Source organism: Cuculus canorus, chromosome Z, assembly GCF_017976375.1.
Source record: "Cuculus canorus isolate bCucCan1 chromosome Z, bCucCan1.pri, whole genome shotgun sequence".
Classification (NCBI taxonomy): domain Eukaryota; kingdom Metazoa; phylum Chordata; class Aves; order Cuculiformes; family Cuculidae; genus Cuculus; species Cuculus canorus.
The window spans coordinates 54,377,120-54,665,477 of record NC_071441.1 but is presented as its reverse complement, the minus strand read 5'-3'; the positions used below and the strand labels follow the sequence as shown (position 1 = coordinate 54,665,477).

General features: G+C 38.2%; 2 protein-coding genes across 23 annotated transcripts; one reads left to right on the top strand and one right to left on the bottom strand.

The window, feature by feature from the left end:
- Window positions 1–67,045: 67,045 nt before the first annotated feature.
- Window positions 67,046–92,990, bottom strand: TMEM167A (transmembrane protein 167A). Of its 2 annotated transcripts, none has more exons than XM_054054307.1 (4): window positions 86,338–86,458; window positions 81,945–82,054; window positions 76,554–76,588; window positions 67,046–73,242 (listed from the first exon to the last, which is right to left on the bottom strand). In XM_054054307.1, the coding sequence occupies exons 1-4, from the start codon at window positions 86,341–86,343 to the stop codon at window positions 73,172–73,174; spliced, it is 222 nt and encodes a 73-aa protein (XP_053910282.1). In that variant the 5' UTR covers window positions 86,344–86,458; the 3' UTR covers window positions 67,046–73,171. The 2 variants fall into 2 exon arrangements, with proteins under 2 accessions (XP_053910282.1, XP_053910283.1); XM_054054308.1 differs by lacking the exon at window positions 86,338–86,458 and adding an exon at window positions 92,902–92,990 and having other exon boundaries at window positions 67,048–73,242.
- An 89-nt stretch (window positions 92,991–93,079) lies between these two features.
- XRCC4 (X-ray repair cross complementing 4) lies at window positions 93,080–263,347 on the top strand. Of its 21 annotated transcripts, XR_008447953.1 has the most exons (13): window positions 104,502–105,113; window positions 108,044–108,122; window positions 110,031–110,105; window positions 110,907–110,965; window positions 111,307–111,456; window positions 119,043–119,230; window positions 170,136–170,302; window positions 176,150–176,302; window positions 176,943–177,046; window positions 200,975–201,060; window positions 201,424–201,571; window positions 247,114–247,222; window positions 262,537–263,347. XR_008447953.1 is itself a non-coding variant. In XM_054055361.1 (12 exons), exons 4-12 carry the CDS (start codon window positions 110,911–110,913, stop codon window positions 206,727–206,729), a joined length of 1,239 nt encoding a protein of 412 aa, XP_053911336.1. In that variant the 5' UTR covers window positions 93,132–93,162; window positions 108,044–108,122; window positions 110,031–110,105; window positions 110,907–110,910; the 3' UTR covers window positions 206,730–206,829. The 21 variants fall into 21 exon arrangements, 20 of the variants coding, with proteins under 20 accessions (XP_053911348.1, XP_053911345.1, XP_053911336.1 ...); XM_054055361.1 differs by lacking the exons at window positions 104,502–105,113; window positions 247,114–247,222; window positions 262,537–263,347 and adding exons at window positions 93,132–93,162; window positions 206,542–206,829; XM_054055363.1 differs by lacking the exons at window positions 104,502–105,113; window positions 247,114–247,222; window positions 262,537–263,347 and adding exons at window positions 93,266–93,361; window positions 206,542–206,829.
- Window positions 263,348–288,358: the final 25,011 nt, after the last annotated feature.

The following is a 288,358-nucleotide window of genomic DNA, read 5'->3' as shown; positions in this document are numbered from 1 at the left end:
AATTTTGAACAAACATGTCTTGCTTGTATCTAAGTAGATGTACTATTTTCTTTTATTGATCCCTCATGTGATGGCTGCCATGGGAAGTGACAGTGTATCAGCACATGACAACAATCATCAGACATGCTGTTGTCATCTGACTTAGCTGAATTCATATAAAGGCATTTTGGCTGGTACGTTCCAACAGCTGGCCCCATTATAATTAGAATTTGTTAGCACCGCTGGTGGTGCATTGCCTATTTTTATGCCCCTGGTGTTCTTGCTGGAATGTCTGAAAGGTGTTAGCATGTTCTACTACTCCATCATTGCCATTTGAAGGTGAGGCGTTGATGGATACTAAGATGGGTTCTAGTCTTATAATAGCAATCATATGGTTTGTGATGCCTGAGACTCCTGCTGGGAAAAATGGAAATGAGATGATCATGGGGTATCTGGGATAGGAAAAGTAAAGAAAGGACCATTTACAGGAAATATTTTAAGCCCAGTAATTGCTTGGCAATCTGCAGCAGACTTCTATTTGATTACACATTTGGGCTGTCTCAAGGCATATGCTCTTTCGGTATCTTTGGTTCCACTGATGATCTAATGTGTAAAGTGTTGGTCTATTAACTGATATGTTTTACATTCTTATCAAAATTGAAATAAACTGAGATTGGCGAAGGTGGGATTTAAGCTCCTCTGAAGATAAACTGATCTGCAGAGACAGCAGAGAAACATGCAGCATCAGCCAAGAAAGCCAGATATGCTGCACTTTTGAAAAGGATGCTGGGTTCCAGGGAGAATATACTTGATATCATAGCTATAGTTGTGTTATTTCAAAGCAGTGTAATATCTCCATGTCTTCATTTTAGAGCAACTTTTGGCAGTAGTTGATTTAGTTTGTGAACAAAACAGTAGATGTATCCAACTTTGGTTCTGTTTATGACTGTTAGGAAGTGCTTTGGGAGATTCCCAACCACATAAATTAGATGTTGCTATAGCACAGAGCTTATGTAGTTATAGAATATAACTACCAAAACCCACTGAACAGTGACAATTCTCCTGGTTACTGAGTCCCATGCCCTCATAACACAGTCATCGTGTGATATCATGTCTTGCATAAACTCAGATCTATATTGGCCTTCAATATTCTTGTTCTGAAGTTCTTCTAGAAACTTACTTCTCTGAAGGGAAGTTTTCCAACTTACTATATGTTTTAGACAAACTTCCACAGAAGAAGAAGAGTGAGACTTCATTCAGATTAGCTAGAATATACTTGAAACTAATGCTATAGACAAAGAGGCACTAAAGTACCAAGTGCTTTCGCTAGTACACACCAGTACTTAGTGTGTACTAGAAAAAGGACAAGTAAAATAAATCAGTAAATTTAAGGTGCTTTTATAAATCAGAAAGTTATCCTGAAGCTCAGATACTAAACCATTGTCAAAATCATTGGAAAAGTCATAACATGCATGAAATGTTATTTTTCTTAAAAGAATCAGCTTTCTTCCCTTCATTAAATAATTGTGAAGCATAACATCATGAAAGGGCTCTCTTTAAGATGCCAATGGATGATTCAATACACAATCTCTGTCTTTCTGTGTTTACATATCACCTTGCCAAGATGTTAGTGGAGAAGTGTTTGCTATTGCATCTTAACATCAGTTATTAAATACAGTACATGGATTTTTCTCATTTTGAAGATGAAGATAATTTATTACAAATGAAATATTCCCTTGGAACACAGAAGAGGTACAATGCAAAGAATTGGTTGCTGAGACAGAGAATGGATTATTTTTTCCCTTTCATATTTGCTCTTGTATTTGTTAAAAAAGCAAATAAATTCATTAAATCCAAAACAAATCTAATCGGCTAGCAGAGAACAAATTAACTGAATGATGTTCACCATTTACGCTTCCACCCCACCCCCGCTCTTGGCCAGTAATGTAGCCTGTGGTAGATACTTTATCACCACAGTTAATTGTTTATACTAGAAAGTCAGCCTTCCTTGCTGGCATGGATAATCTTGCCAAGTGGAATTATTAGGTCTGGTCTCCTGCCATTTACTCACAGACTTCATTATTTAACTGTTTCTTTGTATAAAGCTAGGTTGTCATTGAAGTTGGCACAAATTACTATGCTACTTTTGTGTACACATTCACCAGAACTGTGGGAACAAAATGAAGGATCTTGCACACACACAGCGATATTACAATAAGAGGTCTCATTTCCTCTCCCAGTAAGCTAACAGCACATGGAAAGAGGCATAGAAAACCATGTATGAAGAGCACAAAGGACTCAGAACTCATTTTAAGAAACTGGATTTTACATAAATTTCCTAAATTGCCTGCAAATACTTCCAGACAGGTTAGCTCTCTGTCACTTCAAACCTTGCTGCCAGACTGGTCCCCACTGCCCACACGGTATGATGTATGTAGACAGACAAAACAGTTATCTTGGTGTCTTGATTACAAAACAAGTTGCCTTTTGAAGAATCCTTACGTCTACAGCACAAAGTCAGAACATTACCCTGGTAATTTTGACTCTGTACAACCATAGATATCTCTTAAAACTGTCATGGTGAACCACACTCAGTTTTGTGGTCTTCACCGTAAAAGGTCATGCAAGCACTGGAGGGCATGCAGCTTATCACAATACTGAGAAAATGAAAGTCCCTACAATCTCAAAGGAATCCTTTATAGTTTTGAACTGACGGAAATTAAGAAAATTCAGATAGCAGGAACATATTAGTCACCAGATTAATTTAAGCAAATGATTGCTCATTAAGAGCACAAAGAAAGACCTTCCAGACATCTAATTTGTAGAGGTGGGTATACAGAGTACAGCAGCACCATGATTTCTCCCTCCTTTTCCAAACTTCACTGGCATTTCAGAAACTCAGACCACGAAGCTCCACCTGAAAACCAGAAAGAAAACAGTAATCTTTCCTTCACACTTTGCATTCTTGTATCTTTATCTTCTATTTTCTTATCTTTAAATAATCTTTCTTATTCTTTAAGTAATCCTCATAAAACAAAATCTTGTGTTGCTCAATGGAGGGTTTTGTAAAAGCAGCTTTGTGGGCATGAATCACGTCCCACAGACACTGCTAATGCTGAGCTCCTACAACTCACGCAAGGCAATTCATTAGCTGATAAGGGCTTTGGGCAGCCTGATCTAGTGGGATATCCCTGTGTATGGCAGGGAGGTTGTAGCTAGATCATCTTTAAGGTCCCTTCCAACACAGACTATTGTATGATTCTATGATTCCATGATTCTATGATTCCGTGATTTCATTCAGAGATTTTTGGAAAGTGGCATTATAATCAAATTGCAGGACAGTTGATTTACCTCACCACAAGAAAGGCTGTTACAGTTCATAACTTTTGCATTTTACTTGCCAGAATTGTAAGTCTCTGGATTGGAGAAGAGTTGCGTGGTGATTGGAAGGCTGGCAACACGAGTGTAAGAACTTGTGCAAGTATTAAGGCTTCATAAGTATGACAGAAGAATAAATAAGAAAGTCACTATTGTAGAATCCCCTTTTGAATTGCTAAAGCTACTCAGAAGAGGAACAATTGGAGGCTGAAGATTTCCTCAGACATCATTGTTTGGAGTCACTCACAGTGGGGAAAAAAGCCTATCCTTTATGAATGTTGGATTTGTTTAAAACCAGTAGATGCTCTGGGACAAATGTTTAGATAACAAACAACGATTTTGAGCACAAAATACACATTTTAAAAATACATGATAACTTATGACAGACTGTGTTTTCCTACAGCATAACGTGACTTTATAGTTGGAGCCCTCGAGACTGTGGAACAATTTTGCTTCAGGTTGTGTGGAAAGGGTGAAGGAGGTAGAAGCTCAAAGACATCACTTTCAGATCTCTTACGTAGCTGGCAAACTGAACTATAATTTTTCCATTTATCTGAATAATGACTTATCCTTGAAGCAATTTGCCCTGCCACAGTCTTGCTTTACAGCTACCCACTCACCATTACCCTTTCAGGGAGAGATAGAAACTATTATGTGCCGTTGTTCATTTTTTACAGAAAGCTCTTTCTGAGAAAGTGTTTATTTTAGAAAGATTTTTAAGATTTCTCTTCCCCTTATCATAACTCCTTTTCCTTAGGACCAGACAGAAACAAGACAGCTAACGACCTTGCCACATACACTATCCTCATCTTGCCTATGAAGGGGAGAGAGTGTGCAATCACAGATTCATGCCATACTTAGAAAGGTTTATCATGTTCCAAAACCTTAAAAAAATAGACAGGTAACCAGGCAGGCATGATATCTTTGCAAGTCTTATACAGGATTCTTTCTTGCAGATGGAGCTGGGCGCCTGAGGAAGGCACCTCCTGTCACTCATGTCTTGCCACCAGATGGCAGCTACTGTTGGTGGAGTAAAAGATTATTTCCTCCCCTCTCCCTTGCCATCAATCTCTTCTGGAAATTGTGGTTACAGCTCACTGCTGTTGCTGCTGCTATCTCACGTGTGATCTTCGGTGAACCCAGAAAAAAATGACAGCTGTTTCTTTGATGAGTTTTTGTACCATCAAAGGAACATAGGAATCTGTTCCCAATTGTGGAATGGAAGAGGCTGTGCTCAACAACTTCATCACTCCCATTTTTCTTCCTCCCTTTTAGAAGAGGGAGGTATCAAATAACTTTCCATTTTAAACCGTCAGGAAAATTACATATTCTCCTCTTCAAGCATATGACCTTGAAAATCATAGGGCAGGAGGCCTCAAGAACTGCTCTTGCGGCTGTCTAAATGTGATCACTCCCTGCCAGACTTGATGATGCTGTCACAGTTTTGGAGCTGTTCTGTGTGGCACACAGCATTACAGCACCCCAACAGTCCTGCAATCAAAAATATTGAACTAAAAGCCACAGAGGCCCTAAATTCCAGTTTGGGTGAAGTTGCTCTGGGGCATAACCAGGAAAGCACAGGCACATACTACATAAAGCAAATTAGAATTTGGAACAATTCAATGTTTCTGTGTGTCCACGGTTAGGCAAACAGAGACCTTTCTTCGGTGCTGGCTCCCCAGAAAGCTCCTGCTAACTTCAGCATGCTGTATAAAGTTGTATATGTTGGGAAATCTGAGCTTACAGTTTGTCTCTGTTTGGTCAGGGAAATAATTGACTGTTATATACATCACTTTCTGCTCTGGTTTCTCTTATTTACCCATGCTAAAGGATGGCTTCCAGCTGGTTTTTGTTTGTTTTTTGTAGGCTGGCCCACTGTGGTGTGCTCACTGATCCTGGGAAGCAGGCAAAGGCATATGGGTATTATCTCTTCACTGAAAACAAAAGGAACAGCTCTGTTTCAAGGCTATGACAGATATGGCTGTGGTCCTATCACAATTCACTCCATTAACTTTTTGAGTAAGGTTTTTGAATTATTGTATTCCCATAGTTCTATGCAACCAATGTACTATTTATCACATTCAGCCACATCATAATATAATAACTCACTAAAGTAATGCAATGCCTCTGTAAAAGGGTTCAGGGCCTGATCCTTGAGCTCTTTAATGTGCTATGACACTTTCTGTCCTTACAGATGGCTCCAATACTCTGCAGAAGGGACTAACTTTTTTCTAGAATAATGAGCTGAACTTTTTCTTTTGTGCTGACAAAGTTATAGCTACAACTCAAAACTTGTTTAGGCAAGCCAGAGAAAAATGAGATTTGAAATACAGGCAGAATAAATGGAATGAAAGTAAAGTGACAGACAATAATCAATTTCAGTAATTTTCCCGTAGTATTTGCTTACTCTTTTTGCTTACAGTTATATGCCCCTGCCGGTTTAAATATTCATGGAAGAGGAGGGAAGTACTTATAGCTGAGGCCTAAGCTAGGTGTACTGTGTGATACAGTAGGCTTGAGGCTGTAAAGTAAGATTTGGCTCTGTGGTTATGTTTGACCATGTAACAGGCCATTTAGTCAGTTAACATCAGATCTAGGGTTAAAGATACTTGATTGTTCATCTTGCTTTTTTACTGCCATTTTGAAGGTGCTTCTTGACTTGGATATCCTAAAGAAGATACAGAGAGGTGTCCCCAACGATCTTGCTTGTCTTAGGATATGCCATCATTTCCTTCCTAGTCCCTGCATTAAATGAGTGTTAATTTGAATGAGTTTGATCTTAAATGTTTTTGTTACACATTTCTTACCAGGGCCTGGTTATAAGATAAGATAAGATAAGATAAGATAAGATAAGATAAGATAAGATATGATATAATTAATATAATATAATATAATATAATATAATATAATATAATATAATATAATATAATATAATATAATATAATATTTTTCCCTTTCCCTTTCCTTTTCCCTTTCCCCTTTTTTTAACTTTGACTCCGGTTCCCTTCCCTTCCCTTCCCTTCCCTTCCCTTCCCTTCCCTTCCCTTCCCTTCCCTTCCCTTCCCTTCCCTTCCCTTCCCTTCCCTTCCCTTCCCTTCCCTTCCCTTCCCTTCCCTTCCCTTCCCTTCCCTTCCCTTCCCTTCCCTTCCCTTCCCTTCCCTTCCCTTCCCTTCCCTTCCCTTCCCTTCCCCCGTCCTCTTTCTTCTTCACTCTTGTTCTTTCTCCCTTTTTCTCTTTCATCTACCCACTAAAATAAATAAAAGGTCACTGAAAAAAAACCAAAAAAGTGAAACCCAAAGCACACTTAACCCCCTCCTGAATTACAGTGCAACATATTTGAAACTTGAATTTTGTTAAGAATATATAAACTCTGCAAGTCTAATAGGAAACAGATTTTGAGAGTTTCCCATTTAACAATTTCTAGGAAGCTGAAAATAAGAAATACTGTAGCACAACACGAGGATTTCTAAAGCAATGTTAACTTGCCCACATTTAAAATCTATTGTGTGATATATTATGTTAAAAGCTCTATTTATTAGTCAAAATTAAAGTTAAATATGGATTTCAACTATGAGAGCACAATATATTTACTCATTACAACTACATTATAGACCTATTCGCATAGATTTCAGTTGTGTATTAATCATAACTTAAAAAATGTTAAGAGATTATCTATTTCTAGAGAAATAAACTCACATAAAATATGCCTGAGGTTGAAACAAGGCTAAGTCAACTACACTGTTAGAACATTAACCTGTAAATTTCCTTTGAATTTTTACCACACACTTTTATTTCTACATTTGCACAATTCTTTGGTTTTATGAGTAGCACAGGAAAACAAATCTGGTAAGAACATTTTTTAGGGAAAGGAATAAAGTGAGTAGATATATGCTGAATCTGGAATGTCTTATTGTCCATATCAGGCTCCACTGCAGAGAGTCAGACAAACCATTGTCAGATTTATGAATAATGATCTCTACAAGTGAAGATAAAAATATGTTTGAAAGTGAGCTATATTCTCAGACACATTTTGCAGTTCACCATAACAATAAAAGTTAAGAACATGAACTTTGTGTACATACTCAAAAAAAGTATTTTGGTAAATGTATTCACTCCAACACAAAACAAAAGGAATAAAATGCATAACGAAGTATATACATGTTCTGCTGGGATAAGCAGTATACTCACTGCATCTCCCTCTTTTAGAATACGCAATGTAAGAATAAACAAACATCCAAACACTTCCTCCTTTATATTGCAGGACCTAATGGGATACATTTTTCTTGTTATCAGTCTCTGAAGGCATTTGTGATCACAAAGTCAGAGTCAATAAACTCGTCTTTCATGAGCCTTCCTTCCCACACTCCTGTTTGCAACACCCTTATAGTTACAGGATTGATGAGAAGGAGCTCACTCAAGCCCTCTTGCATCTCTTGCTGGATTGTAAAAACAAGGAAGAGGTAACCGAGCATTCCATCACTCTGCAGAGAGAAGGCAGAAGTTCTCTCACTGATACTGGAAAGGGAAACCCTGTGAAAGGCTGAAGAGGATCAAAAGAAGTACCTTTCACTGTCGTCCAAAGTGGAAAGCCCTGACCTGCATAATATATAAACAGTCACTGGTTTCATGACGGTAGGAAGCTGATGGCAGCAGCAAAACCCTCAAAGACCATAAATAAGTTGGTATCTTGAAGAGTAAGAAAAGATGTCTGATTTTCAGCGTGTGGTGGGAATGGTGTTTACTTTTGTATACTCAGACTATCTAAGAGTTACTATAAGGTGATCAAACATATCTTTCCTTGGTCATTGTAATCCTTTCAGATCCTATCCTCCATGATATTCACCAATGCTTGGAGATGCTCAGCAGTTCTTCGTACTATGGCAAGTCCTGTATAAAGTTCAGGAGTTAGCCTGTCCATTTAAATATATGCTGATTTAGCAGAGTAAGCCTGAGCTGGAGGCAATTTTTAGGCTTTTTAATCTTAAAATACCAGATTTCTTAGACACAGGAAGAACTGCTGTTTGAAGCTGATCCAAGGAAAGGGAGGAGGAGAGACCTGACAGATGTCAATTTGAGCCCTAGTAATAACAACCTCCACCAGGAAATCTAATTCATCAAGTTAACAGTCACTCAGTCTGATCCTGCAATGTCTTGTGTTTTATTTCTGATTGGGTCTTCCTAACATAAGGCTCTAAAAGGAAAAACAAAAAGGAAAAAATCCCCACAACAAAACAGTGGAAATCAAAACACATATGATCAATTGTTTGCAACTTTCTGGCACAATCAAGTCTGGAGTAAAAACTCTCTAATGTAAATGATCCACTGATGTATATTATTGGAATATTTGTTGTCAAATGCAGTATGATACGTGTCTGGTATTAACCTATGGCATGGCTAAGCCATGGCTCCAAATACTTCGGGAAGTCCAGGTTTTCACACCGATGTCTGCAGCTGAAGCACTAACTTGTGGGGTGGTGAATAACAACAGGTACAATAAATATTTCAATAAAATAAATTACTCAAAAGAAATAGAACCAGTATCAAGAGGATAAATATACCACAAAACACTTCCAAACTGGAACTGCCTAGCAACGTATTCATTAGATATGCAGGGCCTAAGCATTCCTTCCTACAGAAGAGCCAACTGGTCAATGGTTTGTTCCTACTGATAAACAGAATCCCAGATCAACAAAAGAATTTAGTAATCTGCACAGCTGAGACTAGCTCTTGGTTCCCTGAGATACCTACACTACTGTTACTGATTTTATTTTATTTTTTTTTATTTTACTAGATTGGAAAGGACCACTAGATCATTGAGTCCAACTGTTCCTATCACTCCCTTAAACCATGTCCCTAAACACTACTTCAACCCATTCCTTGAACACCTCCAGGAAAGGTGACTCGACCACCTCCCTGGGCAGCCTGTTCCAATGCCCAATGACTCTTTCTGTGAAGAATTTTTTTCTGATATCCAGCCCGAATCTCCCCTGGCGGAGCTTCAGGCCATTCCCTCTTGTCTTGTCCTCAGTCACTTGGGAGAAGAGGCCAGCTCCCTCCTCTCCACAACCTCCTTTCAGGTAGTTGTAGAGAGTAACAAGGTCTCCCCTCAGCCTCCTCTTCTCCAGGCTAAACAACCCCAGCTCTCTCAGCCGCTCCTTGTAAGACTTGTTCTCCAGACCCTTCAACAGCTTCGTTGCTCTTCTCTGGACACGCTCCAGAGCCTCAACATCCTTCTTGTGGTGAGGGGCCCAGAACTGAACACAGTATTCGAGGTGCGGTCTCACCAGTGCCGAGTACAGAGGGAGAATAACCTCCCTGGACCTGCTGGTGATCCCATTTCTGATACAAGCCAAGATTCCATTGGCCTTCTTGGCCACCTGGGCACACTGCTGACTCATGTTCAGTCGGCTGTCAACTATTACTCCCAGGTCCTTCTCCTCTGTGTGGCTCTCCAGACACTCTTCCCTCAGTCTGTAGCACTGTACAGGGCTGTTGTGCCCCAGGTGCGGGACCCGGCATTTGGCCTTGTTGAACTTCATGCCATTGGCCTCAGCCCAGTGGTCCAGCCTGTTAAGATCCCTGGTATTTGTTCCTATAGATAGAAACCAGGTTTCTTGGGTTGTTGTTGTTTTTTTTTTGCTGCCATTAGATGCTCCTGTCTCAGAGTACACTGGATAAAAACAGGACTATGTTCCCAAGACAGTAGCTAACATCCAAATGTAAAATCTTCACTGTACTAAATGGGGAGTTCACCCCGTGGCATTGTGTCCAGAAATTTGGTATAGCCTAGACTCCCAAGATGTCAACAGGTCCTCATTCAGGGAGGAAACAAAGAATAATATTTAAAGAAAAAAAAAATACTGCCTTTCTCTTCTACGTACAAAATGAATAAGTTTGTGTTTTCTCTTTTTACAGTAAAACAGCTGTGATTCTCTTGACTACATCAAGCACAAAGGTTCTGTGAGTTCTCCTCTGGCTGATAATATAAACCAACATAAGAGCTATTCCCCATTTAGCCCTTTGTGGAAGAGGTGTTCTAAAGAATTTACAGGCAGTTTTTATGCCTTTAAGAGAGAGAATAGACCACGACATAGAGTTGCAGAAATTGGTATGTTAATTCTTGCCTATCAGTATGAAATAACAGTCAAAGAATCATCATAGCTATTCCATGCAAGTACTTCCATTGGATCTTCACAGAATCACAAAATCACAAGGTTGGAAAGAACCCATTGGATCATCGAGTCCAACCATTCCTAACACTCCCTAAACCATGTCCCTCAGTACTTCATCCACCCTTTCCTTAAACACGTCCAGGGAAGGCGACTCGACCACCTCCCTGGGCAGCCTGTTCCAGTACCCAATGACTCTTACTGTGAAGAATTTTTTTCTATATCCAACCTGAACCTCCCCTGACAGAGCTTCAGGCCATTCCCTCTTGTCCTGTCCCCTGTCACTTGGGAGAAGAGGCCAGCTCCCTCCTCTCCACAACCTCCTTTCAGGTAGTTGTAGAGAGTAAGAAGGTCTCCCCTCAGCCTCCTCTTCTCCAGGCAGTGATACTTGCCAAGCATGAGGAAGGATGAAAAGATTGAAACCTAGAACTGTAACTTTATACGTGTAAGTCAATTTTGCAGTCAGTTCAGGTAGTGAGTGTACTTGGAGCTTCAAACAAGGTTTGCTGTTCCCAGATTTGACATTTTGTCAAGGGAACAGACATTTGGACTCTTCCAAAGGCTCATTTTTTAAATTATTAAGCATTTTGGAACATCATTGAGAAAGGGAACTTGTGCTATCCAATTACAGAGGTCTTTCAGATAGAGTTCAAGACTGACATAAGTGTGATTGTCTCAAACAGGTTCTTAGAAACCACAGCAAAATCCATTAAAATCATCAGACAGCACAAAAGGACTGGAAGAACAAAGGATAAGCCAGTGGCAGGGGCAGGGTTGGTGAAGATGATGAGCTAATCCACAATGCCTATGGGCATAGAACCTAGTTTAGATCAAGAACACTTATGTTGCAAATTCAGAAAGAAAGCATTCTTTGTTTTGTAGCATAATAAATTGGGTGGCACAGAACCACTCAACAACTTGACAGTTCAGTTACTACTCTTTTACAGTGACGTTAATTTCATAAGAAGCTCAAATTTTGGACACAGAAAGTATTACAGAAAGAGAAAAAAATAATCTGACTCTGCCCTCCTGGTTTTAAAGCTGGGCATTCCCCAGAAACACCATTCAATGTCTCTCTCTGGTGTAAGAGGACAGACAAGGAAAGGCAAACACTGTGGTAAAAACAGCTTATGGATTGTGTTTTTCTCGTATCTTCTTCATAAAGACAGTACCATTTATAACCCAAAGTCTTTATTATGGTTTTCTCCATGCACAGGCAAAGTGCTCCCTGTGGAAACCAACAGCAGTAACGAGACAAAAAAAACACCCCAATCATATAGGAAAAACAAGACAATAAAAGCCAGAGTGTAGTGCTACAGATGAAAGCCTCATAATGTAGACTTCGAATGGTCTCACACACCCACTACGGGACCTGAATTTTAACTCACTAAAGTGAGTAACGAATAACAGTGCAGCAGTTCTTTTACACTGGGAGAAAAGCTGCTTGAAATATTATTTCCACCCACTAGCAGGGAATGGAATTTATTTGCGTTTTTGATGTTATATATTAAAACACAACAAAACTCTTCAGACTTCTGGACAACCAGAACTGGTGTTAAGGTTAAGCTAATGCTGTAGCTCCTCAGTCCAGGAATGCAATTCTTATTTGTACTCAAGCCAAGTTCACCCACTTATATTTTAACTAAAGCTACAGTCTTTTGAAGATGTTGCACTTGGACTTCCTCCCTGCCAAGTTTCTAAATTACAATGTGCTGTGTCCATGAGAAAATTGAAGAAGATTTATTAGAACAAGGTGTCAGAATGTTTCTCTCTCCCCCGCATCAGGCCAGGGTACTAGTAGCACTTGAAAAGACACTGTCAATATGTTTTATCCCTTATATTTATAAAGGAAGACTGTTGTTTTTTTCTACTTTCCCAACAGTGGTTGTAAAAATGTTGGAAATAACTTGAAACAAAATATTTACTCATAGCTCAGATGTCCTCATGCACTTCCACTCAAAGAGAGCAGCTGCCTGCATCTTCTGCCACTCTTCTGTTACAACAGTAGACTGCAGACAGCAGAAAGACTCATTACACCAGTGAAGTATAAACTATAACTTATAGGTTTATTGATGAGAAATTTATTAATTTGGGATAGGCTAGACAGCAAATCGAAACCAAGCTTCTTTCCAGTTATAATGAAGAAGAAATGGATGTGAAGCCTATGGAAGAAGTGCAGCTTGCTCCAGTCTTGGAGTCACCTGAGAGGGAATGTGCCTGTTTAGATGTCTGCTGCTTTCTTGTTGAAATTGCTGTGCTGGACCGCCCAGCCTTTAGATGCAGGCACAATCCTCTCATTACTCTGTTTTAATTTGGACCTTTGGACCAACTGCCACCTTGGATGACAGTTCCGCAATTCAGACCATCAAGCTGTTACACCATGTAATAATTCTGCAGAGTTTAGGAGAAAGAAGATTTTCTCCATGCACTGGCAAAGATCTCCCCGTGGAAAACAACAGCAGCAGTAATGAGACAAAAAAGAAAAATGTATAGGAAAAACAAGGCAATAAAAGCCAGAGTGTAGTTTACAGATGAAAGCCTCATAACGTAGACTTCAAATGGTCTCACACACCCACCACAGGGACCTGAGTTTCAACTCACTAAAGTGAGTAACGAATAACAGTGCAGCAGTTCTTTTATACTGGGAGAAAAGCTGCTTGAGATATTATTTCCACCCACTAGCAGGGAATGGAATTTATTTGTGTTTTGGATGTTATATATTAAAACAAAACTCTTCAGACTTCTGGACAACCAGAACTGGTGTTAAGGGTAAGGTAATTCTGTAGCTTCTCAGTTCAGGAATGTGTTCCCCCTTTTGATTCCCTTTTTTTGAAGATTAAGTTTTTGTAAAGTTTTTAAAATATTCCGTAAAATACTGAGACAGTGCAATGCTTAGATACATACCATGACTTGTATTAAGAAGTTAGTAACTGGCAATAATGGCCATTTCACAGCATGACTTGAGACAGGATTTTTTTCCCTGTATGTGATGTAGGAAAAAACTGTTCTATAGGCAGCATTACTGTGTGGTAACATTGGATTTATTGTGGAGACCACGATTCTATAGGGAACCTGATCACTTCTTTAGCAGAAAAACTTAGGCTTTGTACCGAGCTGCTTTAAACCCAAAAATGTGAATATCTCCACACAGAAAAGAGAAAGTTTAAATGCAGAGCACAGAGAATGAGAACGCACTTGGGTTTGCAAGTGGAACAAACATCAGGAATAGTGTAATATTATATATGATACATACAGCTTTTCCGTAACGCACAATGGCAGCACAAACTGAAACACTCCTGAAAAGAATACAGAAGGGTCTTTGAGAAACTTGAATTGTTACACATTTGTTACTAATAACCAGTATGACTTTACCAATGTTCATAAGCACAAATTGTGATTATCCTCTTCTAGTCAGGCTAGGACTTCATGATTTAATGCAAATTGGTCATGTCCCACAGGCACAACTGGATTTTAAAGTATGAGGATTGAGTTGCTTCTCAAAATGTCAACAGGTAAAATAAATCTGTCCGGGAAATTTATTAACAATTGCCACTTTCTCCCTCCTGCTATTTGTGAAAGGCAGTTCTGACACTGAGTACAGTGAGCACAGAGTGAGTATCTATAGTAGCTGTGAATAGTTCCTTATTACCCTTCACCGTTATGTCAATAGAGAAGCTAGGAAAATCAATTTTCCTTTGAAACATTAGATCACAATTGGAGGGAGTGTGGTAGGGGGGGATTTGTCACTAATTTCACAGAGGCGAGTATTTCACCCTGGGATTTTTTCAAGACAGAGTTCCGTTCTCAAACTCTGAAACAGATTCCTCTCCTATTTAGTGTTTAATTTTGGTGCATTTTTATGTTCTGTTTTTATTGTTAAGATAAAGTCCACAAGGTGGCAACTAAACAAACTGAAAAGTACTCACCAGTCTTCTCTCAAGAGTGATTTCTTTCTCAGTGGTATTAAAACATCAAATAAGGAAAATGATAAAACTTCTTTTTGCTGAAGTAATAAATTGTTGTGTATCAAACCTCTGTTCACTAAAACGGGACTTGGGAGGGAGAGTTCCCATTTCAGCATGCCATTAATACAGCCCCTAAACAATGCAAAATAACAGCTAGTGCTTAATTGACAAACAGTAGCTTGTGAAATAATCTCAAAGATCACATTTAGCCTAGATAATCCTTGGTAGCCAAATTTGATCAGTAGATTTGCTAGAGCACTGAGAGATCAGAAAACTCATGGCCACACTGGAAGAGTGGCTGAACTTCTCAGTAAGGAGCCTTTAGTCTGCTGATGTAATCATGTTTTTATGCTTCATCCTAACTTCTTGTTCTGCCTGAGAGATGCCGCTTGATCCTTCTGAATGTGTTTTTCTAGTTCAATTCCTGACTTCCACCAGCTCAAAACAAATCACCTACAGCTCTCTCCTTTTAGGGATCTCAGAGTAAGCTTGCATGGAGAAGCTGGGTTTTCTTTCAGTGTGCAGATATAATAGCCCTTCAAGTGTCTGTTTAGGTTATCCAACTATGTTCAGAAACAATCCTAGTGGACATACACAAAACATACACACGAGAGTACATCTCCAGGATCCATTCTGACCACTTTAAACTGTGAGGTCTGGGTTTGCCTGGATCACTGATGTGTTTAGTTGCAGCTCACATAAGATATCCAGCTCCAAGAGTATCCTGACAAAGATCAAAAGGACACCACACAAACTGTCTAGTAAACAAAGGGCCTTGAATGATTAAGGACTTTCTGGCAGTACTGAGGCAGCAGTGGCTAGATTAATCATTTCAAATCTCTGCAGAAAGTTTTAGGAGGGAGAGCTTGGAGTGGCAGACATAAAGAAAAAAGTCAATATCCGTCTGTCATTTACACTTCCTTAATGTTATCCAGCACCAATGATTTCAGTTAGGAGTGTATTAAGTAAAACATTATGCTTGGAATTCAGCAAAATAACACTCAAAGGTGTTTCAAATTTGACAGTTTTATCTTTGCTATATCTAATTAAATATTTCCTCTATATCTGATGGAAGTGAGAAAGAATGAAGAAAATATTGTGCTAAAACTAGCACAAACATCTTGAAAAACCATGCTATGAACTGGGAATACATTTTTAATAAAATCACCTGTAGAAGATTTCAGAAATTTGCATCTAACTTTATCTTCTGATGTGGTCATACTTCAAGTTGGGTTTTCTGATCTGCAGGCAAATACTCAGAAGCTACTTGTATTTTCTTATGTTATTAATGTATTTATTTTTCAGAAGAGTAATATTTTACAAAATAAAACACATTTGCAATACGTCAATATCTTAGTTGTCCATGATCTACACATGCTGCCAGAGTTGGTTCAGATTACCAGTAGGGCAACATTCCCGCTGGCTGGGTCACTTTGCAGGAGTCAATTCTATATTTGCTCTTCATGCACATGAACTCTAGGGCCAGACTTGCTGTAGAATTCACTTTTGGTTTTAAACCCCACCCAAACACAAAGACGGCATTGTTCAGAGCCAATCAAAAACAAGCAAGCACAGTGTGCCTTTATGTTAAGACGTAAGAGACACTGGTGTCTTACTTAACACTACTAAAGTATTTTCTTTAACTGAACACCAACATTATGGTGTTGTTCAGGAGCTTTTTTGGGGGAGCCTGCAGTCACAGCTACAGTGTTGTTTCTTGACAGTCCTGATGTCGTAGTGTGCAGTGTTAACTACAATAAGCTAGAAGGAGAACAGCACGGGATTTTATGCCAGCCTGGTGGTGCTGGCATCAGACGGAAAGAAAGACCTTAGGTGCTAGTTCTTGCTTTCACTTCTGTTCTTTTGTTGCTGATTAAATTCACCTATAGATGTGAATGCTGAAGTTCATAGGAATGGATGCAATGCTTGCTGCCTGTTGATCTGGAACAAATAATGACCTAAGGATCATGCTGGAAATCTAGGATGGAATCAAAAACTGAGCTTTGGGTTTCAAAAGCCTAGGAGAAAGTTTAATTACCAGACCCTTTTTTCCGTCACATCTCAGTTCTGTCCTAATGTCAAAGACATGCATCTTCCTCTGGCTGACTGTGATGGTTTCTTTATCTACTGTTTCTAAAGGACAGGATAAAGACTTCAACTTCATTTTATGCCCATAAGCAACCCAGTCACAAGAATTCTTAGGATTTCACTTAGCTGCAGAAACGTCATCCTGAGGGTGCTGTACCGTTCATACAATGGAATGCAAAAGTTGACAGCTAATTAAAATTACAGTTATGTAACCTTTGTCTTGCTCATCAAATGGTAGCTCACTTCTGGCTTGTCTGTGAAATCTCTCATGACTGGACCACCAATAAGATATCCAGGTAACTGCATATCTTAATACAGAGTATTGGAGGGAAGCCTGAATAGTCTGTTCAGTCTGGAAAGCAGATACCCATATAAATGAAAGCAAAGAAGCAGAGTTATCTATTTCACCTTGAGATACAGGTGGAACATCGTACAGACCTGAAGGGTGAAAAGGAACATCTGGTTTTAATAGGTTAAAAACCTTTTCCCCAAGTCTGTGTATTTTCATTGTTGTTTTGACAGATGGGAACTCTCATGCACAGTCTGAAATCCCAGTTCAGCTACAGGGTTTATTTAGGATGATGCAACACTGTGAGAGACCTGAAAGCTGGCCAGTTCCAGGGTCTCAGCCTTTGTCTGTTTCTTGGAAGCATAGCTCACACTTTAAGCATCACTGAATTTTGCTGGCAACTATGGCTGTCTGGATCGTATGTAAGATAAGCAGATTCACCTTTCAGTGGATGGGACTCTAGAGAAAGAGAACAGGCAAACTTCTGGCAGATTGCCCTGTGTGGTTGTGCACGAATGTAGTATTTCCTGTTCATGTTACAGTTCCAGGAGCTGGAACACAAAAGAAACGACTGTTTTGTGATGGAGAGCACATTTGAGCAAGGCAACCCAATAAAACACTGGCCCAAATCCATATTCTTTTAAATCATGAAACTATGGTTAAAGTACAGTTAATGCAGTATAACTCTAGCAGCTGTAGAGGTGTTATCATACCCATCTAGTTTATTACGTGAAAACTATTGTAAATCTGTCATGATTGCAAGAACACTAGATTCAAATTCTAGCTCCCATAGTAATATATGGGATCTATATATAAAAAATAATGTGGTAAAACATGCTGAAGTGTAGTTTTATTCTGGCATCTACCAAATTTATTTGATTGAGGATAGCTTGAGAATACTACAAGCCCTAGAAGAGTGCTATGATGATTGGGAACAATTTTTAACGATTTACCCTAATTTTCAAAGAGTGTTCCAGCACTTAGGGATTAAGCTTACTGATTTAAAGGCAAATTGTGAAGGAGCTAGAGTATTAATTTACTCTGATGTATCATAATATACACATCAGTTTTATGGCTGTTGTGTCTGCAAGTTGACAGTGCATTTCAAAGCTTATAAAAAGTGAAGCAGTAACAAGAAACCAGGAAGGAATTATTTGTTCAGTAACACTGACTCCAAGCCTGCCTATCAGCAGGTGCGAATAATGTCTTTTGTATAACTTGGACATGTATTAAAAAATCAGAAAAGAAATTTCAAGTGAAAAGAAAATTAAGAGAAATGAAAGAAGGTATGTTTTAATTCACTGCAACTTTAATACTTCGAGTTCATTTGGGGCTTGTCCTCTATTGTCTTTTGTACAGGGAAGTAATCCCAAAAGTCTTGAATTGCTCTGCTTAAAATCTTGGCTATGACTCACTTTCTCTTGTGGACCAGATGACACAGCATCTGTTTCAAGACCAAGAAATTAGCCAAGAAGTCACTGTGATGGAGGGAATAATGAATGAGTGGCAATGACTAGACAATGGTATGTAAGTGTACAGACATTACTACATGTATTACTCATTTCACCTCTGCCTCATAGGTTACTGGCAATATTTAATGCAGCAAAGAAAGTGTCTAAAAATGGATATGAAGATGTACATTTAAACTAATATGAATGATAATACGTACATAACATAGTCAATGTGTGGTGACCTCTCAAGGGTCTGTGGTCATATTCGTAGGTACTGTTAAAGTGCTTGTATTCAAAACTGGCAGTAAAGTCAATAAAAGCATGTCTGCAATGGAAGCTAAATAAAATAACTAAAATAACTAAAATAACTAATTTTAAGCAAAATCTCTAGAAGATAGTAGAAATAGCTTGCAGTCACAAAGTAGTAACTGAAATAAGGAATGGATTTATTGTTGAATTCTGTGTCATAATATTCACTTTATGGTTTGCAGTTATCATTCAGAGATTAAAAAGAGAGAAAGAGGCTCTAGGGATTATTTACTGAGGCTTTATAAGCCTGTAAGAAAATCAGCTTTTTGGGACTATCACAAGGAGCATTTTTTTGAGAGATACTGGTAATGACCTAATTAGTATTCGGGAGGGGGAAGAGAGAGCCCAGTTCAGTACAGCTCAGCTATTCCCTGCTTATCCCTCCTCTTCTCCCAGGTTGCTTCTTATATCTTTGCTCCTCTAGGAGCCATATAGTGAATCTTTTATCTAGTTCCTACCATTCCTTGGAGGTTGCTGTTTGGCACTGTCTTGGCAGTGTAAGTGCCTCCTCATTGCAGCTTCTTTTTAAGCATTGGAACTTCTGTATACAATTTATATTCAGGGTGCCTTCAGGCTTCACCTCTGTCCCTCTATGTATCAGAATATGATATGCTTTGGTGAATGAGGGCCTTTTCCTACTTCTTCAAAAGAAGTACCCAGGAAAAACCTCGGTCTGTTTTTCTTTCATACATTTCCGTATTCATCACTTTCTCTTCACCAGTTGCATAAGACTGACAGAGGAACAGTTTTGCACTGCTGACTGCACACTTTTCATGGCAACGCATGGTCTATTATGCCAATGAAGGGTTCTCATTCCCTGGCTGCAAATATTTTGATGCATTCTGTTGGTAATATGTGGTGGCAAAAAGCTAAATTAGAATTAACATGAGATTGAGGGCTAGGAAGTTGTCTGTAAGTGTTTTGATAGTAGTCTGTAAAAAAGAAAAGATATTGTCTGTAGTGCAGTAAAAGGTATTATTTCAATGTGCATCCTAGTATTTGTCACATGAAAAGACCCTCACCTTCCATAAAACTGTGTTTTCTTTTTCTTTAATGAATTTCAGGATCCACTGAACTGACAGGAAATCATAAATTCTAGGCAGTGTAATTAGCAGGCACTAAAGTGAATAGGGAAAAATGCTTTTCTTGAACCCTCAGACCAGGCATTTAAGGAGAAGAGAACAGCACATATTAAATTAAAGTTCTTGTGTCTGTCTGTCTGTCTGGTTCATGATTGTGCAGGTATGGTGACCTCAGTGGCTCTGATTTGTTCTACTGTATCATTTGAAATGTATGCAAGTAACAAAAAGTAAGTGGTCTCTCAAGTAAAGGATAGTAAGCTTACAGTTTAAAATAGAATCATTCTTCCTTAAAGAATAAGGAATTATCAGGGACAATCTGCATCTGGAAGTGTTTTTTCCTTCTATGCCTTTTAATAGACTCATGTAAACGTACACCAATTTTTCAAAAATGTGGATTCTTATGTCAACTTTTCATAAGAAGATTAATCTAGGCATAGGGCTGGGGACAAGAAGTTGGGAAGTGTAACTGTCAATGCTCAAAAAGAGCAATTTTGAACAATTTAAAAGAAACAAAAAATGTAATGAAGATTCCCTATCTGAATACTTCCATATGACCAAGATTTCTAGAAAGTTTGTAGAACCAATATTTTATAGGATCAACAGAAATTCAAGAATTATGCTCAGGCTCAGAAGAGACAAAGGCAGATTTCCACATCAAACTGCTTCTTTGTGGTGGATTAATTAAACAACTTCTCTCAAATATGAAGTCCTAGTAGAAAGAATGTAGTATTAATAAGTAAAATGGTGTTTGCTCAGGTTGTCTGTATTCTACTGTAACTCAAGGATGAAACTTTTGATCAGTTGGAGCCAGAGAACAGTGTTCAGGGAAATGAAAAATAGTCAATGTAACCTCAGTTTTCAAAAGGATTTCAAGGGATATCCAAAACAGGAAGTCTGATGTCTTTATTTTCTCAGCAAAGAACAGAATTGATAAGTATGACATTAATCTGCATTCTCAGAGGCAACAACTACTTCACATCAGGTATGATAAAATCAATATCACTTTCCTGTTTCTTATATTGTTTTCCTACAATTTCAAGAATTGTAAAGTTTAGTTATTTCTCAAGTCAATCATTCCCATATTCCCATTTAATTGGCCTTGTTGTCTTTCCCTATAATTCTTCTTATTCAGATGACTGGAGATAGAGGACCAGAAGTATTTGGAGTTCCAGGCTTGAAATTACCATGCCTTCAAACAGTGTCAGGATAAGGGTTTATTTTTAGACCAGAGTTCCTTCCATCCAATTTTGAACATTTTGTTTTTTATTTGCTGCCGAGTGTAAAACTAATGTTTTCAGAGCTCTCTAGCCCCAAGACGCCATTCCAGGACAAGATATTATCACCATACGGAAGAAAATAAGTTTGGTTTTCTGCATGTGTATCATCACTTCTATCTGCATTGGTGTTCACTTGCCTTTTATCACTTAGTATTTCACCATTGAGGTCTTCCTGGAAGTCATCACAATGAGATGTGATATCCTCTGTTCTCAATAGGACTGTTGGCAGATCTGCAGGCTGGTCTCTAAAGTGGGGAGTACTTGGATGCGATCGTCAGAAGCTAGGTCATATTATTTTGTTTCTTAGCTTTTTGTGCATCTAATCATCGCTGACGTGATGACTGTAAAAGCTTTTATCATTAGAGGTTCACCAATGTGATTTCTAAATGTGAACAATTGCCTGCTGTCCACATCCTTCATCACTCCTACTGAATTAATACTGAAGTGAATGGACTGGACTATAGCTGAAGTGACTGTGTAAAAAAAACAAACGTGCAAGTACCTTTGTTACAGCGCTCCTTCTACAGAAGACTGAGAATAGCTAGTTTTAAGGGTGTTTTTTTTAATGGTTATGTCTTATCTGATCAGGGAAGATACGTCTTTGAATGAAGTACAAACATGTAAATGTGTAGAAGTTATAGCTTAGCTAATAAAGAATGCAGGCAGTGAGTGTGTGCAAAGATTAAATATGTTTTATTATAACTTCTTTTTTTCAGGTTTCTGACACTGAAGCACTGCTTTAAATTACCTAGAAAATGAGTTTCATACAGGCAAACCTTGGGCATACTGTGACATATCTAATCCCTTTAAGATTTTGCTGACATTTCTCTACAAGAGAAACTAAAATCAGCCACACCATTTGGTTATCACTAGACTGAGTTCATGATGCTGTGATTAAGGAAGTGACAACATCTTCAGCACAAGACTCTTCAGCAGCTCAGATATGGTTTTACAGATGAGATGAAACCTAGCATACAGGATTTATGAAAGTAAAACAATATGTTTTGCTAAATCAATTAAGCAGAAACTGGGCAGGTCAATTCTTAGCTACTTTGCTTTCACACTCTCCCAGGGGAGATTAACTTTCTTATCTTGGATTTTAGTCTGATTTAAAAAACATGAATATTTGAAAGTTCAACAAGTTTAAAACATCTACCTAGATGTTGATTGCTGAAATAAAATCTTCCTAATTTATAGATTCTATTATTAAAATAATTTTTATAAATATTTGTCAAAAGGATGCTCCTCGGTGGTCTGCAACTACCAGACCTACGAAATGCATATAGTAAAATCAATTATTTTTTGTCAAGTTGTTTTTCTGCTAGGTGAAACTAGGAGACCAATTAAACAGATTCATAGGGTTCTGTAATTGTTTTTGTGTACACAGTGGAGCTTACTTTGCATTTAAGGTGCTGGTGTAATAGCAATGTCGTTAGACATAGTTCTTTTAAGACATGATTTACTTAGTAGTAGTCTTCTTTAAGTAGAAATATACGTAGCAAGACTATATGGATTATTCTTTACTTTCCTTGAACCATGCGATATGCCATCCCAGAACTCATTAAGGCAGCACTGGCAGTGCACGTGTAAATGGGGTCTGTATGTCACCTTTTGTCTTTTTATCTAAATATGGCATTCAGATTTGTTTTATCTTTTCTGAAAGTAGATTTCGTTATGATGTAGTTGAAAGGAAAATGAGATCCATGAGGATTAGCTTATCACACAACAGGAACTTTCCAGCACAAGATTGTGTGGGAACTACATTGTTTATGGCTACTACGCTTTAGTCCTTCTGCTATCTGTAAAACAGTCAGAGGTTCTCAATGGTTCTCCATGCATGCGTGTACTTAATCTCACAGATTTGTAAAGCTGTGAGCAGAACAAAGAAATTTAAATACATTAAATGTAGCTTGTTGTAAGGAAGTTTGGCACTTTAATTTGTTATCTTCTGCTATGAGTCATCAGATACAGTAATTGACCTTTGGCTTGCTGTCAACATAGACGGCATAGCTTCAGTCCTGGCCTTGTGCAGTCATCTCATCTTCCAGGCTAAGGTCAACACTTTCCCAGACTTCTCCCTGGGATGTCAGCTCTCTGTAGGTCTTTCGGAGAAAGTCAAGATCCACCAGCGTGCTGAAATGCCCTGAAGTCATAGTAGTGTTCTTGTTCACCATAGTGACCTACTCTGTGTTTCACCAGAAAGGGTGAATCCAGAAAGCTCTCTTTGCATGACTTTGGACTCTCACTGTCATCCCAGACCACCTTGCTCTGCTGATGAATTGTCAGTTAGAGTGTGAAAAAGTGAGATCAAAATTCTTATGAGATTTCTCAACTTACCATGAAATCAGTGTACTTGCTTCCAAGTCTCTTCTCTCTATGCTATGCTTCAGATGTTTTCTCTTCAGTGAATGAAGAGACAAAAATAACCGATTGAGGGGAATGTGCAGAGATCTTTGATTTTCTTCAGAACAAATTTAGAATCAAAATAAGTGAGACTTGCCCAAGTAAACTACGCCGTTGTCAGATCTGACATAAAGTTTCTCTTCTGCCAGGGGTGGTGCCAGGGTCATCACATTTTATCATGCAATTAGCCCATCTAATGTGTTTTGGCTGGGGTTATTTTCCCTCAAAATGCTCACCATTTTCCTTTGGGATGTTCATCTTTGAAAATTTCTCCAGGAAGTAGAGCTATCATTTCAGTTGTTTTCCCAGCCAGAAAGGTTCCCTCTTTTCCACATCTGTTGGCTCTGCTAGTCCCTCATCACTCTGCAGCAGAAAATGCAAAATCAGTGTGTCCCCTGACACTCTCTGAGTATGGAGCTTTGTGGTCTGATGGCTGGCGCGCTCCTGGAAGAACGGTTTTTGTTCTGACCTCTATTCTGCCTCCATCTGTATTGTCCATAAACCAATGATTAAAGGTCTTTCTAAGAAACCAAGGAATGAAAGAGTAAATGCAGTCCACCTAAATAATGCATTGAACCAGTCTCCTTTCTGGCTAAATCCTCTCATGTAAGGTTTAAATGGTAGCTCCTGTTTAGCCTTATAAAACATATGAAATACCAACATGTTATCAAGGTCCTATTCCTTTCAGTAAGTCTCAGGTCCCTTCAAATCCTTCAAATTGGCAGTCTTTTTCTGCATTGCCTTCACAGGTTAGTGCTGGACTCAAGGTTGCTCAAACAGCCGTATGCAGAGACGTAAAATTCTCTTTTCTAAGGAAGAAAACAGTGAGAGACCAGGTAATGTTTCTGTAGCCAGGCTTAGGGAGCAGTCAAGAACATATTGATTGTTATTTTGTCCTTTCATGCTTTACTTCCAGCTACAGGATGCCAACTTAACAGTTTAATCTACAAGCATTTTAAATTGCACAGGAAGACATATCATATTTGTCACCTGTGGCTGTGGGGTTTTTATTCCTTATAATGTGCATGCAGTATTGTTAGTGTAAGAGATTTAGTGGAAATGGCAAGAATTCTAAAGTCTATTTTGGGCTTTAGTGAGGCATGAAACACACTAGTGTTGCAAATTCTACAGATGTTTTATTTCACCACTGTTTTGGTTAACATCCTTTTGGGATCTCACAATCATAACCTCGATGGGAGTCATAGATTACATAATGAAGAGTGGAATTTGTTATGACTCACTAAAAAAAATTTTATATTTTTACCTAATATAAAAAAAAAGATAATATTTTTACAATAAGGCTTTTAATATTTTTTTTGTGAGTTTGTTCGGTGGTTTACCCCATCCCAGAAACATTTCATTAGAAGTGATTAGTTCAATAGAACAAGTGAATTGCTTGCAATCTGGGAAAATATTTCAGATTTAATCAGGATGAAAAGTTGACCTAAAAACTTTACCAAGATTCTTCCCAAGAGATATTTGTACACAGAAGTTGTTTTTAAGTAACAGCATTGTTTTAAAGGTAGGAGAAGGAAGGACACTGTTGACTGCATCAATCCAAGGAATTTAATGTTGAAATCAAGATAGACTGAATGCGGGTGACAACATGAGACTTTGTTATGACGTGATTGTTGTTAACTTCTTAGAGTAAGATTAAAATGAGGTTTTTTTTCTTTCTGTCATGGAATAAAACTCAACAAAGCACTTAGCTGGTGGGATATGCCACCTTGCAGTTCTCAAACAGTTGCTTTTATTGAACTAGTGAGACTTAAGTGTCAGAAAGTGCTTTTGCTCTTTACTGCGTATGCTTTAATCCTTCTCCAGGACTGCAGTCATTTGGATGAATTTGTATTTATAGAGAGATATTTTATTTCAGAATATAAATAGAGGGAAATCTGTGCAGAAAACTGCCGACTTAATAAGTTCTTGCAATCCTAGTCTATGAAGCTGGAAGTGGAAATAAAATTGTGGGTTTTGTCTTTATCATATTTCAACACTATCTATAAATTTCATTGGTGAATTTGAAGGTAAATGTGGAGTGAAAGGTGAAAATTTCCTGTTTGTGCAACTTGGAAACTCATCTTGATTCTTGAACCTCAAGCCATTTTGTTTAATGTATTTTATGTATTTCTGGACACTAGTGGAAGTTCTATAAATAAATCAATCCTGTAGTTAAACGTAAATGTAAAAGAATGCTTCTAATTTCAGTGGATTTTTGCACTGGTAGTCAAGAGAGGCCAGAGCATGCATCTTAGCATGGTAAAAGAATTGAGTTCAGTAGTCTATTAATAATGCGAAAGAAATACAACATTTCACATTGCTTTGTCTCTTGTTATCCTAAAGGATCAGGACAGAAGAGAAAATATATATTCTGGCATGTTCCTAAGTGAGATACATAAATTTTATAATGCATAAACATTCTACAATAGGTTTTTATAACTCTTTTTATAACTCTGATGTAATACCTCATGACACAGACATAAGCCTGACTACATACCAGATTCAGTTGTGCTTCATGAGATGTTCATTCACCTGTCCTAGCCCCCTAGAATCACCTTCTATAAAATTATAAATTATATCTGGAACTTTTTCTTTAATTCTGTCTTATTAAAAAAAAAAATCACTTCAGATCAAAACAAATGATAATACTGATATTGGCTTGCTCTGGATTTAACATTTTTGCAAAGAAGATTGATTCAAAATGGAATTCATTTTCACTTTCATTTTTCATTCACCTGGGCATTCTTTGCAGATATTTGATAGCTATTATAGATTATTTTAGTTGGAAGGCAAGAAAATCATTGGGACTGAAAAAGAAAACACTTACCCAAGCAGTTTACTGTCACAAGGACTCTCTCTGGCCACATTTGTTTCAGACCCATACAGATATAGACCAGTTTTTGAGCTTAAACTTTAGCCTCCTTTTCTCTGGATGCAGCTGTGTTGGAGTAGGCATAGTGACTCAAAAGACATTAAAAACTGTTGATTAACATGACAGCACATACAGAGAGTAATGCCTACACATGAAGAAACTTGAGGTATATTTTGAAAAAATTTTACTATCTTTTTCTAGAATTTCCTGATTTCATAGTAGATAAAAATAATTTTGTATTGGTGACTAAAAAAATCATAGGATATAAACTTTTCTTAAATCTGTAGGTGTTCAGAATAAAGTATCCTTTATGTTTCCTCTTTGCTAAATTCTCCCACATAACCTTAGAGCTGCAAAATCTTGCAATAACAGTGTAGTTAACATGATTAGCTTGATTTGAAGGACGCTACATGGAATTAGGTGTTCCCCCTAAAGTGCTTGTTACCACTAGTGTGGAGTTCTGTTCCACAACCACAGGATCAAAACACACAGTATTTCTGGGTGCCGTAAGGGATTTTAAATTTCTAGTTGACATAAAAGTACACATAATTTGAGTTGAGTGAAAAAAAGTAGTAGATCCTGACTTCTAAATTGTCTGCAATTGTCACATAACCTGGAGGTAGATAGTACTTTACTTCCCTGAGATTTATAATGTTCAGAAATCCAAGACATTTAAGTCCATGGAAGTGTTGTATTTCATTTCATCTCTGATAACTATTATGTTTAATGAGAGTAAACTGAGATGGAGCAAATAAATAACTTGTATGTCGCATACTTCAAAAAAAATATTTCTGTTCAGAGAGATGTTCTGATGAGTTCTTATTGGGAGTACACAGAACAGACTCCAAAGAAGTAACTCTGAAATAATCCTTTTATATGATTCTGGGAAAATACTTGGAATTGTTACAAATAAATATATTTGTTATCTGTGAAGTACTCCAGACGTTGACAGAATTTCGCTGATCTAAAAACTTACGTTTGGAAAGCAATAGCTTATTTTTTATTAATTATGTGTAACTTTTACATTGTCTAGCTGTCTAGCCTTCATTTCTTTTTCTTTCTCTTATTTCCACATTACCATAGGATCTTGAACTCATGTGTGAACTACTGCGCGATCTTTACTGAAAATTGGGCTGTTGTGTTATTCACAGTACCTTATTTATAATCACAGGGGGAAACTGTCATTTGAACTTTGCTTTTTGCCTAGAACTAAGACCTCTGGTTTTACTAATATCTTGAACATGCGTTTATATTTGAAGTTAGAGGAAAGTTGTTTCCTTGATTTGGATCAAAGCAGGTAGCACATGCTTAGATCAAGTCCTTATAGAAGTAGGGAGTTGGCTGCTGCAAAATGCAAGAAAGATCAAAACAGCCAATATTTTTTTTTCATTTTTTATGACTGTTTGCTAAAAGTCTTTATTTCATGGATACTTGGATATATTTACCATAGAATATAGGAATGCAGTAGTAAATGCCTTTTGTTTGGCACACTTTTCTCTTAGGAAGTAGACGTGATGTATTAAACTTGCCAAGAGGTAGGCCTGATGGCAGGGGTTTTAAATTGAGCTTACAGACCTTGGCAATACAAAGGACAAGTGATAACATCTCTTCCATTAGTAGGTATTAAGATAGCCTTTTCTGCTCTTCGAGGCACAAATAGAGTCTTAATACAATAATCCCATTCCATTTTTCTGCTACTGCAGTGCATCCTCTTGTACATGTTATCAGAGATAAGAAGGAATGAGAATGAGTAAGTCTGGGTTATATTTTACCCTTGTACTTTTTAAAAAAAAAAATAAGATATTCCCTCTACTACATTTTTTTGTAAGAGAATGCCGGAGCCTAAGTTAATCTAAATAAGAAACCATTTTGGACTCAAGAGTTCATTGACAGCTTCCATTCAATTGCATACCGAAGGATGTGGCATAAAAGATGCAGAGGATGAATTGTCTAAGAAAAGCACCATTGTCGGACAAGCAAACTGTTTTCTGGAAAAGTGAATTGCAGCACATTCAGAAAAGTGTGAATTGCATTTGTGCATGGCTTTTACTGTGGGCTCTGATCTTGATAATCCTAACACTTGTGTTTTATTTTCAACATACAGAATCTCTGCTTTAAAAATAAAAAGCAACATACATGGTTAACACTGAATGTAAGACTAGCTGCATCATCTATCAAGGGTGTCTGTATTTTCACTGCTTTCAGTTCCCTGTTGCTTTAAACTCTGTTGAACATTAATCAGTTGAACTTCAAATTTCCAGGTGAGATATGCGCCTCAGGCTAACAATAATTATGAGAAAAATAGCAGGGTTTTTTTTTTCAGAAAACAAGAATGAACAAAAGCACATTATTTTGTTCTTATTAGAAGGAGTTCTGGCAACTTTTCTCTGAGAAGTTCCAGCAACTTGAGTGCTGGCAGCAAAAGCTCTTTTTATGATGCGTGTTCTTTTGAAAACTGTTATAATTATAAACATTTTAAATAGATTATTAGATCTCTGGAAATGTTGAAGGTATTTGTCCATGCTGAATGTGTCAAAGCACAGAGTTTGGCAGTTTCACTGTAATATCCTACGTCGCTAGATGTCCTTGAACGCTAGATACAGCAGATTATCATCTGTGTTTCCTTGATGTACTCCAATAGTACGGCAGACTTCTTGGTGTGGATGTTGATGTGAAAGTGGAAGAAAGTGTTGATAAGGAGACCTGCGAGGAGGGGTGGGAAGTTGGGCAGAGTGTGAATGATGATTGGGAAGCAGAAATTGAAAGTTAGTGAGTGAGAAGGGATTAGGTGATGAGGAGGGGAAAATGCAACACAACCTTGAACTGGGCAACCAGAAGATTAAGACCTATTGTGATATGGAAGAAAAGAAACACAGGTGAAAGATCAAAGGTATAGGGAAGAGCTAGTCTTAGCTGAGTGCGAAGTCAAACCCTTGAGCACAGAGTTCTAAAAGGAGACACTAAATGAGGGCCATGAGGAAAGAAGGAACAAGACTTGTGCTAAATCAAGAGTTGCCAGACAAATGGAAACACAGAACAGTTTGGAATGGGAATGTGGGAACTGGGGAGGAATACTGCCAATGGTGGACAACTGTCATGGCAAAGAGGGTGAAAAGGCAGAGGACAAACTGGAGGGAAGAGAGCACAAGATATAAAGAGTAGGTAGGAAGATGTGTGCTGCATGGAGTGTGCTCTCTTCTGGAAGCAGAAGAAGTGAGGGTACACTCCCCTTCTCCCTTAGCAAGTCTGAGTAAAACCTCCCATTTATGTCTGCACAGCTGCTGACAACATAGCAGTGATGCACCTACTTCTACATTTGTGTTCTTCCCTTGAGTAGCAAGGCTGGTGTTAAGTGATTCAAAAGATCTCATGCTACGTGGAGATAGGAGGTCATGTTTTGAACATGCTTTTTCCCCTACATCTGAACTATATCAGAAATGCTTCTTGAAGAGCTGAGATGGACTGCTGTTACTAATCGTCGCGCTGTCTTTAATCACCAGTGAAAATTACTTTAAACTTTACCTTCCCTGATTTTTCAGTACATGGTCTTTCAGTTTTGCTGATTTTATTTTACGCAGGTCTGCATATGTGTTTGTGCAATATACAGGTGATTTGATACTACCCAGGCTCTGACCGTGAAATACTCTTTAAAAATTTTTATGCAATAATACTAGAATACCTTCCTAATCTTTTGAAGGAGGAAAACATTGGAAAGACTATGATACTAAAAGCAGAAGGGTTGGCAGCTGCTGATTTCAGTGAGGTCCTAGCAGAAGCTGGCATGGTGGCAATATGCAATCACATACTAGTTACAGACAAAATCTAATCCACTTAAATTAGAATTTAGAATAAATAATAGTGCAGAAGAAAGGAAAGAAGACTTGTGGAAAGATGCTTGTGTAAACAACTGCCTTTATAACCAATTTGTATTTTTACATTTCAGCAGAACAACTTATACAGCCCAGGTTTTTCTGAATACAGAAAACAGATGGGTTTTAAAGCAAAACATTAATTGTACTTATTTACTTCTACAGTGACAATGCACATTTAAACAATGCATCTTTGTTTTCTTTTTCAAAGATTTATTGAAGTAAACAACTGTTAATGACTCTCAGGAGCCATTCGGGGAATCAGATTCAGAGTCCAAACCTGGTAAGGAAACAGGAGGTCTATTCTGACAGTCCCCTGAAAACAGGGAATCATTCCACAATGGTATCACTGGAGAGAAAAATAAAGTTAGGGGAAATTAAAGGCATAAGTAAATAAATGAGTGTTGTTTTGGGAGTTCTTCCTGAAATTAAATGTGTTTCTTTGGTTTGTGACCCATCACAAGGTAATTTCATGGTATCTTTAAATAGTTTTGAAATCTCCTACATATGTGTAAGTATCTGTTAGGCAGCACAGATGCTCATTATATGAATCGTACTCCAGCTAAGACACACTTGACTGTTTTGTTTGGTTATCATTTGTTGAGGTTTTTTTTAATTCTGGAGAAAAATATTCTTACTGTCATTCTTACCATCAAGAACATTTAATAGGTTGATTTAATCCCTTATGTCTAGACTAGAAGTGTTGTCATCTGACAGTCTATCTCAAATTCTATCTTGTGCTTTGAGGACTCAACACTGGCAAGAGCTGTGAAGGAGTGAGAGGATTGGGAGTGAGGTAGGAGGAAGTAGAAATAAGCTTTTCAAGTTGGGATATTGCAAGCAAAGTTAACCCAGGCACCTAGGACTATTCATCCAACAATTCACTGTTGCAAAGAATTATCCATCCTTTTCTGACATCTGCCTTTAAGGTCAGACATATTTCCTCTCCCCTTTGTCCCTTCTTTCCCTCTGATGTTTTGGATATGGAAGGAATGGGTGTTGTGTCTCTTGTAATGTGCATTATTCTGCTGAGCATCACACGTAAGTTTTAAGTACAAGCAATTTTTTAGGCCAGAGAGATAAGGATAATTTCAGTGACGTGGGTGCTGCTAAACTCCCAGAGATATTGCTGTGGTACTACTTTCTGATTGTGCATGTGCTTTTCTGTCTGTATTTGAATAGCCTCCTAAGGCTACTTCTTAATATTTAATAAGACAAAAATCACAATTTGAATTAATCTGGGAAGCATTTTGTTGAGTAATTGAACAATTGTCCTGTTTTCTTTGTTATTGGACTTGAAAATCTTGCTTCTAAGTTGTAGAACCTGTCTTGGAGTAAATGATGTTACTGAAAATTTACTATTTAAAATAAGCACAGTGGGTGGCAAAAGCCAGTTGTTACAATCTGAGAGGAAAACTATGAGCATTTGTTGTGCAAATGAACTTGGTTTCATTTAGACAAGCATAAGGTTGGCTCTACCAAGTAGTTTTCAGAATGAGATGTCTTTAGGGAGTAGTAAATTCCACCTTTCTTTCAGCATTACTTTTCTAGGAAGGGTGCTTTTATTCTGTAGCAGGAGTTCTGCTGAGCACCTCCCATGAAGCTATGAATTGACTTCAGTAAAAATCATAATGACTACATGTCAGATAAGACAGTGATGAACTGTTTTTCTTCAAAGAGCAAGAAGGAAACTTGCTTTCCTTCCGTTGACATCAAAAGCAAATCCACAGCCCACAGGACATTTAAAAGTAGATTTTCTGTTTTCAAAGGAGGATATTACTGCTAATATAATAATTGCCTCTGGCTAGTTTCCTTTGAATTATTATCTAATGTTTTTTGTTAGACAAGTTAATTATTTCATCATTTGAATCATAAAGGGATGACAATCTACCCCATAACGTGTGAAGTCCTTACTGTAACATAAAAAGTGAACTAACACAATACTAACATAAAAATGTGAACAACTTTTCTTCCTTTTCTGTCTGATAAAACCAGTCCATTATTTTGGCTGAAGTTTTGCATCAGAATAATGGCTTGTTTAGAATTTCCACAGGTCTAATTGTCTGACGCAAGATCATGGTTTTACACAGCCTTTAAAAAAACCCTAAACAATTTAAGTAGTATTTTGGATGCCCATTTACATTAGTACAAAGAATATACAAAATAGCAATAAGAACACTAATGTCCATATGCTGACTTTCTATCATTAAAATACTGCAATAATAATGTAATATATTTATTATAAAAGAGATCTTCCTTGGGATAGCTTTGGTTCTCAACATTAATCTTAAAATACATTAACAGAAAATCATAAAGAAAAACACTTAGCCTTGAAACAATTTTCTGCAGAAAAACATTGAAAGCAAAGTGACTAATGAAGTATTTAAAATATTTTGAAGTATTTAAAATATTTTAAATTTTAACTTTCTCTGTTTCAAAATAATATGGAAATATAGACATCTGATTTTATTTGCTACATTATTCAATGTCATTTGTCTTGCCTCAGGAAAGGATTTTAGTTACATACAATTTTCATACAGAATAAATGTAGTCTAGCATTAACAATGAATTTTTTAGCTTTGAAATTCTTCTGAGCCACGGTGAAATGAGTGATAGAGCCTACTTGTAGAACTGTGGCACTAGAAACATTTTTCCTTTAGTCATATGCAGGGAGGAGTTACTTTCACTGCCTTCCATGTTTGCCCCAGTAACCCCAGTAACCTTTAAGGTTTCCTATCCTAATACTGTGAACTTTTTGGATTTAAGTCTGGGTAATAGTTAACTGATTTAAAGCCTATCTTGATGCGTTTTTTTTGGTTTTTTTTTTACCCCTCCTCAGAAGTAGGAGTTTCAACACAGATCACTGATACACTGGAAAAAATGGCTAACTGAAGGAAGCAGACAAGTGAGCTTTGGGAAAATTGATTTTCTGGTGGTTGGTGGGCAACAGCCGATGAACACTCAGATTGAGGGTAATCGTTAGGGTTGGCTATACAAGATTTTCTGAGATGCTCAATCCTGAAAGGTTTGGGGTAGTCCTGTTGTGGCACAAGTGCCACAGGTGGCAGGGAAGCTTTACTATGATACATGTAAAGGTCTGCGGGGCCGGACATGGATTCTGAAGATTCAATTTGGATCCTATAATCCTCCTAACAAAGCCTTTTTGTAGGTCTGGCCATAAATATTCGCCCAAGGTTGTAGGTGTTTGGCATAGATGTGATGGAAACCTGCTGAGTTTTAGCCCTTTGACCAAAGTGTATAAAACAAAAATCCCACAGAATTGCTTCCTCTAAGACTTGTGTTCGTTCTCTTGGTGGGTTGAATGAGGTTGAAATAGACTGCTTGTATCAGGGTTAGAAGGCAAGGAACTGTGACTTAGATGCTGTCTGAGCAGTGGTCTCCTGGTGCCATACGTGGGATTGTGACATTAGCCTCAGTTTTTGCAGTGAGCTTCATATAATGATTTTTAAATGGTGCCTGTCTCTCCTGTTCTGGTTCCCTAAGTGTACAAATTCATGCCAAATGTTGGGCATAATACCTACAGCAGTTCATGCAAGTAAAATGGATAAAAGGTGTGCCATCTTTTGGTGCACAAACTTGAGTCAGGTACAGCCATGGGATCAATAGTGCAGATTCATTAATTCACTCAGTCTAACTTATTCTGCTGGATAATTTTACAGTTGCTTGTGGGATTTAGTCTTTATTGTTTTGTAATCTCTGAACAGCAAGTTTTACAACTAATTGTTCTGTGGTTATTCATATAACCAGAATGTGTGTGGAGACTTCAAACACACTCAAATCCATATCCAAATCTTTCCCATGATATGTACATGAATGTCTTTCTTTAGTCAATAGGAGTGACCCATGCCTAATACAGTTGTGGAAGTCATTGTCAAAGAATACGATAGGGGACAGAAGTCTAAATGGTTTTAAGAGGATTAGTCAAATTTGTAAAGGATAAGTCTTTTGGTGACTGCTACTACGTGGGATGCTCGGAGTCTTGCTTCCAGCCAGCAAGGCCCAGAAGTGCTGGTGCGTTGGAGCTGGGAATGTGGGCTGTGTGACACTCCTCCTGGTTCATATGTTCCCTTTGAAGTGTCCGTGCCCATGTCCATGTAGTGGGTTTGGGCTTCATGGATCACTGGTCAGGCTCACCATGGCCACTCTTACAATTTGATGCTCTCTGTGTTGTTTTGTCTCTCAGGATTTAATATTTTCTTTCCTTGTTACATTATTTAATCTATTGTTAGATAGCTAGTTTGGGAGGAAGAGGGAGGGATAGATTCTGCCAGTCCTATCGATTAGGAAAAACATGCATTTCCAAATCATTTTGTACACTGCTTATTGATTTCTATCTTACTTCTTGTGATACTGATTTCGTAAACCTTATTTGCAGCATTTATTAGTTTATAGAGACAGATTTAAGAGGAAGAATTAATTTTTTAATGTATGGGTTTGACTCTTTGTATAGTCATGGTGATTTCCTTCTTCAGTCAATAATGAACATACACAGTAAATAGTAAATTAATTTAAAAAATTCATAATCCCTCAGATTCGTTCAATAGAGTCTTGCAATTGAAAATTGTACCTGTGCTGGGTGGAGTGATGTAAGTGATAAATTTCAACGTGAAATTACTTTTGTCATAGTAATAGGTAGCATAATCGTCTAAGTGTCTTTCTTTGCATGAGAGACCTCAGTATAACTGTTTGCAGAGGGACAAAATCCAATGACAAGGGAAGCATCTTCCTATTCCACAAATATCAATAGAATTACCCGATGTCTCGTAGGACTGAATTGCACTACGTTGATCAGTCTGGCTTGCAAGATTCCTGTCTTATGGATTTAACTTTGTTTTCAGTTTGCCGAAAGGAATTCATCACAGGAATACATGTGAGTCAGCATCTCAGCTGGCTAAAGGCACTATTTTAATAGACCCAACAGTGTACTTCCTGCAGAACATTTTCATTTCAAAATGTGTGAAAAAGGCCAAACATTTATTCATATGTTTTTGAAAAAAAGGAAAAGAAAAAGGATGAGAGGTTTCTTAGTTAATTCGAGTTGGATTTTTTTTCTGAAAAACTATACATGACATTGCAGTTATTTTCAGAAAGGGTATTACTGTTAATTCAAAATTGCCTCTGTAGTGATTCAGTGCAGACAGAGCATGCAGGAAACCTGCAGGCTGGAGAGGATTGCTCTTTATATTTCTTTACAGTTTGTTTTATATGTGGACAGTGAAATGCTGTTTCTTCATTCTGTATGCAAAAAATAAAACGGAAAAATAGCACAAAATGCTCTTGCTGATCTGATGAGTTCCTAGCAGCACAACAATCCTGCTAAGCTTAGAGCATCCTCTGGCAAGTCTCCGCTCTCCTATTGTCATCAGGATGAGGGCTGATGAAAATTAAATGGATTAGGCAAAGCTAGCCAATCCTCACCAGTGGGGCATGTGATGCCTTCCTCCATTCTATTGTTCAGGGTGAAGAGGCATGGCTGGGAGCTGAGGAAGAGATACACAGCAGTAAACTACGATAAAAATTAAGAAAGGGGATTTCTGGTGGTCTCTAGGTCTTTCTTTGAACTGTGCTTAGCCCTGGGGTCAGTGGGTCAATTATTATGCCCTGGTGCTGAATGGCAGATCAGCAGAGTCATGAGTTGGTGGTAGGGGAGGGTAGAAGTGGCATCTTCTGGAAGTTTTCTCCAACACCTGTTTACAGTTTATGAGGCAGAGCAAAATAAAGAGCTGGTTTACCAGAAGCTACCTTGTCAAGCAGTGCAACAGGACATTCTCTCAAGCAGGGTAAATTAACTGACATGGAGATCAATGTCATACAAATGAATTGTTTCCAGTTCTAGTCGGGTTAGAGCAAAATGTTCTGTGTTGTGTTTTGTATGCATGTCCATAGGGACATACAAAGTAACTGGGAAACCGAAGAAAGGATTTCGGTCTGTCTGTGACAAAAAAGTGATGAAGAATCAGTTTATTAAGATTTAGCATGCACGCATGCATGCTGGGGGCTTAAGCCTCTCCAACCTCCCTTCTGACATGCAGCTCTTCGGGAAACCAATCAGCTAGCTGAAATGCATGTGCGAAGTTAGAGACAGTCATGCCTATCCCTTTCTCGGGTTCAGATGACGGGTGTTCTGGAGCACTGTTTTGGACTCATTGGAGCACATTTAATGCTAACTCACATGAGGTTTTCATTGGCGGATTCCAGTGAAAGACGTCTCCTGGTAGCCTTCCTGGAGAGGGGTTAGGGACACAGTGTTCTTAATATACCTTCTTTTTTGCAAATGGGGAAAAGCATGAAGTCAGTAAGAAGTGATGGAGTGCTGTGGTGTCATGCAGTGATGTTGTACCGCTTGAGAGCAGCTGGAGCCCAACCAGCAGGCTCAGGATCCTGTCCAGGTCACCTACTCTGCTGGAGCTGTCTGGAGGTCAGCATTCCCATCTGCACATAAGGGTCTATCTGCTGACAAAAGGCTACTGCAGATGATATATAGATTTACAGTGTATCTGTTATTACAAACAGATACCCTGAGTGCAGCTGATGGGTTTAGTCCCACGAATCTCTCTAATCCCTTCTAAAACCACTCAAGCTTTTGGTCTCCACAACATCCTGCGGCAGTGAGTCCCACAAATATATTGTGCTGTATACCAATACCAGAACAACAAAAGGAAAGCATTTTTTTTTTTTAGCTTTTCTGAAAAAAAAGTTTTGTCAACTGATAAATTCACTATGTGCCCTCTGCCTCTTATGGATTTATAGACTTATGACATGCTCCTCATCAACCACTTTTTTCCCCAGGATTTTATAGCAAAAATGTATAGCAAATAATTAGATAAAATGTATCCATCAATAACATAACTTCAATTGCTAGATTAGCAATTCAAACAGATATTATTTAGTTTTTAAGAAAGCTTTTTGTCTTATATTTTTTTCCATGTGTGTCTTAAGAATACCCTTTTAGAGTACCAATTCCCAGCTATTCCAGAGTTCATTCTGCAATTTATAGAGTTTGCATCCACTGGCTGTTGACAAGAAAGAGTAAAAAAGACATGCCAACCTCTCCTGTCACAAAGTTAGTACTAACAATGCTATACATCCATAGCTGTTGTCACTCCTAAATATAATAGCTCATAGTACAGCATTAAAAGAAAACATTTTTTCATGTCTTTTACTTTGCAATACCTTTAAAAATATGACTTTTCCAAGAAGAAATGAGACTAGACCTGTGAGTATAATTCTAGGTCATGAAAAGGTGAGAATATTTAGCTTGTGTTTTAATGTCCCCTCAAAAGTGAAGAGAGATCAACGCTCGAGGAGATGCCAAGGCATGTCAGCAGTCCTAGTCAGGCTATTAATGGAGAGAGACTCGTAGTTTTATGTAACGGCATCTTATGTTCAAACTTACAGGGATGTGTGCACTAGAAGAGCGGTCTGAAAAACAACTGCAATTCATATTTTACAAAAATAAATTACATGTGGAAACATCCAAACTTTTTTCCTTGATTTTTACCATAATGAGAGGAGACAAGGGATTCCATTTTCCCATGCACTGAAAAAAACCAGAAACCTACCGACAGTGAAAATTATTCCAATATTTTCCCTGCAATCTTAAAAAAAATTGTACATGAACTTCAAAAACCAATGCCTCCTGTCTTTTTTAACAAGTGGCTATTGAAACCATTTTGCTTGTTCAAGAAGAAAAATTCCACAACTGTATGTAGGTAGAGACAAGGAGAACATCGTGCAGCAGAACTACTGCTAAACTACTGCTAAAAGGGCTTCATCATTACTCAAATCAGTTCAGGCCATGTATTCAGGGACTCTATATGTTTAGGTAAAAAGAATACCATTTTTTGTAGAGCAAGGAGATAAATCCTTTCTGTAATGAAGAAAACAAGAAATGCCATCATTTGGCATTAAAACTTTTTGCATTTTCTGTGGGACCCAAAGAATATTTCTTATTGCCCCTCCATCTGACAATTTTTCTTTTGGCTGATGTTGCATAATTATATCATCAGGGTGAAAAACAGCCACATTATCTTTTATTTTCCAGCAAAAGTCCCGTTTAAGGGATCATCTGTTGGAAATAGATTATACTATTTAGAAAAAGAGGCAGGAAGTATTAAAAAGTGAAGTAAACACAAAACCGAATAGATTACTATCTTCCTAATATATGTACATCTTTAACACTTATTGTTGGGCTGTCTAGAAGAAAAAATTTGAATTTTCTGTAATTAGTACGCTAGGCAGTGAATTGAGATCTGAGAAAAGCTGCTCTCTCTTTGCCCAGCTCTGATTTCAGTTTGGTTAAATGTGCTGCCATTCCTGCTCTGCATGAAAACAGCCCCTTTCAGTGGCTTTGGACCTGTCCCATGCTGTTCCTTAGCTGTTACAGAAGATTTAAGAGCATACCAAGAGTGGCTGAGTTGTACACTCTTTAGGTCTTGCATATTAGCAGGGGGTTTTGGACCTTTCAACTTCATAGTGACGGCCTTCTTTTGCAGTGCCAAGGTCGCATGACAAATGATGTAGTAAACGAGTACTCTTTGGATTTTTCTGGCTTGCTCTATTCCCTCTGTCCTCATGAAATAATGTCACTGCTGACGATGATGTTCAAATACAGGGTCACTTTTGGAATTTTTTTTTGAGCATCTCGGGGCAGAGATGAATTGGAAGGCTGAGAAATACCTGAATATGCATATCTGACCTGAAAAGTTGGTGGGTGAATTAATGTTGACAACATTAGCAAAAGAGAAAGAAAATATACATTAGGCTTCTTTGATTATGTCTGGTTGTCACCACTATCTCCAAGAAAAGAGATCAAGCTAGGAATTTGAAATTAATCCAAATTTCAATGCCTTAATAGTTCAGAGGTCTTTAGTTTTAGGGATTTGACTTGGGCAGTTTCAAAGACAGATATCAGCTGAAAAACTAAGTTTTAATCTAAACAGTCCTAGAGTTGAATGGAGTTACAACTGGATCCAGTGTCCACTGACAAATACAAATTCATTCATAATATGACACAAAAATGTGAGATTTTGATGAGAAAGAAGCTGAATTAAGTAAGAAACAGATTTGTTGCTAACTCGAATGAAATTAAAAGAATATGGGTGTAAGCCAAAAAATGCAATTTATTACAGAAACACAGAATAGTTTGAGTTGGAAGGAACCTTGAAGATCAAGTAGTTCCAACCCCCCTGCAATGGGCAGGGACACCTCCCACTAGATCAGGCTGCCCAAGGCCCCATCGAACCTGGCCTTGAACACCTCCAGTGATGAGGCAGCCACAACTTCCCTGGGAAACATGGGCCGGTGTCTCACCACCCTCATAGTGAAGAAATTCCTCCTGATGTTTAGTCTAAATCTGCCCCTCTCTGATTTATATCCACTGCCCCTAGTCCTATGACTACTGGCCTTTGTAAAAAGTCCCTCCCTGTCTTTTCTGTAGGCCCCCTTCAGGTACTGGAAGGTCACTATGAGATCTCCTTGGACCCTTCTCTTCTCCAGGCTGAACAACACCAACTCTCTCAGCCTGGCCTTGTATGAGAGGTGCTCCAGCCCTTGGATCGTCCTGGATCACCTATTTGTGATAACACTGAGAATCTATATACGGCCAGGGATTGAATGTTCCTTCATGGAACACTTGCTGCTGAGAGCTGGCAACAGAAGAAACCTTCCAACTCTAGGCTCCTTGCCTGAAAACTCCAATCCCTACCTTTCCTCTGACTTGCTACTGCCATAGTCCTTTTGATGACAGACACACATGGCTTAAAAAAAGAAAGTCTGCAAGAAAATTACTAGGATTTTATACTTACATGTATTTATGATGACAGCCACAACTTGTGTACATTTTGCAATAAGAGGCATTTATCTGTTTTAGCTGTGGGTGTCTGGCGGTATCAGCTCTTGAAGACAAGACATAGAAATACGTATTCTAAATATAAACATTGTTAGACTTGTAAATTAGTGATTTGTAAGTAACAGAGATTTCACTAGTCTACGTGAAGAACATAATACACTTTCAAGCTGTAACTGAAAATGAAGGGTTACCTTAGCACCATTTTCTTCCTCCTGTACTCCCCCTCCCCCCTTCCATCCACGTAATTTATTCAGTCGTTTTTTTTCTACAAGTGATTCTGAACTACTGGTTTCCATGCTTAAACTGTGCAGGGTTAAAAGTATAGCTTTCCTCATATTTCTAAACTTTCTTCCATAAAAACTTTAGGAAGATGATCTCTAATTTCACTTCCTCAGCATGAAAAGTAAAACATCTGGTTGTCTTAATTTCCCACCCCAGCAGATGACTTTCAAGAGAGCAAGTAAGCAAGGGCATGTGTGAGATTAAAAAACAAAAATCTGCTACGTACATGTTGGCATGGAAGAACAGCAGTATGATGGCGAAAAGCATACGAGTTTCTATAACACTCATAATTACAGAGCATAGATAACAGCCTGTAGTTAACACTTTAATATATCCTGGCCCCTGCTCTGTTTTTTCTGGCCATTGTTAATGAAAAGTTGATGGTAACAGCTGGTTGGGGATTCCCCTGAATTGAATATAACCAGCTGCTGCAAGCTGGTTCTTGCTCCCCTCTTCCTTTCATACACATACTTTGAACATATTTCTGGGACAAGAGAAGGTGCTGCAATGGGGGCAATTACGACAAGCAGAGTAATCAGGAGAGGCTTTTGGTGGGACTTAGGTTAGACCACTCTGGAAATAATGCTTTCTGTGTCAGCTTGCTTCAGTATTCTCTGTAGTGCCCTTAAGAAGAGAGAAACTGGGGAAGGAAGCTCTGTGTGCTTTCATTTATTATCATCAAGTAATACCTGGACTCAGTAGGGCATACAACTCTTAATTTACCCCCTTCATCCATTCCATTTATGGGCACAGAGAAAATGAGTACTTTTGATTTTCAAAATTTATTTCCAGGGTTCCCTTCAATGGCCATGTGAAGAGCAACTTCTTTACTTGTACTTGTGGTGTCTTAAACATTGTCTTTTATGCAGGGCTGTGTGCACCTGAGGGCCTTTTCTTGGTGGCTTCTGGTTAACAAAGAGAGGGGAGTGTATAAGTGGGCACTAATCCTTGATGCTGCAGAATAGCTAACTGTCCCAAGCAGTTGCTGCAGAGCAAGGAAAGGAGGTATGACAGCAGGTGCTGCCCCCTAACACACACTCACCTGACTGTGAGTGGTGCAGTCAACGGATTCCCTGAGAGGTTATTCTGGCAAGGGTCTGTTGAACAGCCAGTGACCTTGGAGCTCCCAACACCAATTCAAGAACCTTCCCAAGGAAGCTTCTGCACATGCCCCAGCTGGAGAACTTCCACAGCAAGACCATCACCTCACATCCCAGTAGGGCATGGACTTGGCCCATAAATAAGTGCCTACAAAGAAGGCACTACCCCATGGAATTGGCCTGAAGGACTACTGGACCATGTGTTCAGGAATGTGCTTTGAGAAGTCTTGCACCGTGATTTCATCATGACCAAAAGCTGACTGTCTATTATATATTCCTAGGTAGTCTTTCTGTTCTTCTTTGAAGATAGGTGCAAGATTTCCTATTCTCCACTCATGAGGGAAGTCTCTCAATTTCCATAAACTTTCATGTATGATAAGAGTGACCTTACAAGCACATTCACTTACATGAATATTCCCACTATTATCAACCCTTTCTCTTTCCCCCCCCTTCATTACTAATGTGATAACACAAGAATTAATAAAGGGGGGTGGGGTAGTCTTTCTGTTCCACAGTACAGTCAGAATAGCATGCATTTATCCTTCATGAAACTTTTATTTCGACAGTGTTGAGTGACATTAAGAATAAATTTGTCTACCCTGCCCTGGCTTATTTCCCTGTCTTGCTTATATGTGTGACAATTCAGTCACTCTGGTATTCTACACGCTTTATGAAATGCCAAGCAAATAATGTATTCATTGTTTTGCTCTTCTTGATTTCCTAAGTTCATAATTGTAAGGATGCAACTTGGAGGTTTGTCTACTTTTGTATGGATTTCTGCAGGCTCTTATTATTACAGCTGACAATGTTAGAAGTGACAATAGATTATCAGTAAGGCTTGCATCTTCCTGGATTTGCTAATACCTTCCAGAAACCTAGGAGGTAGCCAAAATCTATTTAATATGAGAGCTTTTCTGTTTATTTGTATTTCCTTGGTTTGATGGAAACCAGAAGTTACCGTCGTCCTGAAAGGGAAAGAGCAATTAGATATGCTAATTACTAGCTCAACTAGAAACTTCTGTTTCTTTTGCCATTTCACCATTTTCACTGTACAGTAAGCATGGTGAAATAAATAGTTTCTTTCTTCAGTCAAATACAAACTGGTGATTTATGCACTCATGCAATGCATTCAACAAAATGCTGATATTGTAATAGATTTGTAGAACAATTTGCAGTTAGTGAAAAATTGAACAGTTATGGAGGACTTGAGGTTGGGATCTTCAGTACACTCTGGCAATCATTTAGATATGTTTTTACCTTGAAATAGTATATAATTCATATGAAGTACTTTGCTGTGAAATTTAGATTATTATAAGACAGTAAAATATATTTAGGCCTTAGCTTGTGTGGTGAAAAAAGGATTAACCATATTTTTGTCCATATTTCCAGATGCACCATGCAAGGAGTTTGCAGGTATAATACAGGAACATCGACAACACCATCTCTCCTTTGTGCTTGTTTGTCACTGATTGAAAAGCAACTACAGGCTTTCTTGGTTACTTGTACCTTTTATTAGCAGAACAAGAAATAACAGCGTGGATCCTGTGAGAGAGCACTGAGGGAGGTCTGACTGTTTGTGCAGCCATGAAAATAAAATTCACATTTCCAGATATAGTAAATTCCTAAGGTAAACAAAATAAATAACACAAAGGACATACTAATTACACAAAGGACATACTAATTACAGCTAAGTACATGAGAAAGGTATTGACTCATTTCACATCTCAGACCAAAATGTAAACTTGCCCAGAGTAACGAGTTCGATTCGGATTTTAATTGTTTGGGTTTTTTTTAATTATTGCTGGATGCCTCTGCCTTTCTAATTTGGAATAAAAACTCAGACAAAGCACCAAAACATGTAAAATAGGTTGCTTTCTGAACCTTTTCTGCAAAACCAGAAATTAAAAACTCTGAGCCTCTTGCATTCTTGCAGGCTAAAAACCTTTGAATATATGAATGTGTTGGCTGAGTTAACCTAGGCAACGAAACTTTCAGTACTGATCCAAGACAGTCTTTCATTCCTGTTAATATCTGCCCATCTCTAATGATGATATGAGTAGACAGACTAGGATAAAACAGGTTTAAGTCCCCTTAAGCTGTAAAAGGAAAGGAACCCAAGGATGTCTGGGCTACTTTCTTCATCAGAGATAGAAGGTACACACCCATCATACAGTAAACATCTGGACTGCATCAAACTATCTGGGTGGAGAGGGCAAATGTCTTCACCAAAGTCTTTCATGAAAGATTAAATGTCTGTCTCCTTTTTCAAATACAAGTACTACGGTGCCTTGATTTTATATTTGCAATTATTTTGAAACCTTAAGTTACTTATTTTAAGCATGGCTATAATACAGAGATTTCATTTTGCAACAACAACAGAAAAAAGGAGGTTTCAATACTATATTTTCACTTTGAAACAGAATAAAATCTAAATTTCTTGTATATCCTGGTGTAGAAAAGCATTTCTGCAACAGCCCCAAACACATGCAGCCATTGAGGTAATTTTACAGGGAAAAAATACAAGTAGAAAGAAATTGAGCAATTTGATTTCTGTAAATATACAGGGTTTGATCATCTCTTTCCTACCCTCAGAAATATGCTTTGTGACATTTCTATTCAATACTGGCCTCCTCTGTGAATCAATAGCAGCTTTCACCTGATATGTTTTAAGTTGGAGCAATTTGGATTAGGAGGTGGTTGTGCAGGAGACGGATAGAGCAATCCCTGACAGTGCACGGCATGAAAGGTGGGAGCAGCATCCTAAGACATGTCCTTGACTGCCCACTTCCAATCTGCACCAAAAACTTTTCAAGGGCCGTCCCAACAGATGAAGCACCTAACAGAGTATGGCTCTCTACTAATGGTGAACATCATCACCAAAGTGAGCTGAGGCAAAATAAACCATCTGCCTATAGTTAGTCTGCTGAGACTGATTTTTCTGACCTGAAGATGCCCACTTCCATTCCCTGTGCCATGGAGGATGCTCTGCTTGATTTTCTCAAATAAATGTAATGCTTACACTAAAATCTCTACAGGTCTGCCTGCTCCTGTCTGGACAAAACAAGTCTGCTCAGCTGTGAGGAGGCGTTGTTGGCTCCTTCAGGAGGACCTAGAAACAAGACTGTAACAGAACTTCCTGGCTGTGCTTCCTGTGTGACCTTGGGTTGAGATACTTAATCTCAAAGAGTTTCCGTTCCTCCCTGCCCCCCAGTAAAACAGGGTTAATAATAGCTGCGCATATCATTGGGGTAGTGTGAGGATTAATAAGCTTAATGCCTGTGAGGCTTTCTGGCACCCTGCTGACATGGGCTGCCTGAGTGCCATGACAGAGTGCAGGAGTGCAGGAGCTCACAGAGAAAGAGTTGTTCACTCTCCAGTGTTGATTAGGGTGAAAAAACAAACCGTGAGAGCAGGGGAGGGAAGATATCAGCCATAAAAGCTGAAGCAATTGCAGAGGATGGGCTGCAGTGCCTAGCGTGGCGAGGAAATAGCTTGTCTGTCTATGATGCTGTTCTATCAACTGCATGTGTGTGCTCTGTACAAGTATGTGCTATAAATTCATCTCATATCTATGAGACCTGGGTTCCTTGCAGGCTGGTATGCCTTCCTGTACAAGACAATTCAAGGCAGTTCATCCATGGTACTGGGAAAGGAGGGAAGAGAGATGGAGTAACAGAAGACAAGGAAACCAGAACCACATGCTTAAAGCCTTAAGTTTGTAGCAGCAAGGAAATCTGTAGTCCCCCAAGGCTTGTGCTTGTGTGTGTTTCCAGGTAGTAATAAAGGATGGCATAGGCTGGTTTTGTGAATGCTGTATCATTCACAAAAGTATCAGCGTAAGATAGAGGTTGTGATTCCTACAGGCATGCTTATGTATCTTTTTTGGACCCATTGTGCTTCTCTTTATTTATTTTGATGATTGAACTGTTTTATTTTGAGGGGTTTTTTTTCCTTCTTTTTTCCTCCCCAGTAACTGATACTAAAGGGAAAACAATCTTTGCACCACAAATTTAATCTATTTGCTATCAGTAACACAGAATAATAGTTTATATTTTAAAAGAAATTATTTATACTAGAAATCTCATATGTCAGACTAATTGGTGGGAATCTTTGCTTTTGCAGAATATTTGCATAGCTCAATTCACAGCGTTACTGAAATATTATTGTATCTGTGTGAGCACGGTCAGGACCTGATGTGAAATTTCTCATAATCTAACTCAGGACCACTCAAACATCAGTCCAAAGATGATCCAGATTTGAGTAATTTATATTTTTCCTTACATCTCCCCATAACCTAAGGATGATACACTTCGCTCATTTCTGTGATAGCTGGTACCTGGAGGAGCAGCTGCAATGTGTGATTGCAGTGCCCAACTGGAAAAGCAGAGCACCAGGCTGGTCTGGCAGAGGTGGTACACTGCTTACAGCTGAGGAGAAGGCTCATGCAGATGGCAGAAAGAGCAGAATAGTGCAGTGATGTGCCTTACTTCATACCCAATGAACCTCATATTCATGGCTCTGATCACCGGATGATGCATCATTTGAATGTGCAAAGAGAGACCTGTTATCATATAGCAGAGCTGGTGATAATGATATAACAGGGAGAATTTTGCAGGTGCTGCCACTTCTTCTGGAGGGAAGTAAGTACCTCTCTTCTTCACTGCATTGAAGTTCAGATTAAAGTAGAAACGATGGTGGAAAAACAGTAACACTTGATCTAGATCTAGATCAAGACATGAGGTGGATCTAGAGCCAGACCTGACGGTTTTGGAAATCATTGCGCTGTTAGCGTCTCGTTAATGGCTCTTTAAAGTGTTCTTCTTCTAGTCCTTTAAAATGGTTTTTTTTGTAAGCTTTTCAGTATGGTGGTGTCCTACTGCTTTTACTGGGCTTAGTAAAATGCAGCCTGACTCAGCTGGAACTTCAAGTTTTTTACTGCTGAGCCATAAAAAAGACAGGTTTAAGCACTCAGCCTTAATGACAAATCACAATTATTCCACTTAATCTCTTTCTAGCACACATAAATCGTTTGGTCAGAGGCTGAAAAACTTCATGGGAGCACTCAGTGGTTTCTCTATTTACATGCTTTTGAACCACAGTATTGACACAGGTATGACTCAGAGCAAAGCAGGAGTGGGTGATGTCCATTCTGTTGCTACAAAAAGCCACTGTAGCTATATATGGTATGAGTATCTATAGTTCAGTTATAAATTCTGCTTAGCAAACAAACTCATTTAGTTTAAATTTAATTTGGAGAGAAGGCAGAGTGAGCCAGTGACTACCTGATTTCATGTAGACTGAATCTCAGGTAAGTCCCCCACTTTTCATGACTAAGACTTTAAATAACAGCTCAGATCTTTTGAAATGAGACATATTTGCATCCACATTTGATATGTGTCTTCATGGCGTGTACTAGCATCAAGTACCTTTGTCCATCTGTGCAACTGTCGGCATCTAATTACAGCCCTCTTATTCAGGCCTTAGAGGATATTTGTAAATTATGTTTATCGCTAAGAAAGGAACCATATGCATTTCAGCATTACTGTTTTTATTTTTTTCATGGAGATTTCACATTCCAAATAACCCATCAACAATTAAATTCCTTCCTTTGAAAGATGTGGTGAGAAGATTCATTTTTATGCCTGGTTCTTGATTTTATATGGATTAGTTCTGAAAATAATTTGTTTTGATGAAGCAGGATGGGAACTTAAATACATTGTACAGACTAAAGAGTAGCATTTTCATAGTTACAGGTGAAGGTGTCCCATAGCAATTTTTTTTTTTTTTTTGGTGTGAATCACTATACCATCCTTGTCAATGAAAATATGCACTGGAAAGTCAATCCTAATTCACAGCACACACTACAGGTGTATAAGTAGCAAAAGAAATCTTCAATGCATCTGTATGCCTCTTTAGGGACTTGACATGATCACCATCACAAAGTGCAAAAGACACCCGTTTTGTGGCAGGAGAAGTCTTGCATGCTCATCCGGTTCTGTAGGAGGTGGGGTAGCACACTCTTTGTGGAGACAGCCCAAAACGCACAAGGAGTGCTGAAAGCTGGGCTAGCAGTGGGGCTGATCTCTCCAACAATGTGAAAGAAAGGAGGGACATGGGTGAAAAGGAGAGCAAGTACCTCTGGTCCGATGTTGGGGGAGCTTCTGATAACCTTTACAGTTTTAAATACAGGAGCTTTGTATGCATGTCTTTTGCTCACTCATGGCTCACATGACCGTGAGAACAGTCAGCTCTGCTTTGCTGTTCTTGTAAGCCATGCTAGACATGGAAAGAAAGAAAGAAGAAAGAAAAACTTGGTTTATTCATCTGGAACCAGGCCAGGGACTGGAGGTCTTTTGGAGGCTGTCTCCCCTGGCTGCTAGGAGCAACCTGTTTAGACATCATGGGGAAAAGAATCATGAAGCCTACTGTCAAGAACTTCTTGGGACTAGAAGCTGACCCCCACTACGTTGGCTAGCTTGTAAAACATCTTCTGCCCCATTAGTAAGTCCAGCTTCTCCAGACTCCTGGGACTTCGCTGGAGGCATGATTCTCCCACAACCTGATCTGTGTGAGAGTGGCCAGGTGCTGTAGGCCATGGGCTGGAGGAGTTCTAGATCCTGCTATGCCTTCATGGGATGCTTTGGGAAAGAGATCTGCTGACCCCGGGGTCAGGCACAACGGCTGTCACAGCTGCCCCAGCCCTACTGAGGCCTGAGTTTGCAGCCATGGTTTTAACCCTGCTGTAAATCCTGCTTGGCCAGTGTAGCTGCCTTTGGCAGCATTACAGCTCTCAAATCCCTCTCAACATTCTCTAACAACCGTGATGAGGTGCTGAAACATGGAAGCTGAAATCCCTGCATTATTGTCTTCCAGCGAAGTAAACCAGCAAAGGAACCCTGCCTTGAAAACATCTGGTGTTGGGTTGGGAATTAGGACCAGATACAGCTTTACAATGACCAGATTATTGCACATGACACCGTTGCCAGCAACAGGGAAGTCCTTGTTTTAATTCCTCCACAACCACTTTTCTTTTCTTTTTTTTCTTTTAGCAAATGTATGCCTTTGTCTGAAGACTATGTCTTGTTCTGGATAAATGGAGGAAAGAATCAATTTTCTGTGATAAGCCTGGAGTAAAAATAAATAATTATTTCCTTTATCCTGCAGAAATTATGTGGCTATGAATGTCAGTGTAGCAGTTAACATATCCAGTTCACTCTTCTCCGAGTGCCACGTCTCTTTGCATACCAACAGCTGAGAATGGAAAGATGACACATACTGGTTTTCTGTATCCTGTCTTAAATGAGAACAAATACTGTAATAAGTATTAATGCTTCCCATAAGAAGGAAAAGTTATGATCTCTCTTCACTGTATTACAACTTTTCAAAGTAGATAAATACAAAAGCCATGTAATACTGGTGCATTTTCCCTAAAGAAAGTTGGCTGTTATTTTTTATTTTCATAAAGACAGTGACAGTGACATATTGTTGAGTATTGGGGATTGAGAGGGGAAGGCATTTTTATTCTGCAGACATTATCAGTCTTGCTCTGCAAGAATACTGAATTTCTAAGTATTGTCTTTACTGTTCAGAATTGATGCCCTTTCAGTTCTTTGAGATTCCTCATGTCGAGACCTTGTCTGATATTGGTAAATATTCACTATCTTGTGACTCTGAACAAGAAGTTTTCTTTGAAATAGAGGATATGACTCTTATCCTTGAAGATAAGAGGTCTCTCTCTTGTGGTTGGCTTGTTAACATCAAACTTTCCTATTTCTTCCATCTCCTTCCTTGATGGCCTCACTGGCCCAGCAAGCCTTTCCCACTAACAGTTCTTCCCAGAATCACAGTGCTGAGGGAGTTATGGTATTGGGAAACAGAGGCAAGTTGCCAAGATAGCCTCTTGTCATGCAAATGCATGAGTTGGGTGTTTCCAGCACTGGAAAGTACATAGGTACAGAGGAATCCAAGAGTGACACCAAGGTCTGGAAAGAATTGTCTCCCATTTCAGGGGCCATTTGGACCTGTAAGAAATTAAAGATCACATTGTCTGTGAAATAAATTGGCTAGCACCACCAGATCTGCCTGCCTGTGGATCACACCAGTGTGTGGCTAACGATAAATAGATGAAATGCTTGTCCTTGCATGAAGGTTAATGGAAGAACTGGAATGCCATACAGTCACATTGAGACTACTCATAGGAATAGATATAAAGAGCTTAGCCTTCATAGTAGAAGAGCCAATCCAAGGCTGCAAATACATTTTTTCCTCATTATTAGTGACTTTGTTCCAATCATACTACTGTCCCATTTATTCTTGGATTACCTAGTCCAAAATTCACCAACAGAGAATTAGTGGAAAACAAAATTTCTGCTTCTCACTCACAGCAATGTTTGTGCCAGAAAGCATTTGCATACTGACTGAATCAGAACAAAATACCTTTTCTGTTATCTCACTGATTATAATTAAAACACAGTAGGCATATCTAGTACCAAAGACAATAAGCTATTTAAAATGAATGCTGGCAGTTGAAAGGGAGGAAGAAATATCATAGCAAATTGCAAATAATACCTACCTTCTAAAAACTGAAACATTGACAGATATGAAAAATTTTGGGTGAAACTCTTCTTTCCATGAAAATGCCAATCCTTCTCTGGTTGTAGCATTCTACACTTCAAAAATAAAGTGGTGGTGTGAACTTCCTATCAGTTTAAAAGAGACTGTTAATGTTTGAACATTCAAAATAGTTTCTGCTCAGGCCCAGGTAAAATGGTAGAGGAAAAGTGTTGTGGAGGATGAACTGTGGATGAGAAAGAAGAAGCTTAATTTGTTTGTCTTGAATAATTATGATCACCTACAAACAGGAGCACCTTACACAGGGCATGCCACAGAAGAGAATCTGGAGTTTGGATTGTGGAGATGGAATGATTCTCCAGAATGCATGAATGCAAATTTAAAGTTGTGGGCATTTTACTGAAGAACAAAAAAAGAAAACAATTTGTCTTCCAAGACAACCAGAATCAGAGCTGACATCTTGCAAATCAACAAAAGTTGTCTTGCTAGCTCACCCACCCATTTTTATTTCTACTTTATTATAGCACGTAACAAGAAATTTTACAGTCCATTTTTCTATGGAGGCAAGGATTTTCCAAATTCACAATATAAATGCAAGTGAGTCTACTTTCTACAAAATTTCAATGGGAGAGTTCCAATTCCATTATAATGCTTTGAAAAATCCCACTAAGAAAAGAGTTTAATTTTAACTTTCTGAAACCTAATTTGAAGAAATTGTCTACACTGTAGTGCTACACTTTATTCCCGTACAATTCTTCTTAGTCAAGCTAAAGAAGAAATAATATAACTTTAGCCTTATGTCTCTATTTTTGTATTATTATGCTAAGGAAGAAAATAAGCAAGTAGGATAAAAAAGCCCTCAAGAAGCAAGAAAAGATGAGGTAAAGTTTCTCTTCATGGAATGTTTTTTTGCAAATTTCGACTTAGGCATTATGTATCTTACAAGATATTAAGAACCTCTCAGCTAAAATATTTCACACACATTTTGGTTTACGTGACAGAACTTCTTTAGGGAAAGCTTCATGCAATTAAAATGGGCAAAATGTTCATCTTTGTTCTGGTTCTTTTATGCCAATAAAGCATTTGAAGACCCAAAGAGGACCTGAAGAACTTGTTTTGGGGTAAGGAGTTTCCTACACACAGGAAGTTTTGACCTCTGATGTGTGGTATAAAGTATAGCTCAGCTTGAGGAGGAGGTGATAAACTCTTTAGTTTTTAATCCTGCTTCCTTTTGAGGAAAATATTTAAAAGAGAACAGACTTCTGAGTCTCTCAAATGCTAAATATTGGATGCCTATCATTTTAAGCTTATATTGCCTTAAGGAACTTTGAGATAAAGTAGTTATAGATCTGTTAGCATTTTGCAGGGTCTTTTGTCAGATGTGCCTATAAATGAAATCTTGAAGCTATTGGAGCATTTGTAATCCAGACTTAAATACCCATATTGTTTAGATGAAAAACTGGCATGCTGCAAGTTTCCCATTTAACTTATGTAGAATCTTCGTTCAACCAGCTGGAATTCTTTTGCTGAACATTATAATAACTTACTAAGGGGAGAGCTAGAGCCAAACCCAGGAAAAATAGCTGGTCCAAAAGAGCAAGTTATCTAGACTGACAAAAAGAAAGAGTAATTACCTTCTATTTCTGGGTGAGAATCAAGTTAGAGCTGCTTAGAATAGCCTAAACATACTGTGAAAATGACTGCCAAAATGTAATCTTCTCTTACTCTTGTGCATCACATGCATGCTAATGTTCACTTAAGGGGTTTAGTACGTTTTAATCGCTGAGGAATAAGGAAAGGACAAGTATTGTGGATGTACATCCTAGGTGGAACAAGGAAGATCCAAAAATAATTCATCTCTAAACTGTATCTTGAAATTTGGTGGTGAAGTTTATAAGTAGTTCAGATACTTATGCTTTTCACTGCACATTTATTAAGGCTTTCTGAAACCTTTTGCAGATGTCATTAGACTTAATTAAGAGAAATAATTTTATTTTATCCTCTGCATGACTCTTCTAGTATACAAGCTCCTAGGAACTGTGTTGTTAATCCTACTGCTTGTGACCATAGATGCTTGTGTTTCTCCATCTCACAGGCAGGTCCTAACCAGTAGCTGTACTCTGCCTTTCACCTTGTGCCATGGGAGTTTTATCAGTAGCGTCTTATGGTATGTCCTGTGAAGGAGTTTTTTAGAGTACAAATAGAATCTCAGCTAAATCTCCTTTAGGGTTTTCACTGGAAAATAAAAAAGCATCTTCCACTTTCGAAAAGGCATTTTAATTTGCTAGTATGTTATGTCTGGAATGTTGGACTCTTATGTTTTAAACCCTGTTTAAATTTGTTGACAGTCATAAGGTAAATCATGGCATAGTATGATCTAATTTTGATCCCAATATGGACCCCTAAGGGGCATCACTTGTCACGGATCTCCATCTAGACACTGAGCATTTGACCATTCCTCTCTGAATACGTCCATTCAACCAGATCCCTATCCACTGAAAAGTTCACCCATCAAATCCATATCTCTCCAATTTAGAGAGAAGGAGGTTGTGGAGGACTGTGTCAAAGGCTTTACAGTAGTCCAGATAGATCACATCCGCCAGTTTTCCAGTGTCCACTGCTGTGGTTACCCCATCACAGAAAGCCTCTAAACTGGTCAGACAGGACTTGCCCAACTTGCCCCTGGTGAAGTCATGCTGGCTGCCATTAATCACCTCCATGTCCTCCATGTGCTTTATCATGTGTTCTAGGAGGATCTGTTCCATGATCTTCCCAGGCACAGAGGTGAGGCTGATAGGTCGGTAGTGCCCAGGGTTGAATTTTCTACCCTTTTTGAAAAAGGGCACAATGTTACCCTTCTTCCAGTCACCAGGGACTTCTCCTGATTGCCATGACCTTTCAAACATCATGGACAGTAGCTTTGCAACCACATTGGCCAATTCCCTCAGGACTCTGGGATGCATCTCATCAGGTCCTACAGACATATATATGTTTAGATTCCTCCAGAGGTAGTGAACCTGATCCTCCTCTACTGCAGGAGTGGGTCTAACTCCTGGCCACCATCATGTTGTCCCATGACCCAGGAGGTGTGACGAGAATGGTTGTCAGTGAAGACTGAGGCAAAAAATTTGTTAAGTACTTCAGCCTTCTCCTCGTCTCTTGATAGATCACCATATTCATCCATCAGTGGAAGTACATTCTCTTCAACCTTCATCTTTTCATTGACATACCTGTTAAAGCCCTTCTTGTTAGTCTTCACTTCCCCAGCCAAGTTTAGTTCCAGCTGTGCCTTGGCCTTTCTGACTTCATCGCTACACAACCAGGCAGCATCCCTATTCAGTTCCTAGTTCACCTGTCCCTGCTTGCACTGCCTGTGCAGTTCCCTCTTCTTTTTCAGATTAACCAGCAGGTCTCGACTCAGCCACGCTGGTCTCTTCCCCATCCTGCCTGATTTCCTACATCTGGGGACTGAGTGCTCTTATGCCTCATGGAAAACATCCTTAAATATTTGCCAGCTCTATTCTGCTCCCTTGTCTCAGAGGACCATGCCCCAGGGGGTCCTACCAAATGACTTCTTGAAGAGCTGAAAGTCTGCTTTTCTGAAATTTGGGGTCCTGACTATACTCCTTGCTCACCCCATATCCTTCAGGATCTTGAACTCCTCCAGTGCATGATCACTGCAGCCCAGGCTGCCTCCAATCCTAATGCCACTGATGAGTTCATTTGCATTAGTGACCATCAGGTTCAGTGTTGCATCCCCTCAGCTGGGGGTCTCTGTCAGCTGGATTAAGAAATTATCTTCAATGCACTCCAGGATTCTCCTGGATTGCCTACAGCTTGTTGTGCTACTTTTCCAGCATATGTCAGGGTGGTTGAAGTCCCCGAGTAGGATGAGAGCTTGTGAGAGTGAAGCCTCCTGTAGCTGAAGGAAGACTTCATTGGTTGGCTCTCCTTGATTGGGTGGCCTGTAGTAGACACCAACATCAAGGTTCCTCTTGGTTCCTTGGTCTTTTGTTCTGACCTACAAGCTTTCAGCCTGTTTGTGGCTACTTTTCAATGACAGCTCTTCACATTCTATCCCTTTCCGGACACAGAGGGCAAATCCCTTTCCTGACATAGGGGGCAATTTAATTCATTACTCTCTACATTTTTACCACTTTGTTTTTGAAGTAGCTAAGGGAATACTCAAATAGACAGATGGTTAGAGGCAGCAAGAAAGCAGAGATAGATTGCAATTTTAGTAAGTGCATGGAAGAAATCACAATCCATCTTTTGTCATTTTAAAGTTGCACAGGCTGACAAACTAGAGAAGAGGAATGAAGAAGAGTGGGTAGGCATAGCTATCTTCTAGTTAAGAACAATAGTGAAGCTGAGCGTATGAACAAGGGTTCATCTATACTGTAAATGGATTTGCAGTATTGTTATTTGAGACTGATAACTTTGTCGTCTGACATTATCACTGGCATGAACTTACGTTCTTTTGGGAAAACTCCTCCCCAAAATAAATCTGAAAGGTTATAACATACATAGATCTCTGGCACATGCTGTAATTGTCGTTATTTTCCATTTTAAGTGCCTAAAAACATCTTAGACTTGTCCCCAGCAAGCAATTCTTTGATGGATTCACCCTGAATCTTCATATTGTGAAGCTTGTTAAAGTGATTTACCCTCCAGATAATTTTCCCCAGCATAGCATTTGAAGTAGGATTTACTGTAGGAAAAGAATTGATAAAATAGCCTTCTGTTGTAAAAAAAAATGGCTAGGGAAATACTGGCGATAGAACAATCTTAAATTCTAGGTTTCAGGATTTTCTGCATGTTTGTTATACAAGGGTTTTTTTTCCAGTCTCTGCTGTGTGGATGTTCATAAATCATTACAACATCCATCTTACCTTGTGCAAGTCCCGCTCAAAAAAGGAAAAAAAAAATAACATGAAGTGTGCTAGAATTTTCTTCAAATACAGTACAACCCAAATCTCATCGTATCTCCCTCCATCAGAAATGTTTCTGCTAGATTTATGATACAATAGATATGAAATCAGAATCAAACATATGGTTTCACACCAAGAATATTGATACATTTAGATTTATGTCATAATACATCATAAACCTAGGTGTGAACCTTCATTTTTTAATGCCAAAATCCCACTGAGTTAAATCTGAAAGATTTTGTGATGTGGATATTGCTTAGACACTAAAATTCAGCACCATTTGCTTTCATAGCTTCTTCTATGTTACAGCTTTCATTTCAGGAGTTCAACTTGAATAACAGGGATTTCCTACCAGTTTTGTGCTGTAGGAAGGGGGATGTTAGGCACCCTTAGGTGGGGAGTCTTTTCTGGCAGCAATGCTTAGGGGAGAGAGTCTGCAACATAAATCAGTGCAGCTTGATTTCTGCTCAAATACAGATTTGTTGTTCAAGAAAACCTGTCATTTTATCTGTCATTTTCATTTCTGTTGTTTTCCTTCCAAAACACAGATCTGTAAATTGCAGCCGGGGTGAAAAGTCTGACTTTGATTTTCTTGCAGTTCCCAGCTTCAGGCATTAGCATTTATGAATAAGTAGTTTCAAAGGTATAACAGCTTTCTGGGCGTTCCTCAAATATTTTGAAAGTCCTGTTAGGCTGTAACATGTACCAAGATAGAGTACACGATGCTATGCCTTCCTCCTACTGCTATCTTTCTGCTTACAACTTGGATGTTGATTCTTGTCACATGCTAGTTATCAAAGCACTCTGCCTTGGTTAATCAAAGTAAAACTAGGGTTTAGTGTTGTGGGCTTATTTTTCCTGACTGTCAGCTCTGCAACACGTAAGTGACCTTTCCACTATAATTCCCTTTCTAATTTGTAACATTGACTTTTAAGACTTCCACATGCTTTTCCAAATCTCCATCCAAGATTGCCATGTCTCTGGCCTTGTCTTACTCTTTAGCTGGTAAAAATGCTTCAGATTATTCTGTTCTAAAAGTTTTTTTTTAAAAAAAGCTTTATTATTTTTCTGTTTCCAACCTAGTGTGCTACCCTACTTTGGAAAAAATTCCACCTCAGAAATTAACTTTATTTTGCAGGGAAGAGGAAGGACTTTAGCTCCTGTCACCTCTAATCGTAAATGGGGTTTCATCAGAACCTGCTCTGCATTCAGACACCTTATGTGGTTTCCATTGCCTAGATGCTCATGTCTTGCCTGGCCACAGTGACTCTGAGCTCCTCCTCTGGCTGCTGTTCTGTGAAGAGACAGCTCCTGTGTCATCCAAACCCACCCAGTGCCGACAGCTTGGATACCCCAGGCTTTTAAAATGGCAGTAGTCTCTGGCTGGCAGTTAATTGCTCCCCTTATATTCAACTCATTATGACCTCTATTGCTGAAGACCTTCGTAGTGTCTACTGCAGGTTATACTGATCTGTGTTTTCTAGCTTGTCTTAGGTATTTAGCATTTCCAAAGTCTTGAAATAAAGGAATTTGCAAAAATGACGCTAATCTTTAAACATATTTTTAGGGAAGAAGAACAACAAAGAGACTAAGCAGAAGGGATGAAAAACATCAAAGAAGCTCAGATTTTAAAATTAACTTAGGGTTTTCTTAATAAAGAGCAAACAAGTGAAAGTCTTTTGTATATGGGTCAACATATGCAATTGATGGCTCTTGTAGGACCACATTACTGGATTTGAACAACCATAGAAATTGTTCTGCAGCTGTTCCATATTCATCAGAGAAAATGGAACGTTTATCGGTTCCACAGGGCTGCATTGGTGGTCAGGAGAAAAGGCTGATAGTGGTTGTGTTGGTTCAAAATGTCTACTATAAGTAAATGTGATATGATTCTTGACATAATTGTTTTCACTTCAACTTGCAATAGTATTTGGCACAGCTACCTTTTGGTCCTGACAAAATTAAAACCTAATCATGAGGCTGGGCATTGTTCAAATAGCCTTATCATGGTTATCCGGAATATCAGTCGAGCCTCTAGATCTTGTCCTTTTCCACATTGCTAACAGAAATTTTACTTTAAAAATGTGAGAATTTAGGCATCTTACAGCATCTCTAAAATGAAGATTTACATCCTTCTCTGTATGCATTTCTCTGAGAGATACATGAGGACTTGTCTTTTGAGCTCTTCATGAGAATATTTAGGTAAGGTTACATTTCATGTCCTTCTGTATTCCAGTACAAGTGACGAAAGCTTCCAGTGACAATAGGACAGTTGGTAAACAAAGGCCGATTGGATTTTATATGAAGATAGATCTGCCTGATTGTCCTAGTTATGCACAATGTGGTAGCCAGCTTGCCATTTGTAAGGAGCCTGGGGCTGAAGAACCAGAGTCTTGCACTTTCTCAAGATGTTGTTTATAGGCAGAGCACAGCAGAAACAAGTATTTTTGGTTGGGACAGCAGCCTTTGCATTTACGTCATGCTCTTTTACCTGATGACTGCTGCTGTGAGTAGCAAGGACTCCTAAATCATACATAGGCAAGGAAGAGGTCATGGTTCATAACTTCACCCACAGTGAAAGAGAAGCTGGTCATTTTAGCAAGGCAAGTACCACCCTGTCATTTTTTAACTACTGCAGACCCTTATGAGAGACAATCACTCATGTTTTTCTTCTCCTACTTGACTGAATTTTGACAATTAGCCACAACATTTGTGCAGGTTGGCAGCAACTTTTTGTGTTTTCATTTATTGCCTACCCCTTCTTTGATCACAATGAAGTGTCTTTTTCACTGGAAAATACCCCTTTCATCTCCATCTTCATGCTTGCCTAGAAAAATGTACCATTTTTCAACTAGATGTGATAGGAAAGAGAAATATTCTCTTATTTCTAGTCTCTTAGTTGTCTTACAGATAAGAAGGGAAAAAAACCAGAAATCTACTTAACCTCTGCAGAATTCATTGCTGTTATATTTAATTAATGTTAGCTCTTCAGGCATCCCAGCCTTTAGAAATGTATAGAGCCTGAGGAAGGATAAACTTTAATTTATTTTTCATGTGATTTGTAATTATGCCATTTGATTTCCCTTGTGACCTCACAGTTCTCCTTGACTCTGTGCTCCTGGCTTTTTGTGGAAAGGAACCCACCAATCAGGAAATAAAAGAGCAAGAAACAATGGTCACTGAAAACTAAGTCCTTAGAGAACAAAACCAATACTCTTATTTCAGTGTTACTGTTAGAAAAACAACAATATTGAATAGCTATGTATCTTGTATGCCTTTGGTAGCCATCAGTTTTTCCTCAGAAATGGATAAAAATGGTGGGCAAAAAACCTAGCAGGTGTGACAATTCAGAATGAGATGCTGTCTCTATTACACTTAGCAGAAATACTAATAAGTTAGATATTCTGCAGGAACAAATTGGTCATAACCTAACATCTGAGGAAAGGCAAGTGTTGTACATGAAAAGGAAACTGGGAGAGAAAATAAGCTTCAAGTATAAATATAATGCAGCAATATTATCACTAAATGGAGCAATGTTATCATAAATTAGCAAAAAGTGGGCAAAGTGCATTCAGGAGGCTATACTTGCTCCTTTGACATTAATGATTGTCATGATTCAGCCCCAGCCCAGCATGGGAGAACAATTTCATACCAATTGAAGAAGGCACCCAAGATAGGACTTAAAATCATTTTGGTCCTATCTGGGTCTTGATAATTCAGATGTCAAAGATTGTTAGATTAATTGTCAGTATAAGTGAATCTAATTTATAAACTCACTGGTGGATATCCAGAAACTCAGAGGAAAACCCAGATACCAGAGTGTTTGAATTCTATCTATGTGTGTTTGTTTACATGCCTCTTCTTCCCTTCAGTAAATGCATAGTCTTCCTCCAGGGTAGGATATTTCTCCTTCTCCCCAGTCCACACGCTCTTGCTTGCCAGAGCATGTTGCTAAACTACCTCCATTAGTATTGTTGTAAATCACAAGGACAGCAAAGATTACTTAGTGGCTTTGAAGAGAGATAGTATACAGTTGGACATATCGCTATTGCCGTTTTCTGTGAGTATCATCTGGTAACATCATCTATATTTGTGAACTGTAAAGTTTGTAGACATGAATGTTGTATGAAAACCATCATTATTTATGATTACATTGAATGGAAAACTTTTCTTTTCCCTCCTAAAGAAGAATATTTTATTTTGAAATAGGGAGTACTAATGCCATTTTTAAGACAAAAAGTGTCAATAAGGGTCTTATTTCTAAGAAGAAAGCTTTCCAAGAGAACAAAACAACAGTCTGTTGGGACAGAATTTTTTGGAAGTAAAGCTGATGTAGGCATCCGAAGCAAATTTGTTCCAGGTGGGTATACAACAGAGAAACAAGAGCTTGGAAGATGGAAACAGCCAATGTCTGTAGCTGGAACACAGCAGAATGGCACAGTAGCTAATGATTATGTTTATAATCTGTGATAAAGTGATAAAATGCATTATTAAAGGCATTCTACTTTGAGTTATTATTGTTTATATTACTAAGATCTGGACTACAGTTCAAATCAGCTAGTACTTGTCTAGAAGACTTCTGTGTAGATCCTGCTCCTTCAGTAAATACACATCTTTCTGTATATAAACAAAGCATGGTGAACATTCTTCACATCTTATCACAAGGATAAGGTGTTCCTTTCCTGTCCTGAGCTCCTAGCTCTTTTCTGCATGCTTCATGCTGAATGTTCTGTGTAAAACTAGTGAGTGTTCTGACATGGCGGAATGACAAAAGATCTCTATCCTCCTCTAGAAAAGGTCTAAAACTGAATTAATGGGTAGCTGAATTGTTCTACACACTTGCAAGCATGAGAGAACACACATGAAGAGGATGCTAGGGCTTGTAGCACAGTAACCTGCCAATTTCCCTGGTTCCTGCTCCAGGGCGAGCCTGTTTGCTGACTCCTAAAAGCTTCGTGTGAAGATTCCTTGGTATTTCTAATAAGGCAGTTGAGTTGATTAACAGCATAGCCATCTGTTGAAAACTCAACTGATTTCCTTATACAGGGTCCCCAGTCGTCTCTAAGCCAGTTTCCCCATCAACAGAATGGTATCCTGTAATCAAAAGTATTTTTAGGCTTAATAATTCTGTCTTCAAAATGCTTAATATTGTATGTTAAAAAGAATAATACATATTCTGTTTAGATGTTATATTAGTAGGAATGGCAATAGAATTTTTTCAGTCACTTTCAAGTATCAAACACTGTAATGTAGCTTCTACAACTGGATTTAGAGGGATAAAAGGAAAGTCCAAACATGACTGCTGTTAAGCTTCAGAGCTTGCTATTGTATTTTTTTTTTTGCCAGTTTCATACTATCAAAGCAGATTCCACTTATCTTTGTCTGATTCCTGCATCTCAGGTGGCCTCAATAGTACTGGCAGACAAAATGGTGTGCTGTTATCTGGCTCAGGCACATGATATTGACACAGGAATTTTCTCAGAGGTCCTGCACTCCTTTCAGTGTTAGGGGTGAAATTGTTCCAGGAGTGAATTTGGATTAAACAGGGATCGGAACATGCTGCTTTCACTGAGGAGGTTTGAAGATGTCTAATGAATGTCTAATGGGATGAGAGAAAACAGATGTTCATCATAGCTATAGGAAAAACATGCAAATGAATTTTTTCTTTCTGTGCTGGTTGATGTTATGCTACCTAGCTTCATTTTTCCTGGTGTGCTCACTCACGTTGCTTTCCAACGTTGACAGCTTCTTTTAAAAGTGTTGGTTGTCTTCAGGTATACCTATAAACAATGGGAGTTTTGCTTCAAACATATTAGATATTACACAGTGATGAAAGTATTCTGAAATATTGTCTCCCAAGTCCCACAAACTGGGTATTCAAAAATAGAACATGCTTCTGATATAAAATCTCTCTGTGAGTAATCTGCAGTTTATTGTCCTGGCTGTTGCCAGGACTTAGGTGAAAAGTATATGTCTAAATGTAAGAAAATAATTGTGAAGGCTTGTGTACCAGTAGCAGCAAGCTCCATTTTGGGACCTAGAGTTTGGTTTGTAACATCCCTTGAAGTCAGCCCAAAATTCTCTTCTGCTTTGGAGGACAAGGCAGTGGGTTCTGGCTGATGAAGTCTGAGCTGATCACTTTTACTTAGAAATGCTAACTGACTGCTTTGAGTCTTTACCCAGAAAGAAGACGTGTTCTTCTTTTTCCTCAGCCTTTACTGTTCACTTCCTCCTTGGGAATGGCCCTTACCCTTTGGCCATGCAGAGGCTGTTGCGGAGGCACCTTACAGTGCTCAGCTTCAAGATGGGTAAGTCTGACGTAAATGATGAAATACTTCAGACGACTGAAGCAGCACTTGCTTCCTGTGTGCTCTCACATTTTCTCATACTGATTTTTGCTGGGTATTTCTTTTTTTCTTCCATCCCTGCCCCTTCTCTCTGATCTGTGAATGCTACAGGTTTTTCACTGTTGATCTTGGTTTGGTTTTGGAATGACTTAGTCAGACTCTAATTGAGCACACGCTTTCTGCTTGGGGAACAGTTGCCGGGGAAAATGCTGAAGTTAGAGAGGTCTGGAGCATAACCAAATAAATAGCTAAATCAATGCTTGCAATATATGGAGCACAGTAGACATACGCTTGGTTCAGTCACACATTACTTATGCTGGTGCTAAACCAGGTCTTAAAAGGCTCTTTGCTTTCCTACTTCTCCAGATGGAGCATGTCCAGAGAAGAGCAACAAAGCTGGCAAGGGGGCTGGAGAATGAGTCTTACGAGGAGCGGCTGAGAGAGCTGGGGTTGTTTAGCCTGGAGAAGAGGAGGCTGTAGGGAGATCTTATTTCTCTCTATGGCTACCTGAAAGGAGGTTGTGGAGAGAAGGGAGCTGGTCTCTTCTCCCAAGTGACAGGGGACAGGACAAGAGGGAATGGCCTCAAGCTCCGCCAGGGGAGGTTCAGGCTGGACATCAGGAAAAAAATTTTCATGGAAGGGGTCATTGGGCACTGGAACAGGCTGTCCAGGGAGGTGGTTGACTTACCTGGAGGTGTTTAAAGGATGGGTTGATGAAGTGCTGAGGGGCATAGTTTAGGGATTGTTAGGAATGGTTGGACTCGATGATCCAGTGGGTCCTTTCCAACCGAGTGATTCTATGATTCTGTGATTCTATGGAGTCTGAACCTTGAAACTGGTAAAAAGCAGTTTTGGGCTCATTAGGACACAATCTACAGGCTTGGCAAAGAGTTGATAAATGTATCTCCAGGGATAGTGATTTATTTGGTAATGGAAGTGAAGAGGACCAAGCTTCCATTTCTGCACTCAGGTCACAGCACTGGAGCACTTGTCTGTGTATTATATTGTACTTTATTATGATAAGGTCCGTTTGCACATGCAATTTCAGAGCCCCTAACCAAGACATACTAAATAAATAAAATAAATTTGTCACGGGGAGCACTTTTTTTTGGTTTGTGATCTGTTTTTCCTTTAAAACCTTTTTTTCCAATTGTGAGATGAGTGTGAATGAGTTCAGAGAATAGGCTATGACGATTGCTGCGAGCACATCTTGAATCATTCCATCTAGTCTGCAAGCCAGCAAGATCATCACCTTGAACTTGCAGAAGGGAAAAACAGGGAAAAGCATGAAGAGTCTCACTCTCCATGGTTGCAGTGTGGTGTTGTGCTAGGAACAGGCTCCATTAATGTGGCAGTCAAAATCTAACCGATAAGAACAAGAGCAGAATATAGGTAACATATGAGAAAAAACAATGAAAAGACCTTAACCAGCTGGGTCTTTCTCCCTTTTTAGATTCCATATTTCTGCTCTCAAAGAGGAGCCACTCTTCCTGGGCGAAGTTGAACTGAGCAGCTCAGGTGTGGCTGGGTAAATATCTCTGTGTTTAGGTTTCCCCAAGGTTTTGGGGCTTACCAGCTGAGTTGTCCCTTTTTTTTTGGTGGGGGGGGGGTGGGGGGGTGGGGTGGAGGAGGGAGCTTCCAGTGCCAAAAGGTACAAAAGAAGAATTATGCCTTAAGTTTTGTACAGAGATTTTTGCACTATGTTCAACACTAGGATTCATACCCTGGTTAACAAAACTTCTATGGTTTATGCATGCATGATTTGGAGCAGCAACACAGTACCTTGCATCAACCACTGCAAAATGTTGTGGTTTCATGGCCATTTTCTCTGTCTTCTATAAACAAACTCTGAGTAAGCACTGCCAAGTCATTTGTGACAAGCTGGTTAACTAGCACTCTGTAGGTGGAGCTTCAAAGGTAGTTATTTATGGATGGATTTGAAATAAAGAGCAGAGTGTACAGACCAGTGTTAGCCACTTTGCATGCATAAAGACCCTCACACAAGAGAAGAGAGTTGTTTAGGGGAAGCTTCCTTTCAAACTTGATGTTACTGGGTTTTTACTGAACAAAGTAAGGAGAAAGAACCTTCTGTGTGTTGGTGGGGAAAGATTACATTTTAATCAGCTGTAAGAGCAAAAATAAAAATTTGGGCAAGAGAGATATGGCGAAGATGGTGGTATGGTCAAACCAACAGATGAGGTTATGACCTGAAGCAAATGGATTTCAAAGGACTTGTTCTTCCTTGTGAGAAGAAGAGGAGGAGAGAGTTCTTATTACTTCCAGAAGTCACCATGAATCCAGAGACAAAGATCTTTTCCATGCCTCCGGTCTCCTAATGAGGGGTATCATTAAATTACCAGATTGATGTCCAAACTTGTTTCTTGGCAGGCAGATGCACGTTCTGTGCAGGGAAGCAGTATGGAGAAGAATACACTAACTATTGCATGCTCATCAACTCCTCTAGAATGAGGAACGCAGTTCAAGCCCTCTAGCCCCAGGCACAGCACTAGTGAGGATGATAATTTTAAGTGCCATCTTTAGTATCAGGTTTTTATATCCGTAGTAAATAACTAACAATTCAAATGTCAAGAGTGGTTTCTTATTAGGAAGAGATTTTTTTTTTTCTCTCTCTCATGGACTTTATCAGTCTGTGAGAGTCATTTATGAAAATTTCGAGTTAACATTTGTTCCAAAGAGATGAAGATCAGTGAGTTTCCTTGGCATCTTTTGTTAGCTGAAAAGGGTGGGGGAAGGAAAATAAGCATGTAGCTTAGTAGGAAATCAAAACTGTTTTTTTACTGTGTGTCTGGTCTGGCTTATTCATGACTGTGATACACATGTAAAATATGCTGGTGGTGCTACACAGTCAAAGCTGCATCTTGCCAACACTGTTAAATTACTATTTATTTCCTTTTAATTCCACTGGGTGTGACATTTATGTCCAAATACATCCATCATCTTGTTGGGCTTTTCATTAGCCCTACTACAGCCCTGAAAGGTTATTTAAATTTTCACATGTGGGAATGACCAGCTGTGAAGACTTTAGAACTGAAAAGGGTACTTTTCTATTTTGACCTGACTTGACTTTGCTTTAAAACAAGTCTTTTGTGCTTTAAAATAAGTCTTTTTGCAGAATAAATGAAACCATACATAGTTTTACCCTTTTAAAACCTGTTTGTCTTCCCTTAGGGGAAAATTCAGTATTTTAATCAGAGTTTGCCAAAAGTAAATGCTGTCATGAGGTATGACTGATTGGTTCCTCTGACCAGTTTATGTATGATGTAAAGAGACGACACAGAGGATATCTAGGAGCCTGGTACAGTATGTTTGGATTATATGTGCTTACACTGTGTTGAAAAAAAGACATCAGTTTTGTGCCATGAAGTCTGAACCAGGCCTATGCAAACAGGTGAATTGGTCTACAACTAACTGGTATACACAAATACGGCAGTTTACTGAAATGACGCGGCAGCTGGATATGCTTCTTGTTGTGCAGGAGATACATGCTGACTGCTTCCCACTCAGCTGAGTTGGAGGAAAAACCTCTTTTTTTGTGGTACAGCTTCCAAAGAGCTCTTCAAGTAACAGAAATGATGTGATCAGACGCTCTCATAGAAAGCTTTTCATTTTACAGAGGAGCCTATTAAGTAATTATCTTTCCTACTGACATACCAGGAGCTAGAATGAATAGTTGTGCAACTGGAAATGTTTATACCCATATCCTTAAGGAAACATTGGCATTTCGCTCCTATGCTAGTGAGAATCACTTGAGATAGTAGCGTACTCGTTGTGGAAGCAGTTTCTGATTTAGGTTAACGAAGCATTTGATAATCTTCCCACAGCTACTGCTTCTTGTGCAGTGGGAAACAATAGGTGAGCTGTAGTGCCAAGAGCTGTTTTATTTCTGAAATCGCTGCAGCTTGAGTGCAGATTCAGCCTGACTGTTTTTCCATCAAAAGAGCTTGGACTCCAGCTGTCAAATAGCCAAACAGAAGGGTGCACCATGAAATGAAAGATTAACTACTGAGAACTACCTGTGGTCCACTAGCCAAACAATACGTCAGGGGAGTTAAGCAAAAGTTGTCTGGAGATGTATTGTATCTTGTCATATATTGATTGGCTGACAAGCCTTTCAGGTTTGAAACAGAGTGGACAAATTGAAAGCTGAACATAGGTTAGCTTTTTTCCTGATATTCGTCATTTTGGACCCGAAGAAGATCCTCCCTGCCTAAAAGCACGTATTTTTTTCCAACTGTCAGCAGGTCTTGCAGAATGACTCTACTTCTCCATGTGTTTTGCCTTACTTATGACCTCACCACATCATCAAAAAAAGTATTATTTATAAAATGTAACAACTGCAGTCAAGTAAACAACAATTCAAGTCACATGTTCAAAAATTTTTTTTTCAACGTATAAATGTATCTCCTACACCCCACTATGCTGATTACATTGCATTACATGAGGTAAAGGAAAACCACTTCTCTAGCTAGCCAAGTGCCGTCAAATATACGTGGAATTTATATGGCCCTTTTAACCTATGTTGAAAGCGCTCATCAACCGTGCATGGAGTGACTAATAATGTTCAAACGAAACAAGAGAAAAGGCAGAAAAATCAAGTTGGAAAACTTCCGTTAACTGGGAATGTTTTGACTAGATAATGTAATGCCACTGCATGACTATGAGCAGCAGGTTTAGATCACACTTTCCTGGCTTCTGGTAGTTTTTACCAAGTTTAGTGTTTCAATCTACTGTGACGATTCTGGTTTTCCTTTTTTTTTTTGTTTTTGTTTTTGTTTGTTGGCAGTGGTGATTTTTTTTATTTTCTCTACAGAGTAGTTATGGCACAAAAGACAGAAGGGGGGAAGGAATCACTAGATCATGGTGAGGCTTTCTAGTAAACTCAATAGTGGGCTTCCCCATTGACGTGAATGGGATAAAAGTGGAGACATCGTTCCTCCATCATCCTTACTGATCTATTGGGGAGACATTGGGAAGGAGGAAAAGGGTGGCTTTGACTGCAAGTGGCATATCAGAAATCCAGGCATTGTTTGGGTGTTTCAGTGGTGGGAAAAAAACCCAGTCATAATACTGGAAGTGACAGTAATCTTCACTGTATTTCTAACTGTCCATTGTGAAATGGTTTGTTTAATGCTTTGTTTTGCTTCTAGGGGCTGTAGAGAATGACTGAAGTCTTGCTTTATCTGTGAATAATGTGTCACCTTCACAGGCAATGTGAATTGTTTCAGCTGGTGAATGAACTGGGAGAATAAAAGTCTAAAAGCACTAGGAAAATAATTCTCTAGCACATTGCAACTTCACCTCCTGGTGACAATGTAATTCCACTGCTCACTGGCTGTGGTTAATGAGGCAGAAAGGGCATTCATAGAGCACTAACATTGTTCCAAGAATATGAAATCTTCAAGTCATCCTTGAACTCGATTTTTTGTTTCCTCCTCCGCTAGTTATTTCTGCCGATGTGCTTATCAGTCTCTCCAGAACATCAGACCTTTTCGGTGATCCCAGTTCTTATTCATGTTTTACTTATTTCATGACATGGCTATTACTGTTTTTAAGGTCAGTCTTCCTAAATCCCTGCTTTGAATTTGAGCTTATTCAGAGAGTAGATGTGGATGAAAGTTAATATAACATTAATTCAAAGCAAGTACATGCAAGGATATAAAGTATTCTGTGTGTCTGAAGAACAACACATTGTTTCAAGTTTTACTGCATTAATTTACTATTAGTTGCATTGCTAAGCAGGAAATTTGAACTTGCATATAGCAAATACATTGCCACATTTCATTCCAAGATTTCAAATTTGTGTCTTTTTAGTAAATTTTAGCTTGATATACCTTTAGGGAATCAATAAACATACAGCCGTGGCAGACAAAGCTCAGTTCAGTCAGTGCCTGAAACGGGAAGGGCTTGCAGATGGACTTCTAATTTGGCCTGTAATTCTCGTCAAACCACAAGGAAGCTCAGATACATTAATAAGTTGCAAACACAAATCTAAACTGCTACAGAGAGAACACATCTATGAAACACAAGATCATAGAATCATAGAATTGTATTGTTGTTGGAAGGTCCTTAAAGAACATCCAGTTCCAATCCCACATGTCCCACTCTATCAGGCTGTTCAAGGCCCCATCCAACCTGGCCTTGAACACTTACAGGGATGGAGCATCCACAATTTCCCTGGGCAACCTGTGCCAGTGCCTCACCACTCTCACAATGAAGAATATCTTCCTAATGTCTAAACAAAATCCTTCCCTTCCAATTTAAAGCCATTCCCCCTCATCCTATCACTACATGCCCTTCTAAAAAGTCCCTCCCCAGCTTTCTTGTACCACCCGTTCTGATCCTGCAAGGCCACTGCAAGGTCTCCCCAGAGCCTTCTATTCTCCAGGCTGAACAAACCCAACTCTCGAAGCCTGTCCTCATAGGGAAGGTGCTCCAGCGCTCTGATCATCTTTGTAGCCCTCCTCTGGACCCGTTCCAACAGCTCCTTCTTAATTATGTTGAGGATTCCAGCACGGGACACAACACTCCAGGTGGGGTCTCAAAAGAGTGGAATAGAGGGGCAGAATCACCTCTCCCTGCTGGCCACGCTTCTTTTGACGCAGCCCAGATACGGTTGGCCTTCTGGACTGTGAGTGCACATTGCCAGCTCATGTTGAGCTTCTCATCAACCAGCACCCCTAAGTCTTTCTCTGCAAGGCTGCTCTCAATTACGTCATCCCCCATCCTATACTGAAACCATAGACTGCCCTGACCCAGGCGTAGGACCTTGTCCTCGGCCTTGTTGAACCTCATGAGGTTCACACAGCCCTTCTCCTCCAGCTTGTCCAGGTCCCTCTGGATGACACCCTGTTCTCCTGGTGTGACAACTGTACCACTCAGCTTGGTGTCATCTGCAAACTTGCTGAGGGTGCAATGTGCGGTCTGTACCTTTCCTTTTGCTCATGCAACTCGTAGAAGGGAGAACACATATTTTTCAAGTTGTATAATCTTGATCCAAGGTAAGATATCTTACTAGAAAATGCTCTTCTATAATCCTGCATTCTTGTTCTCCCATTAGTGGAGAAAACCAGATAGGACTCCTCCTCCAAGCTGCACTTAAAACCACAACCTATGCTACTGTCACCTTTCATGCAATGTGTGCACCAAGTAGAGATGGGGAACCTTGCCAGATGTTAGAGCCACCATACATTATGTTTTTCAGATAAAAAGGTGAAGTCCCAATGAGGGAGTACTTTTCTATAGTAGGCACAACTATAGCATATCTAATCACTATTCCGCTCACTCCCTGCACACCTTTCAAAACCCAGGATTAGGTGTATAGGCTTGGTGTGATGGTAAGCTCTTGTATTTCAGAGAGGAACTTCTGCTGCTGTCTTTTCAGCCATTTGTGATAGCCATTATCTACTCTGTCAGCTTATCTCAAATTCTACAATCATGTATCTACCACTTTGGTTTATTTAGTACCTGAATAATTTGATAATAAGCACTTCATTTTCTCTATTCAGTCCAGGACTCAGCAAAGACTGAGTACAAGAAAAGATTATTTTTCTTGACAACTCTTCTGATAGAAGTCTACTATAATTTATTGATTCCTTATTGAAATTTACACAATTCAGACTGATAGTTTAAGAAAGATTTGTGATAAAGCTTTACCAAGTGCGAGTCCCCAGAGTTATACTTTCCTCTGCCTTCTCACATGATTTACACCTTGGTCAAACTATTACCTTGTTAAGGTATTCTTGGTTTCTTACGTCTCTTTTACATGAAAGAATGCCAGGAAAGAAAGCAAAATATCTTTAAGATTGTAAAGTGGGAAAACAATATTTTCTTTATATCTTAGCAAAAGGGATGAAGTATCAAACTTTTCAAAGCTAAAATCTTGAAAAACAACTCAGATCCTGAGGCAAACACCTGCCCAAAGCAGTCATTTTAAAACAACTGAAGCTTGCCAGGTTAAAGATCCTGTTTTCAGACACTTTTACTAAAGGCAACTGGTGAGTGGCCCCATCAAACGTGACACTTACCTCTGCCTACAATCATTTCTTATGCTCGCACACAACCTACTACTGCTGAACTTACGTATCGCCAGCAGATGCTAAGGTACCTGTTACTTGCTTTGCTGCCAATGTAGATCTGTTGAGCAGTTAAGCAGTTAGTCGACCATGAATACCCTGTAAATGTCACAAAGAGCTGCAAATAAAAAGTCCCAAAATACAATGTATCCATCAGTTACCTGCATTTAGGACAGCACGAAGAACTACTGTATAGGCAATAATTTTAAAGTTTGGACAACAAATGACAAGTAGGAAGAGGCCTATCTGTCTGAACTGCAATGACAAAAGGCTGTGAACAGCTTTTGTAACGCAGTATCTTCATATCAATACTTTTTGGATTCTCAGAATCAAAAAATTCCTTGGGTTGTTGCACTAGTATTCCCAGTTACAGTTAAAAATAAAACATTAATATAAATTATTCTGATAACTATAGTAGCTTTAGATGAATCGAAAATGTGTGAACATTATACAAACACTACTATGTGTTATAAAGTCCTACAAAAATTAAAAACTAGAACATAATTGCTTAATAGATAAAGTTACCAGATGATTCTTTGCTTATTTTGAACATGTATACACCTGGCAGTCAAAACCCAAGTCTCCTTAGGCATTTCCCTCCTTCTGGTCTAGGAATGGCACTTTTGAAATGCAGAAATGAGTTGCTTTGATGCAGTTTGCAGCAGTATCCGTATTTAATATTACAGAAATAGATTTTGCCTCTCCCCAGATATCCTGCACAGATGAAGTCCTGTATGTGTGCACAGCATAGTCATCATCACACAGCTTTGTATTCTGAACCTGCTTTATAGCCAGAGGTATTTATTTGGCCAAACTGGAGCAATCTACTTTTCCGTATTCAGAAAAGGGTTTTGGACAAGTACTTCTGATGGTGATTTAGATATGCAGGTACATGACAGCACAAAGGTAATAACTAATAATCACTTCCTTTCTAAATACGAGGTAATTTGGATCGATGAAGCAAGTTTTTCAAACAAGAACAACAGTTACGTACCTTTCAGTGTGTTTTATTGCCAGCTTAGCTCATTCTGATCATACACTTTTTCAGAACAAAAATACTGCTGACAGACAACTCTCTCAAATGCAGCCAATATGCAGTCTATGTTGCTTCATATAAACACACCTGTCAGACATTATTAAAATAAATTACTAGATTACTTATAGTCTACAAAACTATAAAACAAATGCTAATGGCAAGTATTCATAAAGCTAATCTAATCACAGAATCATAGAATAGTTAGGGTTGGAAGGAACCTTAAAGATCGTCTTGTTCCAATGCCCCTGCCATGGGCAAGGACATCCCACTAAGTCAGGCTGCCCAAGGCCCCATCCGACCTGGCCTTGAACACCTCCAGGGATTGGGCAGCCACAACTTCCCTGGGCAACCTGTTCCAGTGCCTCACCACTCTCATAGTGAAGAAATTCTTCCCAATGTCCAGTCTAAATCTGCCCCTCTCCAGTTTATACCCACTCCCCCTGGTCCTAACCCCACAAGCCTTTACAAATAGCCCCTTTCCAGCTTTCCTTTAGGCCCCTTTCAAGTACTGGAAGGCCGCTAAAAGATCTCCTCTGAGCCTTCTCTTCTCCAGGCTGAACAAACCCAACTCTCTCAGCCTGTCCTTATAGGAAAGGTGCTCCAGCCCTCTGATCATCCTTGTAGCCATCTTCTGCACCCGTTCCAACAGCTCCATATCCTTCTTACATTGAGGATTTCAGAACTGGACACAACTGTCCAGATGAGGTCTCACAAGAGAGGAATAGAGGGGCAGAATCATCTCCCTCGACCTGCTGGCCACGCTTCTTTTGATGCAGCCCAGGACACAGTCAGCTTTCTGGGCTGTGAGCACACACTGCCGGCTCATGTCGAGCTTCTCATCAACCAGGACCCCCAAGTCCTTCTCTGCAGAGCTGTTCTCAATCACGTCATCCCTTGTGGTGTACTGAAAACGGGGATTGCCCTGAGTCAGGTATAGGACCTTGCACTTGGCCTTGTTGAACCTCATGAGTTTCATAGAGGGCCTGCTTCTCCAGCTTTATCTTTAATCTTTATTAAAATGTTACTGGACATACAACTTCCCCATCCACAGACTCCTAAGCAGCTAAGGATTCATTTGGCTGATTTAGCAACCTTCTATTACATGCAATACTAGCAGAAGAGACTGTAGAATCTTTTTGTCACAAAACTGAGAAAGTTGAGGAATAATTTACCACAAACCTAGATCTCTAAACATTAAGAAATCATAGAATCATAGAATGGTTGCTGGAAGGTCCTTAAAAATCATCCAGTTCTAACCCCCTGCCATGGGCAGGGACACCTCCCACTAGGCCAGGCTGCTCAAGGCCCCATCCAACCTGTCCTTGAACACTTCCAGGGATGGAGCATCCACAACTTCCCTGGGCAACATGCACCATTGCCATGCCACCCTCATTGTGAAGAATTTCTTCCTAATGTCTAAACAAAATCTTTCCCTTTCCAATTTATACCCATTCTCCCTCATCCTATTACTACATGCCCTTCTAAAAAGTCCCTCCCCAGCTTTCATGTATCACTCCTTCAGGTACTGCAAGGCCACTGTAAGTGCTCCCCAGAGCCTTCTATTCTCCAGGCTGAACAAACCCAACTCTCTCAGCCTGCCCTCATAACAGAGGTGCTCCAGCCTCCTCATCATCTTCGTAGCCCTCCTCTGGGCCCATTCCAACAGTTCCACATCCTGCTTATATTGGGGATTCCAGAACTGGACACAGAACTCCAGGTCGGGTCTTGCAAGAGAGGAGCAGAGGGGCAGAATCACCTCCCTCGACCTGCTGGTCATGCTTCTTTTGATGCAACCCAGGACATGGTTGGCCTTCTGGGCTGCGAGTGCACAATGCCAGCTTACGTCGAGCTTCTCATCGACCAGCACCCCCAAGTCTTTCTCTGCAGGGCTGCTCTCAATCACGTCATGCCCCATGGTGTACTGAAAACAGGGATTGCCCTGACACAGGTATAGGATCTTGCCCTTGTTGAACCTCATGAGGTTCACACAGGGCCTGCTTCTCCAGCTTGTCCAGGTCCCTCTGGATGACACCCTGTCTTCCTGGTGTGACAACTGCACCACTAAGCTTGGTATCACCCACAAACTTGCTGAAGGTGCACACAATATTTTACACAGAGCAGTCCAGGTTATCAAATCCCACAACTGTGCCTTCTCAGCAGCTAGTCAGACATTACTACAATTATGGTCCCTGCCTTTATTCATACGAACAACAAAGATATTGATAGAGTATTTGAGCAATTACAAGTTTAAAGAACAAAAGCTGAATGTAACTTCTACTAGAGGACATATTTTTAGTATGCATGTATAGATATCACAAAATGACAGGAATTGTTCAGATAGTAAGAACTGAAAATACTTCCATAAACATATCTTAGATACACAATGTTCTTTATTCTTTGAAGAGTGGTCTTATTGCTATTGCTAGATTTATCATTTTTAAGTTTCATTAAATAAAATTTAATGAAATCATTTTTTGTCTATCAAACAAAAAATAAAAGCCTTTTCAACTGCATGGTGTAAAAAAAGTTCCCCTAAAACTCAGATATACAACAGACACCCTTTCAAGAGATACATCAGGAGAGTCAGTACAGACTTGACATTAGTAAGTACATATTGTCTGGAGTCAGTGACTTCATGATCACTTAACACTGTACACAATGGTCTGCTTGTGGGTGGGGGGGTTGTCATGGAGAGACAGGCTATCCAATGTGCAAGAGCAGACTTGATGACACTTTCCCATCTTTTCCTGCCAGAAGTTCTTCCATGTTTTGCTGTTTGTAGCAGGGTGTAGGGGACACTCTCCAGCTGCTATTGTACAAACAGAATGCTGAAGGCCATCACAACACAGCATGCTGCCACATAGGGACTCTTTCGTTCACCTGAAGAGAGGGAGAAAAAACCAACTGAACAAAAATTCAGGCGTGACTGAACAGATCTAGGCTGCTCGTAGCCTAGCATGGCAATTCTCCTATTGCACATGCAAAGTAACACGCAACACTTCAAGACTGAGAATTGCTATTCACAGCTACAGTTGTGTATTGAGGAAGAACATGCATGGTAATGGGAAACTAAGATGTAGGATAGGATACATTGCTACATGAAGAGAGAGTTGGAGGTGTAGGCTGTAGGCAAAGGTCAATGCAAGGACTTCTATCTTACTATAGATCACCTTTTCTGAGATGCATTTTCCAGAAAAAGATTTTTTTATTTTAAAGAATACACTGCTGCTATCTCTTGGTATCAAAGAGAGTCAGGAGACAGGCAGTGGAAAGCTGATCAAGACACCTAGTCTTTCACTGTCTGTGTTCCCAGTTCTGGCTAAGGGCTATTGCTGCTCAAAAGCTGTTCGCTATCAGTAGAGAAGAGATACACCTTGATGCTGTCTGGCCATAACACCAGCCATGCTGTCTGGCCATATGCAGCGTGCATCTTCTAAGCATGTTATCATACAGGAGCCAGCTAACTGGCTGGGTAGCTCACAGCAGCCCAGACGTGGCCAGATGCTTGCCTTTTTTGTCTTGCCTGAGACACAAATTACATTGTTAGCGTGGGGAGAGGGTCTGGTCCACAAATTTTCAGGTTAGTGATAAAAATTTTCAACAGATCACAGAAGAAGCAGAGAAAACTCTATTGCTGACTCTTTCGAATTAGTGTCACGGTGTTCCAAGGCAGATCACAGATGAAAGCTAAGCTTTCTCCATTAGCAGACACAAATGGTTACAAAGGCAATTGAGAAAGATCTATTCCTACCCACTTGGTGCAGAACAAAATGCTATAGACGTGTTTTGTCACCACAGAAGGGATAAAAACAAAATTAAGCTTAATTAGGGAACTGTAATACAATCAGGGGAATATTAGTAATGTTAATCAGACTGCTACCCATTTACACGGACACTTCTTCCATTTAATTACCCAGGTGTTTTTACTCTTCTACTTAAGCATTACTCCTTGTGGATCCACTGAATTCTCTCTGGAGGGCAGAGGCTCCCCTAAACTGGACAGTTAATTCCAGCCTACAGAACTGTCGGGAAGTGTTAGCACAGCAATGACTCTTTAAAGTGAGAAGATTCTCGGTTTTAAGAATTCAGAAGCATAAAGACAGAGATGGAGCTGCTTGCTTCAAACAAAGTTTAGCTTCCTTTTGCTAAACGAAGTCCTCTGTCTTACTACAAACCATCTTTTCTGAGATGCAGTTTTCAGAGAAACATGAAGGAAAAAAACTGTCAAGGCTCCCAAATCTAGCATTAAGGTGTAATCCTCAGGAAAGAAGTCTCTTTTATCAGTAGGATCTTAAAATACAACAAACTTTCCATAGCAAAGGAAAAAAACAATACTTGTAGTGACACGTCCCTTAAGCAGGAGTGCCTGCCACAGTGACATTACAAGATGTAATGATCTGGCATATATTTAATTAAACTTCAAATAACTGAATGACTTGATATCTGCAGTTTCACATCTGTTTAAAATATTTTTTTCAGTAAGTCTACCTCCTACAGTTTACAGTATTACAATTTTAACATGGGTTTCACATACTTTCCTGCTCTTAATTTTCTTAGAAGAGAAATCACCATGTGGCAGGATTAACCATCATTTTGCACAACTTTGTAAATATGTAACACTTGCTTGTTATTAAAATCTTATGTACATGTGGAAAGGTTGTTTAAACACACTGGGCAAGTTAAATGTAAAGGAAGCCAGTAGGCATTTTCGTTTTTAAATGCCTCTGTCAAACCCATTTCCCATACTCAGGTTATGGCAACGTTATGTAAGGAAATGTTCAGGAGAAACATTAAGATGCTACTTGCTCATCTGTCAGTCTAAAGAAAGTCAAATTGGACAACTCTAGAAGCAAGCTGAAAATAAATCAGGGTTTTGCATTAAAAAGAGAAAAGGAAGTAATTCAGCATGGGGCACAAGAATGCATGCATTACCTTGGATGCAGCAAATGCAAATAAGCTGATATTATTACATGACAGGAAGGTAAGATGATATTCCAGATGAAATACAGTTAACTTTATCAAGTAGACAGGGACCTTGTAAAACCTCTTGGTTACTCTTTTTAAATAGTTCTTTTAAGCTGTTTGCCGTGCATGTCTAATAGAAAAAATATGCTTGCACTTAATTTACCGAATAGAAGATGTTAAGGTAAGGTATTCTCTTTAACCTTGAATAGAATGCAAGCTCTATTTCTGCAATTATTTTTGATGGCATAGCTCAAAATTAATTTCTGACAGCTGCCATCTTGCCTGTATCTTTCAATTACAATACTAAAATTAGTTCTGCTATGTCTATTGTCTAAATAGCACAATACAGGCAATCATTTTAACAACAGGTTTTCATAAAAAAAAGATGGTTTGGCATCAATGCTTTTTAACATACTGAAAAATGCATGCCATGCTGCTTTCAGATCCTGAGAATCCAAAAATGGGAACTATGTATTTTTTCTTTAGGTTAAATGACAAGTGGGAAGATCTAGAATTACAAGTTCAGCTTTTCTGTTCCACATTAACAATGCAAACTGAAGACACTGTTTTGACGATGGATTTGTAATTTTTTTTAAAATCTTGGATACACCTTAATGCTAAAACTGAACTTCAGTTGCATATTCACATTAAAATGAACTGCGATATTATGGGAAAAATGTCTAAAATCAGATAGAGCTGATCAACCTGTATATAGATGCCACTTGGCACCAACAGCTTTGCATAATTCAAAAGTGCACAGAAGCTAATTAAAGGAAGGAAAGAAAAAAGATATTTGTGATTAAATAGATCCTTCCTGCATAATGAATTCCATATTGTTTTATTGCTATAAGGTAAATATCTGGCTTTTGTCAGCAGTCCATTAGAATTTCAAACAGACAGCAGTTTATAAAGAATCACTGATTCTTTTGTATGTTAATAAGAAGTATGTCCTTGTTTATTTCACGTAGTAAAAAATGCAAAAGATTTCTGCAAATATAACAGGACATGTATGAATTGACATTAGAAAAATGCAGGCTTCCAGGATGCAAAGTAATACAGTCAATATCCCACCCAGCCTCCCATACTTCATGGAGGTAAAACCTGCACTTTTAAAGATGATGCATGAGCACGGGTTTCATTGCTATATGGAAATATTATACTAATAAATACTACATTCTCTAGAAAAAGCACTCGTCTTAAAGATTTAAAAAAGAAAAAAAAATTACCAATCCTGGCGCACTTCCAGAATATTCCCAATAGTCTGTAAAGATAAAAAAATTCATTAGCTCTTAGTCTAATAAAATAACTTAAGTCAACTGATCTTCTTTCTTCTATGTCAAAGCAATCCAAACAAAGCATAGTTTGCCAATTTGACACTATTCTTGACATCAGAAATATTCGGACACCTGCACAAAGGGTCAGGCAATGAACTAAAGCAGTGGCAAAGCTCTTTCTAAGTCTAGCAAGATTTTTTGCATGCAAGAAAACCAAAGATGCATTTACTTTGTTGGGGTTCTAAATGTAAAGATTTCATCAGAATTCTATGTCCTAAATCGAAGTACTGCAGGCAGAAAATGATGTACAGAAAAAAAAACCTGCACTACAAAAATACTGGAGTAGGAAACACCAACAGGCCTCCATGTCACTGTACATGGGAAAAGTTTTCTGTTAAGATTTTGAAGTTTTCCTGCAGACATGAGAGATTATGAACCTGAATATGTCAATAAATGCAATGCTTTGTAGTCTCCTTTTTTTATTTCCCTTAGGCATAGTGGATAAAAATGCCTTTTCTAACAGAGCATACTATTAACTGTAATTTGATGTAGAATATTTGCACCGAAATAAATAACAAAACAATTCTTCAGGCTTGTTTTTACTCTTTTACCAAGGTTTACCTTGCTCACATCTCTCTGAGGCTGCTTGCCCAGGACATCAATTCTCACAAGTGAAACAACAAAGGAGAAAAGCAGGATTCAACTATTCAGAGCACATCCAAAGGGATGCACAAGCATGTACACCACAAGTTTGTAATTTCTCTTGGAAACTAAAATGCTCTCATACAGACTTCTCAAGGGAAGTGAGCAGGGACTACTTTAGAATCTGAGAAGGAGGAGGGTTAGAAATACTGAAGCAATTTTAACTAGAAGCCAGCTTTCAGCCTTTCAAATGTTGGTCCAAACTGTGTTGAAAACTTCTCTACAGGAAGGTCTCATTCATAGTATGACTGGTGCAATGCAGCAAAAACATCTGGGTTCTACTATATTGTCTATTTATAGATTTATAGACTAAAAAAGCTTAATTATTTTTCCTCCTTCTCCCGATATGTTTATCAGTAGTAACTTCACCCTACACTATTTGTGGTGTTGTATCAGCTACCTGCTGTGATGGTAGTTCTCCAACTGCTTTCTCATAGTGCTCTGAACCTATGCCCACAATGGTTTGATTATTTGTCTTTCCCCTTCCTTGTTCTCCAGTAATAGCCTACTTTTTCCTGCTTAAATGCAGATAGGTAGCTTTGGGCCACTTGCTCCTACACACTCCAGTAGTCAGCATATCCTGGACCTTTAAAAAGATAATTTCTGCACTACTTCATATTTTATAGCCTCTTTTAACGGTCTTAGTTTACTTCAGCTTCAGTGCCTGTTTCATTTTAGCAGGCTCCCCTTTATTTCTGAACCAAAAGTCCCAAGACGCAGCAGTCGACGAAGTTTTCAAACTCAAAGTGAAATGCTTTTTGACCGATGTACTTCTTGCAGACCAATTTATTGTGAATAGCATTCCAGCATTTTCCTTTTTAGAAGAGCTTTTTTTCTTGTGCTTTAGATCACCTTACCTCAAGACAGAAGTATTTATGCACAGCCAAAGCTCTCTTTTTTCTGCCTTTATATAGGTCCACAAGAAGAAATCACAATACCTGCATGCAGCTCATTACACTTTTCCAGGCTAAGAAGGCACACAGTAAAATAACCTGAAGATATTTATGTAGTTTTTGAAGATGCATGCAGGTAAAAAGGCATTCATGTCTAAATCTCATACAGCAAATTAGAGCCCCACAGTACTGTGATGGCTCTTAGGACTCTGAAGCTAGCACTAAAATTAAGATTTACAGATTGCATGCTTCAAAATTAACACAAAAACTTCCACAACCCAGCACGTCACACTGCCATCTGTCAAAAAGTTGCCCAGGAACTCAAAGAAATAAAACTTTACTACCCTGTTCGCATCCGTATTTGAAGAATCTTATGTGGGAAAAGGAATATTGTCTCCTTCAGGCTGTCTATAAATCTGTCAAATTTGCCTCACAATCTCAGCAAGGTATTCCTTTGCCTTTCCCTGTTTTTTTTCAACTATGTGTAACAATGCTCAAATATGGAAATACTGTACATTTTTCCTAGTCCTACAAGCTCCCCTTCTTGCTGAAAATACGCATTTGCCTTTCTGATGTGGGAGGTACAAAACAGTTAGAATACAGGTTTCACCAGCTACCCTCACTGCAGTTAACAATTTTGAACCTGAAGTCACTACTGACATGAGGACTGGCAAGCCTTCCAACATTAGCATCTTTTTAGGAGTCTTGTGCTGCTATTGGAACAGATCAGTACATTTGTTTGTCCTCACAGTTTGCTGCTGAGCAGAAGAAAAATAAAATCTGGACCTTTAAATAGCTATAATCACAGTGCCTGAATGAACTAGGGAGCTCACACTGAAAGAAAAGCCTGTGCTGGCCTTCTACTCTCCCAAATTTTTCCATTACTGCTTATGTCAGGTACACAATGTGCACCTCTTCAAGTCCAAACCTGTTTTATTATTACAGGAACTATGCTGCCTTGAACGAATCTGCTCCAAAATAATTCCTCCTGAAGCAACTAATCAAAGTAATTGCACTGTTCCTTATTTTCCCCTTCATGTTCATCTTGATCCTTGTTTTGATGCAGGTGAAACATGCCAGTCTGGCCGGCATACCTGCTGTTTTCTGGCAGCCACAAGTCAAATGTGCAAAAGATGCTGCATATTCCTGGCTTTCAGTGTTAATGTTAAAAGCAACAATCATAAAAGAGATGTTGGGTTATCTGGAGAAAAAAAATATGTAAAAAAAAGCAAACCAGCAAGACAGGAAAGGGCTACTGGGCTTTAGACTTAGGCTGCTAGACTGGGAATGCTGCAAAATGCAGCTGCCATGTCTTTACCAGGACAACCCCACTGCCACTGCAGGAGGGAGTGCACCCCTACAATCAAGGGAAATCTCTGCTGCATACAAGCTAAGATATCTTTCTGGTTATCAGGGAGGAGAGAATGATGTCGTGGTACACATTTTCTTCTAGCATGAAACAGTAGATCTCCACGTGCTTTCTCAACTTTAAACACTATTGCTCATGACAAATCACATGGAAACACTCACGATGTGAGGGAAAATGAAGGTTTAAAACTCTGTTTGGTGTGGTAGGTAAAGACACGTTGGCAGTAGTCATTGAGATGAAATACAGTGTCATGAGGATGGGTGATATCTCTTTCAACAGCCTCTCAACCAACAGAAATATGTTTATTTACTTACCATAACCAGATTTAAATCTTCACCAATGTTACCACTCACTTAATCAGAAATACAGGGAATAAGAATCAACATTTCTCCTTTCTGTCACTTTAATATTTTATTGCTACTTTTCAATGCTATTAGTTTGGATGAGTAATACTGAGGTAAGATCATCTCTGTGGTAAAATGAAATATCACTAGAATTGATTTTATCCAGTATGTCTAGACATTTCCATTTGAGCATGGAATACGTTAGTGGAGAGGGACAGGGGTTTAACAGCATGAGTCCCATCTAAACATCTACCACGCAGAAAACAAATTTCACTGCTTCCAGGCCAATGTTTTATTCTCCAGTACAAAGTAGTCTACATGCATATACATATAAGACAAAACCAAAATAGTATATCCAACATCTATACAAATATAAACCTACAGATCAAACGCCCATCTCCTCCACTGTGTCAGCACCCTTTGAAACATTTTACGAAGAGAGTTCTATTGTACTCCAGACAGATTTGCCTCAAGAATAAACAGAGTAGCTCCAGATTAAAGGAAATACTCCTTGCCAAGAACAGCACTAAAATTTTAATCAGTAAAATAAATATTCTTACTTCTTACTGTGTATACTTCATTGACTATTATGTTATCTTCCACTAGCAGACACCCAAATTCCTCTCATGCCCTCCCCCCCAGTCTCTCATGAAGTCATCTTTTCCTTCCATCTTTACTTTTATCAAAACAAATCTCTTGTGTCAGTGGCAACCTCAGGGCCTCATATGAAAGGACATAAGCACTCTCATGTTTGAACTGCAAACTTAAAAAAGTGCTAGCACACTCTGGGTATCTTACACTGCTGAAAGAAAACCTGTGTGAAAAAGCAGCAGTTCCAGAGGTTAGGTACAACAAATATTTTCAGAAAACAAGCACTCAAGGTTTTTGACGACAAGAATCTACTTAAAACTGGACAGTTTTTCTGAAAATTAAATGCAGAAGTTACAGAAGATACTTAGGGAAAAAAACATTAACAGCAAATGATCTGATGGAAAAAGTGGACACGTCAAACACCCTCCATCCAAAATCCTGTGTTTTTTCCACCTAGAACATGATCAGATAGAATTACTTCCTACTTCTAAAAATATTATCTCCTTTGTTTTAAACTTAGGTGACAGTACTGCTAAAATACTACAGATAGCCTCTGTGGTTTCTTGGTCAAAACTGCCCAACAGTTACTTTAAAACCAAAGTATTTAAATCACAGGTCTTCATGTCGCTGATGGCACCCAACATCCAAGTCACATTCTTTGTAGCACAAAGAAAACTGGTAAGCCAAAAGGTGAATGGGTATTAAAAGCCTAAGTGAGGCACAAATTTGGTTCTGTGCTTTTGCAGCATTGCTACCCCTACAACATTAAGCACTGGGAGAACATGGAAGACAAAGGAGAAAAAAAAACCTTGGTCACCTAGGAACACGTGTTTTAGGAATAAAAGTGAGAGATGAAGTTAGAGTGATGAAAGGAAAAAAAAATAGATTAGACTTTGCAGAAGCTGTCAAAAAGTCTTCTTCAAATTCCTTCATCTTGGAGAATACAAAACAATGCTTGAAAGAGACCATACACAAGGACACTGTTGCTTATTTTAAAAAAATATTTAAAATTTCGTATTTGTTACAGATCATTGCTAAAGCTTAATTTTAAACTCATACCTCCAAAACACCCTTTCTTATCTACCCTAGGAATCCAAAATAAATCAGTACAGTAACAGCTGCATGTAGGGAAATGTTTTATTTCTGCTTCCCATTTCTGTATCTTTAATAAGCACCTAATGAAAAAGCTGCAAATCTAGAAAATAATAAAGCAATAACAGTTTGCTTTGTTAGTTAATAAATTCTTGCTATAAAATTGTATGTAAGTACTTGCAAATAGCATACTACACTCTACTATAATGTACAAAATGAAGACTTTCATCTTTAAAGAAGAGAGAATTTTTTCAAATTAGGATTTGTAGTATTACTTACTGTTAGAAGAATCTAAAACATTACAGTTAAAACCAAACAACTTGTATATTTTTAAAATGATTGGACTACATACCCAGTTTTATTTTTGTCCAGTAAGCTGGGAGCCAAGGACCTGATATAGGCGCAGGTACATATAAGCAGCAAGATTACGGTCAGTAGACTCTGAAAGTTGAAGATGGCAGACTATGGAAGAAAATTAGAAAAGAAAAATTATGTTTACACAGTACAAAACTTCCCTCACTGCATGAGGTGGAGAAAATAGGCGATCCCCTAGACAATACCCATTAAAAACAAAAATTAAACCTACAATGCCAGTGAGCCATTTAACAGTCCATGGCACACAACAGTGGAAGAACACAGTGTTTTCTTCTCAATCCATCCCAAGCAGCGAAAAGAAACAGCAGGCAAAATGGTAACCTTACCATTTTTGCCCCCACGCACCCGTTTGAAAGCCAGTTTGTGGAAACTCATTAGCAGCAGGCTAAAAGTTACAGAAAAGAGATGTTCTTTCTCAATCAAGAATACATATAACTGCCTTTTGTATCAATGGAGCATGGTAGCGGTGGTGAAGTTGGAGATGAAGAGTATTTGACAAGTAAACCAGTGGCAGCCAGGACAGAGAACAAGAATTTGTAGGAGTATTGTTAATAATCCACTTCATGAAGACTATATCCAAAATTCAATGGATTTACAGAAATACATACAATTAAGTCCACCTGAACTATGAAAAGACAACTGATTAGTTTTATTTTCAAATCTCCTTTTTATTTAAATTTAAAACATCTTTACTATAAATATGTTTTTAAAAGTGCTGATTATATGGAAAATGATGGACAAATGATGGAACTGCCTTCGGATGGAGAAGTCAAGTTGTATTGTTTGATAAGAAATCTACCTACACACAGTAAGAAGAAACAATTCCTGAGTAACTGATAAATATCTATTTGCTAAATTCTACAATATGAGTAACATGCAACAATTGCATCTAACTACCTTTTCTTTTTAACTAAGCCCTGAGTCTTGTTTGGTCAAAATGTTCTTTAAACATTAACTTACAAGCAACCGTTGCTTATGTGAATCAATCTTTTCCAGAAGTATAAAATTACACAAGGGGAGAGAAGGTACTCACTTAAGGACTGCTGTACCTCAGTAACCAAGTATAAAATCTGGAAGAAAGACAGCTGATGCTGATTTCCAGCAAGTGCCACACATTGCTATTCCAATAAACTATACGTGAGCAATATATACTTTTTTTCCAACAGGTTCACTGGATTTTTTTAGTAGCATTATTTGCCTTCTAGTCCTTGTGATCCATGGCTTCAAATAATGACTCCCAAATCTGAGACTTAGATTCATTTTACAATGTGAAAATAATCCAGCTGCATGAAGCATGGAGCTGCAGGTTTACTGGTTTTGGTTGTGGTTTTTTTTTTTTTTAACTTAGCATGTCTCAACTTACATTCTAGTAAATTTAAAAGCACCAGGTAGTATACTAGGCAACTGCTTGCTTCAAACAGCCTTATTTTTCTCTTTCCTCACCTACATTCATTTACAAATCCTATTCAGCCTGAACTCAAAAAAAAAAAAAAAAAAAAAAAAAAAAAGGCAAAGCAAATACAATAAATTGACTCTTCATTCTGACAAATTTGCATTTAAATAGCTCATAGTTTTTCATACTGCTCAACCTAGAGGGCTGAGTAGTGGTATTTAATTAAGTGTAAATAGTTAGCACTTATGAAGGGGTATTACATTGCAGTTTCTCTTCTCAAGCAGATCTTGCTGGGATTTAAGAGCACATCAGAGGTCCCATAGAATCATAGAATGGTTTCAGTCCGAAGAGATCTTTAAGGTCATTGAGTCCAATCATCAATCCAGCCCAGCTGTTGATCTATGTGCCCTTTCTTCCTGTGTCACAAAATTCTAATGTTTTGAAGCTCCTCTAAACAAATTTCTTTAGTTAAGGAGAATTATAAAAGAAAACAACAGTATTTCAGTTCAGCAATGAATTAACTGCAAGTTAAGAGATAAAATTAAGAAGCTCTAGTAGGAGCAAAGCCATTGAAACATTCAAAACCCTTCTGAATAATATTGAGATCTAAAAGCTTGCAAGAGGAAAAAAACATCCTTAGCTCACACAGAGGTCTCCGTGAAACATACAAAGTAGGATCAGAACATATATGCAACTGCTAGCCCTAAATACATGCACTAGACAGGGCTAGATACACAAACTAATTTAAATGTCTAAGTTTATGGGGTCCAATAGGCCACCTGTGGTTGGGGAGCTACCAATTTAGAAGGAACGGCACAGAGACGCTGAAGGAACAGCTGAACAACCCTGCCTCCATAGCCTGTGTGAGGGATTTCAGCATTCTGGAGGGCATGCACACAAATGCAGCATTAGCCATTGGGTGTGCTACTCTCCCCTTTACTTCCACCTGAAGCAGGAACCTTCCTGCATCAGCTATCCTTCTCCAGGAGTAAAACTCCCAAGCCAGTTCCTTCATTCCTCATGCTATTTCTATGACAACAGCCCGAAAACCAAAAAATAGACAGGGTAAAAAAGCGATTATAAGAGAGAAGGTAGGCAGTGAAGAATGATAAAAGCATAAATGGCAACTACACGCAGCAGGCGACATGCAGAAAGTTTTCTGTGATGAGTGAGAACATGGACACAGTGCAGTACACCAGTGGAGCAGTGATCCAACACCCAACGCCAGCCCTCAGGTTCTCAAGGTAAGGCTACCTGCTTTTCTACCAAGTCACAGCATTGGCTAAATAATGTTTTGTTTGACATTTTAGCTCAGCTAGCTGAGTCATCATTTCTGTTCCACTGCATCATAAATAATGGACAGATTATTCACAAAGGACAAAATACTGCCATCATTATCAGCACATCCTTGTGTTTGTACTAGCCACAAGATTTTGCCAACTTCAGAAACCAGGAAATTCTCAATTGCCCTGTAGAGACAACTCTTACAATCTACGACAGGCAGTGTCTCCCGGCTCCTGCAGGTCTAAGATCACTGCAGGGCTAGATCCAGGACTGGCTGCCTCTCAGCAAAGCCAGATACTCCCTATCAATTGATTAATTTGATCAGTCTACTGGGAGACACAGCTGCTCTCAATGTCTCAAAATGCAATGCCTGCCAGAGCTTAGTTCCCATGAATTCCTGCAAGCTTTCTCCTGCAGCTGCTTCCCAAGGAGGCTGGTGGTATCGGGTAGTTCAACATACCAAAATGGCAGACTGACACACTTGCTTCCTCTTAAGCAGGGACTGTAAACATATACTCATGAAATGTGTGATTAGTCAATCAATAGGGGCAGCACATAATTGCTCTTTGTTGAGCTCTTCACGTGTTTCTCCACATTTGCAGCAATAGAGCATTGCTGTAATTACAGATGCCATTCCCCTGAAATGTCTTTTGAATTACACACTTATCTACACAGTCACTTTAAAAAGACAGGAATATTTTAAAATTAGTTTACAATTTTAAACTGGAAATGAAAATTTCTGAAGTATGAAGTAATTCTTGTGGCCCAGGTGAATTCACAGAAAAGGGTAATTTACATCCAGCTGCTTGAACTGATGTAATGAAAAGCTGCTATAAGAGTCATACATTACTTGGAATCCTTGTAAAAACCAATGTATTCACATACCAAGCTATTTGGAAAATGTTATAGTGTAGGTGAGTTGCAGTTCAGTTGGTTAAACAAGGTGCCTCTGATCCAAAAGTAACTAACTGGAATTTTTTGAATGTGTTGTCTGGCTTACTGTAGATTTTGAGAGCCTCACTCCCATTATTAAGACATTTCAGCACATGGAGAAATTGATTCTATCTTTTAGACTGTGTTCACATAACAGTGAAAAGAAAAATAACTTCCCCAGACACAGACTGCAAATGAGAAAGAATCAGCACTGGTGCTTTATTCTTGTTTTACATGGTGTAAGCTATGGCTTTAATCATATATGATGATCTTCTACATGTGCATTTCTGACATGGTGGAAATATCTTAGTAGATACATGCTGTGTTACTTAGGTAATTAAACTTTCCTGCCCTCTTCCCTCTCCTGTGTGCTCTCTCCAGACAGTTGTGGAGCACTATTGTGTCACCACCAGCACTAAGGAGGTACTATATTCAGCAGAACTTGCAAAAACCTTTTTTTTTTTTTTTCATAAGCCTTTAGAAATTTAAGAGCACAGATTTTTACTGTGAGACCTACACACCCAAATGTTCTTTTAAATCCCTCACAAAATTAACCTTAAAAGAGTCTCAATATTATTTCCCTGATCATATTGTAGCTTGTTAAAAATAGTTCACCATATCATAGTAAAGTATGAATGATCTTTAAAAGTCTTCTTGTATTCATGTTAGCAATGGTGGTATATATTAGAAATACTGATGTGAATACATAGTAGTTAGAAGACAGATGTTACAGTTATGAGACATTTGAATGTATTCCTACCGTCATCTGAAGATCACAGATGTCCGCAGAGGACACTGGGGCACATGACAAGGAAAGAAACAGACTCTAGTTTCCCCTGGAAAATGCCCCTGGAGGGTAGCATCACTCTGCCACAACACAGGAGCAGGAGATGGTGCAACAGCTCCTTTTTCTGGGGGGAGGAGAAAGGGAAGGAGAAGCTTGTGGATGTAGTAGTACTTAAGTGCCTAATATACTTCAGAAGGTGTTGGTTGAGAGTGAAAAGTCATATGTGGCTGAGAAAGGGAATCCTAATGGGCCGTAACACTTGTACAGCCCCTGTCAACCTGATTATAGACAATTTAATTAGCATTAAATTTACTACCCTTGAAGGGGGGGGGGGGGGGGAAGAGGCAGTTCAGAGTTCTGGCTACCAACAACTCTTGCATTTTATGAGAGTATTTAATTTAATGTGCTGAAAGGAAGGGTACACTCAGACAATTACCTAAATTTTTAGTGATCACTGGGAAATGTGTGTTTTGCATCAGGATATATATCCATACCAGATGCACTGATTCTAAACTTTCTACAATGAAAATAACAGTCATCGCCAAGATTTCATATAATATTTACCTCTTTATAACTTATTTACTCCATCTCTCTAATATTTTCTGATTCAGATACTGTTTTGTTTCATATGTCTGCAGACAGCACCACAGAACTATGAACCACCTAATGATGCAGCCTTGGGCTGTCCTATAATAAATTACACTGTAAATTTTAATGCAACTATATGTGCCACCGAAGGATGCACTGAATTTTCTCTTGCCTCATATACTCTCATTCAAAAAGGAATCCTGATGATTTAAAAAGGAAACCACCTGAGACTAGGTGGTTTCTAGGCAGGGGGAAAACATTCAGGAGGAGAATACTATTGTCCCCAGGGGTTGGTAGAAAGCTTTCCCAGTTTATCTCAACAGATTCGACACTGAAATTCAAGGTTAATCTTCCCTAGACTTTACGTATTTACAAAATGATTACTCCATCTCTGATAGCAATGTGACCATGATTTCATCTGTGTGTGGTATAAAAAAAAAAAAAAAAGAGGCCACCCCAGCTTCAGCAAATTGCTAAACTTTGCCCCACAATTACTATTATATCAACCAATTTATGTGAGGAAGCACAGATAAATTAACAGAATATTCTACAGACATGATAACTGCATTTGCATAATATGCTGCAACATACAGAGTTTTTCTAAAGTAGTTTTATTTTCTTTTATCCTCCTCAATATTATGAAATTGATGGATGACTATGTTGTCTGGAACCAAAGAAGCAAACGCCAACATTCAATTGTTTAGCTGCCTTTCTCATATTAAAATGTGAGCAAGAGCTTATTACACTACAGTTAAACTGCGATTACACAAGAACTGATAAAAATGTAAAAGCCTACGCTAAAATAGCAATGTGGGCTGCAAACCCCATCACAGAGAAGTGAAATGAATGTATCTGAAATTTTAATGAAGAGGTCCTTAAAAAGCTGGAAGACGAAATGCTTAGTATTTAAGGTTCCTACTAGGTACCACAATTCTTATTTCCGCAGTCTAAATCTAAATCTAGGAATATAATATTGAAAAAATTGGTTGGTCCAATATGAACAAGGTTTTCTACTTTAAGTTGTCTACACATTCACCCCAGTATTTAGTCTCCAAGGATTTTAGTAAAATAGTTAACGCTTATCCACATTTCTGTCCGTAACATTAAAAATTCTGTCTAAACCACACATTTTTTGTACTCATACAATTTAGGCTACAGCTCAATTACAGCAACAGGGAATCCCTCCTTTAGACATTTGTTAAGTATGTTGTCTAATTAAAATGCCTAGGACAGCACATAGGAACTAACATGTACACTCCTCAGACAACTGAAGACTAACACATCTGTTTAAAGTATAACTGATCTCTTTAAACAATTAGGGAATGAATTAACAGATGGAAACAGTTGTACTCTCCTGCAAAAGCTCTCTTGACTTTAATACAGCTTTTAACTGCAATTCAGATCCACAGACTAACACTGAAAGGACACCTTGAGGCCCCAAAACTGACATTCCATGCTCACTTGAACTTCTTCTTTGCCCCTATGCTGAGACAACAGTTTCAAATTTGAACTTTTTGAGTAAGCACCGAGTAGATAGAGTATTCCACTAAAAGAGAGTCCAGTGGTGCAGCGAATCATGGAAATTAAAATGTCACATTGACTATTTCATGACAACTTTCTTTTTTGTTCAAGTTAGAGTTTGGACCATGAGAGGAAAATCCACAATGGATAATCAGCCCATTAATAATTTTACATGGCCTGTGGCAAAAGTGTGATCCCCCCTTCTGCTGCTACTGCTGAATAAAATTAAGATGTTTAATAGCAGACTGAATGCTATTAAATGTTCAGCATGTTTAGCAAGAACTGCTCAGCACTCAGCAAAGAAATGTTTTTTTCAAAACTGGTATCATTCCTGGACTGTTCAAGTACATGGTAAAATCTCTAGAAGTAGACCTATTGCATCCTTCCCTTCCTAAATCAGATCAAGAGATTCATCTTGTAACGGCAGAAGTTTCTTCTGTTCCGTCATTACAGAAGCAAAAGCTGCTGATATAGTTTCACACCTTCCCAAAAACTAATACAGAAGCACCCATGCTTAACACTTCCAGCAGTAATTCACAATATGCTTACTCCACAGCAGCCCTGCTATTTACAGGTGTGGGTACACATAGTATGAGACCTATTAAGCACTAGTACTTTTGTAGTAAAGTAAACAACACACTTCACCTTCTCCACTTAGTCACACTGTGTCTGCTATTTCTACTTTTCTCTTTGCTTTTCAGTTTTCTGACAGAAGGAAAGTACATGGAAAGCATACGTGATTTCTCCTCAATTAGCAGTGTTTGCTTCTACTGCTACTGGCATGCCAGAGCTGTCATGGGGGTCAACCAATACTGACTGCTGAGACTCCAGTCAATTGTTGCATGATTGGTGGCAAAGGAAGTTCTAGCATTTTACTGCATTACAGCTTTGGTGAAAGACTAAAATCCTTAAGATTCCCAGCAAAATCAAGATTAGCAAAGGCTTTATCAGATGAAAAATCTGCTACTGCAGCTGTAAGTCCCTGAAATTCTTAACTGCTTATTAAAAAAATTCAATGCCTGATGGCATTACAATACTGACATGCAAAGAGATGTCCATCATTATCCCAAAATAAATTCACAATACAAAGAGATGCATATTTCTATAGATTAATGACACTGTAAGGCTGTAAAATTAACTAGGAGATATTTTTAACCCTAGCTATCTTCAGGCCATGATAAAATAGAAAGCTCTTTGCAAATTTGAATCAGAATTGATTCCTTCTTCTAACTTTGAATAAGCCAGACATAAAATTTTGTACTTGAAAGACTCCTGAAAGCTCTTCTGCAGAACGGTGTCTCAGATGCTGGTATGTTTATATCTGAGAGCTTGCTTTGGATCAATATTTACTAATGAATGTTTTTACAAATGGTTATATGAGCTATTCTCCTGCCTTCTATAAACACCATTCTACAACAGCAACAAAGCTTGTGACAGAAATGTTTGTCCTCATGGAAATTTCCCAAATCAATTTCTGAGCAGTAATGTGGGGCTCGAGGTGAGTTCTAAACAGAGAGTGAAGGGAAAGAAGCTATCTTTGTGAATTTTTCTGCCATTCTTTATTTTGTTCACCATCAAATTGCAGTTAGAGACACAAAACAGCCCAGCATGTATACCTATATAGCTACTACCGTTTTCAGTTTTTGTACCTGTGCTTGTATTTGGCAGCAACTGCGTGTTTCTCCTACAGCATAAAGTGAAGAACACTTCACTTGTGTGTGAGGAATTCACTGTCTCTACTTTTAATGTAAAGTTACTTTAGGCTCCTTCTCTCTTTCCACCCACCACATCAGATCTGTGTGGCAAATTTCTTCAACCCCCACAAGAAAAGTTTTGTTGAGTTTTGATGTAGAAATGTCAAAACTTGACAGGATAAACTGACACAATGACTTGTAATAGTCAGTAAACAACACATTTTCTGCTTCTAAATAAATGAAGCAGCTGTGTCAGTATACTGCATCCCCTCCAGTTTCAATAACCTTTTAATCCATTGAGCAGCATCTACCCCCTTTCAAAACTGTTTTAAAATAAACTGGCAGGGAACAGATAAACCTAAGCTCAGCTTTCACATAGAGAAAAGACAGGTAGAAGCCAGTTTATACATATTCTGTTTGGCAGCAATTGCCTGGTCACCCTGCACAAGTTTTGACTTACTTACTAAGGATGCGGTAAAGAGCCTGGGAGACAATGGGATGGGAAGTTCCAAGGTGTAAATAAAGTCCTTTGGAAACTATGCTCCAAAAATTATTCTATTACTAATGGCTTACCACAGTTGCAGGCCATTTTCTTCGGAGGAAGCAAACAAATTGGAGTGATAGGTATACTCTCTTCCATTTGACAATACACAGAACAGCTATTTCTTGTTCCATGGTCAAGGGTGAGCTCAAAAGGAAGTGCTGTTAACTACAGCTCATAACTGGTAATCCCACAAAACAGTAACTTTTTTCCTAAACCACCATGACCCCAGAGGTAGCGTTATGGACAATCCAAATCCTGGATATGGTACAAGCGCTATTGTTTTCACTAAGGAAATTCAAACAACACAAGAATGAAGAATCTTATTTTTGCCTCTTTTGACATAAAATCACAAGCAAAATCTCATTAAAAGATTCTACCTTATTTCAGGTTCCTTGAAGCACAGAGAGCAACCTCTAACAAGCAACATGGACAAGTGGAGTATAAACCTTCTCACAAGATCTTGCATGCTTGCCATAATATTTTTGTTAGATATAGTGTTATATTTCAGTGCTAAACCAAGCAACGTAAATGTCTCACTGATCAAAGTCCTCCTGCCTTTTTTTAGAATCTCAAATCCTTTTAAGTACTATGAAGAATAGCAAGGTGGTGTTGCACTTCAATACTATCAGCCTTTTCAAGGCTCTGATTAAAGGTGAAGGCTTTACTTTTCTTTTGTCTCGTGTTCTGTACGTGTGTTTTAGATCTTCTGAGATAATTTATGCCTCTTATCATGAAAATCCTTTGTTCACTGCTAGAAGCCACAAAGTAGAACAGGTTCATCTAAAAGATATGCCAAGGAATGCTCAGGTGAGCAACTTACAGCAATTTCCTGCTAGTGACAATATCTGGAGCCTAGGAACATTTTTGAACTGAACCATAAGAAGCTTCAAGAGATAGTAATCTTTCAATAAATACATGAAGAGTACAAAAAGATTCAGTGGAAGTTGTACAGTACATACTACTGATGATGGATAAACCATCTGGCCCAGGATACATGAGGGTTTGAGCAACCTCATCTAGTGGAAGGTGTTCCTACCGAAGGCAGAGGGTTGAAGCTGGATGACCTTCAAGGCCCCTTCCAACACAAACCACTCTGTAAGTCTTCTGTAAGTGTTACGTACAAAACTTTATTTGTACAGGGAAACTTCTTCCTCTCTTTGCTATTCCTTTCAATTTATAAGATTACTTACCTGCACCACTTGTATCATGACCTTCATTTTAGTTGAGGAAGACCATTTCACAGTACAGCCTAGCTAACCCAAATACAAATCCTTCATTTATATTCTCTGTATGTAGAATGAGACCAAAACCACAGAAGCTGAAGAAAACATAAATGGCAACACCAATAACCCTCTAGGTAAACTCTATATACGCTGAAAGTGGTCCTGGGCTTTCAATGCTACTCATAAAAAGTGAGAACAGCAGCCATCATCATAGAATTATAAAGGTTGGAAAAGACCTCTAACATCAGTAAGTCCAACCATCAGCCCAACACCACTCTGTCTACTAAGCTGTGTCCTTTAGTGTCACATCTACATATTTTTTTTTAAGACCTCTAAGGGTAGGGACTTCACCACTTCTCCAGGCAGCCTGCTGCAGTGTTTCACCCCCATCTCAGTAAAGATTTGTTTTTTCTCATTTTCAATGTAAACCTCCCAATCTAAACCGCAAGACTAGAGGCCGTTTCGTTTCATCCTACCACTTGTTACTGGGGAGAAAAGACCAGAAAAACATCAGATCTCAGCTCACGGCTCATGAAATAAGACACCAAACAGCTCAGCCAATAAACCGGAACATCAGGGGAGACAGAAACTCTATCCTGACACACAAGGCATCGCTGGCCAGAGCCACGGCTGCTGCCTGGCGGAGAACCTGGCCTAGGCCGGTGTCGGGGGGCACTTCCCAGGCTGGGGCAGGAAAAGGTCAGGGGCGCAGACACTCCCGATCTGCGTTACTGCCAGGCCAGCCGCCCACCTGGGCCTCGCGGCAAGGCTGGGACGGCGCCGTGCTCACCGCTCCACGGCGGGGCGAGGACCTCTGAAGGGCTCAAGGGCCCAGGCGAGACACGAGGGGCCCCGGGGCACTGGAAGGCCCAGTAAGCGCCTCTGAGCATTGATTCCTCGGCCGGGGCCGGGGCTGGAGCTGGAGCGGAGCAGGTGCCCCCCCGCCCACCAGCCACCCCGCGCTTACCATGGCGACCCACTCGCGGCCACATCACACTTCCGGCAGGCGGAGGCGGTGCTGAAGCGCGTTCTGGGGAGGCAGGGGGCGGGGCTTCCGCCGCGACTGGCGGCTGCGGACGCGCGCGGCTCCGATTGGTGGGAGAGACGGAAGTGGGCGGGGAGGAAGGGCGAGCGCTGCTCTGACTGGCTGTCTCGCGGGCTCAGGAGCGCGGCCTTTTCGGGCGGACGGAAGCGGCCGGCGGAAACGCGAGAGGAGGAGGAGGACGAGGTAGGTGGGGGCGCCCCGCCTCCCACCGTGAGGGGGCGGCCTGGGCGAGGGGGCGTGTGGCGAACAGCCCATACCCTCCTCCTGTCCGTCCCGGTATCAGCTGCCGGCGTCTTGGAGCGGGCAGGGGGCCTGGACTCTCTCCCCCGAGCACGGAACGCCCACTGTGCCAGGACGTTCGGCCCTCGCCCGCTCGCGAAAAGTGTTTTTTTTTTCTGATTGATTGTTTGTTTGTAGGGCTTTTTTTGTTGTTATTTTTGTGTTTCCCCTCCCACCCCGCTTTAGATCGATGCGGTCGGTTTCCAGCGGGTTTTCCGCGGTTTGCGTGCAGCAGGCTGGGAAAAGGGGCAGGGGGGCCAGGTCCTCCCTTCCTTAGCGAAAATCCAGGCCTGCTTCCCGTGGACTGGCAGCTGAGGAGAGGGAGCAGAGGCTGGCTCGCCTCCTGAGGTTTTGCTCTGCTCCTGTATTCTCTCCTTGCAGAGGCTTTAATTCTATTTTCTGTGATTACACTTAGCACTTAAGTCGTGTTCCTGACGGGTGAAGACATGGTTGAGGTCATCCTTGAACTGTAGCAGGTCATAGCGAATGAAATGGAAATGGCTTCAAGTTGCACCAGGCCAGGTTCAGATGAGGTATCAGGAAATATGTTTCCACCAAAGGTGTTCTCAGACACTGGAAGTGGCTGCCTGGGGAGGTTGTTAAGTCCCCATCCCTGGTGTTTAGAAGATGGGTAGATGAGGTGCTCAGGGATCTGGTTTGGTAGAGGACGGGTGTGGTTGGACTCGATGATCTGAAAGGTCTTTTCCAAACCTATGATTGTATTAAATGGGATCCCAGTCATCCTTCTAAGAAAATGCTTATATAAAGGTAGTGCATTTCCCTGTCCTCCATGACTGGCCTCACGGTCACATTTGGAGAAGCCTCTGCAGCTGAACTCTGACAGCTCCTATGTTTGGCTGCTGGTTTTGAGTATGAAAGGGACAGGCCTTTGTTTTGGGTCATGTGAAAAATTTGCTTTTTAAACCAGGAGTTCATTAATTTTTTAAGGAATTACATCTATTCCCATTATGAGGTACTTAAGTAAAGCAAAGTCTATATGTGTTCTGAACAGTTCTGTGGTTGAATGTCATCATGATTATATTGTATTTATAGTAAGGTGCCAGGTGCTGCTGTCACAAAACCCCTCTGTTCTTAAGTTCTATGAACAATCTTTTCCTCTCTTTATACGTACACTTTATCTTAGAAAACTTGAAATGCATTAGCCCTTTGAAAGATGATGGCTTTGTTATGATGTCTTTGTCAATTGTGTATCTTTCCAGTACCAGGTCCAAGTAGGTATTGCTTGTCTGTTGAATGCAGGACAAGTTTTGCTTTTTCCTTTAGTAAGGGGAAGCAAGTTTTTTCACCCTTCCAGAAGAAGCTGGAATGAGATTCTTCCCGAAGTAGCTGTAGGAGGCAGCAGGGCAATAAGAGCATGTTCTGCTAAACATGCTTGTTTAGTAGAATTCAGGCAGCAGGTACTTCAAGGCAACTGACACAAGCATACGCTTAAAATACTACCACTGTCTTCTGAAGAGCCACTTCGTTTGCTGTAGTAATTTGGGTATTAAAATTTTGAGTTCTCTGTAAAATTATAGTTTCAAATTCACAATCATGGAAATTACTTGAATGTTTTCCAGTATAAGCACATGTAGAATTTAAGATGGATTTTCTTGTATAACTAGTTTGTCCTTTGAATTTCAGATACTATATTGATTTCAGATTTGTTCTTGTTTTTCTTGAGATTGTGTGAGTCTAGTAACTATGAAAGTTCATTAAGTTGCAGATTTATCCGTTGACTTAGTAGGTAATAAGCAAGATGGATGGTTGTGTTGTCATAACATATTCATACTTATTAATCCTATTTTGTCAGTGAATTGCATTCACCAGATAAATTTCTTTTATTCATGTGTTGAAGTTTTGAATGAAAAGTGGAATTCAGTCCTATTATGTAGTATAATCTGATGTTAAAATTTTTGATTGGTGTCACATTAAGGTAGATTTTTAAAGCGAATGAAGTTACGGGTATAACCAACACAGTTCCACTTGCAATAGTTGCCAGGACTCTAGATTTTAGAGACAATAATACTTTTGAACTTGTTTATGTGTTTCTAAGATGGCAAAAGAAAACCAGTTTTGCTTTCCTTTTTGGTTTCACTTTTGGTTTCTCAATGTGCATTAGTTAGTGAAATTGAAAAGTTATTTCCGTAACTGGTAGAAAGTGCATCACTAAGCTGGGAGGAAGTGTGGATCTGCTGGAGGGTAGGGAGGCTCTGCAAAGGGATCCAAACGGGCTGGACCGCTGGGCCGAGACCAATGGCATGAGGTTTAACAAGGCCAAATGCCGGGTCCTGCACTTGGGGCACAACAACCCTATGCAGTGCTACAGACTGGGGAAAGAGTGGCTGGAGAGCTGCACGGAAGAGAAGGAACCTGGGGGTGCTGGTTGACAGCCTACTGAACATGAGCCAGCAGTGTGCCCAGGTGGCCAAGAAGGCCAATGGAATCTTGGCTTGTATCAGAAATGGGATTACCAGCAGGTCCAGGGAGGTTATTCTCCCTCTGTACTCGGCACTGGTGAGACCGCATCTCGAATACTGTGTTCAGTTCTGGGCCCCTCACCACAAGAAGGATGTTGAGGCTCTGGAGCGTGTCCAGAGAAGAGCAACGAAGCTGTTGAAGGGTCTGGAGAACAAGTCTTACGAGGAGCGGCTGAGAGAGCTGGGGTTGTTTAGCCTGGAGAAGAGGAGGCTGAGGGGAGACCTTATTACTCTCTACAACTACCTAAAAGGAGGTTGTGGAGAGGAGGGAGCTGGCCTTTTCTCCCAAGTGACTGAGGACAGGACAAGAGGGAATGGCCTGAAGCTCCGCCAGGGGAGGTTCAGGTTGGATATCAGAAAAAAATTCTTCACAGAAAGAGTCATTGGGCACTGGAACAGGCTGCCCAGGGAGGTGGTCGAGTCGCCTTCCCTGGAGGTGTTTAAGGAAAGGGTGGATGAAGTGCTTAGGGGCATGGTTTAGGGAGTGTTAGGAATGGTTGGACTCGATGATCCAGTGGGTCCTTTCCAACCTGGTGGTGACTCTATGATTCTTGGTCACACCGAGAACCTCCAGGTGGTCATCTATCTGTCTGTGGATCACTAGTTTTGTTTCCAAAGATGCTTTATATGATTATTTTTATATACTGTTACCTGCTTTGATAGTTTCCGGTAAGCTCACATATGAAATCTATTGCAAGTTTTTGCAAAAATGCTTTTTATTTATATTAGCAATTTAATTTTCAAGTGAAGTTTCCAGCAGCCTCAAGTATTTGAAGAGGAATTTTCTTTTATGCTGCATTAAGTTCATGCTGTATTAAAATGCTTTCAGCTGCTTATTTTGCTTTTGTGGGAAAAATGCCATTTGAGTATTAATGATCCTGTGGGAGCCTTTGTGGTGTTGTACCCAGCATTGATCGTGTACCCAGCATTACATAGGATACTAAATGAAACAAAATTTCAGGTGGTGGTATAATTAATACTGGTTTTCTGTGTGTGTTTGTGTTTTTTTTGTTTTTTTTTTTAAGGGAGGTTTAATGGTATTGGCTGTGCTTTGTAGTACATATGTATTAAGATATGTTTTAGTAGTGTGATTTGCCAGTGAAGAGATTGCCTACTGTTCAGTTAAGTGTTTAAGCAGGAAAGAAAACCAAGGAAAATGTGTATTTAATGAAAGGTGAAAAAGGTGGCTTCAGAGATTAAGCTTCTCAAATGCAGGAATAATTATAAGAAAACAATGACAACTTGGATGTGGGAGGCTAGGTATTTAGATTCTCTTTGGTGTGTTAGCTTTCTTAAGAGCTAGGGGGTTGAAGGATAGTTTAAAAGTATCACAGGTGAGTGATGTGACATAACAGATGCATCTGTATAAACAAGTTTTTGTGCATAATAAATGTGCACGTGTATATAGGAGGTGGAAAAAAAAATTATGAATAAGATATAAATCCAGGACTTTTTTCCTGATATATGCTAATTTGAATGATTTGCAAAAGCTGAAAATGCTCTTTTTTCTGGTTTTGTGTTGTATCTACTTATATTGTTCCTAGTATCTTCAACTGCAAGCGTGAATGCAGAGACTTATTTGCATAGTTGCTACAGCTACAAATTCGTTTAGCTTTCCCACTGGAATAGGTAAGTGGAAGAACATGAGGGATATGCATTATTCAGGCAAACACGTGGTGAGTTGTGACTGTTTGGTATGCTGGCAATGGTATTAGAGCATGGCATTTTGTTTGCTAATACCATTTTGCAAAAAAAAAATTAGGTATGCCTCCTCTTTCTGTTTCCTACCTTCCTCAAAAAGTGCAAAAGTGTACACTTTATTCACTATAGTGGGATGATCCATGATAGCTGTGAAACGCTTGGAGGCTGCAGCTGCTCTGATCAAGAATGAGTGCTCAGACTTAAGCCTACACATCAGAGGTGTTTGTGAGGCGTGCTTTAACCTGGCATTATAACCATACATTTTAGAGAAACTTACAGTGTCAGGTGACGTGTGATACAGAATATTCATATAACAATAGGAATTTCTATACCTTAGAATTTCTACTTTTCATGGCAGGTTTCATGTGAATTCCTGTCCTCTTCATAGTATCATAGTATAGTTAAGAGTTGGAAGGGACCTTAGAGATCATCTAGTTCCAACCCTCCTGCCATGGGCAGGGACATCTCACTAAATTGGGCTGCCCAAGGCCCCATCCAATCTGGCCTTGAACACTTCCAGGGATGAGGCAGCCACAACCTCCCTGGGCAACCTGTTTCAGTGTCTCACCACTCTCATGGTGAAGAAATTCTTCCTAATGTCCAGTCTAAATCTGCCCCTCTCCAGTTTATACCCATTCCCCTGGTCCTGTCGTCACAAGCCTTTACAAATAGCCCCTCTCCAGCTTTCCTGTAGGCTCCCTTCAGGTACTGGAAGGTCGCCATAAGATCTTCTCTAAGCCTTCTCTTCTCCAGGCTGAACAAACCCAATGCTCTCAGCCTGTCCTCGTAGGGAAGGTGCTCCAGCCCTCCGATCATCTTTGTAGCCCTCCTCTGGACCCATTCCAACAGCTCCATCTCCTTCCTACATTGAGGATTCCAGAACTGGACACAGTATTCCAGATGTGGTCTCACAAGAGCAGAATAGAGGGGCAGAATCACTTCCCTCGACCTGCTGGCCACGCTTCTTTTGATGCAGCCCAGGATATGGTTGGCCTTGTAGGCTGCGAGCACACATTGCTGGCTCATGTTGAGCTTCTCATCAACCAGCACCCCTAAGTCCATCTGTGCAGGGCTGCTTTCAATCACACCATCCCCATGGTGTACTTTACTCTTAAGTGTGATGAGACTTCTGTGTAGGCTGATGTTTAGTAAGAGTTGACTAGATTCTTGAAAGACTGTGAGGAATGAATACACCAGCTGTTATGCTATACTTGATGTGAGATATACAGGTACTTGAGTCTATAGTCTGGGATGCCTCTATTTGTTGCTTCCCATGGTGGTGGCTGTGTTGCCGAGGTTGTAGAAAGGACGGACTTGTCTTTTACTTTACATGCTCAACGTTTTTGACGGCGGTGATGCTGAAAGTTTACAATAATTAGCTTTATGAAATTATGGCATTACAGACACTTCAGGAGTTATTTTAGTGTTGATAGTGAAATGAGCAGACTAGCAGCTTCTTGGAGCCACGAGATGATTCTAATGTGCATGTTGGTGAAGTATTTAAGAACTAAACTTATTGAGTTAGATGTTAAACACTGTTACAGCGTAGAAAGGCACATAAAGAACTTTCAAAATTGCCCCAGCATTTTAATTGATTTATTTTAAGTGTTTAGCTGGGTTAAAACAAATACATCTAGATCAACAACTTGCAAAACAAAACTTTTCCATTAAGTATTATTTAAAAAGAAAGAAAAAGAAACTATAAAGTTATATATAACTGATAGGCTGATGCTAGAGTTACTGCAAAAAAAAAAAAGTAGCACCTTGGCCTTACTGCAGAAATAGTTAAGCTGTGCATGTTGCACATGACCTTAGCTGCTCTTCTGACATGAAGAATCCCAGTGTTGCTGCTGCTCGTGTCTTATCTAGCCAGCAGGTTTGCAAGAATGCTGCATAGCTTACAGTGGTCTCTTTTGGCAAAAAATTTACATTTCAATATGGATGGCAGCATTTAAAATGGTTTCCTACGCTGTATGTTGGCTTCGCTATATCACATCTTTCATACGTCTGTAAATGCAGCAGGCCTTACAGGGTCACTTGCTGGTTTATCTCAATGACTATTTCTGATGCCCTTGCTATATCTCAGTGCCACTTGAAGATGAGAAATTCTGATCATTGCCTCTTGTCACCTAGGGCTTAGCAGTATGTTGAGAATGTTTTTAAGGGATTAGGATAGAGCTCAGGAACCCCAAATAAAAAGCATCACACACCCTTGAAGAGTAGGTGGCATTGCCAGGAGTTTAGAGTGAAATTTTCAAGGTCTCAAAACATTACTTAAGTCTTCCAGGTTAATAGGATGCAACTGTGGTTTCTTTACCGTTCTGTTTGGCAAAAGAAGTGTGTAGTGCTTTCTATTATTGTACAGAAAGTGTAAAATACTTCGCATACACATTTAAGTTATTATGCTGACTAACTTTACGAAATAATAAAGAACTTAGAAAGCTATTGTAAAATACCATTAAATGGTTCCTGAAATGAAAATCTTTGCAACAAAATTAGGATTTTGCTCTAGTTCTGTCCCTGGTCCTTCTGCTGGCTTGAGCTGTATTCCTTTCCTGGGTTAAGAAACATTGTCCTTCACTTACTAGTAGTGAACAGGATGTCCCTGTGGATTTTAGTCTTCCCCACAGGCTTTGTCTCCATACACAAGAAGAAAAAAGGAAGGGTGGCAAAAGGCTCCTGTGATTTTGAAGATTAGTGGAGTTCAGTAACAGATAATGTAATAATAGTGCTGTCCATGAAAATGTCAAGATATAAAAGACTTAGTTGCTTATGTACGGTACCAGTTTGACACAAGCTAAGGTGAAATTTAGACAGCAGTTACTAAGTAAGTTACCATTGTTTCCTAATATAACACAATTAAATCTGATCAATGTGAAGAACATACCTTACAGGAAAAGGTCAATGTTGAAGCAATTTTTGTTATGCGTGTGCATAAGCAAGGGCCTCTGGCGTTACTGTCTTCTGAGGCATATTAGTAATTTCACAAAAAGCTTTTGATTAAATAGTCCAAATTTCAAAGTTGGGAAAATTCTTGGAATATTTCTGCAGCTGCTTTGCAGACATCTTAGTGAGTTGTGGGAAGGAGTGTCCTCCAACACAGCAGAAATTGTAAAATAAACAGTAAAAAAGGGAGACCGATTTTAACGTGATTTTAAGAGTGTGGAGACTGAGAACTTTTCTGTTCTTGATTTAGACATCAGCCAAATTACTTGCTGTCTTGGGATGGAAAAATCAATGCAATTAGAGGAAGAGTGAGGCTATATATCGTATCACAGGCTGCATTTGTTTTTAAAAATTATTCAGATGATTATGAAAGAGAGTGGTTGTTTACACATCTACAAAAGGATCTTAGAGGCCACACTTTTCAGCACAGTAGCTGGACAGGAAAGAGGCAACATGGGGCTTTCCAAATGCCGTCAGCTGTGTCAAGCTTATGGTAGAAACTTCACAAAAACCTGAGGAGAGATTTGTGTTGACTGAGCCAATGAGGGAAGATTAGACAGTAGTTGGAGGCAGCAAATGGTATTGTGTGGGCTTATATTAAATCTCTCCAGCTGTGAAAACTTAGCATTAATTTACAGAATATAGCATGCTGTGGCCATAGGCATAATGGAGATTGGGCAGAAATGTTAATTTTGGTGAAATCTAAGCACTGCTGTTATAGAGTAATTATTTTTTTGGCATAAGAGGCAAGGAGCTAGCTGAAGCATTCTTGTGTGTGTGTTGGTAATAAGCCTACTCAACTTACCTTTCATAATCTCTTTAAGGCACTCTTATCCCTTCCCCCCAGCCTTCTTCAGGGAAGTATATAGGTGAAAATCTTTAATCTTGTCTACTGCAGAGATGTGTTTTATTAACCTTGACTGTTGTAAAAAGAGATTTTTTTTCTCTTCTTCAAATAATGAGATGGAGAAGGAATTTTTTAGTATGTGAAGTCAGACTTAAAAAAACCCGGAGACTCTGAATGCAACTCTTCATTTAACAAATTAAGAACATCAACTACGATCACCCTCAAAATAGTTCCCTTCTGAGTTGTCACACAGCTGCATGTGTTATGGCCAACTTTAAGAGCAATTCCATATATTGTTTTCTCAAAGGCTGTTGAGGATCTCCATCATTTTTGCTTTCACATCTTTTACTGACATAAAATGGGTTCCTTTGAGCACTGACATGATCTTTGGGAAGAGGTAAAACTAGCAGGGAATCTGGTCTGGCAAATAGGGTGAGTGCTCAAGCACAGTAATGTTATTAGCAAAAAATCTGCATCTGACCGATGGTAAGGAGACATCTCTGTTTGAACATATGTCCACTCATACTGAGTGAATTGATAGAGGTTGAGCCTTGTCTCACTGTGACAGGTTAGAAATTGTTCTATTACCATCTCTTTGTCTCTCCCCTCCCACTCTTTGTTCCCGAGCTATAGGGTTGGTCTTGGTTTGTATTGGGCCTTATATATTACTAATTCAAGGTTTAGGCAGTGATTTTGGTAGGTACTTGATGCAAAACAAATGACTGTACGTGTAATGTTGAAAGGGAATAAAATGCAGCATGGAGAAAATGTAAGTGAAGTGTGACCCAATGTGCAGTGAAGCCTAAGCTTAACTAAGACTAAATCAAAATATTCTCTTTTTTTTTTCCTGTTTCCATTGCCTTCCATTTTACACACACTTCCCCCTCACCCCCTCAAAATGTTATTTATATTTTTGTTCTGTAAGAACTGATTTAACTTATCTGAGAAAGCATTGACTTAGAGTATTAAAACAACACTCTTGAGACCTCAGCACTGATGCTCTGCTTATTTGCCTTTTAATTATTTACACTTTAAGATCTCAAAACTGTGTCGAACTGGTGCATTATCAAAGCACTTTTGTACTATATTTTCCTAATGAGTACCTAATTGCCCTTTTGATTCAAGTCCCAGCAGCATTTTAGCTGCTATGCCCCTGCTGTGTCCTTATATTAGTCTGCAAATTTCTTTTCACTCTAGTGCAAGGTAGCATTCTTCAATAGTTGTGAGGGAAAGCTAATATTGAAAAGCTGTCTGTCTTAAGTGGACCCCCTGCTTGGCATCACGTGTCTTGGGTAAGGTTTAATTTTTGAGAGTAGGATGCTTTTGATTTGTTTTTTTGACTAGCCCATGAAAAAAAAACCAAAAAAAAACCCCACATGAAAGTATTGGGAGAACTGCTTATAAAAGTAGTGAGCCAATATTTTTGTGTATAGAACTTAAGGTGCAAAAAGTACAAGTCACTCTTGAGAAGCTCCATATGTCCTCTTACCTTCCTAAATGTGGTTTGTAGGCATAATGCCCATTAAGCACGAGCTAGTAGATATGGAAGTGATTGCTTGCCGTGTAGAGTCAGTGTTCACTGAATTTGTTATCTGTTTGGTGGAATTGTGTAATTTTTTTAGAAACAAAACTGCTTGTTTGCTCAGAGCTTGGTGAGGTTTGTAGGTGTTGTACACTGGGTCCCCTGCTTGCTAGTACATTGGCATGTCTGTTGTTCTTGCATATGGACTGGTACTTCTCTCCTGTTTTGGTTTGTCCAATGTGTTATCACAAAGCCTAAGCTAAGCTAGTGCCTCAAAGTTCTGTTGTTTTCTTGACTTATTTGAAGCTGCTATACCGTAGGTCACCAGCATCGTATAATCCAATGAATATGTACTTGCTGTGTTACCTGATATGTTGAATCTCATGGCTTGGCATTCAGGGCATATTAAAGAACCAAAACTGATCCTGTGCCCATCTGTGGGAACAGTTGAAATCCATGTTCAGTATGGATGGATAAGGATGAATGTCTCTTTCTGTCATCTTAAAATTCTGATTGCTCAGCCTAATCCATCATAAAAATAATTAGCTTTCAATTGAAAATGATAAACATGGCTGAATAAAGAGTTGCAAAATTGAAATTTAAGTGAATTGAAGGCAAGTATTCCAGTTCATTGAAAATGTCTTGTGATTTATTTTCTGTGGGGGCCAGATGAAAAAAAATGAATTACAATGTTTAAATTACTAATTTAAAGTAGTGTGACGTCTTTGTTTTCAGGGAGATCAATGTGACCTTTTCCAGTAGATAAATAGCAAATGGAAAGAAAAACATAATAAAACTTTTGTTACATGAAAATGGGATAATGCAAGAATTTTCTTCAAAGAAAATGCCTTAGGAAACTCTTTAGCAAAATAAAGCAATTTGGAGTCTAGGCCTATTTTTTATTATTACTTTGACAAGGGCATGAAATTAAAATAATCAATCTCTTTGAAAAGTTGTGGGAGGAGAGGAGGATATATAAGCCTTCCTATTTATACCTGCTCTTGTCCCACTGATGTGGCTACATTTGGTGAAGCTTGTTTTTCCAGGGCTTGATTTTTTCAAAGCTCTTCAGCAATCTTACATATAGAATTGCATCCATCCATTTGTAGCTAACACTTGATTTCTTTTTTTCATTTGTCCTTGTTTCAGATTTGTTACTCTTGCTTATGGAACTCTTGTGGTTTCAATATTACTGAATGTATTTGACTTTATTTCAAGTTAAAGAAAAGGCAGTCTGTTTAGTGGAACCCATTGCTTAATGGTGTTAAGTCAAACATTTATAGAAACATGTCAAACTGAGTGGGATTATAATAGGGAGCTAAAGAACAAAAAACAAAGGAAATATGTAAGACCGATTTGTTTTGTGTTTAATATCCTGATAATACGTAACCTTAAAAAAGGCAGTGTTTTGGAAAACAGATGATACCTCGAACAGACTACTATGTTATTCAAATATACATCAAAAAGACATATGTATCTGAATATTTTTGGATGGGAGAAGGGCAGTTAATGCATGTTTTTTTCTTTTTTTTTTTAAATTCCTCAACTTTCCCATACTTGGATAATACTGAGTTACTGAAAATGGCAGAGACTCATCTGGAAATGTCACTAAGATGCCAGGGATTCCGGAATCTTGGTTTTTACTCATTGTATACAGCAGGCTCAAAAGTTGCCTCTAGCAGAATTCTACAGAGTTGTTTCCTCTTACTGGTTTGTTTGGGTTTTTTTCTCTTATCTGCAAAACATAATTATTTTAATTCTGTCTTTCCAGAGAGATTATAAGGAAATTGATATATATTTAGGCGGTTTGGAGGGTTGTTACTTTTTGAGAAAGTGAATTATCATAATAAATAATCTTAAGGTTGCAGTTTTCACGGGAAGGCAAAACAGATGTGGCTCCATATCACCACTGGCTTCTGTTCGGCATGGGGAAGCCAGGCTGACCTACTGCTAAAATAGGGTTATATAATATTTGTTGAGGCTTGCATCTTCCAGAGGCAACAAAAACAGTGAGTCTGGGTCTCTTAGGCATGCCTGCTGACTTTGCAACCCAGATCTGCCCACTTGCTGCTGGTCTAGTGATTGTCTTTTGTCCTTGCGCAGTTCTATATGCGCTTTTTAGTAATTCCAGTACTAAAATTAACTTTTTCGTCAGGAAATGTTTCAGTTGTATGACATAATCTTTCTACAGACTTAGAACATCACTTAGTGTATCCTGATTTATGTAGGGAAACCTTAGGATTTTTCTGATACTGATTTCACAATAAGAGGATTTGACAATGTACAGGCACAAAACTTAGTGCCAGGAAGAATTCATCCAAAAAGATGAAAGTTTTCTCCCTTTTGGAAATCTACCCAGGTACTCCCTTACTTGCCTAATATATACTATTATAATTGCCACTTGAACGTTTATTTTCATATATGAAGACTTTATTTTTTAACTTTGTAATAGCTTTAACTGTCTCTTAATGTAGATGCTTATAAGTAAGCTTGGCAAGCCTGGATGCCTGGAGTTGGTAGTGGATGAGGTCTGAGACTTCAAGAGGATGAAAGACACCAGGGTGGGCTTTGCCTCCAGGCTACAATTAAGATCAAAGTTTGTTAGTAAGATTCCTACTATAAAGGTTGTTGACTGTCTGCTTCCTTCTGTTTCTCCTCATTTTTCAGATGGTGACTGTAGTAAATAAGTCTGACAAGGGTTGTTCCTTATGTACATTCCAGATTTTTTTGTGGCAAATTTTGCATATCCTATTGGCCTATAGAGCTTAAGAAGTTTAAGAGCTGTCTTGAAGTGAATCTCTAGATCAAATGTTGTCATGCAGGACTGAATTTTTAAAACGGGCCATTGACCTGTCTGCACAAAGTTTTAAAGTCATTCAGTCACTTCTTCATGTTCTGTGTCAGTTTTTCATTCATTTCCTTTATGTGCAAGACAAAGTTGTGTTATTGACAAGACGGTGATCCTTCTTTTAATATAAAACAAAGTTAAACAAAAGAACAACTAGATATAGTTTTGGTTGCATGTAATATAAAGAAGTGTTAGCCCCTTAAATGTCATTGGAAACAAAGCTGTTTCAAAATTTTTATGTTCTTCGGTCTTCAGATGTATCTTAAAGTTGCAGCTGATAGTTATTATTGAATCTTTTCCCATCTCAAATATTGTGACCAAGGGAATGGGATGAGGTAAGAAGGATGCTGTTCTGTTTTCTTCATCTTTGTTGGCCCAATTATGTTCCTCCAAAAAGAAAAGAAAAAAGAGGAAGCCCTTAATAGGCTGATAGTAGTTCTTAGATTAACTGAGTCGTAGTTGAAACATTTGTCAGATATTTTAATACTCTTCCTCTTGAGGTATTTGAGTTAATGGAATTTTAAATTAACATGAGAGACTCTCAATTTATATGAAATGTATCTCTAGAAATATTCAGAAAGATATGATTTGTCTTAAATCTTTCTGTTAGACAATGTGGTAATAGCTAGTTTTAATCTTCAAAAGCTATCTGATTTTTTCTTTGCTGGTGTAAATCTCCAATAATCCACTTATAACTACATACGGCATCTGCTGATGGTACCAGCTCTCTGATTATAGGTTAACCATTCCTTTTCTTCTGATTATTAGATTCTGATTTGTAGTGTATGTTGTGGTGAAGCCAATGATAGAAGGGATCAATTTGTAGACTTTAATAGCAGTGTGCTATATGTGCTGGTCTTCTATTCTGAACTCACTGTAGATAGCTCCCTGTTTTTCTCTGCAAGAAAGCATTTAGGTTAATTGCTCCGTTAGAAAGGCATAGCCGCTCTTTCTGATTTGTAAGTAGCCTTCCATGCATAGCTGCTGAAGTTTAGAACACCTGCAGCCAAAGCAATTTGAAAAAAAGCCATTTGTCTGCATGGAAAAAAAATGAATTGCTGAAGTTCAAAATATTATCAATGATGCTGTGTTGGAGCAGCCTAAAAGATTTGGCTTCTGGTCTATTCCTAGTGCCATCCAAAACAACATATAAAATTCTTTGTAAACCAATTTTAAAAGTGTCTTGTTTATTCAGAAGCAACTGTGTACGCTGTTTGTTCAGAGACTAGACTCCCGTCAATTGCACACCAGCCAACAGCTATTTCTACTTAAAAAGAAACATTGCCTAATATAGATCATAGGAGCCAAAGAGCAAAGGGACAAAGTGCTTAAGATAAACGGCTCAATCCTCAACTGTTCGAAGGTCTCAATAAAGCCTCTGATTTACGAATTTGGGGTGGGACTAAACTGTTCCCACCTGCAAGCTCGTCCCAGATCCTTGGCTCTAACACGGTGAGGTGCTGGTATGTGATGTGACCTCCTGTACCCTCAAGAGAAAAAATACAGACTTTCTTGTGGCTTTAATCCATCAGTTTCTCTGCATCTTTTCTTTATAGTAATTAAGGGAGGAAGAAATAACTGCTCTCATTTTATTGAGACGGTGAATGGAAAGAACCTGCAGAGACAGCATTGCTGAGTATTGAATGGCACTTGAAGGTACTCCGCTGGCCTAATAAACTTGACGTTGTTTTTAAGGCTGCAGTAGTGAGGGTCTGATTTCAGTAATTTAGTTTGTTTGATAGCTATAAAAATAGTTTGACTTCATGCAGTGATTTTTTTTCTGATGAGCTTTGGTAGTGGCTGGACTGGTAAACAGTGGCAGTACCAAAATTTAGGTAGACATTTTAGGAATTTTCAGCATTAATGCAGTTCTTGCCCGTGTCCCTATCTTTCCACCCAAAGATGTTAACAAGAAACTACCTCTTAAGGTTTCAATTCTTTCTCATCCTTTGTATTTTTGTCTGTTTTTCATAAGGAAACTATGACTTGATGGAGAGGGAATTAATAAACCTTAAAAAGCAGTACCAGCTTCTACAAGTTTGTGTGACCAGTTCTGTGGAAGTTCATGTGCCGAGCTGGCATGTTTTTCAGACCCCTTTTTCAGTACATCTGCAGTTATTTTGTTCTGGCAAAGTGTCTGGCCCAGAGTACTTAAAAATGCTGTGACTCTTTATGGATCAGTTTTAGGTGTAGTCTTAATGGATTATTGGAGACAATAGCCACAAGAGAAATGGTTTCGTGTTTGTTTAAAAATCTCCTAATAGTATTTCTAGTAGGATACTTTTGAATGTATCAAGGTAAATTCTTAGACAAACACATGCAGGACTGTTGGGTTATACCAATAAATTGCCCTGTCCAATAGATTGTCCTGTCAAATAATTGGAATTTTAAAGCATTATTTAGATATTAGATTGAAATGTACATATTTTTTTCACTTCTAGGATCAACATTAAGGTCTGGAAGATAGTGATGTCAACAGCAACAATGGGAAATGTAACTTGTTGCAGCCTTGATGCTATGGTAAAACTCAAATTTGTGTATATATGACATTATCCACTGCTGGGCAATCCGCTGTTGCCCTAGTGAACTGTAAGGCCTGGAAGAGGCCAGGACAAACTGGGAATTGGAGCTGGAGGAAACCAGCAAGCAATTTAGGAGTTGGATGCGATGATCCTTGTGGGTCCCTTCCAACTCAGGTGATTCTGTGATTCTGTATCATATCTCCTATGGAAATGACTAAAGAAGTGTAGATTCAATCATATTTCTTGGAGATGTGATATCTGTCTTCTGCATTTCTGAAGAGACCACTCATGGGCTGCTGAACTGAAATATTTATAAGGTGGAGGGGTTTTTGTTCGTTTTCTTGAGGAAAGGGATCTGGAGTATCTGCTTTGGCAAATCTGCCTTCATGTTGCCCTCTGACTTTGGCGATGCACAATGGTTCCCTCACCAACAAAAGCTCTGGGGCAGAAACTCTGTTAGGAACATTATCGCCTTCTATACAAAGTACTTGATCTGTGAAGAGTCATGTGTACTTGGCATGTTGAAAGCTGACAGGGTGATCAGAGAATACTGTAAGCAGGCAGGTGAATTGAGATAGATTAGTTATAAGGGAGATGTTTTAGTTTGCTTCCCTTCTTGGAGGTATAGTTTGATACATCTTTTAAAGATACTCAACAAAGTTATTTGTAAATCCTGTGAACATGCTGCTGACTTCAAGCATTCCGTAATATGTCCAGCTTCCTCCTGAAATTTCTATTTTGGAAATATACTGGTGTATATGTATTACTACGTTTTTGTCTTTTGAGTGGATGAGATGCATGCGTTTGCCTATTAATTAATTAATACAAATATGCTCTGATTTAGTTTCTGTATTTTTTCTTTTGTTGGTGGTGATTGCTAGTAGCTGAATAGTTAGGTAATTTTTGCTCTTTCTTTGATGTATTCATGCTTTAGCTGTATGTGGTTTATCCATATACTCAGCATTACACTAAACTCTGTGGAAGAGTTGTGTTGTTGAGAGATTTGTGGAAGAGAGGTTTGGGAGTTTTTTTGTTTGCTTGCTTTTTTGTTATTTTATTTGGGTTTTTTACGAAGTAGTGAGCTACAATATTCTTGTTTGCATATCCTGTGCATGTCAGCCCAATTTTCATGAAGAAGGCTTGTTCCTCTCAAAGAGAAGTAAGTAATAGCTATTATATACAGCCAAGAATCCTTAAGTTTTTGCTCATGGTTTGGAAGAGCTGAGTTCTTGAAGAACTCAAGGAGCAAGGTTGACCTCTGCTTTGTGAGGCAGTTTCTAAACATGTAGTAATAGCTCAATGACCTTTCAAAAGGTCAGTGAGCACAACAGAGGAGAGAAAAGCTGGGAGAAGAGATGTTTTCGTTTTGTGTTTTATTTCAGTTTATGGATGTAAGTACTAAAGTCATCCCTCTTACTGTCGCTCGCGAGAATTTATGAGGCTCAGCTGTGCGTATGTGATTTATTTCCTTCTACTTGTACCATAGCTTTTGAATCCTAAACTCTTCGTAAAAATAGTCTTGACAGGGAAATGTCATGGTGCTTATGTGTACTTATGCTTAAAGCTGAAAAATAAAGTTAGCAATTTGAGTATTTGGTGATGAAAATGTAATGGGTAGTGAGAAATGCTGAAAGTGCTTAATGGTGTGTTTTAGCCAAAGTTCATTCTGGTATTCATAGCAGGCACTTCGTGTGATGTTCCTCTTATTGTTTAGAAATGCTGTTTGTTAGTCCATGGTGATCTGTATTGTGGTTTAATTAGCCATTAGAAATAGTTAGTATACAACTTTCATTAACTTTATTGATATTTATAATTAATGTTTGCATTGTTGACAATGCAGCTATTGTCTAGCTATTAATGCAGCTTTAGGCTTGAAATTCAAGTCTTATGTTCATTTATTTTGCAGCTTTTGAACACTCGGCACATGTCTGGACAAAGGAAAGGCATTTTCAACTGTTGTTGAATGCATAGCTGAGCTAAGGTCAGACACACTGCAATCAACTTGCAATGTAACATATTTCTCCGAACCTGAAAATGCCTGCTCTTTGGGAGGTCAGCGGTGGTTAAATCTGTGTCTAGATTTGGCTCTCACTGTCCATGAGCAGGAAGCGAGCTTTCCTCTACTGTGGCTTGAACACTCCTCTCAAGGGCTGGAATGGAAGCTTATCATGATTACTTATTGCTCCACTTTAAATGGAAAATTTGAAACAGCTTTTAAAACCTGACCAGTCCTAAGGTCTTTGCACTCAGTGCATGTAGTTTAAGTACCTCAGTTGTGTTTTGCCTACTTTTATAAGTCCTTATTATTTTAGCATATGAGTGAAAAACTTTCTTCATTCACGTTCTTAAAAAAAGAAAAAAACATAAAAACCCAACACAACTAAGCACCCCAAAACAAATTCACTCGCTCTTCCAGTACTGGAGAACAGGAAGCATTCTTGTTGAAACTTTTGTATGTCAATGTTAACTTCAGCATTAGCAGTTTCTTCATTACTCTCTGGGGTGAATTGCCAGTGCAGTTTTAAAGTTCTTGGGTAACATGAGGATTCATTATTGTCAGATTAGACTGTTTATATACACATGGGATTTTTTAGAAGGTGTTATGTCAAGTAAAGATTGCCAAGTTGCTTTGATACTGAGCAAAAATTTTACTATAGCATCATAAATTTTGTTCTGCACAGCGTCCAGTTTTTTAAATAATTTCTTTGCTTGTTGCTACCATCCACTACAACCTCTGCTTTGCGGTGAAGCTTAGTAACATGTTTTCACATGAATCTTCCAGATGGATGTTGACTATTTTGGATTATATTCCATGGACTGTATGTTGGATGATAATGGATAGTAAGTTAAAAAGATAACCATGGGTAAAGGCTTGTCTGTTGTAATTTTCCATTTTCCAGCTTTCTGACACTTAGTTTCTTAATTTGGGACTATTCAAATATGTTTGATTATTGGGACTGTTATTTTAAACCTTATTTTAGCCCAGTTTTCTGTTTGAAAATATCATCAGTTTTCTGAAAAACTGAATTTGTGGAGGGAGGTAAAATTAAATTCTAAGTATCCTTATACTTGTATCATTTGGTTTTGTTTTTTTTTTTTTTGAAGCTAGTTACGTAAAATTGCTAAACACTCCTGGAAAATAAGCCCTTGGTTATAATAAGACTATCTTACTTCCTAAACAGGTGTCAGGAAGATGGAGAAGATTTTGAATAGAATTCATCCAGTTTCTGATCCAGAAGCAACGTATTTTCTGCAAGTATCATGGGAAAAAGATTTAGGCGTTGGCTTTGGTGTAACACTTACTGATGGTCAGTGTGCATGGACTGGGACAGGTAATATTGGAAATTTTTTAAAAAGTTATCATTACATTATTATTATTTTAAACACTTTCTAAACTGTGACCCACAACTTGCATCAAAAGCTTTTAATCACTATTAGCTCTCCCCGGCAATCGAGGATGGAGATCTGTGATCTTCTGGGATGTAGTCAAAGATCTTACAAATCTGGAAGGATTGTGTGCCAAACCTAATACTAATTTGTTTGTATATGGATGTGCAATGCTTTGTTCTTTCTCAAGAATATAATTTCTTGCAGTGATATTGGAATCTCTTTTGATCTCTAGATCTTTGAACAAATGTGCCATGCAACTTCCATTTCCAAATTTTAGTTCAGGAAGCATTTAATTGCAGCTGTTTTTAAAATGGCTTGATAAAATCATAATATTAAAGGTCGCAGTATTTGGTACTGAGGTGAATTTTTGAGAAGGAGGGACAAGGAATTATTTTTTTTCCTGGCCATAAGTTATCAGAAGAAAAAGAAATAACCTGTGGGCTTTTTTCCCCAATCAGAAACCCAAATAAGAGAATTGATGTCTTAAGATGTGCATGCTTCTTTCATTCATGCCTAGCAAAAGAAGGAAAGATTTGTGTGTTCCTTTCAAATGCTTCATCCAAAGCACTTGTCTCCATGGCAAAAATATTTCAAAGAGAGAACATAATGCTATATTTTACAGCGTGTTGTAGGCAAAACCACTATCCTTTTTCTGAATGGTAAGACTAGATTTCTATGTAGTTCCTTCCTTCTTCCTGTCCAGTGGATGCTGTTGCTTCCTGGTTCCTATATCAGCCAACCTTTCAAATATGCGTGTTATCCTTATATGCATATATAAAAAATAGTGCTTTGTGTTTGTATATGCATGTACACACTGAGTATGTATGTGTTTATATACAGTTCTTGTGTATAAAAAGAAGCGTAATCATTCATTAGCATTCTTGGATACAGGTTTTACCTTTTTTCTTTCAAACACAGGAAACAAGACTAACTTAAAATATGTCTACATGTGTGTAATGTTATATCTACTCTTCCATATTCAGTCACACTTTTCAAACAAGCTATTGATGAGTAGTTGCTGCAAAAGACAAATACAAAAGACAAATGTATTCGAGTGCTGGTTCCCTGTAGTCTGGTATGGAAGGTTTTTATTTCTTAATGTGACATTAGGATAGACAAACTATATATTTTCAAAATAACAAAAAGGATGTTAACAGTGCTAAATACTTAACTAATTGAGCATGCTACTTTTTCTGTTTAAAAGCTTTTCTGGTTGTTCTTATGTAGCTTTTAAAATCTTCTGCTTAACATTCACAAAAAGCTGATTCTTCAAATCTGATATTCTAAGTAAAATCCATGTTTCTATAACTGGAAGGGTATAGAAAAAATACGTAAGCAGTTCTCATTTTGTTAACTTCCTGCATCTGGCAGACTGGCAGGGGTATTATGTCTCGAAACAGAGGACCAGTGAAAGAAAGATGACCTCACTCTATTAAAAGGAAATAAAGGAACCCACAACTGTTTAGCATGAGCACTGGGTACTCATCCAAAGGAGAGAGCTTCTATTTCTTCTGCAATCCCTATTGAATTTGTAGTGCTTTTAAAAATTTCATTAGGAGTTGAAGATCTTGTGCAGGAGGCTTTTCTACCGCACAGATCTGTATTGTTGATCGCTTTTCAAAAGTTATTACATCACATTTGAGACTGCTTAGATTCTAAATTCAAAACCTTGGAGGAAGGAAAGCAGTGGTCAGAAAATTCTTGCTTTGGGAAATCCCTTTCGGGTTTCTCATGCTGTGGATTATTTTGCTTGGCAAGACCTATCAGGAAATGAATGAGAGTTGCTGATGGAGTTGTCTTGTGTTTTTCGTATATTTTATGTGATGATGAAAAGTGTTGGGAGTCTTAATTAAGGAAGGGAAAAAAAAAGTCAAATCGTGGGGAGAGAAGAAGCACACAAATATGCAGTATGATTTCATGTATTCACTTGATTTGGGCTGAAGAACTACAGATATATGCACTTATACTGTTCATGTTTCTCTAAAGATTGATCAGTTGTGATAGTTTTATAAGATAAAGGAACATGCAGTATGTACAGGCACCACAGGAGAAAAAACACAGTACTCTTATTACAATAAATTAATAGCTTTGGGCTTTTCAAGCTTATTTTCACTAAAATTTTATTTAGTTTTTCTTAGTGTGGAAATCATTTTTTTTTAGACACTTATTTTTGCAAGTATTTCTGACTTATTTTTTATACTCCTCTGCCTCATACTGCAAGGGATTATACATTTCTGTCTGTACTGTTTTGGGAGACTGAAGAGGATTGCTTATATACTAGTGGCCTTTTCTCTCTCAGCTGTCTGGTGTCTTGTACAAGATATGAGCTAGCTAATGAGAAAATGATTGGTGGCTTATAATAAAATATAAATGTTTTAATGGTAAATTTTTTACCTGCCTTTCCCACTTAATTCTTGCTATTTGTAGGGGATTGTTAGCTGTGCAAGATGAGCCTTGACCAGCACTGGAGTTTGTTATTCACTGGCTTGTAAGCTTAGCTATTTTCCTGGCTGTAGTTCTGTTGCATCGTTCTTTATAAGAACGTTAGAAGTTCTGCTTTCAGTTTTAAAGAAAAAACAAACGAGATAGAGCTGGCAGTTGTTTTAAATTTTAAGCCTTTCTGATAACATCCGTTTCATGCTTAAAATCTTAAAAACTTGAAACATATTTTTCAGGTGGTGATCTTTAGTTTATTAGGTGTCTCAGTGTATTTCAGTGCCCCTAAGCTCATCAGTGTTAATCTGTATGCAAAAAGATTAATGTATGATTGTCTTCTACATCTGCTGTAATGTAGATAAAAAGCAGAATAGTTTCCTTTTCAGGGCATGTGCTTTTACAAAAAGCAAACATCTTGTGTTTACAAATCTCTAGGGGCTTCCATTTATAAAATGCCTCACTTCTCCCTGGGCTTGTTTTTCCCAGCCCACTCCATATTTTTTTCCTGCTTTGCAATATAGGTAATGCAACTATGCAGTGTGTGAACTTAAAATGTAAGGATAAAAGCATCATCTCCAACCTAGGAATACTGATTATGAAGTTATTTTATTTCTGGTATCTTCTAATCCATGCCCCACAGCACTCCTTTTTAATGTATAATGACTTTGCTCCTATGTCTGCCATCTGCTAAATGTTTGTGTTTTTGCAGATCTGGTAAAATGCTGTATATCACACCTTGTCCTTTTACTTTATGTTAGGCTAATATAAGTGTGTCAGGTTTCCTCTTGTATATTTAAAAGAGGGGATCAGAGAATACTCATTTTTCAGTGTGTTCTTTTAAGGAGTATATGGGAAACTTTGTGACAGACTTCAGATTGCCGTCGACCTGACATTTCACATCTAGGTGTGACAAAGATTGACTTACTTGTATTTCCTTTTTTTTTTTTCCTATTATAACTCCAGAGTAGTTCAGTTCCCTTGCATCCCTTTGCTTTCTAGCTTTTGAAGGATATAATGATTTGAATCTGCCTCTGAATATGCCTTCTACTAAGGAAAGACTAGTGTGATTCCGACCCACTAATTTATCCTTCTCACTGTGTCTGAAGGCTCAGATTTTCCACAGAAGACATAGTTTCTCCCTGTTTCATTGCAGTGTTGACATTGGCATGCTCTCGTCACCTGCACCTCCTTTGTCACCTAACTGTTCGCCTGTATCTTCTAAACAGAGTAATAGAGTGGGGTGATAGTGACTGACCTGCCTTTTCAGATTTTGCAGATGTATGTACAAATAGTGGATTTATTTGTGAATAGATGACCTAACTGGTTCTTGTGATGTGTTATTTACTATAAAAAAGAAAAAAACCCACAGAAACCCAAACAAAATACAGCCAGCACCCCCAATTAAGTCTAAGATCAGTGAAGTCTACATCTTTTCCATATGATGAGGTGTGTAGAGAGGAGGACTACAAAAGCTAATACTTAGGAACAACAAGAGATAGTTGGGAAGTCAGCACTGGGGCAGCTGTGGCTTTTGAGTTGGTGGAGTTTAGGATTATGAGAGAAGGGAGCAGAGTAAAAAGCAGGAAAAGAACCCTAGATTTAAAGAGAGCAAACTTTGACCCCTTCCAGGATTTTTTTAAAGGAATCCCATGGCACATGGTTTGGGAGAGAAGAGGGGTCCAGGAGAGAGAGTTGATTTTTCAACTATCACCCTCCTCTAAGCTGAAAAATAGTTAATTTCACTGGAACAGAAAATCTAGCAAAGTTGATAGGAGGCCTGCATGGATCAACAAGGACCTCCTGGCTAAAAAATAAAAAGGAAGTGTACAGAGGTGGAAGCCAGAGGAAGGTGACTGATGAGGGATATAGAGACACTGACCAAGTATGCAGGAATAGGGTTAGGAAAAACAGAAGCCACCTGGAATGGAATCACGTAAGGAATGTGAAGAGGAACTAGGACTTCTGCAGGCTAATTAGCAGCAAGGGGAAGATGAAGGAAAATGTGAACCTGCTGCAGAATGGGGCAGGGGGACTGGTAACAAAGGATATGGGAAATGCTGAAGTACAAATCAGTGCCTTCTTTGCTTTAGTCTTTGCTGGTTGAATTTGCCTTCAGAAATTCCAAGCCTGTGGGATAAGAGGAGTGGGAAAGTCAGGAGAAAAGCGATTCACCCTTGGAGGAGGATCAGGTTAGAGACTGTCTTGGAAACTGGATGTCCACAAGTCCATGAGTGCTTGGGTTCTTGCCCAAGTAATTGTGACACTGCTCTGGATTTTTGCAAGGTAGTAGTCATCAGGGGATGCCTTTAAGGGCTTTTAGAAACATCTCTCCCATCTTTGGGAAGAGTACGTGGGTAAAACTGGGTAACTGGAGGGTGGCCAGCCAGAGGGTGTTGGATGAATAATCCTGAAAACCATTTTAAAAATATTGACAGGATGGTGAGTAGTCAGTATGGATTTACAAAGCACAAACCATGCCTGACCCACATGATAATCTTCTCTGATGAAATTACTGGCTTGTTGAAGGAGAGGAGGACAGTGGATGTTGTTTATTTTGGCTTCAGCCAGCAAGGTTTTCAACACTATGTCCTCTAAGATCCATGTAGCCAAACTGGCAAAGTATGGACTAGATGAACTAACAGATGAACCATAAAATGAATTGACCGGATTTCAAAGGGTTGTTGTCAGTGGCATGAAGTCTAGGTTAGAGGCCAGTTAATAGTGGCCCTGTACCAGAGGTCAATATCAGCTCTGGTACTGTTAACATCTTCATTAATCACTTGGATCCTAATAGTGCTTCCTCAGCAAGTTTACATCTGATAGGAGGAGGGGTTAATAGAGAATTGGGTTACCATTCAGAGGGACTGAAACAAGCTAGTAGGATCTCAGGAAATTCAACAAAGGGAGATGCAAAACTCTATACTTCAGGAGGAATAAGCCCCAGCCTGTACTGCTGCCCTGAGTGTAGGACTGGAAGCAGGTCCCATGTTGAAAAGGACCTGAGAGTCCTAGTGGACCAGAAGTTGAACATGGCCCAGCAATGTGGCCTTGTAGCAAAAGCCAACAGCCTCCTGGGCTGAATTAGGAAGGGTGTTGCCAGCAGGTTAGGGGAAGTGATTCTTACTCTCTGCTGAGCTTGGGTAAGATCTGTGATGCAGTGTGCAGTTTTGGGCTGTCCAGTATGAGAAAAACATGAACTTAATGGAATTCATACCTGGTGAGGGGGAGTGAAAATAGTGCAGCCAGTCTCTTCTCAGTGATGTCTAGTGAAAGGACAAGAGGTAATGGGCAGAAATTGAAATACAAGAAATTCCTTTTAAACACAGGAAAAAACTTTTTTACCATAAAAAAGACCAAGCAGCACAACAGATTGGCCAGAGATAATGAGGAATTTCAGTCCTTGGCAATATTCAGACTCCATTCAAAACACAGTCTTGGGCAATGTTTATAGTTGATCTTTCTTTGATCAGTGGTGTTGGGCTAGGTGGTCTCCAGAGGTCACTTCCAACCTCAACCACTCTGAATCTATGAGAATAAGCTAAAATTATGAAAGGTGAAGAATTAATCCAGAAATCCTGAAGTGTGTGAAAAAATAAATATTCATAGGAAATAATTATTCATTTACATCTTTGCTGTATTTTTATATGAAGGATTGATCTGATATATACTGCCTTCTTTGCCATATAAGGTTAACTACTGTGTCAAGATGATGACTGGAAAGAAAGAGACAATTTGAACAAGCTCATGTTTGATTGAAATGCTGTTCTATTTTTATCAGTATGGTTTCAATGCATGTGCAGGTTTATATCTCAATATGAAACTATCTTCAAAGACGTTTGTATAGAGAAAAAATGTAGTTACAGGGGTTTCAAGTAGTATACTTTTGTAGTCAGAGTTCTGTGAATGGTGTGTTTTGGAGGTTTTTTTGTTGGGTTTTTGGGTTGGGTTTTGGTGAGTATTTTTTTGGTTTTGTGGAATATTTTTCAGGGTGTCACAAACTAATATCCTTTTGCATGTTGCACTTTCTCAATTGCTGATCAAATGCTAGAAGATCTAAGAGCAAACAGGGTAAATAACAATCGAGAGCAGTCTTACTCAGAAGATTGGTCAGAAGAAAGAAACACTTCTGTTTATCAAGTAAACAACCTAAAATACTGTATTGATAAGCTATACATTAAAGCCTGTATTACCTTTTACACATCCTGTTGTAACTTTGATTTGAAGTCTTTTCTTATATGTGTCTGTGCAAGAAACTCTGCACTCTTCGTTGATGTAATTATTCTCATTAACCTTTGATCTCTAAAAGTACTGAGGAAACAGTATGTAGAATAAAATAAAAAGTAAGGAAAATAACCAGGGGCCATTATAGTAAAATCTTCCTGTTCGTAATGAATGATGGTGAGTCTTGGTAAGCTGCCATTTCAGTTTGAGAGTTAACCAAAAGAAGATTTCTGAAGAAATGGATGATCAGAGGCAAACAGGAAAGGCTATCATGGTTCTTAGTGACAGTAAATCATTGCCGGCCTGTTCTGTACTGGATTTAGCCATTCTCAGTCTTCAAAGGACGGGAACACAATTTTCTTCTTACAGCTGATGTAAGGCAGGCTGGAGACCCAGGCCCTATTTATTGCTCTTCAGATTTGAATGGTAACAAATGGATTCTCAAATCTCTAGGTGTAGCTTCAATTGTAAATTGACAGTTTATTTTGTTTTAAGGTTATAAATTAGAAACTTGGAAAACTGGATCTGAGTGAATGAAACAACAGTTACATCTATTGCCTTATAGGATTTTGATTATGCACTTTCAGAGACTACTAAGAGAGCACAATAAATCATAGTTAAAAAATTCCAATCTTTGTTATAAGGTTAGTGTTATTCAGAATAGCTTTAGGCAAGTAGAATTGTGTACTACTAGCAATATTCCTGCTATATTTCCATGAATAGCATGCTGATATATGCCAAAGAAAGTATAGCCTCTGAATATTTGTCTGTTCCTTTATGTGTGTGAGTATGTGTCTGTATGTACGTATAAATATATATACACATTCACAAACACATGAGTATTTATTTCTTACGTATTTCTTTCTGATAGTGTCTGAAGCTGAGATTTCTAGGGAGGCTGCTGACATGGAAATGAATAGAGAAAAGTATGTTGAAGAATTGAAGAAAGCATTGATATCTGGAGAAGAATCAAGGGGCAAATATAACTTTGCCATTTCAAGAGATGATAAAAATATGGACTGTCACTTCTCCTATGAAAGAAACCTGAAAGATGGCTCTGTAAGTATAGTGGAATATTTACATTTGACTGTTAAACTATGATAAAGACCTTCTTTATACTTTATTTTATTAAGTTCTTAAAAAACAAATAGACCTGTGATACATATTTCAGATTAAATTAATATTGTGAACTCTGCCACAGACCAAACAAGTTTGTTTTTTATTAAAACTTGGTATGAATAGAATTACTTTTTGTTACTTTCTTAAATGTTCCTGAAAAAGTGTATTACCTTTCTATTGAAGTTTTGGATTACCATAGAGATAGAACGAGGGGGGATGGTTTTAAGCTGAAAGAGGGAGATTTAGATGAGATATTAGGAAGAAATTTTTTACTGCCAGGGTGGTAAGGCACAGGTCTAGGTTGCCCAGAGAAGTGATGGCTGCCCCATCCCTGGAGGCGTTCAAGGCCAAGTTGCATGAGGCTTTGAGCAACCTGATCCAGAGGAAGGTTCCCTGCCTATGGCGAAGGAGTTGGAACTGGATGATGTTTAAGGTTCCTTCTGAACCAAACCATCAAATGATTCTGTGATTAATGTTTTGCTTTTTTAAGGAGGTATGCCTACATGTTGGAGCTGCAGTTTAATGTTAAGCTGATATGTTCCATAAGCTCAAACTTTGTTTTTTAGTTCATTACTTGTGAAGTATGCTTCCTATTTGAAATTCCAAGCCCCAATGCATTTCTGTTTTGCTTTTTTTCTTTTCTTCTCTCTTCGTACTTACCTAGATAAAGAAAAATATTAAAAATTAAGTAACATAATTTCCAAATGCTAAAACATATTTTAAAAATGGGATTTTTCTATTACTTTAAATTACAACTGGGAATGTGATACCGTGTGGTTTCTTGGCTGCATCAATGAAATAACTTGGGTTTAAAAAGCACGGGTTTAAAATTGCACAGAAATTGTTCAGCACACAGTTCTGCAGTCAGTTCCACTGAAATTATCGAGGAGAATAAAATGGTGGGGAGACAATGGAGATGAGATTGGAGACAGAGAAGAGTAGGCATGTCTTTGGTCAGATATGTTTTGGTTTTTTCCTGGGGAAAAAGTCTAGTATGGAGTTGAGTCCATGACCAGAATGTCTAGGGGTTGCTTTGTTTTAAAATATTTCTTCTTCAGACCATTGGTACATGCTTTGCTTTTTACTTGGTTAATATTAGCATGTACCATCTTTTAAGAAACCAGCAGAGGTGTCTGACTGGTTACAAAAATACAAACCAAACCAAAGATGCTGCCTTCTCTGGGATGTGTCCCTTGGAAGTGTAAGGTGGAAATAGATTTTTTTCCTCTAGATTGGAAGTAGACAAAGAATGCTGTGTAGGTATTGGTCACAAACCTGAAAGTTTTTTGGAGTGTATGTATTTCATGTATGTGTATCTCCTAGATGAGATGAGGGAAAACTCACTTTTAAAGCAGGGGCTATTCAGAGTACCTTATCAGTAGCAGTTCACATATTTGCTTATTGTCAGAGTCTTGGCATCATTTTAGTAAGCAGAAGACAGATTCAGTGGAATTAAGTTGCGCTTCTTAAGAGTACTTCTTTATAGGCCTTTTTCTTTGTGCAATATAGGAAATCTCAGCACAATTTTGTTCTTGACAGAGATGCCAAAAGTTAGTGTAAATCTTCCAACTGGCGTTATCAATGCTTTTGTTTATTTACCCCAGGCCTAACAGGCTCTGTGGCTTCTCGACACTTCTTATGAACATGGGTCTCTGTGCTATTCAGAAAGGGTCTAGGTCAAAAAACAGTAAAAAAAGGTTAGGACCAAATTGTACCTAGAAAATAAGAGCAGTAATTTTAACAATCCTGTTTTTCTTGTCTATGTCATTCATAATATATTCTAAATATCAGACAGGTGAAATACATATTATATTTTTATTAAGGGAAAATATATTAATATATGTGGGCCCACTTGATATATTTCCATAAATTAAAGCTTATGAGAAATTTAATTCATATGAAAACATCTTTTTATCAATTTAGGAAAATAGCAATCTAGCCAAAGAAATTGAAAATACAAAGGGTTCTGATTGCTTTAGCTTCAGGTGTCAAAAGAGTGTATGTAGAGAAGATTGTATTTCTTGGGTGAAAATACATCTTTTTTTCTCCTGTACCAACCTAATGCCTGCAAATAAAATTGTCAAAGACTTTGCCAGAATTACAAGTAACTATTCTGTATAATATAATGTACTATAAACATATTGCAAGTCTCTGTGAAAGTATTCATGACGTATATTTTTCAGCATCAGATTAGGAAATCAGTCTTCCTAGGCTCTGTAAATCCAGATGGCCAAGATTCAGCTACATGTATGTTTACTGCAGAGCAAGCCTGGAGAAACTACTCTGCAACTTAAATGACTTAAATTTCAATGTTTGTCTCGTATATGTACTTATTTTTCTTACTGGGTCTTACATCTTTTGTTTAGTCATTATGAATTTTTCCTATTTCTCTTTTCATACATCAGGAACTATACATATACACAAAATACAACCTTCCCAGTCTTGGGAAGAGTGTTGTGGGGCTGGAGGGGTGTGGAAGAGTGGTGGCGACATGTGCATGGAAGGAGGGGAACTTCTGGTTAAACTGTACTGCTTTTCTTTTGTTGAATGTGCTGCCTGCAGTCAAACTGGGAGATGTAGTTAGTCTTCATGTTTTTGTATAAAAATGCAGGCATAAAGGAAAAGGAACAATCACTTCTAATTTTGACAGTATAATAATGCTCCTTTCAGGTTAGTAATGCGTTCAGTATAATGCATAATATATATCCTTCCAGTATCCTAATGCTTCTTTCAGGTTCCCTATTTTTCTCCTACTCCATTATACTATTAATCAGCATTGTGAGAAAGTCCATTTAATTATCAGGAATAATTAGAAGATTAGTATTCTTAAACCAATGTTTTTATCATATGCTACATAACAAAAGGATGGGTTACAGAAAAGTATGCATGAACACGTAGTTGGTTGTGTGCTTGAACACTGAATGTTTTGCATAGTCTTAAATAATGTGGTTAACTCTTTTTGGTTAAAAAGCTCAAAATTTCTGAAATACATTGTTATACTTTGGCTATAAAATATTTATCAAATCATGCAGTTATCTATTATTGCATATTTTTTCACCTGACTACAGAGGTACACTTGGAAAATCAGTATGCCTTTTGTTAGAGTTAAATGCATGCTTATACAGACAAACTTAATTAATTTAATGTCAATGTATCCTACCTATAGCATGATGTTGATCACCAACAGTCAACTATGTCCACCTCACCTAGTGATGTTCAGTGCAGTGCCTGGCTGTAGTTCTCTATTCAGTCTGCATAAACCACTAATTCCTATAAAAGGTGAAGAGTAGAATTTTCACAAAATTGCCTTTTTTCTTTTAAATACATCATAGATTCAGTTGAGTTGTGTCCTGTGCCCTTAATTACTAATGGTATCTACACAGTCTGTTAATAATTGCTGGCTGAAAAGTCTGTGAGGTTTAGATACGTGATGGGTAACCCCAGCTGGAATGACCATGTTAAAAGCATCTTAAAGGATTCACAGGGGTAAATTCTCATGGCTTGTAAGACAAACGCTTCTTATTCTGTCTCCTTATTAAGAAAATCTGTATTTATTTGTCAGTACCATAGATTAAATGAGTAACCTGAAATAATATTCTTGATGCATTTATAATTCACTGTAGTTAATTATAGTGTGGAATTTACTAGTTCTTGTTACTTTCGTTCACAGAGAGAATGTGTCTGAGAAAGCAGAAAAAGAGCAATAAACCAGAGCTCATTTATTCTGTATGTCACATTCATGTGGGAGAAGTACGGTGCAAATATCTGCACATGTGACACGTTATTTGTACATGTTTAGCATGCTTTGTGTATTGACTAGGAAAGTAAAGAGACCTAATTTGTCATAAATAACAGAAGCCTTCATATGGCAGTGCATCAGAAGTTAGTGTTTAAAATTTTAAGCCTTCAAAAGCAGTGTTTACGATGTTACAGATCAGTAATTTAATAATTGACTGATCAAAGTAAAGTTAGCTGTGTCACTGTTGTCACTTGGTTTTTCTCTCGATGAGTGTAGTTTTCAGCTTGGTAATTAGCAGTGTTGAAGTACTATATGTATATATGTTATATAACTTATAGACAATTTTCAGGGCTTAGTGGACATTTAAATCAGAAATACTGTTTTTTCAACAACCTTTCTGATTTTTATTTTTTTTTAAATCATGCACTTCTAGTCTTCTGTTAGAGAATATCTGTAGGTGATTTTGGAATAGTGACTGGTAGTAGTAACCTGGTGATGATGAAGTGTTTGATATTGAAGTTTTGCTTTCATAATGGTACTGTGCTGTGGTGTAGCTTGTGAAACGTATGCTTCCCTAAAGTATAATGATATGCCAAAACTGTATTGGGTGGTCTGCAGGCGTGCATATAGAAAATAATGAAGTGACGTTAAACAAGGGAAAATGTAGGTATATTATTGGGAAATACTTTTTGACATTGAAATTTCCTTTACTGCTGAGGAAACTAGTGTTTGCTAGAGGAAGTTGTAGCAGCCCCATTGTGTAAGTCACTTAAAGATGAACTGGACAGAGGACTGGAAAATGCACTGTAAGTGACTGTCTTGCATTGGTAGTATAGTACATTAGATGATTTAATGGATGTTCTCCAACCCCCAAGCCTGTGAATCTCTGCTTGCGAGTTTACATGAGCTTCATTGCTCTGTGATGCAAGGAAGGTCTTCACTAAGGCTCTTGTATTTACAGACAGATGGACATACATGAGCTGAAGAGCAGTAGGGTGGAAAATGTAGTTTTTGCAAGGTGCCTCATGAAAACAAGTTTGTCATCCCTAATTAGGTGTCACAGGTTGGTTGTTCAAAGTTTGCTACGTCTTTTGTTGTCTAGGTGGAACATTTGACAGTTGTAATTCTAACAGATGCTTCTCCCCTGTGGCAATTAAAGCTGGCAATGTAATCATCTCCTCATTGAGCTAAGCTTACAAACAGGCCCATGAAAATCATTTTTTGGTTCTCCTTTCCTAGCTGATAGGGATAATTATGCCTTATTTGCTTATGGAAGTAAATAAGTTTAGAGATTAGAAACTTGTTTCTGGTTCCTCAAAATTACTTCCCCCTCTTTTGTACTGGCTTGTTAAGGCTGGAATGACACTTGCTAGCCAGATCTCTGTTTTGAAAGCCAAGGAGACCTGCAACAATTCAGAGGAGTGTAAGAATGCAGGCTGCATCTAGCTGTGAAATCTCATTGCCGATATTTGTATCACTTTCACCATCAGCATAAGTAAATATCAGGGGAGTAATTTACAGCATCTGTGTAACAGTCATTCAGAAGACGATAATCTAAAGTCTAATTTACCTGTTGTTTAGTTGATGAACAGGTAGGTTCCCTCTGTGAGCTGATGTCTGCCACCAATGCTAGATGCTTGAAAGTAAATGTTTGCAATTACTCCAGCGCTATTCTGATTGCATGAAGTCAAACCTGTATTTCCAAGACCTTTTAAAAGTGTTTTTAACAATTAATATATAAGAAGGTTGTATATTTAAGATTTATCTAGTGAATGAGTCTACTTACATGCTGATGGCTTTTTTTGAATAGCTGGAAGATTTCCCCAAGTCACAAGTAATTTCTATGTAATTTAAAGGAGATGCCTACATATTTTGCAGTGTCATAATTGCATTTAATTCTAAAGGTATCAGAGTAAGATTCATAATCTAACATAAGCAAAGTCCAGAATGGTTTTAATACTTTCTTGCTTATCTGTTTGAAACGGTGATCAAAAGAAGTTGAAATGCTGAGGTTTATAAATACTTGTTCCAACTATATCTCAGCTTGATTCAACTGAGCCTAGAAACATTACACTTTTATAAGTTCTGGTGTGTTTTGTGATTCATCTTGCTTGTGACAGGTGTCTTTGCTGTAGGGCGTTTAGCGCTGTGCACATAGGAACTGTTTTTAGGGTGATGAGGGCAAAGTAGACTGTTAAGAGTCACATTAAAATAACAATGGGTTTGGTATACAGTGGGACTTGTGTGTCAAGCCAGCTGCAGTGCAAACTGGGCCACACACACAGACATCTCAGTGAGGGGCCACTGGGGCTGGGCCAGCTAAACTGCTGCCACCTAAACAAACACTATCACAGAGTCAGTGATTTAGCCCTTGATCTAAGTAGGTGACCACTTGGAAGTAAATCTTTCCGAAGTACTTCGGTGAGTCACTCCACGTATAATAAAATAATGGAAATCGGGCAAGGTTGTTGTTTGGCTTTTTTTTCCTGTTGGCAATTAAATTGGTTTAATAGCTCTTGATAAATAACTACTTGAATACTTTATTATTTGAGTTTCCTTTTTTACAGTAATGTGTCAGGGTCTTTTTTTTTTTTCCCTTGCCTTTTGCGTATATTTGTAAACAGGGAGGATGTGAGCTTAAGAAATTCCACCTTAGATACAGTACTGTAGCTAATTGGGCTGGTGGAAGAGATGCTGTTATTTGTCTCTTCCATTTCCTGTAGCTGCTTTTCCGTGATCTGTTCTGTGAGTTCATAGTGGATTTTACTACTAGTTAAAAATATATGAAGAAATTCATGCTTACCAGAACTTTATGTAGCATACTGAACAAGTGAAGAATTGGTAGAGCTCTTTATGCTGTCCAAACTGCCTTGGTTCAAGGTTTGAACAGTGGCTTTGCTCCAAACTGCTGAGGATATGTGTTTGGATAACAAAGGTCACTGGGAGTTCAGATTGTTTCCCAGGCAGATTGACTAACTGCTTAACTAAAAAGACAGAAAGATGATTAATTTTTAGGTCAGTGTAAAAGCAGTTACTTTTCTTTATCATTTATATCTTTGCTTTTCAGGATTTAACATCATACACTTGAATGACCGTTTTGGAAGTTCAGAAATAGATTACTAATGGGCTTATATAATGAAAATGTATTTTGTGTAATCTCAGATTTCTAAGTGCTATCTGATTTTTGCCATCTCACTCAATGTGTACCTTTATGAACTTGTAAGTACTCTTCAAATGTAGTGGATCACTTCTGTAGCCTTGAGATAAGAAAAGCCTTTAAAAAATAATCTCCATTCCCCAGTATTAATACGTGTACAATATTTGTCAAAAGTCCTAGAGAATTCAGTTGTGCTATTTTCCATGTTTAGCTGTTTGGTTGATTAGCTATTCAATTGCTGCTTCCTGTAAGCAATGGTTTGGAGAATCGTTGGGGGGGAAATACATTTAAAATAACAGTAGTATGTGCCTTCAAAATTGAGAAATTGTTGCAAAAGGAAGAACCAAACACTAAGTACTACTCCAGTTTCTGCCTAATTACTAAGATTTGTGGATTTCACTGGAACTATCAAATTAATAAAAAATAATAGCTTAACTTTTTTAAGACCTTTTGTAAATTACACTATAAAGGGCTATTTCTTATTTCATAAGTGCAATGATGGTGTAAATATATTAAAATAATTATAAAATGTTCTTGAAATAGCCAAGTCTGTTTGATTTATGAAAGAAAATTGTCAGTTGTCTTTTTTCCCTCCTGGTGTTATTGTATTGTCTCCCTTCTCTTACTCTCAATTCCATCAGATTTTTCCCTTTTTTACCTGCTGTGAAATTCAAATGCCTGTGTAGACATAAAGGTTTTCTTTTACTTGTACAGCTGAATACAAATGCTTTTATTTTAGGAGGAAAATCTTTAAATCATGGCATGTTGTCAAGTCTTAGTTTCCCAAGAGAAATATAGAGGACAGTAGACGCTCTGGAAAAGTGATTACTGTGTGGTTTTAAAAACTTTGCTACAAGATTCTAGCCCTATATTCCCTGTAAGGATGAACAATGGTCAGAAGTGGAAGAACAGGAAGAGTCTTACCCATGTTTCTCTTCGGAAATGCTTTTGCAGCTCTAGAGGAAGCATTCATCTTTCTGACTGCAAAGGCACAGGAAGGCTCTCAAGCTCAGGATAATAATGTTGTGTTAATTTTGTGTTCACTGAAATAGAGCCTTTTACATTTTTTTATTGAATGGATATGTTTTAACCCTCAGGCCTTTGAGTAAATGTGTCCAGTTAATTTCAACACATATACTAGTTCTACTAGTTACATACCAAAATTGTCTTGTAATTTAAGAAAAGAGCAAATTTGAAATGTGTAGTATTTTTTAAAAAACTGATTTCTGTAAAGTTAGTCATCTAGGGTATATGTAGCTCTCCAAACATCCCTCTCCCTCCAAACTGTAATGGAACTAAGTTAGTGGTAAAGTTTATTAATAATGGCAGCGGTCTACAAGATGACGGAAGTTTACTAGAAGGCATTCTTGAAGTTTGATGCTTATTGTTAAGCAACTGTCTGTCTGTGTATCTTGTCTAAACTCTGGTTCCCTTCCACTGAGACTTTACCTATGCTGTTACTGTGAGTACACTGGAACAAAATCTATGCTTCTTACTTCTCTACCTTCAGGTGTCTTGTCTGTGTTCACTCCTGTTCCTACTTGTCCAAGTGTAGAGAAGTCCAGAAGACAACTGCAGTGTTTCCAACAGGGGCTCCTATGTTGTGTCAGCAACAAAAATAATTAGGTACTTACACACATTTATAGATTTTTCATTTTTATGGATTACTTATGAAGAAAATTTGTATACTTTTGAGATTTGTCTGTAGTTTTTATTTTTCAATAGCTGCACTAAAATGCGTAGTACTTATTTTATTTTTGTATGCACCAGTTGGTATACAACAAGCCAGTTAGTTATATTTCCAAGAGACTCAGCATAAGGTTTTGTTAACTGTGGTGGCGGGACAAAAACATGTTTTAATTGGCTGAAAATAACTACATGTAAGTACTCAATTATTGAGGGGATGAGAGGAATAATCAGCCTGCTAGTATCCTTGTCTGTTAGCTTTAAAAATCTGTAAACTGTATAACTAAGATGTTTTGCTTTCAAGGATCCTTGCAGGCTATGAGTGAATTATTTGATAAAAGGATATTTTAATAAGGCCATTGTTTGGACATCTGCTAACAGAAGTATTGTGCTGATCAGTGGAAGGTATATATTATGCATATTAAGTACCTGACATAATTATAGTTCAAATATTAGTTTAAAAATTCTTATTTCGGTGATATAATCTGGGGGTTGAAACAGCCATTATATTGTTTGGTTTGGGTGGTGGGTCTCTGTAGGTTCTATGTTCTACAAACACAAAAATTGGGCATTACCCCACCCAAAATACCAAACACTAGAGAAGATGACAGATAAACATTTCTTGACGTCTAAATTTGTCATGAGGCAAAAACCCACACAGTTCTCTGGAGGGGGGAAGGCATCACAAAATACTACTGCCTTTAGAGTGAAACTAGACAGTGGAGGTCCAGGGAGATGTTTGTGCTGAAGTTGTTGCTGGTTCACAGACCTTAATAGCAGACGTGCTGCTGATATCTACATTAGCCTAGAGAATAAATGTCAGCGTCTGGAGCAGACAGCATCTCTGTTCTTTAGCCATGCTGAGCTTGGGCAGACAATGAGGTATTCAGGAGATAGGCTGAGGGAGGTGTGAGGTCTTGGAACAGCAATGAGACTGAGTCACCAATTTATGGAGGATAGGTGAGTTTAAGTATAAATGACACAATCAAGATTTAATGTACAGGAGAATAAAGAGATCAGGCTAAACAGGAGGCAAGTATTGTAAAACTGTCCTTGTGAGCAAGCAGTTTAAAATAAATGCTTGTTCAGAAACAGGAAAAAAAACCCTTATCTTATTTTGGTTTTGACTTCTGTTTGACAAGCTAATATCTAAAACTGACACTGTAACTGTTTTTTGTTTAACTTTATGACTAACCGTTATTAAGACTTAGAGTTGGGAGGTAGTGTTTTCCCAGGTTTTATCCATCCTAGTGTAGCTATGTAGTTTATGTCAACTTTGTCAGACAGTACATATAAAATGTGAAGGCAGTTTTCTTTCTGGTGCACTACCAGAGCTGCATGTGTTCATCAAATGTTATTTAGTCATTGCAGCATATTTATGCCATCTGGAAATGCATGTGCTTCCCTTCCTTAACAATGTTCTTTAATCAAGACCCCTATAATGGAAAGACTAGAAAGTGTAGTATACATCATCAGTAGGATGCCAAAATTAAAAATACACATACATTTTTCTGAACTGTATTATGTTGCATTTGGGCTAACAAGCTTCCAGAGGGTACTGCATCTCTGGAACTAGTACCTTTATCCATGATCTGTCTTACTTTTGTGTATATTACTTGCAGTCCAAGTCATTTGAAGTATGAAGGGCAATAATAACAAATCAAGAAACATCATGGACAACTGTAATCCTTTAGGAGCTGGTTGCTACCTTCTGTTTTTATGAGATTCTGTTTTTCCAAGTCTGTCTAAACAGGAACATCCACAAAACCATTTCACATCTGTTGTATTCCTTTCTTCATATTACAAGTGCTCAAGATTATTGTTCCACACGTTTTTGGAACAATTTCTTGATTGTGTAAAAGCTCCACTAGCAGTGTGCAGTTAGTACTAAAAGAACAAGTAGAAAGAGCAAATGTTTGAGATGTTGTTAGTTCACTTAGTGAACTGAAATGTGCTGAAATGTGCCAGGAACTGAAATGTGCTGGGTAAGCATTCTAATACGTGCATTCACAGATTCTATTCAAGAAGCAGGAATATATATTTGGTCACACACGTAAAACTGATGCGATGGTTGTTGCATGGCACATTTACTCAATTTTATCTTTTACCGTTACGATGCTTAGTGTGTTTCTGTTGATTTCCAGTGATTTTATATGTCAAATAAAGGTGTTTATTTTAACAACACCTCTTATATTGATCTTCTGTTATGGGTTTGTTAGTGTTGTTTTTCTTTTTCTCAGGAAATCAGTAGCAGAGGCAGAGGAAATATCTCTTTTCAGGTTTTCTGGTAGAGCTGTATTGTTTGATAAAGCTGTGCTAGTTAATCCCAATATTCTTAATGCTGATTGTGAGAACTGCCCTAGGTCTTTGTCACTTCTTAAAACTAAATTTTTTGGAGGCTTTTTTTTTTTTTAGTTTAGTTTTTTATTTTTTTCTCCAGTTGCAATTCTGAGGCTTTAGATGGGTGAAAATCTAGCTGTCTAATCATGAATTTATCTGGAGATGCACTTGGGTCCTATGACACTGCTTTTGCAGGAGTTTTAGAGTTTCTTTGTCGAAAGAGAAAGATGCTTGAAACTGACTCAGACAAATCTGTCTGCCTCTCAGGGAGGTTTTAGACCTTCACAGGTAGGCTTATGATTTCATGATACTACCACCCTGAAGTGAGCAGGGGTTCTCCGTGTGTTTGCACAAATAATTCAGAGACTGACAGGATGAGATACTTGTTACATATGCCACAGCCGACATACTTGTTTTTGATTCATCTCAGAACTTTATGAAATTACAGCTGCAATCAGATGTTTGTCAGTTATCTTTCAGACTGGGATTTCAGTGAACTAAAACCTAGTTAACTATACTTCTATTAAAATAAATGCTTGTATTTTGTGATGTGTGGATGACTCAGCTTGGTAGCTTGTGCATGTAAGGCTTAGTGACAATTTGATGTTGCATATAGCCAGTCTTGGTCCTGGTTTCTGTGATGTATTTTTCAAAAGAAGTGAACTTTCCCTTTTCCCAGTGCAGTACTCTGTGCAGGGAGGCAGGGGCAAATTTCATTATATGGCAGAATTTTCCTGATATTGGCTATATCAGTCCTTGGGACATATGCTTCAAATTTGATTGCTTTCCTTCAGCATAAAACGAGGTCTGAATCCACGATTTCATCCTTAATAGTTTTCTAGAAACATTAAGTTTTTCTTGGATTATAGCTTTTTTCCCTTTGAGTGCTCTCTGAACTATGATGACAGGAAGCATACCTCAGAAAGTGAAGTGTGGGACTTGGAAGTGTAACTGCCATACACCATTCACTTGGAGTTGTAGTACCTAAAATGTAACTCTCTGACCAAGAATATGAAAGAAATTGTAACAACAAAAATGCAAAATGGATAGCTTGTGTACTTGATCATGGAAAATTATGTAGTTCAACAAATGGCAGCTTTTTTAATTAAAAAAAAAAAACAAAACCAGAAAGAACAAGAAAGTCTCTAGGTGCCAGGTCAGGTGCCTCAGGAAAATTACGCATAGATTCTACAACATGTGAGCATTTTCCTTTCTCCTACAACTTTAAACTTAATCTGGACTGTGACTTTCGAAAGAAATATATTCTGTATGGTAAAGAGTTTCTTAATTTTTGTTTAAAAATTCATGTGAGTGTCTCCATAACTAAAGCATAAAACTGTTAATGCTTTAGTAGTCTGATGGATGGCATACAACCTCTGTGCCTTTTTATTTTGTATAGCTTTGAAGGGATAATGGTTAGTAAGAAAAGTTGTCTTTGATGTATACAGTCTTTCTTTTTGAAAGCTAGAATGATACAGCTTATTGGTATATGGAGGACTGCCCAGATATGTAATACTAAACAATATTGAGCTCTCTGTAGACTTAATTCAGGAAGATAGCATTATACGTTGGTATTGAGGAGGAGATACTTATTTTACTCTAAGGTTAAGATAACAGCTAAGGGAAAAATATATAATATTCTGAAATTATTTTTCAAGTGTTGAGATATGTTGTGGGAATTAGTTTTATTGAATGGACAGGTAGTACTGATGCAACTAAGGATCTGAGTGTAAGTTTTCTATTTCATGGATGTACAGGAATTCTTATCCTTTATTACTGCTGTATATTATTAAATTCTAGTATTGTCACTCTGAAATGGAATAGAATGTCTTCCTTCCTGGTCAGGAGAAGTCATTTATGATTCCTTGAAGTCAGTTTGGCTTAGTTGCAAGTTAGTTGTCTTTGAAACTTAGTAGGATTGCTTGGATAAATTTTTTAAAAAAGTAAAAGAACATAGAAGTGTTTTTTCTATTTCTTGGAATTCAGAAAAATAAATTTGTATTGGAAAGCTAACATGTATGTAGTAGGGCTCTCTAATAGATGCTTGAATACTTAATAGATCTTTTATTATTCTTTTCAAAATGCTATGCAACACAAAATGAGGACGCGCTTTCTTCTTATATTTATTATTGAAACTGTTGGATAGTGCTCAAAACCAGCTTATGGCTGATCAATACCACAACTTGACTTGTTAACTCCCAAGCTGTAGACATTTACTACTTTAGAAACTCATCCTGTTTTACCTTAACACAGCTTAGATTATGCAATGGTCTTATTAGTTGAAATTGTCTGGCTTTTCTGCAGAAGCTCCACTGGAAGTTGTACAAGTTGTAAATAGTTTCAAAAAGTTGTTTAATGTTTTAAGCAACTTAAGTGAAAATATATTTTTACTTTATAAAACTAGACAGTGAAAGGTTACTTTGGTAATGCCTCAGTGATGATATTGTCTGTATTCCAGTATATTTCTTGTGGGACAGTCTAGCTATGATCTCCCAACAGCAGAAAAATGTGTTGAAAAAGAATACTTCTTAATTTGAAGTATTGCAAGCTCTTAATATATCAAGCATTTCTCTAAATGTTTATTATAAGAGATTGGCTTTTGAATTTAGAGCCACACAGTTTTTCTCTCCTCTTCATCAGACTAAAGGGAGGCAGAATGCTAAGATTCAGGCAAATGGCACACCTCTTACTTCTAAATGAGGATATAATGTGTTTTGGGCAGTGCACTGCGTGCAGCTTTGTCGTTGCTCATTGGTCAGATTGAGTGTGCTACACCAAGGGAACACTTAAGGTACTTGTCTCTAGTTGAAAATAACAACTTTATGATGATGTTTTCAGAAAAAAGTTGTTAGAGGCATTGATTCAGTCTATTGCTTTGCAGGGCTGGGGGTGAACTTAAAAGAAAAAGTATAGATTTGTTTGTGAGTGACTTTATTTACATCTTGAGTGATTAGTATCTTTAATAAACACTGTTACAACCTTCTTGCTTCAATTAAATTTCTGAAGCAAGAAATTGATGTAATATTGCAATGTACACTTTCATTCTTTTCCTGCGAGAAAGTATACTCCCCTGCCTTAGTGGGACACTGTAGTACCTGTATGTGTTAAAATTTCAGTGTGCATTTTGTGTAGCAGATCAAAGCAGAGCCTAAGCAAAAGGATCTTTTTGTCAGATACACCAGATGAGTTCTTTGTTGATCAAACCAGGACTCTCTATTAGTGGTTAGGGGTAAGGTAGGAGATTCTCCACACAATCTTCCCTTCAGCGCGATCCCTAATGTAAGGACAGGAGGAGGGAAGATTGTCATCCCGCTAGTCCTCTCCATTTCACTAAGATGTTTTTCGTGTGTGTGGTGGTCTTTCTTCTCTACACCCCTTCCTTATAAGCCTTAATTTAAAATAGAGAAGATAAAGATGCCAGTAAAACCTGATGTAATAACTAAGACACAGTCAAGCCTGAAGTGTTTCTTTGCAACAATTAAGAATTCCCAGGTGCTGTCTGTAATGAATGAGCTCTTGGTTTCCACTGAAGTTGGGCATTTAAATAGAGAGATCATTCTGTTATAGATCCCAGCTTGAAGAAAACTAAATATTCATAGCCATGGCCTAAGGAGAGTTGTTGTAAAGATAGAGTGCGGTTTCCTTCAGTGTTTGTTTTCAAGGATTATCTTTTGGTCAGAGTAGATGCATAGCTATTTCACGGGTCCTAAATTTTCCATTCATTATCAACTTGACACCTGTGGAAGATAGGAGAGATCTTGAGTTTCCATCAGTTCTTTCCCATGGTCATGGAAGCTAATTTTAGAACGCTTGGTAGATAAACAATTGAACTGATTATTTCAGGACATTTTAAGTCACTTACCAGTATTCCCTTCCTTTAGATCATGCAGTACTGTGATTGATAGAAATGGCAACAGTTGCAGGTAATGGTGTATTAACACTAGATAGTTTGACAGTAGTGCTGTTACTTGTAGGCACTTCAGTTAGGACACTTTTGTCTTGGTGAAAGTTACACCAGGAATAATGCTAAAAGACTGGCTGATTTTTTTCTTTTTTTTTTTTTTTTTTTTTTTTTAAATAAATTTCTCTTAGTCTCCTTAAAGCCATAAAACTGACCTGGCTGCATGTTGTCCTCCTTGTCTTCAGGGAGGCTTTGTGAGCATACTCTCTTTGAAAAATATGTGAGCATACTCTTGGTCTGTGTTTTTTGTTGCTTGCTTATTCCAAACTTAACATGAGAAAGTACACATAAGGGAGAGAGAGTGATGTGCAGTAGTTAAGTCAGCAGTAGAATAGATAGCCAAGAAAAAGAACCTGGAACTTTTAACTTATTTGTCAAACACAATTAATCTGAGTTTGGGTTTCAGAGGCTATTTATTGTTCAGTCTGTTGGTTGGATCCTGATGAAACGAACAATCAAACTCAGCTAAGTAGCAGCTATTTAGTCGGCACTTCTAAATTTTGATCACTTCAGATATGTGGCATCCTCGTCAGTTGAAAACTATGTCTCAGTTCAAAACTAATGCAACTCAAAAGTTTCATTTGTTGAAAGGGGAATTGCAAGGTATCAAGGGAGGGCTTGGTTCTCATATTTATGCTAAACGTTAAAACTGGCCACTGGGTCAGCCAATTTATGTCTCAATAGCTTTGGACTTAAACAGCAATCATTCTTCACAGTGACTCAGCCCAAGCAGATTTCCATCCCTTTTTCCACCCCACTTCCCTGGATTAGTCATATGCAATTTAGCAGTATTAGGGGTGTTCTTTCTTGCCTCTATCTGCAGATAGTTTTGATTATCAGAAGGGAAAAGACCTTTATTCAAGTATAGCTTTTAACTTGAGGATTTCATTCTGAACAGAAGAGAAAGCCAGTTTTTTTTCTTTTTTAAAAACTCCCTGTGATAAAATTAGTGTCTGGATTTAGTAAGTAAAATTGTAATTACATTTTTGCACTAACTGCTGTAAGCACAAAAATTGACTCAAAAAATTAGGCTCAGACTGGATTCTACCTTTCATGGTCTACTTATAATTTTCATCTCTTCAGCATTGTTTTCACTTTGTTTTCCGTTTTCTTGCTTTTTGAGTTCTGTTCTTGAAGTCTTTTCTTAGCCTAGCTATACAATTACCAAACTGAAAACCAAAACAACTGAAACGCCAAGTTGATGTATGCTGCACCTTAGAATTACATGAGCACATTATAAACATAGAATTTCCATGGCTTCCCTTCAGTATTACAGTTTGAGCTGCTCATATGGTGTACATCTGTGGTCTTTTGGCAGCATGCTTGCTTGATGCATGGGAGTTTTTGAGTTTACAGCTAATCTCATGTCTGTCTTCCTAGCACTTTAGAAGTTATGAAACTCTTGTCCTTTGTGTCTTCCATGAACTTATTAAGTTATTAAAGTGTTACAGGCAAGGATGGTGATTTTCATATTTCTGTGTAATGGGAAGGAAGATGCTTTCTTTTAATTACTAAATACCTTTGAGTTCTTTTTTTTAGCTGTGTGTTTCACATACAGATTATGGTGGATTTCATATACACATATAAAAAAGCTGATTTATGTTTGAGTGAGTCACTTTATTCATGCTGCATTTCTTTCAGGATAGGTAGTAATAACAATACTGGTGGTTGAATAAAGTACATACACCTAAATCAACAATTTTTAGAACACTTAGATGTTCAAAAGTCTTATTAAGAAAACATAACTAAATTAGACTTTTCCGGCTTAAGTGGAATTAAAAATATGAAATAATAGATGGGAAAAAGTGAATTTAGGAAGAAAAAATCGAAATAATAATAATGTAAGGGAGAGATTTTCAACTGATAGAATTATGAGCAGAAATGCTGCATTAAATTTTGTGGATTGTACCAGGCTTGTATTTTTGCTGGGTTTATTGTATTTCTATTACTGAATAATGATGAAAAGAATATTACCATTGCCTCAGGACAGGTCAGGATGTTCCATTAGTCGTTCTCTTTTGAAACCTAAAAGCAAAAATATTTGTGTGTCACAATGACAATCCATTAGTTACTAAGGAAGATATTACATACATGAGCACACTTAGATTATCATCCTCCTCAAATAATTTCTCTCCAAGAGAGCAAAAAGAATTTGCTGAAATGATTTCTGGCTTGCTCAAGTAAGATTTTAATGCTAAATTCTTGGGAAGCTATGGAAGACTTTAAAATGTGCTATTGTTGTGTCAGCGTACAGTGGATATCATGTCACACTTTAAATCTGAAGCTGTCTATGCTCTAGTCAGTGTGGAATTCAAGTGGTAGACAAGTCTGCTAAAATACTAAAGGATTACAGAATACTAATGTAGTTATTGCTGGTAAATATCCTTTATTAGAAAAACAAACAAACCCCCAAAACCTTAGCAAACCCTGCTTCTCAGAATGTCTTAGGAGAGGATCAAATTTCACAGTCCTGTAATAAGTCACTTACAAAGAAAGGAAAGTCAAGACTGTTTAAACTGACCGAAAAATGAAGAAAAGATTGTTAAGGAAAGTTATGGATGAGCAATATTGCAGTAGACTACTTTGAGATAAGATCAGTTTTCTGTACTTTACATGAAAACTGGTTTTAATTCTTTCCCACAGCATATTTGAGGATTTTAGACTCAATGAAATAAATGATAGCTATGGTTCTTACTTTTGTGCTGTTCATCAGGTCTGAAATGAAAATTGTATGTATTTCATTTCTAAAGCCACTACTGTGTATAGGAAGTCTCCAGGTATTAGCATTGTAAAAGCGTTCATAAAACAAAGGATGTTAAGAGGAATGGGAGACTATGCTAGAAGTACCAGGTGTGAAAAAGATTTGGGGAACTCTGGGGGCAAAGATTAATATTAAGGCAGAATAAAATGAAGAAATGAAAACTACGTTAGAAATAGAATATTTTAAAATGTGCTGGGGAGCGGTATGGCTCTTCATTCATATATGGGTCGTAAGGCTTATCATCTGCATAGTGAAGAAATGTGGTATCTCTTAGACTGATGTAGGGCTCTAATAGGAGTGTGTAAGTGCATTCCATGAATGGTGGCAATGGCAGTAGGTTATCATGAGGAAACTAGGCACCTTCTTGATGTTATAATGAAAGCAAGTTGAGTGATGAAAACCAAGTGCCTGAGCAACTTTAAAATTTGGCAGAAAAGGTTACTTTACATAGGAGAAGTATTTTATATTTCCTGTAGAGGAGCACTGTTAAAATGGGTTGGGGTTTTATTTTTTTCCAAACAATTTTCCTGTGCTTGACAACATCTTAGAGCCATTTGAGTGAAGGACAAAACTTTAGAAATCGAAAGTGGAATTGATGTTTTCTGCCTTGGTACTTGTATTTTGTTGATGCTTCTTGACACTTGGAACAACAAATTGTTTTCTACCAATAACCTATTGGTGGTGACAGACTATTAACGAATATCTAAATTTTGAAGTGTTTGTAGTGATCGTTTAGAATACAGATGATTTAAGGCTTAGAGGAAACTAAACTTTTGCCAGGTAAGGTTTGTGTAGTTGGGAACCTTGCAGTATAACATTTCAGTTACACGGTTCTTTATCTCTGAAGATGGATCTGTTGTACTGGGTCCAGAGGAGGACCACAAGGAGCACCTCCCGTAGAAGGACAGGCTGAGACAGTTGGGCTTGTTCAACTTAGAGAGGAGAAGGCTCTGGGAAGACCTTATAGCAGCCTTCCAGTATGTAAAGGGGGCCTACAGGAAAGCTGGGGAGGGGGGCCTCTTTATCAGGGACTACAGTGATAGGATTGAGAGAGAATGGTTCTAAGCTGAAGGAGGGTAAATTTAGATTAGATGCAAGGAAGAAATTTTTTACTGCAAGGGTGGTGAGGCACTGGAGCATGGTGCCCAGAGAAGTTGTGGCAGACCCAGCAGGGGGGCTTGAAACTGGGTGACCCTTAAGGTTCCTTCCAACCCAAACCATTCTATGATTTTGTGTATTTTTTTCTTAAATGCACTGGTTCAAACAATAGTATTTCTCTGTATATACTTTTGGATTTACAGTTATCTATAAAAAAAAAATAAGAAAAAGGCTTGGTTTTATAATAATGAAATTTGATGTCACAGAGGACTGCACTGTTGAAATTGTTTTGTTTTAATTGTTTCACTTCCAGACTTATCTGGGATTGCTGTCTAAAACTTAAATAACATTATGGTTTTCTTCTGTGAATGATAGTCCATAACACAGATCACGCTATTCATTGCTTTGCTGAAATGGCGGTGAAGTTCATGCCACTGCTCAGATGATTAAGTAAAAGTGTGCAAGTACCTTGTCCTCTGTACTAGAGAAAGAACAAATGCATTAAAAACATATTTACAATTTAATCCTCTAGAGAACTTAAAATATTTTAGTATAGTTTTCATGACAGTTCTGAGATTAAAGTATTCTATTTTATTAAGAAAAACAAGTTCAGTTCTTTAGTTACACATTGTCGTCAATCCCATGATGAAATAGGATTGCAGTGAGAATGCAGTTGTGCAACTTGTGAGTTAGATTGACTATGGTGAACAGAGACTGCCGTGCTTCCAGAATTGGATAGGAACATAGTGATGTACTGACATAAAGTATTGGAAAGCAAGTAATAATGTTCACATCAGTCTAAACTTCGTAAGACAAAACTTTAAGAAAAAAATGTGATGTTCTCTAGTGCATATGTAGCTCCATTCGAATTAATCTAAGATTTCTGGAAAGCGACAATAGATATTATCATTTGCTGCTTGCTTGCCCTTAATGTATTTTGCATGGGAAATAGCATGGTGTGTTTATTTAATAAGCAGAACAAGAATAGGTGGTGTTTTGATCAATTTCATTTAACAGTATCTTTTAAATTTATGGTTTATTTTTATTGCACAGTAAGAGCTTTTTTTAAGAAAAAATACACCAAGATTAGACTACATCCATGCAAGAAATATTACTTTGTGTGCTTTTGTAAAAAATTACTTTCCTAGGCTATCCGATTTACATACTGAAATAGTAAATATTTTTTCAAAGTCTTTAAAAATTGTGTAAAATACTGTTTTTCTAAAGGGTACTGTATTTCTGTATAAGTCAAAGATGCAAGTGAGAAAAGGAGGATGTAGAGCAGGATACTTCTTGAGATACATACATTAGTGAGAGAAACTGATGTTAGGTTATCGGCTTCCTCTGGGGAAGACCAAAAGGGTCTGGATAACCTGGGTAGTACATCCCTTCATTAAGGCAGAACAGCTGTAGTTTGACATTTTGGCTCTCTAAAACTGAGACGGGCTAAAGTTCGTTTTGGATTCTGTTGGGTTTTTGCATTCATAGACCTGATTTCTCTTTGGCCTGAAATCATCAGTGCATGTACAGTGTAAAGCTGAAAAAAGTGCCTTTAACAAATGTACTCTCCATGTAATGTTTAAAACAAACAGGCAGTGAATTGCTGTAGCAACCAGACAATAAACAACCGAAAAAAACCCGATCCCTCTTAAATTCACCATATGTGGGCAGTTAGTTCTTTTAGCATTATTATCTTCTGCAGAGTATGGTTGCTGTTTTGTAGCAGCACTATGTTTTTATATAAGACGTCGATGTTTCTTAATCTGTCTCTTATTCATACCAGTTTATATTTCAATATATATGAGAGCGTTCGTGAAGGTTTAAGATGATTGCATAATTAAAAGAAAAAAGAACTTGAGGATGGCTCTGATGGTCTTAGAAACCTAGCAAAAACTGTGGTCTTGTTTCATTTTGGTTTCCCCCCCCCCCAGACTTCAGTTCAAGTTCATAAACAAAACAAACAAAAGAAGTTAAGATAGATCTTCAGTCTGCGTATATGTTTCTTCAAAATGCTTGTTGCAGCTGACGCGAAGCCTGAGCTGGCAGGCGGGGAGACAAGTGCCTGGTCCAAGACAGGGTGGTTCCTGTTGGTTACTCACCCACTGGACAATAGCAGTGGAAAAGCTTGCAGCACTGCTCTCCACCAAGTGCCTGAGTTATGAAGGACTTCAGTTTAGCTCTGGTTACAGGACATCAAATACTGAATGACTGCTCTTTTCATGCTTTTAGTGCATATAATTTAAGTTGTTTCTTGAAATACCTTTTAAAACTTGCATTGGTAGGTTGAAGGAACTGTAATGCTTTAATGTGGACTACTTCAGTATTTACAAGACTAGCATAGAGTATTTCCAAAGAAAACTTTGCACAGTCCAGATAGTATATTTGTTGATCCCTTTCTGGCTATAGCCACAGTTCACCTGAATGGATCTAGTTCCTGCTCACCTGGGTGAACTCGGAAGAGGAAACCTTGTATGCTCATTGTGTCATACCCACAGCAGCTCTATTTATTTATTTTTTTTTTTGCATCATGTATGGCAGCTGTACACTGTAAATGGTCAGATGCTGATATTTCTTAATAAAGTGCTAACCTGCTACGGAGTGTGCCCTGTTGTCTCTTGTGGCCTTCACTGTAAACATGTGGTTAATTTAGGATTATCTTGGCACTGAGCAATTATAAAGTAAACTTGGCTCCTATACCTAAGCTATTTTCTGCCTCCTGACTTGTATGTCAGGTGAAGGTGCACGATCTTTGATCTGCAGGAAAGCAGCTGTTTTAGGTTTTAATGATACGTAGGCATTTGTATTCTAATATAGTTTTTAAATCTTAATCCAGGTTCCAGTTACTTTAAAGGCCTTTGCCTCTTAACTATCTCTACTACAGACTAGCAGTCTCATTTAATAAAAATTTTAGTGTGTCTTTGAAAGGATTTTCTTTCAACTTTGAACCTAAGGCTCATATAAACTTAAGCTTTATTTCTTTCTTGGGTTGACTGAGGAGCCACAGAGAGGCTGCTGTGCTCTGAGCTTCAGTAGGGCTGACATGCAGCGCGACTCCTCAAGTCTGAGTGCTGTAAATAAAAGATATGATATAAATCATGGGCTAGTTCTGAATGAAAAATAGCATGTTATACATTTACACAAATTAAAAACCAAATCACCATATTAAGAGCACAGTTTTGCAAGGAGGTATATCAAAGCAGTTGCATATAGCTTGATACATCAAATACAAAATACATCCTCTGATCTCACCTCAATTATGCAGGTTGTGTCTTTCATTCAGGGGGTTTCAGACTAATGCTCGCTGAAGGTTTATCTACACTTGAACTGTTCTGATGATGACTTAGCTCAGTGCAGGTGACTCGGGTGTGCACAGCACTTCAGTTGCACTCCTGCTTATTTCTGTGAGACACTGTAATGTCGATGGGCAGACTCGTGGTTCTTTGTGCTCAGGCAGCTGCAATACTGTAAGGAATATAAATTACTTTTCAGTGCATCTTGGAGGAATGTTCCTCGGAGAGAAGGCTTTGATGGATTAGTGGGCCCTTGAGTGGAGTGATCTGATAACCTCTTTGTGGAAAACGGTCTCATTAGCATATGAGCTATTCTCACTCATCCTTTGACTGGAGGGACAATCCTGCTTGAAAAGAAGGTCTAATACATTTGATTGACGTGTACCCAGAGCTTCAGGTCAGAAATAGTTTTACGGCTCAGTCTTGCAGGGAGAACAGTCTCAGTAGCTATGAGCAAATGGGAAAATGGTCATTGCAGAATACAGTAACATATGCATGCTGATTGATTAGGGGAATGGATTTAAATAGGCCAAAACTTCTGCCACAATCTTACTAGCAGGAGATAATTTGAGATGAGTGTTCATGCCTTGTTTGGGAGGAGTGATCTGCTGGGAGTGGCAGAAAACCTGAGGGAAAAAAATCTCAGCTGCATTAGAAGAATTTACGCTAAAAATCCAGTGATTCACTGGTGCTGCCTGGTGCCCTGAGTCACTGCACGGGGTGGTGTAGCATAAATTAGTTAATGGGTACTGAAAAGAAATTAATTAGTAACACTTACTTTTTGTTCAACTGTATTAAATGCAAAGAGTTATGCAAGCTGAGCGGTAATATTGTACCTTCTTTTTTGACTGATGTTATTTACAAATGGGATTAAAGCTGCTCCCTGCTAACCCTTTTTGTGATGCTTCCTAGGAAACTGGAATGTGAAGTTAATAGACTTACGACTAACTTTCTGATGTTGGTAACTGAATTGTTATTTGTGAAAAATAGGTTTAAACAATTATAAGGAGCATAAGGACAATGTTAAGTTTATTGAGGTTGCATAGGATTCTTGGTGTGGAAAATTGTTCAGAATTAAGTGCTGCAGAGAGGGAAACCTGAAAAAAATAATGGTCATAGGACTCAGCTAGACATTATAGTCACCTTCCTGTATGTGTTGATCCATGTATAAAGCTTTTAATTATGCTCCTTTTTTTAAAAAAAATGGGGTTTGTGTGTTTTTTCAAATAATGCTTTAAAAAGATTTTTTTGACATGTTATTAATGTTGAAGTTTAATGTGAAGAAAATAATCAGTATTCTGTCCTTCCAGTGCCACTGCTAACTCCTGCCTCCATATCTTTTGCTGAATTACAATGCTCTGAAATGTTTTAATTACAAAGGACAGATCCTGAAGAATGGAGAAACATAGGTGGATGATTGAAGGCATGTTTGAGTCCAAACTGAGGAGAATGTTTGTAAAGGCAGCAAAAGTCCTCATTAGTGCTGACAAAGAGCAAGACAAAAATTGTTAATATGCCTTCTCAATGATCTTTAAGAATCTCTAATACAAATTTGTGGTGTTGGAGGGAAATTTGAATGCCTGTGGATCCTGGGCTACCTTTTAATGGAAGATACTTGTTCAGTTAACTTTAAGGTGAATAATAGTGGTTTCTGTAACTCTGAAAATATAAATGGTATAGGTAACAGATTTCTCAGTCAGCTGTATATTGCAAAATTTGTTCAGTTTCAAGGTTGAAATAACTTGTGTATTGTCACTTTTTAAATTCAAATGTTTAGAAAAGAACAAAGAGAACAACATTTGTTTTTTTAATTCAATTCTATTTCTAAGCTTATTTTTTTTAAAAAAACATTAAAATGGCAAGAATTCTTAGGTAATTTGAGTTAAAAAACTACTTTCAATTTAGGAAATAAATTATAGCTTGTCTATAGTGATAAACTTGAACAACTTGTGGGAGGGAAATAATTTATGGCAAGTTGTGGAGGAAGGGTGAAAAATAGTGGAATACTGGAAAGAAAAAATGAAATACAAAGTTGTGGATTTTGTCTCATGGTTCACAGTGAAAGTGGTTCATGGCAAGTAAGACACAATGAAGGCTGAGCTTGCAGAAAGATATCTGTGTTTTTTTATGCTTTGTGAGGTCTAAAAAATAGTTGAAAGGTTAAGGCTTTCCTGCAGTTTTAACTGTTGCAAGATAATTATGCTTGTTTGAATTGTATTGGAATTCATCCTTTGCTGTGATGACAGTGTGTGTGTGGTATTATCTGTTTTCTTTTTGCTGAAGACAGAGTTGGCAGCTTAGAATGTGGAAGGAAAATGTTTTGGAATAGGCACTATGACACTGAAACTGAAGTATTTCAACAGCCAGACAAATTGCATTTGTGATAATCTGACATTTATTTCTGCGTAGTCATCTTTCCTAACTTCCTAATAGATGAAATGGCGTGTTACATAGCACAAGAACACCCAGTAATGTGTAATAGCATTGTGGTCATACATTCAGAAAAGAAGATCCAAAATCGTGAAAAACTAGGAGTGTCCACAGACTAGATACGAGCCCCTATATAGTGGTGCTGGTTTTCAAAGCGTTGATCATTAGAGATACTGAAAGCTACTGGAATCTTAAAAGAAAACAAAAGTTAAAATGTATTGTCTTTAAATTTGCTTTTCGACTTCTGTTTATATAGGACGCACTGTAATCTGATTTCCAGTGCTCATCTTTCTCAAGAAGTTCATCATATTACTAATTGCTCTTACATATTAATAAAATATAGACAGCTCCTTTGTTTTCCATTGTTCATAGACACTTCAGTCACAGTCTTATTCTTTTGCTGGATAATCTGCAAGTGACAAAGAAAGACAGTCTAATTTGATATATTTTTCTTTTTGTTTCAAAAGAATGTGTCATATTGCGGTCCAGCAGGAATGCAAAGCCTAAACTCAAGTGAAGAGGTACACAATTAGATATCATGTGTTCTCTTTAGTATTGTATAACTGCTGTTAAAATTCTGTTTAACTGAAGGAGCTTAGGTCAAAATACAAAACTTTAGAAGTAATTTCTCTGCATATGAAGATACACACAGTAAGGAGACAAACAAAAGGCAAAAATACTGTGTAAATACAGTGAATGCATTTTATTTTAATCATGTTGAAAGTAATGTGTGTACAAACATTAAAAATACCCCAATGTAGGATCACCTTGCATTTTATTGGTGTATTTTGAATCCGGTGCAGACGTAGATGTCTTGGCTGTTTGTTTATATTCCCTGTAAATGGAAAACAATAATAAAGGTAAAATTAGAAACTCACACAGGTAATATATCCTACATTTAAAAGGTGCTATAAACATACATGAAAGTTTAAGAAGACAACTGTATGTATTTGATGATCCTAGACTTTAAGATGTCTATGAATTAGAGTAGACCCCGAATAATATTCCTATTCAAGCACACTGGCACATTAACCCAAAACATTCACTGTCACTGGAGAACATAAATCTTTCTTTTCTAACATTTTTGCTGTATGCAATTAAAACAAACAGTTTTATTTCCTGTAAGCCCTTGTGAAATAGCCATTATGAATCAGACATTCAGAGTTTCATGCTGCAGCATGAAAGCCTCTGAACAATGTATATTTTTTGTACATATTGAACATTTTCTATAAGACCTCATAAATAAATCCAGGAAATGTCTATCCCTTGAGTACTACCTTCATTAGATCTGGAGCAGCTGTTGTTGTTGAACTTGCACCCAAACATATAATGTAGTCCTTGACATCAAAAATTCTTCCATGACTGGCATATTAATATAAGTCATTGTAAACATGTGTTTATTCTGAAATAGGGCTGATTTTACTACAACTACAAACTGGTTGATGTTATGGAAAATGGATCACTAAACACATGTGCTCTGGAATATGATTAATACTAAACAAAATTGCATTAGTCTTTAGGTGGATTTTTTTTTTTTCTTGTGGATTGAGTGTTCTACAAGGTGACAGAGTGGCAGATGAACTTGTAATAATATAAGCATTTAGCAGAAGTTATGTGATAACTTTTCTGAAATATGGTGATACCATAACTGCAAATAAGAATGCTGCAAAATTATAATCCTCTTAGATTCTTATGAGCTGAGTAGGGGGGCAGATAGCATTAGTAGGCTTACTACTTGGACAAACAATATCTAGGAAACTCCTCTGTACACTACAAATAGTACTGGTGATAAGATGTAGAGTTCTTCCAAACACAGCTCCGTCACGTGAATTCCCACTGGTGTCCATACCGGTGCAAGAGGGGTATGCCCTGCAGCCTGGGATCTGGGTGGTAGCATGCACCCACTGGGGCCATCTCTGCATCCGTTATGGTTGGTGCAGAGCTTGGAGAGGCCTTAATTTTCTGTGGAATGGACACCATGGTTCCTTGGTACTTCAGGATGGGATCGAGTGCCTGCCGATGCCTTTGCCTGCTTGCCCTGCCTGTGTGAACTGCCCACACAAACTGCCTTGGCATGCTCTTCTGACATGCCATACACCGATTTGCCTGCTCCTGTTCCCTGTGCTCCTGGCGCTGGTGCTCCTTAGGGAGCTCCAACGGATGCTTCTGGGAATGCCTCTCCAGCCACCGCCATGCAAGCTGCCCCTTCTGGGAGTCAGGAGCCGCCCACTCCTAGCTCCCTCTAGGGCTTCCCTTGCTCCAGGGGCAGCCTGTCTGCCTTGATCTAGTGCTTGGTGCAAAACTTACTGTCCTTGCTGCCAATTCTCACCAGCTGAGTGTTGCTGCTGGTTTTGCCATGTTTAAAGTTCCCACAGATGCTTCCGGGAACAGCACCTCCATGTCAGCCACCCATGTGTAAGCTGTTGCTTCCAGGAGTCAGTATAATGCAGTCACATTTTCCTCAGCTATTCTAGATGGATGAAATTACATAAAGTAAGCGTGGAATTCACAGGCTTTCTGTATTGCATACAGAAATTTCAATGACCGTAAGGAATTCTATATTAATGCTTTAATATGTGATTCAAAACACTTTATTTTGGAGTCTTTTGCAGTTAACCTGACAAAAGACAGATTCTTCTCCGTCTCCTAGTGTGGCTCATAGTGCACAACACTAGCCATAGTAATATTTACTGATCCAGAGGATGACAACAGTCTCGGGATAGTCTCAGATATTGAAACAAGGAGTGTACAATGGGTTTGGTCAGTAGTAGCAAATTGTGTGTAGGGTGACCTGAGTTGTCATTGCCTATCAGCATCCCAGACTACTCATATATCTTCTGTATGAAATCTGCAACAATAGTGTGAGTACATGATGATACTTGAGACAAAGTTCTGGTTCACAGTTATGGGAGGTTTTACTTTTCTTCTTTGTGTGAAGTAAGCCTAAGGGTTTTCTGGATTCTGGGAGGTGTCAGCCCAAACACTTCCTTTCCCCAAATGTCTTGAAGTAAGTAGTTTCTGTTAATGACCCAAAAAGGGGAAAAAATAACAGAGGAGCCGATGTTTAAACTTGCAAAAAGACCTGTTCATCATCTCTGGCTGTGAGTAGGAAAGTGAAAATCAAATCGTACGAGTTTGTGACTTTCACCATGCTAATTTGTCACAGAAGCTGCTATCTATCATTAAGTTACAGGAATACTGGGTTCATCTTGAGCCTTGCATCTTGGCACCTGCTCCTCTGTGTCTGCTACTGGGGGAATGGCAGTGGACCACAAAGACTACTGGCTCCTTGGCAGTGTGAAGAAATGAAAAGGATGAAGAGCTTGCTTTTGGAGTACGAGCTTTGAATGAATTGGAGGCTTGTTCCTTCTGTGAAGCTCTACCTTCCTACATCTGAGGAGTGCTTATCTGTGAACATCATAAGGTGACGACCCAGCAATCAAAATTGGAACTGCTGCTACTGAGTCAGCATGAACTGCAAGGAGAGCTATAGCTCTGATCTGGTCCCAGATTCTATAAGAATCTGTCTAGTATGTGACTTCACAGTATATTGTATGTGGACAGTCACCTTATCTGTTCAGAACAGCATTAAAGACTGGTGACATTCCACCTATCAGTCATCCAGATGTTACTGGACCCAAGAGTCCGTTCTGGAATCGCAGTCTTAAATAATATGAATCCAATTGAAGGAAAATTATTTCAGTGGTATCAAATCTTTCTTTGAACTGTTTTTTATTCAGTGGAATTGCAAATACAGAGTTCAAATACTTATGCTAGGTGTGCAGGGTGACATTTCATGTGCTCTGAAGATCTAGTTTCAGCAGCCTAATTTCAGCCAAAATCCCATGCTTGCTGCCTGGTTCTGGATCCATGGTATCCGACTGAAAGAAGCATAAGGGCTTAAGCTGCCTGAACCAGGCCCAGATTTTCTTCCAAATCTATCAGGTATTTACCCTTCCTATATGCCTGTGGCTTGGTATTTACAGCTCTATGGAGCTTTTTGTTACAGTCTTTATGATACTGTTTTTTCCAGGGCTGGGTCGAGTTTTTTAATCTGCTTTTGCAAACTCTACAACTTGTATATCAGAAAGTGACTGCTTTCTCCATTACAGTTAAGCATTGATTTGTGCTATTGTTTTTACTTACAGCTTATTTAAATGTTGTATTTAAATATTACTCCTAATTTATGAAAGAGAAAAGTGAGAGGAGTCATCCTGTTTGGATTTGACTTTTCAATTACTATTTTTTAACATGAAATACAGTGGAAAAAAGAAGAAAATGCATGTAAGTCTCACAGTACTGGTTTATAAAAGATAAGAATCATGCTGTGATAGAGGACTTCTCTCATTTTTGTAAATAAATTCATCCTTAGCTGCAATTAATGGACTTAAGTAGACAAGCGCTAGCTTTTGTGACCTCTTGCACAACAGGATCCTCCTAGGAGGTTTTGAAATACAGTATTTGTTTTCATAGTAGCTATGATTTCTACTAGTTTTGACGTGAATTATCTTGCTGTTCTTTTGCAAAAAGCTCTTTTCTCTTGGGGGATGTATGACAAAAATGTTTTGTTCTCTATTGATGAGACCTGCGTCATAATGTAGGGAAAAGAGAATAATGTCCCTAAAACCAATTTTGTAATAGCACAATTGTAGGTGCAGTTTTGTGACATTCATAGAATACTCTGTAAAAGTATTAGTCTGTGAAACTCAACTTAAGATGTTAGTTAATTCCTCAAGCCTTATTTAGATGAAAACAGCCTTATTTAGGTGAAAATAATGTAGTGCAATTTAGGATCTTCTTGCAAGTTTAGAGATGTTTTGCTGTTCCATAGAGAAATGCTGCAATAGCTTCATTTGCTGTCTGGAGAAAATTTGCAATTTGCTACCCTTTTTCTTGGCTCTTTATAAAGTCTTCCAAATATAAGTGCTCAGGTCTGTTAGATAAAATCTTGCTGATAAGAGTGTGAAAACTTGGAGAGGCAGGGTTCATTTTGTGCTTTGATGCAATTTCTGGCAATTTTTTTAACACCATTTCTCTGCACTTCGTTTGGAAATAATTAATTTGTAGTTCTTTATGGAGGTATTCAGTGATTTGGACTAGTCCACTTACTGTCTCTGTAGAACCTAAGCTTGCTGCAAGTTAGGATTAGCAGATGGCGCTTGGAGAAATGCATTTGTTTTTAAAGTCATACTTGTAGATTGTGAAGACTAAGTATTTTCAACTTATTTTTAAAGATCAAACAGTGAAGCTTCCTTCATTTGCTATGGAAGACTGCTTTGCAGGTTGATTTTATCACACAAAGGATCTTCATGACTGCAAGACTATTTTTCCTTGGAAACTTCATTTCCATGTTCATTGAGCATGTTCTCATTCTCATGATAGTTTCCAACATCCTTGAATCATTACACTTTAGTAGATAAAACCCAAATATAATAAGAATGAACGTGCTACATTTTCAAGTCTTAGCATGCTCTGACAGATATTTAATATTATAACAGAAATGTGGGTAGCAGTTACCTATATTTTTTGATATTCTTATCAAGAAACATTTGCTCTAATTACCACCATCACTTTGAACTGGCTTAAAGTAAGGTAAAGAAATTACTTAGCAATGTTGAGCATCCTTACTCTAAGTTTTGTTTATTTTAAAGATTGTTTAAATCTTGGTCTGCCAAAAAATCCGGCAAGCTCTGAGGTTTGTCTGAGTGGTATTGATTACTTACTAGGGGGTACTAGTCTTGCAAAACATGAAATAATATTCTTCACTTTGCAAGTTAAGAGCAGGATATTGACACCCATCCACACCAATGCCCGTATTTTTAATGAGTTCCACTGTGAGGTTTGTCAGTGAAGAGCTCTGCCAGTCTGCTGTGTTGCTGCTGTGGTTCATCTCTCACTTGTGTTTGTGTGGTCTGGTGTAATTACTTTGCATTATTTGCTTCACAGGCTGGTCTGTTTCATGCTACTAGTCATTCCAGTTCAGCTCATGAAGAGCTTGAAAGCAGTACCTTACAGCACAGAATAAATAATCACATCTTATGTGTTTAAACTAGCTGTCCCAGAATGTGATACGGTCTCTTTTCAGAAGTTTTTTCATGTACATCCATGTGTTTTGAGGACATAACACTGATTGAGCTTGAAGGAGCAGTTTCATAGGTCATAATGTGTATATGCCTAAGAAAACTATAGTGTTATTCTAATGGGAGGTAATTTTAGTGATCATTTTGGTAGTTTCAAAAATAGTGGTGGATTTTTTTCTCAGTTGTCTACTCAACTAGAAATAGATTTGGGTTTTTGCAGATCTTCAGCTGACCATGCAGTGAACCATGCAGGCTGCTGAGAACCTCAGTGAAGTTACATTTGACAATGTGGAGATAACTACTGACTTGAGAAGAATTCAGACTGTGTAATACTTGCTTCATCCTAGTCAAAAAAGAACTTCCATGAATGTGTCAGATCCTGTCTAGCTTGAGACATTTAATTGTCTCACTGAGCAGTGTCCTTTTGACAGTGGAATACTTATGTAAAATTAAATGAAAAGGGATCATCCTAGGGATGATGTATCAGTCCAGGCATAAAATATATTCATCCTGTCTTTTGCTATGAGTATAAGGAATGAGCCTATTTCACTGACTCATCCGAAAAACACAACAACTTTCCAAAGTAACTAGTGTGCAGAATGGATTTAGGAATTCAGATCCTCATGTATTAAAATGCTGTAGTTTCCACAGGCTCTACATTAACACTTTGTACAACACCATTCCTGGAAGCAGTCAGTTGTGCTGTATAAAATTCTGATTGTTAGAAAGAAATGCCTTGTTTCTTCTTCCAGAATTATTTTCACTTCAGAAAACATTAATTCATTGAATACTTTGTAATGACAGCTTTTGAAAATAGCATTATGTGGAAAAAAGTAACAGTTTTGTTTCTGTTTCTAGCATCTACTTCATTCTAACATTTCTATCTGCTAACTATATTTCTTTTGAAGATGAAACTTACGAGATATCGGTAAATTATTTTCTAATTGAATCCAATCCAATTTTCAATCTCAGTAAAAACTTCCTACATGAAAAGACTCATATTGTAATTACATCTATTTTAAGCATGAGATTGTTTGTAGATAAGGTTTTTCCTTTATATATGTATGTGTACATATATATATATAAATAGATTTGATGGATTTTAATTTTCAGAAAAACATTAATCTTTACTAGAATTTAATATGAGTTTCTTGAATGCAAAACTCTTGACATATTTTATGACCATAATAATCCATATGAAAAAATTATTTGCTACAGTTGAGTTTGTAATACTGATGAATGGCTTAGATATATCAGCTTATTAATTACCTTGAATCAATGAGTGTATGAAATGGCATTTAATCAGTCAGAAAGAGCCTGTGATCAGACATGGCTCTGAAAAGGCTTTTACCTGTGGAATAAAAATGCCATGTTTTAGTTATTCTTATATGGTAAAATCTGTAACATGAAATTTTTAGCAGTAGTGCTTAGTGTCAAATCTTCCTCTATCTTAATGAGTCTATATAGTGTCAGACTTGAAAATGAAAACTTTAATTTCATGCCCAGAACAAGAAAAATATAATAAGTTCCCTTTTGTTTTAACTGTATGGAAAACTCTGAGAAATAAACTTTTTGTGTGTCTGTGTGTGTATTAATTTGTTCCTTTAAGGAGCCTGGGAGCAATGCAATATATATGTAGTAAAAAGAGTTGGATGATAGCCTCCTGAAATGTAGTATAGTGATACTGTAGATTCGCTACGAAGGCCAAAAACATACTGTGAGCTCTACTTAACCAGGACAATATGAAATACAATATTTTCCCAGGTGATTCCTATATGTAAGCATTAAGTATTGAACTGCTGCTGACCTAGGGCATTAATAAAAGATGATTTTTAATAACAGTGTCTTAATTGTTTACTTTCCCAAGTCATTTGCAGCTGCTGTTTCATTATATCCTTCTATTTAGATATGTATATCCAAAGAAAATTGGGTAGAAGGCTGAGAATTTTGTGCTGGGAGTTGTAGTTCTGAATGGAGTCACATAATGGTTCCTACACGCATTTTGAGGAAAACTGGCTCAAAGGATGACACGTGCCCCGTCTCTTTAGGGTAAAAGATGTGCTGTTGCTGCTGCTCAACCTGTAAATGGTTCAAACTTGCACTGTGTTCCTTGTGCTGTAATTTCATGGGAGATTTGGATTTACTTGGTGTGTGAATACAGGCAAGTACTCCTTGATTGTTTTTTAAGTACTCCTTTGATTTCTAAAAATTTTTTTTAATGCTTACATAAAATAAAAATGCTATGAAGGTGCCACAGTTCAGCCTCACATGGCTAAATCTCAGTAGCTAAAACTGTGCAGTTGAGCTTCCAAAATCCTTTCCCCCTCAGCCCCACAGGGAATGGGAAGAGGGAAATGAGAGGAAAAAGACTTATGGTTGAGAACTAGAACTACAACTTTAATGAGATGATGATGATAATGATAATAATAATAATAATGTAATAAAATATATACAGATCTATGAGATCATGCCCCTACCCCTCAATGATTATACTTCACTGCAAATGCTACAGAGCAGACACAAGGGAATAGGTCCATGGCCAGGAGGGAGCTGGACTCAGTAACTGGATTCAGGAATTGCACGGATCTGGGATTAGGAGCAATGAGACAAATAAGATCCTTACTGGATGTTAGCCATTGCAGAAGAGAGTGAGACCCTCGTGATCTCTTGATTTTATAAAGAGAATGACATATGTGGGATGGAATATACAGTCAGTCAGTTTAGGGTTACCCTATTCACCCATCCTCACAGATGCAGCTCCCTTCCACCAGCTTGAGAATGGCCTTACTTAAGTATAAGTATTGGCCTTTTGCATAGCACTGCCCCATGTTATCACTTTTAGAGAAAAGCACTGTCTCAAAAGCATGCGGTTAGCTTTGAGAAAAATGAAGTTACTTACAGCAACTGAGTTAATCACAAAACTGACTCTAATTTAGCTCAAACCACAACAGAAGGCAGTTACAATAATGTAAATTCTTGCATAAAGGCAGGAGAGGTGTTCACCGGGGAGGGAACTTCCGTGTCTAGGTTCTCACTCTGTGCATATCTGTGGAGTAATTTAAGTCTTAAAGGGGGTGAGGGAATTCTCTTGCTGGTGATGAAATTGAACAGTAAGAAAAGGGATATAAGTGTAGACAGATATAACTCAATGAAGTTTATTTCACATGCATTACATTTCTGTATCTCAGTCAGTGCTTCTTTCTTTCTACGTGAAAACATGAGTTTGGCTTTTTAGCTTGTTTCTTTTAAACTCTTAGATGGAAAGAAACGTGCTATTCATATCTTGAAAATTTATGTAAGTTTTTACATCCTTCTATGTAGTTAACACTCTTTCGAATTTTACCGTTACTGAGGATTTGTCATATTCAATGCATATATCTTGTAATTTGCTGAGTATTTCTATGTTTGTGGGTGGGGGATAGTGTTTGCAGATGTGCACCACATAAAACGATGAGTTCAGTCCTGTAGAGGAAAAGCTTCAGCCTCTTGTTTTCATGAATAAGATAACTCCATTCAATGAAGTTTTTATTAAGTAGTCAGATCTTCTGTTCTTAAAGGTTCTTGCAAGGAGCTGTCAACAGTCTTAAAGGATGTTGTAAAGAGAGGGTAAAATGCCACCCTGAAAACAGTCAGTGGTTGTTCTAGATGAATCCTGGGTTATTAATTGTTTGTAGTACTTAGTTGGGAAGCTTTTATATTTTGCCTTAGTCTAGGCATTATCTCATGCTTATTCATGTGGCTTTACATTTATTTTCCAAGCAAAAAAAAAAAAATGATGTGCAGTCATTGAGGACTTAACTCTCAGAGTACAGCATATTCAGGGGAAGTCAGACTTAAATTACTGCAAAATGTTGGTATGTTAGTTCTAAGGGTGTATTCAAGAAGCGCTTTATAGTTTCCATTACTTCCCAAACCTAAAGGTCAATGTTTGAAGGTAAGTAGCTCCCAAGACAAGTTATCTTCATATCTGACAGTTATTACTCCAGACATTGCAGTTATATTTTACTGAAGCTTTTAGAGAAAGTTGCAGTCTGGATCTCAGATGTAGGAATGTGATGAATTAGAAGGTAGTTTTGAAATACTCCAATTGTGCAGCAGCTAACACATAACGTGGTAGTGTTTTTTTAATCCTAGAAGTATTAATCATTCATATTTTGTTAACCGGGAACTTTTACTGACAGTAATATCACAAGCACTCGTGCAAGCCTTAATTTTATTTTAGAGATTTTTGCTAAAAGCACATTTATCTGGATCCACCTTTCATAACATTTGTAGAAACTTTTCTGGTGTTATTGAAAGGGTTTTATGGTCTTTTTTTCAGTGTTACATGCTATGTGTTTTTTGTGATTTAACTGTTCACAAAAAGAGCTCTGTCCTCCTACTTTAAAGGCTTTCTCTAAAGGAGCTTTCTTCTGTAATAACTTTTGAGATATAAACCTGAAGATAAATGCAGAGTATTTGACAAAAAATGCCAGCAGATTAAAGTAAAAATCCTTGGCAAGTATCCTTTCATACTTGTGGAAGACCCAAGCCTCAAATGCAAGTAAGTTGCTATGTGATAAGTTTGTGTGTCAGTTCATTTATGGTAATGATCCATGTTCTCTTATTAGCCTGCAGGAAATGCATTCTGATTTAAGCTCCCTTATTAGGCTTTCCCTCTGAAATATAAATTAACATAGTTGTGAACTGTTCGTGTACTTAAGCCCTGAGACCTGAATCCAAATGTTATATCTAAAGTCTATTGTATTATTGCTGCACTATGTTACATGAAAAACAAGGCAGAATATAAATTTAGATCTCCAAGACAAGCTCATTTCCTAATTCACTTAAGGTAGTTTTTAAAATAATAAAATGTGGTAGTGTTTTACCCTGTTTCCTAATGAAACAAAGCTTGTGTGATCTTGCTGTGTGCCTCTGCTGTCTGCCAGTCTCTTACCTCCTCTTCCTTCCCCTCAATAATTTTTGAAACTGCTGGCCAATTTCAAACAGATTTGACAGGAGTAAAGGTCTCAAAGATATCAGGTTCCTACTACTTTCATGGAAATAGGTGGCTGGATGGAGAAGAGAGACCCTATTCATATGTCTGCTTTGGAAAAAAAATGTGAAATGAGATCAACTGTATTATTAGACACTAGCAAATCCTCATGGGAAAGAGAAGTTATGAATGCCCTAAATAAGGGAAAAGCTTTGACTGGATTTCTCACCTTTTTAGACATCAGGAGATCCAGCACAAGAGTCATAACCGTAGGAAACCAGGCTTCAATAATTCCATTGCTCACAGATCTTCTTGCTACTCAGTGAGGTAGGAAGGTATGTGATTATTCCTGGAGCCATTGAATTAATGAGGGAAAAGATGAAAAAAAGATCTTTTAAGCATGTCCTGCTTCAGTTATCTTTGTAAACCTCACTTCAGAGGTAGATGGGTGGCAGAGACCTAAATGGATGGTATTGCCTGAAGTGTAGAAAGTAACAATAAAAGAGGAGAACCATGAAAAAAGATAAAAGCATATGAATGTAAGTATAAAATGCAAACCTGCCAGTTTTTGCATGGTGAAGTGGTAATTTCACCCCAAATTCAATAAACAGCTCAAATTGTTTGTTAATTATATAATCATGATTCTGTTATCACTGTTTGTGTAACTATACTGTGTAGTTGCCTGTCATTTATTTATTATTGTTAAGTAACTAGTGCATCTGATCTTTCTGGAACTTTGCCTTTGATCTTTCTACTCCAGTTGCTCAGAGTTTTTTTAGTGAAGTGGAATCTCGTTTTTTATACAATATAATTTCGTTATTGTTGATATATATAGAATTATGGTTGGAGGAAGAAGTGTACTCTCATGAGTAACAGTTCTAGAATAAGCTTAGGAGGTTTGTTACAGACCACTTTAGGGTAGTGAATCATAGCCGGGATAGATATTGACCAGATCATGTCACAGCTGTCAAAATTTAGTAGCTAAAGACCATTTCAGCATGAGTGGGATTAAGCTTCACAGAAGTAGCTGATGGCATAGATAGTGAAACATGATGTTTCTGAGGAGGGTAAATATTAAACAAAGAAGTTTTCCAGAGGCTTTAAGAAAGACATATAAATATAAAGCCATTCATGAAAGAAATTACTTCCTTGCTCAGTCCAGTACCCACACAACTACTCTTACTTATTTATATGGCTGATATTTGTAATATCTCTCTTTTTTTTAATAAAAAACCCAGAAAGGTGATGGCAATTTAGGCCATATCTGATGTGCTTACTATTTTAATTTAAAATCTTTTTATTTCAAAACTATCTGAAGAACCAGGCCTCCTGAACTGCAGATAATCCCCATATTCTGGCGATTCTTAGAAGGTAAATGTGACAGGGTAAAAGAAAGAAATGAAACGTGCAAATAGATGCAATATTGATGATCTGCAAATGTCACAATTTCTACATCTTTTTCCTGTGTGTTTGTGTGGTCTACTTGTATTCAAAATTACACGTATAGTTCTGGTCATCCACTGTCAAGAAATGCAAATTGAAATGGGGGGGAAGCTCATTTGATAGGAGGAATAGAGAATCTAATACATATATTGCCAAAGCTACAACATTGAGCTTTAGTTCAACAGAATAAATACTGACAGAGAAAAATAATTATCTACAAATAACTAAGTCTGAACACTAGAGAGGGAGAAGAGTGTTATAAGCTAAGGAACAGTGTCTGTCCTTGAGCAGGCAAGTTGAAAAACATGTTCCAGCTTTCCAGCTAGACTAATGATATTAAGAAACTTTTTAAAGAACTTGAGTTCCCTTATGAGATGGTTTATAGGACCTTGTCCCTGGGATTGCAAAGAGTTAGCCTTACTGGGGTCTCAGCAAATTTATACTCAAATTTTGGTACAATATTGAAGTCTTCAGAAAAGTCGTCCTCCTCTTTCCCCTGAACAAAGCAGTGGGATTTTATGCTGAGAGAGTCTTTCTGGAATGATCTCAAATACGGAGAGTTAAAATGCTGTGCTTCCAAGGACGTTAATGAGTCTCAGGAAAATCCAAGTAAGAGCAAGTAGTTTAGACTAATGAGCAGAGTTGGCTTTTCATGTTACTTTCTCCACCACAACAACACATCCAAGTGCATTGGACTAGAGGGTGGTTAGAGAGCTGGCCTTTATGAAACTACTCCCTACCAGATTTGAAAGTTCACAGAGCTCAGGAGAGGTCTCAAAAAGCTGAAGAATGGCAAACCTTCCACCAGTCGTCAAAAAATGCTGGACTGATGCTCAGAGGAACTACAATCTGGTCAGGCTCACTCTGATTTCTGGGAAAGTTGTGGACAAACTCCTCTGCTCAGAGCATGTTTCTGTGCACATGAAAGAGAAGGCAGGAGCTGAGGACTGTCAGTGTGGATTTACCAAAAGTAAATCATACCAGACCATGCAGACTGTGCCTGCTTTTACCATGCATTCTGTGATAAAAAAAATTGATTTCTGCCTGAACAGAGTGTGAAGGATGCCATTCGTCTGGACTATGGCAAGGCTTTCAGCACTATTTCCTGCAGTATTACATCCAGGTTGGGCTTTTATGGCTTGGATGGGTGAAGACCAAGATGGGTAGAAGACTGGTTGGGACTTAGAAGACCTGTCCTGTTTCTTATCTGTAACAGTATTTTGAAAGAGTTAGTGGAGTACGCATCCATTGAATGTCCAGTTGACTTCACACTGAAGTGACCAAAGGATGCCCTCAAGGACAAAGCTGACACCTAGAGAGACCAGACTGGGGGACCAGATTTACGGGAGCCATGTGAAAGTCAGGAGACAAATGCAAAGCCCTGCCTAGGGCCAGAAGAGCTTCTGCAAGGGGATAGCGAGGCTAGAGAGTGGCTCTGAAGGTAAGGCCCTGGGTCATGGTGGGCCATGAGCTGAGTTCAAGCCCTGACAACGATGGAAGCTTGGGCCAGTAGCATCCGAGGTCATATCAACAGGAGCACAATTAACAGAGCGTGTGAAGCTTTATTTGGCCTTAGACAGTTTAATACACTATCTAAGTTTGCATTCCCAGCAGAAGGAGGACACTGATCAGCTGGAACGAATCCAATGGAGAGGTGGTCAGGAACTGAAGCACTTGCCCTATAAGGAGAGACTATGGGATGATGGCTGCTTTAGCCTGGGGAAGAGTTAGCTTCAGGTATTGCCACCAGGTACCTCCAAGGAAGTTATTGAGAAGACAGAGCAAGGCAATTTGTAGTGGTGCCCGATAACAGGTTGAGGGACAGCATACATCAAAATCACAATTTCCAATGGAATATACCAGAAAATCTTTATACTAGTAGATCAGACAAATGTTGGAACAGGTTGCTCGAAGAATTTGTGTGGTCTCAGTGCTTGGAGGTTTCCAAGACCCAACTGGACCAAGCCCTGAGCAACCTGGTCTGAACTCTAAGCTGGTCTCGCTCTGAGTAGTGAGTTGAATTGGATACTTCAAGAGGTCCCTCCCAAACAGTGACTCTGTGAAGAGCTTTTAAAATAGAAATCTGCTTCCAGTCTGGCCCATGCTTCAGTATACAATTTAATGAGGGATGGATGGAATAGCTTGTAAGTGGGAGAACCTTCTTCAGCCTTATTCCTACCTCTTTCCCCAGGATCCATATATTCCATCAAAAGGGAAGCCTCTTTCTGCAGTGTGCTTTGGTCTTTTTTGATCTAGTAAAGTACAGTGGTTTCTACTACAAACCTGGCAGAACAGTATTGCAGGGACAACTATGGTTGCCTCTGCACCTGTAAATTAAAATTTCATGGAAATGTTCACAGGCACAGAGGCTAACTGGTGTGAACCAGTCTATGCTGTTAAATTCTGGCAATGTTCCCAACTTCAGCTTCATTTACTGAACACATGTAGCTTCCTTGCACTGCAACCATTATGGGAGACCACAGTGCCATAGGCATGTGGGTTTGAGCATATAAGAAGCTGTGAAGTACTCTCCAAAACATTTGGGAAGCCCAGCCATACAAAATAGTGATACCAGATGGAGAGTCATGAGTTGATGTGGAGTTATATGATGGCAATTGATGTGGAAGTTTTCTGCATCATAGTAGTAAACACCTGAGAAAAATAGCAATAAGTTAAGTCAGCTGTTTTGCTCTAGAATAGATGTAGTGACTTCATCAAGTAGGAATGTACCTTTTTTTGAGAATGAAGTAATACTTTTCTCATAAATAACATTTCAGGAGGGAAAAGTGAGAGTGGAGAAATGTAGGCTTTTTATCTTAAGCTTGATTTTTGTAATTGGTGGTCATATTTTTATACTGACTGGTGTAACCGTCAAGATTTCTTGGCTTTGATGGTGCTTTGTAGTTTTTCTAGCTTCCTCGTGTTTGCCGTTACAAAAGAAACTTCTGCTTTCACATTGTCATCACTGCATTGTGCAAGCCTAGTGTACTCATTTATTACCACACCCAGCGATGTCATGGTTACTGTTGAACCGTTTCCCTGGAGATGAGAGTGGCACAGCTTTAAAAAATCAAGACCACTCACCAATTAACTTAAGAAATAAAAATGGTATAATGCTTTCCAGATTCAAGCTTATAACAATACTTTCTTTGTATAGGCAACTGTTAGCATCATGCTTTTGTAGGTCATATTCTTTAACCCTGTACGTGAATTTTAGTAACATTTTTCCTCTTTTAAATTCATAGGAATTTTCATAATGTAAAATTATTTTTATCAGAGTATTGGCTCTGTCTTAGTTCAGAGTCTGTGCATGTGTGGAGTTGAAGAACTGGTGTTTATCCAGCCAATTCTGGAAATCACAGTTTGTCCCTCTTGCAAGAGTTTCAGCTACCAGCTGAGAATAAAAAGCTGCTGTATCTTATACTAACTATTGTAATGCTAGCATGCATGACAATGCGTTACAAGCATTACAGGCAAGCAAGAGGCATCTTACTTCTGAGTTAATGTAATATTCTGCGTTGTCTTGTATGTTACAGGTAATCTCTAAATCTGTGGTAAAGAATTTACTTGCAATACCTGCCACAGGCAAAGTCATCAGGAGCTGGCTTCAGAATAGCTTAGCTGATAGTTATTGAAATCTTGTCCTAGCAAGATTTTCTAGGTATAAATTTGTGCAAGTGTTGAAAAATGAATGAGTGAAGCATTTGTTTTGATTTGGCTCTTGAGGTGATTGAGATGGCTTTTTGAGCATTGAAAACACATGGGTTTAGACTGTGGGATTTTTATTAGTAAGAAACACCTCAATTGCTCCCCTATCTTCCTTGGTTCCCGAAGACTCATTTGAGCTGGTACTAATAGTTAGCATGGGAAGCCCAAGCTCTAGTAAGATTGCGCTCTGTTGTAGAAACATCCCTTCCAGTGTAGCTTCTGAGAGATGCTCAGGATAGAGCAGTGAGGAAAAGATCTGTTGTTCCATGGGTCTGCAGGGCTTTTCTGCTTCAACACAGGGGTCACATCTGCTGTTACAAACTGCAGATCTCTGTAAAGATGGGAGAGGAACTACACAGCTGCTCCATGCCGGTGGGCTGCTGCAGGATTTCTCCCCTCCCCATTTCCCATCCCTCTAATTCTTCATTAATATTTGCCTGGTGGAAGGACATTTGCTTCGACAGAACCTTGCACGAGGCAGCATCTATCTTCAAGGATGTAGATGTTATAACTATGATAACCTAGCTGATTGTTAATGAAGTTTGAAATACTAGGGTTATAAGCAGATGCTAAATATCTCTGAGTTGTACTCCAAAGATATAGAAGAAGTGGAAGATCAGTGAGATGAGTTAAAGACAATTCTGTAACAGATTGTAGGTTGAGTTATACAACTAAACTATCAATTAGTTCACGCTCTAGGAATAGTTTAAATTCAAAATCAGACCTAAGTATCTCTAAGTGTACTCTGTAAAAACTATTAAATCATTTTCAGAATGGAGAAGGAAAAGGCAATGTATTACTGGTTAGGATTTACATGTAGAATATAAATAGAAGGGAGAGAGCACCACTGTATAGCTGCTATAGCCTGCTAGGAAAAGAAAAGACAAAATCTGTCTGTCTAAATATTTGTTTCTAGCTTGTGGAATTATGGAATTTCGTAAGTGTATTTCATTTAACAAATACTGCTATAAATTGTCATGATATTTAAGTAATATATAGCGAAATCACAGCCAGCAGTGCAAATGCAATGAAGTTCTAGTATCAATGTTTTTTTTTTTCTTACAGACTAGTGTGTCATAATAAAAACTTGTTGGGAAGTTGCTCACTATTAGTATCTAGCTTAAGATTCTACCTCAGAAGAGAGCATGCAGGCATTGTTGTGTAAATGGCTTCTTTCAGTGCATAATGTTTGATACTAATTTCCTTAAGATACCATAACTTCCATTTCTAGTGGAATGTAGTAGTGGAAAGATTGTATAGCATATATGACTTTTAAATGCAAAATTAAAATCCACCAACTCTATACAATAAAGCAATTTTCGTGTATTTCTAGAATTTTCCATGAAAAAAATGTGTTGGCTCCTATTGTAATGACTTTTCTTTCTTATGGAAGCATCTTCCTGTAAATATCAGAAACAAGTAGAAAAATTACTTGAGAAGCCTTCCAGTTTATTTCTGAAATATATTTTGTCTTACGATCCCTTCTTCATTGGTAGAAGACAAATAGTGGATAGGGTGAGAGGTGATGGGAAAATGACAGTTTTGTCATAAGTTTCTAACCCTTGTTTTCGTTCCTAAGCTTAAAAAAATGGTCTAATGGATAAGTGCTGAGTGTGATTTCTGATTATGGAAACTACTTTCTAAGTGATTCTTTATTCATCCTCCTGTGTCTGTAAAATAACAATTACAAAAAATATCCCAATAAACAATAAAACAGATACTGAAGAGGAGCAGTATATCAGTCACAGCCAGGCTGTTTTCTGCTGGGACCTCTAGCAGATATGCTCATTCTCTGTATAAATGAAGTGTTTAGTGCTTCACTGTTTTGCATAACGTTTTCTTGAATGACCTGAAAGAGGAAGTGGAAAGCACATTAATTACATCTGCAGATCTGGAGAGCTACTGCAGCTGAAGAATGGCAAGAAATGTGAGTTGATCTGTAGAGCAGCAATGTGCAGGTATTTAGAAAATGAGGCTCACCTTGAAAGTGTAGGCATGTTATATGTAAAATTAGCTTAATGAAGTGTTAATGTTTACCTTTCACTTATGCAGTAAGCAAGATTTATTTATCTTGATATCCCACCCAGTTAACTGTTTCTTACAGTATCTTGATCTTTAACCACTTTTATTGAATCATCCTGCAATTGTTTCCAATTTCACTGCTGTGGTCTTAAAGGCGATGAACAAATAACTGGACTACTTCTTGGTTTAATTGCAAGTAAAAGCTAAGCAATAAGTGGAAAAACTAATGCCTCCTTTTTTTATGACTGTCCCCTACTCCAAACATTCAATTTTAGAAGAATTCTGCCTTATTTGTTGCTGCAAATGACATGTCTGTCCCAAATTCAGAACCCTTTAATCTAAAATTCTGCTATTTCATGCATCTACTCTTGAGAGAGGGGAGCTGGAGGCCAGCCAGAAGGGACCATGGACCATAGTGGCTACCCAGCAGAAGATTAAAACTGCTCCGGGTACTGCAGCCAGCGGGATAGATGTTGCCACCCAGACAGAGCCTCAGTTGTACATGCAGCTCCCGAGACCCTGGGCTGTAGGCAGTGCCCCCCTCCCACAGCAGCTCACACCTCTGGTACTGGCTCCATTTGTGGAAGCTGTGCTTGCATGAGGGAACTCCTTCTCATGGTGGCAGAACTGAGGGAGGAGGTAAATAGACTAAGGACCATCAGGGAATGTGAGAGGGAGGTAGATCACTGGAGCAGCGCCCTCTCACAAACTCAGCAGGCTGCTGGAGCCAGTGCAGCTGAGCAACACCCAGCTGCAAACTGCAAGGTTGGGGGAACAAGAGATGGGGAATGGCAGCAAGTTCCTGCCCAGCACAGGAAACCTGCTCCCCATACCCAGACAACAAGAACACGTATGAAGCGCTGCAGGTGGAACCCATACCTAAGGATGAAGAAGATGGCTCCCACAGCCTAGAAACATTCCTTAGGCTGTGCCATCTTCAGACAACCATAAAAACATCCTCTGTAAATAAGAAGAGGAGAGTGATTGTCTTAGGGTATTCCCTTCTAAAAGGAGCAGAGGGGCCCATCTGCAGACCGGACACGCTCGACAGGGAAGTCTGCTGCTTACCAGGGGCATCAGTGAAGGATGTAACTAGAAAACTTCCTTCCTTGGTCAAAGAGACAGATTATTACCCTCCGGTAGTATTTCAAATCAGCAATGATGACATACAGCGCAGAAAGCTGAAAGCCATTAAGAGAGACTTCAGGGCTCTAGGGAGAACGATGGAGGACTCTGGGGCACAAGTAGTGTTTAGCTCCGTTCCAGCGCTAAGGAATGAGGAGCAGAAGGTCAAAGAGAAGCACTTGATTAATGCCTGGCTCTGAGCCCGGTGTGAGGAGAGAGGCTTTGGGTTCTTTGATCATGGGGTGGCCCACGCACCCCCAGGCTTTCTTACTAGGGATGGGACACGCTTGTCTCCTGGGGGACTAAAGTCCTTACTAAAAATCTATCTAGGCTCTTAAATAGAGCTTTAAACTAGATGTGAAGGGGGAGGGGGACGAGACCAGGCTAGTAGGAAGTAAGCCTGGAGGTGGGACTCCAGTGACAGAGACAGTGTGCTAGAGAGGACCGCCAGTACATCACCACAGAGCAAGTGGGAGCAATTACAGCTGGGGACAGTAAGGATGAAAGTGGCACTGTGGCGTTAGTTATTCCAAGGACCAGTCAATCGGGAATGAACTCTATTCCCTTTATGAGGGCTGAAGGTTTGCCAGCCCAGCTGAAGTGCATTTACACCAATGCACGCAGTGTGGGTAATAAGAAGGAGGAGTTGGAAGCTGTTGTAGGGCAAGGTGACTGCAGTGTCGTTGCCATCACGGAAACGTGGTGGGATGACTTGTATAACTGGAGTGCAGCTATAGGAGGGTATAAACTCTTCAGGCGGGACAGGAAGGGTAGGAGAGGAGGTGGTGCTTTGATATCCTTGAGCTCGATTAGGGTGAGGAAGGGACTGAGTGCCTGTGGGTTAAAATCAGAGGAGCCCACAAGAAGGCAGGTATTGTGATGGGAGTCTGTTATAGAGCACCTAGCCAAGAAGAAGCAGCTGATGAGCTCTTCTATAAACACTGGGGATAGTCTCTAGATCGCTACCTCTTGTCCTTCTGGGAGGCTTCAATTTTCCAGATATCTGCTGGAAGTACAATACCACAGAAAGCAAGCAGTCTAGGAGGTTCCTGGAGTGCATGGAAGACAACCTCCTCCTGACAAGGGAGGATGCCCTCCTGGACATGCCGTTTGTGAACAGAGAAGGCCTTGTGGGGGATGTGATGATTGGAGGACACCTGGGACAAAATGATCATGAGATGGTAGGGTTTACAGTTCTAGGTGAGATGAAGAGGGGGATTAGCAGAACAGTCACATTAAACTTCCAGAGGGCAGACTTTGGACTGTTTAGAAGGCTGGGTGGCAAAGTCCCATGCGAGACAATCCTTAAGGGCAAGAGAGCCCATGAGGGCTGGACGCTCTTCAAAAATGAAGTCCTAGCAGCTCAGGAGCAAGCCATCCCCATGTTCTGGAAAAGGAGCCGGCGGGGGAAAAAACAGCTTCGTTGAGTAGGGAGATCTTGAGAGACATCAAAAAGAAAAGGAATGTCTGCGAGCTTTGGAAAAAGGGACATGAGTCTTGGGTGGACTACAGGCAAGAAGTGAGATCATGCAGGGAAAAAATCAGGAGGGCTAAGGCCCAACTAGAAATTGAATTGGCTAAGCCTGTGAAAGATAATAAAAAATCTTTCTACAAATACATTAACAAGAAAAGGAGGATTAGGGAGAATATTCAGTCCCTATTGAATGCAGAAGGAGCAATAGTGACAGGGGATGAGGACAACACTGAGGTACTTAATGCCTTCTTTGCCTGAGTCTTTAATAGCAAGGAAAGTTGTTCCCTCTGTGTACAAACCCAGGAGTCAGAGGAGCAGAATGAGGCTCCCATGATCCAAGAGGAGGCAGTTAGAGACTTGCTTGTCCAGCTAGACACCCACAAGTCTGTGGGGCTGCATGGCATCCACCCAAGACTGTTGAAGGAGCTGCCACATGTGCTTTCCTAACCTCTTTCTGTCATCTTCCAGCAGTCCTGTCTGACTGGGGAAGTTCCACTGGACTGGAGGCTCACTGATGTTGTGCCCATCTACAAGAAGGGTTGCAGGGAGGATCCAGGGAACTACAGGCCTGTCAGTCTCACCTCAGTGCCAGGGAAAGTCACGGAACAGGTGACCTTGAGTGCTATCATGACGCACATGCAAGAGAACCGGGTGATCAGGCCCAGTCAACACGGGTTCACAAAAGGCAGGTCTTGCCAAACTAACCTGATCGCCTTCTGTGACAAAGTGACTCAACTACTGGATGGGGGAAAGGCTGTGGATGTAGTCTTCTTGGACTTCAGTAAAGCCTTTGACACAGTTTCTCACAGCATTCTGCTTCAGAAACTGTCAGCCTCTGGCCTGGACAGGCGCACACTCCGCTGGGTTGAAAACTGGTTGGATGGCCGGGCCCAGAGAGTGGTGGTCAATGGAGTTAACTCCAGCTGGAGGCCAGTCACAAGTGGAGTTCCTCAGGGCTCAGTACTGGGTCCAGCTCTGTTCAATGTCTTTATCAATGACCTGGGTGAAGGCATTGAGTGCACCCTCAGCAAGTTTGCGGATGTCAGTAAGCTGGGTGGAAGCGTGGATCTGCTGGAGGGTAGGGAGGCTCTGCAAAGGGATCCAAACGGGCTGGACCGCTGGGCTGAGACCAATGGCATGAGGTTTAACAAGGCCAAATGCCAGGTCCTGCACTTGGGGCACAACAACCCTGTGCAGTGCTACAGACTAGGGGAAGTCTGGCTAGAAAGCTGCCTGGAGGAGAAGGAACCTGGGGGTGCTGGTTGACAGCCGACTGAACATGAGCCAGCAGTGTGCCCAGGTGGCCAAGAAGGCCAACGGCATCTTGGCTTGTATCAGAAATGGGATCACCAGCAGGTCCAGGGAGGTTATTCTCCCTCTGTGCTCAGCACTGGTGAGACCGCACCTTGAGTACTGTGTTCAGTTCTGGGCCCCTCACCACAAGAAGGATGTTGAGGCTCTGGAGCGTGTCCAGAGAGGAGCAACAAAGCTGGTGAGGGGGATGGAGAACAAGTCTTATGAGGAGCAGCTGAGAGAGGTGGGGTTGTTTAGCCTGGAAAAGAGGAGGCTGAGGGGAGACCTTACTGCTCTCTACAACTACCTGAAAGGAGGTTGTGGAGAGGAGGGAGCTGGCCTTTTCTCCCAAGTGACAGGGGACAGGACAAGGGGTAATGGCCTCAAGCTCCACCAGGGGAGGTTCAGGCTGGACATCAGGAAAAAAAATTTCACAGAAAGAGTCACTGGGCACTGGCAGAGGCTGCCCAGGGAGGTGGTTGAGGCACCTTCCCTGGAGGTGTTTAAAGGACGGGTGGATGAGGTGCTGAGGGGCATGATTTAGGGAGTGTTAGGAATGGTTGGACTCAATGATCCAGTGGGTCCTTTCTAACCTGATGATTCTATGATTCTATGATCAGTTTGCTTTCAGGTTTGGAGTGCCAGCAGGACTCCTGAGCAAAGCTTTCCTGATATTTCATTTTCTTTACATTGTTTTGCAAATGGCTCATGCTTACTGCTCTTTTATGTTTTATCAGTCTCTCAGCACTGGGCTTTTTGTGCCAGTGAATGCCAAGCATTGTAATTTGCTCAGGTAACAAATCTACTATTGTAATATTTCTGTTGGTTAACTGCAGTGTAATAGGTTATTGTATATAACAATATAATTTCACATAGAAGAAACATGAAAGGCTTTTTGGTACACTCTGTAGGATATTCTTTGTGAAGGAGGCAAAACAAAACTGCATACCAAATATGTTAATTTTGGTTTAATTAGAGCTTTATCTAAAATGTCCTATGTTTTTCTGCACTGACATGCTGGAGATAGCTGCAGTGTAACCCAGCCAATTCTCTCCTACAGCTATCCTAACTTAAGATTAGGTGACTGTGATGGGGAGAAGATACAGAAGAATGGCTGTTTTGCAGAAGCCTTATGATTTCTTAGGTTTTTTGTTTTGTGGGGGTTTTTTTTTCAGTTATGTGAGCACCTGCGTAATAAATTTAAGCCACCTGCTGGTGCTTACTTTTTGTGGGGCTCCTAGAAATGGTCCACAATATATAGGACACAGAAAGCAGTGAAGTGAATTTTAATGTCAAGAAAGTATGTAATAATGGCTTTGCTTAAAGACTGAATTAAAGACTAAATTAAAGGTTAACTGCTACTGTGTTGGACTTTGAAAGAAAACCCAAAAGGATGGCAAACCAAATCCATTGCTTCCTTGTAGCAATGTGGCTGGTCTGTTCAGCACCTCCTCTCTGCTTGCACGTTAGGAGCGGCTCATCAGGCTGCCATGCGTTTCTTGCTCGGCTCTTTGCAGTGTGACCTCTACTCCTCTATGTTTTGAGAATTCATCAAAAATGATAGCATGCCAAAAAGCTTGGTTTGACTTTTTATGGTGTAGCAGCTTTTATAAAAAGGACATTGTTTTTTCTTACAGATTTTCACAAATCCTTTCATGGCAAAGGTCGATGAAGACAGAGATGTATTTTGCAGTTTCAAAATTCCAGGTTGCACTAGCAGTTTCAGTTTCTTTAAGATGTTTAAATGAAAGGCTGAACTGATGCTTGTTTATAATTACAGTTGGTTTTGAAATATCTGCTGCATGTTTGGCATGATTTTGATTATGAGTGGAACCAGGCTTTCAGATGAAATCTGTTGTTATTTGCTTTAAATTTTTTTAGGATTATTCACATTTTATTCTTTTGTGTTGAGTAAGCTGTAATTTAGACAATGCTTATTTGTTCTACTTAAACTTGTTTGCCTGTGTCTTATCTCAGTTGATTGTATTAAAAGCATGACAAAAATATGTACTCTTCTTGCTATTTCCTCTGCATCATAAGATTGTGTTGCTACTTATCTGTGCTACTGTGCTTCTCTATCTCTACAGCTAGTATTCAAGTGTGACATAAATTCTTTATCCATATGGTATGGTGGTGGCTTGCAAGTGATGAAAAACAGTTCCTTTACACAAATGTCCATCTTTGTTAGTGCTGTCAAAGAGCAAGTGTGATATCCAGGGAGCACACATCACTCTGGTTTACTGATAATGTAATCTAATTTCCAAAAATAAATTGAATGCATCTTTTTCATCTATAGCCATCAGTTGTACTTAAGCTAAACAAAAACAACGTGTTAGAGACAGTAAATGGGGATTTGGAAGAAAGATCAGTGGCTAATTTGAAATTAAACCTTTGCGTTTGACACATTTTTTGATCAATTTACCTTCCTGAAGAAGCTCATGATGATGTCATGTGTTGTTGCAGACTTCCACAGATAAAATATAATTTAAGGACTTTTTTTTTTTTTTTTCAAATAATGCCTTTAAAGTCTTTATGAGCAATTTGGGCATGGCCTTTTTCAGTGAAACCTTATGTATAATAGTGATAAAAGTCACATTTTAGAAAGTGTTAACAAACATTACACATTGTTTTCACAGGTATGTTTTATTTAGTTATTTTCTGTGCTCTCCCAAGTAAGATGAACTGAAGTGAGCAGAAAAATGAATGAAATGACATTTCTGATTTTAATAGACGAGGTACCATGACAGACTGAACTCTTCCCTAGCAGGAAATCTTTTTTTTACGATTTTTTTTTCTTGCCATGTATTCAAGTTCAGAAGATGGTTCTAGTTCTAATGATTCTAATAGTTCTATTCAACTATTCAACTAACATAACAACCGTTATGTTAATCCTTTTAATAACTGAAAGATCTGAGAGAGGACCTCTTCTCCTTCCACATGCCCTTCAACAACTGGAGGTTTTGGCAGGCATTTCCAATCAAAGTCAAGTTATTTTGATGGCTCTTTCCTGAAAGATTTGCTTTTGATGTAGTTTAAGCTGACCGAAGTCTCTATTGTGTCATCCAACACACTGTGCTTTTCTCTGGATCTGCTCCCTAACTAGTTTTTGGTCCAGCCAGGCAATAGTGGTGTTTCTACATGTGGAGAGGTGCCAGAAAATCCGTTATGGCTTCTCCAGACACTGTCAGCTGTGAAAGTGAACCTTAACGTAGTTCAGATTCATTATCATCTGTCCACTCCACAGCACCAAAATCAGATCCTTAATTTCTGGTTTGATTCTCTTAAGGTAATACATGCATCCTTTTCAAGCATTCTTAATATCCTTCCTTAATTGCCTCAACTGTCCTGCTGCATATTTTCGTTGCTGATCCAGTGTTGCACAATTGTACTGTTGCTGATACTGTTCTGTGTGTATGACTGAGCTATTCCTCCTCGTACCACTGTAGAAGCAGCAGTTCTGTGTTGTTTCTGCCAGACCAGACAGAAGAAATCTGTTCAGACCTCTTGTATATCCTGTGTAACACCCCCACTGCTGAAGAAATAGAACTATTCATTATAGATGCCGTCCTTCAGTCTCATTGACTTTGTGAATCTACCTATTAAATCAAAGGACTCCTTTTATTAATAAGAGCTTGCTGTCTCAGGCCTGAAGAGGAAAACTATCAGATTAGTTGTCATCCTTCAGGAGTGTACAGGCATAATAGAGAAGCATTTCTGGTGCTACTTTAAATAATAGTTTCGTTAGTTTTATCAGTAATGTCTGTGTGGTTGTATTGCTGCTGTGGATACCAGACTAGATAATAAGTTACTTCAGCTACTTCATAGAGCAGATGGCAAGAACATGTTAGCAATAACATGGTGATTCTGCATTACACCAAAGACACCTTTTATGTAAAAGCTGTGGTTGCACCTTTATGCTACTGATGTCCTCTAGTCTGTACAAAACCAGGTTGTTGCTGTATCATATTATACTTCCTTTGTGGCCTCTCTTTTCCTGCCTCTTAGAAAATGTGGCAGTGCTTATGTCCTGTGCCTGTTGAATGACAGGTGACCTTTGAGACCTATTAGCTACATCAATAATTGGCCTGTAGATTATTCCACATATTCCACGGTTGGTTTTGGGCAAATTTATTGTATTGCTTTGAAGTGGAGGACTGTAACGTATTTCTTATGTTTATTAAGTATGTATTGAAGTCTGTTGAAGGGGAGGTTTTATGATCGTTCTAGTACAGATGAGTAACTCATTCTTTCTTTGTGTTCTAGTTTAGACTTGGATCTCTGAAGCTACAGAAAGTTTCAAGTCCAGCAGATGTGGTTAAGGATCTGATTGGTTACTGCCTGGACTGCCTGGGAAAACTACAGGCAAAAAATGAGCATCTGCAAAAAGAAAATGAAAGGCTTTTCAGTGACTGGAGTGATGTGGAGAAGCGGTGAGTTTAAAAATGTATTCACAGGTGATTCTTGAGAAACTTACAAATACTTATACTGTCAGTACAGGCTTTACTGGTGAACACTTCTGCAGTCAAATACTAAAAGGAGCACACAAATTTCTCATCTTTTGACAAGCGTTTTGAGCCCATTTATCTAGTTGTGGGTCTCCTTATGTCAAAGGAACTGGTATTATAAACTTTGCAATTAAAACTGGTTTTAATTTTGTGATGTAGCAAAACAAACAGCAAAACTTCTTTTATGTAGAAGCCTCTCCATTTTTTTCAGGAAGCCTTTTCCTTTCCATTTTTACCTGTAATTCTTAGGAGCAGTAGTTTAAATTATTTACGTTTTTCAGTGGGAAATAAGTTGCCATTGCCTTAATCTGCTTGTCTTGTCAAAACAGCCAGAACTGGAAAATAGGTGTCTTGTTATAGGGAAAAGTAATGTTATTTTGTTGAAGATTTTTATACTTGCCATTGCATTTACCATCTGAATTGTCTGCCGCTGGGCTCTGTAGTGAAGTAACTATGCTTATTTCAGTTAGCATACAACAGCTTAGCACATGGAAGTCAGCCACTTATCTTGTTTTTCTATAGCTTTATCCAAAAAAACACATTTAGGAAGACTGGTGAAAGAATGTTGCTAATTGATGTTAATTTACCTTGAAAAAAAAGAGCTAACTTTTGGGAGGAGTTAGTTTTGTTTCCTTCTCATTAAAATGAGTAACGGTTTCTCCTGACAATCTCCCTGACAAGCATATGGCCTTCCTAAGTAGTGTTTTACTGCTTAACAGTTTATTGAACAATAGCGTATTGTATAACCAGTGTGCTGTACTGCATTACACTCTAATGTGTAATAGGCATTAGTGCCGATGTCAATTTCCATGGTGGTGAGGTGCTCTTAAAGAGTAACCCCAAAGAAAAAGTCACAGTTGCCTAACAGCCTTTGATCTCAGAAGTAGTGTATTCAGGCTTGGAAAGATGGTGATTTTCTTCCATGGGTTTACATTTTGAATAACAGAAACCTGATTTTTCAAAATAAATACTGAAATTTGTATGGTCTCCAGACTTTGGCCATGTCTGCTAAATGGAGAATAAATATTATTTTCATCCAAACAATGTTGGTTTTTCTTTTTCTTTTTTTGCCACACCCCAGTGTACCCTGCTGTCTCTCTTTGCTATTTTGGCTCCAAATGCTGGGCCTAGATTATTGTGAGTTTCATGGAGCTGCACAAAAGCTTTGCCTGTCTTTGTTCAGAAGATAGGATTTAAGGCTTCATATTCTGTGTCACTCACACTGTTGAGTGGCAAAACATCGAATAGAAAGTATGTGATGTGGAGAATTGTTTTCCCTCTTTGCCTGGAGCTAAGGCACATCAGCTCCAGACTTCCAGTCCCTGCAGTTCCCCTTGCTTAAAATCTTTCTTCAGGACCTCATTAGAGTTAAAACATGGCATACAAACTTCCAAGAGCTGGTTTTGTTCAGTTTAAATATGGGGCACTGGGTGGAATCGTTCATTCATGTCTTTCCCATTTCCCTGCCGTAATTTTCTTGCCCATTGTGAAGCTTTTGTGAGCTTAGCTCAGCAGCTTTGCCCTGTAGCTCTCTGGGGTCTCTTGAAATATAAATTCGTTCTACTCTCTGTTTGGTCTTAAAATGGCAAGGAAATTTCCTTCTGGAGACCAAATTTGCCTAGTGAGCAATAACTAGCCTGAATACCAGCGCTGTACTTCAGCTGGCAATAGCCGCAAAGTGCCTGAGATGGTCCACTTGGTTGTAAAGAGCTCTCGTGGCAGCCCTGTGCCAGGAACGACTCTTGCCACTTCCCTCTGCAGTTCAGGTCTGAGTGAAGGCAAAAGGTGGGAACAGGACAAAAATCCCCTTGTGGAGAAATCCTCTGCATGGTCAAATTATTAAATTACTGATACACTTTAGTCTAAGCTTTGCAATGTCTGAGGTGTTGAGAGTGTTTCTTGTTGAAGCTGTAACTTCATTTTCACCATTGTCCTTGTTGTGATGACCTAAGTGTAGGATTTTACCTGTCCAAACATTTCCCTGCTTTTAGCAAATGACTCATGTGTAGCTGACAACAGTAGGAGAGTTATTAGCTAGCTAGACTGTTCAGCATTTGATCTAATAACGTAAAAAAAAATTACTAAGACATTGTCTGGCAAGATCCAAATAGAAAAGCTATGGAAATTTTCAAAAGGATTATTCTGAAAATGCTGCAAGTAAGTTTCTCAGTGGGAGTGTGTGTGTGTGTGTGTGCACCTCAGGCATGGATTAGTTAAAATCTCATGGCAGAATAACTGTTGTTTTTATTTTATATAGGTAACTGATACAGTAAGTGTGAAGTAATATTAATGTGTAGCAAAATAACTCTTTGGCTGAAAAACACAAGTTAAATTTCTGCTTTCGGATGGTGTCTAGTTTGCATCAAATATCTAAAATTAGTGTAGACAAGCCAAAATCAAAATAGCTGTTAATTTGTATTGTGGTCAACTAAAGTGACAGCATATGTAAGCTATAAACAGACTATACAGAGGCAGACTAGGTAACTTGGTGCTTAAAACTGACTTATCAGCATTAGCTAATCAAGATTCAAACCCATTGCCAGTGTTGGAGGAAGGGTGAATTTGAAATGTAATAGAACAGTGCTTTAAGACCGGTAATTATTTTAGAGCACTGAGGACAAGGATAAATAGCAGAGATGTTGCATGTTTTTTCCTTTCTGGAAATGGAATGTGGAAAATGTAAAAATGCCATTAAGTTAAATAGTTCATGTTAACCTCTGTGAAGCATGTGTGATTGCTCTAGGCAGCACTTAAGAACTGGACAGTACCTATTTTCTGAATTACTAGTCATAACCATTCCTAACACGTAACGTATGATCTTAGTACGTATCAACTTGGGCGTGTCTGGCACATTGAAAGCATTGCACTTAGACAACAGAGAGATCTAAGAATATAGGCATTTGACACGCATGCAAATAAGACTTGCACCACTCTGGTCATTAACTTTCATTTATTTTCTTGTGCTTGAAAGTTGTTTTTGAGATGAGCAGGTTCTCTCTTTGGCCTGGGGAGATGATATTTTAGTGAAACAAATCACATAGAGGCACAAGGATGTGACGAATTGCAATTAAAGTTTGTATTTGTTACTGTTGAGGTACTGGAATGAAACCCAGCCAGCTTTGCTTAGTGCTCACATAATTCAGGTAATGTATGCCTGAGTGAATCCTAAAGGCTTACAGAGTTACAGCCAGAACCACCACCACCTTCTACGTTCTGCATAATGAATGATCTTTGTTCCCAAGCAGCAGAGGACTGTTGCTTCTACAATTCAATTTTCCAATATCATCACATACCATAGTAATATATTTTTCAAGGCTCATAGCTTGCAAATATATTATTAATATAATACAGTTTTACACTAATTGAATGTTATGCCAAATTAATGTCATGTCTGTGTCTGGAAAATGTATTTCTATATGGATTGCTTTAAAAAACAGGAAAAAAACCCCAAAAAGGTGTTCACATAAATGAAAGCAGTCATATAAGATTAACTGATAGCATACTACTAATTGATTTTGCCTACAGGGAATGGTTAATATTCTACTCTCACAGTCCTTATGTATATTTTGAGATGCTAATATTTTACTCCAAAGGCTGAAGAAATTGACTAGTTTTGCAGTGCACTTCTGTGCAGTGCTTAAGGTGCAGGCAGCATCAGCTTTACTTCATTGACAGTTTACAGTTATGTGGACTTTCATCAGAATATATCTTATATGACACCTTTTTGGCCAAGTCAGCAAAATGTAACTGTTTAAACCAACCTCATCTGTTCTGATAGTAACCAGTGCATTGGCAAAATAAAGACACAATAGTAATCACTTTCTTTAGTTAGTATTGTGTTGTGCATGGGAAAGGGAGTTTTTCTCTGGAATTATATAGAGACAGGATTACCATATTTTACACAAAATTCTTGTCTTGCCTTTTTATGTATACAGACATAATTACTTTCAGACATGTAAATGGCAAGTTACCTAACAGCTGTAATTTTTTTTAAATCTATTTTTAATGGCTGAATTCTACTTGGTAAGTAAGAGTCAATTTCTGTCCTTACCTTTCTTACTCTATGAGCTGGGCAAGGCACTTCTGGACCCTCTACTAGGGTTTATGATTCTTTGTGAATTATCTGTTTGTTCCTCAGTAAACAGTTAACTGCACTTTTATAGGTGGAATGTCTCCTGATAGTTGATTAGTACGCATGATCTTTCATTTAGGAATTATTGAAACTATCTATATGGTAATTATGTTCTTCTATTTGCATTTAAATTAGATGAATAATTTATCAACTATCGAGCATGTCCCTAAAGCGTTGCACAGTAGTCTTAATACTTTGTAAGATTATTTTCTGCTGTCTTTCTTCTTATGTCATACATGGTTTTGATCAATGAACAAAATAATATTTATGTAGGAAGTCTTTTGAAATGTATTACCTTATAAATAACTATTTTAAAAATCTTTCATATACTTGCCTTTAACAACAAAGGAAGCCCTTTAGACTTTTTTACCAACCTTGCGTAGGTTGATGGAAGTAATATAGGTTTATAGGTTATAACTTCTTGCTATAATACTATATACCATGATCAGTAAGATTATCAGATTGCTTATTTTCTTGTTATAAAACAGCTGTAAAAATGTTCGTGGTTCAGCCCATGAAATAAAAAGTTGTGAAATTAAAGAAGTAAACATAGGATTGAATTTGCTATGAGTAACTTAATTTATTGTGCTCATGTTTGCTTATATTCCATCTTGCTTTGCCTATGAGAAGAGTATACCTCCATATTCTTAATTGTGTATTTCAATTGTCCTTCATTTTGTTGACACTGGCCTACCTACAGGTGTATGGCACGTTAAACCTGTAAAAAACAGAATAATATTTTACTCTGAAGATATTAAGAGCCTTTAGAACATTTTTTTATGTATTGTAAATCTGTAGTCCTCTATCAAGTAATTGTAATTGGGTTTGGGGGGCAGAGGTGTGTAAAAATCTGCCTTGTGGTGGCTGCAGATATACAAAGATCTTATCTCTGCATCTGTCTAATTCAAAATGGAGTTGCAGCCCTGGAGTTATTAGCATTGTATTTGTCTGAATGCTTGTAAGGAATTACAGTTGCCATGTACTTTTGCCGGAAACTGGTTTCTGCACCTTGCACAGTCACCAGAACAGGATATTCAAGGCTGTTGCTGGAAAATGGTCAGGCAAAGGTATGTATCATCCACAGCTGGCAAGTGAGTCCTCGCAAGGAAAGTGTTCTGGAGCTGTCCCAGTTGTGTATAGTACTTGGTGGTCATCTCAGCATATGTTGGAGTGGAGTTGCCTATTTCTTGTTTGTTTGCTTTTTTTTTTCTCCTGTTCAAGTCAGAGTGAGGGTGTGTGGTCCAGATTTGGAACCTGTCAAGCTTAATCATATCTATTTGTAATCTCATTATGTGTATCCTAGGTGTGCCCACGACAATGAATTCAGCGTTGAAACTGAAGAACACTTGCCTATTTAAATTGTAGTTGTCTCAAATGCTTGTGTACAGGAACGTATTAAAAAAAGCTTAAAGTGAAAATTTTCTGCTTGGAAACTTCACCCTTTTGGTAGCAAACTTCATTGCACCTTTTTTATGAAAAAAATGTTTTTTCTGGCTGGGTTCAGACATAAGATTCTAGACTAGTAATGCATGCATGGTGTAGAGATTCCTGTAACAGGAAGGCTGGCCTCAATGCAAAATTTTCTTCCAGGAAACAGTATTTGAAAAAGAAATAGTGTAAAAATTAATTTTTCATTGTAGGCTGGAAAAATGTGTGGAAGCTAAAGAAGAACTAGAGGCTGATCTTTATAACCGGTTTATTTTGGTGCTGAATGAAAAGAAGGCAAAGATAAGAAACTTACAGAAATTGTTGAGTGAAGCTAAAGAATCTGCATCAGATGCCAAATGTACAAGGTATTTCTTAATTTTACTGAGTTACTTGGTATCATACCTGATGCATAATTTAGTTCAGTTTGTATTTCTTTAACTCTAGCAATGAGCTCTTCCTGGCTATGTGCTTGGTTATCCAAAGCAGTACTGTTAGTCATGAAGGGTTCTTTGTGGTGTTACTGCAAATAGCAGCATATTGCTTTGGATGCTGTAGCCAAGAACTAAATATTCAATGAATCTGTTTTCTTCTTCCTGTTAGGTAGCAGTTGATTTTCCAATCAGACTATGTCTTTGCCGTTTCCATAGGTGATACTTTCATATCCATTCTCCTTGAATGCATCTCCTTGATGCCTTTTGTCCTTTGGCAAACAAAAATATCTAAACCTGAATGTTTTTATATACTTTTTATTTAAAAAGTCAGGATGAATCATTCTACTGCTACAAAACAACTTAATTTATTTGCTATTTTTATCCTGGTTCTTTATATCTTAACTTACCTTCTGTTGTCTGTTCTTGCATATGAATGTGCTAAGCTGTTTGGCGTGGAGACTCTATGTTGACATGTATCAGTTTGGATTAGCTAATAATTGTAAATTCTTTGCAGAAATAATAGGTGGCAAAGATGTGGGGCTTTTTTCCCCTCCTTTTTTCTTTCTCCCCCTAGGGATAGTATAGCTACCACTCAGATGGCTACAGGGAGAGAAAATGACTATGATGGAAGCACTGATGAGGAAAGCGAGAATTTAACAGGAGCCTCATTACCATCAGGTAAGACAGAATGTATCGTCTTTGGGGAATATCATGAACAGGCCAGTCACTTTATGTGAATAAACCTTAATGAAGACAAAATACTACCTGACAAATTGCTCTGTGACAAGTCAACCTCCAAGCCTTAAAAATATCTCTCTTGAAGCTGATGATACGAGCATTTCAAATTGGAGAGGGGAAGTTTAAAAGACTGCACAAGTGAAGGTAATGTCATTTCTTCCAAAAGGACAAATTACATGCTCTGTAGAACTAATGGAAGTCTAAGTGTATCTGAACCATCAACAATTCCATTTTAAATTCTAGGAATCATGATGTGTATGCAATGATTTCTAAAAGGTAGAGTTGTACTTCCTGACAGTTTCAGCAGTGTTTAAAAAGGGAAAAGAAAGAAGGATTAGCAGCTATAAAAAGCACTGTGTGCATAACAGGAATAAAAAATTATTTATAGAATAATTAGTTTTAATTTATCAGTGAAGTTTTGGCCTCATGAAGATGCTCGTGAAACTCAATTTGATTAATTTTTCCAGGTCTGGAGACTTGTAAAGTGTATGGGATACAACAACTGCCTGTTCTACAATTCGAGATATTTAACTGTTAATTGTAAGAAAATTTGGCAAATTAAAACAGGCCCCACTGCCCTTCGCAGGCAATCATGAGGGGCTGGACTGATCAATGTTACAGGAAAAAAAATAGGAACTGTATTTTTGAATTATAGACAAAAATGTGCTTTCCGTTGACTTTGAGGGTGTATCAGTATTCTGATATTTAGGATTTTGATCATGGCTAGAGAGTTCTTGCAGCTGCAAAATTTGCAAATAATATGAAGACTATAAACTTAATCCTTTGGGTAATACACTCAAGTTTTTCAAGGTAATGGCATTCTTGAACCTGCACAATGAATATCACTTAGGTCAGTTGATACTCTTCCTGTGTATGCAGCTTGCTCTTTCCATGAACAATAAAAAAGCACAGATATGAGCTGAGTATCTTTATGTGGTCTAGGATTTTCACACTAAAAAAGAGATCTGAGACAGGGTGTATCTCTGTGAAGAAGACAGTGATTCAGGGGTGAGTGGCATGAGTTTGTAATGAAGTTTATAGCTGCATCAAGCATCAAGGACTGTAAAGCATAAAAGATAATACAAATAATGTTTGGATTTTTTCTGTTTATCCTAGTTTCCTTAGTTTTTTGCTCTTAGTCCAACAGTATATTCTTTTTTTGCCTTTTGGATTTGGAATGTCGTTGTGTGGGTTTCAGATGTCAATGAAAACAGATCTTTTAGAATGTCTTAATAGGTACTGGTGAAATGACATCAAAGAAGGCATTGAGTCTCAAAATAAGCAGATATGCAAAGTTATGGCAAATGAGACTGTATGATTTTGAGTTGAGATATGATTTGGCTCCTTCATGCAATGCCGTGTCAAGTTTGGCTATCCCGATTTGAAGAAAAATGTAAATGTTATCAAGGTGGGGGGAATAATGTTATGATAATAGTGGGGGGGATTAGCAAGCGATTTAAATGAAATGCTAAGAAGAATCTTAAACAGTCATTGTGTTGATGGCCTATAAGAAACTGCATTGCAAAATGATGTCATTGTAGATGGTCTTTCTATTCAGCAGATATAGGTATTTAATGAACTTGAATAGCCGGAAATTAACATTAGGCAAAGACAGAAGTGGGACTTATTTCTGACAGTATAATTAACTGTTGGAACAGTCTGGAGTGGGTTATGATAGGTTGTGTCCATCACTGCCAGCGCTGAAATCACAATGGCATGCTTTTGATGAAAAGACAAGATCTTGTTCATAGGAGAATGAACTTAAAATAGGTACACAATCTGTGCTACGTTGGGCATTGCAAATGGCTGTTACAATGACAGCTTTTCTTCTGTAACAGTAGGTGAGTCACTGAAAAAAACCATTTCTTATGCCTTCTTAGTTTACCCATGCATGAATACTCAGCAAGGTAGGTTTTTAACCTCTGCATGGCAGATGCTTACATTTATTTTGTTCAATTGCTGATAAATTTTGTGTAGAAGCCTTTTCCCTACAATAGCAGTTAAACTGGAACCTAAAAGTTTACCTAAAAATTTAGGGGTTTGGCACTTACAGTACCATTTCTAGATGTGATTTATGGTTTGCTTTTTGACAGCAGTTTCAACTTCATAGCTTAAAGCCAAAATCAACTGAAACATGGTAGTTTTTATCTCTAATCTACACACTGATATAGTTAATGCTTTATATTGTAAAAGAACAAATTAACGTTGAATTAGTATATTAGACATATTGGTTAGGAATGTGAATGTGAAACAGGCACACAACTCCCACTTTCACTTTGGTTTAATAAATTCTTAAGCAGCAGCTATGTGATGTGCCAGCACCTTGTAAATACTTGTGAGCTCTTGTTTAAGAAAGTTTCCGTGCTGGAAAGTGGACCAGAAGGAAATCATCCTACTGTTAAGTGGTTCTTTATGAATGAGGAGGTATGAATGTTTCTTGGGAGCAGAGGGAGGTTGCTTTTGGTTTGTTTTGACATTTGTTTTACTCCAAGGTTGGTGTGATTCTAGCTGAGCCGTGAAAACTAGATATAGCTGTTGCTTTCGCTACAAGTACTTCAATGAAGTTCCAGCAAATTTGCAGGCACCTCACACTTTAGACTACTGGTGTATTGTCTCATTGTTTCTCTCCTCCCTCACACATTGCTTCTAGTCTTGCAGTTCAGCTCTTTAATCAAATACCTGATATCTTCATTAACTTGACTGGTGTCTAGCATTTCTAGGGTTATTGTTTTTGCTTGGGATCACTAGGTCTCGTGACAGTAGAAAGGATGAAACACACAGAGGTGGGAAGGACGTGGAGCAGACTTAGAAAGGTGACACAGAGACGTTGGTTGGAATAAGACTGTGATTCTTTCCAACAGGTCCTGTTGGCAACAGAACATGTGTGGATTTTTTTGTTTTTCTTTTGTTTTTCTTTGTTTACTGTCAGCTTGCTTTCTCTCTATTTTATTTTCTCTTGGCTATGAATGCCTTAGTCATATTTCACATTGAAATTGGTGGACGTTACTACTCCTTGAGGTAAGAAAGTATCTCACAATCTGGCCTGTTGGATTAAATGAAATTTAATGTTCTTTGTTTCTTGCCACATGTATGGGAATATTCCATGTGGAGTGAATCCTCAATACTCATACTTTTCTATGTGATTGATAAAGAGGATAGGTTGAAAATTGGTTCTGATAAACATGCTCTAATGCCCATAATAAACAAGAGGAAGCACCTTGCCGTTTTCCACTGTTTTACTGTGCAAGTGTTCTGATCCCCTACATTCAAGTTCCTGCCTTGGGGATTATATATTGTGCCTTCAGGAGGCTATGGCCCTTTAAATTTAATGAGTTCTCTTGTGTAGTCAAAACCGCTGATGGCTTGATGCTGCTGGGTAATGAGCTTTGATCAAAGATATTTAAAAAAATGTGTATTATAACAGCACTCAACTGTCCTGTGCAGTTAAGGTTCCATCTGTGAAGGTTTTTCTGAACTTGGCCATTTTGATTTACTTCAGGCTTAAATTATTATTTTATTGTTTTGGTCAAGTGGTAGTTGGAAATGGTTCATCCCAGGCAATATTCTTCCTTCCCTTTCCCTTAAAGCTGTAGATACCTGAAAATTGATACTGATCTTTTTTTTTCACCGTAATCTGGTGGTTTTATGCCTGTAAAAACATCTGCAGTTGCTAAACTACTTTCCCTCCATGTGCCATGGTCAAAATGCACATACAGCACAAATATCAATATTTCATGTCCCTTTAAAAATCCTGTTATGAATATTATACTGAGGAATTAATGAGGTATTACATTAAAATATTACTATGAAAATTATCAAAACTGCTTATACCTCTGCATACACGTTCTTATCATGCATGCTTCAGTACGCAAACTGATGTGCCTGAATATGGTTGCCTCTAAGTGGGTGACTATTCAGTGAAATGGTATAATATTGGTGATACAATCATAGGGGATTTATGCTTTGGTAACTGTTGCAGATTACTAAATTTGGTGATTGATGAAAAAGGTAGAGCTCCCAGTGACCACATTGCAGGTTAGGTGCAAAAGCATTGACTAATATGAAATTAAAAACTGTTTGTTGGTGTGTTAGCCACATATTGCTGTGTGTTACATGTGAAGGACCTTCATTGCCTTGGTGAGCTGTAAACTTCTTTGAAGTATGATTAAAGATCTGCTCAAGTAATCAAATTAACTGCCTTTATCAGATTTAAGTCAAATGTAAGACTCAGATATTAGAATAGTAACCAGTCCAAGCTGGAAATTCCAATCATAATGCACTTCCATGATTACTGGTGAGCTTTTTCCCTCCACATAAAACCAAAGCTAGTTCAGCAATGTACATTTCAAACAGCTGGAATTATTTTGATTTTTTTGGGGGGTTAATATATCGATACAAAGAGGAGTAAATAAAGTTGCAGTTATTAAAAAAAATCAAAACAAAATCCTTTAATGAATTGATGAATTCTGTCTTCTTCTGTGAATAAGCTCAGGGAGTGAACTATCTGTATGTTTGTACACAGCTTGCTAGAGTTCTAATGTTCCTTCTACTTCTCTTCAAAATGTGCTGTATTTTGCTATGTCTGCAGAGCCTGGAAGTACTAAGCAGCATTAGGCAGAGATAAGAAATCCTCATTGTATTTATGTGGAGTACTAGCGTATCCTGGTTGGACACATAAAGGAAATGTAGAGCTGCCTTCTCCTGTTGCTCATATTTCTCATCAATTTGATATTGTTGCTCATATTTCTCACCAATAGGATGTAATTAGGGCACAGCTGGACATGAATTTTGTAAGTCAAGGCACATTTGCACTGAGCACACATATGCTGATGCTTGTTTCCTTTGCAAGATCCTGGAACCTGACCATCTACAAGACAGTACTAATTCAGTGAGATCTTTTCTTTGTTTTCTTTTCCTCATGAACTTGAGAAGACCTATTTTGACACCTGTTGGTTGAGAAGGTAGTTCATCAGTTGTGAAATTATAGCATTTAGTGCTGGAGTGGTGCCACAAGCAGCACTGCTCTGTTTCATCCTCTTTCAAGAAACAGTTGCAAAGAACAAGTGCTTATCTGCTATATAGGAAAGATCTTTCTTTTTTTTAACTTATTATTTTTTAAACCTATTCCTTTTTCTCTCCTCTTCAATCCTGTGTCTTTTACTGGATAATTTCTTTATTTATGTCCATCTCAAGTAATAGGTGCTGTCATAAAATCACTTCACTATTTGTGGTAGCTGTAACTGATACACAAGTTCCATGGAAATCATTTGGCATGAAGCCACATTTCTTGGAAAGCAGGGGGGGTTTGTCGGACATTTTACTGGAAAGCTGAGAAGTTCCTTTTCATCTGTAGGATGAAGGGCTGTTCTTCAGAACTGTTCCTCAATTTGCATAATATTACATTCATCACATACACAACTTTTGTGTAGAGTATTAGACGTTTGTAAAACCTAAAAGGGAAAAAATAGCTTTAAAATAATTCTGAGATAATAGGCAAATGATGTCTATAATTACTGCTCCAGTTTTAGAGTTCATTTCACTATATTCTGCTTGTTTCTAAAGATTAACCTAAACTTGTTGCTTCGACCACCTGAGGAGCCTGAAGATGTATAAGTCTATAGGACCTGATAAGATGTATCCCAGAGTCCTGAGGGAATTGGCCAATGTGGTTGCCAAGTCACTCTCCATGATATTTGAAAAGTCATGGCAATCAGAAGTCCCTGTTGACTGGAAGAAGGGTAACATTGTGCCCATTTTTAAAAAAGGTAGAAAAGACGACCCTGGGAACTACTGACCTGTCAGCCTCACCTCTGTGCCTGCAAAGATCATGGAACAGATCCTCCTAGAATAAAGCACATGGAGGACATGGAGGTGATTAATGGCAGCCTGCATGGCTTCACCAGGGGCAAGTCCTGTATGACCAACCTAGTGCTTTGTATGATTGGGGCTTTTTCTTACTGTATGGATTAAAATAAACAGAATATACAAAGCCACGTCAAAAGTATAGTAAACTTGTCTTCTGCTTTTTTTTTTCACTGGGTGGAGATCAGAACCCAACATATTTGAAACAGAGAGAGAATGTACTTTCTCAGCCTTACGAATGCCTCATTTTATTTACATGGTTGTTCGTAAGTTTGATTTCTTTTATTGTGGTATGACACACATGACATGAAAGCTGCTAACCCTCTGTAAAGAGCGAATGGCAATTCATGAGGTTCAGAGCTTTGCATGTATATATATGAAGACAGGCACAAAACCCACTCTTTGGTGTTTTGGAATGTATGTTCTAAACCAGGTTCACTGTTACTGTAGTAAAATTAAATCTTTATCTGGAAGCTGTATGTTCAGATAAAATGATTATATGGATCTGTGCATCCTGAATATGTCTCACCAGTATTAAATGTTAAAAATCTATCTTTTCTTTGTAAAGGGTAGATTTAAATAATATCTTGACAAGGGATGAATTAATCTTTCCACACTTCTCATCCTCAGTTCGCACGTCTTTACGTAGTGACAGCTTTTTTGATATTCCTGTGAGGTAGCAGTTAGTATATGTGATATTGATCACCTGAGACTAATCCCCATACTGAAATGAAGGGACGTTCTTTTGTATTCTTCGCTAATTTAAACCTAGTAATTCAGCTTTCCCAAGAAGGTGTCCCTGAAGTCAAGCTGCTACCTTTTCTTCCCCTGTAGCTTATAGAATTGTTATTAATTGCTCATTTATAGCTCATTAACAATTCTGTCAGCATATAAAAAGACATGCTATCACTCTTTAATACAAACAAAATTTTGATGTTCAGTGAGCTGCTCAGTACTCATTGTTCTAAAAATTTGTCCATACATTTGGACATCTAAGTAAAAATTAAAATGCGTGCCCAGTTTTAACTGTCCTGTTTTAAGGAATATGGTTTAAAATATAGGACTTAGGCCTTTGTGTAATATCAATTGTGTTCAGAATTAACATAATTAAAATGAAGAAAGATACATTAGCACGTGTTTGAATGTACCAGTCAGTATTTTGGAATATATTAATAAAAACTGCCAGTTACTCCATAATAGTGTTTATGAATTCCTAACCAAATAACTGCCTCAATAGTCTGGAGAATGTAACCAAAACAAATTAATTTGCAGTATCGATGTCCATGGCAGAAAATCAGTTTACTATGCTGTTTTCAACTGCCTCACATTTTACTGCCAGGGCATTCTTTTGTTTAGTTTGAGAGGAGTTTTTTATCTTTTATTTAGTAAAAATATTGAACTTCCTTAGAATAAAAGCGAATAAGCACATTATTGGCAATAGTGATGATAGCTAATAATCTCAAGTTTCAAGAACCACAAAAGTAACTTCCATGATTTCATTAATTAATCTGTCAGTAGCTTGGAAAGTTATTGCATGCAACCTGTTCAAGCAAGACCCAAAATCTCCAATCTCTTACTTTCAAATTTCTGCAGAGCACACTGTTGTGTTCAGTTTTGGCCAACTTCAGAAAATGATATGACACAATCGAGAGAACAGTATATGCAAGTTGAGGAGAAGGAATTGGGTGGAAAAATGTAGAATGCAGGAAAACAAGGAGAGACTAAAGTTAGTGTAAAGCTCCATTTAACACCAGCATGTTAAGTTGGTGTAACTTTTCTTCCTGGGATCTGAAGTCTGTTGATTACTGGAGAAAACTCCTGATACTGCATAAATTCACTTACGTATGCTTTTGACAGTAAAATACTGGTTTGTATTCATAACCACCAGCTCTTTGCAAATCGGAAGAGCATTTTGTGTAATTTTTATACCTGCCACTGTATTCATTTTTCTTATTCTCCTCTCACCATGCACTTTTTTTTGCCTGCAGCCTTGTTGGTTCTTTATGGCAGAAATTAATTTTTGTCTCTGTAAAGAACCTGTTTGTTTCAAATGAAGAATTAAACTCAACTTCTAGGAGAACACTGCCTAGTCCTGCTGTGGCTGCTAAGCTGGACTCTGCTCCAGCAGCTGAGACTTTGTATCTTCGAAGTCTGTTTACCTGGCTGAATGATTGTTTTTGCTTCTGCAGTGCCATCCTTAAATTTCTATCTGCTGATCCTGCAACTGTCTCCAATTCAATAAAAGCAGTGCTTGTTTAGAATAAGCCATACCATAAGCTGTTGTCTCAGTGAGGAAAAAATAACTCTTTAGTATTATAACTATCAGTTAAATTCTCACGAGGATGCTCATTACTTAGGTTCCTGGGAGAGAAGGGTCAGGTCAGGAGTATCTGATTGCCAGCAATTTCCTTAAGACCTACCCTGGGAAACACATGAGGCAGGCAGTCTGAAGGCTTTGGAGTAGGGGCTGTGAAATGCTGTGTGGGACAAAGAGGTTGACCTGTTTGTAACCTCCAGGGGTTCTTGTGTAAGGGTGATACTGGCATTCTGGGCAGTCACGCTTGCTTAAAGTTATTTTAGGTTTGTTTTTTTTTTACCGTTTCCATGTTTTGTGAAGACAGCTCGTTTGCTGAAGATATTGAAGTAATTTAAAATAAAATATCCAACATCCTAAATGCAAGATAAAGCTGTTACCTGTTCCGTACTTAAAAGTAGTTTAGTTCATTACATCTCAACAAATATTAACTTCTTCAGTTACATATAAAACCTGGTCTGGTTTTGGAACAGTATCATTAACTATAAGTTTCGTTAACAGCTCATTACTTCTGCTGGAATCACCAAAACATCTTATATGCAATCTTTAAATTCAAACGAGACTTTCAGAATTTTGAGGAAGGTGCAAGATTCAGTGCTCTGTCTTTTTTCTTTAAGAGGTGAAGAGAGAAAGCACTTTAGGAAAACATTTAGTCTCTTCCCTGAAGTCTCCCTGTGACCCAGGAGGCGGGGAAGGAATATGCCTCACAGGAAAAAAGAGAAGACTTGGCATATGTCTCTGAGAAGTGAGACACTGGCTTTTTGCGTAGTTGATCAGTGTACGTTAATGGGAATGTAAGTTAAGCAGATAGCAAAATTTATGGTTTTGTATTTGAAACAGTGTTCATAGAAATATATGACAGAAAATCTAACTGCTAGATTTGTGCAGTATGGAGGAGTGTTTAAGCAGGGAACATCAGAGGCCACCGTGGAAAAAATTCACAGAAATACTGTTTTTTCAAAACTGTTGCATTTTGTGAGCCACTGGATGTTCTTCTTTAATTGAGATACTTTATTCTTAGCTTCTAATGATTTCTGTTTTCTAAATGTGAAAACTTTGCAGGATTTTTTGTTTGGTTTGCTAGAAACACTGTATTGATATGGGAAAGAAAAATATAGATATATGTTATAAGCAGACTACATGGTAGTAAAAAATTTTCTTGGCCAACAGGTTTTTGAAAAATTTCTTAAAATCCACAAGACAGGCTTGTGTATGCTCTCCAGTGCTTGTAGTTGTTACCTGACTGCTGTTCTTGGTGCGTAATTGCAACACAGCATATGGCAGTTCATTTTATGTTTAGTCCTAGTGCTAAACAAAGCTTAGTAACAAGGGGTTTCGTTTGACAATAAACACTTGCCTCTCCATTTGCTGTGAAACATCACTTTTATTAGTTGCTGGCATCAGCTTTCATCTGTAGGCAAAGATGATATCCTCATCCACAGGTTATTCAAACACTGCTCCTTGGTTCAAATTAGCATTAGGAGCATTCAGTTCATTATTTGCTCCTTGGCAAAGGTCTGTCAGTTACTCACAGTATGTTTTAACTGAGGCTTATTGTAGGCTGCTTGGTTCACTTTCTTCACTTAACAGCAGCAAATGTGAGTCAGAATTCCCACCACTTACTTGTTTTACACCATGTACCAAGGTGTGTGTAATAAACCTCCCTACAAAACACTGCTGCCTATTTGTGTGGCTGCTCCATGAGAAATGAGCCTTTATGCAGGAGATTAAAAACATGTTGATACTTGTCTCCCAGTTGAAAGTGCTTGTAAATTATATCTAATTTAATTTTGATTCTTTTTGGTAATTATGGCTGTTGAAATACAATCACTCTGGACAAAGATAGTTAGAGTTGCTTATTGAAGCTGTGTGGAAAGCTCAACTGACACTTTGTGACAGAGCGGCTCCACATCTGACATTGAATTATAGAGAAGATGAGAAACTTGGGAATTTTTGGATACCTAGATCATTAGACTAAATGAATTTTCAATTACTATACTTTGCTGTCATTCATTTTCATATGCTGTGACCTATTTGTATTTTACCTCGTTGGATTTTATGTTCCTCCATGTTTAACACTGTATCGTTAACCAATCAGATTTGGAAATGTGTTCTTCCAGGTGTTTGTGAGCTCGGAGAATAATAACAAATCACTAAACAAATACAATTGGCAATCAAAATCTGGAAGAAAATTAAGGTACGCATCCTCTCTGAGTGTCCATGAGGGATAAGCTCCTATAGTGTACTTAGCTTTTTCAGATGAAACTTTGTATATGAGCATGTTTTATCTTTTCATTAGTGTGCAATAGAGAGTTATTATCTTTCTGGAGTTTCTACTTTATATTTCCAAGAAGCAGTTGAGGCTTATAGCTTTTAGGTAATGTAAAAAGTGCTTCTTGATACCAAGAACTTGATAAAGGTTTTCGGCACTTGTGACATGAATACAGTTGTCTTTTCCCTGTGATCAGAAATGGATTTCCCACCTGCCTTGCATCTAAGCTGATAAACGGAAGGTATTGCAGAGCTAACCGTTACACTGAGCAGCTGCCCCAGTTGTTGCAGGCTGATGACATTGACTACATCAGACCAAGGGTAAAATCAGATCTGTGTCATGAGTCCTATCATGTCAGGAGTCTCATGCCTGTGGACGAGGGCAGGGATTAGAAGATTCTACTGAAGAATTTTCAAGGATTTTGAGTGCTTTCAAGCTATCCTTAAGCTATTTTGACCGTAAGATTGATGTCAATCATTTTGAACAGGTTGCCCAGAGAAGTTGTGGATGCCCCCTCCTTTGAAGTGTTCAAGGCCAGGTAGGATGAGGCCTAGGGCAGCCTGGTCTAGTGGGAGGTGTCTAGTGTGTGGTGTAGGGGTTGGAACCAGATGATCTTTAAGGTCCCTTCCAACCCAAACCATTCTGCCTTTGACACGGTCCCCCACAACATCCTTCTCTCTAAATCGGAGAGATATGGATTTGATGGGTGGATGGTAAGGTGGTTAATAAAGTGGTTGGCTGGTCGTCTTCAAAGAGTAGTGGTCAATGGCTCAAAGTCCAGATGGAGATCTGTGACAAGTGGTCTCCCTCAGGGGTCCATACTGAAACTGGTGCTGTTCAATATCTGTATCAATGATATTGACAGCGAGATTGAGTGCACCCTCAGCAAGTCTGCGCATGACACCAAGCTGAGTGGTGTAGTTGCCACGCCGGAAGGACAGGATGTCATCCAGAGGGACCTGGACAGGCTGGAGAAGTGGGCCTGTGAGAACCTCGTGGGGTTCAACAAGGCCAAGTGTAAGGTCCTACACCTGGGTTGGGGCAATCCCCATTTTCAGTACGGGATGGGGGATGACATACTTGAGAGCAGCCCTGCAGAGAGAGACTTGGGGGTGCTGGTTGATGAGAAGCTCAACGTGAGCCAGCAATGTGCGCTCACAGCCCAGGCGGCCAACCATATCTTGAGCTGCATCAAAAGCAGCGTGGCCAGCAGGGCGAGGGAGGGGATTCTGCCTCTCTGTTCCTCTCTTGTGAGACCTCATCTGGAGTATTGTGTCCAGTTCTGGAATCTTCAACATAAGAATGACATGAAGCTGTTGGAACGGGTCCAGAGGAGGGCTACAAAGATGATCAGAGGGCTGAAGCACCTTCCCTGTGAGGACAGGCTGAGAGAGTTGGGCCTGTTCAGCCTGGAGAAGAGAAGGCTCAGAGGAGATCTTATAGTGACCTTCCAGTACCTGAAGGCCTACAGGAATGCTGGAGAAGGGCTATTCATAAAGGCTTGTGGGCTAGGACCAGGTGGAACAGGTATAAACTAGAGAGGGGCAGATTTAGACTAGACATTATGAAGAATTTTTTCATTATGGGAATAGTGAGGCACAGGCACAGGTTCCCTAGGGAGTTTGTGGATGCCCCATCCCTGGAGGTGTTCAAGACCAGGTTGGATCGGGCCTTGGGCAGCCTGATCTAGTGGGATGTCTCTGCCCATGGCAGGGGGGTTGGAACTAGGTGATCTTTAAGGTCCCTTCCAACCCAAACTATTCTATGATTCTGTGATTTTCACAAAGCATCAGTGAGGTCAAAACTGTGATTGGCCTTTTGTTTGCATGGTCATGTGAGCGAATTATATTACTTTCTAGGTTGTTGGACTGTTTGCTGATATTCTATATTCAGTTACAACAGTTGATTCAGTAATTAAATTTTGATAATCCAGGAATATAATAGGCAGAAAATGCAGGAAGTTAGTTTGTGAACAATCATCATTCCTGCTGCTTCATAAGAGAAGGAGGGTCTTGTCTATCTCATGCAGGACCTTTAAGGAGGTAGTCATTGAGCCCTGGAGAATTAAGGAGATTTAGATAAGCTGATCTATAGCCTCCCTGCTTATCCCCCAAGACAGGATAACTAAGGATAGAAGAAATGCTTTTTTCCTTTTGTAGGTCCTGTAACATCCCTCAGTGTATGCCTTGCTTGTGAGGTTTAGTTGATGTTTGGAGTTACTTTTATGTGCAGAGAAGGGCCAACTCTGTCTATGTTCCTCTGTTGTGTGAAGTGGCAGAGACATTGAAGAGTTGTTCTGAGCACCCCGATATGTAGGCACTTTCAGGAGATGTTTATATTTTATGGCTAAAATACGTTACTTTAAATAGTTTTCTAGAGCAACAGCCCTCCAGGGTTGTGTCTCTGGCCTTCTAAGGAGAATTTTCTCAGCATGAAAAATGCAAACTTGCCTTAAAATGACTTGGTGGTAAATTCCCCTTGGGCGGGAGACTGGAAGGACAGGAGTGGGCACAGGGAGACCGCACTATCTGGTGGAGGTGTGCTTTAGCAAGATAAGGGGAGAACCTACAGTTCCTGTCTTCTGGTGAGAGACAAGGTAATAAATTTGTGGTGCAGATCAGGGATTTTGCAGCTCTTTTATGAGCTTGAAGGAAGAAACCTCACCTGTTTCACTCTGTGCCAGTCCTCTTTCTGCAGCAAGGAGCAGTAGGAGTAAAAGACAGATTAAGATGCATTTTAATTTTATTATTTTTACAAAATGAGATGGCAGACAGGAAGAAGTAGTGCTACTTTTGGGTGAGTGTAAGCTATTTCCCACTTCATCCTCCTCTTTTCACTATGGCTTGCTAAAATACTGTAGTACAGGCAAGAAGTGAATTCACAATTGTCAGCAATAACCACTGGTTCAGTCAGTCTTGACCCTTATCTCTGTGGCAGTGTATTAACCCTGACCTGTGCTATATATCTGTATCCTGTCTCTGGGACAGGAAACTAGAAGGCAAAACAAAAACCATACTCTTTCATCAAGAAGTCTGGTGTCTCAGAGTCGAACTGACTGTGTCTCCCAATTACTTAGGCTGGATCCATGCTGCTGCCATTCAGAAGTACACTGACGTTTTAATTCACAACCACATCTCAGAACAAGTCATCCCCCATCATCCCACTGTTGCACATGGATCTGAGGAACTTTAAAGGCCTTATTTAGGAAAAAGCAGCACTTTGAACCAATGAGCTTATGTGGTGATTTATGGTAGGAAAGATTCTGAAAGCAATTTCTGGTAAAGGAGGTGGGGGGGTATTTTCCTTAGTCTGGACTTGACTGCAGATAACAAAGTCAACACGGTTCTTAGTGTCTATTAGTAAAAGTAGTTTTAGAGAAAATAAGAGGTATTTTTGTAGTAAGGACTGAGAGTAAAAAATGAAGGTATGTGGCATTTCCCTTTTTGTACCACTAAAACAAGAGGCTCCGAAATGGCAGCCTTGATACAGGACCATTCAGGCAATCCAGGGACCAGCTAGCTGCATGAGCTGGGAGCCTATTGTAGCGCCCGGGAATGCCCTCCTTGAACTGGTCTGGCGACACAGCTGTTTGACTTTTCCAAGAACGGGAGAGATTTATTGTATCAAATGGTATTTAATATTCTGGGATAGTTATGTTGTGTTAACAAGTTAGCACTGCATGTTTTGCAGGATAGTCATGGTGATGGTTTTTTTCCTTGCTGATTCAGAGCTTGTGGAAAAAGAAAAGAGGAATTGACTGTAAGACCTTTTGTATAATCTCTTTTTAAAAAGTACAGAATAATTATATACATATTTTTCTAGAGAAAAAAATTATCAAGGAGGACTACAGGTGTTTTTCAGGTAATGATATTATACAGCTGTCTTTTCAGGAAATACAATTGAAAATGACTGAGTGCACAGTGTGCAATTAGTCTTTTGCTTTGTTTTGTGTATTTCACCAGCAAGCTATCCCAGAATAATACTCTGAATTCTCAATTGGTGTAATTCATTACAATTCCGTTAACTTCCAGAGAGGCTGCTCTGGTTTATTTTGGCTCTGTTTCTGGTTAAAGTGTTCGATTCTGAATATGTAATAAAAGTATTACTCATCTTAACAGCTGTTATTCACATTAGTATTTTGTGCCCAGTCCTGGATGTTTTAATGTGTTTTTTGTTGATCAACAAAGAGGATGTTGTGCACAACAGGGTGCACATGGGCAAAGATTAGATGTATCTTTCACTCCTTTTGAACTTCATTCTGACAGTTTTATGCTTCTGCACAGTATTCTCCTCCACGAGTAGTCTAATCAGAGCTGGTCTTCCTGGGAGGCATGTTGCCAAAATAACAGTCAGTACCAGTGACCAAGGGACTGAGGGCAGTACTGTGAAGACTTCCCTACTGAAACTTGAGCAGACAAGGAAAGAAAACAATTTTTTAAAATGTCTGATTTGGAACTCTGTTTTTAATTATTTTTTAAGTCAGCTATACCAGCATAATTATAATTAATCCATTCCAATAAAATAAAATTGAAGGTTCTCAAACATCTTTTTAGAAAATTATTGTGGTGATTAGAAACAATATTAGTTAAAGGCAAAAATTATGGTATTAAATAATATCAGCATTATTATTTATAATAATCAAGCTGTCAAATATGGTAGCATTTGGGATAGCTAGAGTACTTGTAACATGTAGCTTGTAATGTGAGAAAATATGATACTAAGATTCTCTGTTGTACATATCTTTTTTCTAATGAAGAGTCAAAATTCAAGTTCTGCATTTTCTGCTTCTAGGAGCTTGTTATGGCTTTCTGTCATCCCACACATCCATCACTTAACCTAGTGACCTTATTCAGATTTTACTGTTAGTGGAGATATTCTCTAAGTCTTTGTAGCCTAAAAGTTGGGGGTTTTGTCTTGGTTCTTCAGAAAATGTCATTATGAAGTCATGCGTGCTTTCTAACACCCTCAAGTAACTTGCTGAAAGCAACCCATTAGCATTCTTTCTTTGAAGACATCACGGTTTTATAGTATTTAGTCACTAGAATTTAGTATATGGTCTTTATTGCAGTGATCATCCCTTCATATTCTACCTGCAGTAAGGTGCTGGAGGAAGAGCTCTGTTCAGTCTAATTCAGTCTGTTAAATTGTCTCTTGGTTCTAGCACAGTGGGTTGGGGTTTTTTTTCTATCTCCTTAAAAGTGTGGGAGCATTTTTTGGAACGATTAGTTAAGTTTTTAATCTGACATTGCCATTTGCTGAATTTATTTTTATATGGTTTTGCAGTTCTCTTGTAAGATAGATGATGCCATGCTGCTTTTTCCCTATATCTTTTATTTCACAGATAATTGAAGTTACTTTTTCTTGTAGATGGAATAGAATAGATGACATAATTAATATCCATGCATTTCTTTGCATTTACATTGAATGATTTGCATATCTCTTTCTGTTTTCTCCCTATTTTTATTTTTAGAATCACTGCATGTTGGTGGAGGGATAGAGGAATTGCATGAAGCTTTGACAGTCCAAGCTGTGTGCTACCTTTAAGTCATTTCTCAGTCTGCTGCACACTGCAAAAGCCTGTACTGAATATCAGAAATGATTGGTAGTAAGATTTTTTATCACAGCAAAACAGTATATTTTCTAAGCTTGAACACATGCTGTTTTGTGTTATGAAGTGGGTTTGGTGATTTACGTACTCAAAACCTTGTCATTCCGTTTTAATAAAGAATTAGCATGCCACCTTTTGGGCCTGGTGACTTGTAGGGACATTGCCTGGGGAAGCACAGATGGAACATTAGCACTGCTCAGGGCGTGATCCTGTTTTTTCTTACTGAGGAGTGGAGATTTTTCCATATGGAAAGACTATCCAGAGTTAGTGGGTCCCAAGGGAACAAAGCCAGTTCTGTATAACGATTCTGGCTGTGACTCCTACCATCACACCATGCAATTACTTCATCTTGCATGCTGGCTGTGCATCTCCATTGTCTGATTAACTTGGGGCCAGGCTATTCACCATAGTCTTTTGCCATTCATTTTCATTGTTACCCTTTAAAATTTCCCTGAATAGCTTCCAGCTTGTCAATAACAGTGTGTTTCGTAGATGGTTTCATGATGCAGAGTAAAGCTTCTGAGGCCGAGCTACTTTCTAACTACATCTTCAACTGTAGTCTGTTAGTGGTGACCTTTGCACATTTGTATTGCCCAGCCAGATCAGGAGAACCCTGCAGATGTCTAGGGTCCCAATGAAGAAAAAGAGACCAGGTCAGAATGTAAACACAGGTCGTCAGTCTTATCGTAAGTTTTCTAATCCATTCACAATGAATAATGAATTATGAATAAATGTTGAAATTGTGCTATCTATGTGTCTTGCAGACTGCATTGTGTTTAAAAGAATCAAAATAGAATTTGTTATAGATTAAACCAACCTTGTGACTCTGACTGAGACATTAACTGATAATTTTTTGTTCATTGTATATTAATGTCTTGTACACGATCAGATTCTATGTTCCTTGATCAGTAGATGTTATAATAAATATTAATGTATTGCTGCTCTCAAAGTACTTATTGATGTCTTTAAATATTTTAAATATATTTTCAGAACCTCTTAGAGTAACCAAAATTACCTGTAGCATTTCCACAGCAAAATTATCCTGTGATGTTGATTGAAATTGTGCCAGTGCATCTGCCATAAAAACGTTTATGTCATGTCTGACTGAGACATGTGCACCTTCTATGTTCATCATTTCTGAATCCATTATAAAAACCCTAATGGCAGCTGTATATAAAGACATGCCATAATGACATCTTAAATGCTGTCTTTAAATTCACAGCATGAAAAGCCTTTTAGAAGTACTACATAAAAAGCAAGTAGCTAACAGCAATTTGTGGATGGTATTCATGGTATGCCTTTTATTTAGTGTAGGTTTTATATTAATTTAAATAGAAATAAATGCCTCAAGAAAACTAATGGTTGAAGTAGAACTTTGTTCCTGGTGAATGACATTAGAGACTTCAGGTCAGCTTGCTTTCACAACAAGTATAAGAAAATGCATGACAGAGTTTGGAAGTGTATCAACTGGTTATACAAAATTTAACAATATGCAATAGTAATACAAGATCTAAAGCATAATTTAGAAAAAGAGTACACACATACAGAAAGCACAATACAAGTATTCTAAAAATCCCTTCTGCGGGAAATTTGTTCATCAAAGGCATGACTTTGTAATGAAAAAATCTTTCAGAAGGATGGAGTTTGGACTTTTTTTATAATTCTGCCAGGAACCTTGCATAGTCACTTTCTGGGCAATGCCCTCCTTTTACCAGTCTTTCAGAGTTGTTGCTGATAGTGCTGCAGAACCACTGCAGGAGATGCTTCGTTTCATTTTTACTCCTTTAAGGCTTCCTCAGTGTTTTTCCTTTGATGTTGAAGTTTTGAATGATTAGGCTCTACCCAATCATTAATGATGTATGTTCACACATAAGGATGGTTTTAATGTAGCTGCTTTTGTGTTCCAAGATTAAAATTATGTATCTTTATGAAGGGATGTAGTGCTTGTGTACTAACTTTACAGTAAATTGTTTTAAAGCTTGAGATTTGTCTTTTTATCTGTCAAAGAAAACATATGGGAACACATATTTGTGTTACTATACAAATATATAAATAGCAAAATAGCTTCTGATCTGAATGTAGTATTTGTTTAAACATTGTTGTACTTCCTTACTAATATGTACTGAAATATGGGCAGGCAAGTTCCTGTTTAAACAGATCTTTGTTTTACATTTTTCCACCTGAAATGTTTGCTCAACCTAAAGTAGAAATAGTTGTACCCCCCAAAAATGGAATTTATAATACAGTTGAAAATAACCTTAAGGCAGCTTAGAAGATACCACACAATAAAGTTATTGGTTGAGGTTAGTAATTTATTCACTGTGAAATGCCATCATTATGAAAACATACATTTTCCAGAATTATTGCAGCCTGTGGCTTCCTTTGAGTTGTATTGATTTCCTCAAAAAATGTTTAATGGAGAAAGAAATGATTCTCATGGCATAAGAGTCTAAGATCCACCTATTTCAAAGCATTATGATCAACTTCTGGGCCCCGAGTAGGTTATGTCCCAAATGCAGCTACCACTTGTTTTTCAAGGCTACCTTCAGTACACAGGGGCAGGTCTTTCTGGCCTCATGATCCCAGCGGGGTTCATAGTGAACACAATATGTGTGTCAAGATGATGAACTTTAAAACCAGCTAGCTTTTATGTACATTTCCAGGGGACAGAGTAGATAATCTAAGTACTGTTCGAGCACAAGGACAACCCTGAGCTTTATCCAAAGTAATAAGAAAAAAATAAAAGAATGCAAAAGGCTTTATTTTTTACAGATCTTTTCAGTTACTGTTGTGTATTTCACCATCCAAGATGTGAAAAACATTGATTTTGAGTGAAGAATTTAGCACAGGCATAGCTATAGTTCTTACAAATGCATGCCCAAGCAGTTTGAGACTTACTGTTAGTATTAATTTAGGACCCTTGTTTCGAAGTGCTCATAAATAGCTATGCTGCTTCATCCTCACATTGTAATAGCATTATCACAGAATCATAGAATGGTTTGGGTTAGAAGGGACATTAAAGATCATCTAGTTCCACCCCCCCTGCCATGGGCAAGGACACATCCCACTAGATCAGGCTGCCCAAGGCCCCATCCAACCTGGCCTTGAACACCTTCAGGGACGGGGCAGCCACAACTTCCCTGGGCAACCTGTTCAAGTGCTTCACCACCCTCATTGTTAAGAATTTCCTCCTTATGTTTAGTCTAAATCTTCCCCTCTCCAATTTAAAGCCATTCCCCCTCGTCCTATCACTACATGCCCTTGCAAAAATCCCTCCTCAGCTTTCTTGTAGGCCTCCTTCAGGCACTGGAACATGTATGTAATAGATCTGGACTTTCAGTGGATCATTGGAAAGCTAGAGCATGCCACTGATAAACAGTCTAACTTGTCACCAAACAGCCTTCACCTAGTCAAAAACCACCAGAGCACTCGAGTTGCCAACGTTGCCATTCCTTCTGTCAAGCACCCATAAAAAAAAAAAAATAAAGCAACTCTAATTGTTAACAGGTTTCAGATACCAAAATTGCACTCTCTTAGCTTCCACTGTTTCAACAAGGAGCCTTTACCTGACCAATGTCAGGAAAGAGTTGAGCACGTTTTAAATCTTTCTTTGTTGCATTGTAAGGCAGGTGCTAATTTTGTAGGGGCTGGAATCACTGCAAATATATGGTGTACAGCTGTATACTGTGAGGATTTTTAAAATTGCTGGATAAATCATAACCTTTGACAATGTTTATAACCAGTGGCTTTCTTAAAACTTTCTTAAAAATGTGACATTACTAAAGTATTTTTAGCCATACACACTATTATGGATTATTGAAAATTTATTTCTCGTGTGATGGAATACATGGGTTTCACTGAAATACTCTGTATCAAAGTATTTTTGAAAGAGGGTTTTCTGCTATACATCATGGGTTTGGTTACTAAAATTAATAAGATTCTTTAAAGTTTCTGCGATATTTCTAAAAATGCATTCTTTTTCCCGCTCTGATATTTTGATATATGAAAAGAGACTTCCTGACGAGACTTATTTGCTTGACAAACTTATCCTGGGTTTTTTTGCCATCTAGTTTCAAGACAATGTCAACTGTTAACATATGAGCACTTCAGTTGTCTCTAATAAATAAACATTGAAAAGGAGACCATATATGAACCAGATATTTATTATAAATTGATAAGTTTCACCACCAGTTTGAAATGACCTTTTTTCAATTAAAGAAGAGTATTTTATTTTAGGAGCTCTTCGAAAGGAGTGAGATGAGGAAAAGAACAGGCTTTGCAAATAGAGAAGTCTACATGTTAAAACTTAGGATGTTTTGTCAGTGGTAATACTGTCTGGGAGGGTGAAATGTAGTCTTCCTTACTGAACTGGATAAAATTTATAAATTTTGTATAGCTGGATTTAAACTGCTAGACTAGTTTTAAAATGTGACTTTGCGAACACTTTCCTTGGAGATATTCTTTTAAAAGATAAATGTTAATAACTAACCAAAAGAGAATTTATAGAACTGCTATGTTAACTGCCTTTAGGCCCAGGAGATTACAGTAAAGTAAACCCAAATTTATACAAAGTATGAAATATATAGTAGAACAAAGATAATGGAGAATTGTTCTTACTCCTCTCCTAAATTGTCATGTTCCTGTTACATGCATTGAAGTGTGTATGTGAACTGTAAATAACAATGTTTAATTTTGGATCTCTGATTGATCTAAATGGATCTATTTCTTATGAAAAATGCCTGATTATGGCCAGAATATGCATATACAGGATAACTTTAGCATAGGTAAAAGTGGTGTTTCCTAAATTGCCTGTCAAGAATGCCTTCATTCTGCTTTGTGGGAATTGCTTATATCAGTGAGACACATTCATTTCCATACCCATTCATTTAGAAGACTCTCTGCAGAGAATGTCAAAGAGATGCTAATTCTTATCAGCTCTGGTAATCCTTTAGGAATTATGCTGAGGCTGAGAAACGACATAATTACTGAAGTTACACTATAGTCAAAGATTAAAGTGATGAGTTCTTCTATCATTTTTTTTTCTTTCGTGGCTTGGGGAGCAGCTGTCACAGGCAGTCCTGGCACTCTTTAGGTGATTGTTTTGTAACCACTTTGTCCTTTTTCAGTGTAGTTTATCTGCCACCAATGCCGTGCAAAGGCAAAAGCAGGAGAAGCAGTAATTATACATACAGCCTGGTTGTTTCCCAAATAATCTGTCTTAGAGAAAATGGCAAGATCCTTGAGCAAGGGACTGATTTTAAGTTAAATCCTTTGAACTTGAAGGTTCAGTTGAGTAACTGTGGAGCAACACATGCTGCCAGGAGTTAAGCAGAGTTCTACTAGGAAATTCTGTTCTGTTAACAGAGTGCTCTAAGAATTTAGGGCACCTGTGAGAACATTAATATCTGAAAATCTGAACAAATTTTCCTAAGTCCTCGTAGTATATATACTATATACATACACTGTATGCAGTGTATATATACAATATATATATAGTGCATATATACTGTACTATACTATATACATACACTCTATAGGAGATATATATAGTGCATATATATATATATAGTGTATATACTATATATACTTAGTGTATGATGTGTTTTCATTAGCAGTTCTAACCTAAAAGGTAGTTGGCTTTAAAGAAACAAACAAACAAAACCCCAAACCTCTGGTGATCTGTCATTATCTATGAGTAGTACTATTAATAAGATTACATTCTAAACTGAATGAGAAGTCGACTTCTTGGTACTGCTAAAAAACATTGTCACAAGAGATATTGTCAACTTCATTGCAGTGGTTTACTTGAATCATTTAGGTCAATATTTTTCACTCTAGTTAGTTTTAGTAGTTCATAAGAGCAAAAATTGTTTTCATGGGACAGATTATCTTGAAATGTTTACTAGAAATCTGAAACACTTTCCTAGCCTGAAGTTAGCACAAATGCAGTATGCTGAAAAGACGAACATGTATCTTGTATGTTTCTCACTTAAGCAGCAGTGGGACGGTTGCAGGAGACCAACAGGATTTATGCCTAAACAGTAAACAATATTAATCATGAGGGTCATGAGCACTGTTCCATATTACACACATTAAAGCACAGAGACATTATTTATTTAACATCAGCATTATGTAGGTTTTGTGTATGTAGCTAACCTCTGGATCTGCTTTTTGGCAAAAGCAGAGACTGTAGGAAGAGAACAGTAACAAGGAGGAATAAGACCTATGATAGTAAAATTATTCAAGTTTGATCGGTTCTTGGCAGTAGACTATCTTATGTGCATTAATTAATATTGGAATATACAAAATAGTATTAGTGTAAATGTTAGATGTACTACCTTGAACATGCTGCCAGTAAATAGTAACTAACAATCATGAACATATTTTCAACATTTATCACTGGAAAGGCATGCATAGCCAGTGAAAGTTTAGTGTAGAGAAAGAAGCTGTAATTAAACCCTTTTCAGCATTTATTGTGGCCAATGTATCATGTCTGTACTGGAATTTGAAACTTGTTAATTAGCTGGTGCCATGGAAATATGTCAGCTAATACCTATTGTCACCCTGCAGAGATCTGTAAGTCTGTAACATAATGTAGCACATGCTGGTAAAAGCTAAGACCTTCTAATATTTAAGCATATGCTTCATTGTAAGCAGTGGTTGCACTGCGCTAGGGAGCTTCATTTACATGTTTAATTTAACAAAACTCTTGTTCAGAAACATATTTTTTGAGAAACAGTGAAAATGTTATTTGTTGGTTGCATATTTTCTTCCTGTTTTCTTATCAGTAGATGTGGATAATAACTGTGAAAGAAATAGGACCCATTTTTTATTTTCTGTGAAAACCTTCAGTATTGAATCTCAAATTATGATGTCTTTCATCTATGTGAAGATTAAACCTTCCTAAAGCACACAGAAAGTAATATTGAGGGAAGTTACCATAATAGCATCAGCCTCAGTCACCACATTATTATTTAATATATTTCAGTTGAAATATGTGCTGCTCTAGATATCATTATCTTGAAAATTCAAAATAATTAAAGATTTTCTTTTTAAAGCAGGCATACCGAATAAGAGTGTGCTACAGGATGTTGTTAGCTGGAATAAAAATGTCTACATATCTTATGAATGCATTAATAGCAAGGGGAGGGAGGGCTTTAGCTTAAGGAAGGATCCAGTTGTCTTGACATTTGAGTAGTTAACTGTCAAAAGCAGAGAGAGGAATGTTTTGTAAGATAGTGCATCTTTTTATGAATTTACGTGATAATATAAATGCAAATGAGGTATGAAATTGTAGTTTATGCAGTAGTGCTGGAAATTATAGGTGAATAAACCTGGACAGAGTCTACACTGCTTACCTTCAGCAGAGGAGTCTCCGGAAACCTAGATGGGTTCTCCAGTTTGAGGTTGCAGCGAGTTAGGAATTCTTCCTGTTTTCCTTTCAAACTGCAGCTACTCTTCCTGACATAGACTTCGAGAGGTTTTGTTTGAAACAGGGGCACCTGTTCCATGGGTTGAACAGTAAGCTTACATTACCATTTATACATGGATTTGCTCCGGATAGATGATTTCTTGCCTTACTGAACAGCCATCAAGCTGTCCATCCGCCTTTCTGGCCACTGTCTTCTGGGAGTTTCCTGCAGAACCTGTAAGGAATTATTGCCTGCAGGTCTGTAGCAGCAAAATGAGTACATACCAAAATACAGTGCTTGATCACAGCAATAAGCTTCTCTCAAGGGTTTATCCTAATGAATATTGAAAATTGTTTACTTCTTTTTTTGTTCTCGGTGTGTGTTGCTGTCCATACTGCAGACCAAGAGTTTGAACAAAGATGCAGAATAACAGGAACATTCGAGCTCCTTTCCTGGTGCCATGTGGACATTTTCCTCAGTTATTCTGTGCGTGTCAAAGGCTAATTTCAAATGGGTGACACTGGGCTCTGCAGGCTACCTCTCTACTTACTGTAGAATCTACGAAAAGGAGTGAGGAGACTGTCAGTATATTTCTGTTTTATAACTGCCCATCTTTTTCTCCACTGACAATATAGTGATGTTGAGGGAAGCTTATCTGTCTAGTTTAAATATGGCGTTTTTTGAATTCTCCTTCATCTTATCTGTTTGTTTTGATCTCAGCTGTTGTCAAATCTGAGCCCACAGAAGCAGTATAGAGATTTTAATAAAAAGAAACAAAAAATTTTTTAAGAGACATCTTGTTATACTTCATATTCAAATTCTTTTCAACTTAGGTCTTTTTCATTTTAGCAGCATCAGAACGAAAGGATTCCTTCCTGGGTAGCCCAGATGTCATTGATACTGGGCCAAGAAGAAAGCGAAGACAAAGGACAGCAAAGCCTACTGGGACAGGAGCTAAGATGGCTACTTATGAGACAGAACTGCCAGACAAGGAAAAGTAAGCAGTTTTCAAATGTATTGAAATGTTTTAATGTCTACAGATGGCAGAGGGTTTGTGGTTTGAGGGTTTTTTTGTTTTCTTGTGCAGTTTCATATTTCAGACAGAATACTTCTGCATTGCATTTTGTACAGTCATTTACAGTAATTTTGCCCAGCTTTGGATAGATGTGAATGATTAAATTGCCAGGCCTAATGACTTATTGATTTTAATATACCTTTCACATGACAATTGTAAATTCTTTTCTTTAATTGGCGTGGGTAACTTTAAGCAAATAGGTTGAAGGCTACTAAAATGATGTTCTGTAAGTTACTTTATAACTCTGAAGACAGAGAAAGTTGCATTTATAAGAAATGTCAAACTAAGATGGAGAGCTTCGGCTAAGTTGTGTCACAGAAAGTAGTGCCATTATGAGCGTCTCTTACAGTGAGTTTGGTCAAACCAGGAATACCTTGCCCAGAGAGGTTGTGGAGTGTCCAGCTGTGGAAATACTCAAATCCTGGTGGGGCATGGTCCTGGACAACCAGCTTGGGTTCAGGGATATCTAGAATCTCTAGATATCCTTTCCAATGTCACCGTTCTGTGCTTCTGTCTTTGTAATTTAGGGGAATTGATTTATGATACCATTTTTAATAGACCAGAATAGATTTCTTTTGAAAATAAGATCAGAGGGGAGAAAAAAAAAATACACTCTTAAACACAAGCGGTTAACATTTATAACACTTAATAAAAGTCTTTTTCTTATTATTTTATTTTTGACTTTTGGAAGTGTTTTCACATGATCTGAGAAGTGCTTAGTTATGCATAGAGTTACCTTGGAGCTGCAATATGATTTGTGGTATTTTCTTCAAAAACTGATCTTTTTCTAAGATCTATGACGTGTCAGATTTGAAAATATTTATTCTCTTCTCTTTTTATCTGTAATATCCAATGGATAATTAACTGTTTAAACAGACATGGATACAGGTAGACTACAAAGACATTTCCTAAGATTAGCAAAGATTTCTGTATAAATCAGAAAGAGAATTATCTTATTTAGACATAGGAGGTCATGAATTGATGCTAGGAAATGAAGCTAGGAATGCATAAGCTTACAATCCTGTTTTATTAGTAAAAAAAATGATATCTTTTTAAAACAGTCTAGAAAAATATCAGATTCTGCTCTTCTGTTATTTTAGAGTCTAGTATATTACAATGAACGATGCCCTTTCTTCATTGTATGTAGTCAGTTTAATTTTGAGAGTCTGGTTGTGTTTGCCTGAAATACAATTTCATTCTTTCTAGTATTGACTGTAGAAGGAAAACATACAGAGGGAAATGATTGCAAAGGAGAATGTAGAGAGAGGCCTTAGGCTGAGTAATCCTGAGTTTATGAATATCTGAGCTTTATGTGTAGAGGTAGAACTAAAAGGATATTAAAGGATATTAATATTTTTTGTTTAGTTCCTTTAAGTAAGGCAAATTCTAGAAAAAATGGTGTAATATATTTTTCATACTTTGCAAAACATTTAAAATGTGCTTACAGAATCAAGTAAGTCTGAATCTGAAAAGTGGCTCTTCTTCTTGGCTATAACATAGGCATATTTTAAGGCTTACCATATGGAACATCCATTATAGCAGTATCTATCCCCATTTTTCTTTTTTTCATTAAGTATATATGAATTGTATTGTAGACAACAGCTTTGCACTGCAGGTCACAACATTTCTTGGCTTGTGATGTGACCTGTTGTGAAGATATAACTGACAATGAAAAGTCCATGTCTCTCTGTGAACCCGTGTTGATTTCGGAAATGGGATGTGATATTGCTCAATAGTGGAATATGTTTTTCATCCTTTTTTATAGGTAAAAACATATTGGCAGTGCTAATTCTTTGATTAGACAAGAAGATTTACCTGGAACAGGACAAAAGCCAAACTGTAATAATTTTTATTTTGCTGATTATTTTTCTTATTGCCCCTGCTTAGTTCTTGGGTTTTGAGCTTCATCCTAAGTCTTTTGCCATGAAGCTCCAGTCAACTTGGTCAACTAATATTTTTCACTTTTCTTCAGTATGTCAAAAGCGGGGAGACATATATATATAGCATCATAATCCAGCTCACAAACAGATTTTTTTATTTTAAAGCCTCTTCAATAATTTGTACTGACAAAAAGCTGGATGCAACATGGTGCAAAAGGCTTTATCTAAAATTGATGGTACATTAGGATCCTGCCCAAAATGTTTTCCAATATTGTATTACTTAGCAAAAAATTACTAATTCAAGGAAACCACCCACCCCAGCCTGCTGGGGCAAGGGGAGGTTGAGGGGAGGGAGGAAGTTAACCTCTAAATTCCTTCACATTTGGAAATGCTCCATCACAAACAGTGAAGATGTGCAGTCCTGGAAAGCATGTCATGCTTTTTTGTTTGGCAGGAAGATCAAATGACAGATTATGATCACATTTGCAAATGCACAAATGAACTCTTATTTCTGAGCTCTCCTGCACAGACCTGCAGAAAGATTTTATTCTTTTGTTGTAATGTAAATACTTCAAGGTGCTACCACATAAAATCATATCCCACAGTTCTTGTTCTAATACACTAAAACTTACTTAAAATTATTTTACATTTTTAAGTTTTGCTGACATCATCAGTGTTTGTTTCATGTTTGCCGGGCAATGAAAGGTTAGTTACAAACCGAACATCAAAAGCATAATGCTGTCTTTATATTGTTGCATCATATGTCTATTGATACAAAATCCTAAATCAGAGGGAGAAATACCTCTTTTACTGAAGGAAAGCATCCAAATTCTTCTTCTTACTTTTTGGATTTTAGATTGTTTTTTGAAAATAAAATGTTTTCCAACACAGTCATTGTTATCACGTAGTAGGAATTATCTCTTATCTTGCATATATTTCTCGTAAGATTTTTAAATATGATAAGAAAGTACCATTTATGCTTGAAGTTAAGAACATCTAAAGTAAATACTGAGTCATGAAAGATGAAAGGATTCTATTTCCACAAATATTTTAGGTTTATGGATGTTGAGGTTAGTTATGTAGTAATTCTCTAGTCCTTTGGTATGAAAATATAGTCTTAGATATAACCAAGAATACTGAGAAGAATGCAAACAGAAATCTGTTTAACATATAAATTAGAGCAAAAGGGTACTGCCTTTCTCATGCTTTGTTTCTGGATGCAAACGGGCAGGAAAAGGAGTTGAATTGTAGATAGCTATATAGGCATCTAATGTTTACTGTGGCAATTTATTCAAAGACTAAATCAATGTTTTTAATGAAACTCACAAATGTGCTTTGGATAATATTAAGCTTAGTGAAAGTAGTATAGACATAAGATCATCAAAGAACTGAACTAGGATTTGTGGAACAAGGTTTGCTAAATGAACTATTTCATTATTTGCTCTCATCTGAGATAAAGATGTTCTCTAGGATAAAGTTGAAATTCAGAATAATTATTTAGTCAGTGAACTGTCAAGATTCATGTTTATCCAGCTCTCCAGCAGGCTGTTTTTCAAATCTGAGATATCCAATTAAAGGAAATACTTCTTTAGGCAGACGGGTGTTACTTACAGTTGATAACAGTCAAACTGTGGATGGCAATTTACACATTTTTAAAATGTGACAAAGGGTGGTTCTTATAGTTCAAAACACGATTGAGTCAGGAAACAGAGTAAAATTATTCTAACTCCAGTTAACTGTGGTGCTGTTGGTGAAGCTTTAACTATTACTTGATATCTCGCAACTTCCTAAGGTGCAAAGCAGAGATAATATGTAAGTCAAGTCAGGATGCAGATTCTACTTTTCACAATTTGCATTTCATACTTGGAGGGGAAAAATTAATAAAAGTAATCCCAGTTCACAGTTCTAAATTATGCTTATTAATGCATTTCCAAATCTCTCAGGGGACAGCATATGAATGACACTATTAGCTATGTATAATACGCACTTAATATAGAGGCTTAAGTGTATGGCCTGTCAGCGTGAATCCTGTAAATTATTGTATGTTTCTATAACAATTTCATTTTCAAAGTCTTGGAACCTGTTTGAGGTAAGATAGGATCTACTGAAAGTGACAGATTTTTTTAATATAATTTTATAACTAAAACATAGCCATTGAATACAGAATACTTTGTGTAACTTGTACAATCCATAGTCATAAAATACAATGGAACCTAACCATTGCTGGAGCTTATATAATTAAAACAAAAGTAAATGAGGAAAAAGCTTCGTTTTCTAGTACAGCTTACAACTATTACTTTGTTTCCACAAGTGAAAATCTCTCTACTTTGGTTTATCAAAATTGCTTTTATTTGAAGGGCTAAGAAAAGCAAAACATATTTTTTGTGTTTCTGTTATTTGTTACTAATAAAGGATCTAGTTTTATGGTGTTTATTCATACGTTTCATAGAAGGAAGGCTTTACTGAGTAAGACTTAAAATTTCCTTTAACTTATTCTGTACATTTCAAAAAGTAATCCGTTCTGACTGCTGTATAGTGTTTATAATTTCTTTGCTTTTGAATATGTACTCACTGTGGAAGATATGTACAATTACAGAAATGGTTTAGGGGAAAGCATCCTAAACACAGAAAGAACCTTATTATGGATGCAAATATGCTATATTCACCTGTTAAGTAGAGACAACCAAAAAGTGTTATTACAGAGAAAATGCTTCATAATTCTGAGAAGCAAGTGTAAAGAAAGACTTGAGTGAGAAATAACAGATATTATTTGCTTGTCAGTTTAAATTTGGCTTCTGCTGGCTTGATACTTCTTGCTTGCTTGATAAAACTGAGTGACTATCAGAATCAGACCTACGTTCATCTTCAAGGAAAAAGATGCTTTCCCTTAACTTCAGTATGTTTGGGTTTGCTGAAACATTGAGATGCAGTCATAGCCCCATTGAATTTGATAGGATCTTTGCCGCCAGTCATTTTTTTTCTTTTTTACATATGAATGCTGCTTTTTTATAGATCTCAAAGTGTTCAACATATACCTGGGAATCCTAAGAATCATCTGTATCAAGTGGAAAACCATATTCAGATTGCTGACTGGGTATTTGGAAGTGCCAGGAGTTGCCAGGGAGAGTTTTGTGCCATCTTCCTTGCTATCACCTCCTCCATCAGAAGAGGCCAAAGCGAGCATGTCATTTTTACTTTAAATACAATTATTACGGTCCAAATGTTCAGTGTTAGTTCTTGACTTAAGAGTCTGATTAAAGTTAGTCACGCGTATAATTGTGGATATAATCAGCTGCATAGTTTTTGCTTGCTAATGATAAATGGGGGGGGCAGTGTGTTTCCATACTCTCATGTGTGTCTATATCTTCAAAAGTTTTTTACAGTCTTCATATGTATATATGATTTACAGGAAAAAAAAAAAAAAGCCGTTAGCCTTATATTCCAATACTGGAAGAAGCTGGATTTGCCTTTCTTTTGATAACCTTCCACCCCTTTAAAAGCACTCAGAGCCTGTGGTCTGCCAGGAATCCATGGTCATCTTGCTGCCTTTGTCTAATTTATCACCTGTGGTTCACATTTTTAAAGTCCTAACACATGGTTTACTTAAAATGTGGTTTGCCGCCACCACCAGTGATTCAGGTAGCAAAATCTATATTTGGCCCAGAATTTAGCATTCTTAGAGGGTTACACGTAGACATCGGTATTACACAATGAGTAATTCTTTCTCATAAAGGTTTGACCAAGTGAAATAAGGATTCCACTGAAAATTATACTATAACCTTCCATAGTCCAAAGGGAGTATGAAGTTTATGCTACAGTAACCCCCTGTAAAAAAAAAAAAAAAAAAAAAATTAGAGTTTATGTTGAGATGTCACTTTTTATTCGTTAAATGTATTTATTTAGTACAATTGGAGAGAACTTGCAGAGCTTTGCATGGTGGGAGAAAGCACTATGATCACTAGTATTTCATTGAGTCAATGTAGTGTCTGCATACAGGAGTAATAAGCTCATCCCTGCCTTAATAAATTTACAGAATGCAATGTTTAGGAAGTTTTTGATAATTAACTCATTCAGGCTGAAATGTTAACAGCTTAAGAAATCTCTTAGAAGTGGACAGAGAGGATCATTTGAGACTTTAATGTGAGAATCAAACAAAAAAAATCTTTTCAAGAGCTGGATTAAGTCCTTTCTGTGTTTCATTCATGTTCAGCATATTCTTACACTTTGGATAGTTGCTTTTTCTGTATGTTTTTGCCATGACATTGGCAGCAGCCATTGGTCACTAGTCATACCAGAGAGACAGACAGTTTTAACTCAGCTGTGCAAATATTAAAGTTTGCAATGTAATTTTGTGTGGGGTCTTGGAAGCTTTGATAAGTGATACTCATCTTCTGAAAAGTCACCTGTGAATATTTAAGTTTGCAAAGGGTGAAGTAGAAAGAAGAGCTGTGTTTAACATCTGTGGTACATGACTTGTGGCTGTACAAAAATGGGTTATCATCAGAAGAAAAAAGAATAGAAGTCTCTTACAATGCATAGCAATGTTGGCATAAACAAGGTGCAAAAAATCTAACATTCTGCTGGAATGAATAAGGTAGAAATAAATGTAACACAGTGCAGTTGCCTTTCTCTTGTTTGCAGCCTGGCTTTCTGTGCAGGGACTGTCTTTGTTTTAACTGAGTGGTAGGTAATTAGTCTTCCACTATCCATGTGGGAAAGGATGACGTATTTCCATGGAAAGTGCAAGGAATTGGTATCTGCAATCACCATTTCTCCTAACTCCCCAGGGAAAGATGGGGAAAATGCGAAGACTGAAAGACCAGGGCAGGAGAAAGTGAACATTATCTCCTGACCTCTGAGGCTGCAATTTCTCCTGAGCAAAATCACTCAACTCTCTAGTTGGTGGCACATCTCACCAATTTTTGTCACTAGTAATAGTCTAATAATTGACTGCTGACAGAGAAGTTATTACTCAGAAAGAATGACAGGACTCTACCCTGTGTTTTCTCAGGGCATGTTCTTTACAGCAGGATTTTATTGCTGTGACAAATCCGGTGAGATATATGTCTCAAGTGATTAATCTATAATTATCTCAGTGAAACTGTTAGCTGTGAGATAATAAGAGGATAGCTTATAAAATGGAAACAATATCTTCTTCCTTTCCTTTCTGGTAAATCTTTGTTGAATTTTTTTCACCTTTTTATATTTAAGTGATATTTGAACTAAATTTTATGTTTTAAGCCTCTCTTAGGTAGATTATGTGTTGATATAGTTTAATTTATTGCACTATGGATTAATCTTGTTAAATACTGTGATCCTGGTTGGGGTATTTCAGTGTGGGAGGCAAAAGAATTGTTCTTCAGGAGTAAATTACAGTAAGAAGGAGGAAGATTGTGTGTGGTTGAGGTAACCAAGAGTGGTAGAATATTTGTTGGTGTTTGATGTAAATCAAGCTACAATATTTTCAGTCTTATGAGGGAAAGGGTGGGAAGTAAGAAAAGGAGACTGTATTTAAAAGTAAAAAGAAGGCAATACTTAAAATTCCTTGTACATCTTTGTGATTAGTGTGTAGCAGCAGTTGTGTGCTCTCTTTATGGACACTTCTGTAAAGGGTTCCCATTGATGGTGTCAATTAAACTTCCATTTCCTAGAACAGCTCTTTGGGCAGAATTATTCTCACATTTAATAGGAAGAAGCAGACAATAAAGATGCAAAGATTTTGATTATGGCATTATATTAAGACTAGACTGATGGAAACTCTAAGTACCCATGCTTGCCAGCTCTTTCCTGATGTCAAAGATAGACAGCATGGAATAGAATGAGATGAAAGTCTGGCTATATTAATGAGATAAAGCTGCCTCAAATCTCTCTCTTTATTGTTCATTAGACTGATCATGAAGTCTGTCTTCTTTACTGGATTAAGTTAGAGTATTCCATATGGCACAACTGTCTGTGAAGACCAGTAATCCCTTAACTCATTATGGATCCCAGGAAATATTCTGGAGAAAATCCCATACACCAAAATACACTAAAACTCAGGATTTGGGAAATGATTTCATGAACACTTGAGAATGCTTCTATACCATTGAGGTGATTGCCCAGCTTATGCTCAGTTCAGTGCACTTCGCAGAAGTATTTGTATTTCTCCTTTTTGTGTACTTAACTTTTTGCCAATGAATCATCCTTTCTTCCTCCCTCTGACTCCCCAAAAATATTCCATCTCAACAAACTTTTAGGGCTAAAAACTTAACATTTAGAATTAACAACACTTTTCAATTTCTTTATGCTAATATAAGTGGCTAATCCTCTGTATAAACCCCACAGAATTAAATGCATAGGACCTATTTTTCTACTGGTAACTTTAGTCCTCAATCAGTGATAGATATCTGTGTCTAGATTGGCTGTTTGTTTTCACCTGCTTAATTTCGCTGCTCGCTACTAACTGTGAAGAGCTATATCCAGCCAGTAAGAAATATTCAATCAGACTTAGCTGACCTGCTAAACCTCCTGTATATATTGTATAATACGGAGTGCATTAAGTAAGATTTTCCGTGGTTTTCTTTCCATCTCCTTTTATGTCTTTTATGGCAGATTCATTAGATTTACAGTTTTGTAGTAGCCAAGGATGCTGTTGAAACTGAATAAGACACAGATATCAAGACATTTTCTGTTCCAGAGTGCTTGAAATCTAGTACAAAAATGTAGAAAAACAGTGGGAAAAGGACTTATGCTGAGTCTTATTTTAATCCTGTACTGTCTGCCTCACAAAGCAAGTTCATCTTTCAGAATTACTTAGAGAAGGAATAAGAAAAGATCCAAAGAGTATAGAAGAGGGTGAGAGATATCACTAAGCACATACTGAGTAGACAGATGAGAGGCAATATGGTGGGAAGCTCTGATTCGTGCATTTGTTTAACTGTTTATCACATATATGTTTCCCCAAAGTGTATATTAAGTACTTGAGGTCCATGACAATGGATTTTCAATAATGTTTAGAGCATCCCCAAATCTGATGTGTATGGATAAATATTCATAAATCCATACACCGTGACTAATAGATACGGTATGAGCAAATGCACTTTCATGGTTAGTTGAGAGGACTCATCTATGTCTGTCATCTTGTATTGGAATTCAGCATAAAATTAATGAGCATCCTTTTTGATGAGTTCTGCCGTCTGTGGGAGGGCATATAGCACATTCTTATGCATCAGTCTAAAAACTTGCAGAAAGAGTTGGACAAATGTAATGTTACATGTCTCTTAAAATAATTTAACCACCCTTTCAACCTCCTTGAATGTAAATAGAAACAAGAGCTTATTAGAAGCTGCAGGAGGTACAGAATTAGATTAATGCAATACTTGTTTATATAGATTATTGCTGGAAGACTTCTGTGACTACTTAATAACACTTTAGAAAATCCCTTGCTTTTTTCAGTTAGCAAACCATTCATGATATTTTTCATGTAGCTATTGCATCATTCAAGCTAGTACATATAAACAGTAATTTGAAAATTAATTACATGCTTGTATTTTCTTCAAATTTTTATCTGTATAGGAACTATTGTAAGTGAACTTGGTATAGAACTGAAGCAAAATGGTCAGTGTTCAAAAATGATCAGGAAAAGTCAATGTTGTAATGCATATTAAAAAGCAGAAGTGGGATAAAATAAGTCACTTTTCAAAATTATCTCAGTGATTTAAAAGGCTAGAAGTACTAAGGTGAGTTCAAATCTGACAATGGTCTAGCCATTTGCATTAATATTCCATCCTTTACATTTAGAGTGGACACAGTAATAATGACTGGAGCTGAGGAAGAGTAAGTAAGCATGAGGAAGTGCATGTAAATACTAATGTTTGATATGGGTAAGTTTCATTCTAGATTTAAGTCTAGAAATAGATGAGATTTCTAATGTGCTTCTTTAAAAGCTGATAATTATTCAAGAGAATAGAGAGAGATTATAGAAGGAGACACATCTGTTCAGCACAGGTTATACTTCACACCAGAAATTGTCAACTCCAAAGAATGAACAGGATCTGGGAAAACACTGTTTGAAAAAAAAGACATGCTATCAGAGGGGTATTCTGTCTAACTTTCGAAAAATACCATTAGTTAGATTAAACTTAACTCTACTTTATCTTGAATCAAAATATTCCACTATTTGTAACAGTAACTATTTCTTGTATCACCACCCCTGACACCAGAAAGAGAGGTTGGCATCAAAGTAAGAGACCCATCTGTAAAATTAAAAAATGATACCTCTAGCCTTGTGTTTCTCTAGAAATGGTGAAGTAAAGAAGATATTTAACTTGAGAAAATAATTTGTGAAAAGGCTGTTGAAACAGGTGGTAATTGTAGAAAAATGTTGAAATAAAGCTGGTTTAAGTTCTCAAGCATCTATTTCACAAAGAGTGCTTCACAAGAGTGCTTAGCAAAAGTTTGGAAAAAGTATGCACCTTAAATAATAAAATAAATAAATAAATAAATAAATAAATAAATAAATAAATAAAACTGTTATTTACACTTAATTCACATTGTCATCTGCCCCACTCCCCAGATTCCTATGCAGCACTTTAGAATATTGTCAGAAGGGTTATTTTTTGCTCAGAGAGGAATACGGTACATTGTTCATCTGGGGCAACTCAGTAAACCTTGAAGTTACACAAGTGTAAAACTGGAGTAAAGTGATGATAAATCATGTCACTGAATTTCTAGTGGTGATGGGAACCATTTAGAGTATTATTGCTTTTGTCTTTCTGGAGCTGCTCCCTGGATAACTATTAAACTACCTGACAAAAATTCTACTTCTATTAAAGTATCCTGAGAGATCATATATTTTTGTAAAGAAAGTCATCAGACCTTTAGACTAAAATACACAACTGAATAGTAAAACATGTCTACAAACTGTATACCCACTGGATTTGTTGCTGATCACAAAAGCAGAATTATTTTTCAGCTCAGATGCTGTATCACTGTCAAACTGTACTGAAACTTCTGATTAAGAAAAAATCTTTGTCGATGTAAATATTCCCCTTTTCTTATATATCTATGTAGCTACAGCAGTGCCTGAAGATGTTCAATGGGAAAAAATACATCAGATTATACTCAGTTGTGCTGAGTAAATCTCAAGTGGTGGAACTCAAAAAGCTATTTCATTTAAAAGTAAAAACACATTTAAAAACACAAACAGAAAATCTCCAAATAAAAATAAAATATCATCAGGATATGAGTTTCCTGTTGACTCTTTAAAGGATTCAAAATACTTTGTGAGTTCCAGATTCAAATTTTAAAAAAGCCAAAAGCATCGACTTTTTATCAGTATTACTCACAGCAATCCCCCAGCTAGTATAAGCGATACTTCCAAACCAGTATCCCCCAAAGAGTGGTAATATTGTGTGAGAGAACCAAGGGAACAAACAGCAGCAGACAGGAGCAAAGCAGTCTTTCTGCAGCATATATCAAGTTTGTGAAACTTACCGTCAGGATATGTGTTCTAGGATCATAGATTCATAGAATCATTAAGGTTGGAAAAGACCTTTAACGTCATCTAGTCCAACTGTCAGCCCAACACCACTATGCCTATTGAACCATGTCCCAAAGTGCCATGTCTACAGGTTTTTTGAACACCTCCAGGGAAGGAGAAACCACCACTTCCCTGGCCAGCCTCTTCCAGTGCTTGACCACTCCTCAGAGCTGGGAGAAACAGTAGTTTGTTGGGCCAGTGAGCCACAGAGGGGCAACGTCCTGTTTTCCCCTTTGTGAATAAGTGATGGCTGATGAGTCTAAACACAGATAATACTGATCTGGCTGCCCTTAGCTTCAAGCGTTCCACCACTAGCCAAAGAAACAGCATTGCTCACAGAACTTATGATACACCTATGGTCACACCGTATTGGTTTTATCCGGTTAACACCTTTGGTTGTGTGGGAGCTGAAAGCACGCTAGTGGGGAGGTAAATGACACAGTTATTTTGCAAGAGGAGAGTGAGGACATTAGAAACATGTATGCATATAGCAGGAGACTTAGAACAATTACATTAAGACACAAGACACTGACATAATGGGGATGGGATTGTAAGAGCCAGAGAGTTTGTAGTGACATGGGATTTAATGTTAGAGGAATTTAGTGTTGCACAACTGAATCTTTATTCACTCTTTTGTGTAAGATTGCTCAGTCTTCTATTTATCTCCCTGCTATGCAGCCTAACACTGAAGAGGTGTATACCAATCGCCTTCTGCATGCCTGATATGCGTCTACACTTTCATGCTCTAAATAATACCAAATCAACCATCACATCTTGGGGCATAAGTGTGAATACTTGTCAGACTGTTTATTCAGTATGACTTGGGGCAGAATGTTGCCAGAGACCACAATCCTAAGTTCACAGTATATCTAACAAAATTATTTGAAACGTTGCGATGTTTCTGATGCTGTTATAACCTTTTCTTAGGCTAGATTTACAAAAAAGTCAATGTTTCATGTTGCCCTAAGACAGTTTTAGCCAGATACTCCTGTTTTTTTACAGTTTCTTGTATACCACTCCCCGTTCTGCACTGACTTCTGTGCCCTGACATGTTCTCCTTTTGCCAACCTAAAAAGTTGCAACTTATTTCTTCCTTAATTCTAATCTTTCTGTTGGTGAGATCCCTTTGCAAAAGCAGGTCTTCTGTAGATACATAATTTTAAATATGTTATTGGTCTCTACATCTTCTGTTAACAGCATTTGAATGATGAGAATTTTTACAGCTAACAATATAAAGAGGACTGCAAAATGACCTGCCGTTTTAGAGTACTTAAAAGGCTTTTCAAATGCTTTGAAGGTTACCCAACTTTCAAAACATTGACAATCTTCTTTTAGAACAAAGTTGAGCCCCACACTGCTTGCAAAGAATTCTCCAAATGCTATTTGAACTTTGTGATAGATCAACTGAAAGATACATTTCTATTCTGTAGAGAAATATGTGAAAAGAAAATGCTAATTTGAGGGACATTTGTATTAGTGAAGTTCAGTATCAGTTTTCATAGATGGTAAACAGGCTTGAGTATGGCTGGCCAGGTAAGTTTGATGCAGGCTTTTCAAACGACTTGAATCTTCTTGATTCTAAGCTGGCTCTTCATAGTTTTGTTTCACATCTTCATTTTTTACTAGATATTCCAGTCTTGAGTAATATTAAGCATAGCATGTAGTTGTCAAGCATTCATCCGGTATTTATTCATTTAAATGTTGTTACCTTAGCATTAAGAAGTTGAGTCTCAGTTACAACTTCCCAACCATTACCATAAAAATATCTGTCACACCTAAAATTGCTGTCCTTAGCAGGGCACAGACATTCCAAATGTAATTGATTCTCTGCTTTTAAATGTACTCCTTGGCTGAGTCATGTTGACAGGTGCTTTTCATCTTGAAAACTTTCCAGTTGTTAGACTGAGTCAATTAGACGTGGAATTCAGAAAATGAACTGAAGTGGAGCCTAGCACTGTCTGCATAAATGTGCACCTGTGTGTAGGTTAACTTGCCATCACCTGACATGTCTCCAAATATTATTCATCTATTGTGTGTTCTTACAAAAGTGTGTTGTGTCCTGTAACACAGTCTCTGTTGTCTGCTAGAGCAAAATGTGACTGTCTGACAAGGAAGAAAAGAGAAGTCAGATTGCTTTTCTGGGCAGTTTCACATAAAATTTAGATGTACAAGATGGAAACACAAATATAAGATGCACAGCTGCAAGATTTTTTTCTCGAGACAGCTCATAACCTTGTCAGTAGCATCTTCTAGTAGCTTTTGGAATCTATTCTATTCATGGTGTCTAACTCAGACAGTTACCTCACCTCAGTTTCAGCTGTGGCCCAAGGTAAGGTAGGTCCTGTCTGACAGACCTATCAACCTACATTTCTTATAGGATTAATTGAAAAAAAGTAGGTATCTTGGAAGGATTATGAAGAATAGTCTGATTCATCTAGCTTAGATTCAGGACAGTCTCCGTTAGCTGCCACTTAGACCCTCAGGGGATTCTAGGGAACCAATAGGAAAAATTAGGTTCTTCCATGTGAATATTTGAAAGGTCTGGGCCATCTGTAGAAAACAGATGTAGTTTGGTCTCTCAGTCCAGCATCTGGGGCCTCACTAGGCAAGTGTTCTTATCCAGGCTTTGCAGAAAAGGGGGGCACTTTGTGTTGTGATATCAGGCTTAAAATTAATTTCATTTGACTTCATCTAAGTTTCTGAGCTTTTTTGGATGATTCTGTTGGTAGTCCTGGAGCTTGCTTGCTAATTCTAGCTTCGATCAGAGCTCAGAGCAAGGGCGCTGCGGGATGGGACACACGTGCATCTAATGGAACTTTTAGGCTATCTAAGGAGCTGCTTTATCATTTCAGATGCTTGTGAAGTTTGGCATTCCTAGAACATATGTAGACCAAATAGATATTGTAGTCATTAAGCAGGCTTTTGGTAGACCAAGCTTTTCCAGAGATTTCAAAAATTGTATATCTTAATTTACAGATTATTGATTCAAATCATGTTGGTATTGTGAAATCACATTGAACATCTGAATAAATATCCAAGATGATTTATAAGATGACTTGATGACAAGATCTATAGTCATGGAAGCCTGATACTTTTTATATTTAGACTCTGTAGTATAGCAGAAATTAAAGGCCAGCAGAGTGCTGGACATAACCAGGGTCCTCAGTATTTTATAAGTTCTTACAGATGTTATTAACATGTCAGTTCTTCAGTAGTGCTGTCATGGATCTGCTGGCAGAGACAAATTTGCATGCCTCAGAGAAGAAGATGGGTTGTTGGTTTTTGTGGGGCTTTTTTTTTCCAAGAGACTATTTTAAGCTATGCAAAATTAATTTTTAGTTAGCCAGGGAAGAAATCTATGTTGCAGGATAAGATATAACTGGGTTATAATTGAAAAACTGAAGTTTTATTATAAATGCATGAGCAAGACGTCTCCCTGGACTTCTGTCTTCTTCTCAGAAACAGGAAAATATAAATTTACACTGTTCCATTCTCCTTTCTTTTTTTTATATTCTTTTCAATATTGTGCTACTTTTATTTTTTCGCTTTTCTTCTTTTTTCAGCAAAATTAATTCCCCAGTCAGTAACCAAGCTGTCTGATAAATTATAATAAAATTTATATTAACTTGAAATGGAACTGAAAGAGTAATCTGTATTAAAGTGAACAATAGGAATTCCATATATATTCTGGTTATGAAGCTTACATGAGAACTCATAGATAATACCAATTCTGAAGCCACCATTTTTATTATAATACTTCTTGATTTCAGAAGAATTTTACTCTAGATTTTAGTGTACACAGATTAAATGAAATGGTACAGAGCTTCAGCAGAAAGAAAAGAAAAAATATAATACGTTAACAATGTGTACCTAATTAATTGGATAAATAGGACAACCTGCTAGATAAATGTTGACTGACAGATTATAAAGCTCTCTCGTGTTTAATTATAAATTAACTGACATCACAAGGATGGCACAGATGTGTGACAAGGGCTTAAGCAGCAAGCTTCAGTTTTATTAAAAACCACTACTGAAGAAAACATAATTAGGCATAAGCAGTGCATGGGTATAAATAGGGGACAGCAAAAATATCGTTCTTTTTAAAGGCTGCATTAAGCAAACTGCTAGGAGTCTAGAGGTGTAGAGCCTGATGTATTCCTCCTTCTTTGCCAAAGCTCAAGTTCTGTATTATTGGCTGGACCTGACTGTTCCTCTAAGCATGCCCACTTCTGTCATACCTTGTGCATTTGGGAGATGGCTGTCAATGTTCTACCACAGTAGACTTTGCCTATTGGGAGATTTACAAAGTTGCCGGTTATGACAAAATTTGCATAGTATCCATCTTGTGATCATCTGCTAGAGTTATTTTGCATTCTGAGTTAAATTTATTGTTTAACTATGAACCATGTCACTGGAATATTTATGCATTTTCTTCTTGGCTCGTAACCTACTAATTAACAGTGCACACTTTGAAATACAAACTTTTTCTTGCTTTTCTATTTTAATGTTTCTTATCTCTTCTTCCTCATACCTCTAGCTGGCTGAGCACACCCACTGCTTTTCCCTGAAGCTAATGCAAGAATCTAAAATTCAAATTACTCTCAGACGTGGGTTTCTGTTCAAACAAGCCATCTAAATATTCTCAAACACCTTGATGAGTTATGCACTCAGATGGTGTTAGATCAATGAGATCTATGGTGTGTTTTTATTTATTGTCTCTTTTCTATCAATGGAGTTTTCTTTTACATAATCTCCAAAGCGCACTTGCTATAGCTTTTCATGTATTTTATAAACTTAACTCTGAAATTCAAAGAACAGAGTATTAAATATTGCATGCATGACTTGTGATCCCTAGACTTATTAATCAACACAGAAAGTTAACTATTTGCAGTTTAAATTCTCTCTTTATATTTATAAAACACAAATACGTTCTCTTTGAATGCACCAGAACTATTTTAGACTAATTTGATTGTACCATGTATTCTACTACACTAAGTATTCATGATACTAAATGATGCAAAACTGTTATACAGATGATATAGCGCCTTTGTAGATGTAATTAGAAAATGACTGAAGATTTCTTATACATCCATTTACTGTTACAGTAATGAAAAAAATTACATGCAGCTTATTGTCTGAAAAATAAAATACTTAACAGAGTACCAAGTGTAATGGAGGAAGTGTATGGGAAGGTCATGACTTGGATTAGGGAAAAATTCTTTCTATCAAACACACAATCAGTACAGTGTGTTTAAATGGATCAGTATAGAGGTGCATTAAGTCTGAAATAAATATCTCCTCACTTAGTCTCATTAATCCTAAAAGTCATTTAGAAATGGACTAGTTTTTAGCCTTTGAATGTTTTGTTTATATACCCATAAGTCAGGTGCATACTAAACTACTGCAGTGGGCTTACCTCCTAGCATACTTTTGTAGCAACTCTGGTTTCCTCTTTTTTTAATCACACTGTGTCATTGCATGTATGTCTTTTGAAGATTTTTATTCAGAAAGAAGGCAACCATAAAAATATTTAGTCTAGAGGTCTGAATCCTCTGTTATTTCAGAATGCAACTCTTATGTTGGGCAGTGCTGTAACTACATGGAACTGGATTAAACTACTAGGTTTTGACTTTCGTGGACTGAATTTAAATTTCTTCTCATATATATTTCATAGGAATTATTTTCATAGGCGATTTTGTTGTTTGAGAAAAGATGCAGCCAAAATTACAAGGTCACAGTTCTTAGGTAACCTGCAGGGCTTTGGTAAGGAAAGATCTTTGTTAGCATGTAAGCAAAATTTGATCTGTGTTTCCTTTACATAGCATGCAGCTTTTTGTTTGGGAAACGAAAAGGCATTTTGCCCTCCAACATGAAAGAATGATGTTGGAAAATATAATTACTGATCTCTCTTCCTGTGGTCACACAAACCATTAGGGCTTTTATCGAAGAATAACTTCACAAAAAGGCAGTATGCTAAAGCTTAAAATCAACCCAAAAGTGAGGGCAACAATCTCACTTCATCCTGATTTGGACTTTAGTATATTGCACTCTTTCAAGTAGATGGGAACAAGAGAAGAGAGGAAGCCGCTGTGTCCTGTGGCTCCCTGAAAGACTGAGAGAATTCAGGGATGGCGTGAGATGAGTACATTAGGTCTTGTGTATAGTCATGTAGCAGAGTTCCATCGTGTCCCTGGAGAATGCTGTTCTGACTAACCCCACCTTCTTAGGAAGCCACTGTTGATTTGAAAAGGACTGCATCTCCTTACTACAGGAAAAAAAAATTATGACAGGATATTGAAGCGTAGGCTGCGCTCTTGGTGTAGATGGGAACAGTTTCAGTGACATCAAGAACCAAACGCTGGAATGTGATACTTGAAGCTGGTGCATGGTTAAGAAATAACCATCCGTGTGATATTCCACTGAAACCACCAGTTTTAGTTTCACTGGGCATAAAAATTTGCATTGTTACTTTAGATTAGAGAAAGCATAGCAATACAAAGAGGAATACTCAAAAATGCTGATGACAGGCAGACAATTCTTGCAGTACAGCTGTGGGGAAGTACTGAATCCTCAGCTATGAATTATCTTTGAATTTGTACTTGCTGGTAATCTACTATAATTGCCATTAAAGGAGCATTATGAGCAATCTATTATTCTTAGAAGAATGTGATAAGAATCTTAATGAATTAAAAATGCACCATGTTTATATATGGAGGAAAAAACATTCATCTTCATTCACTCAGGTCCCTGTGCCTTCCTAGGGAGAATGATCACCCACTGAATTGACCAGAATAATGTGCTGAAAATTGCTTAATAGGAGGAGATGCAATTTATCACTAATCTGTTTCAGGCTTGCCAGAGATGATCTCTCATTTTGAACTGTAGCTATTGAACCCCAAAGGGATGTTGAGTGAAAATGGGCAGGTGAAATTATTCAGCATAAAAACTGCTTGCTAGAAGCTGCATTTCTAGGAGTGAGATTTTGGAGAGTATGAGTACTGTTTGGGCATCTAATTCCCCTTAATTAACAGTGGAAGGAAGTTGTCTAATTATCCATGACTGGTGAGTTAAAAAACCTCTTCCGTCACCTTCCTAAGAAAGTGTCAGAATAGGAAGTTTGAATTTCAACAGAGTGAATATAATGAGGTCAGGCAGCTGCAGAGCACTCATCATTCTTTAGAATGTTCCCAGTGTGGAACATTTCCCGTCCACAGACATGCATTGTATCCCCTTTCTCTCCCTGGCTTTTGCAAGTGGGAGGCTTAGTCACACTAGTATTAACAGTTCATGCATTCTAGACCTTGCTATAAGTTTGACTCTGCAGACAGATTATTGCAAAATAAGCTATTCATTTCATAAGTGAATCTAAAGAGCAATGGTATTGCACAAGTCCCTGAATGACACTCTTACACCACAACTGTCCCTTTTTGGCCTCCAGCTTTACAGAGCCCTGGAGGAGACAAAGCTGAACTCTGTTAAAGCAGTCTTTTAGTACAAGGAACCTGAGGAACTGTTTTACCATTGCTGTTTCTCGGTATTTAGAAAAGTCCTGGCATTTTCAAGATCTTTGAAAAAATGTAATTTAACCAAACAGACATCATGCTCTATAAGTTTACTGATAGTGTTAATTTCTGAGAGGTAATCCAGCCTGATGAGCTTTTAAAAGAAATATCTCTGAAGCTGAGAAACCTGAGCATTTTGCTTGCTTGGAGCCAAATGCACTAAAGTAATGTGATTTAAAACTGCTATATTTTAGCGGTTGGGTAATTGTTGGTAAACTTATCTGGTTTGTGCATACACTGGGACTATCTTTGGCTTTAAGTTATCTGATCTGTATTTTTTAATAATTCTACAGCTTAACCCACAAGATTGCAGGACCAGCTAACAGTGAGTAATATTATAGGGCAGGATTTGCACTGCTGCTCAGTCTGTACACAGCACAGCTGGAGAAATAATGAAAAATTTATTTAAAATTATTATGGAAAATATGAAGAGTTCTTATGAGAACTGCAGGTTTCTGAAGCGCAAGAAACTGTACCATATGTGAGGGTGGCAGAGAGGTTATTTTGAGGAAATATAGTCCTTGAACGAACTAATCCTGACAGTTTATCAAAGGCACAAAGCAAGACAAACTGGGAAAAGTAAACAGAGTGACAGAGCTGCCTTTGTCGGGGCAGGTTTCAGATACAATAATGTTGTGTGGTTGTTGCTTCCTGTTACATTTGTGGCAAGTGTTCCTGCCCTGTCTCTGCTAGTTAAGCACTTTTAGTGCTCATGATTGCTCCTCTTTCATCTTACTGTTCCCCTCTTCATCTGTGGTAAAATGTGCAGGGTGCAAATTTTCTATACGTTTATTTGACTGAGATGCCGGAATTCTAGTCAGGTCCAGGGATGTGTGAGCTTGGTCAGCCCCTTGAGACTGGGTTTTTTATTGTTAACTGAATTCTTATGGACACAGGCAGATGTTTACTGGGATACTTGTATGTTTGTTGGCTCACAGACTCCCAGGGAAGTGATTTGCTGTGTTCAGTCATCATCTAAGAAAAGAAATAAACCTATAATGTCTACAGCGCAGTGAACATCTTGAATAAAAAAATTTGGTACCAAGTATCATTGTAGGTTTTCTTCATTTCTGTAGGCCTCGTCCCGGACAGAAATAAAGTCTTACAGGCTCTGAGAAATGTGATTGTGGTTGTTTTCAACCATTACATATGCATTCTTTAATGGTATCTTTTATTCGATATAGAATCTGTTTTCAATGTTGAGAAAGCCTTAAAAAGGCAGAATAGAGGAAATTTAGAGGAAGAAGTCAGCATACATTATCTATTATTTACAGATCATCTGGAACATCTTTACTCTCTCCAGAAGGAGTTAGAATTTTTTTTCCAAAATAATTTTGCTGTTTTAAGAATTCTTCTGTGCTGTAAAAACCTTGAAAAGCTGCACACTCCTATTCTGCCTGAAAGAAATTTATTAAACTTACTTCTCTGGATAGAAAGAGGACTTGATACTTTTATAGTTACATGGCTCTGGTAGGGCACATTCTCGTAAGCGGATTGTATAAAAGGAATGTAGGAAGCACAAGACAAAAGGAGGAGGTGCATTTCCATCTTTTCTTCTTTCCAGTTTTAGAGTTGAAGAAAAAAAAGCTAATATATTAATGTCTACAGGGATTCTTTCTTTAGTCAAGTACTAGCTGCAAGGAGGCCACTGGAAATGTAGTTTTTCCCAAACTGCTTTGAGAGCATAGAATGCAGGTATCCAAACCCTGTTATATAAGTCCTCCACGTGGAAAGATGTTTTGAATCTATTCAAAACACTATTGGCTTGAATATTAAAGCTAATCATAATCAGAAAGTCAGATTTCCAAATGCAGTAAATTTCAGCCTTGGAAGAAGGACCAAGCAAGTAGTAACAACTGCAAAACTTCAGTGAGCTGAGCAGTGCTCTATAATCCTCTTCCTGTTTACTAACCATATAAGCTGATTCTGGGAGCTGTCTGTTGCTTTTCTTCTCTAAAGTGCAGCAGTGAGCTATAAAACCAATTCAGTGAAAGCCCTTAAGGTCTAGTGGGCAATAACTGAAACAAAAGGTACAGTTTTCTTTCAGCAGAACCAACCCTACATTTCTTTGATTAGACAGCTGAAAGTCCAAGTAAATAAAGGAAGAAGATCATCATTTGCTCTTACTTTGGGAGAAATTAATAGTCCTTTGATAACACATCATTTCCTTTTTTCCGGCTTTTACATTGCCCTTCCTTTCCTTTTGCTGGTTAAGCACCCTCAGTAGAGCTTCATCTAAAGTTGTGGGCAGTAGAAATACTTATGTCTTTTATCTTCTCCAGATGATTAGTTTTTGGAGGGGTTTTGCCTCTTTGGGAGACAAGGGCTACCTTTTTGGAAAGAAAAATATAAAACATTTTCTCACATTACTTTTATTTTCCTCTGTAACTAACACGTTAGGCTAAACTTCTTGTATATTCTGGATGTAAAATTTAGTAATTTAATTTTGTTGTATGTTACATTTATTTTTATCTAATTCAAGATTAGGAAAGTTCCTGTATATCTTATTAGTACAAGAATAAAGAAGCTGGAGGAGAAGGAAGAGAAAGTTAAAAGTAGAAACATTTCTGAAAATGGAAAATATGCTGGAAAGTATTTTTTTTCTTTCGTAATGAATGACTAACTATTTTTTTTCTTAATGATCTATGCCATACATTAACGAATTTTATTGTTACAGGTGCCATAAAATTAGATATACTGTTGTCAGCTTAATCCTGATGATGATACTACCGTAGTAGTAAAACCAATACTTAGCAATCATGCATAATTCAGTTTGTAAGTTTCACACTGCAGCTCCGCATTTGTTTACAGTCTTACCTTCTTGCCACCTTTAGATACCCATTCCAGGACTTTTCTTTTTCCCCTTGAAACCGAGGGATATTTTTTCAGTGTTTCAGATAACTCTGGAACTGACAAGTTGAAGTCTCTGTCCCTAACAAAAATCTGTTTGCATACAGTTTGGATTGACTTGTTTGATTTAGATGTAGCACAAGGACTCTTTTCCTCTCATGTCAATAGTGTAGAGTTTAAAGCTTTTAATCTATTATGTTGCTTTCCTGACAGTTTTCTTAGATGGATAGTTCTCAATTTGTAATTTAATATTGGATATATAGTTTGTAAAGTCCTTCTTCTGGATATGCCCTCAAGAAGAGGACCATAGAGCAGCCATATACTAAATCGTTTTCAGATTTGTGTATATGTTTAATAATATTGGATGTGGTGGCTCAGAACAGCTTGCCAATTGGTAAGAAGGAACTGCAAGTAAACAAAGTTTCGCAGAAGCAAATTAAACTAGTCTGTATTCCTGCCAAAATCCAGAAATTATTCACAGCAGACAAGCCCATGGGCTGCCACAGGCCACTTTGTAATAGTGTTCCAGTTCTCCTGTCTTCATCTTCTGAAAGTGTGAATGTCTGATTGTTTTTTTAATTAATTTGAGCTGTGCACCATGGGTGGAATGTAGTTTCCCCACCCTTCTGCAGTTCTTTCCTTACTTGGAAACTTTAAGTCACAGAAGCAATCTTATTTTTAAAATTAAGGAAGATCCACGCTGGAATTATGAAGCTTTACACCCAGCGCTTGACATGATCTGTTGAAATCAGTTTAAGGATCCAGCTGATGATTCTTGCTGAATTGTAGCATGCTCGTTAAAGTGTGAGGTTATAGATCTGGTGTATCCAGACGCAGGCTGAAATATAATCCACGTCTGGGTCAAAGGCTATGGTCAGCTTTGGAGGTCCTTCCTGCCCACTGTTCAAGTGTGTGGTTGGCAAAGTAGTCTTTTGAAAAGGTCCATGTAATGGACGAGCATCCACATAGTTGCTAGTTTGTTGCTCTTTCATCCTTTTTCTATTTCTATGGCTTTGTGTGTTTATGGCAAAGACTGTTTAACATTCCACAAATTTACTGCTGTCAGATCACTAATGTTACAGCACTGCTGAGACCAGATCACCCACTTTGAGGGTAAGACCGAAGGTGGCTCTGAATTCCCCCTTTGCCAGCATGACATCTCTTTTGAGTCATGCTTTGATTCATCTTTCACCCCCTCAGAAACACCAGACCTACAGCACGGAACATAAAGAATTCCTCATTAATTTATGTTTTCCGTAATTACTTATCAGGCATAAAATTATTGGTCCCATAAAAATACTAATTATAAACAGATTTATGTCTTCTCTTAGTTTGTAAAGAAGGTCCCTTCTGCTACTGCCCTCACCTTATGTCAGCACTTAAAAGACCACTGAATCTTTCCGTTTGGAGAGGTTAGACACAGTGACTCCCAGTCCGTCTGCTTCTTCACCTACGAGAGAACACAAGCTTTTGCTGATAGCCTTTCCAAGCAGCTTGCTCTTGCACCCCTCCACCGCATGTGTGCATTGGTTTTGCTGTTTCCTGGATTAAGTCTCAGCCAGCAGCTTTTAACCAAAGCTCTGTTTCCCAAATGCTGTATTTCATCAACTTACTGCAGTGACAGTGATTTTGTCTAGTATTTTTAATATTTCTTCTGTGAAACAAGGCTCAATTCTTGTCTCTATTCCTGACAGGTAACATCTGATACCTTTAGGGAATTAAATGGCTCTCTTAATCAATTAGAAGAACCATTTTTTAACTGCTGCCACAAAAACTGGGTCTTTAAAAGGATTGAATGCTTTAGGGAAATGCTGTAGCTGAAGGCATATATTTGAATACCTGATAATATTAGGTTACTGCTAGATGTTATAAATAGCATTTGTTTCACTGTCCCAAGGTGTTATGCCAACAGTGATAGAATTTTAGTTTTGGTGAGGAAAATGACTGGTTTTTTTTTTTTTTTAAAGACACTATTTATGAAATGGCTTGCCTGCAAATGGGCATTATAGAAAGAAAAGCAGGGTTGTATATAACGGGTCACATCTCAGACCTTAAGCTCCTGACAGAGCTAAGAGCTTTTTCCTTTTCACTCTCAACACAAATGTTAACCGGATTTTCAGAATCTGAACAGTTGAAACACTGGACTCTGTCCATCCATCTCCACCATTTATGTCTGTTTCTTTTTCTTATTACATCTCTAGCTGGCAGAGATGATTGTTGAACAAATAATTAATATATAAGGAAACAGAAGAGTTTTGAAAAGGAATTGAATGCGTAGGTTAATAAGGATCCATAGGTGCTATTTAATTCATATTCATGAACTTAAGACAAACTGATTGTGCTGCTATGATACTGGTTTGATACTGTTCAAGAAAGACAGGTATTGTAAATATAAGGACTATTTTTGTGTTTATCTGTTTCAGAATTTGTGATACAAATATAGTACCCTGAGAAACAACATATCTTAGCAGCCATGCACTGAAAAGCCGTATGCTTACCCTGAGGTATTCTTATTTTTTATAGTAGTATCAGTAAAGTCTCCACAAAACCTCCCTAGATGTTATAAGTACTTTTCCCTTAATTCTTAGCTGGCTCATTCCTCAGAGCCACGCTCTGTATTCAAAACTTAAAAAGAACATGCTTTCCTAGTCCATGAAAATGGTGAAAAATGCCCATGATTTTTGTTTGTTTTCTGTTTGTGTCAAACTAAGGCCAAGAAGTGGGAGCAAGTGATATCTTTGTAGCTGAAGCCTGAACCTGTTGGGTTAATGTTGTCTGAAAGTCTGCAAGAAGGTCAAGAGAAGAACACAGAAAATCTGAAAAGAGTAATTTTTTTCTTACCTTTTTCTTATGCCATATTCCCCATACTTCCCAAGATAGGCAGAGCTCTATTTTAGGTAGGGAGAGGTAATGGGATAAGAAAAGCCATATGAAAAGGGATCAAATTTACCTATCTGGAAATCAGTAGGACTTCGTAAGACCAATGTAAGAATACCAGAAAACCAATAACACTTTAGATGATAGGCTTTCTGCACATTCATTGTATATTTAATAATTCATAAGGCTGTCTATAATGTTTAAATTACAGCATGCACCGAAACCGAAAAATCTGCACATGTAATCAAGAAAGTTGATCTCTAAGTATTTTGTTTATTTAAATTGCCTTGACAAAATAAAATCAAATTAAAGAAGAAAGGATGAGAAGTGTAGATTAAAATTAAATTATATTCACTATTAAATTTCTTCTTCAGACTAGTCTGACATTAAACCCTACATTGTCCTCTGCTAAGGTTGCCAAGAAGTGTGTGAAATGGCAATTGCAGTGGTCACCATACTATATGGACACCCAGAACATTGGTCTGGAGTTTGAGCGACCAGGTCTTATGAGGAACATGAGGAATCTTGTATCTAGCTGAGAAGAATTTAGTATTGCAGTTGCAAATCTGATTTGTTTTGTGAAAGTGAAGCTCTTGGTTTTTATTACACGTTTCAGTAGGCAAGAAATCTTTACATCAAAGGTTTTTTGTTCTGTTCTGTTCATGATAAGAAGGGACTTTTCATGGCTCTAGCTATTCTACTCGGTCAGGTATAATGTTTTGTACATTAGCATTGGGGAATGTATTTTCATCAATATCACGAACCATATCAGCTTCTGTAGTTCTGTTTGTGTCATCAATGACACCTGTTTTTCTCATAGGCTTTATTTAATTGAAACCTCTGCAAAAGTAGATTACTTCTCACTTTTATAATACAAATATTTTGTATGAGTCAATAAGAATTTAAAGTAGCTTTGTACCATCCTAAAAATGCCTTTACATGTAAAGTATTAGGGAGTAGTATAATGATGATTAATACTGGTGTTTTATATTTGTACAAAAAATGAAAATAGTATGGAGTGCCGTAGAAGGTTAAATGCCAGTGTTAACAATGTAGGTAAACTGATTTTTAGAGTTGTCATGTTGATAACACAGGACTCTGTTATTTTTTTTTTTTTTTAAAAAGCTAAATATCTTTCATTTTTTTCTACTTCCTCATTTGATACTTTACCTTATATAAATCACTGAAGTTGAGGAGTATGACAGTTTGTATCAGCTGAATCCTATGAACTGAATCTTCCAAATAAACTTTAAACAGCTAAAATGATGGTGCAAACAGATAACATATTTTCCAGGCCATTTTAACTTTTATTTCCAGCAGTTCCAGTGGTTCATGGCAAAAGGAGACCTAAGTTTTTCACATTATTATATACCTGGTACCAAACTGATTTTCTGCTACCAGACTCAACACTGTAGATATATCCATTCGTTCTATCTCCCTTCCTGCTGGACTATTTCATTTCTTTGATCATTGCCCTGCAAAGCATTGTTAATTTTTAATTTCTGTGCTCTGTGAGTCCCTCAGAAAGAAAAAAAAAAATCATTATCTGTGCTTTAACTTGGCTTCTTAGTGGTATTGTTCTCAGTGAAACAGCTCACGTGCACATTGAATGCAAGGCAGTGCACAGTTTTTAGAGATTATCCCAGTCTTTAATATAAAGGGGAAATGCAACTTAAATTCCAAGTCTGCAGTAGACTGAGTGTTTGGAAGCTTTGCATAAGCAAGTACATAAAATTTGACTGATAACAGAATTTTTTGTGGTTTATCATAAGAGTTCAAATACAATGAAATGGGACACATTATGTATTATAGGGGAATAAAGTGTGAATAAACTAATCCATATACTTTATAATCTTCATGGGCTTAAGTTAATGTCATTTACTGTCTACAGATGTCTTTGAGCATCATTTTCATCCATCCAAGACCAAAATGTATATTTCAATATGTACAAAGCCTGTCCATATCCAAGGGCATAAAAATATTATTTAATACGAAATTGTCAAGTTTTTTCTTCTTCAGTTTCTTTTACTATTGTGTCTTACATTTACATATTTATAGAGTAGAAATTTTCAACCATACTTTCTACAGTCATTAAGCTTGTTATTTAGAAGGGGTTACTTTGGGATTGCAATGAGTGACAGCTTATAAAATTCCAAAGCATTGGAGACTTCTGCATATGATTGACATGAAAAGCATTGAATTGCTTGATTTAAAGAGTGTTTTTAGAGGCTCAAGGCATAAGGCTATGCATGTTTAAACTGTCTTTTCTAATACACTGTGTAAAGTATTAATGTATTTTGGTTTGGTTTGGTTTTGCAAGAGGGTCATCTGTAGTCCTTAAAAAAACTAATGGAAAGGATAAAAGGGATATAAACTGTAGCGTATTTCCGGGCAGGGTACAGGAGGGGGGGCGCGTGAGAAGCAAAAAAAAAAAGGAGAAAGACAAGAAACTCCCTTGTGCAAGGTGTTTTCCTTATTGTTTTGAAGTGGTAATTGTTTTGTTTTCTGAATGCTACAACTTCTTTCTCTATTTGTGATTTACTTGTTTGCTTTTCCTAAAAACTATTAAGAATAGAGAAACTTTGTTGACCTACTATCTCCTGTGGGATACAGTGAATCATTTGGTTAAGCATGTATTTTATACAGTGTGAATACTTCACTCGTTTGGTGTGGGTGTAACACGTGCGTGGATGTTCTGTAGGTAGCTCTCGCACCGTTAGTGGCACAGTGTTGGTTTATCAGATGGAAGAAAGACAGTGTTTGTACAGGAAGCTCTCAAGCTGCCTCTTAGCACCCACCATACCCATGGCTATTATAACATATTCCTCCTCCATCACTTTTAGAAAACTGCCAGGGTGGTTCTTTGTTGTATTCTCATCACCATTTAATGGTGTGTCTGCTCTGCCATTAGTTTCTCAAACAGCACTGAATGTAATGGAAGATGCACTGCTACCATAAATCTGTGTCATGAAGAGTCAAATCCAGCCACTTTAAAGCTTCACTATACCTAAACAAACCCATCTTATGAAGTTTGTTGTCCACTGAAGTGTCAAAAGAAGCAATTCTTATGACAAAGTATGACAGAGAACTTTTGAACCTTCTGAAACCTTCTGAAAACTTGGACCCAGTAAGGATCTCAGGGAAAGCTGAGAGAATTTTTATTGTTCTTGTGTTGTTGCTTAAACTGAGTCCCTGTTAGGTGCTAAAAATTTGAAAATAAATTCTACGTATTTACTCACCTAGCCATCTGAAATCTGTGCTGCAAGAGACCTTAAGCTATTTTTTCATTAAAACTTCAGTATAATTTGGTGAGATTATCCCCCTTTATTCTGTTTGGGTAAATATGGTGGCTTCGAAAGTGTAGTGTGGATTTAGAAGAGGAGTATAACAGAAGTTGAGTAAGTAACAGATCTATATTAAAGAGTGTGTGAATGGTAAACATAGTTGAAAAACAATAACAACAGGCATTTATATTTTACTCTTAAACACGTAAGGCTGAGATTTCTGAAACAGGCCAATGCATTTTAAACTAACATTGGATTTGCCCCTCTTAGTTCATAAAATCTATCTCTGCTGCTAGGGAAGACTCTACAAAAGCAATGTAAACATTAGACTGTTTTTGTATTCATTGTGCAGCACCATCTAAACACCCAGTCTACATTCTTCAGTCTCAACTGGTCTCCTGGGAGACTCTTCTTTAGCAGTGTCCTCAGACTTTGATGGGACTCCTCAGTGCAGTAAGTGTTACACCTGGAAGTAAACATTCGCAAGATTCAGTCTTGAATTAAGACAGGTGCATGGAGGTATAGACTGCAACACAGGAAGGAGAAGGATGAGAGAAGTTATAAAGTCCTTTTGAAATTCAATTTTATAATTACAACTCAATTTACATCTATAAATGTTATATAGTAGTGTAAGGGATAGGCTTCCTTACGTATAGGAAAGACTAGTTTGGAGTTTGCTAGGATTTTACTTCATGTGATGCAGAAAATTATGCCTTTTGGAATTTGAATTCTGTGTTTTATGATGTGTCCTACTAAGTCACTTTACCGAAAGAATATCTTAACTCAGTGTAGATTTCTTAATTTTTCTTATTCTTAAAGTAAAAAATATGCAATCTGTTACCTTAATATTAATGAAACTTTCCCAATAATTGTGAGCAAATTTGGAAATAAATTTCTACTGGATTTCCAATTATCAGAAAACAAAATATATGAAAATGTAGCATTCTTTTGTGCTGGATACTCTCACTTCTGTGTAATTGTTAAATAGTTACAGATAATGCTGTGATGGAAGGCAGTGTATAGTGGAGAGAATAAGAACTTCTGTAACTGCCACATGTTCATCTTCCTCCTTGGTGACTTCTTTCCATGCTGACCACAAACGTGGTGCAACTAAAGCTGCTTTGTTTACTATGAAACTAAACAAATGAAAACAACTACACAGAGCCAAAGATAGGAAAAGAATTGAAGTTTTAGTGAAGTCTTCAGAGAACAGATGGATTAATCCCAGAAGCACTTAAGTGTTACAGTTCAGAGAAACTAGAAGCTGGACTTCTTTGTGAGTTGGACAACTTTAAGTTGTAAAGAAAGCAAAACTTCAAAATACAGTACACTTAATGCCCAAGGACAAAAATGGTGAGAAAAGAAGCACAATGTCATTTTTGATAAAAAAGAAGGGTATTGTACCACTGCAGAACTAGAGAAGAGAGCCCCTTTGGGAAAAAAAAAAATTAATCTGAATTCATGTTAAGCCACTAACATTATGTAAATCAAGAAGAAAATTATGTCAATGGTGCGAATGGACTTTTTTGTCAGTGGGGGATGCACAGCTGAGCTGAAGCAATTATTATCCATGGCAGAGTATTTATAACTAAAAAGAAATCCACCTCAAAGTAGGTACTCATCTGTCCTTCTGCATTCCATGCAATTTCCTGTTTTCACAATCAAGCATCTTAATATCACTGTGAAGAGGTATGGAAAACTCAACTCATTATTCAATGCCAATAAACTGTAGCTTCATAAAAAAACTGGCAATTCAAGGCATTCATCTTTCAATGACCACTTCGTTTTCTTTCCAGTATTGCCAAAGTAAAAAATGAATTAGGCCTTCCTGAATGTTTACTCAAATGGTTATGTAGCAAAAATTGTTGGGTTTTTTGTAGTTATGTCACTTAGCTGAAAAAAAAAGTTGTTGGAGAGAAGTTTATAAGTTGCATCATACACCAAAAACCATATTGCATTGAAATTTTGAAATCACTGCCAAGTCCAAAGACTTTTAAAGAATTTACGTTATTAATACAATCAGGTTATATGCAAAGATGAAGATCTATTTTCTCATCAAATGGAAGCATAAAACCAATATATTTTCAAAATTCTCAGTAATTGCCAGACATGAGAAATTTGAAACATCTTTTGAATAATAATGGTTAAGTTATACAGTAGGGTAAGTCTTTTCATTGCAATGCATGTTACTACATATAAATGTTCTGACTTTTTGCGTGTGTGTTGAATATTCCTGGTGCTCTTTGGTTACTTTCAGGTTTAATACCTGTAAATATTGCTATGTCTAATCACTGCATTGTACAATACTTCGATTGGCCTAAATTGGAGTAAATAACATTCTACATCATGTGAGCCAACCGTACTTAAACTTGATTTTCCCCACCACCTACTCCCATATGTACAGTTTATTGAAAAGGATTGTGGAACAATACCAATGTAAGATAAATTGATGACGTGATTCAAGATGAAATTAAGATGTCAGTCCTTGCTATTTGCATGAAAATTACTCAGCCACGCAAGCTATAACATTAATGAAATATGAGACTGTGACTAATAATGTCACTCTAATTTATTGTGTTTCCTTTTGTCCCCACTCTCTGATTTTATACTCTGTCAAGCAAAAGAGCCAGCCATAGTGGTCTTGTTCTACAATGACTATGCTTTGCTGTAGCACCTAACGCAGTGTCAGAAACGATACTCTTCTTTATGATCATGGTTCAAATCTAAGTCAACAAACGATACACATATATCAAAACTTATGCTGTTTTGTGTTGCTTCATGAGCACAGAGAATAATGGGATCTGTTCTTCATTGCTTTCCGACTGCACTAGCTTGTCATTTTGACATCGTCTAAGGAATATACTGATGCAATCACATCTGGTATAAAGCATGTGCTGTCCAAAAGAAACAGGAGTCATCAAGTAAAAATGTATTGAAATGCCCTATTGGGATGTTTTCTTAATGGTACCTACATGGTAATAAAATGTCATTACTCCTTGTAATCTGACTGCTTTTCTCACTGTGTCTTTTTGACGGAAAAGCTTTATACTGTCTCAAATTTAAAAACAATCAATGGATGAGTTTGTTTTGCAGTCTCACCATCAAAATATTTATTTGCATTTGTCATACATTTAAAAAATTCTATAGTACTGACTACCAAATCTTGTTAGGTTGTTTCTTTCTTAATCTGGGCAATGTTTTACTGCCCTGCTTGCTTTGGAAGCATGTAATAGACTGGTACAAATAAAAGAAAAGTGGCATAGTTGCATGTCTCATACTGAAAAGTCACTGAGAAGTCTCTTGTAATACAGGAGAGGGAAATCAAATAGTTTAGAGGCACAACCCATGACTAGAAATGTTCTTTTTATAACTTGTGAGGATTTTGCAAAGATGGCAACATAGGATAGTTACATTACCATACTGGAACTGCTTTAGGAAAACTCAATATGCAAACACTGTTCACACAACAACTGCAAAGAACATTCTGGTTGTTAAAAATAAAAAAGAAACTGATTTATGTGATGGCAGTGGTTTCAAACGATAGCTGTTGGGCAACCCTGTAGGAATGAAATGCTGCACTGTTTGATGAGAAAGTCTAGTATTGATTCAGTCTGATAAAATATTTTTCTTTATCTTTTGAGAAGTCTTACCACATCGATTCGATGAATAAAAGTTTGGCACTTCTAACATGTTCAGAGTCCTGATAGTTACAATTCTTTTTTGTTATAGGAACTCTATTCTCTCTGCGTCTTGTTTGCTGTTTGACACTCTATGCGAACAGAGAATTGAATACAGAAGTAGAAGAGTATAATTCTCTGTTTTTCTGAGGCTCAGGCTACTGAATAGGTATCATTGTATCCATGTCCCTTGAGAGAAAAGCACTGCAAGAACTTCTTGGAGCATTTATTTGCTGTGCAGCCTCCTACTGACAGCTGTAGGGAGAAATGTCTTCTGGCTTTTTTATACCTTCCTCTCATTGTGTGCTTTTCCTATCAACTACCTCATAAATACTGTCCTGTAACTGGCACGGATGATACATCTGATGTGCCTTGCTCAGGACCTTACTAGAAATGAGACACAAAATTTAATCTACACTAAGAGAGAATTGGTGGTTTTAAAGTGGCTGGATGCTAGGTGTGAATACGAGTCATGTTCCTTAGTTTCAGAACTTTACAGTTCCTCTTGTTCTCAAGTCATGTGCTTGATGTTTCATGACCAGTTCATCCTTATTTGTGCTAGTGCCAAAGTTTGTTGGTTGTCATCAATAGTTTGTATTTGTTGTTTCACGAGTATAGATGAAATTCACCATGTTAGGCATTAATATTGAATGGTGTGGTACTTCTCAGACCAGGAAAAAGTCCCCTCTTTTGCTAATTTCATCCTGATAGATGCTTCCTTTATAAGGAGAGAAGAAAGGAATGCCTATTCTGTGTTCATGTTTGTGCTGTATGTTACCATTTAAGATATTATTTGGGATAGGGCACAATAAAGCTAAAATACTGTTTTCTTGTTCTAAGTAGGCTGAGGAGGATTTATAATTTCCTACTTAAAAAAAAACAGGTCTACTGTAAATTGTGTAAGAGGTGCTGACATCAGGGTGGTCTGGAATTGTGATTACATGAATTACTGCATTTGCGATTTGAGAACAGAACAAGTTAGCAACAAAGACCCTAACTGTAGTGGTACTTCTAAACTATATAATCTGACTTACAGAGCCCGATGAAAAACATCTTCTTTGTCTGAAACAGCAAAGATTAGCAGAAAAAAATCACTGATCATTTTTTATAGTACATCTATCGCACTGCAAGTTAGTATTTTTTCATCCTGGGGATTTTTAACTTTGGTTCTTGCAGGGAGCAGTACTATAACTTTTTTTTGCTTTTTAAGGGAAAGCATAAACTTGCTTATGGGTGGACGTTTAAGTGTTGTACAATATGGCTTTAAACTTTTCCTGCAGTTAAAGCCTAATCCAAAACACTGGAGCACATTATCAATTTTATGCTTAACTGATGCGTTTTTTCAACAGTCCTATTCATCTACTAAAAATTAAGCACAAGCTTAAGTGCATTGTTGAATCATGGCCAGAGTTGTTAGATGAAGAAAAAAAACCACAAAAAGTGTCTAACAGATAATATTCGTATTTCTCAGATTAAAATGTTCATTTCGAGAAGAGGAAGAGCTTAAATACCAGTTAGCTTTCGGCACAGGTGAAAAAGGCAGCCGACTTGGACGTTGCAGTTGAAAGCTATGGATTTCTTGCTCTTCCTAGGGCAGAGATGAGATTGATTATTCCATCAGTATTTGCAGCTTGACCAGGCGATTCCCTGCAGATCCTACTGAACTGAGAGGTCAAGCTACCAGAAGCAGCAGCTACTACTGTGGATGATGAAGCTGCCTGAGACAAAGAGGTCTTTGGTTCCTGACAGCCCTGTCCTGAGGGTACTTAACAGCCTCGAGTAAACTGAAAAAGGAGCGAAAAAAGCAACAGACTTTATTCACAGCTTCTGCGCACTTCCATTTCCACAAGCAGTCTCCCCACAGATTGTATTTTTCTCTTTCTTAAGAGAAATCTAAAAGTTAAAACTTCCATCTAAGCCTTCTCCTAGAATATTTTTGCTTACACGTTAAATTTTGCTGATGCTGCTAATAATCTCTGACAATCTGACTTGGTGCAGTTTCATTATTGGTTTTACAAGTCACATGGATTAAAATTGCTGCTCTTATAGCTTGTTTGCTGTTGCATTCAGGTAGTGGCACCTGTAGTAGTAAGACCACTGCCATGTTGCTTAGCCACCTCAGTTAGATAGATTTGTGGTGTATAATGTGTTGCTATAGAGCAGAGATCAAGTGTCCAGTTAAGGAGGAGAACTGTGGTCTGGACCATCTCGTTGAGCTGTCAAGCTCATGTCCAGGCTCACTGCAGCTCCTACGAGCTTCAAAGGGTGCCTTGGGCTGGAGGTGAAACTTGCTCTTGTTGTTAATTTTTCAGCTAAGCTTTTGAGGGTAACAATATATGGAGTAAAATACTGATCAATGTGCAATATTGATAGGACTCGAGTGCTACCAGGTAGAACCTTGAACAAACACTTAGGAGGAGTGATGATTCCATGTGAAACACAGAGGCAATGTTGAGCACTTTTACAGAAGGACAGACTGGGAGAGGAGGCCTGTCCTTACGTGAATAGATAGTTGCATTTCTCCTTCAGGTTACACGGTGTCTTGTGTTTTTGTCCCTGAATTGAGTAAAGCATCCACAGAGGGTACCAGCACTTCCACTGGAATCCTTCAGCTTTAAATAAAGTAGGTGTTAAAGTATTTTGTAATCAGGAGTCTTAGCTGGAAAGGAGAAGAGGCCATTGTGTTGTAAACAGTATAGCTGCTATGGAAACCATGGTGAGTTGCAGAAAAATGGAAGGAGAAGAGGAAAGAAAATGCACAGAATTTTTTTCTTAATGTTTAAATCATAATTGTGATTAGTGACCTTGCTTCCTGTACTTGTTTAAATAACATTTGGAGGGCAAATATGATTGTTGTGAAACTGCCAGAATATTCTTATGTTATGTTGCATGTCTTGTCTGTGAGGTAAAGATGCCTATATGTGCAATTATCTATGGAAAATAGTTGACCTCATGCTCATGTATCCTAAGCTATTTTGCAGACTGACAAGGTTCTCATGCAGAGAATGTATGTTGTCTAACGATTTGTTAACTTTTCACTTCTTGGCCCATGTTTAGCTGTAAAACCGTAGTCCTGTTAATTACAAAGAATCTATGTCTGTGTTTTCTTTACTTTGCCTTGTAGGGGGAAAAACTAAAGGTTAGGGAGGAGAGTTTAGTTTTACTTGTCTTTTTTTTTTTCTTTCATATAAAATGTTAGTGACCTGTGGCAATTTCCAAAGTATTTCAATATGTTCTCTGATGTTTAAATTGAACTTTACATCATTTGTTTTAGTGACACCTGCTGCCCCTGTAATGGTTAAGTGTATGTGAGTACATAGAAGCCACTTTTCAAAATTTTATAGCTCCACTGTAAAAATTTTATTCTGTTCTGAAACTTGGCAAACAGACTTTTTGACTAGTAACAAATTATTCTTTAAAAATGTGGTGGGGAGAAGTTGGTCATTTATACGAGCTTACTGTGCAGTAATAGCAAACTGATTTTACTGCCATATTTATCTATTTATGCCTCTGTAACTTGGAATACAAGCAGAATGAAATAGCACATTTGTTCTCTTTTTATGTACTTAAGTGGCAATTCCAGCTTCTGCCTAGGTCACTGGTGCAAATGGATCTGATTTTCTTTTCCCAGCTCTCCTGAATATTTCACTTTGTCGCAGACACCCACCAGACAATTTGATTAAAAATTGGTCAGCTGTTTTCAAACAAGGAGCGCAGCTGGTTTGCAGCCAGAGAACAGGCATTCCTGGAAAAAATCTTGGAAAATTCATTTAAGTCTCTCCCAGTTTCTAGGTCTTTTAAACCTGCTGCTTGTGGAAAAAACCAAAAAGTACTTTTTTTATGTTAAGGTTGGCTTTTTTAATAAATAATTCCTGCAGTACAGAAAGTAGAAGATAGACATTACCTGGGAAGGTATTTACTGCTGAGAGGTATATTTGGTTTATGTAGCATTATCACTTTTTTAAATGGCTATGAATTTTTCAGCATGTGAGCTAAGAATGCTATAATCACGTCAAACATCTCATTTACAGAAATGCATTGCAAACCAATTATTGGTAGTCCTTATCATTTTTATAGTTTTCTTTTACTGTGACTGGTAATATAAATAAAAGTTGTTGGTATGTTCTTTTCATGTAATCATTACAATACAGGATTTTTTTTTCCCAGAGCTGCACTGTTGTAGTTTATGTACTTTATGCCAGGAAACAAAATCTGAAGCAATTTTAACACACTAAAATGCATGGAGGATAATATTCAACTAAAAGCGTTCCATCAACGTGTAGAAAATAAAGCAGGTTGAACTTTTATGATCAACTTAACAGAGTGAAGCTACAACAAAGTATAATGTGCTCCACTGTCTGTATATAGTAAAGTATGCCCTTTTCCGTTGCATTTGGTTGATTCCCTTTAAGTTTCCATTGTGTCTGAGTAGAATGTCTCAACTTCATAATGGTGTTATACCAGTTACATAAACACATTGTAGCTGCCAGGGTGTTACTTGCTGACCTGCATTTTGTCATGCTGCTGAGGAGGCTGGTGTTAACGATTGCAAATAATAATAATAATACTGATAGAGATACTGCAAATCCTCCTGTACTCTGACTGGTCTTAGGACATGACATGTGCTTGAGTCAAGAAGTGACCTGTTGAGGATCACCTGCAGGTTGATGACAAAGGTCTGCTCTGTTGAGTGGAGCCTGGGGAACTGGTCCTGTGGCTGCATCGTTGGGACAGTAGGTGACTCTACAAATCTGTGGAGGGCAAAGCTTATCTTAAACCTGCTTCTCATCCCTGAACATGACTGACAGACTGTTGATGTACAGCTTCATCTTCACAGTAATTCAGTAACTAGCAACAGCGCTGGCTTTGGTGACTGTTTATCCAGAGTCTAGACATTTTATATGAGTTTAGGTCTCCTTTCTGTGTTTTATAAGGGAGGCAAACACACCTTTTTCAGTTTTGTGGTAGCATGAAGGGTGCATTGACTGTATGCTTTCTGCCTAAACAATCTCCAAAATAAGCAATGTGCTGGCAGTTTATCTGAAACTATGGTCTAACAAATATAACACAGGTGTATCAGCCTCCACCTGTGGAAAGGAATAGTGGAAACGGGCTGATCACTCACTAACTCAGCATCACCATGTATAGTCCAGCAAGTATAAACCATCACCCAAAAGCAATAGGTTGTTAGAGAGAATGGCTTTCTTATGGTCTTCAAGAAGATTAAGTGGGTTTTTTTTCTGAACTTCAGAGAGGAACATTAGTCCAGAAAAAGAGGGAATATGATAAAATGCCTTGTAACATGACTCATAGTAAATAGGTTTGTTAGGAAAAAAACACAGATAGAGGTGAAGATATGCCATCCACCCGCCTTTGAAGTAAGGCTTGCAGAAAAATTATCACAGAGCTTTCTGAGTCAAAAGTTGGTAAACTTAGAAAAACCCCTAAGCTAAATGGGAGGCCAATCCTGGAGGGTGCTAACTGTGCAAATCCCAACAAAACAAAACATGTAAACACAAATTTAACCTTCAAATAACCTAAAATTCTATTGACTTCTATAGTAAGTAATTTAATGGGCTGGGACCAAGAATGCAGTATTTTGGAAGAACAAATCTCACCCACCAATTTAATGCCTGCTTTAACAAATTATCTGCATCAGTTTCTTTTCTTTGTCTCCCCAGCACTCATCAGGCCCTTGGGCTTATGCTTTGTATTAAAAAGCCACAAGTTATGAACTGTGCGTCCGTGAGGTGAGAATGAATGTTTTCCAATATCATCTGCAATAACAATGCTTTGCAGTCTTCTTAATTAAAGTATACGGAAATATTTTGCATTTCTTGGTGGAACAGAGCTCTTTGAATGATACACATTGAACTGAAATATACGAAATGCTAGGCAGCAAAGGTACAGGGTTTTTTTGTTTGATTCTTTGAATAATTAATACCTAAGCTTCCAAAACTTAACAAAGATCACTTCATTCAGTATTGAACAATTCCTTACACCAGACGTTGCTAGGCAGTCAATAATTCAGTAAGACAGTGTTTATACAGGGCAAGTTGGTGTAAAATATATATGCAAAATTGCAAACTGGACTAAGTTTCTTTTTACATTAAATACATAAACAACAGAGTAGTCTGAGCTACATTTTGTGTGTTTAACACATACAATGTAAGTCCTAGCTCTTATGTCTACATAGTGTACATATAAATATTTCCCATTAATGTATTCAGTTAGTAATGCTTTATAGGAAATTGCCCCATGACAAAGGACTATGCATAAAGAGTGTTGATGTGAAGATTATGTGATAGTGGTAAAGGGGCTTGTTTCCCAATATAGATAAGGATACTTCATATTTATATACTGTTTTCCATTTTAAAAGCATTTTAGAAACATTAATTAGTGCAAGCCTATCAAGGGAAAAATAATCTGAGACACAGATTCCTATGAGCGAGAGAAACCTTGGAAAGCAGTAATGCCAAGAGACACTTAAAAGTAGTAGCTGTCAGCAATTTACACATGAATTTAGAATACTGATTTGACAGCAATAAAGACCAATTCAATTTTAGTCTCATATGCAAAGGTCTTCTGTCACTCGGGATGCTGAAGACTCGTTAGCAGAAAGATATTGACAGCTAAAGAGATGTAGAGAAGAGCAGCATACACAGGAAAGGTATTTGGAGCCTGGATTTATAAGGAATAGATTTAGGTCAAATACATACAGGCTGGCTAAAGGGCAACAGTGGAGATATTTCATAACACTTGAAGAGTGTCAACATGAAGCTGAGAATGTAATATGAAAAATGAGATTAAGAAAGATGACTTGAAATGAAAAGAGCTTTTGGACAATATATGAAGAAATTGTGAGTTGCATTATTATCTTGCAAAATAATATGTCCAGAGAAAAATGAAGCAGCCTCTGTTGCTGCAAAAATATTGCTAATAAGGAAGAGTTCTTTTGTAGCAGAAAATTTTATAGATTAGTTGTTATAGATTAGCATCCCCTTTTTTGCTCTGTAGATCAAATTTAATCCTTACTTTCTGAATGAGTGGTTTTCTTTCAGCTGAAACAAACTCGGCAGAGCTTATTTCTCTTCATATTCCTTTGTAAGGAATTGCAAGCAAATGAAGACCCTTCATGTAATCCTGTATGCTGGAAACCCAATGTAACTAGAGAAATTAATTAGCTTGTGTGTGCAAGAAAGCCAGTATAGCTCTAGATTTGTTTACAGAAGTAGATGCCAGCACTGAAGTCTCTAGCAAATTTCTTTTTCAGTTGCCAGGTTATCCTGCCTCCTTGTCATGCACCTTGGTTTCTTAGAAATTATTTATATAGATAAGAGGTGTGTTTTCCTCATTTTCTCTTTCTGTGCTTGCTGCAATCACTCTTCAAAAGTTTTGGTATCAGATGACCTGAACATGGTGTAAGTTGAGACTTTGTTAAGGGTATCAAGGTGACTGGTTCAAATAGCTATTTTGCTGAATGGTCCCCATCAGCATTAAGTAGTAGTTTCTGCTGAAACGAGTTCCTGTGATTGAAAAACTCATCTTGGGTCTGTGTAGAAGTATTTTCTGTGGATAATTAATATGCAGAGAAGGATCAGTGCCTTCTGTACTGTCTGATCCTGCAGTTCTCAAGTGATGCTAATGTATCAGCTGTGTCATAAGGAAAGTATACAGTATTCTGAAGCACTGAAAACATTGCAGTACCAAAACCTCATAGTTTAGACACTTAAAAACAAAGCTTTGTTAGCTTTTATTGAGTCTGAAAGTGCTTAAGGATCAAGTAGGTAGAGTGATCCTGTAAGCATAACACATGAATAGGTTTGTAAACCTATTTAAGATATGCAGTATGAAAGAACATGTCTGAGTTTCTCTTTGGTTCTTTTTCCATCAGGGGCTGGTGGGCTTTTCAACTAGTTGAACTATAATGAAGAGAATAATTGTGCCTCTCTCTTAGCAGCAGCACATGGAAGAGTCATGCTATGGGGCAAGCTGGGAGAGTTGGGGTTGTTCAGAAGAGAAACCTTACAGCAGCCTTCCAGTACTTAAAGGGAGCCTGTAGGAAAAAGGGGAGAGTTTTTTTATCAGGGAGTGCAGGGACAGGGCAAGGGGTAACAGTTTTTGGCTGAAAGAGTGGTTTGAGATGAGGTTTTAGGAATGAGATTTTTTTTACTGTGAGGGTAGTGAGGCATTGGAACAGGTTGCCCATAGAAGTTGTGGATGCCCCATCCCTGGAGATTTTCAAGGCCAGGCTGGATGAGGCTGTGAGCAACCTGATCCAGTGGAAGATGTCCCTGCCTGTGACAGGGATGTTAGAAATGGATGATCTTTAAGGTCCCTTCCAACCCAAACTGTTCTATGATTTTATGAGTTTTTCAGTTTCAACCATAACATTTCATAGCATGTACATATCTTTTATGAAATCAGTACAGCTGAATGTATTTTGTAAAACATCTGCTTATATTTTGAGCATTTTATTGAATTTATTCTTCTGAGTTTTAGCCACATTCTCTGTTGAGTCAGATTTCCAGCTCTTGTGGACTGTATTTGCAACTCTTTATAATACTCAGTGCCTTTCTGGGGTTTCTGTATGTTACTGCCCTGCACCACACACTAATAGTAGTCAGCCAGGTGATACTTGGGGTCTTTACTTTTAGGGATGCAGGAGCTGCAAAAGGACAGGGGCTTATGGGGCAGAGAATCTGATGTTCTGGGTTATAAAGGTCTGTGTAAGTCTGGCTGATCCTGGTAGCTGATCAAAGATGGAAACCATATCTTAGTCCTTAGTATACATTTAAAGTCACTGGGTAGATGTACATGGTTGGTGAATGATCGAATAACCTCCTCATTGCCCCTGCCAGGTCCTACAGAACTACTGCACTTTGGTATATATGTCTGCCCATTCAATTTCGTATTTTTTTTACATTCTTTTTATGTTCTCAGTTCATCAGTTAAATCCGATTGTGTTCCTTATTTGTCAGGACTGAGTAGAAGTGCCTTCTCTCCATGTTTGGGGGAGTTTCACCTCTTTGAATCTTACTGCAGGTTCCTGCTAGAAGGAGCATTGTTTTCAATAGATTGAGATAGCTAAGACTAGCAGAATGAGATTCCATCCAGAGTCTTTTTCTGTTTTCTTCAATGGCAAGATCCTAGTCTGTGGAATTGCAGAAAAAAAGCTTGAAGCCCGTGGAGCCTGAGGCAGCTTGAAGCAAAAAGGCTAATAAGTTTGGCACCTATTAATATGAGAGACCCCAACTGACAACAGTCAAGAAGAATAAACTTCTCACCACTTAAAAGAATAAACTTCTTAAGAAGAGAAGATCAATTATTTTTTTTTCTCTCCACTACAACAGAAAACAAAAAAAAACACAACACCAAAACTCAGCCACGTTGCTGCTCTGGTCCTCTTCAGGTCTTTTTTCACATCTTCCCCGCAGCTGTGGGTTAGGGACATTGCTCAGTGAGGTGCTTGAAGGCAAAGCCTTGTCAGAATTCACAGGGGATGTTGTTTGCAGTTATGGTCTAGAGTTGCCTAAATTTCTTCCGGAGATTTAGCTTCACTGGAAAGTGGCCAAGGATTCTTCCCTTTCTGAAGCTCCTTCTATGAATGCTGTGGCTGGTGGCAGCAAAATAATCTGTAAATTATCCATTTAAACCTCACTTGTGCCAACATGAGTGCAAGTTTCTGCTGTCTGCTTCCAGTGATTTTAACAATGCATCGACAGGATGTAGAGTGTAAAATAACAATGAAAACCAAGAGCTGTTTGCATTGCTGCATTTGCATTATGCTATATGCATCCCCTTTTTTTGCTGTGTGGGTTAAATTAAGTCCTTGCCTTCTGAGGGAGTGATTTTCTTTCAGCTTAAAATGTTATTGCTTCTGTAATGCCTGTGGCTAAATGCACATGACGTTTAATGGTAGATTTGATGTAACGGTGAATTCTTTACACTGGTTTGGTAATCCCTAACAGACTCTATAGCAGTTTTCGTTCACTTAGTTGTAAAATTCATTACAAATCACTTTCGTTGTCTAGAAAAGTTATGCTATATGGTTGATTTCCAGACTTTAAGGCATCAGGGACAAAAGTTAAATTTTGAAAACTTCTCTTACTTTTTGTAATACTCTTAAGAAAATGCTTTGTCTTATTACTTGGCTGATTTCCTTGAAATGTTGAGTTGTGGAATGAGGTTTTGTTTAAACAGCTCCAGACCATGCAAGTATTGTGTTAATGTGGACGACTTTAAGAGGAGTAAACTGTGTTTCAGTAAAAATACAGCAATAAAATTTGCAACCTACGATTCTTCTTTGATCGTTTAGATTCTTTGGGATTTGATTCCCAGCATTGCAGATTGGGTCAGTAATTGATAGTTCATTGTGCTGCCATATAATTCATGTTTTTCGCAAAACCACAGCAAAGGCATGACTGCCTCCTGGCTAGGGTGAAAGGACCCATTAGGCAACAGGAACTTTGGGTCACTGAACTGCTTCTTCGTGCTAGGCTCTCACACTCTTGGCAGAGTCCAAAGTCAGAGGAGTTTGTATTCCTGGCTCAGCTGTTTGTGCACCAACAGTAAGGGACTCTAGAGAAGAGGAGAGTATCAAAGGGGAGGACAGTATAAAATGAGGTATGTGGACCAAAACCAGAAGGAATAGGGAAGGAGGTTTGTTCATTCACAGGAATCCTTATAAAATCAGCCAATTGATTGTTTCATGTGAGGTGCTGAAAAATTAATGCTAGTGCAGACTGACAGCACTGGATTTCAGCTGTGCGTGGAGAGTATGGATGGAAAGGAGGTGAAACTGCTTAGTCCTTGGACCCATGATAAAGGCAGGCTCATTCCTGAGGGGCATTTCCTGCCTGTTACTGTGTGTCGTGTTTGTAATTCACTCCTGTGAGTAGGAGATCCTAATTATTCTGTGAAATGCATCTATAAAAAATCAAGTCATAGGAAACAGAACCAACATGATACCTTTATGAAAAAATAACGCCAACTAATCTGATGGAGTTTAAAATGTGATCTGTCTTTATTTCAATGATAATCACCTTATCAAAAATCTGTATTCCTTACAATGTCATCAGTACAATGAGACACTATTTACTAGTATGAGAAAATAGTTATGTCTTTCGAACGAGTTTTTGGTATGAGAAATCTGCTACAGTTGCATTCTGTAGGGCTGTAAACCAAGAAATAGTTTATGGTTCAAATCAAATCTGGCAAATCCCAACCTGGAATTGCTTACCACTTGCTGTATAAGTGAATGTCATTTTCCAAGATCAATTTTGTCATTTTGGATTATTTTCCATGCACTGTATGTCACAAGTGTTTACCTTGACAGAAACAAGATACACCCCTCTCTGTTCTAAAGTTAACTGTTTGAGTTGAAAAATAGCATGTATTGCTATGATAAACATATGCAAAGTTATTTTTACATGTCTTTTGTTGGTGTACCTGTAGTTCTGTTGGAAATTTCCATTAAATGTAAAGCCATGGTTGTCCAGATCAGAAGACTTGCTCCAAACAATATTCATTTAGTGTTCCTTTAACATACAAGTATATAGATAAAGGCATGTTTGATCATTTGGTTTTATGAGATTCTTTTAGTAAGTTTCCAGAAATACAGAAATTCAATCCTAAATGATTAACGTACTGAAGCCATTAGCTTTAAGTAAAAGATTGTCTCAGAAAAGGCTTTTTATGTACCTTGCAGTTAGTGGTTTAATATTTACCTCCAGACTGTCTTTAGTGTATTCACCCAGAAATACGAGTTCAGTTGCGTGGTGTAAACTGAAAAAGCTGTGAATAAAGATTGCCCTTTCACAGCAGCAAACAGAATGACTCATCCGTTCCCTTCTCCAACAAGACTACTCAAAACCAAATTTAAGTTGATATTTACTATCTGTATTTTTTGTCTGGCAAACATGTAAAATAAATGTCTGACTTTCCTTCCTGTGTTAGTTTCTACTATATAGCGATATATCTGGTATATTTTAAAGTGAAATATTAGTGACTGATGCAGAAGACATTTTTAAAGCCAGGCTGCAAAGGAGAGTATAATCTGCATTTCACTTTTTGAAAAGGCCAAATTAAAAGCTGTGAACACTCATTTTAATATATACTATGAAAGGTTAGTTGCTGTTACAGATGGGCTTCAGACCCACTTATTCACACACCTAAACTGCACAAAAGAGAAGGGGGTTTGATATTATGTGTTGATAAAAACTTCTGTGCTGCACTGAGGAAGATGCATACACTTCATCAAGTGAAGTCTTATGTATTTCTTTTTGTCTGTCCCCTGCATATCATACCACATCTGGCCCAGGTACAATATGTTGCAATATTCATTTATATTGGATGTAAGACTTATGCTGAACAGTGCCACATACCATTCTAGTTTCTAAGCCTTTTTAATGTCACTTCCCAAAACTTAGAGATTTAAATTTGAGGGAGACATAATGACTTTCTGACAATGTATGTGATTTATTCACTAAAATAGTCATATTTTAAAAAAGCAGAGTACCACTGGTGACAGAAACATTGCACAACATATTTCAGGAAGGCCAGTAGATGTTGCTAGCCATTTTATCTGTCACGACTAGGAAAAATGTGGTATGTGGGCGAGCATAATTAGGTCATTGGTTTGTGAACCAAAAGCCCTGGTTTCCCAACATTAAATACACATGGTTTTATCTTTGATTTGGCTGAAAAATTTAGCCAGATAATTCCGAACTGACTATACATATAAATAGCTTCAGAAACATGGATTATTCAAGGGTGGTTGGCAAGTACATAACCTCATGAAATATCCTCAATTTCAGATAATGCGAGACAGTTAGCTTTTAAATACATGCATGGTGCTACAGAGCTCTCAGAATAGCTGTCATGTAGGGGACACGTTCGTTCAGAGGCTCTGTAGACTGCAGTTATTTCCTTGGACTCCTCGTAGAGGTAGGATATTGCAAGACGCAATGACTGCTAGAGCCCATAGGCTCCAGAGCTACTTAGCAAACTGATTTCAAGATGTGTTAGAAGAATCTGTTTCTGAATCTCCTGTTTAAGTTTGGTTTTGTTTTCCTTTGAATGTCAGGTTTGGAATCTGGTCTCGCAAAGTAGTTGTTAGTGCAGCATGGATTACTTATCATTGTGTTGGACCAGGACTCTGTAATTTTCTCAGTAGTCTTTTCAACAGACATCTTGACAAATTTTTGTGCTAGGGTTGCCATGCTCCTTGCTGGGTGTGTTTGTTCTCAGGATAGGGGGTTTGATTTTTTCTTTTTTTTTTTTTTTTTTTGAAGATTCTCTTACTTTCCTGCAGCACAAAGAAGCACTATTAGCACATTAACTTAACAAACCCTTTAGTCATTCCAGGATTTGCTTCTTCATTCAGGGAGTTCACATATGGAATGAGTAGCAATACATCATCCATTGGAGGTTCTGCTAGAATGTGGTGTACATAACCTTTGAAAACTGTTCCTGTCACCAAAAACTGCCTATTCTGTAGCTGGCCCAGATCCAGCTTCTCCCAATTTGGACCCATACTGGGTTTATGCCAGCCAGCTACTGTGTTCCTGCTCACGTCAGAGGCAGCACTTGAATTTTGCCATTTGGACTGCTGGACAATGCGAGTGGAAGTGATGAATGAAATGCATGGAGAGGCCCGGTGGGAAAATAGGTGGTTTTGGCACTCATTTGGGGTAAGCTGTATAACCCACTGTGGGCTGGACGCACATGTGCAGTGTGACTATTCTAAACCTTTGCCAACAACAACTGTCTATTATTATATAACGTGACATTTGTTTTCATCTCTCCAACAGCAACCTTCAGTCTGCCAATGACAGCCTCTCTATAAATGTGATTTTTGTCCAAGCTTGTATTGCTGTAACCAGTCTTCAGAAGACCTATACATTTCTCTCCCCCACCTGGGTTTGTAAAGCTTCACTTTTTAATCTTTATATATTTTAGTATTGAAGTGGGGATATTGCTGGTACAGGCAATATGAGTAAGTCTGTTGAGCAGCCAAGTGCCATTTTGTGGTGATGCAGAGAAGTGCTCTCAGTAGTGTCTGCTAGTGAGCCTTGGAGTGCCAGGTGGAAGACATCCCATGGGTCTCCTAAAGGGCTTATGTGCCTCTGTGGCTGCTCTTACTTTCACTAGATTATGGATTAGAGAGAGAGGGAAGCCCCAAAGGCTGTTCACATGATGATGCAATACTACAAAGGGTAATTTTCTGTTTGTTTTTTTTAATAAGGCATTTTAGCAGTACAGTGGCTCATCAGTTTCTAGCCTTGTGGAGGCCAGTTAACTCCAGTGTGGCAGGACTGTATTTTTAACAGAATTTAAATCACCCAAGTTTTTTCTTTAAAAGATAAGTGTCTTTGGATTTGTTATTCCCTTTATTGATCTAATTCTAGCTGTTCATCTCATATTGATCTGGACTGCTCACCAGAGACAGTTTCTCCAGAGTGTTTTTCTTTTCAGTCAACGATTAAAAGAAAAAACCCACACCTCTGAATTAAGCATAGTCTGTAAGAAGCACTTTCTAGGAATTACAAGTTTTATCACACTTTAGTTGTCTGTTTTGTGATAGCTGATACCTAGTAAGCACACAGAAGTGCTGAGAATGAAGAACTCAATATGACAAACTAGTAACTTTCCCTCCTCTGCCCCTGCCCCCAGGGCTTCCTCCTTTTTCGATCCAAACTTCAAAAGAATTATCCTGAGTGTTCATGTTATGCCATTTTTCATCCCACTCTACTCTGTAAAAGCAGGATTCCTGTTTCTCCCCTCAAATTTCTCTCATTTCTGAAAGCAGTAGTACAGAAATCTTACAAGAGGTATATCCTTTCATGATTTTCTGCTGTTTAAAGGCTTGAGAATAACTGCATCATTTTGATAAGCCTTCAGTCCAATTCAAAGCCTTCTGAATTTGCTCATTTTTATAATGCTGGTAACAGTTCTAGGATGCTTAAAGGAAGGGAAATAACATTTTACTATACTGATTCTGCCTGGAAGCATACGTGTTTCTGCTTTGGTGTTGCTGCAGCTTTGGTAATGAAATAAGAGTTTTATTCTTTGTATCTTGTCTACCAACTCTTTCTTCTTTCTGTTGAGCACTTCCTGTTGTGAAGAGAGAGTCAGTTACATGTGCCTATCTATTCATTAAAATGTTGTGCAGGGAAGAATAAAAGTAGTTTAAGTCTGAACAGTTTTAATTCATTCCCTAAACAGTCTAGTAGTCTGTAGATTAAATGTTACTTTCTTGTTGTTGAGATTTTTTTGGCTAATCCAGGAAAGCAGTTTTCTGAAAAAAAACCACAACACAGCAGTTGTCACTGGCCGAAGTCATTAGTGATAGTTATCAAAGTCTTAATTGTTCTTCATATACCGTGCTGATTTATTTATAGTTTGGCCACACCTTGTCTTTACTGGAGGCACGCAGTTGTAACATAGATGGTGTAGATGGCATTTTAGCACTCCTAGATCCAGAACTGGGGTTTCTTTCTGCAGTCATTTCTGCCTAGGTTATGCATCTCTGCCAGATTTCCATCCCATTATCTAGGTCCCTTATGTGGCTCTGTGCTGTACTCTCACAAAGTTTTAACATGCCTGGCTCCACAGTGAAAGAGAAAATCTTATTTCCCTCAGTATAGAATTAAAACAAATGAAAGTGGAATATTTTTTTCCCCTGAAATTAACTTCCTGCAGTGTTATTTGTTGCTGTCTACCCACTGGCTGCTCTGCAAGCAGTTCAGCTCCAGTTCAGGTTCACTACTGACCAACAGCTGTTGTTTCACAGAATATTTGAAACAAACAGGTACTCTGTCTTCAGTGAGAGATCTGCCTCCTGGAGCATTCAGTCATTGTTTAGGATGATTTTTACTGTCACAGGAAGCTTCAGTTGAGGAGCTGATGATTGTGTTGTTGTTTGGACTCTAAGGAGCATCTGAATGATGCTGTTAGTCATATGTTTTAGTTTTGGGTAGTTCTGTGAGGAGCAGGGAGTTGGACTTGATGATACCTATGATACCCTTCCAGCTTCAAATATTCCAAGTTTCCATGATTCTCTAGACACAGTGGCACTTTCCTGTTAGTGCTGTGGAGCTTACCCCACTGGGTGTTAGAGGAAATACATATTAGGTGCCATATTGTCAGTGTCACTCTCCATGCCATACTTGACTTTCATACAGATGGGACATAGAATGCACCTTGTTTTGTCTGTTCAATGTCTTTTGTAATCACAGTGCTTGTGCAAATTTGAAGCGTGCATGTAGGGCATGAACATCAGTGCTAGTTTTGCAAGCAGCTGTAGGGAGAAATTTAGGCAGAATATGTCCTGCTGATAAATGGCAGTATTCAGGCTAAACTTAATGACTCATTATTATTTTATATTGTTTCATTGTTTCCTCCACAATGGAACATGTCTCTAGCCTAGAAAAACAGAAACAATTGATAAAATTTAAATGAACATGCTTCCTAGATCCCTGAAATTTCTCACACTCCACCCCGTCAACGGCCTCAAGGCCCTTGTCATATTTTTTCACTAATAATATCCAACAGTGCAAGACAGATCTCTTCCTGAAGAATTGCTCTGACATGACATATAATTTTATTGGTGCTTTATATAGTGTTTCGGCATTCTGCAGTTAAATGGTTTGTTTCCTTGGACTCATTGCATTCTCAATAGAAAATGGCTTGCAGTCTTTTTCTTCAAGAATAGAGAAAGCACAGACTCTAAAGAATTACATTAAGCTTGAAACTTGACAGTTTGACAGTACCAAGCGCTCGCCATAATTGCTTTCATTGGTTCCCACCAGATTTAGAATGGGCTTTTGTTACTGTTGCATGAATATCTTATTACAATTAGCAGTACTGAGTATGAAAAGGTAGAATGAATTCCTCTTCTTGTAGCAGCTGGTGGAAGGCTGGTGATAAATTATTTTAAAAGCTTTGCTGGTTATTAAACAGCTACAGAGTTTAACAGCATTCTCAGTTTGCTGCTTTTTATAGATATCTATCTCGTATCACTATTTTTTCAGAGATCAATGTAAATTAATTTGTTTCATTAATGTTTCTTTGAAATGTTTTTATAGTTTAAAAAATGTGAATAGAATCCATATGTCAGCACCTATTAATTTCTATATTGATTCTGCTGTACCCTTTACATTGAGACAGATATTTTCAATGAATGCTATATACCTGACAGAACAATGCAGAAGGAACTACATACAAAAAGAACACACAAATATCACCATTGAATCCTAACCAGTGAGTAGTATGTGCTTTGGGTTTGTTTCTTTGCTTCTGGTTTATGTCAAAACCTAATAACACCAAGCAGCCAGAGCAGTCTTGTTGTTGGCTTTTGTTCTGTCATTGGTTTTAAAAGATAAAAAGCCTTAAGGTGGCCATATACTTTGGACTACTGTCTCACTTGTGAATCCAGACATGTCTGGGGAAAAAAAGCGAATAGGTTAAAAATACAGTTCAGTGACCTCCTGCTAAGTCTTGGGAAGCTGATGTTGGTGTGTTGTGTACAAAGAACCTATACAGAGCAAAATAAAGCCAGCGGGGAGACTTCCTTGTTTTATGACCAGACCCGTAATCTTTAACAGGCAAGTGTGTATATGTGTATGTACAATACAGTCAATTGTTATGCTACATATTATTAGTAATAAAACTCTTTGGAAGATTCACTGGGGGATTAGAAGGGCTGTGTGCCAGCAATGTCATAGAAGGAATTGCATCTCACTCTGCACTGTGCTGGAACAAGTGAAAGCGGGAACTCATCACCCCTGAGATGAGTCCTCACTGCTAAAGACCTTTAGTAATTCCATGTGCCAGCATTTAAAAATTGCTAATGACTTAGTCTAACTCTGCTGTGAAAGAAGCTGAATTTATTAAAAGGAGAGCTAGAGTAAGCTTGCATAGAAAATCCAGGCTTCAAACTGAATTGTGAAAAAACCCTGTGTTTTTTTTCCTAATGATACCAGAAGTGCTTTCTGTCTCCCAAATTTGTTGGGAGCTGAAGAAACATTTTTATTTATATTAGTGCTAAACAAACCCCAAAACTACTAGGTCTTTTAAATTGTTTGCGTCCATTTGTACTATCTGAACTACTCATTCTGCTCATGAGAATTTATGCCAGGGCTAGGGCAGTTGTGTACTCTATTTCAGCTCTTTCACTTTCTCTCCCCCTCTCTTTCGCAAAGATAGCTATTTCAGACAGAACCAAGGCTCAAAATGTTAAAACTGTCACAAATGTAATTAACAGAAGACAATGACTTCTCTGTGATTTTGAACTATGAATCTACTATCAAGTCTGATTTTTTCTTTGGAAAATGGAGACAACAGTCAAGGAGGTGTACTTGAAAAATGTGTGTTACTCCTTTCCTGTGTCCCAGTACTGACGAGTTTCCAATAAATGGACCTGTTACCAATAACCCAAAATGCAGATGTAAATTTTATTTGCAGTGATTCATCTGTATGGCACACAGTGTTGTTTTACACAGGCAGCATCTGTTAAACATGTACACCATGATTATTCTACTCTGATTGACACCTGCCTTCTCTTAATAAAGTCCCAGTTGCCCACCTGCATTGTGCTTCCTTTTCTCTAAATGCATTTGTAAGATAAAATCCTTTAAAGGACTGTGCTGAAACTCAGAATAAGGCAATCTAAATTTGTCAGTGGTGCAGCACCAGCACCATTATCAAGGCTCTCTGTGGATTAAAATTTTATAAAGTTTGAGTTTGAATGCTGGTTTGAGCCACACCAGTACAAGAAAACTTCGGTGGATGTATTTCAGATTTATACTAATATACAAAACTGAGGATAAAATCTGGCTTAGGCTGTTGAACTGAAAAGGCTTTGTAAAGAAAGTCATCGTACATTAGTATCTAATCAGTTTTTTCGTGTTTCCCCCCACCTCTTTTCGTTGTATTCTATGTTTTCTGCTTTTTGTCTTATTCCTTTGTAGTACCTGTGGAGATCCTTCAAGATTTTGGGAATATTAGAATGGGCCTGGAATGGGGGGGATAGGGCCACTTTGTAAAAGAGAGATCCACTGAATGTTACTGAATACACAGAAATAAACCCTGGTGTGGGAAGCCTCTATAAATGGCTGGAAACTGGAAAAGCACATTGTGTTCTTCAAAGGGCATCTGCTCTTGACTGCTGTGGTAGCATGGGTTCTGGGCAACATTGGGTTGACCCAAGGACAAATGTTCCCACATTGTAGATGTCTGTTAAAGTATCTTTCTCATTACCTGTTCTACATTGGCTGAATTGCGTGTTTCTTCATTGTTGGAAGGCACTGAGTTCAGCACAGTGCAGGTCACAGTGACTAAAATTACTGAATGTTTTTCAGTTGTGTGGTGTGTGAAATAAAACTTGCAGGTGTCCATGCCTAGTGCGAGGTAAGACAGGTCCTGAGCAGGCTTGGAGTCTGAAGCATGAGGTGATCTCTCCAAGTGAGGGTGGTGAGCACAGGATCACAGCAGCCCAAAGGAGCTTGGCTCTATGACACCAGTACTGCACGTTCCCGTGGCTGCATTTATGCATCTGGTGGTCTTGATGAGCCTGATAGTCCAGCCTTCACTGCCTAAAGTCTACCCAAGACCCTGCTCTTAGTTTCATGATTGACTACGTGCCTCTGAAAGCCTGGAGCCCGAGAAGAAACATCTGATAAAGGGACTTGTGGTGCATGGGGTCCCTGAAACTGCACGTATATTCATGGGAAGGTAGCAATCAGTAGTTTCCATTTAAAATGCAAGGTTGGCTGCTGTCTTTCAGCTTGCTGTGCTTATAAACTTGTATCTTATAACTCCTGTCCATTGGTGGTCTCAGTTCCTTTCTTAAAACCAAGGTGGGTGGTCTGCTATTGCAGAGACAGGTATTGAGCAAATACCATTATGGGTTTCTCTCCCTTCCACCTTTGGGGACAGATCTGCATCAACCCCGGCACAGTCATAGGCGATTTGGGGTTTAGCACCAGTTAAGCCTCTGACCTTCCCCACCATAACAATGAGGGATATGCGTGCATGAATGAATAAGCTGAAACTGTGTCTTGATCCTCGTACAACGTGTATGCAAACTGTTCTGCAAGAAAAGGAAATCAATGAAATTTAAGGGCTAAAGAATCCTTTGTGAATTGACCATTTACGGAAATAAAAAGTAGAGAGGCTTCTTAGGAAGAAAACCCCACTTTATACAAGAAACCATGTGAAAGGAGGACACAAGGCTAGTCCTGTCCTTTTGGTTAGTTGGTGTTTCATTGTGTTTGGAGGTAGTACAACCTTTTGTAAAAATCTTGATAGTCTAGACTGTTTTGCACCAAAGTAAAAAATATTTACTTGTTTTAGCCAATGAGTAATGACTGGGCTATTTGATGTGTACTTAAATGCTCGTGATAAAGTACTTACTGCAGATATTGCTGCTTAGGCAGACCCTGAGAGTGCGGATGGATGGAGTTAGGGATTTCATGGAGGAAAAATTACTTTAGAAGACAGCTATATAGACTGTCTTATAGCAATTGCATCACGAATTGCAGAAGATTCCTGCTTTATATGATAGAAAATATATTTTGAAAGTTACTGACTTCTTTACTGTACTGAATAGACATTGTGATAGATGGGATCTCTAAAGGGAAGATTGTTAAAGCATCTTAACCATATGTCCAAAATAAATACAAGTACTGCCAACAAATTAACAAGTTCAGAAGTCAGCACCAGGCTCTTTGGCCCACATTCATTTGCTTTATGCACATTAAAGTAGAAAACTATGGTTGGTGTTACGTGAACAAAGCTGGTATCTGTTCTCTGTGCTGGGTGAGGAGATGTGTCAATGATGGGTACAGTATAATGAAAATGCAGAAGATAAAAACTTAAATTTTAGCCAGAAAACAGTGGCTGTAGCAGCGTCCAGCTCTGCTCTGTCTCAGCCAACAGTACCTATGTTAACTTTTTTTAATTCTTTTTTCCTTTTTTTTTTGTTTTTTTGGGCTCTTTTTGGGGATTTTTTGGGGGTTTTTTTGGTACTGCTGTTTTGCTGTTTGAACGTTTCAGCTCTCACAGGTGTCACTGTAGGCAGGGATTTGATCTTAAGTATCAAAGGTTTGATCTTATTTCAGAAAAGTATGAATTAATTTAGCTCTGCGGGGAGGGGTCAGAAGAAGCGTATGAGAAGGTGAATGGGACTTAATAGACAGCAGAGAGGAAAGCACAGTTCTTGGTACTAAAACAATTTTATACTCAGTAGAGACCTATTAGAGACCTATTAGAGGGGGAAGGAAAAGCTTATTATACTTTATCTGCTCTAACTTAACTTGTAAGTTGAAACCTGCTCCCAGTTTATTCGATTCATGGCTCACAGTTTTATTAAGAACTTGCTGCTGCTCTGTCTTTCTAAGTACACTTTGTTATGTCATATCCCTATACTGATCCAAAGTGGTTTTCTGCAGTGAGCCAATTAAAGTGAATGATCCAAAACTTGCTGAGCAGATCTGTGGATAATAGATAACCTGGGCAGTAATAGTTGTCTGCTGGTGCCCAGGTATATAGGTACAAATCGTTCAGCAAGAAGAAAGAATTTTATTTATTCGGTCACAGTTTTAAAAGATCATTTTTAGAATCCTACACATGTATTCTACATCTTTCTGAGATTTTGTAAAGATGTCAGAGTACCCTGGTCTGGTATTAGGAAGGAGCTTTTGATCATATTAACGCTGGGCTAACTTTTCTTTAAGAATAATTTTAATTCTGTTAATTTATGAAGTTATGGGTTTTATTCTCTAGCAGTCAATGCAAAAGGTGGACCCAGGAGAGCTGCAAGCTAAGACTGTGTTTTAGGAGGCTTTATAAGCCCGTACTTAATTTTAAGCAAATGCTTAGCTCTTGTTGAAGTCAAAGTCATTAGGATTTAAACAGCCACTCAGCACCTCAGTACAGTAAAGGAATGGAAAGACATGGAACATCTGAAGAACAATCTAAGTTTTAGGGTTGCTGGATATTCCTCCAGTTAAATGCTCTTATTTTTGAGGTTTGATACAATGTGTATTTGCAGTTGTAGCTGCCATCTGCAGACTTCATATTTTCAGATGGAAAACTTGTCCCTCTCTACTCCACTGCTGTCTGGTGGCTGCGGCAGCCGACCACATCCTTTCTGTCAGGGACAACAGACAGAGGAGCATGAGGACACACAAATTTCCCACATGAGAAATTGGTTCAGGGTTTTTTATTTGCTCCCTTAGATCTCCAGCTACTGTTTATGATCATGCTGAGGGAGTAAGGACGGACCAGGGAGAGAAAGCAGCTCCAGGGTTTGACAGCCTGGAAAAGGTTTATGACACAATTTAGCCAGTGCTAGTGTTATATAAATGTATATGTGATAAATGGTGCTCAACAACTATGAGAAATGGCTGCTAGCATTTGCCAATAAATTTGCAATGTACTGAATTTGTGGACCTTGACAAAATTCCTAAACAAACTAAGTTTTCCTTTACTCTATACTCTTTTAGTTATGATGAAGAGATTTGTGGCTTTTTTCCCAGTGAAGGCAGTGGAGTTAGTATGTTCCCCAAAGTGAATGTGGTCTAGTTTATTTAAGCAAGAAGAAGTTTAAGTGGAAATGAGCCACAGAAATGTGTACCACTTGTCTAAAACAAATATGGTTCACACTTTTCCTTACAAGTGACAAGTATTATTACGTTTTTAAGTAGAGCTTTGTTAGTAAACATCCACAAGTGATTTGATGAGAAGAAAAGATCCAAGACTATATTTATATTACAAAACTGCAATTTATTATTTTTTTTAAATAAGGACCTGCACCTATGCCCACTGAATTTAATTGGGAATTTGCAACTGAATGGAGACGAGTCCTTAAAAAAGTATTGTCAGCATTGTTCATTTACATGGTGTGTTTTCTGTGCAGCTGGTTTGGACATTACACGTGGTTTTCTAAGCGTCTTTAGACCATCTGTTTTGTAGGACTACATAAACAGATCAGACGATTAACAATGTTTAGAACTGACCTAGACCAGTCACTAGAAGTTATATCAATATTAAAAGTTGTATTAGTAAGTGATCTATGGGTTTCTTCTCAGTCTAGCAGATTTCTTTGCGAGTTTATTCTTGCTGCAATCACTATATCAGTTTCTGTGATGCTTAAGGCATTCCCAGTTCACTTTTCTCCCTCTGAAGTATTCCAGGGATAGGTAAAGTAAAAAGAAATATTTGTATAAGCATAAATCAAAATTATCCCCATTTGATTTCTAGACAACAAAGAGTGGTGCTCACAAGAGCTTAAGACAGTGTTTAGCCATTGCCCTGGTTTTTGAAGTTTTGCTTAAAGTTTTGTTTATTGAGAGAATTCCAGATTTATCTTACTGTGCAGTGGTTGTGATGAATGCAGGTGCAGTTGCAGCTTGGCTTTCAGCCAGAGATGGAAACTTGTGAAGGAACATTGATTCCCTGGCTGAACATTAAATTTGTGGTTGCTGCATTGAAAATATTCTTCATTAACTAGGTAATTGAACGAGATTATTAGCAATAGCAATAGCAATAGCAATAGCAATAGCAATAGCAATAGCAATAGCAATAGCAATAGCAATAGCAATAGTATTATCTGTCTGCTGACCTTAACTGAGACTGCACTGTTTGCTTAGTACATGGAGCACAGGAAAATTTCACATATGGAATGTTCTCTTAAGAGAGAGAGGGAGGCAGTATCCCTTAAGTCAGAAATCATTCTTTTCAGCTATTTCTTGAGTATTTTTTTTCTAGCCTCTGTGAATTTGTGTTCGGGTCAGGAACAGCTTGGGCTCTGCTGATCCCTGACACGACTGCTCTCTTCAGATGATTGAAACTGGCAGAAAAATTTTCAGTTTCTTCACTAACATAACCTAGAGAAAAGTCCATCGACTCTAATTTCAGATCAAGAAGTTGATTGTATCCAGCAAGTTGTTCATGACTTGCTGGTGTTCACATTTTGCAAGATCTATTAGATATGTATTCGTTTGGTTTCCTATTATTTATAGGAATAAATACCAGAGTAGGCTATATCTGGAATTTGAATACTCATAACACTGCCAAAACTAAGCCAAATTATTGAATTTCATTTTCCATTTTAAATTGAACTAAAAAATGAAAATACTTTTGTAATTTACCTTGTATAATAGTCACTGTAGCATTTCTGTGAAGAGGTATATCATTGCATTTTTAATTGTGTACTTTGAATTTAGTTTCTTTACATTTTTAATATTCAACTTTAAAGAGGAGGTCTGTCTACACATAGAATTCTTGATGCCTCTATTCACGTAAGAGGCTTTTGTTCTTCTTCCATTACAGCATTTCTTTTTCTTTTCGTGGTTGAACTTTCTTCTTTTTGGCCAGTAGTCAGAGGCAGTCAACATGATGTCTCCCAGGAGCTGACACCATGAGGTATTGGTTATTCAGGGCCAGGGTTTTACATATAGCCATAGGCTTTACTCATAATCTTTCCTTAAATAATGAGGGCTGATGAGTACATGTCTTCCGAGGACATTCTGTGATGATGATGTTTATACAGACATGACAGCAGATTGCTGGTAAATCAAAGAATCCAAGCTTCTCTTGAGGAGTGGACTAAAAGTATGATCTCTGGAGCGCAAATGTTGCTCTGAGTTTTTGCCTTGTTAGTCTCGCAATGCGAATGTTCATTTAAGTTTGAGATGCCTCACTTTTGTTTCTATGTTAATGCTGTAATGACCACTAATTCTCTGTTTATGAGCTGCTGCTGCCACCTATTCTTATGATACCAGAGAAAGTATATATCAGGTTAACTTGTCTGTTAATATCTCTCATGGTATTAAGCCTTAATTTTTTTTAAGATTAATGACAAAAATGAACTGTTAAACCAAGCTGAAAGTACACACACTGCAAAATTCAGCCTTTTCCTAAAACACTGCTACACAGCGTCTTGAGAGCTGAGATCTCTCTTAATTATATGCCAGCTTTTGATTGGAACTGATTATTTTAATTACTAAAAAAATGAGGAAAATAATTTAATGGTCCAAGGACACAAGTATGACTCCTAGATTGCTTAAATTGTTTGGAAAACTTTTATAGCTGTTAATTCACAATGGTATTTATCTTTCAAATCCTATGAGAGTTAATTGAGAAGATGAACTTAGGTAAAATCATGACCACAATGTGCTGGGCTGGCTGTATAAGCATAGCTAAGTGCAAGAACCTTTCATCTTGCCAGCATCAAGTACGTCAAGATGGGCAATTATGCTGATATTACGGCTTCTGACCTAATTTTCCTTCAGCACAGCTACAACTTGTTTGATCCTTTTGCTACTAGGAAACTCTTCTTAATTTTGTCATTTGTGGCAGTCACATAGTAGATTATTTTCTACTTTATACTGCTTCACAAACATTGTCTTATGGAACTGGCCATCTGTTGCAGCAGGAACAGTGTTGTGCCGATCTCCTCTGGTGTCTATGTGAACTGAGGAATAATTAATCACAGAAAACAAATTGGAGTGATCCATATATCCTCCTGCAAAAGAAAGTGATGTGTTTTCCGCCAAGCTATGCAAAGCCGTCACGCTGCATGACATTGAGTTTCTGTGCTGTTAAGTACTCAAGTGTTGCGTGTCTACTGTTTCTTATGGCTCTTATTCAGCTGTGGAAAGAAATATCAAGTAATGTAACCACTTTTTCCAAATCTTAGGCCAGAATCTCAGCTGGTGTAAGTCAGCAGAGCTCCACTGACAGTATTAGTGCTGCAGTGATTCACACCAGCCGTGGATCTGGTCTTCTGTCTCAATTTATGAAGCACTTGAACTAAATTTCAGGAAACATGAAATGATCTCTCATAGTCAGCAGTTCTCCAGATGTGTTAATGGAGTTTAAGCTTACCAAAAGAAGAGACTTCAAAAAGTGATCCAACAGAAGAATAAACTTTCAAGAAGAATGCCTTACTTACAGGCCTTTTGGCAAGAGAGGCCTCTACAACTCACTGCAATTTAAAGAAATTAATTAAATTATGCATCAAGATGTGGTAACTCAGCTTCAGAGAGAAATGAAGATTCCAAATAATTGCACAGCACAAAGCAAGCTGTTGGTGTTCCATGAATAAATGCCATGCAAATAGGAATCATCAAGTCTTAAAACTAAAATTAAATTGCTTATAATCTTCATATAGGAGCCTATTGCTTCCATTTTGCAGGTATAGTTGGCTTTATTCATAGGCACGGTATTACAGCTTTTGGGGATTAACTGAGGACCATGTTGTTACAACACAGAAGCTTATTAGTTCTAACTATGTAATGTTAAAACTCAGCAGTGATTTGGCTTATAGATGTGATCTCATGTATAGTGTTGAAAACAGTTTATTTTAGCCAATGAGGATAAAATTATTGTTGACATTGGTTATGCACTGTCAGACTTACTTTTCAAAATTGAAAAATGCTAGAATAGATAAAAACCTCAAAGTCAACAAATGTGGGGTCTCAGAAGTCTTTTAATATCCCTGGTCTTACGTGCCTGTATGGCATATGAGTATATGCTTTAAAAAAATATTCCAGTAACTGAAATAGCCTGTGGTGGTAGAGACATTTTCACAGCCTAATTTGTTTGCTGATGAGACCTTTCAGTATTAATTAAAATGGTCAGTTTGTGGCTCCACACTCTGTGATTTATATGTGTTCTCACTGCAGATTTAATGCTTTAGATAGACCTAGAAAGGTGAAAGAACAACACACCTTCAGTAAGTAAACTTGAGCATCACACTGTGTTGGAGTATGCTACCGATATTTAAAATAAAATTAGTGGTGTACAAGTAAGCTGATTACTAGCAATCAGAAGAGCATGCAGTGATCTAAACCTGCTAACCAGAGACCCTTGGCTAAGGGTCTGATTCTGGCAGGTTTGTTTCAAGTTTGGGAGGTTCAGGCTGGATATCAGAAAAAAATTCTTCACGGAAAGAGTCATTGGGCACTGGCAGAGGCTGTCTAGGGAGATGGTCGAGTCGCCTTCCCTGGAGGTGTTTAAGGCACGGGTGGATGAAGTGCTTAGGGACATGGTTTAAGGGAGTGTTAGGAATGGTTGGACTCGATGATCCAGTGCGTCATTTCCAATCTGGTGATTCTATGATTCTATGAAGTGACTTTTGATGAGACACACATCTGTCTAGTTGTCACTGCACACCAAAAGGAAAAAAAAAAACCTTGGACACAATTTATTCAGACCTAAAGGAAAGCATTTTGGAAGAGTTCACAGAGAAAGCTAGTTAGACTTAATTATCATAATCTTAATATACCAGTACATTGAATTTACAGTGGTTTGTAGAACTAAAGTGATGAATAGAGTAGCAAGGAAACCCTTCTGAATGTTGGAGAGCTCTTAGAAAGTGATGGCATCACTGAGCATTTACCGGGCTTTGGCTGCTTCACTAGAGCAAGAGGCGGGGGGCACAACCTCTAAATGAAAATCATTCCTCAGGCCCACACCAGGCAACATCATAGTGCGAGCTCTGAACCTCCAAGGACTTGACAAACTTGAGGTGTGAGAGGCTATGGCTCAGACTGTATCAGGAGTCTTAGGAAGCTCATTGCATATTGAAGATTGCAGTGTTCTATAAAAATTTCTGTTCCCTATATATTTCTAGATAGACATTCTAGGAGACTTGTTTCTGAATCTGTTTTGATTCAAATTTAAAAAAAACCAAAACAATTTGCTGAATTTCACTATCTATATTGTCTCTACAATGTGGAGCAGTTGAAGGCAAATGGTTCAGTTAGTATGAAAATTAAGATTGCTTTTGCATGCCTACTTGCACTAAGCCCTCATATGGCAGTATTTGAAAGTAACACTTCTGATCACTTCTGTCTATTTCTTCCCATCCTGGTGGCTGATGTGTTGGCCTTGGTAATAAGCAAATTTTTCAACTTCTGTCAGGATTATTAAACCAATGGAATATACCTGGGCGTGAAGCCATCAACTCTTATTAAACTCCAGCCTGTCCAGCATCCTACCATACAAGCACTTTGGGTCTGCTCCCTGCTTCCCACACCGATTCCCTACAGCACACTGACCCAAGATTAAGAGATTACGTCCTGTTTTCAAAGCCGCTTGTGATATTGACCTGGAATGTCTTGCACCAAAAATGCCCCTAACTGTGATTGATATTTCTCCTTGTAAAGCTTGCAACTGTAGTATTGTCTGTGCAAGATTCAAAGATTATTTGTGGATTCAGCCTATAAATATAAGATTAATTCTTCTAAAGATCAGAAACTGTTGCACATGCCACTGTCTTTGGAAACACAAGATACCTTGCTTTTCCAGGCATAAGCGCTAAGCTGTCTTTACCAGAATAGTGTCTTAGAGAGAGAGGACAAACAGTGAACATGGTTTCCTGGCAAATACCAGGAGTTCGTATAGCCAAGAGATATTTAAATGGTCTGTTTTAATGAGGACAGTCAGAGGAGTGCTATATAGGGCTGATTGATGCAGAGTAGTGTGTTATTCAACATTATGGATGTCTGATTCAGGCTTGAAGTTTTCAGGTAGGACTCTGTGTCCACCTGAGGGCAAACCTGTACCTTGGCATACACATGTCAGAAATGGTGTGTGCTGCTCTTTGCGTAAGTTTATAGCAAATTTAGATATAACGTCCATACAGGGGAAGGCCAGGTATATGAAAGTCCCCAAATACCTGGATTCATGTATTATGGAAGGATTTTCTTAATTTGCCTTTTTCTTCTGCTCTATTGTTTGCAGAAAGGCTTGCACCTTCAGGGCATGGACCTTTGACTCAGCTCAGTGTGATTCTTTATGTGCCTCCATGTGAAACTGACGGACAACAGACAAGCTTAGCTCCAGCAAAAAAATAAAGAGTGGTTAAAAGACCATTCTGTGCAGTAGCAGAAGAGCAGATTCTCTGCATGATTTTTTCATTTGTTCTGCTCTCCCTAGCTCTCCATGTGGAAATTGTGGGTGAAATAGTCATTCTTAGGGTCCTAAAAATTGTAACAAAATAGCTGAAGCCTTGACATTTATGAGCTGAATTTTGTCTGTTTATTTTGCCATTGCCATCTCAGCAAGTAATTAGGTCTTACAAAAAGCACTTTTCTCTTACATATAACCTTAACAAAAAGCTCAAAATACACTATTAAATGGTTACCTAGGTAGTGTATATATTAGAATTGTTTATATCTGTATCTAAATTTGTTTCGAATCTCTTTGTTCTATATTTCCAGACCTGATCTGGCCTCACAGAAGACATTGGGCAAACATTGGCAGGATGTGATGTCTCTTGAAACACTGGAAAACACTTGCGAGCCGGAGGACCTCTTTGATGACATCTAGCTATGTGTTGTCTGAGAAACTGAGAGACTGCTGCTTCTAATAGAGATAAGCTGTAAAACTAAAAGGCTTTGTTATAGACACTGAGCTGAAATCTTTCCTCTGAGGTGGTATTTGATGACATATTGCTCTAATCCTCTTGCACTGCACTTGTCCCCCTTCTTCACTACAAAGCTGTACACCCTTGGCCTGCTAGGCTTGATTTGCGATAGCCTTGAAATCAGGTTAGCCTGTAGATCTTTTATCATTTGTGTATGGGGAAGGAAAGCACCATCACAGCATTTTTACATCCTAACAGTCCCTGGCTGCTGATTGTGTCCAGGACTAACTGATTTCAAGATGTCCCTAGAGAATAAGTCAGACATAAATTCTTCCACCGTACTTTCCTAATATACTGCCCCTTTCTTGAGAAGCTTAGCTTAGATGTGGTCTAGCTAAATCACCTTCAACTCGGATTGAGATATAGGTCACTAAACCATGAGTTTACAATAATATCTTCTGATGTGAAGCATCCAAAGAAATGTCTTTTTACTTGAAGGTTCTCTGAGGCGTTATGCATTATAAGGTATTCTTGCTTTGGGGAGTAAAGTGCTTATAAAGTCAATATTGACTCTATTTTAACCTTCTGTAGAAACCTATAGCCTTTAAAATTGTCATTTTTGATACTTCATGATTTTTCTTAAGGTGATTTATAGGAAAATAAAACACATCCTAAAAATACAATAGTTTTTGTTTTATTTGCTTACTATCTTTATAAGTAAAAGTACTAGTTAGCAACGTGTGTTAATGTGTGACCTGTTCCTACCCAGGGCTGATGCATTGGTTTAGATTTAAGGCTTCATCAAAGAAAAAGTTAGCAACACGTTATTTACCTCCAGCAGTCAAAATCAAGTGTACAGAACTAAGCATGGATGTCAGGTTTCTGCTTTGCAATTTTAAGAGCCTGAATCAATTCTCATTTAAAGCAGAGGGAGCCAGCTCTTCTGTCTGAGAAAGGATCCAATGCAACAAGGGTTTTATGTGTGAGTAATGTGAGTAATCCCATTGAAGTCAGCAGGACTATGCAATATAGCCCTGCTTCTGTGCTTTATGGCTGCAATGGTGCTTGGAAGCTACTTGGTATTTTTGAAGTAATGGCTTATTTTGGCCCCCATTCTGCCAAAATTCAATCCTATATTTAACTAAAAGCATCCATGTCAGCATTTGTAGGATCAGGACCTCATTTAAAAACCTACATGATGATCTGGGAATATTATATTTAAGCAGTCCTTTCTGAAAAACATGGTCACAGTATTTTAAGTTCACAAAGGCTTTTGGGACAATGTTATAAATCACACAGTAAAAACATGAATGGCCAAAATATTTTGCTTACTACAAAGGCTTTGTGACTGAGAAATGACAGGACCACAAAAGACGTATTCATACACCCATTCACAGACATCGTTTGATTTAAAATCTTCCAGTGCTGATCTGACAATGCTTTCAGCAAAAGCTTATATGGTTTCAGTTTTCATGTGAAAGTGTTCCATGACTTAACCCAAAATAGAAGAGTTTGGTTTAATTGTGCCTGTGGCAGAAAATGAAGGTAAATGGAGCTGAACATCCCACAAAACTCTGCTTTCAAGAAACTGCTGGTTTCTAATAGGAAAATGTTGTTATATAAATAGGAAATGTTACACACAGTTGGCAAATGTAATAAAATCAGTCCAAATATTTATTATTTTCTCCTTTTTTGAGATTTATAGAATCAAGGCAGGAGTTAAGCAGAAAATTACACACCTTGGACTGTGTGAGCACAGGTATGTCATCTAGATAGAGTAGCCACGGTACAGAGACATTTTCCAGTCAGCTGAGACTGTTTATATACATAGGAACAACTCCTCTCCCCTCAAAGCCTACTTGCAGTATGTCAGTCTCCACAGCCGTGTAAGAATTGTTAGCAAAATTCTTCTTTCTGAAGATTTATATGAGAAAAGATTGCTTTTCTGATGATAAGGTTCCATTTTCCAGTTGTCTGTGAAGAGGAAAGACCCACCAAAATGAGCACAAATCATTTATGAGTGTAGAAGTTTATTGCAAAAGCTGCAGAAAATCAGTGAAACTTCTTTGTGATGCGTATTTATCCATGAGAAATGGGAACATCAACTTTATCCTCAAATTCATTCATCCTAATGCATTGAAATAGACTCAATGGCCTTCATTGACCAAGCCAAGAGAAATCTGTTTCAAACTAACCTGTGATGTTTGGGAAAGGAACTGAGTAATAAGGCCTCATTACATATTTTTTTAAAAAATCTATGAAATTAATATGACACTTAGTGCTGCTTAGTTAAGTCTCTGAGAAAAGCTGGTATTTTTGCTACCCCTCCATGCCAACTGAGTCCCTGCCGCAAGGGCTTTCCAAAGCTTACAGAGTAGAAGCGAGTCAATAGACACTGCTCCAATTCATGTATCAAATATAACATTCACTTATTTCACAATGACACATCTTGTAGTTTATGTTCACACTGTGATCCACCATAATCAGAATTGGATTCTCCTGTGCAGTTACTGGGTAGTCTCTTGTTTTTCTATTCTGTGTTTGTGCAGCTGATTATTCCGATATGAGTTTATTAACTGGCATTTAACCATACTGATTTGCACCCCATTTTTGTAGCTGATTTCTGTAGTTTGTCAACATGATTTTGAATGTATATTCTTCCTCAATTTGGTACTATGGGTACATAATGTATTATGTTCGTTCTCCATTGCTAACACCCAGAACATTAACGAAAACACTGAACAGTTCTGGATGTAAGCCTCAATGCATTCATCCTTCTGTTTAGTAGAGCTACTAACTTATACTTACTTTGGCAGCATGGCTTTTTAACCATGTTTTCCACACTTGCCTGTAAAACCGTCACATCAAATAGCCTGACATGAAATGTCAGTCAATTGCTTCTCCCTAGTCCAAAATATTTTAGTGGTGACAGTAGACAAAAAAGATAAGCATGCCTACAAATGGTTTTTCAAGACAGGAAATTAACCGAAGTTAGAAAACGCAAATGAAATTTCAAAGGTTAATATTAATTAATTAGTTAATTAATACCTCACTTTTCTATTACGTAGCAAATGATTTCCCAGGTAAACTTTCTTCAGGTTAAACTGTATGTTTGGGGAAGATACAACATGTAGTTGTTTTACAGGAAGAAAATTATGCTGCCTTGCATTAAAGATTTAGACTAGTCTAGAATTTTATACTTTTAATGTAACTACTGAAACAGAATATGTTTTTACGCACAACAATTTAATTTGAGGTCAGGGATTACCCAGCAAATCTTTCAGTTCAAAAAGATTTACAATATTTTTTTCAAGAGAGAAAAAAATTATTCTGAACCAAAAAACCCTTCTTTTCATGAGGAAGCACTCTATATAGTACTGCCTTTGGGATGAAAATATTATTTTCAGTTTAAGATAATGTTTTGGCAATCTAGATTACTTTTTTAACTACCTTCTCACTGTTATTCCCTGAAGTAGGCACTTGTGTGGTTACATGTGTATTAGATACATTCTCCTTTCTTGCTTTGTACCTATAACACATAAATGATTGTGTGTATAAACATGATTCCCTGTAAATGGTTTGTATAGTCTAGCTGGCTTTGACAATTTCTGCAGTTTCATCTAGCAGCCGGGAGGTACTTGAGGAAAGAAAAATCCTTTACACATGGGAATTCAGATGCTGCTAAATTTTTAAGGTAAAGCTGCTTTTTTTCTGGCTCACCATCTGCTTTGTGGGAAAAATAAAATGTGGAAACAGTGAAGTAAGAATGCTAGGAAAATAAGGTAATAAAATCATGTCCAGACTGCTTAGAGACTGAAGAGACTATATTTCAATTTCTTTTGAGCTATACTAATTTAGAAAAATGGAGCTAGTTATCCTACTGAAAGCGGAGCAGATAGGAGAGGTTTTCCATCTTCTGGAAACCCTCTTCTATTCCCTCTTGTCTCCAGTAAAGCATCAATCCTCTCATCAGGGGTTAGTACCACTTTTCTGATAAATAATGTTCTGCTGTAATTTAATTCCTTTCACAAAGCCTCATCAAATCTTTTTCCTACATTTCCTTTTGGCAATATGTCAGCCTCCATCTCATTTCTTTTCCATATAATGTTGGTCGAGATCTGAATTATCATCCTTCTCTAACCATTAACTGATTTAACTGCTATTATAATTACACTCCAAAATCAATGTACTTCATAAAATCTATCAGTATTAATCTCCAAGTGTTAGGAAAATGAAACATGGGGTATTTTTAAAATTAACACTACTGAAAGGAAAATACCAGGCTGAAGGAAGATTACATCTGGAGGTCCTTAGAGATGAGTCTTGGGACCAATCTCATTCAGCATTTTCATCAGTGTCATTGGCACAAAAAGTAGGAACTCCAATGAAACCTGTTGAAAATGTATATCTAGGAAGCCTTACAAGAAATAGCTGTTTCTTTTTTGAGGTAAAAGCAGCTGCAACCTTTAAACAATGCACGAATAAGGCATGCAGGATTAGAAATTTCTGATGGATGTTGAGTCATGGAGATTTGTATGTCTGTACAGAGAGGGGAAAAAGCACAGAGGGGAAAAGAGTAAAGCAGTGAAATACCAAGGACATGGCTGCGAAAAGCTCTAGGAGTCCAGCCTGAGAAAGACAGAAAATGAGAGATGCGAAGGATAGAACAAGACAGTGAGAGAACTTTTGGCCTAAATATTGACAGGAAAAGGGGATGAGGACTTAACAGAGACACGTGACCCTATTTAATTTGTTCTGTTTGGGCAGCAAGATTGCAGAAGATGCCTGGCATTGTCTGATCTTGAATAGCCTGTTAGTCTCACTGGTAAAGGCGGATGACAATAACCAGAAACAGCTCATTTTGGTTTTTTTTTTTTGCCAGAATTCTCAGGTCTTTTCAAGTGGCTACCGCAGCCTTAATAACATCCAAGGTGAGTTGTTTGTTAATGCTCTGGAGAAAAAGGGTGACCATACTATTTGCAGGTTACTTCTTGTAAAGGAAGTATAACTGTTTTGATTTTTTTTTTTTTTTTGTGACTCTATTTGTCTTGTGTGGAAATATCTAACTGAACAAGATTTCACGATCATACCAGCAACATCATTGTCACAAGACAGTTAAAGCTGGAAGGGGACAGTGAACATCGTATAGTCTAATACTTAGAAAAGTGGCAGCCATAGCAAGTTGCTCATGTCATGCCCAGTCTGTTGTCATTTCATAAGCAGAGAATAAATTTCATCTGTATCTTCCAAAATGCTTTAATATAAATAGCAGTTCTGATTGTAAATGACTCTGTCTGCTGGGACTTTATGAATCTTTCTGCACTCACCTGGGAGCACCGCTGATGAATGCTACAGTCCCATCCTTCTGCAAGCATTTCTCTGTTGTCAATTCTTATACATACCTCAGATGCTGTAATGGTTTTCTTCTGAGCCCTAGCTTTATGCCTCTGCTGAGACTTAAATGAGTCAGTCCTAACTGGAATACTCTTCACAGTAAGGAAACGAAGTTTGATATTGAATCTGAAAACTGCTGTCATTACTGTGCTCTGTTCGTGAAAGTCCCACACAGAGACATCTTTTATTTGAGGCTGAGAGGAATGTCTGATGGGAAAATTTAGGTCCAAAGGTAGATATCCACTGTAGTACTTTCTGACGTGCATGAAGTTAAATGTTTAACTATCTCTTTTTATGCAGCTACTGTTGCTCTAGTATTCGTAATGTACTAGTCAGCACTACAGCATGTAGTCCCTATGTTGCTCTGAGTAAATTAAACAATATCATATTGTCCTTCTTTTCCTGCTTCATTAAATATGACTTCACAGTCTTACCTCTCATTTCTAGGGCATGGTTCTGATTCATATTGGTTGTATGTGAGCCCTGGATTTAATCAAATCATCTACCACAATTTTCTCATGTAGCTTTTTATCTTCTTTTTTTTTTTTCTGGGCTGTCATGAGATCCTCTCTGACTTCCAAGGCAGTTGAAAAATGATTTTAAAAATCAATTTTAATTTTAACCCAAAGCCAGAGTTCTAAGTATAAAAATCTCAAGATAGTTGCACACTGCTCTCCAGACTCATCTCTGGACTTCTTGGGCCACATAAAATGTAAAAAGGCAGTAAAATATATTGCAGGACTACTCACAAGCCTAGTATGGACAGCTGATTCCAGATTGAAATTAGTATCACTGCCCAGAACCACTTAAATTGAACTCTATTCTCATTGTCAAGTGAGAAAGAAAGGAAACCAACTAAGACACAGCTTTGCTAACACTCTGTCATTGCGTGGCTGTTATTAATGCTTTGAAATGCAAAGGGAAAACCTGTGTCATAAATGACAAAAACTGGCAATGGAAAAGCCCTACCCTATTATGTCACCTCATTCCTCTTTTGCCAGAATTACAGGGAAAAACTGCAAGATTGTGCCCAGAGGCACTGGTTGGAGAGATGAGGCATGGGTGGAGCTCGGGGGAGGAGAGAGTACAGTTGCTCCTGGGGTGTTGGAGCTGCTCAGCCACCCCATGCTGGGGTCCTCCTGGCCAAGGTGGCTTTGCCTCCAGCAGTGAGGCTAGGAAGGCTGAGTCCAATTGATCAGCCTAATACAGTATCCCGAATGGTGTGAAGCTGCTGCACATAAAGGATGCAAGTGAGCTGGAAACTGTCTGGGCTGGATTAAAATGTATGAGTTGAAACATTCAGCCTAAGACAGTCACCCTAGGTCCTTTGGCAGCAAGGAAAAGCTGGGTGTCTTCAGTTTACCCATCTTGGAATGAGATGATTTGCTCTTGAGTAATATCCCTCTCTTTCTCCATGAGTGTTGAGCGAATGTAGGTGGCAAACATTGAAGCTTGCAGCTGCTTGAAACTGGGTAGATGACCATGGGTGACCACCACTGTTGTGGTTTCTGCACTTCTGAGAGCAATGAAGTATTTCAGAGTACCTAACATAGAGGGTTATCAGACCCTTACAAGGTGATGGGCAAAGGAATTCACGGTTTATGATGATGATGTCTGTAGGCAGTCTGAATGTGGTCCTTTGTGTCTCACCTGGCCACAGCTGATGTCCAGACCCCCTAGGTCTGCCTGTGCAGCATTCCTACTGCCTTTGCTGCTGCTTGTTCCTCATGTATTGTGCAGGTTTCAAGTAAAAACAGCTCAAAGAGGAAGCAGGCTTTTGGATTTTTATTTACAAGTACACTGTAAAACCTTTTATGACACAAAGAATTAAGGGGACAGATAATCGAAGAAATACGTACAGTCAGTAGTAATTAAAAATTCTGGGTAATTCAGAGACCTGTCTTATGAGTTTCCTACATCAACCAGGTAAATTTATTTTCTACTTTTGACTTGTTGTTGTATTAGAAAAGCAAGTACTAGCAATACTCTTCAGTACCATTTCCGCATGGTGAGCACATGGTTAATTTTCCTTCATAAAGAAGGAAGAAGTTAAACTTTATTCTTTCCAGTAACCTGCTGGAGAGACTGCGGGCAGCCCTGGAATACACTGTGATCTAAATAACATTTGCTCCATTCTTTGTAGCCTCTGTTTTGCAGCCACATCCAGAAAACCTGTGCTGAGCCCAAAGGGCATTTATGGTCACGTTCAGACTGCAATACTGCCAGAAGGTAGCCTCAGAAGAAACAGGACTGCTCTAGCATTTAGGGTTTAGCAAGGCAGAGTAAATTAAATGTGGTGCAGTCCAGCTTTCTCCACTGCATTTGGAGGCGTCATGCAAGAGCATCCTGCAGAGATGCTGGCACGCGCAAGGCAGATGGGGCTGGCAGGCAGGTAGTGCAAACTCCCTCTGTGGGGGGAGTGGTCATAGCAGAAAGGATTCTGCATTTGTAGAAGCTGTTGTAAGTTTACTTTGGAAAATCAAAACCTCATTAGACATTGTCTGCAGGGAACTTTTACCAGACATGTCGAAGTAAAGTTCACTCCACCCTCTTTTCAGCAGCTGTGGTGGAAGCCAAGTGCAAATGTTGCATTAGATGTGGATGTAGCGAGTGCAGCAGTATGACCCGTCCTCAGGAATAGACATGGAAATCTCAGTGCTCAGATGTGTAATAGAACCCTGATATTAAATTAATAACAAAGGTTCAAAACTGAAGGAAATAATGTCTGCCACATCTATGCTTCTGCAATTATGTCCCTTCAAATTTTCATTATTCTCTACAGATGATGCAACAGGTAGGTAGTAATTGTCATGTAATAGGAAGTGACTGAGAGTGAGTGAGCCATTTACCCCTAAATGAAGTTGCTCGCTTGAGAGTGGAGAAAGCTTAGAAATGCAGAGCAGCAGTCTTCTACTGAGATCAAACCATTCTCATCACATAGCCAGGATATTGCGGTATAGTGATTTCTAATCATGGAAAAGTAGAAGTTAATGCTATGAATCTTTTCTACTTGTGATTTAGAGGCATGCGTTCCTGCACACCATTTTTTCAGCAAGACAGCCTGTCTTGGGTCAGCTTTCATTCAGTGGTCATGTTCTAATGAACATGTTCTTTCATGTTGAAAGGCTGTGGATGTAGTCTTCTTGGACTTCAGTAAAGCCTTTGACACAGTTTCTCACAGCATTCTGCTTCAGAAACCGTCAGCCTCTGGCCTGGACAGGCGCACACTCTCCTGGGTTGAAAACTGGTTGGATGGCCGGGCCCAGAGAGTGGTGGTCAATGGAGTTAACTCCAGCTGGAGGCCAGTCACAAGTGGAGTTCCTCAGGGCTCAGTACTGGGTCCAGCTCTGTTCAATGTCTTTATCAATGACCTGGATGAAGGCATTGAGTGCACCCTCAGCAAGTTTGCAGATGACACTAAGCTGGGAGGAAGTGTGGATCTGCTGGAGGGTAGGGAGGCTCTGCAAAGGGATCTGAACAGGCTGGACTGCTGGGCCGAGACCAATGGCATGAGGTTTAACAAGGCCAAATGCCGGGTCCTGCACTTGGGGCACAACAACCCTATGCAGCGCTACAGACTGGGGGAAGAATGGCTGGAGAGCTGCACAGAAGAAAAGGACCTGGGGGTGCTGGTTGACAGCCGACTGAACATGAGCCAGCAGTGTGCCCAGGTGGCCAAGAAGGCCAACGGCATCTTGGCTTGTATCAGAAATGGGGTCACCAGCAGGTCCAGGGAGGTTATTCTCCCTCTGTACTCAGCACTGGTGAGACCGCACCTCGAATACTGTGTTCAGTTCTGGGCCCCTCACCACAAGAAGGATGTTGAGGCTCTGGAGCGTGTCCAGAGAAGAGCAATGAAGCTGGTGAGGGGGCTGGAGAACAAGTCTTATGAGGAGCGGCTGAGAGAGCTGGGGTTGTTTAGCCTGGAGAAGAGGAGGCTGAGGGGAGACCTTATTACTCTCTACAACTACCTGAAAGTAGGTTGTGGAGAGGAGGGAGCTGGCCTCTTCTCCCAAGTGACAGGAGACAGGACAAGAGGGAATGGCCTGAAGCTCCGTCAGGGGAGGTTCAGGTTGGATATCAGAAAAAAATTCTTCACAGTAAGAGTCATTGGGCACTGGAACAGGCTGCCCAGGGAGGTGGTCGAGTCGCCTTCCCTGGAGGTGTTTAAGGAACGGGTGGATGAAGTGCTTAGGGACATGGTTTAGGGAGTGTTAGGAATGGTTGGACTCGATGATCCAGTGGGTCCTTTCCAACCTTGTGATTCTGTGATTCTGTGATTCTAGGCTTGCCTTGATAACCACACTTCTTCCAAAGTCTATGGGAAAAGAATAGCTGAGAGTCATTTCTGAGCAACTTCTTGCCTTCTTCTCGTTAACCACACAGTGTGTTGTCAGTGTGGCCATTAGAGACAAAAGGCTGTGTCCTGCTTCTTATGTCCATGGGTATTTTAGTTTCATGACTCCATCCTTCCCACAACAGAGCCAAAGCCAAGGAGATGGGAAATGAAATCAGCTGTCTAGAAGCTGTACTACCAAATATCTATAAAAATAAGATTGGATTCACAAGAACAAAAGAGCGATTGAGACATTTAACCTAAACATCCATAATAAACTATTCAGAGCTGATTTATGGCTAGAAATATTTTATGCTGCAAAGGCGCGGAGGAAGTGAAATAATTTCTGCCTAACATTTGGCCTCTTGCAGCCTGTCTCATTCCTCCTCACGCAAGCTTTGGGAAGATGTGACAAACCTCTTCTTGACAAATCCCAGGAATGTTGTGTCTTCCCTTTGACTTCAGCTGAACTGAGCAGCCAAACTGGATGATAATTTATTTCAGCTGCTCAATAATAAACTGCAGTAAGCCCAGAATAAGCTGTTGTTTTGCATTTTTTTTAATCTTGATTTTGCTTTCAGTTTCGTATGGCGGAACAAGCTAGCAATTTTCTGATTTTACTTCCTTCTTTCTCCAACTGGAACTGCTGTGAAGACCTTTCTTATTGCTATCACCAACTTCAACGAATGGTTCTTCTGCCCTCAGGTCAGCTTTCTACATCTTTAAGCAGGTACATTTCCTTAATTAAGCTTAATCAGAGGCATGTATGTGCACATGATTGGGATTCAGGACACTAGAGGAAGAAGGACTGGTCAAAAGAAAGACTCAGGACTAGAGACGTTTCTTTTTTAATGGAATGGTTTGCTGAGATCCAAGATAGAGATTCAGGTACTGTTCCCCAGTGATTAGAGCTGTTCCCTGTCAAAAAGTTAATGAACAAACTTGCTTTCATGACACCAGGGCATACACGACCTGTTAGTAAGATCCACAGGAGAAGTGATATTGTGTGAAGTTCCTCCTAAAGAGCAGGGGTCCAAGCCATGAAAGCTACAGACTTTCTAGACGCAAGTATTCTGCAGAGGGGACATCTCTCAAATTAAAGTCCCCAAATTAGGCAGCCAAGACCAAAGTTTTATGCATGAAAGCCACTGGCAGCTCTCAAAACAATGGGATGTGGGAGGGTGACCCCATTTGGTTTCATCACTCAAGTTCAAGACTATAAAATGAGAAATGAAACTTAACTAGCACAAGACAATATGAAAGCCAAAAAAAAAGAAAAATGTAGCTTCTGATTTCACAAAAGATATACGTAGGTTTCACAATAAGGTCTTCATATCCTTTCCCTCAGCATGTTAGTGATTTTGAGAGAAATAAAAAAATCAGGCTAAAGTGGAGGCAGGCACATTGCGGGCAGCTTTTACTGCTTAATAGTGATTTCTGTTTCCTAGCTCAGGGGAAAATGTTCTAATTGATGTTCACATCTCGGTCAGGCTGATCTAAGGTTCTTTGTTCTCTTGTTGCTTGCAATTGAAACACACTCTCCCTCCTTCTCACCGGGACTATGTTGCTAAATAGATGTTACTCCACATCCAGCCCTGTGATTACAATTTGAATAGAAAACTGTCACAAAATAAAATCCCTTTGAGGGCCTCAAAAATGTCTCAATAAATTCCAGTGACAGTGGTGCTTTTTCTTTATTTGCCTAGCTAGATTTTTACTTCAGCCCTTTTGTAATGAATTGCTTTCCATTGTAGCACGTAATTACTTGACAGTGTTTTGCTAAGGGGTTTCTCCAGTCAAGTCCTCACCTCACTGCAGTCAACTCCAAGCCTTATGTAGAAGGGAAATAAGGATGTGACCCACATGGTTTTTAAGGTTCATAAAAATGTTACTGCCTGGCTGAGGTGACAGACCAGAAGCAAACCAGACAGTGCATAGGGGCACCTTACAGGCAGGAGGACTCTGATGGACAGGGTAGTCTATTAAAAGGATTCTCCCTTAGCTATGCTTTGGATGAATGGAGTAGTCCTTGGCTGAGTTTTTGAAAAATAGGAGGTTGATTTTTTTCACTTACAGGCTAGGTAAACTCATGGTACCGCTGGTGGCCTCATTCCTAAAGATGTGTGGATTTTAAGAAGTCCTCTCTTTCTTCCTACTCTCTCTGCTGAAGGATGCTCTGAATTATCCAGGAGTGCCAGATCCAGAGCTTTCGGATAGCTTCTGAATTAACCTCACATGAGTTTAAATGAGTGTAGCTGCCCTGAATATAGGGCTTCCTAAAAACCTGCACGCCTGTGCAAATGAAAGATACCTTTCCTGTAAAATCTTTGATGGTTTGTTTTGTGATCTTTCAAAATCCTAAGCAGAAATCCTGGGTCAAATTTCAGTATCCTCTGATGTTTGTCATCCACAAGAGGGTATGTAAGAGCATAAACCAAAAGGAGTTGGAAGGTAGCATGAGACAGTGGAGAATGCTAGAGGGGGTGAGTTATAGAGCTTCAAATGCAGCTAAAGAAGAACTGACAAACTGAACAATCTAAAATGAAAAAAAAGGAAGCAGGTCTTTGTGCAACCTCTGGAGATCATTGCCAAAAGAAGGGTGGATGCTGAAAGCCAACACAGTTCCAACAGGAAATGGGTCAAATGTTCTAGTAAATGTCACCAAATGTTGGCCCAGGAGGTCCCCTGGGCTGACAGCATCTGGAGGCCAATACTACTGGGGGAGAAGCATCGTATGGGTTATACTGTTACTACATGTCTTTAAACAACTGCTTCTCACCACTGCTGTGGGCAGATGCTGAACTGAGTAGACCTGTGGTCTAAGCTGTCAGTGACTGTCCTTATGAGCATAGCTTATTAATAGGTTGCTGTATGGCTTGCCTAGGAAGAAAAGCAGTTGCAAGAGCAAATGAGAAATTCCTACACACGTTGGTGTTGTAATGAACCTGGGGAATGTTTGCCATAAATGGATTTATGAGGAAGGCACGTTGTTATTTCCTCAGTGCTCCTCACTCCCCATCTCCTATGTGCATAGCCCTGTTCCACATATATGGCAGCACTAAATGTGATTGTTGGCACAGGGAGGTATCAACCCATAAAGGGGAGATGTTAGGCACAGGTACAATTGTGGAGCATCCTCATGCTTCTTGTTGACCATCAGTGTCAGAAAAATACAGTTTCTGTTCCAAGAGCAGGAGCTATAACCTTACAGCTGGAAAAGATCTAATTTGCTCTACAGCCTATTGTCTATACATGTGGTTTCTTGCAAAATAACTTGGTCTCCTCTTACTTTTCTACACATTTGCATAGTGTTGCCCTGTGTGATAAACATTTCGTGTGTTTCAGCCTGAGACAAACATTTTGCTGGTTAATTATAGTATTTGGTTCCTGTGGCCAACTGCTTTTGGATTAAAGTGCATTGTTCTTGAGATATTGTTATTGTGATTGCTTGATTTGATCATAATTAGATAATAACAGACCTGGTCCCAGAGAATCAGCCCTGGTCGCTGCTTGCTCCCTCCACTCCCTGACAGCCACACTGCTCAGTCTGTTGGGAAGATCGTTTCAACACAAATGCTTTGTTAGCTGTCTCCACATACCAGACCCAACAGCTTAAGGAGGAGGATTGGTCACGGTGCCTCATTTTCCTGTTCATATCTTGCACGAGTTCATTAAAATGTTGTGAAATGAAAATAAATATCACTCAGGCTTATCTGGTGTAAAACTAGCTTAGTCATGCCAAGATAGTGGCTGTCTACATCTGTTAATTATATCCTGACAGGCCTCAGCTTGAGACTTTTAAGACATCACAGGATTTTCTGAGATATCTTGATATAAACTTTTTTCCCTAGAGTGCAGGAAAAAGGGCCAGGATTTTTTTTTTTTTTCTTAAACGTGTCTCTTTGTGCAGTCCATCAGTCAAGATGTGAGTTAGAGTTACTCTCCATTTATCTGGTACAAAGGATTTGTCTTCAGAAAAAGACAAATGCTCTCATACCACCATCATTGCTGCACACGACAGTGTACACCATCCAATGCCAGTGACTGCCATGCTGGGTGCCAAAGCTCTCCAAAGAGTAATTCCTTTGACAGATGACTTGACACCAAACAGCTTTTGTTAGGAAAATTTCTTGTTCTCCCTGAATGGTCTTAGCTTCGGAGGCAGCCAACATCAGTTGGCACTCTGAGGATGCTGGACGTTCTCTTGCCATTTTCTTCTCCAGAATGTCTCCCTTCAGTGATGAATCTGCTGGAAGTCCACAACTGAGATCTCATCTTCACACAGTCAGCAAGAGAAGACATAAAGGCAGATCTGTTTCTTGTTGGAGTCCCACCCTGCAGGATATTTCATATTCATTTTAATACTGCACGTTTCTTTCTTAGGTCTCTTGAGCCATCCTGCTCCTGTGTGATCGATCTATTCAGTGTGCTGATGATGATAGTGCTACCAGAGGTGGGGTACTGCAGATACACCTGAGGAGAGCATTTGTTTCTCTGTTAGACAAATAACTATTTCTATACAAAACAGTGCTGACTATTGTAACTTAGAGGGGAATCTTCGTTACAGAAACTCTGGAAAACAATGTTATCATTTGCTGCTTAAAGCATTTTTTTACTGTTTTGAATTTTAAAATGCTGTAGAGTCCAACAAGTAAGTGTTAAACCTTCTATGAGAAACACATATGGAAGTGAAGAGGGTTGCTAAGTACAAACCAATGCGGAATACCTAAAGCCCAGAGAGAGAACAGATGTTTTACCACCTGCATGCTCATTTCTACCAAAAAATAATTCAAAGTTGGATGCTCTGCACTGGATCAGTTTTTGTTTCTTTTTTAAAGCTGACTTCCCTTCTTCTTAAATATAAAATGTAAGCAGAGAACAAAAAAGACACTAGTATTATAGCCTACTTGCACAGTGCTTACAGGAAAATGTTAAAATGAAGTTTCTGTCTCTGGGGGTTAATAATGTATGGGTAGTGTAGGGTTGTTATGAAAAGAGCATAGTTACAGTAAGAGCATATGGCCAAATAAAAGAAGGAATCTAGCATTTTAGAGATGCTATTCTCATAGAAAAGGGAAAGAAAAAAAGCCTACCAGAATATAGACATGTTGTTATCTGCATCTAAGCTGCTTGCTTTCCTTCCGAAATATAAGGGTATTTCTTGAAGACATGTAGTGTGCTTAGCGGTGATTTTTGGTGATAAACTTTTCGTGTGTTTCAGCCTGAGACAAACATTTTGCTGGTTAATTATAGTATTTGGTTCCCGTGGCCAAGTGCTTCTGGATTAAAGTGCATTGTTCTTGAGATATGGTTACTATGATTGCTTGATTTGATCATAAACAGATAATAACAGACCTGGTCCCAGAGAATCAGCCCTGGTCGCTGCTTGCTCCCTCCACTCCCTGACAGCCACACTGCTCAGTCTGTTGGGAAGATCGTATTTCAGCCGTAGGGGTGAGATTTTATGGAGAGACTGGAGTAAAGTGTGAACACAGTAACACAAAATAACCTAGCACAAAAGGCGTGAGGAACAGGTTATACTAGGATGAAATACAATGATGGTGCCTTGTCTATGGGGTAGGAGGTGATGAGGTGGAGGTGATGAGGTAGTTCCTGGGGGTCGCTCCTTAATGGATCAGAGTACAAGAGAGTAGCAGGAAAGCCAGCCACGAAGTGACTGAATAAAGGGGCAAGTTAAAATTATGTGGACAGTATTTGTAGGTGTGGAATATAGTAGATCTGAGCTAAGAAAGAGAACTAATTTTACTTACCACAGAATCATAGAATGGCTTGGGCTGGAAGGGACCTCTGAAGATCATCTAAATCGAACCCTTAGGCAGGCAGGGACATCTTTCACTAGATCAAGTTGTGCAGAGCTTCATCCAGCCTGACCTTCTGATACTTCCAGAGGTGGGGCATCTACAGCTTGCCTTTGACCCTAAAGATGCAGCATCGGTTCTGTCCACCACCCATACAGGAGCTCTGGGATTTCTATCACAGAGGTCCTGCTGAAGATAACAGGAGTTTTGCCTCCTGTTGTGCAGAACACCTTTTTCTAAGCGCTGCCTGTAACATTAATGATAACTCTGCCACCAGCGGCTCAATGACTAGACACAACAGTGCAGAACACTTTCATTCCTAAACAACTAGAAGAGAGTTTACTTTACTTACAGATAAAGACAAACAAGAGGAGGTAGCTGTAAAAAGAATTCCACTGACTGCTGACCTGAAAACATCCAACATTCCATAAAATAAGCATGAACTAAATAAAAGTGAATACATAGATTCTGCAAAAATAATTCCTATAGAACCAAGCCAATTTTCAGAGGGTGATATGGACAGAATATGTGAAAACACAAAAGCCGTGGCTTTCTATGCTTGATTCACCATACATTTTGATATTACCAGGTGAATGTCTTTACTCTCTCAAATTAGACCAAAGCAGGTGATGTGACTGCTTCTGACTGTACATGGATTGAAGATTAATTCTAACTCTGGCTTCACAAAAAAGCCCAGATCAAGACTGAGTGGGAAGCTCCTATTCTAATGGCTTCAATAATCTAAAGAAAAAAATGTTAGTAACATAGCACTAGAAATATCTCTCATTTTGCTGGTTCTTTTGGTTTTAGGATACATTTTTTTGCTTCATTTTGGTCAAGCTCGGTATATACCTAGACAAGGTGTTTGTGAGGGGAGCAAATATACATGGGAACCACCCTAGTTAATTCTCTTCTTCTCTTTCAAAGACCAGGAATAACTGCTGCACTTAATATATGCAAAGCTTAATCACTGATAGAATAGAGGAACTTAGAGGAATCTGAAAACTGATCTGTAACCTTCCAGCAAATAAAAATATGCATTTTTTTGTTCTCCCCAATCACCTTCTCCACAGCAGGTACCTGAATTTAAATCCAGTTGCACTTCTTAGTTAGGATAACAGGCTGATAAATCAGAGATATCTTGGGGATTGGATTGGCATCTCAAAATACAAAAGCTTTGTTTACTTGAATTTGTCCAAATACTGTTTAAATTTCTCAAGAACTCCAGTACCTGAGGTGCCTGGGAAAGTTGACCAAGCTCTGTACATGTTGTCTTGAGGTCAACTGCATTAAAAGTGAGATTGTTGAAGCACTCTCCTCACCTACTACTAAGTTTAGACCCAAACTTGAACATCCCCTAATTTTTCCAGGATGTTACCCTTGGTATATAACTCCTGTCCAAAACCCATTCATCTTCTAAAATAACAAAACTATTCTTGTTCCTCATGGTAAATTTCACTCTTACCTGTAGGCTATAATGGATGACTACTAATCAATCACTGCAAGTCATCTAACATGTACTCTTTCCTGCCAAGTTCAGACCAACCAGCCCAAGATAAGGAGCCAGAAGTCCTAATGAAAATCTAGGCAGTGAAATACTACCAACAAGCTCTCACGAATAAGTGTTTTCCCAATGAAGATTGAAGGAAATGAATGGAGGTCCTTAGGCTGGAGAAAGTTCCTGGAGAAACCATATACAAGTCACGGAGCATGAAGGATATGCCAGGCCAGATTTGGTTAGAGATGCATCTAAAGAATGTGTAAGAGGAGTGACCAACTTGAGGTATGTTATCAAGCCATCTGCAAAAGCAGGTGAGCTCTTAGTGGCTGCAAGGAGGCAACACTTACAGCTCAGCTTCTGCAATAACAGCCTTGGAGAGCAGCTCAAAGCTTGGACAAAGCTTGGTCGTGTCAGGTAAAAATGCTTCACAGACAGCCTTTGTCTCTGTGATCACAGATCCTTGGAAACACCCATCACAGGTCATCTGAACCCAGGAAGCCGCAGAGCATCAGCACCCTCTCACTTGCTGTTGCGCAGCACACCAGCAGTGCTCTCAGCCAGCATCAACCTCTTCTCTTGATGTCACAGCCACTGGTTTATGGCACAGTGACTTGGTTAGGGGTAGTGGCCACTGCACCTTGGTTTGTCCTGGGGTTTGATGTCTGAGTGGCTTGTGGATCAGCTGCTGGCATGTCACAGTTAGCAGCACAGTATTTTAAGGCAAACGAGTTGGCTCTGCTTCCAAGTTCCCACTGTATACCTTTTCAATGCCATAGCATATCTCTATAAAAGCAATAAACTTGAAAATAGTAGGTATAGAAGAGTTAAACATTGCTTGGAGAAGACACTGCCAAACAGGGAAATTAGGGTTTTTTTTCCATTCCAGCTGATGGACGAGTTATTGATGGGAAATAACCATCTTTCCAAGTTGTACTTACTATGGTTGCCATATGACACTTCTATCTAGTGGATTAGTTTGTTAGAACTGACTAAAAACTTTTTCTATGAAACATACAGATGTAGTGATATCATAGCATTTTAGAAATTCAAATTTGTTTTCTGCCAAGTAGTTTTTCCTATAAAAATTCTCAGGAAGTCCAGAAAAAATTGGAAACAGATTGCTTCATATTGTTTTGGGGATTTCCATCCAAGCTACGTTTTTGTTCCTCATTTATTTTGTTTAAGTTAAATATCTAAATAAAAAGCAAAATTATTTTTTAAGGATGAGAAAATATTGCTTAGTTCCAAAGTATTTTTTTTTTGTTGTTTGAAAGTGAAATACTTTGGATCATCCCGAAATAAAGGTCATCTCTTCTACTTGTCCTTCATTTTATTTGTTTTCAACTAGCATTTAAAAATTAAAAAAAAAAAAAAATTATCTATTCTCCGCTCAGCTCTGCTTATAGGCGAGAAGTGCCAGTAGAGCTTCTGGGACTTATCCAAATGAAGCAATGAAGAGAGTTTGACCTTTCCCCATCCTCCCCAGGCAGACTCTCCTGCCCTTGGGGCCTTCTGAATATGTTTAGAAAAGGTGAAGGACAAAAACTGCCTGAGAGGTGAGGTCATCTTTGATGGAGAGTTGCTTTTAAAGTTACATCTTTTGCCATCAGCATTGATAGGCTTTTTCATGCTAAACTTACATTGTTTTCATACTTGAAACAGTTTTTTTTTTCAAATATTCTGATGTATAACTGGCATTGACTAACACCAGCTGGTGGATACTCCGTGCTTATTACGTAAGTTAAAGTGTGACCTGCTTGGGCACTTGCTTAGTGGCAAACCACTAGAATTTTGGTACTTGACTTCTGTCTAGTGGATATCTACCAATTTGTCTTAGCAGGGATTCTGTTGGGACAGCTTCTTTTTACACCAGCTGGACTTCATGTAATGTGAGCAGAGATATAAAGCTTTTGCTCACCCTAACCACACCTTTTCCACTAGAGAAACAATACAGATAACATGTCATGATGAAATTTTTTTTAAAAATGGTGTTTTCTGATGCTATCATATTATCCAGAGGCATTGTTGTTATCTTGTTAGTTGTTTTCTTTTCTTTTTTTATCATGCAGAGCATACAAGTAGAAACTGATAGACAAATATATTTGCTTTTAAAATATGAAATAAATGGATCCTACAAACATTGGCCAACAGCTACATTCTGGTATTTGTTTAGAATGCACAAGAGACAAGTCTGGGCTGAGAAACTAAGATCTATAAATCTATCCTCTGCATATTGCCAGTTTATTTAAGTGATATGGTGTTATGTTAGTCAAAGTGATCACAGGAGAGTGCTAATAGCAAGTGATTAGTTGCTTACGCATATTTATTTAAGGAATATAATAGATTAAAAGTGTTCTGGTCAGAGTAGATACTCCATCATCTTTAAAGTAAAATAATTCCTGCCATTTATGACTTCTTTTGTCATAATTCAGGCTTTAAAACCATGTATCACAACTGAATTGCTGTTGGCTGGGCTGTAGGCAGAGGCATTTCTAGTGACAATAAAAAGAAAGTGGAAATTTATGATTGCTGAACTTCCTTTCAAATAGGCTTGAAAAGAGAACACTGAAATTCTCATTTCTAGTGACCCCGTGCTGCTGACATTTTCAACTTCAAATTTTTTCTTTTACAACTGAAAGTACTATCATATTATATAATAGAAACATTTGCTTTACGTTTTCATGATAAGTGAGTGGAAAATGATAAGTATTACAAAGACAGCAATAACATTTCTGTGAGCCCTATGTATTAAACTCTTCATATTATTTATTGCACTGACTTTCTGCATAAGTATCACAAATGTGATACTTGAACATAAGTGGTATGTGAGGCTAATTATAAAAACACAGCATAAAAAGAAAGAGAACAGAAACTACAGCCACTGTGTTCTGTTGACCCCAAAGCCTACAGAAACAGGAACATTAAAAGCTCATTGAGCCCATCAGGACCCGGACTATTTCTCTCATCTCTTTTGTAGGAGCCTTCTGACAGTCATATTTCAGCACAACGGTGCCTCACCTCTCAATACAGAACTGCTTACAGAATAAGCTGCTAAAAGGAGAGAGAAAGGCAAAAGATGAACTTTAAATCAAAGTGAGGTTGGTGCCATTTCTACATACACGTGGCTGCTAACAAACTATGGTATTTTCTGTGCACCATGGTATAGCCTGGTGGGCAAACAGACAAAAAAGGCAACTGCTTCTCAGCTGCCAAAAACTTTTCACGTTGAATTAACTTTCTGTAGGTGAGAGACTAGCTCAATCTCATTACCAAAAGATCTTGACTTCTTTGCTACAATGTGCAATGGCAATGTCTTCTCAGCAAGGTCGTGCCAAGTGTCCGTTGCACTGTTTGGATGTGACAACGAATAAAGGTGAAATCACACATGTGTAAAGGGTGGTGAATGCTGTTTACATATGCTCAGGTACAACTGAAGTGATCTGAATTTGATCTGCTAATCCCATCTTCCTCCTCACCAATTTCCTCTACAAATTATCATATGTTCTTTTAGTTCATATAATCCCCCATATGCTACGTGTACCTTGTAACATCAGTCCATTCATCTGCCTTGTTTTCCAAAGACATACTCAATCGCTGCTTAGCGCTTGCTCATTATAAGTTCCCACCATTATCTTTACTTTCAATCTAGCTGCCTTGTAAACATTACACACAAGATGTAAACATTTTCAGTTACTGCTTAAGGGTAGAAGAAATACAGTATTGCTGCTCTGCAGCTGTTGCGTATTGAGTCACCATCTGCCAAATCATCTAATATCTCTCACTAGACACGAAGCTCCCTCAAGCTCCAAATACATCTATTTGAAAAGTGATAATATAGTGATATTCTACCACAAACCTAAAGGAATGAAAGAACGGATGTAGTTTTTATTTCTTTATGTTAGAGTAGTAAGATGTATTTTATACCATATCCACTTCTGTGTTCTTAAAAACATATTGAATATTTATAAGTCAGCATTTTGTCCATAGAGATAGGTCACCCCCTTCATATTAGTATGGTGAAGACTTTTGGGAATGAATGCTAAGATTTATTGGACGATGCCTCATGCCAAACTAGAAATAGCTACATTATTAAAATATCTGCCCTTTTTAGTTTGTCTGGCTGCTAATAGAGCATCTGTTGCTCTAAAAAAGGGCTGGCTGTACAACTTTTATTCTGAATAGGTGATTGTGGAAGTACTTTTCTGTAAGAGCTTTCATTTGCTATCTGGGACTTAATAATGGAATTGCTCTGTATGTGGGAGCACTTTTTCAAATTAGGAATATGAAAAACATTCTTGTGTGACTTGCTGCATGGCAGTAGAAATGTTAATATATGGGTAATATGTAAACAGAAGGTCTCTGATATCAAATTCTTCAGAAGGACATGTGATCCAATGTGAAACTAAAGCTCCTTTATGCTATACGCCAGCAGGAGTTGTGGTACCGGTGCATTTAAGTCACAGCTTCTTGATTCAGATCTTTCTTTTACTGGGCCAGCCCTTACACGAACACTGTAGCTGGGCATTGCATACCATTCTGTGGAACCTGCTTATATCTTTCCTCTGAGCAGATCATAGACACATAGCTCAGTCCCTCAGAGTGAAAATCTCAGTCTAAATATGTGGTAATTTTCCTGAATCCGTTGTCAACATTGGCTGTGCCCATGAAACAGCTGCAAAGGCATTTCTATTAGTTTTCTTCCATAATCCTTCATTCAAAACCACTTCACCTGTATACATAAAAGGATATTTGTAAGAGTACTTACGTCTAACTCTAAAGATACAAAATCATCAGGATTATCCAGAGATTATTACTTCGGGTGATATTTGTCTGTTAGGCTATATTCTTGTTTTTCCTGTCCCGAGGACAGGCTCAGAAAACAAAAAAGCTAAAGTTCAGTCTCTGACCACTCTGTAGAGGCATCATTCAAAGATACGTCCTGCTCTTTCTGACAAGGTATTGTACACATGCTATTAACAAACTGATTTGTGGACGGTTAGAGTGAATGCCCAGGTGGCCTCCAGACTCCAAAAGGAGTGCTTGCTCTCCCTCTGTCTCTCTCTCTCTCTCAATCTCTCTCTTCCTTCAGGCAAAAAGAACCACTCACTTAGATTAATGGTACCTTATCTTGCCTTTCTTCAAAGCTTGCCTAAGTCAAATCAAGGCTCAGCTTTCAGCTTGCAAACTCAGAGTTGTGAACTAAGCCCCTGAACTAAATGTTAATGTATTTTTTCCGAGGGTAGTAGGCACACAATAACAAAACCCAGGGGATGCTATTAGTCCTCTTGATAGGTGAAGTGTGTGGTGTATATATGTGTGTGCATGGGTGCATGAACTCACACAAACAGGACATCCTACCTTAGTCTATTAAAATAATTGTGTTATTATGTGAAGAGCTTATTGCAGTCTTCTGGGAGCTTAAATGCCTGGCCCTGAAAACATACATTTCAGACAGAGAGCATTTTTCTGTTTAAATGCTTTTATGTTTCCTTTTATAGACACGTAAGCACAGTCAAAATATTCCTTTTGTTTGACCTTTTTACTGAACATGTCAGAGCATAAAGCTCTTCAAAGTCAATGAAGAATTGCGACGAAATTCAAAGGACTTGGGATTAGGACCAAGATATATATTGTAAAAAGACACAAGAAATAAAGATTCATCCAATATTTTATTCTTTTAAAACTAAAGCTAGTCTGATAATAAAATCTAATTATTACTAACACAATTGCAGTGAAAATAATAAAAATGTAATAAAAGTATATGGATAAGTTCTGTGTGGTTACATATACATATCCCACAAGCAAAAAAGGCAAATTAACTCTTAAGATTCCCTTTAATTCTTTGGGGAATCAGACAAAAATCAGAGGTATGACTGCAATGGCTCTTTAATGGTAGTTGTAGAAGTAACTTATGAACCATATTCTTTTGGCTCATTGCTCCCTCTTTGTAGATTATTCTTTACTATAGAGACCCAATATCTGCTCTGCTTATACAGAAAACTTTCCCTTCAAAACTTGGATAGCCACACATTTCTTGAAAGTTAAAAGTCAAAATGTTGTCTTTAAGATGTAATGATCCCTTCTGTTTCAACAGATATTTCATGCTTGTGACTTTTCTTACTGTGTAGCTGACATCTGTAACCATGGCTCAGGCCCTTTCCTGTGTCATCAGGTCCAGAATATGGACTATGAAGTAATGAATATTAGTGAAAAAAAAAAAAAATTGTTTTTTTTTTTTTAGAAAAAAACAAACCTAAACAAACAAACCATTTTTTTTTCCTGTCTTGTTTTCCATTCTTCTGCCAAGACAGAAGGTTCCCTATCTAACACAGCTGTGTGCTGTACCATCAACAGTTGCAGGGTACCCATTGTCATCTTCATCTGCTGCAAATATGAGGTACACATCAGGGATTCCCTCCATTGCATTCTCCCAAGAAATCCCTTGTTCTCTTGCAGGGCAAGGGACCTGCAAGAAGTTACTTTGCTCATCCAGGCTGAAGAGTGTGCTGTTAGTCAGGTACCAGCTACATTTTGACAAATTGAAGACTGAAAATGAACACTGAAGAGCTATAGCACATAAAAAATAGCTATTTCCCACCCAGCCCCCCCGACTTAAATCTTTGCTTTTTCTTTGCTGCACAAACAATTAACTCTTATGCGAAAATTATGTAGAGACTTTCATGTAAGGTGTTTTCATCCACGTTATGCATGTTACTTTCAGTCTTAAAAGTCAGTAAGTATCTTTGTAGCTTTTCGTCCCCTTAAGATCATCTATAGTCAACTAGTTAATACATTCCAGTAAGACACTGTTAGAGAGCTGTCTCAGGGATGGCACTTTTATATCCAACAGGTATTTTAATTGTGACCCTAACTATAGTGAATAGCTTATTACTACTTTATATCTTGGGGGGCATTTTTGAGCTAGCTCCTTAATTTATCTTTACCATTTATTATCTGTAAAAGAATGAAGCAAACGCTAACAGTTTGAAGAATTCCTCAACTTTCCTGCTTTAGAGAAGAACTTTTATTTGCTTAGCTTTTCTAATTGGGATGGAATTAACTCCATTCTCACGTCAAAAGAAAAGGTTCTGCAGAAAGTTTTAGTGCAGACCAATGAAAATAAAAATATTTTCTTCCTCTGTTTGTCCTGTTCAGCCATCTTCTCTTCAGTTTCACAGTTGCTAAATTTCATTAAGAGGAACAAGGATTGTCAAAAAGATATGCGCGGTGGGGGTATTAGCACCCATGATTCTGTCTCCCCTGTGCTGATGGAAGCGATTAAGATTTCAGAAGCAGAATTAGTGCTGCTGAATGCTCCTCAGACAAAATCAGCAACTCAGCAGCACTGGGAATTTGAAGAACGATCCTGTGAAAATAGATGTTGACAAGACCTCGGATCCTGTTCTCCATCAGCACCCTGAGATACTGTAAGCATTGGTGTGTGGGAACTCAAACACAAACCAAGAATCAGGATTTTCTCAGCTTTTAAGTTAAAATAGAAGGAGTGTTTGCTCAAGAAAAGGAGAGGGCTAGGAAGGAAGCAGACATGGAATACATTTAAGAAAGACATGTATGAACAGACGAAGCTGGGCAAACTTTGCAAGTAGAAGCGAAGCTCATGGAAACATTTCTCCAGTAGCTGCTGACAAGTATAACAGTAGTTTTACAAAGGTCTAATGGAACTCTAGGACCACCACTGCCCTCAAAGCATCTCTGTATAGGGTATCCTGGTGCAATACAGTCCGTATAGCTTTTTCACATTCTAGCAGTCCTGCTGCCTGTCCAGGGCAAAAACACAGTCAATACAGCATCCACAACAATGAACAAATTCTAGTCTTCAAACACAGATCACTTTCAAGGGATTTCATCAACATTAGAGCCCTCAACTTCCACTCTGTATTCACAAACTGACGCATACTTTTTCTTGTCAGCTTTGAAATACTAGATGCATAAAAATGCTTTTACCTTCTATCCATACAGCATTTTGTACTGAGCATTAGTACTCCCCCTCTCCCCCCATCTAGCACACCTTGATTGCACATAAGGCAACTATTACAGTGTGTGGCTGCAGCGACATAATTACTATTTGTTAATAAGGCACCGAATCTCTACTAGAATGGTGCACTGAAAGTCTTCAGTGTGATGCTGAAAGAAGCAGAACTGGACTGCAATATGTTAGGAAGCTTTAAAATGCATTAATCCTGAGGGATACCCACAAGCAGAAACAATCCAGCCCTCTGTTAGTCAGAGTGAAGTGACCGCAATAGGGCAGGGAGCGGAGAGTGATCAGCAGAGGTTACACTAAGTGAAGAGTTTCACTGTAACCCACTCAGACTCTCATAGCTCAAAACCAAAATAACAATGAAATGAGCAATTCTGAGAAAAAGCATTGTTCAATCCTTTGTGTGCTTTAATCCTAGGAGAGCTTATTAAGCCATTCCACAAATACGAATCCATGTGTTCTTATTCAGTTTTTAAAATATACAAATATTTCTATTAAACTAAACATCTCAAGGTACTCCACAAAAAACCCACATACAGACCCGTTCAGGTCTTGAGCCTCATGTGACAACAGTCTCCACTAAACACAGAGGTAAGTGGCTGAGCATAAGAAAACATGCAAGAC

Excerpts from the sequence above, each read along its gene's own strand:
- TMEM167A (XM_054054307.1), bottom strand. Across the intron at positions 76,589-81,944 it reads CTGGACAAAAATAAAACTGG|ACTATTGGGAATATTCTGGA; the intron begins GTATGTAGTCCA and ends TTATCTTTACAG. Across the intron at positions 73,243-76,553 it reads CTGGAAGTGCGCCAGGATTG|GTGAACGAAAGAGTCCCTAT; the intron begins GTAATTTTTTTT and ends CCCTCTCTTCAG.
- XRCC4 (XM_054055361.1), top strand. The coding sequence starts at position 110,911 with ATGTTGACTATTTTGGATTATATTCCATGGACTGTATGTTGGATGATA. Across the intron at positions 111,457-119,042 it reads GTGTGCATGGACTGGGACAG|TGTCTGAAGCTGAGATTTCT; the intron begins GTAATATTGGAA and ends TCTTTCTGATAG. Across the intron at positions 177,047-200,974 it reads AGGAGCCTCATTACCATCAG|ACCAAGAGTTTGAACAAAGA; the intron begins GTAAGACAGAAT and ends TCCATACTGCAG.